Below are 288,358 nucleotides of genomic sequence, written 5' to 3'. Positions count from 1 at the left end.
TGTGTGTGTGTGTGTGTGTGTGTGAGAGAGAGAGAGAGAGAGAGAGAGAGAGAGAGAGAGAGAGAGGTCGATCTGCTCCAATTAGTCCGGGGTTCTGAATTTCTGTTGAGGCGAAACTTGCAGCCTGTCTTTAGAACATTCTAGAAAATTGACAGAGCCTATTTCTAGAAAAAATGGTACACAGCCAAAGTAGTTAGTAGCTGATCACCACCATGGTCCAGTGTAAATACACATTCAGTGTGCACATCAGATTGCCATATGTCCAGGCCCAGCCTGGATAGTACAGAAATTGGACCTCCTGTCTAGGATACAGGGGAAGTATCATCCTGGATACAAACTGTCCAGAAATTTGAGCCGGAAGATTGCTTTAATGAATTTTACCCATTTGCTGGTGCTTCTCTCCATGAATTGTAGCTACATGGAGTCAGTGTTTAAAAGGCTTTAGCTTTTAAAAGGCTTGTACCTTTCCGCTAGTACCAGTGGTGCCAGTCGGCTAGGTTGGCTTGCTCTATATGGCTCAGTAAACCCCTTCCCCTCCTTTCTGGATCATGGGCCTCTGGAATTAGCTTTAGTGGTATTGTTAGAGTCCCACTTCTCTCTACAGCACTCATTGCCTGATGCAATAAAGCTCTACTGTTGAGCACTCTTTCAAATTCTAGTTGTTGTTGTTGTTGTTGTTGTTGTTGTTTTTAAGTAGGGTTTTTAAATGTACACCTTCTCCTTTTGACAGTTGTGTCCAAGAATTCCCTCCAAGGAATGTGGGAGCCCCATGTGCACCCCAGAAACCTGAACACCCACTCATAGAAACATAGGAAGTTGCCTTATACCAAGTCAGACCATTGGTCCATCTAGCTCAGTATTGTCTACACTGATTGGCAGAGGCTCTCAAGGGTTTCAAGCAGGAGTCATTTGCAGCCCTACATGGAGATGCCAAGGATTTAACCTGGGACCTCTTGCATGCCAAGCAGATTTTCTGCCATGGACCTACCATCCCACTCCCCATCCTTAGAATATACACATGGAGATAAAGTTGGGGAGTGTGCTATACAGTCAATTGCATGTAGTTTGTTTGTACCAGAAGGAGGTCCCCATTCCCCATGGCCTCCCCATTTGCTATCAAAGCACACAAGATGTTTCTCTGTAGCAGTTGGCCTGTGGGAGAAGAAGGATCCAACTACAAGAAGATGCAAGGGGAAATCTCCAATAGCTCAGGAGTTACAGCCCTTTGTTTTCAGCAGCACAAAGAACAACATTCTCCACTTCAGAGCTCCCTTGTGTGACAATTAGTAAGCATGCCTGCTGTTGGCAGCTGGTGGATCCATTACAGGAGCACAGTCTGACTTAGCAAGAACAACCGTGTGCTGGTATCCAGCAGCCTTTCCATCCGCTTTCCTCCCATGAGAGGCACCAAGCCTGGCTAAACGATGCTGCAGGCAAGTAAATGTTGGAAGGGACAGGAGGCCTCCCCGCCACCTCCCAGGCTTGGCTTCCCTTTTTGCTATGCTCTTTTCTGGAAGATGCATCGGCAGGCACTCCATGTGACAACTGATTTCAGAATCCATACAAGAGCAGGCCAGGACAAAGGGCCCCTATGCCTTCCCTTCCTCTGTTGCTTTCATGGCTGCCTCCACTGTGAGATAACTCAAAGGCAGCAGAAGCAGGAAGCCAGCCAACTAGCTCCTTTCGTTGGAGGACATCTGGCCTTTTCAGGCTGTACATCAAAGGGAGAGAGCACCTGGTCACGTCCTCACCTCCGTGTGTCAGCCTGAGCTTCCCTGCATCTCTGGTTGCTGTAGCCATGGCACTGGAAGAGGCCAACTACTACCACAGCAGGAAATCCTTTTGCATGGAAAGGAGGCTACCGCCATCTCCTCAGCCACTGCCAAGCTGACTGACTCAGACCATCAAATGTGAGGACTGATCCCTGGAGAGCTTACATCACAGAATGACACCTCACCCCACTCTCAGAAGTATCATCCTAGGCCAAAGTGCAGCCAAGGAATGCTGAAGGAGCCACCACTGAAGAACATCTCTCTCTCTCTCTCTCTCTCTCTCTCTCTCTCTCTCTCTCACACACACACACACACACACACACACACACACACACACACACACCTACCTTAATGCACATACATTTGCCTCAGACACTGTGCTCCTGCCCAAAGGCAATCAGCATAAGTCCCATTAAAATCAATATGCAATCTTATGCATGTTTCATTGGCTGCACATCCACTTATTTCACTAGGAATTGCTCTCTTGTCAGTGTGCATGGGACTGCAGCCTTAAGCGTTTAAATGTGTGCTTAAATCCCATTCATTTCAATGGGGTTCAAGTCTACAGAAGAACATAAGAAAAGCCTAGATACTGTAGGTCCAAGGCCTATCTAGTTCAGCATCCTGTTTCCCACAGTGGCCCACCAGATGCCTCTGGGAAACCCACAGGCAAGAGGTGTGGGCATGCTCCTTCTCCTGCTGTTGCTTCCAATTCTCTGGATTCTACCAATATGTACCACCCACAAAGGTCTTCATTCATCAGGATTCTTGTTGCCAGATTGCAACCCAGAGAGCTGCCTGGTTCTTTAAAGGCCGTTGAAGGAAAAGGAGGCACTGCACCTCTGTCCCCCATGATCCCTACTCATCTGCTGTAGCAGTTCCATTTTTACCCCACAGCATGACCCCAGACACAGTGCTTCTGGTGTGTTTGTCTGTCCTTGCAGGGCCATCTTGCTGTGAACTTTGTGCGTCCCAGGCTCCTGACGGTCTTCTCAGTGCAACCTATGTTGTGTTCCTGACTCCTGGTTTGATCCTCTGGCTCCTGGCCCCCTTGGCTGCCAGCTTCTTGTCTCCTGCTGCTGAACTCTCCCCATCCTGGACCTGGACTTGTGCCCCCTAGTGTCTGCTGCCCATGGCTGAACCCTGACAAGAGCTAGAATTATCAGCTTTTCAGTTACCCCTCTGTAGCTATGCCTTCCTCTGAAATCTTGGCCTGCAGGAATGAAGCTTTTCATGACACAAAGATGCCTTATCAGCTGTGAATCCCTGCAGATCAAGCTGCTGTTAAAGGCACAGTTAGAGAGGCCAGTTGAAAAGATGTCCATCCTAAGCAAGACAGCAGAAACCATGGACATATCCACTTTCTCTGCTACAGAGACAGATGGGATCTCCAGATTGCAACCTGGCAAACCCACCCTAGGGTCGTGGCAAGGACACAGACACACAGACACAATAAAGAATGCAATACACGTTGCACATAAAATTTCTATATAAATGATTAACAATAATTCTGTAGCTAGTACTGCTGGCTCTCCCAGAGGAGGGAAAATGGCCATTGCGTGTTTAACACATCATTCTACGTAGATTTAGAGTTCTCTATTGCCTCATAGGGATACTTCTTTAATTTAAAAAATCCTGTTTGCAAAAAGAATTGCCAGATGGCAACCTTCAGCATAACCCCTTGCATTTTGGTTAAGGCTTTCACAAAATGAAATTTCTTCCAAGTTCAAGTTGGTGTGACAATCAAGTGATTTGCTAATCGGTAGTTAAACATGGGGTTTCTGCTCCGCCGTGCTGATTGCATTCCTGTAAACAACTATGAACACCTCTTCATTGCAGAGCTTTAAATTAAACTCCCAAACAATCAATGATTTGCCAGTTTGTTTGTTTTTTAATTCAGGAAAAGCGATTACCTTTACTAACACTCACAGCTACAATTCCTAGGAGGCCACGAGTCCTGGAATGCTGAGTCCAGATCCTGAGATGGCATTTGCAATTTTAAGAATGGAATGTAAGGGAGAAATCCTACCAGATATGGCTTCTCCTTTCACTGCAGCACGTTGATGGGAAAAGGCAGCACTTGACCAAATGTTCCCTTGTGTGCAATACTGAAAGATACATAAGCCCTTTCAGGGTGTGGACTGGCAACCCAGTAGGCCATGGCCAAGGCACTCAAAGTTTCCAGCAACCTTTCGCCACCCACCAAATAGGGCCGTGGACTGGAGACATAAGGGCCTCCTGCTCAATAGCAATAGACAGAAAACACAATGCTGGAGCAGTGTGTAAAAGCTACAAAAACACAAGAGTTCTGCTGGATCAGTCTAAAGGTCCATGTAGATCAGTCTAAAGGTCCAGCTTCCTGCTTCCCGCAGTGGTCAACCAGATGCCTCTGGGAAACCCACAAGCTGGTCATCAGTGGCATACTTACTACTGCCTCTGAACCTGGAGATTTCATGAAGCCAGGTCCCATTAGGACATGGTTAATGGCCATTGACAGACTTATCCTACCTGAGTTTGTCTAACTCCCTTTTAAAGTCATCTAAAAGAACATTAGAAGAGAGCTGAAGACCGGCTGTTGAATGTGCTTGTGCCACCTTGGAAATGGTAAGGGGAATCTCAATTGATAAGGTTTGCTTCTGTTCAAAATCTGACTTTTTGCCAGGTCGGACTGGCAATGGGCCCGGTGAAGCTGCCTTACCTGTAGCATGTCACTGGAACCAACCAGAGTAGCATTCATTTGATCTAGATCCCGGGGGACCACTTTCAAACTCATTCTGCAATACAGCAACCCTATGTTAGAGGTTTCCATATATGACCATCCTTCTCTCCTTTTCTTGGAAGAAAAACTTGAACAGAAAAAAATAAAATGTGGGTGGTGCCACTGGTGTGATCCAGCTTAGGTTGAGGTAGGCCCTAATTTGGGTCTTGACCTCGCTCCTATCCAGTCATGTAGTCACAAATTCAGAAGTGCAGGTGCTCTCCATGACAGAACCCATAGCCACAGCCATGCCCATCCCAAAGGCCACACACCCCACTTAGATAGATGCAATAAATGGGGGTGGGGGTTTCTGTTACAAGATACCCGGGATCATATAGACTCAAGGGCAAGCCTGCTCAACATTGACACCCCCCCCCAGCTGTTTTTTACAACTCCCATAATCACCAGCAACAGTGACCAATAGCCAGGGATTATGGGAGTTGTAGGCCAACATCTGCTGGAGGGCGAGAGTTGAGCAGGCCTGCTCTAGGGAATGTGCTAGAATGGATGACAGGGAATGCCCACTGAAATGCTCTAGTTCTTTCCGGATGGCCGTAGGAATGCATAGAAATTCAGTGTGTTCCATGGCCGTTTGGAAGGGACCAGTGTATTCCATCCCCTGTCATTCATTTTAGGATGTCCTGACACATCCATTGTAGGACTTGCATGCTGAGGGCCCCAAGTTCAATCCCTGGAAGCAAGGCTGGGAAAGAGACCCGCCTGAAACCAGAGAGAGCTGCTGTCAGTCAGTATGGACAACACTGACCTAGAGGGACCAATGGGCTGACTCAGTATAAGGCAGCTTCCTATGTTCCTAAGACAGGAAAGATTGTGATAAACAGTTGGACCAGCAAGAGCAGCACATTATTTCCATGTAGAAAGCCAAGGGCTTTGCATCCCTGCTGAGATCCTGGATGAGGGGAAAGTACCAGGACCACATCCCTGCCCATCCTTGCAGCACTACACCACTGCTCCTATCTGAAGACAAATGAACTACAGCTCTCTGCTTTGCAGGTTTCTCATTGCCTTATTTCTAACTAGTTAGCCCATACAGAGCATCTGCACACTAGTACTTGATTGCTCCCCTCACCCCCTGCCATAGCCCGCCTCACCTCAGAGACCTGCCCACCCTCACCTGAGCCGCACTCCTGCTCCTCCTCCTTCATCCTATTGCTTTAATCTCCCTCACCCCTCTTGGTTGTTCCTCCTTCCCTTTACTCCACCCCCCTCACCTCTCTTGGTCATGGCTGCAGTGTTGCTGGTGCCTATTGGCCAAGCTGCAGCCCCCTATCCCCAGAGACCTGCCCACCCTCACCTGAGCCCGCTCCTGCTCCTGCCCACAGGAGCAGCAGTGGTTGACCAGGCCCTTCCTTGCTGCTGCCACCGCCATGGCCGCTCGTTCCCCTCAGGCCGCTGAAAGGCTTGGACCCATCCCTCTCCCTCCCTTCTATTTCTCTCTTCCTCTCCCCTCCACTTGCTCTTCCCCTCTGTTCCCCCCTCCTCTCTCTCTCTCTCTCTCTCTCTCTCTCTCTCTCTCTCTCTCTCTTCCCCCCCTTCCTGAGTTAACAGATCTTGTTCATCTTGATTCCTCATCTAATTCACACAGTGGCATCCTCCTTCTCCTGAAGGGGCTCTTTCGTCCTTCATGACCCCTCTCTTTGCAGACCCCTGCCCACTGTCTGTCTATCTATCTATCTATCTATCTATCTATCTATCTATATTTCTCTACAATCAAGAACATCTTCTGACCAATAACAGTTGCATTCCAAATGACCTTAATCATCACAGGCTCCTCCTCCCTATCTGCATATGGAATCCCCACTGCTCAACCAAGTGCTTCTGCTCACGAACTCACGCAAGAGCTGTGACGTACGGGATTAGCCACGGGTACGCCTTAGAGAATTATATATATAGATTGTGTCCCATGATCTGTGTGTGGGTTGCCCTTAGGGGCTAGAAGGAGTGACCCTGCCTAAGGGTGGGCCTGATGGCCTTTTGGCACCTTCTACTGCACTGATGCAGTGACTGGAGAAGAATTACCTCAAAACCCATTGGGCAGTTCTTGAAACAGGAGGGCGTGTTGGTGACCTACAAAATAGGCCTCTGTTTGTGGTGCTAAGTAGCGTGGCTGGCTCCCAGCTGCTTGCCTGGCTCAGAGACATTTGGAGGTCACTTTAAATGTGTCATCCGGTCCCAAGGTGGCTGAGTGAAGCTCCATTTCCTCTTATTCAAGCATTTTTCCTTGCTCCTGAGCTCGCAGCAGAGCTCCCAAGGAATGAGGGTTTGACAAGGCCCTACCCACCGCCTGCTTTCCAAGGCGAGGACCATCCATCTCCACTCTAACCCGTGACTCCAGACAGGTGGGAGGCAGAGACCTGCCTCTTCCCTTTACCTGCCTTCCTCATACCTTGCCCTTCTCAGCAAGGCATTAATATTCTGCAAAAACATACACTCTGGCTGCAGTGACTGGCTGAAAGGGGTGGATAGGAATATGCAACATCTTCCATCAGCAGAAACAACAATTAATGGAAAAATCCATAATCCTAAGTAGGGTAATGCTTTTGATTGGTCCTAAATAAAGCAACCAAGTATTAAAGAGCAAGCTTTTAAGTCCCACAGAACTCTTCATCAGGCAGATGATAAACAAAAGGACAAGGGGAAGGGGTATAAGAACATAAGAAAAGTCCTGCCAAATCAGGCCCAAGGCCCATCTAGTCCAGCATCCTGCTTCACACAGTGGCCCACCAGATGCCTCTGGGTAGCCCACAGACAAGAGGGCATGCCCTCTCTCCTGCTGTTGCTCCCCTGCAACAGATATTTAGAGATGTCTTGCCTCTGAGGCTGGAGGTGGCCTACAGTCCACAGACTAGTAGCCATTGATTGACCTGACCTCCATGAATTTCTCTAAACCCCTCTTAAAGCCATCCAGGCTGTTAGCTGTTACCACATCTTATGACCGAGAATTCCATAGGTTGATCATACGTTGTGTGAAAAAGTACTTCCTTTTGTCAGTCCTAAATTTCTTGGCAAACTATAGGAACCCTCAACGCTCTGCAGTTTGTAAAAGCTAAAGATGAATTTTAGAGGCTCTTTTGATCCAATCTCTGAAGGAGAGAGAGAGAGAGGATATGGCAGTTTTAAGGCTCTGTGTGCCAGCACTCTTTCTCTCATCTCTTTTACTTTGCCCATCATTATTCCATTCCTTTCCAACCCTCAACTGTTTCAGACATTCTTGCCTGCTGCCTGGAATAGCAGGTTAGGTTGCTTACCCACTACTGGCATGGCAGTGACAGGCTAAAGCACTTATTCATGAGTAGATCCACATACAGGTGAATCTACTCATGAATAAGCCTATTATTCATAGACAAACAGTGTGCCAGTCTATTGCATGAAATGGTGGGCTTGAGTGTCTATTACCACACATGGGTATACTTGCTTGTGGATAGGAGCTATTCTGCCACAAGAAATAATAGTTTGAGGTGTGCTTCCTCCTGAGTGGATCTACTCATGTGTAGGCACTTTAGCTTGTCATTAAAAAAAAAAACCCACCAAAAAACCAAACCACCACACTGCCATAAAAATATGCTCAATGCAGCTTACATTCTCTGGATTAAAATGAAATTTCAATTTGCTTTTGTTGTTTTATATTTGTTGATAATGTGTAATTTGAATGTAATTTCAATCCAGATTTTTAAAGAAGAAAACAAATTACATTTTAATTTAAGCAGCAAGAAAAACAGTGTCATATAAAACAAGCAAATAGTGATGTGAGTAATAAAAACAAAGCAGTAGCATTTGTAAATCACAGCAAGATCCAGATAATGCAACTAACAACTAAAGTTAAATGCTAAAATCTGAAATCTGAAGGGAGGGAGGGAGAGAACTGAAAGTCCAGCAGAACATAAATATATTTGCCATACACACGCTCCAAAGTGTGCAGACACAGTGCCTAAACAAGTCTCCTGGGGATGTGAATTCCAATCCAGCAGCATCACTACAGAAAAGGCCCTGCTGTGGATATCCACAGATCAAACTGCACATGGAGGCAAAATCCAGAGCAGAGCCACATCACCGTAACTTAACTGGGATTACATGCAACAATATTGCTCGTTACATTTGCCCAGAAAGCACAGGAACAATGCAGGAAAGTTATTATATTGCAAGGATTCTCACACTTGGTTCCCCAGATGTTGTTGGAATATAACTTCCATCATCCCCGGCCACAATGGCCTTTAGGCATTGTGGCTAGGAAAGATGGGAGCTGTAGTCCAACAACTTCCAGGAACCCAATGTTGGTAACACTTGGTCTAGTCTGCAACAACTCGTTCTTAAGCCATAGATAGAGATCTGCACACATACAGCTCAGCTCATGGTTCCCTGCCATTAGCTGTATATGTCAAGAGGAAACCTGTGCATGGGAGTCAGGAGGCCATGGTGGCTGGGGGTGATGGGAACTGTAGTACAACAACATCTGGATTCAATCAGTTGAATCCACTCTCATTTGCTACCAGAGAATCTACATTCAGAATTCCTCAGAAACAAGAAAAACCAGTGCCCCATGGGCTTGGGGATTTGGAGGTGGTTGGCAACCTATGTATACTACACTACCACTCGCTCTGGGCCACCCTTGTGCCCCACAAGTGGAGTTATGGGGCTGCTGAAATCCCCATTATTCCCTATGGGGGGAAAGCTTAAAGATGTACAAACTTCAGAAATTCTTTAAAAAATCACCCCATTCACCAATTTCTTTGAAATCTGGATAGTAGCAGGCAACCATTAGGGCACTACCATCTGACCCACTCTTCTGCCCCTGAAACTCCTTTTCTGCCCTGAATCAGCCCCAAAGACATGCCAACTTCAAAAATTCTTTAAAAATCACCCCTTTGCCCAATTCCTTTGAAATTTAGGTGATAGCATCCTTGCACCCATGGGGCACTAGCATCCACGACAACCCACTCTGGGCCACCTTGGTGCCCCCCCCGGGAGCTATAACTAAGGCTGCTGAAATCCCCATTATACCCTATGGGGAAAAGCTAAAAGGCATGCAAATTTCAAAAATCATTTAAAAATCACCCCTTTGCCCAATTTCTTTGAAATTTGGGTGGTAGCTTCCACCCATTGAGCAATACCACCCAACCGACTTTGGCCATAAAATGGAGGTATGAATCTCTGAATTTTTCAGATCCGAGTTGGGGGTGATTTGTTTTGTACCCGCAAATGGGCAATTGAGGACAGGGGTGATTTGTTTTGTCTACAAATCACCCAAATTGGCTAGATTTGGGTACAAATCATTTTGTACCCGAATTGTTTTGTACATCCCTACCCTCCAGAGCTCCAACGCTGGCTGGGAATGAAATTCAGAGGGCTTGCATGGCCCTTCTGTGGCTCGCAGCCAGGTTCTTTGAACACGTATGCTCAACGGTGGCTCCACCCCTATTGGGATGACAGACAAATATGTAACTGAGCAGGTGACAGGAATAAACAGAGAGTTTTCACAATGGAGGGAAGTAAACAGTAAGGCTCCCTGAGATCAGTATTGGGACTGATGCTATTTGACTTATCTCATCTGAAGTCAGATTTTAATGGCAAGCACCACATTTGTGAATGATACCAATTTATTTGGGAGGATGAAAATTCAAGCAGACTGACAAAGACTCCAAAAGGAAATCAAAGTTTAATAAATTGGCAATAAATGAAGAAAATGAAGTTCAGCGTAAGAAAGTAAATGCAAAGTGAAGCGCACTGGGACAAAGAATTGGTAACTTTCAGTTTGCTCTCTATAGCAGGGATTCATGAGAAACCTGTACACAGGACAGGAAGCCACAGTCCAGATGGAACATGGTGAAACAGACTGATTCCAGATCAGCAAAGGAGTAAGACAAGGCTGTATACTTTCTCCTTCTTTATTCAATTTATATGCTGAACATATACTGAGAGAAGCTGGATTGGAAGAGGATGAGCATGGCTTTAAAGTTGGAGGAAGAAACATCAATAACCTTCGCTACACTGATGACACCACTCTGATAGCTGAGAATGTGGATGATCTGCAAGCTCTAGTAATGAAAGTCAAGGAGCACAGTGAAAAAATGGGACTATAACTAAATGTAAAGAAGACTAAACTAATGACAACGGGTACAGCAACCAGCCTCAAAATTGATAATGAAGACACTGAAGTGGTGGATAGTTTCTGTCTTTTAGGATTGACCATCAACAGTAAAGGATCCAGCAATCAAGAAATACGCCACAGACTAGCACTTGGTAGGGTTGCAATGAAGGCCTTAGAAAGGATATTTAGATGCCGTGACGTGTCTACGCCTACAAAGACTAGAATCGTTCAGACCATGGTTTTTCCTGTGACACTCTATGGATGCAAAAGCTGGACTTTGAAGAAGCAAGATAGAAAAAGCATTGATGCTTTTGAACTTTGGTGCTAGAGAATACTTTTGAGGATACCATGGAGGAGCCATGAAAACAAACAAATGGATCATAGAACAAATCATTCCAGAATTTTCACTCGAGGCACAAATGACCAGGCTCAAACTATCATACTTTGGACACATTTTGCGAAGATTCAGCTCCCTTGAAAAGTCCATAATGCTGGGAAAAGTTGAAGGAAAGAGAAGAAGAGGATGACCAGCAGCAAGGTGAACGGACTTGATTACAATAGCAGTTAATGCAGCACTGAGAGACGTTGAAGGCCAAGTTGAAGACAGATCATCCTGGAGAGGATCTATCTAAGTGGTTGCTGAGAGTCGACACTGACTTGAAAGCACTTAATCAATCAATCAATCGGCAGGGATTCCCAGATGTTGTTGACTACAACTTCCATAATCTCCAACCAAAGGTCACTGAAGCTAGTGATATGGGATCTGTAGTCAACAACATCTGAGAATCTCTGATATTACTGCAGGAGAGAGATCTTGGAACTGAGGTGGATACTGGATAACATGTTTCACATGGAATTCAGTGTTACATTATTTAGTGATGGCTGCAAGTTAGGTCCATCAATGATGGTGGACAGTCATGATGGCTGTGTGCAACCTCCATGTTCAGAAGCGGTATACCAGTTGTTGGGATGAGGCAATAGCAGAGAAGGGTTATTGCTTTTCCTAGCTGGCTTCCTATGATGGCCAACCATTTGGTTGGCCACCATGGGAAGCAGGATGCTAGATTTAATGGACTTTGGTCTGATCCCACAGGGCTGCTCTTTGAAAATCCAGTGAGGCTCATGTGGTTGTAAGTTTTGCAACTGACCAGAAAAAACAGCCTGCTCTTCTCTTGCACATCGATCAGCAGTTTATGCAGAAAGGAGGTGAAGCTTTTCACACATAAATGCCACCCAGTAATGACATCCACTAAGGCTGCTACATAATTAAAGACAATGGCTGGCATCAGATCAAGGAAGAACCAGTGCATCAAGAGAAACAGACTAATAGCACTTCCAAATTAACAGCACCATGCGCTGGGGAGGGGGCAGTTTTTGATGGCCTCCCCTTCCCTAGGAAACCCTCTGTGCCACCTGTAGATATGTCCATGAAGGCTGTACAACTCTTAGGGATAAATTTTGTGGTGGCATAGAGGCCTTCCTAGGGAAGGGGAGGTTACCAAAAATTGCCACTTCCCAGTGTACCGGTGCAGTTAGGTGGGAAGTACTGTTAGCTTGCTCCTCTTCCTGCACTGGTACTTCCTTGCTCTGGGTGTCAGCCACAGAACAGTACCTGGTTGAAAGGTAAGCATTTTGGTGTAGGCATTTCATCATAATCTATGCATTTGCAGCACACTGACTAGTGGACACCATTGAGCTTTGATCATGAGGACCTGAAGCCCATCAGTTTGGGCAGAACAATCTGTAATTGCTAGATTTTAGAACGAGACCAACTGCAACTTGCCTCAGCCTGCTGTTTCAGGTTTTTGGTTTTCACTGCTAAGAGAATATGTGATGCCAGTTTAGACATTTGTGAGTCTGGGGATGCCAAGATGCCTGTCTTTTACTAATGCATTTGGCTTCCTAAGGGAATGGGGATTCTCAAACATCTGTAAGTAAAGGGAAAAGAGTTTGACTGAAGACACACAACACCAGAATTGGGACAGCTGTCAAAGGAGGAAATATACCTACCTTAACAACTACCCATGCCTCCATTGGATGGTCCACCTCCAACCATGAATGCCCACCTTGCATGCCTGGTAATACTGCAGAGCCTGACCTACAGAGCTCTTGTGCCTCTCTGCATGTGCTGTGTTGTCCATCACAGAGTACTATAGCAACCCACACCTACCCAGCTCAGAAGCGCCTTTGAAAGCCAGATGTTGGTAGCTACAGTGCTTGGCACCACCATGGAAAGGAGCATCCTTCTGCCATACAGATGTTTCCATCTGGCACAGTGTTAAGGTGCCCCTGGAAGAACTTCTTTCCAATGACCTCAGCCTCTAAGTTTGGTTCTCCCTTCCTTTCTTGTTCCCTTCTCCTTGATGGTCCTGAAAAAGGGGAGAATTATCCTTATTGAGCCTACTCACAAAGCCCAGAAACTTATAATTAGCTCTAATTGCCAGAATCACAGGCCGTTTTATGTCACAGAGCACTCAACCGACGGTGTCCAAAAATGCCAATTATATCTGTTTGTGTGCTAAAGGGAAAGATGGGAGACCACTGGCAGGTGGACAAATGGACAGTGGAGGAAATAATGAGAAAAAGAGGCCAAGACAAATCAGTTCAGCAGATCCCTAGCTTCTCAGGGTGCCACCTTGTCCTCCTCTGGCTCTCCACCACTTCTTCTCTACCTTGTGCCACTTTTACATTTGCCCCCTTGTGGAAAAGAAGGGGGGAAAGGTCAAGTGACAGCATCAAGTCCCGCCCCCTCCCCTTTGGAAGACTTGAAAAAGAATATTTACCAATGCATTTGATAGAATGGATAGAATAATTGTCCGATATATTCTCTTTAGTTATAATTAATGCATTGATGAATATTCTTTCCTTGGTGGGAGAGACATATATAAGGTGCAGCACCTGAACCAAATGGACACATTAAGCTGATTAACTAAAGGCCAAGCAGTGCTGCTGGAGAGGAGAGCTGGTCTTGCAGTAAGCAAGCATGAATTGTTCCCTTTGCTAAGGAGGGTCCACCCTAGTTTGCATTTGGATGGGTGACTACATGTGAGATATCTGTAAGATATCTGTATCTTGATGTAAGATATCCCCCTTAGGAGATTGGGCCCTAACTCAGTGGCAGAACATTTGCTTTGCATGCAGAAGGTCCCAGGTTCACTCCCTGGCATATCCAGGTAGGGGTGGGAGAGACTCCTGCCTGAAACCTGGGAGAGCCACTGCCAATCAGTGCAGCCAATAGTGGGCTAGATGGACCAATGGGTCTGACTCGGTATAAGGCAGCTTCCTATGTTCACTGAATAGCATGGAGTTTATTTACTAAGGACCAACATATGAAGCCGACCTCATTTTGATAGATGGGTTTAACCAGAAGTAATATTTTTATTTAGGGGGGAAAAATCAGCTGCAGGGACCCCCAACATGGTCCAAGACATTTCTGCACAGCATAGGGGGAGTAACATCTTCAGCTCCTGTTTTTTTGCAGTAAAAATAGCTTTCTCCAAATGTCTATTTGCTGTATAACTGTGTTGGAGATAAACAGCCGCTTTGGGTTGGGGGAGAATTTTGGGTGCAGGAATAGTGCGGGGGTGAAGTGTTAGCCTCTCCCAATCAGGTATCACAATTCCAGGCAAAATGGTGGGGTTTTCTGATATAAAGAACTGCATCCTGTCCACTTCCTCATTAAACCCATCTGTCTGTCTTGATTTCATCTATCCACAACCAATTTAGCATCACATGTACTGTAGTTTAGCTCTAAGGTGCATAGGTCAGTCTGGTTAGCACTTCTGCCCATCAGTCTGTAGGAGCAGGCTGTGTTTTTTAAGCTATAAGGTAACAGTTAAAAATTGAAATACCATTGCATATATTCCAAACTTTCACCAATGAATAGAGGGCCTGGGGCCCACTTGTAATACCCCATTCTCATAACAAAGATCACAGCCTGGGAGTTCCCCACTTTTACATGTTGTTAAAGGGTTTACTCTGCCTGCTGTATCCCCCCTTGCCTCCTCAGACCCCTGTACCCACCAAAAGTATATCCCTGAAAGTTGGGGAACACTCAGGGACATATTTTTGACAAGAGAGCCACAGAGAGAAAGGAGGATAGAAGAAAACTCCGCTGTGCATGATCAGGAACTGAAAGGAAGGATCCATTGCCTCCAATTAAGAAAGTGGCGAGTGGGGGAGATGAACACACGTGGTAATGGCATGTTAAGCATCATTGCATCCCTCTCTTTCTAAACAATTGCCCCATTGCCTCTTATCTGAATAAGTATAACACGATGTTACTGCCTTTCTCATACTGAGAAATAATCCTTCAACATTTTTGGCTTTGTCAACCATATCTGGAATATTGACTTTGATCCACCTGATGTTAAGCGGTGAAATATTCTGTCTCTGTCCCTGAGCATCTTTCTCATCAGTAGATGTGAACAAGAGTTGGACCTTCTCTCCAAAGAGCCCACCCACTCCATTTTGCTGTGTTTCTTTTTGCATTTTTACTGGCTTTTGTTAAGCCTCTGTGAATTAGGGCCGCTTTGCTTCGGGCACCAGTACAGAACTTCTGAAGGGTTCCTAGTTTGCTTCAGTCCCCTTTGGCCCCACTCCAAAGGGAAGAACAGAGGGATGGTGCAACAATTTATTGCTGGAAGAAGTCCCTGAGGAAATGCAGTTACATGTTGGGTAGATGTCTTCCATCTTTACTTGAGTACATTTTCCCCTGAGGAAGAGGTTCTTACCTTGAAATGGGTTGGGACTTTTCCCAACAATGAATTATTCCACCCTCCCTCCTTTCTTCCTTTAACTTACTCTGGGTGTGGTGCCATCCCTGTTGTTTGTTCCCACTTCAAAGGGGCCCACTTTGCCTCAAGTCAAACCCTGTGGTGACCTGAAGCTTTGTTTTACATGCCCGCCCACCCCCTTCAAACTCCTGACTAGTACCAGCAGGGCCAACAGCAACAAAAGACACTCTCTTCCCCTTTGTTCCCTGCCATTACAGAGTAAGCAGCCACATTCTGCAGCTTGACTTCTAAAATGACTCTTTTTAAACTTTTCCAGTGGAGTCTTGGGAATAGTGCAGGTGCTCCTGGGATATGTAGTCTGTTGCAACCTCAGAAAAGACTACAAATCCCAGGACCACCCATGCATTTTCTGGGACTTCATGGGAAACATTTTATTAAAAAATCCTTTTTAAAGTCAAGCCATGGAAGGTGGCTGATTGCTGCCTGCCTGAGAGGAACAAAGAGGGAGACTAGAGGCCTTTCTCCTCACCCCTGCCAGTCATGGTAGGTAGTTGGAAGAGTGTGGGGAGTCCAGTGAAGCTTCAAGCCACTTAATGTTTCAGCTTGGTTTGATTTGCTTTGACCACACTTCAGTCTCCCCCAGCCCCATGGCCCCTCTCCCCACCGACAGCATTTAGCATTTCAAAGCGGGTCAACGTGGACTGAACCCAAATAGGCTGCCAAAGCTTTGCACAGCCCTAGTTTTTTCTGTCCTTTCCCGGAAGTAGTTTCCTGGTGAAGACTTCCTGACTGTCTTTGACTTGCCCCTTGGCTGTTCACCCCATGCATTTCTTGGGATTTGTACCCCAATACCTTTATTTGTGCTTGGAACATCTCCTATGCTCCTGCTATTCTTTTAGTGTGTTTCCTGGGGTTAGGTTTTCCTCCTGTAGTCAAGTAATCCCTTCTGCATCTCTTCTGAGTTGAATTCCATTAATAGCCTGTACTTTAACATATCATCACTGTCATGAAAAGCACAGTCTTTAGCTATTAGGCATAATTATGTTACCCACTCATCTCCTGCTTCTGTTGTCCCTTGCTGCCTTTCATAGAGCAGTTTACATGATAGAAACACTTTTTTTCCCCTGGGCATGCCTTATGCTCCAGACATTGCAAACAGTACAGTTGGTTTCTTCTTGCATTCTCCACATAGTTTGCCACTGGCTCCCCAGACCCAGTGAGAAGGGATGGGGCTGCAGCTCAGTGGCAGAGCACCTGCTTTGCATGCAGAAGGTCCCAAGTTCAATCCCCACCATCTCCAGGTAGGGCTGGGAAAGACTATTGTCTGAAACCTTGGAGAGCTGCTGCCAGTCGGTGTAGACCAGGGATTCTCAACGTTGGGTCCCCAGATGTTATTGGACTTCAACTCCTTTAATCCCCAACCAAAGACCACTGGGGCTGGGGATTATGGGAGTTGAAGTCCAATAACATCTGGGGACCCAACATTGAGAATCCCTGGTGTAGACAATGCTAAGGTAGGTGGATCAAGGCTGTGTTCTTCATTGTAAGGCGCGGGGGCTGGTGGCAGCTCCCATCAACCCAAAGTACAGCTCCTTGACTCATGGTTGGGCCTGTATGAAGCTTTAGTCAAAGCAGAATACACTACACAGTCTCCCTGGCAGCATGAGGAGACAGCCCTTCTCGCCATGCAGTCCTGCACTTCACCCAGGACCAGGGGGCTCCTTTAAGGGAAACAGAGCCCTCTCCAGGCCCTGCACTATCTTGGAGGGCATGCACAGAGTGCAGGGAAATGTAGTCCTTCCCAATGCTTTCCCCACAGAGTTTTAAGAGAGGGTTCTCTCTTCATGAGAGGGCTCCTCCTTTCTTAAAGGGCCCTCCCAGCACCAAGAAAAGCACAGTACTGTGGAGAGGGCACAACACTTCCCATGGTGGGAAATAACTAACATTGAAGGTTTGGGGAATGGCTCTCACAATGGGAAATGGCTCTCACACTGAAGGTTTTTTTTCAAACTTTCAAATGTCAATAACGTGACACAAAGTTGTTGTATCAATTTGCCAAAGCAGCCTCTGCTTGAAAAATAATGAAGATCCCTGGTATAAGACAGCATCCTGTATTCCTGTGTTACCCTGCAAATATCTCTGCCTTTCTGCCCAATGCTGATCTATAACTGGGTGGCCTTTTGGTCTTTACTTCCCTTATCTGCTTCTGGGCCTGCAAAGACTGGCTCCATGGGCTCCTCCAATGGGCCTTATTTCAGCAATAATCCCATGAGCCAAATCCCACAGAGAAGACTGGCATGGTGATGAAGGCCATCTCTGCTCTCTGTTGTGTTATTGTCCGCTTTTCGCTCCACTTCACTTCTAACACCATGTTGCATCTCTCACCCACACAACCAGGGCAGCGCCATCTTGTCCTTTGTTAATAACCCCTGCTAACTTCGCAAAGAGGCACCTTTTACTGTGATGATTCTCTTTATTTATCAGAGGGAGAGTAACTGGCCCTATCCACCCCCAGAACAGTACCTCCCGTGACTATTGCTGGTGTCTATCTTTTGTTTCTTTTTAGATTGTGAGCCCCTTGGGGACAGCGATCCATTTTATTTATCTTATTTCTTTGTTATTTCTTTGTGTAAACTGCCCTGAGCTATTTTTGGAAGGGCGGTATAGAAATTGAATTATTATTATTATTAATAATAATAATAATTTGCCATTTATTCATCGCTTCAGTGTTTTCTTTTTACAATGCAGAGTGATCTCTATTGCCCCCTTTGGTAGTTGGAGAGGATGAATCCCTAGCCAGTTGGATATATTACAAACAGCCCCCTCCCTCACTTGCTGTGCTAAGGAGGAATTTGGGCGTGCTGCACAGCAGGTGAAGGAAGGAGGCAGGTGGTGACCATGACAGGAGCTGTGAGGGGGAAGAGTAAGAGCAGCCATGGCTGCTTTTTCTCCCACTACATTAGGAGAGTTAAAGAAATAGGTCCAGTGTCCAGACTCTAGTTAAATAAAACCTGGAGCAGGGACATCTCTGTGGTGTCCTTAGAGAAAAGCAAACCCTAACTTCAGCCATGTCTGAGCCTGTGGTCATTCCACAGATGCCATGAGATACAGTTTATATGCCTCTTCCATTTGAAATCTAATGCTTGCCTAAAATTTTCACCGAGTTTCTCATTCTTCTTGTCCTCTGAGAGTTGGTAGGTTATTGTTTTGATCCATGTTGTGCCCTGGGGCCAACCAACTGCCATATCTGAGATCTGGAAGGAGAGACTTTTCTTCATGGCATATTGCCTCATAATCTTACGAGGCCTTCCTCTGCAGTGTGACTTGGCCTACTTGCTGGAGACAACTAGGGTAGACCGTTATAGAAAACTGGCCTCTGCCTGCAGCCTCCTCCATCATGATGCACTTCGTCTATTCTTGCTCTCTCAGTTTATGGCACACATACCCGGATGAGGATTGTGCAGCGGGTGGGCAGGGAGGGATGCTAGGCACACTGGCTGACATCATGCACAGCATTACAGAGTCGAAACGCTGCATCCCAGGGCTGCTGCAGACTCTTATTTATTTTTATTTATTTATTTTTGCATTTATATACCGCCTTTCGTTAAAAAGATAACCCCAAGGCGGTTTACAAAAGTTAAAAACATACAATAAAAAGACAATAAAAACATCATGTTAAAAATATAAAAACATATAAAAACAGGCATAAAAACAATACAACAAATACAATAGCAATAGTAATAGCACTTACATTTATATACCGCTCTATAGCCGAAGTTCTCTAAGCGGTTTACAATGATTTAGCATATTGCCCCCAACATTCTGGGTACTCATTTTACCGACCTCGGAAGGATGGAAGGCTGAGTCAACCTTGAGCCCCTGGTCAGGATCGAACTTGTAACCTTCTGGTTACAGGGCAGCAGTTTTACCACTGTGCCACCAGGGGCTCAATACAACAAATAAAAACACAAAGAAGCTGCAGTAGAAAACGATCATGTAAAAGCCTGGGTAAAAAGCCAAGTCTTTAAAAGCTTTCTAAAAGCCGTGATGGAGTCCGAGGAACGAATGGCCACTGGGAGAGCATTCCAGAGTCTGGGGGCAGCAACAGAGAAGGCCCTGTCCCGAGTGCATGACAGCCGGGCCTCCCTCATTGTCGGCACCCGGAGCAGGGCCCCCTCAGATGTCCTTGTCAAGCGGACAGCAACCCTTGGGAGCAGGCGGTCCCTCAGATACCCCGGGCCCAAACCGTTTAGGGCTTTAAAGGTCAAAACCAGCACCTTGAATTGGACCCGGAAACGAACCGGCAGCCAGTGCAGCTCTTTCAAAATGGGGGTGATATGTTCCCAACGGGCAGCTCCGGATAAAACCCTCGCTGCCGCGTTTTGCACTAGCTGCAGTTTCCGGATATTCTTCAAGGGCAGCCCTGATGCTCTTAAGAGCAGAAAGTGATGCAAGCAGCACTTCCCTGGTTTCCCCCATTCACCACAATGGGGGGGGGGGACCTGCTGCTTGCACTCCCGCCTTCTCTTAATACCATCAGGGCTGACTTAGGCATCTGCAATCACCCTGTGTGCCATGTTACCACTCTGTAACTCTGTGAATCATGTCAGCCACTATCCAACTGGAATCTCCCAGGTGCAATACTATAGGAAATAAGCCGTCTTAGGTTTTATTTTGGTAGCCATCCTTAGGAAGGCCTGTGCCAGTTGGCATGGGGGGTGATGTGCATATTGGAGCAAGCACCCCATTAAAAAGTGAGAGGAGGCAGCTCTTCCCTCTTGTTTGACTCTCTACTTTGCTCTTCTCCAGGCTCGGCTGCAAAAGGGAGTATAGACCTAAAGGTAAAGCTGTGCCATTGAGTCAGTGTCCTGGCGACCACAGAGCCCTGTGGTTGTCTTTGGTAGAATACAGGAGGGGTTTACCATTGCCATCTCCCGCACAGTATGAGATGATGCCTTTCAGCATCTTCCTATATCACTGCTGCCCGATATAGATGTTTCCCAAGGCCTGGAGAACATACCACCTAGAGAAGCTAAAATAAAAAGGCTTCAAAATTCAAACACTATTGGATGGTAGAATAGAGAATGTTATTAATTATATACCACTTTTTAATAGAAATGTTCTCAAAGTGGTGGTTCCCTACCTCCAAAAGGTTCACATTTTTAAAATAAACACAAGGAAAACACCAGTGACAGTTTATACAAACCTATGGTGTGGCCACATCTGGAGAGCTGTGTACATTTCTGGTCTCCTAGTCTCCACAATATCTCTAAAAGGATATTATAGAACTGGAAAAGTGCAGAAGAGGACCACCAAAATGATCAGGGGCTTAGAGCAACTTCCTTACAAGGCAGTCCTTTAGTTCAGAAAAAAGGCAGCTAAGGGGAATCATGAGAGAGGTTTATAAAATAATGCATGGTGTGGAAAGAGTGGACAGGGAGAAAATTTCCCCCTCTCTCACAGCACTAGAACCAGGGGCCATCCCATGAAATGGATGGCCAGGAAATTTAGGACTGACAAAAGGAAGTACTTTTTCACTCAGTGCATAAGTAATCTATGGAATTTTCTGCCACAAAATGTGGTGATGGCCACCAACTTGGATGGCTTTAAAGGGGGCTAAGAAAAATTAATGGAAGAGAGGTCTATCAGTGGTGGCTATAAGCTTCCTCCAAGCTCAGAGGTAAGATGCCTCTCAGTTGCAGGGCATTATGACAGGAAAGTGGCCACACCTGCTGGTGGGCCACCATAGAAAGTAGATAGGCCTTAGGCCTGATCCAGTAGGGTTGTTCTTACATTCTTATGGCTGAATAAGCACATTGGTTCTCCCCCTGTGAAATAGAAGAGAACCACACTTCTAAAAGCTGTTTCTTTGCCCAGTTAGCAAGGCAAATAATTATTTTGTAGCTAGTAGAGGAGGAGATAAGCCTTCAGGTCAAGAGGCAAGATGCATCTAAATACAATTTGCAGGGGAGCAACAGTAGGAGAGAGGGCATGCACATATCTCTTGCCTGTGGGCTTCCCAGAGGCAACTGTGTGAAACAGGATGCTGGACTAGATATGCCTTGGGCCTGATCCAGCAGGGCTGTTCTTATGTTCAGAGGAGGACAAGGAGATTGGCTATGGCAAGCAGAAGCCCAAAGCCAGACCTATTCCCCCTCCATTCAAATGCCAGCCCTCCCTTTGCATTCGGAGGCCCACATCTGTATGCCTGTGATTCTTCAGAGAATGACCCTCTGTGGCGTTCTGGGCAGCATCTCCATCTCCTCCCTCGTGCATCGTCAGCCAGAAGCCTGAGTGAGAGCGAGACGAGCAGGACAGAGCACTGGGCTGGAAAATTGGGTGCAGAAGCAGCAATGAATACTTAATGCCATCTTTTCTGGCTAGACATATTTTGTTGTTTGGTATGGTTTTCTTCATTTTCGTCATCATCAATCATCATCATCCTCATCATCTTTTTTGTTTAAATGCCAATGCTCTTGATTATTTCCTGAGGCAGTGTTGACCAGGCTGCGTCATGCCCTCAGCCATGGCCAGGTCTCTGTGGTGACAGCAGTTTACAGCCCCAGTGAAAAACAAAGGCCTTTGGGTGTATTTTCCTTCTCTAGGAACATAGGAAGCTGCCGTATACCGAGTCAGTCCATTGGTCCATCCAACCCAGTATTGTCTATACTGAAGGACAGTGACTCTCCAAGGTTTAGGGCAGGAGTCTTTCCTGGAGATGCCAGGGAGTGAACCTGGCAAAAGTGGCTTCTAGGCAGGGGGGGCAAGGAAGCAAGTGCCCCCCCAGACATTTTCCCTCTTGGCTGCCCCCTATTTCTGTTTCAGAAATCTAATATGTGGGGCACAGCTTGCCCACCCATAAATGTACTTTACCCCTTCTGTGCTCCCCCCTTGATTCTTTTTTCTGCCGCCGCCACTTGAATCTTGAACCTTCTGCATGCAAGGAGATGCTCTATCACTGCATGATGGATCCATCCCCTAAAAGGAATATCTTACAGCAGACAGTGCTCACATGTAATCACCCATGCAAACCAGGAAGGCTCGGACTGGCCCACAGGGCAACAGGGCATATTCCCGGTGCGCCCCACCCATGGGGCACCCCTGTGACCTGACTCCCATCGCTAATTACCCATTCTGCTCAAAACCTGGCGCCCTCCCCGCATACATTCCACCGCCCTCTCAGTGCCCCCAGTCCGGCCCTGAAACCAGGGCAGACCTTGCTAAACAAAGGGGACAATTCATGCTGAAAATTCAATGGGGACAATTCATTAAACTAGCTCTCCTTCCCAAAAAGGAAGCTACCTTATACCAAGTCAGTCCACACAAAGGGACCCTGGTTCATTCCCTGGCACTCCTGCCTGAACCACACTGAAGAGCCACACTGCTAGTCAGTGTAGAAAATACTAGGGATGTGCAGAACATTTTGATGTCAAAATGTTTCAACTCGAAACATGCCATTTCACGTGTTTCGAGCTTGAAACAGAACACCCTTTAAATAAAGGGCCTGTTTCAAGCTCGGAGCAGAACAATCCCATCTCCATCAAAGTGTTGCGAGCACCATGTTGCAGGCCTGTTTTTCACTTGCGGATTGGTTTTCGATTGGCTTGTGATCTCCTTGCTTCTTGGTTGACTTGTTATCATACAGATTTATCATTATCATGGACAACTGTGCCCCCATTGGCTGGGAAGGGGAACACAAAAGTAGGGAGTTTCAAAATGTATTCAAAAGGGACAGGGAGGCAGAAAGTGTGGCCTGTACTAGTTACCTCATGGTGGAAGGAAGAAGAAAGAACAAAGAGAACACTAGAAGAAGGGTGGGTCCTAAGAACATCAGTCTACCAATCAGAAGAGAGCAAAGTGGTCAATAGGTCCCTAGTGGTCTATAGGAGTTATTGGTATTGAGAGTCGATGCTTATGGAGTCACATCTCCGACACATTTGACACATACATCACTAATTCCTACTCTACACACCAGTAATTCCAGAAGCCAAGGACACAATTCAGGTTTTTCATTGTGTGTTAAGAGTGTAACCCGATTTATATCCGGGATTTAAAAATCCACTATTTGTGTTGGTTTTTTGGGGACAACTTCGAGTTCACAATGAAGCTTCCCAGCCTGCTGTGCATAAAAGTCCCTGGACTGTACCAATCCACTCTGCTGGTTGGGGTTAGCATGTTTGTTTTTGTTTGAGACACTTCAGCTCTCTGGGGAAAAAGAAAACTCGCATAACAGGAAGAAGGTTGGCTGAGCCCTTCTTGCCTGCAAGCTCTTTTTCTACAACTACTCCACCTTCGAGGAAGCAAGTTTTGCAACATCTGCAGTAATGCTTTGTAAGGTTGGGCCCGGAGGTTACACCCCTTCACTTCCACACCTGAGCAAGCATACCTACATCATTGCCTTTCCAGCAACCTCTGAATTTGTTGTTGTAGCAGTGTGTAATGTTTTGGTTTGTTAAAAAAAAATTATTATTGGTTTTTAAAATTTGCAGTAAAATGCTTTTTCACTTACATTAACATTGTTGTGATTGATCTGTCTGTGATTGATTAATTGATTGATTGGCTGATGACAGAATGGCTGGAAACCGTGGCCGCATGGGAAGTGCTGCTGGTCCTGGTGATACTGGAAGCAGAAGTTACCCTCTCTGCAGAGTGCCTGATCTCTAGCCGGTCAGATTTGAAGCTGAGTAAGGCCTGCACTAGATTCTGCTGTCTGAGGGCTAATGGAGGCATGGAGAAGCCTATTTGGGAAATGCAGGAGCCTTTTCCTTCCTCCAGCTATGTCTCAGTTGCTGCTACAGCCAGGAAAGCCCTGCCTGCCCCCACTCCAGCCTCTGTTTTCTGTCTCATGCAAGTGAGAGAAGCAACCCATCCACCCTCTTGCTGGCAAGAGCTGACGGAATGGTGACGAGGGTGCACATATCCCTGGCCATTACCTGTCAGCTCTAGCTGGCAAGAGGGTGGGCGGGTTGCTTCTTTTCTCACTTGTGTGCCATTAAAAACAACCGATCTGCCCACTTGCTGGCAGGACCAGTGGCAGGAGGCAAGCCGGGGAGGCAGGAGGTGGAGGAGAAAGCAAAGGCAGCAAGGAGGTGACAAGGCAGGGGGCAGCACAGAAGGAAAGCTCTTTCACACAGAATAATGCCGCTGGCTTGTATGAACAGTACCTTGATGCTACTGTCTGTACTGAAGCCACTGTAAATCCCTTCCATATATGAACTCCCCTCTACCCTAAGAGTAGCTAAAAAGGAGTAAATCACTGTTTGGAAAACCTCCAGGAGAACAAGGAGAGTAGCTAAAGTTCTCTGAGCAGAGAGCCAGTGTGGTATAGTGGTTAGAGTGCTGAACTAGGACCGGGGAGACCCGAGTTCAAATCCCCGTTCAGGCATAATACTTGCTGGGTGACTCTGGGCCAGTCACTTCTCTCTCAGCCTAACCGACTTCACAGGGTTGTTGTGAGGAGAAACTTAAGTATGTTGTACACCACTCTGGGCTCCTTGGAGGAAGAGCAGGATATAAATGTAAAAAATAAAATATAATAATATTATTATTATTATTATTATTATTATTATTATTAACAACAACAACAACTAGAGAGCCCAAAAGTATCATGGGTCCATCATGCTCAGATCCTGTGTAACGTTGTTGTTGTTGTTATACATTTTCTTTCTGTCCGGATTCAAGTTCTGAAGACTGTTATTCAAACCTTGAGAGATATTTTCTTTTGAAATGTACACATTTATACTTTCACTAATTACAAAGCTCTCTTGATCTCAAGATCTCTTACAAGCCTACATAACAGAAATAACATATAGCATTCCTCTTATAAATCCCCAGCATTTGAAGGCGGTATAACTCTTCTTCTTTAGATACTTTGCAATAATAATGTGATCAGAGTCCAAATGGGCATTACTCTCTGCCCATATCTTCTGCCCTGAAATGTGGAGATACTGGCTGACATGCTGACTAAGTCACTTGATAGTCACTTACCCAGAGGGCTACTAAATTTCAGCAAGGCTTCCTCTAGTAAATTTAGTCAGGATATCAGCCACTGTGCCGCCTTCTCTTTTTGTGCCATTGCCTTAAGCACTGGCACAGAAATAACAGACTGTGGAAGGACACAGCTTTCAATAATGAAAGGAAAATATACTTGCCAAAATGATGTGCTTACTCCAAGAATATTATCATATGTCCCACTTTCTCTCTCCAGTTATGCAGCTTATCTGAGACATGGGTAAATGTATATTTATTTTTATTTATTTACATATTTTATACCACCCAAAACTTATGTCTCTGGGTGGTTTACAACACATAAAAACAACCTTAAAACATTAGTTAAAAACAAAAACAAGAAATTTAAAACACAATTTAAATTTTTTAAAAACAATGCTCTAAAACATTAAAAACAATCAAAACAGCATCAGTTAAAAGCCTGGGTGAACAGATGCGTCTTTAAAAACCTTTTAAAGGTGGAGCTATCATTGTTGCAGGATGTCCCTGAAACATGGGCCATGCCGCCTCTCCATCCCCCGCTTGACATCCACCATCCACCACCACTGCCTGCCTGCCTCCATTTGCCCACCTCCTCACTACTTCCGCCTCCTTCTCCTCCGCCACCTGCTGCTGGCCAGCTCTTCCTGCTCCCAGGTAGAAGCAGGAAGTGTTTGGAGAGAGCAGGAAGTGTTCGAGTGGGCGACTGGGGATGAGCATGCAGTATGGGGTGTGTGAGCGGGGGCATGTCGTTGGGAGTAGGGGGATCGTGTGCATTGAGTTGCTGTGGGAGTGGGGGGCTAAACACCAGCCACTACTCTCTTCGCCACGTCACTGAGCTAGATAGCTATAGAGATTGGTTGATCAATTGATCTCCAAGACAGGCCTCGACTGCCACAGCCAACAAATAAAAAGTAAAAGAAAGTTGGTGGGGTTTTTTTTTTTAAGGGTGTGGGGAGAATCTCTTTAAGCAAGTACAGCTCTAGAGTGCTCCTTCCTTCTATAATTTAATGGGCCATCCCTCAAGGGCCACTCCTATACAAGGCTGGCATCAGGGGTCAGCATCATTGCACAGGTGCTGAGGGCAAGGTCCCTCAGAAAGGTCCACTACTGGTCACTGAAACCGCCTCTGGGCCCATAGTCATGGTGACCAGCTCCACATCACCAAAATAAGGACAAAAAGAGGACACTAATGGACATTAAAATTGGATATGTTTGTTTGTATGTATAGATGTACATATACATTAACATATAAGAGCCCAAACTTTTCCAATGGCAACATTAAAAAACAAATGCTAGATTACCCCTGCCTCTACAAATCATTTACCAGGCAGTACCCAGGCAGATCTAATTGAACTCTTAATATAAAATGAAATCAGACACAGGCCTATATTCCCCATACTTCTAAGTTGGTACCTCTGTATCTGATATGTTATAGACCGTTCATAACACAGTCATCAAAGTGTAAAATGTCTGTCTAATACTCCACACACAATCTCCAGAAGAACTGATTAAAAGGACAAATTGTGCTATATTAAATGTGTTCATTGACTTGTTTGTCACCGGTAGGATGACCAGGTCCACATTGCCAAAAGAGTGGACATGGATTTTTTTTTTTTTTTAAGAAAAGAGGACATGGTCCCAAAAAAGAGGATTATAATGGATGGCATATGACCACCCTACCAGATAATAGGGACCCATGGAGGGCAGTTTACTAAGGGGGCCCCCTCCTGAAACCAGCCTGTATCTACACATAATGCACCGTCTAAGTGTGCCTGGAGGCTCCTGTTGGGATCCTGTGAATCTCCGCATTCATTTCAAAAAGAGCACTGGTTTTAGAGAGATGCTTTGTATGAAAAGGCACATCAGCCTCACAGGTCACATAGCAAACCATTCCATTTATTGTGACGCCTTGATGTTTCTAGCTATTTGAAACAAAATGTTAATGTTAGATAATTTGTCTGGAAGCAGAACGTTGTAAACTATAGTCTTTTGAGTTCTTTCCACCGGATCAGTGTGCTGGGATTTTCTGATGGCCTTTCCTGATAGCCTTTTGATATTCTGTCTTGGTAACAGCTGGAGGAGGTGGATGAAACTTTGTGAAGATGCAAATAGGCCTCGGAGAGTGCGAGATAACCAAGGAGGGTGTCTGGTGGGTCATTTTCAGACAGCACTTGTTTTAAAAGACTTTGCATTATGCACACTTCAAAGATGGTGAGGGAAAGAAACAATTTAAGTATCTGAATTTCAAAGAAGCTTGAGCTAGATCAGATGGCCGGTTTGGACATGAAAGCACAAAGCAATTGGCCTTTTTTCAAAACATCCATCCTTCAAGGTTTCCGCATCTTCCTAAATCATATTTGCATTCACATAAGCTGCACCTCAAGCTCACACCTCAGCTATTGCTAATGAGACAGATTAATGCAGTGATTGTCACTATTTCTCAAGCGAAACTTTGGCAACTTCCCACTGTGCTGACCTCAGTGCAGTGCTGTGCTTTTCCAGCTCTGGTGGAGAGGGGAGGAGAGAGCATCCTTAAGCTTGGAAGGCACACACAAGCGTGTTGGGAAGTGTAGTTCTATGGGGAAAGCAGTTGAAAGGACTACACTTCCCAGTGTTCCATGAATACTTTCCAAGATGCCACTGGAGCCTGAGAGGACTCAATTTCCTTTTAAAAAGCCCACCAGTGCTGGACAAAGCATAGCACTGTGCAATGGGAAGAGTTGCCTCCATGCAGTTCCAGGAGGACTATGTTGGGTATTCTACTTTACAATTAGTTGGGGGGCTGCACTTAGGATGGGGGTGAGGGGTGACTGCCACTGGTCCTGAGGCCTTGCAGTGAAGAACACTGGGCTAATGAAACAGGTGATCAACAAACTGCTGGAAGATGCATACACACTAACCCAAGGTTCAAACTTGGGGTTCCCAGACATTGTTGGACGACAACAAGTAGTGGAGAGGAGAGCTGGTCTTGCAGTAGCAAGCATAACTTGTCCCCTTAGCTAAGCAGGATCCACCCTGGTTGCATTTGAAAGGGAGACTAGAAGTGTGAGCACTGTAAGATAGTCTCCTCAGGGGATGGAGCCGCTCTGGGAAGAGCAGAAGGTTCCAAGTTCCCTCCCTGGCATCTCCAAGATAGGGCTGAGAGAGATTCCTGCCTGCAACCTTGGAGAAGCCGCTGCCCCTGCCAGTCTGTGAAGACAATACTGAGCTAGATGTACCTATGGTCTGACTCAGTATATGGCAGCTTCCTATGTAACCCCCATCATGATCCAAACATCTAGGATGGTTGGCACTGTAGTCCAATAACATTTGGGGGACTGAAGATTGGAACCCCCATCATAACCTACTGCCCTAATTTAGTGCTTTTTAAAAAAAATACAAATTTCTGCTTCCAGGAGTGTTAGATAAGAAGCTATTCTATATTGCCAGGTCATCTTGCCTAGTACAGACTGCTCTAAGCAGAGTCAGCTCTGGTCCTTCAAGCCCTCTTAACTGGAGATACCAGGGACTGAACCGGGGACTCCCTGCATGCAAAACATGAGCCCTACCATTGAGCTGTGGTGGCCCATGCAGACATCCAATCTATTTCCCTTTATCTGTGCACTCGTCACATGGATCTAAAGAGTTTATGATTTGGGACAAGTGCCCGAAATCAGTTTTGTCTTCAAATGATGTTATATTACGATATGATTTATATCAGTATTTCTCAACTGGTCTATGGACCAGTGCCAGTCCGTGAGGAGTTGAGTGCCGTTCCATGCTGGTCCATGAAGAATTAATCCCCCCACCAAACAATTTTGAGCCAGTAGGGGCCACCGCTTCTGGGAGCTCTCCGGAGCTCATTTCTAGGCATGCAGCCCTCACTGCTGGGATAACATTCATTTCAAGGAAGCTAAATGAGTGTTATTCCTGCAGCGAGGGCTGCCTGCCTAGAAATGAGCTCTGGAGAGCTCCCAGCAGCGGTAGCCCCTACTGGCTCAAAATTGCTTTTGGGGGGGTGCCTGGGGGTGCGGGGGTGACCCCTTTACTAACTGCTGGTCCTGGAAACTGTGCACAATGTATTAATTATTATTATTATTATTATTATTAATTATTTTACATTTTATATCCCGCCCTTCCTACGAGGAGCCCAGAGCAGTGTACTACATACTTGAGTTTCTCCTCACAACAACCCTGTGAAGTAGGTTAGGCTGAGAGAGAAGTGACTGGCCCAGGGTCACCCAGCTAGTTTCATGGCTGAATGGGGATTTGAACTCGGGTCTCCCCAGTCCTAGTCCAGCACTCTAGCCACTATACCACGCTGGCTCTCAGCATGTCCATGACTCAAAAGACATCGAGAAACACTGATTTATACTGTTTATATTACACCATTTGCATAGCAGTATCTGGTTTTTCATTTTTGCTTTGTATTCAAATCATCTCAGCCTTGAGGTGGAGGGGCAGAGCGATGATATTTGAAGGCCTTTGCAGTCCTCCATGCAAATCCGGTTGCCAAATATCCTCCAACATTTCACAGATTAAAATTAGGGTGTGCCTGTGATGTGAACGTGCAGAGAGTGTGAATGTGCAGAGGGCACATAGCCAAGCAACCTGCGAGGTGTAACATCCAGTTCTGACTACAAGCATGTCACGTACAGAACACAGGTAATCAAGTGCATTCACAGCCTGAGTTCCCTGTAACAGGGATTCCCAGATGTTCTTGACTACAACTCCCATAATCCAAAGCTGCAATGGCCTTTGGCTGATGAGCCAAGTAGATATCCTCCAATATTCCACAGATGAAAATCAGGATAGACTTCTAACAATCAATTCGCATACCAAAGATGACTGCCCAATCCCCACCTATCCACTGCTGTAATGGTGAATTGCTGAAGACTGGATTCCACCAGCTGTGTGCTATGTACAGCATAGTGCCTCAGTATTAAGGCACCCATTTATGTGCAGGTGCACAAGAGACACAGTGAAGCCACCCACCCGCCTGGAGATTTAATTTCTAGGGACTTTGGGAAGGGAACTAAATCTTGAAAGATGACAACTCTGGCGACTCATGTGAAGAAGAGCAACAAAATGTGACTTCATGTGAAGAAGAACAACAAGGGACCATGACTGACCAGAGACAGATTCCAGCAAACAAGGACTGCCCCTGATACAAATACAAATATGATGAATATTTATATACCACCGCACCTTTCAACAAAAGTTCCCAAAGTGGTTTACATAGATATGAATAAATAAAAAGACCCCCTGTCCCCAAAGGGCTCACAGTCTAAAAAAGAATCATAAGACAGACACCAGCAACAGCCACTGGAGGGATGCTGTGCTGGGGATGGATATGGCCAGTTGCTCTCCCCCTGCTAAATAAAGAGAATCACCACTTTTAAAAGGTGCCTCTTTGCTCTGTTAGCAGGGGTAACTGATAAATAGGGACAGTTGGTGCCTATGAGTTGCTTGATTCTAATCGAAATGGGTGATCTGGCTTTGCTGTTGCTGTTCTGCAGGGAGGAGGCCCAAAGAGATTAAATCAGAGGCGGAGCTATAATTGGGCGGATGGTTCAACTAATCTGAGCCACCCAGCTCCTGGAGGCCGCCTGGCTCACCCCTCCCCCTCCCCCCAAGCTCTGGCAGCCTCAATTCCCGGCTGGTTTCATTGTCCGGTGGTATTTTCTTTGTTCTCTCCCTTGAAGGAGAGGACAAAAAAAACACTCAGCCAGCAATGAAGCTGGCTGGGAAATGAGCTCTGGAAGGCTACACTAGCCCTTCTGGGCACTGGCCATGCAACCCTGCGTGTGACATCATGCACAGAAGCATGCCTGGTGTGCATGAGGGGCTGCTAGGGAGAGGGGCGCCCGCTCTCCCCTAGCTAAGTGCCTGGATGGAATAACTTGCCCGACATTGCCTTAGAGACCCATGGCAGGAGAGATGGCACTGTGCCCACTTTCGCATTCTTTCATTTCCCAGAGCAACGCATCTCTGCAAGGAAGCCTGGCACCAGCACAGAGAGGGGATTGGAAGGCTGTGTCAGGAAGGAAGGTCCACCTATGTCACACACATCTTTTTGCATGAGATCCCTAGTGCAGGAGATCCCTGGTCCACCAGATCCCTGTTGCAGGAGCGGCCCTTCCATGAGGCAGGGTGAGGCAGCTGCCTCAAGCACAGGTGCAGAGATGAGCAGGGGGGTGGCAAGTGCTGGGCCCCACCACCCCGGATGCCACTACTAGTACTACTACTATGATTTATATATCAATTTTCAAAAATAAAAATAAAAATAATCCAAAACAGTTTACATGGAAAAATAATACATTTGATGGTTCTCCATCCTCCTTAAAGAGCTCACAATCTAAAAAGAAGCATAAGGTAGACACCAACAGCAGCTACTGCAGGGATGCTGTGCTGGGCTTAAATAGGGACTGTTGCTCTCCCCCCCCCCGCTAAATACAAGAGAGCCACCACTTCCCAAAGGTGCCACCCCACTCCCCACTGCCATTCTTCCTTACCTGCTGCTGGGGCCCACTGTTCCTTCACTCCTCTTCACCCTGCTGGAGCACACTTCTTCTTCCCCCTGCCCCATGCTTTGAATTAAGGAATACCCCAGGCACCACTTCCTGGCTTGATGGCAGAGACTGAGAGTGCTTGTGGGTCACTGTTGCCACCTAGTGGTGTGCACGGAACTGCGGAGGTGCAGTTCAGTGCTGGGGGTGGTGGTTCTTTAAGGGTGGGGGAGGGTGCACTTGCACACACACACACACACCCCGCACTTCCTCCACCGGTGTTTGTCTTTTGCAAAGTTTTGGGGGAAGCAGCGTACCTACCTGCCACCCCTGCCCCCATTCCTCAGCAGAAGTGGCTAGAAGTACTATATGCGCATGTGCCCGGTGTGCGTGCACACGCGCACGTGGCGTGTGACATTGTGCATGTCACACGTGATGTGTGCGGCGTGCATGTGCCGGGTGCGGCGTGCATGTGCGCACACTGGGCGCACACATAGACAGTACTTCCAACCACATCCAGCCAGGAACGGGGGCAGGGGCAGCAGGGAGGTACACTGCTGCCCCCCCAAACTGGCAAAAAACTGAGCACCGGCAGGGGAAGTGTGGCAGCGGGGGGGAGTACACCCTCCCCCACCCTTAAAGAACCACTCCCCCGGCGTCAAACCTTCCAGCCGGCGCCACATTCTAACCTGATTCGAACCCACAACCTGGCTGTGGATTGCAGCTACTGCAGGCTTAATGGAGCCGGGCAGGAAGTGGAGTACGGAACCCTGGGGAGAGTGGCAAGGGGGCCGGTGAGCAGGCTCACAGTCACGGTGGGCACAGTGAAGCCCCCGCAGAGATGACAGTCGAACGGGAGGTGGGGCTGGGCCTACAGGGTTGGAAAGGCAGCAACAGAGTTGAGCAGAGTTCAGCAGCCCCTCTTCTTGGGGTGGGGGACCAAGGCAGCTCGTGTTCTTGGAACACATCTGCCCAAATAGAGATATACCACTGGCATCTAGTATTCTGAACTCAAGGTTGTGCTCTTTCATAACTTCACACCTAATCCCACCTTTTTGCTATCTTCCTCATTTCCCCAGTGGGTTAAAAAAAAAAAAAAGCTGAAATGGAAGAATGCAATGCCATATTTCCTGGTCGTATAAGCCTCAAAGAAAATGCCTTTGCTACTTCTTCTATTTCCCCACAAATGAAAACATCTTCACAGTTCCTGTAAACATTTCAGCAATAGTACACTGCAAAGAAAACCAACAAAATATAGAGAGGTTTGGGGGGGGGGAAACATCCAAGGAATTATTTTCAAAAGTCAAAACATTTCAAGAGAAGAGGACATATTAATGTATCACTATTTTGTGTGTTTTTTAAAAGAGACTTTGTTGATGTAATTAGTTTTGCAATTTCTTTTTGTCCTTATGCCCTTTAACCCTGAGATCCCCCCCCCCTTTTCAGTCTTTGCTTTATTAATTTGCCTAGCAAAAGAGCTTAACCATATGGGTAGCTATAACAAGGAAGATCTCATTTCTTCCCTTTGCTTGAGATGGGTTCTTTCTCAATGATAAGGCAATTAAGCTAATTTAATATATGCTTCATTAGAATTGTCATTAATATCAGGGCATGCTGGGTGGGGGAACCAGCAAGCAATTACTTCTCTCATCATTGGTGGGGCTGTTGGCAATACCCAGTGGAGCAAAGCTAAATCTAGGTAGCAGAGAGAAACCTGACCATTTGGTAATAGGCCAAGGAGTCATCAGGGTTAATCCTCACTGTAAGGGGATCTAATCAGCCTCATTGAGCTCCCACATCACTCCATCCCACTCATTATTTTGCTTTTGGTACTTCCGAGGCATTGCTTTTATGCAACTAGCTAGAAGTGGAATTAAAATGGAGATTCCACACTTATAGCACTTGAACATAGTACCATATTATCCAGCAACACCAATCTCCATGGTCTGGATCCTGCAATAGTGTTTACTCACAAGGAAGTCCCATCAGCAAAGGTCTTTTCCAATGTTAAGATTTTTCTCTTTGCAGATTCAGCCTGTTTTATGCTTCCTGTTCATCACTAATCATCCAGCCCTGCTGAATTGACCCTTAATTAGCAAGATTCTGTTCCCCTTCTCTCCTTGTATCCCCCCCACCTTGTTTATTATTTTATAGGAAAATCATGCCATATTACTATACAGGTTTTTTTTAAAACCCACAAAGAAACCAGTAATTGAAGTCCCATCCTTTCAGGGAATAGAAGCTGACTACTTAAGGGGCAATTAAGGGGCAATTCATAGCTAATTCCCCAGCAGTACTGAATAGGAAACAATAAAACAGGTTATACCTAAACACAGGATGCCTTTGATTGAAGACACCATAGCCTTTAAAAGCTTCAGTAGGACTTTGCCAGTTGACACTGCAATTGTGTTTTATCACAAAAAAATTGCCACAGATCAGGTCTGAATAAAAAGTCCCGATTTCACCCATTATCAATGAGTGAAAAGAGGGATGACAAATCTAGAGCAAGGGGTGCCTCTATTGCTTTGGAAGCAACGTCTCTAACAAAGTCTCCAACTTTGGCCTCAATGGCTTTGGCTTGAGTAGTCTGGGTGCTTCCTGTCACCGCGGCCAGAAATGGCATACCTGCCTAACTTACCCTTTCCCTGCAGCTTTTAAAAGTTTCCCTGTTAAAAGTGTGGTAGCAGCGGGGAAATGACTTGCCTAGTGAGCAAGAGGTTGCTGGTTCAAATCCCCACTGGTATGCTCACACTGGGTGGGAGGAGGCAATGGTAAACCCCTCCTGTATTCTACCAAAGAAAACCACATGGCTCTGTGGTTGCCAGGAATCAGCACCGACTTGGGGGCACAACTTTACTTTAGATCTCCTCAGGTCAGGAGCCTGATCACCAAAGGGAGCAGAGTTCTGCTGGCTTCACTTTCAAACCCCTAAACAGATGCCTCCTTTCCCACAGCCAGCTTCACCTTTGATCACCTGTCAAGATGAGCACTTTGTGCTAATGGTGCAGTGAAGGCTCGCACATGAGAAAGTGGGATAAAATGTTAGCTTTCTGTAGGCCTTTCACAAGCTCTCTGAGGAGCAGCCGCAGAAGATGCTGAAGCAGAACCAATTAGCAGCTCTCAGATCGTCAATCTACTGACCCAGCAAAGGCAACCTAATGACAAATGGTGCTCATTGTCTTCATTCTGAGCTCAGCAGGGCAACAGCAGGCTATATAAACAGCTCTCCAGCTGTGAGTCAGGCTTCTTCTGATGCTTCTAAATGGGCATCCCACAGATGCCACTTTCTCACAACAGGGAGTGGTAAGATCCTCATTGAAAGAGGACCAGTTTGGTTCAGGGATCGTAGGTCCCTAACCCCTGTACTGAGGCAGATCACCGGTTTGCCTTGCTCAGTACTGTCTGCACAGGAGGGAAGAAGAGGTGTGTGTGAGAATCAGAGTCACAGCCAAGAGCGTGCTTCTACCCTGGCCTGGCCTTGGGAATGATCTGCAGCGGCACTCCAGGGCAGCGACAGAGCCCACCCACCCCTAGGGATCCATCAGCCTCTGCCTAGCCCCCATACCTGCTTCTACCCTCCGGACAGGCTGCCAGACACTCCTTTTCCTCCTCCAGCAGCCTTGTACGCTCATCTCCTGCCTCCATTGTGTTACCTCCCTCCACTTTCGACAATTTGCCTCTCTGCTTCTGCCTGCCTGCTTCCTATCCCTTCCTCCTTCTGCCCCTTCTCTTCCTGCATCCAGCAGGGACAGGAAACAGTTGTAGCAGGTGAGTACATTGTGTATGCACCGTGGGGTAGAAGGTCACGTGTGTGCCTCAGTGCGGAGGGCTGTGCGCCTGTGTAGGGGGGGGCGGGTGCTGAACACAGGCCTGCTGGCTGCTGGTTACACCAGAGTTCCAGAGGAGTATTTCTGAGCATGGTGTCATGGTTAGAGTGCTGGCCTAGGACCGAGGAGACCCGAGTTCAAATCCCATTCAGCCATGTGAGGTGAAACTTAAGTATGTCATACACTGCTCTGGGCTCCTTGGAGGAAGAGCGGGATATAAATAAATAAATAGATAAAATTCCGCAGCCCATCCTGGAGATGCCAGGGATTGACCCCCTGGGGCCTTCTGCATACAAAGCAGATGGCCTACCACTGAGCTATGAGCCTTCCCCAAAATCTACACTAACCGGCAGCAGCTCCCCAAGGTTTCAGACAGACACTTCTTAGCCCTACCTGAAAATGCCAGGGATTGAACATGGGGCCTTCTGCATGCAAAGCAGATGTTCTTGCATTGAGCTATGGGCCTGCCCCATAATCTACAGTAAACTGAGTGGCAGCAGTTCCTCAGTATCTTCGATGGGTATTTCTTCTCAGCCCTACCTGAAGATACCAGGGACTGAACTTCGTATTGCCTGCAAGAAAGGATATATCCACTGAACTGCAGTCTTTCCCATGTCAGTTTTGTTCAGGGTTCTTCAGCAAAATGATTGCCAGCTGCAGATGGAAGGCCAGTGTGGAGTAGATAACGGAATAGCTAACTAGCTATGGGAGACTAAGGCGGATTAACACTGCCAATCACCTAGCTAGCTACTAAAGTCTCCTCCACTTCCGACAGAGTTCACTACAGCAATTTGGAATGTTAAGGACCATAAATAAAATGAAACTATTATTTAGCACAGAGCAGAACTCGATTAATATTTTTATTAGTAGGGAGAGCTCTAGTAGGGGTGTGGACTGGAGGACAGAATGCTGGATCCAGGACCAGGGTCAAATCCCCATCCAGCCCTTCACTGGGTGACTCTAGACCAGGTCTGCAGAACATAAGGCCCAGGGGCCAAATCCAACCCAAATCCAGGGGACATTTTTGCTGGCCAACAGGTAGCCAGCAACAGCAGGATCCACCAAGAACTTGGCATTTGTGTGGGGCTGTCACAGTCCGGATGCCCCACTGACTGAGCAGGGACCTAGCTTATTTTCTCACCACTCTCCCTGGTTAAAATTATGAGTTCCTGGGGAGAGGGAAAAACCCACAAGTCACTAGTAATTGCTTTACTTAATATTTATATTTATAATTAATTTAACTGCAATAATCGATGCACTGAAAATTGACCTTGCTCTCTGCCCCCACATCAGATCCTGGTTGTTCCTGGCCCACTGGAGCATTTGAGATGTGCATCCCTGCCCTAGACCAATCACTGTCTGTCAGCCTAACCTACCTACAGGGTTATAATGGGCAGGGGGCTATGTCCAGTGTCCTGAGCTTCTTGGAGGAATGGTGTGGAAAAATCTAATACATACGGGAAATGGTAGGGAACCACCAGTGGGATTTTGTCTCTCTTCAGGGCTTTCTGACTTTAGGGTTTCAGATGCTCCCCTTTATTCCCTATAATTGTTTATTTTTTACAGCTGCTGCTGGTGCCTCTCCCTCTTCTCCCTCCTCCTGCTCAGGCCCCCTTCCTCTGGGAGGCGTGCTGCTGATGTCATCCTCATGCGCCTCCCCTTGGGCCCTTTTAGGGCTCCGCCCATCTTCCGTTGGCTCTGTGGCCAAATTCGGGGCCTGCCGTGGGTCACAGAGGACCGCTGGAGCTGAGTCCCCACCCATTGGTGGTCTTTCCTCCACTTCTCCTCAACTGCCACTCATCCCTACCTCCTGGCATTGCCTCGCCACTCCGTCCTCGGAGGTAAAGACAGACAGCCCTGCCAGACACCCTTATAGACACCCAGGAATTCTCAAACCTGTTTCCCTAGATATTGCTGGACTACAACTCCCATCATTCCAGGTCACAATGGCCCCTGGACCTTGTGGCCAGGGATGATGGGAGTTGTAGTCCAGAAACATTTGGGGAATGAAGTCTGAGAACCCACACCTTACAGGGATTCTGTCTGCCAGTAAGAATGTTGGGCTGGACTCAAAACAATAGATTTTGTTAAGGTTGAAGACAGTTTGAAAGTGGGACTCTTACCCACAGTGTGTACATGCTTCCTGCTTTTGCTCCAATTAACAAGTTTTCCAGGCTTTGTATTCTCTTGCTGTGTGTTTCATCCTTCTCATAATAAAAATAGAAATACTTCCCTTTTAGCCATGTGCACATCCAGATGATGCCCTTAACTGTTTCCTGACATGTAAGAGGCAAATCAAACAATTCATTGCCTGGGCATATTTTGGGATCTATTTAGAAACAGGTCTGTTTGTTTCATATCAGAAACAGCCCTTATTTCAAATTGTTTCCAAAAGCAGAGTCTAGGGTCTGGCTGGAAATTTGCAAGTGGTCCATGAAAAGTGAATTCAGCACTGAAAACAGAAGGATAAGCCTTAGTGAGCTGGATTTCACATTACATCCTGCGACTACTTTTCAGACTGGGGCTGGTTGGAATTTCACTTGGTAGCAACTGGATTTGTGTGATTGGAGCCTTCTGCTCCGCAAAGGATTTTGGTGAGGAATTGGTCTATATATGTGTCTGTCAGTGTTTCCATGGAGTTCTCAGGATTTTCAGCCTTGTGAACATAAATCGAAGTCCAGGCCTGGTGAGAAGTTGCTTTCCAGCATCCAGCTATAACCCATAAATGGCAAACCAGTACATTTAGGCATGGCTAAGGGCCAAACTACATGTTATATTAAGCTCATCATTAAGAGATGGGCTAAAAAGCAGAAGTAGGGTTGCCATATTCATTGGAGAGAATTTCTGGACACAAACATCAAAAGGAGTGAGGCATGCAAAATTTAAAACCCTACTTTTAAAACCAATATTGGAAAGAGTGCTCTACAGTGGAGCTTGGCAGCTCTTATATGCATTTTCCCTATTGTGTTCTTTGCACTGGAGAAAGTGCAAAACCTCATATGGTTTTGAACAGAGGTGTGAATGATTTTTTTTTTTTTTTTTTGCAATTCGATTCGAGCTGCGGTTCTGCTCTTGGTTGCATTATGTATGCCAGGGGGCACTATGTTTTTAATTAGTGCTTTTTGGACCTCTGTAGCTCATGTAGTTTTGGGGAGCTGTAGCAATTGGGTGAATCTTAATCTCACCCCACCCCCAAAGCTGTTCTTTGTAGGGGGGAAAGGCAGTTCTGCTATTTAGCCCACCTCTTAATGATGGTTTTGACATACCACCTAGTTTGGCCCTAAGCCCATTGATTCCAGAAGGTGTTAATATATCTTACTGTGTGTTGTAGAAGAGCCCAAGCAGCCTTTTTCCCCATGCATTGCAGAGCAAAGAAGCAATGTGGAGGATTGTCTTATCTTCAGCTGAGCATCTGGATGTTGAGCACCCCATACATTGCTGTTCCACAGAGGCGGTCCTTCCATGAAGCATGGTGAGGCAGTCACCTCAGGCAGCAGATCATTGGGGCACCAGCAAGGCAACAAGATGCCCCCCTTGCTGCTGCCATCAGAGGAGCTCTTCAAGATAGATCTGACCCTTGCGAGCTTTAACAGGAATGCCTTGCAAAATGCACAAGAAGAGAAGAGAAGGTTGTTGGCAACCTTCCTGTTCCCTCCTCCTTACAACTTCCAAAGCTTGCAAACATCAAGTCTGAAAAATGGACAGACAGCATTTGGTGCCTTACTTCAGGTGCCACAATACCAGAAGTCCCCCTGCTTTTGAACCTTCTCATTAAGAGTGGCTCTAGAACAATTAGCTTGGGGGAGAAAAGGGATGGCAAAGAACATTATTAGGGTAGCGAGGATGTTGCTATTCGTTAAATACTTATAGAGGTAAGGTAATTTTTGTTAGTTTATTAACAATTTCAAACATACTCAGAACATGGGCCAGATTCCTTTTAGAAAATATTGTCTTTTTGGATTAGGCCGAACCTTCCAGTTTGCTTTCCAGGCTACTTGTCTCTTCCTATCCACTACCATGTGACAGGAAAGACTGGGGTGAGGACTGTACCAAGCCAGTTGAAATCTGAATTGGGGAAATGACCATGCACTCCTCTGCATACCTGGTCTCACCCAGCTCAGTTTCTGGCCAGAAAGAAAGCAAAGGGGTTGTCCTGGCTCCTGGGAGGCTGGAGGAATCTCCTACCTACCTGGCTACACTGTCTTCTGCTGCTTGTTCTGGGGTACAGGAGTGAGTGGATGAGGCTTCTTTAAAGCTAGTACCAGACAATATGACTATGGGAGGGAGCAAAAGGTGGAGTGGAAAATATTGGGTGTGGGGAGAACAACCACTACCCCTTAGTGTCATCCCTGCTTCTCATTATAAACATCTTGCCTCTAGCAGGAAGGACTCACCAGGACAGTATTTTTATGCTCCCCTCCAGAAGACACTGCCAAGAATCTTCCCCACCCATAGACTCTCTACTCAAGAAAGAGAGCAGCACAAGGCAAAGAGGCTCAGTCACACTCCTCATCCTTTATCCTTTTTTTAATAAGAAATTTATTGCAAATATAGAAATTGATTTTCTCCATACAGGAATCTCCGATTCAAGGAAAACAATTTCGTGCCATTCAGTTTAAAACGTGGGGGGGAAGAAGGGAATAAAGATCAAATAAAAACCAAACCTAAAAGAAAACCAAACATCAAAAATAAATCTCCATACACAACCAAGGTTCACAGGATTGTTACAGGAGGAGGGAACCCGAGCGGCTGGTGAGGACCCAAACCGGCAGCTGCCTCCAATGGTGTTTTACATTCAAGAGGAGCAGAAGTGGGACTTGAGAGGGAGACTGGGGGAAGGGGGTACTACTCTCACTCTCATACCCCGATTCTGTGCTTCTGGGTGGCAGGGCTAGGCTGGGACTCCACCCCTCTTACAACTGACTCCCTCTCCTCGTATCGTAGGATGAGATCGGGAGTGCAGGAGTCACCTGAAAGCAAGGCCTCATATTGGAATCAAAGGCCAAGAATGGAAGAGGTGTGGCAGGGGGGTGGGTGGGGGAGTGGGGGCAGACAAGGATCTAAGAAAATTCATCCCTCTAGATAATGGAAAGGAGATCCCACCTCATAAGGTGGAGACAAGCAGGGTGTGTATGTTGGTGTGTGTTTCGGAAGGAAGGACTTTCCATTTGCAGTTCTCTTCCAGGATTGGTTTGCTGTTCTGCTATATATGGAGTTAATCATCTTCCTGAACGTGATACAACAAATGGAAAGGGGTGGATGCTGTCCTTTCTCCCAGCAGGCAGCAGAAAAAATGGCCCCACGGAGAGGCTTCCAAGGTGGCTAAGATAAGCTTCATGAGTGGGGAAACTCCACCAAGTACATTGGTGCAGGAACGCTAAGAGCAAGGAGCATGGTGGGGGATGAAATTTTTCTCAAAGCCCACAAAAATACCGCCCCGCCCCCCCGAAGAAAAGAAAAAAAGCTGAGTATAAAACATTTCACAGTGAGATTCATTAAAGAACAACTTCCCAGTGTTGTAGTTGATACACTGTGACTCTAGGGAGGCTGTTGTCCCTGATCCTGGAAGGGTTGCACGGTCTTCTGTGTGCAGAGTCATGGCTGTGTCAAGCAGTGGGTGGAGGCCACCACAAAAAATGGGACTCCCAACCTGGAAAATGGATTTGCGTCCTGCTGTCTTTGCTGCTCCTCTACGTCTCAGGCCAAGGAAGGAGGAGCGGATGTCTCTGTTCTTGGCTTCCTTCTGCATCTGAATGCTTCCCAAAGAGTTTTGAGTGAGAAGGTCTTTCTGGCGCTTAGCGCAGGGAACATTCTACTTGGCAGTCAGCATTGCAAACTGTGATGCCAGTATGTTGACAGGTGAGACTATACTCACGGAGAGGGTCCAGAATTAGCTACTGGCCTCCAAGAATCACTTCTCCAACACCTTCCTGTGTCCTCCCACATATCCTCTCATCTCTCACCTAATCCGGTCTATTTTTCTGTCCACAATTCCTCTGTTGGCTCATCTCTCTAACCCTTGACAGCTTTCCAGGTGGAGGACTTATCCACATGGAAACTTCCCATGCTGATGGTTTTGGCTCTTTAGCAGCAGAAACCAGCAAGATAATGTCTCATGTCATGTTGTACAGGCCTTGATGCAACCTTCCACTTGACCCACATGTTCATTTCCTAATGTGTTGTGTGGACTAGTGAGATTTAGCACAGGCTTGTGGGGCTCAAATGCTTTAAGCCAGTATCTCTGAGCCCCAATGAAACCCTGTCTGGACATGTCACCAATCTGTTCTTCTTTCTCATCATTTTCAATCATTCAGTCTATATTTTCTGTCCTGATTCCTCACCATGATGTCACTCTTTCTTTTGAATCTCCTCCTTTTCTATTGGATATTATAATTTTTTCTTCTACCACTGCTTGGCGGGGTCTGATAGAATAATATCAAAGGAAGATTTATATCCTGTGTTAATAAATTAGGCTAGATATACAGTAACTGCAGTTATCTTTTATGACTGGGATTCTCAGCCTTGGGTCCCCAGATGTTGTTGGACTACAGCTTCTATCATTCCCAGGCACAATCGCTAAAGTAATTGTGGCTGGGGATAATGGGAGTTGTAGTCCAACAACATCTGAGGACCCAAGGTTGAGAACTCCTGCCTTAGAGGAGAGCTGGTCTTGTGGTAGGAAGCATGACTTGTCCTCTTAGCTAAGCAGAGTCCATCCTGGTTGCATATGAATGCGAGACTAGAAGTGTGAGCACTATAAGATATTCCCCTCAGGGGATGGAGCTGCTCTGGGAAGAGCATCTGAGGTTCCAAGTTCCCACCCTGGCTTCTCCAAGACAGGGCTGAGAGAGATTCCTCCCTGCAACCTTGGAGAAGCCACTGCAGTCTGTGATACTGAGCTAGATAGAACAATGGTCTGACTCAGTATATGGCAGCTTCCTAAGGAGCGTAGCTAGGGGAGAGGGGGCCCGTGTTCATCCCTCTCTCTGGCAGCCCCCCAGAGAGAGGGAGATCATGAAGAAAATAGGGAGGGATGGAGCTGGAGGGCCCTCAGGAACTGGCGGCCTGTGTTCTTTGAACCCTTTCGTTCAATTATAGCTACGCCCCTGCCTATATTCCTATGTTCCTATTGTCTCATAAGAGCCAGTCATTCCTTTCTGTTTCCCTGTTGCCCCTCAGCAAGAGGGCAGATATTTATTCTTGTTTCTCATGGGTTGGGTTACAGCAGCTTTCCCCCACATCTGATCTTCCCCACTAACCCAGCTGGGTGATAACTCTACAGACGAAAGGCAGGGCAAAACTGCTTGAGTTTCATGTTCTGTTCGTATTTGGCTTGCCAGGAGAGGAGGCAGGTTTGGTGAGAGACTGACAAAAATCAAAGAGTTTGGGCTAGCTCAGGGTCATTCACTTTGAACGGATTCTTAAGTAAGCACCTGAATCATGACAGAGAGACTCCAGTCGTTCAACAGGTTGGAACATGGATGGTAACCATTCCAGCTTTAGGAGACAGTGGCCAACATACTGCACAGCAGCCCATGGGTATTGTGAGCATTGCATGAACAGCTCTGTACTTGTAAAACTGTGTTGATAAAATTGTGCAAGAGCATTCTTGCGCAAATGCACAAAATTGTGCAAATGGAGTTGCACAATTCTATTTGTGCAGTTTAGTGTATTTGAGCAAGAGTATTTTTTTGCAACTGCATCAATGCAGTTTCATTAGCATGCAGCAGTTCCCACAGTGCTCAAGTGCCTGTGGGATGCTATGCAGTATTTCAGCCTACATTTCCATTTTCTTTTGCTATGCAACCATTCTGCTATCCTAGCAGCAGTCTCTTTAATAAACTCCTGCGGTCAGCCCAGAGTGATAGAAGCCAGAGTGCTGATGCCTAGAAGAGGGCAAGTGGGCATTTCTTCATGGTGGTTATGAGGAGCAGTGGGTCTGACCCTGGGCTTGGGTACCAAGGGGTGTGTGCCAGGCACACAGCCACATTTCCTCCTCTTGTTGGCTCACATACACAGTGCCACCTCTCTCTTTCCTCCTCTCCCACAATCCCTTTCTTTGCTTTCTCACACCATCCAGTGTTTTTGTTTTTGCCATCCTCTTCTTCTGTCCCTGCTTTCTTCCTCTCCCCCACCACGTGTCACCCTTGTCTCTCCTCTTTCTTCTTCCTCTGGGTTCCTTCCTGGTTGTCCCTCCCCCTCCCCACCACTGCTTCTGAGAGTCTTCAATAAGGACTTGGGCTGATTAGCAGTGCAAACACATCGGCACTGCCTCAGCCAAGATGCCTTGACATAAATTTTCATTTGTCTTTCATGAATATTTCACACCCACCTCAGGAGGAATTAGCTGACATTGGAGGCAAGAGAGCAGGGAACAAAGCAGGGATGGCATTGCAGCACTTGCAGGGCCCACAGCGTCTTCCAGTGGGATCAGCGGTCCACGGCAGGGACTGTTCACAGGCTGTAGATCCAGTATGAAAGCATCCTCCTTGAAGATTGCCCCAGAGTCAATTCCAGGGGACATGTGACGTACTTCAGGTTCTAATTCCTCCCCAAGTTGGTCACAGGAGGATCGTCTGAAGTCTCAGTAATCCATTCCATAGTGTGTAAGAGTCCATCCTTCCAAAGTATTGAATTCAGGGTCTATGACACCATCCATGTTAGGCTCCTCTCTTCTAGTAAGGCCTTCTTAGCAGTAACTGAGCGCTGGCCTTCCCTCTCCCTTTCACCCTGCTGAGCAAGATCTCTTTAGTCCGGCAACTGCCGGGTTGAAGCCCCACAGATTGCTCCAGAATAAGTATCAAGTTCCCTCTTGGGTGTACATCAGGGAAATCCCCTCCCCAAAGAGATTTCAGTGACAAAAACTATAGGAGTAAGAAACGGAACAGGCAACTCACTTAGTGCATTTTCCATCCCAGGGAGCTCACCCATCCCATGGCGTCACCAATACAGTGGGCTCGATGGCTATGTTACCCAGTCACCTGCAAACAGATGGGGAGACATCATCGCCAAAGCTGAGTGGAGTCAAGGAGAGTCTTTTCTGAAACCAAAGAGCTTTGGATGAGCCTTCGGTTCCCCAACGTTCCCCTTAAAGCTAACATTTGTATTATATTCCTGAACAGCAGTTCTGGCTCTACACTGGAATGTCCCACTAGTGGGCTAGCAAGAACTGTGTGGCCAAGAACTGGGAGTCCCCGTGGCCCAACTCCCTCACACTCACAAGTGTTTCTATGAAGCAAAGATTCGTGAGGGAGAAGAACCACCACGGGATGAGCAGAGGTGAAAGGGCCATCGCTTCTACCTCAGAAAGTCACCCAGGCCGAAAAACCAGCACATGGGTAGTCACAAAGGGACAGGGACGCCTGCCTACAGGGGTGGCCTGGATTGCTAGCGGGGAGGGGGGTGCTATTTTGCTGGTGGCACTGGGTTTGGGTTCTCTTTGGAGTCCGCTCCCTCCCAAAGTTTTCAAATCACAATGGTGGTCAAGAGGGGTGTGAGGAACTGAGGGGCAAGGTGGGAGGAAAGAACAAGGGAGCATGGTTAGGTTTAGTCTCAACAAACCAGCACATACACAAAAGATGTTTTTGCTCAGAAAAATACAGTAAAATCATCATGCAAATATAACGCTTAAATCCTCTCTTTTTTGGACTCTGTGTGTGTGTGTGTGCACTTGGTAGTTGTTCTTCTGAGTCTCAAGCTAGCTGCAGGGAAGGGGCTGAGAAGGGAGGTGGGGATGCTGTGGGACCACCCCCCTCACTGCCTCCCCTTTCCACTCCTACCCTATTGGAACAGTCCCATCTTGTGCAAATATCACCCAGAGACTGTTATAGGGCATAGGAAGGGCATGGGTCACTTGTGCCCTCTGAACGCCCCCTCTGCCTCCATCAGCTCTGGAACATTCTGGGCAGAATACGGGGCCTGGGGAACTTCCTGTGTTCCTACACCATGTGTTCTGAGTCCTAATTCTGGTTTCCTTTTCAGAGAAGTGGGGGAGACCCATGGCCACACACAACCCCCCTGCCCCAGTTTCTTATACATACTCTCATCCCACCCTGCTCTACAGCGGAGATTATGGGATGGCAGGGGTCCGGGGGTGAAACAGTGTTTGCTTGCCCCTTTCTTCCACCCTCACTGCCCTTTACCCTGATTCCGAGTCCAAAGGCAAGTTATCTCATGTCCCTAGAAATGCCAACATCTATCAGGGACAGTGTTTGCGTGTCTTTTAATAATGACTTGACAACGAGAATTTTGGTTGGAGCAGCTTCTCCCATTGCTGCAGCACTGTTGTGGGAGGAGCTACCAAAACTGTCCTTTCTACACATGTATTAAAGGCACAGGAACCCTGCCCTAGATGGATTCGGGCAATCCTAGAGCATTGGGATGAGTCAGCAATCCTACCCTTCCACAATGGTTGGGGGGATCTACATGAGCCAATGTTCAGTTCATCAGCTCCTCAGAAATCCCAGGGCACATGAACCTCCCCACACTTGAAGCATGACCTCCTACCAGCAAATTCCCAGCTCCATCATTGTTTTGAGCCCCCAAAGTGCAGAATATCCAGAATCTTCCCTCAGACCCTTCCCTCAGACTGGAGCATTTCAGAGCCATAATAAACTGTGCTTGGTCCAGCTGTTACATTCATTTAGGGTCCCTGCATGGCCCACTATACAGGAAACATACCAACATGCAAAAGTGTCTGTGTAAAATATCTGGCTTTTCATTGATGAATCCACAAGGACTATAGTCTTGGGTCTGTCCCACTGAATCCCCATAGTAAATGTACAGTTCCCTCCTCCCTGCATCTTCAAAGAATCCTCAGGTTTTTCTTAGGTGTCCTCACATTTCCACTGGATAAAATTCTCACAGTGGACATGCCCCTAACATGCTGTCTCTGGCTGACATACAGAGCAAGGATACAGTGAGAGAGCAGCCTAACAGAGCTTCCCCACTAACTGCACCAGTGCAGCAGAGAAGTGGCAATTTTCGATGTCCTCTCCTTCTCCAGGAAGCTGTCTGTGCCACGTGAAAATATGACCCTGAGGGTTGTGCAGCCCTTAGGGACATATTTTCGGGTGTCACAGAGGGCTTGCTGGGGAAGGGGAGGGTGACAAACGTTGTATCTTGCCTGCTGCACCAGTGCAGTTAGTTGGGAAGGTCCATTAAGCTTCTCTCTTGCTGCTCCTGTACATCCTTGTTCTGTATGTAAGTCAGTGAATCCCAATAAAGTATACAACCCTAGAGGTTCCTGACCAGGCCTCATAAAGCACATACTCCAAACAACTTGCTTGAGGTTCTACCAGGGATCTACTCCTAGGACCTCTCTCCGCCACAGAGAAGACTTCCAGATCCCCTTGATGTTTATTCCTGGAATTTGTCTTTGGAATCCCACCCATCCCTTTACCTCTGCAGGCCCACAGAGACCACACCCTGCTCAGCTCCCATCAAGCATACCCCTCCAGGATCTCAGCTGCCACTTGTTTCTATAGTAAACAAATCCCTGAGATTTAACACACCAGCCACTGGGAAGCGCTACCATTTGCTGAGAGTCCAGACGACCTTCTGGCTGCCTATACTGTTGCTGGTTGGTCCAGTAAGAGATGGGAACTTCTCTTCTGTGGTTGCTGTAGGAAGCACAGCATGTAGCAGAGGTTGGGTCTGTCCATGTGGTGGGAGGCTTGTGTACTGCATCACACAGCAATGCAATAAGCACTACTCGTTCAACTCAGTTTCCTCCCACCACCTGGAAAGATATCTCCAATTAAACCAGGCCTGCTCAACCTAGGGGCCCCCCATCTGTTTTTGGACTACAAATCTCTTAACCCCCAACCACAGTAGCCAGTAGTCAGGGATTATGGGAGTTGTAGACCAACATCTGCAGGAGGGCCAAAGTTGAGCAGGCCTGATAAATCTACGGAAACCGCCAAGACTACAGGGTGCTGTCCACCCCTTGGTCTGGTAGCCAGACACTGCAGATCAGACTGTTCTTTCCCATTGCCAGGTTCACGTAGTTCTTCCTGCCACCAGTCCTACAGGGAGCTGATTGGAAGGAAGAAATGCGGCCGGGGCTGTCACTCGGTGGCAGAGTATCTGCTTTGCATGCAGAATGACCTACGGTTCGATTCCCTAGCATCTTTAGGCAGAGCTGGGAAAGGCTCCTGCCTGAAACCCTGGAGAGCTGCTGCCAGTCAGTGCAGACAATACTGAGCTGGACGAACCAATGGTCTGACTCAATTTAAGGCAGCTTCCTAGGTTCCCAAATGCTATCAGCTAGAGAGGTGAAGGCCTGGGGGGGGGGGGAACTGGGGGAAAACAGTCCCCTCCCTGGGGGGGGTGTTTCCTGGTCCCGCCCCCCTCCCCCACAGGCCTTCCCATCTCTATTAACAGCCCGAGCTGCTCTGCTTTCTCTCTGCAAGGTGCATAGAGATTAGCCCTGGCTGGAAGGCAACCCACTTGTCCTCTTCTGTGAGTGTGCACATCTGTGGCCCCAAGGCAAAAGAGACCTTTCCTTTCTTGCAGTGGGGTGGGGATTCACTTTTGAGGCTTGCAAGCAGGGTCCAGAATACCCTCGGTTCAGCCCTACTCCTGGGGCAGTACTGCCAAGGTAAGTTTTATAGCAAGAGGAGCCTTCTGCCAAGGTAGCCAGTTGCTTCTTAAGCAGCCCCCTTGCTCGATAGGGGCCAGTCCTCGAAAAGGAATCACTAGAGCGCTCTGGGGCTGCAACAGCTTGTGCTTTGTTGGTGTGTTCTTCGGGGACAGGCAAGTGTAAGGGAGTTCCCCAGGCTATGGTTTCTGGAGGAAGCAGCATGACAAAGAGCTGAGAGAGAGCATGCCTTCTTACACCACGTGGCAGGGGGCAGGAGGAAGTGGAAGCACTCTGCAGGGTGGAGCCTCTTTTCTCTTGGCAGGGGAATACCTCTACTTAGCAAAATTCATAGGGAATACCTCTACTTAGCAAAAAAACCTCTACTTAGCACACATTCCTCTCCCTTGCATCATCTCTGTATCCCAGATATAAAGTTGGCACCAGGGCCTCCTTGAAGAAGTGGCTCACCTGTGGCTCTGTGCTTCAGGGATCCTCAATGTTGGGCCCCCAGATGTTCTTGGACTTCAACTCCCATAATCCCCAGGCCCAGTGGCCTTTGGCTGGGGATTATGGGAGTTGAAGTCCAAGAACATCTGGGGGCCCAACGTTGAGGATCCCTGCATAGATGACACATTGTCTATAATGCAGTATTTTGCCTGGGTGCCCCATTCTCAGCATCCCCCTCCATACTTTCTTACCTACCACTGGCTCCTTGGTTACATTATTCCAATCCTGCTGGCCCTGTGAGATGGCAGAGTAGCTGACCTTCAAATAGCGCAGGGGTTCCCAACCTGTGGTACTCCAGATCAGTGTTTGCTCTAACAGGGAATCCCAGATGACGTTGTCTACAACTCCCAGGATCCCCAAGTAAAGGCTATTGCAGCTGGGGATGCTGGGAATTGTAGTCAACAACACCTGGGAATCCCTCTTAGAGGGAATACTGCTCCAGATGTCCCTGAACTGCAACTCCCAGCCACAATAAATCATAGCTGGGGATAATGGGAGTTGTAGCTCAAAGGCATTGTCTCGTATTGCGCGGGAGGCGGCAATGGTAAACCCCTCCTGTATCCTACCAAAGAGAACCACAGGGCTCTGTGGGCGCCAGGAGTCAAAATCGACTCGACGGCACACTTTACCTTTAGTTCAGGAGCATCTGAAGTACCACAAGTTGGGAACCCCTGAAATAGTTCACCCAGCCTCTGGCTCATTCACCTTCACCTTTGCATCATTCTCTGCTCCTCCCAGGGGCCACTGGCATCTTTCCCCAGTTGTATATGGAAGTCTGGTGGTCAGGACTGGGGTGTCACCAGCCAAAGGAAGCCATGAGGGCAGGTGATGGGCACAAACTGCCAGGTGCCGGTGAGTGAGGCTGGCCTGCCCACCAATGTAACCAAGTAATGTCTATTTCCCCCGCCCCCGGCCAGGGTCACTTGGACTGCTTTGCTTGCTTGTTCCTAAGCCAGTCAACTTCCTCGTCTTGCCCTCTTTGACTCAAGGCCTCTGAGAAGTGGTACATCTCTGCTCTCTTGTTTTCCTCTAGGGCCATCCAATAGAATCTACCATAAGACAGTCCTAAACAGTTTACTTCTAGCCACATAGTGCTATGTATTTCCCTTATTTGCATCGTAGATCACATAGTGGCAGTTGGGTGTAAAGCAGGGGTTCTCAACTTTGGTCCCCAAATGTTGCTGGACTACAATTCCCATCACCCCAAGCTACAACGACTGACTATTGTGGCTGGGGATGATGGGAGTTGTAGTCCAACAAAATCTGGGGACCAAAATTTGAGGACACTTCGTGTAAAGGAAGTTGAGAATCACCCACTGGTGAATCTCATAATGGATTCTGTCCATTCTTTCAGAGTAAGGAACCATGTCAGTCATGGAGTCTGCCTGTCAGTCAGTCATTCACAAGGCTCTGCTTCACACAGTGCACAGCATATCCTAGGAGGGAATTGTGTGCTGCTCGCACCATCTTGATGCTGAGGTGTGGGGTGGGGTGGGGTGGGGTGGGGTGAGGAGTGGGGTCAGAACTCATGGATATTTTAGAGAGACTACAGATAATGTCCTCCTCTCCTTCCCCTCAGATAGGTGATCTCTCTTTTCCTGTGCTGGACAACATATTCACCCTCCCTTCTTGGAAGACAACTGGAACACTCTACTGAGATATGGGGAGCCTCCACGAGAGCTCACACTTTCTCTTCCTCAGAAATGGAGGGGGGGAGGCAGAGGGAGAAGACGGTAGACCCCATCATAAAAAGGCTTCCTCACCAAGGCTCTTCCACAGTGAAGGAAGCCACTAGGTCCTGCAGCAGCCTACACCAGTCATGGGCAGGTGAGGATATCCTAAAAAGACTCTTTTTTGCTCTAGTTTCTGCTTGCACAAATCTCAGCAAGGAGGATATGGGGAGATGGGAGCATGTGAGTAGGCCAATACGACTCCAAGCACACCAAAGATAATCATTTGACTCTACATCTCTTCTGGAAGCCTTACTCTAGCTACAAGGGAGTTGTTTCTCCATGAAAAGTTCTGGCACAGCTGAAATGGCATTTGATTGACCCAACTGTACGGGCTGGGGTTGACCATGTGGGCTTTTGCCACAGAAGTGGCATCCCCAATCCCAGCAGTGTGCAAATGTCCTGTTCGGCATCCATGGAATCTACTCTTGCTCATGTGGTTGGGTTATTTAAACATTACCCCAGCTGCTCGAGGACAGGCAGCTCCTGTGGGGTCAGGGCAATGTTCAAAAGACCCCTGGAAATCAATGTACAGTGAGGAATAAGGAGGCGGCCATCCCTCTCTTTTGTCAGAGGAACAAGCAAAATCCCGCCCTTTCTGCAGCAAAACAACAAGAAAAACAGAAAAGTGATGGTTAGCGTCTTAGCCTATGCCTGGTTAGCATCCTTCCCCTCCCACTGCTGCTACCTACAAGCTCATTCTCCCCCCTAACCGTCGTCCCCCTCTCTTGACCACAGTATAAAAGCAAGTGTCTCCTCCCCACCATCTGAAGGAGTAACAATGGTCCCCGTAACACAGTAGAGACAATTCATTTCACTTGGGTTTTTTTGTAAACTTTTAAGAAATAGTTTTCAGTTTCTTTTGTTCGGTTGGTTGGTTGGTTGGTTGGTTGGTTTTCACAGTTAGGTGGGTTAAATTTTTTTGTGTGGTTGGTTTTTCTTCCTTTTAATGAGAGAGTCACAACTTCTGCTGAGCAGAGACTCCTTTCCAGTAATCCAAGATATCGTGCAGATCTTCATCCTTGGCAAACTGGACTTTCTTCCGTAGTGCGTGGCCGGCCGCCATGTAAACCTCCTCCCGGTGGTGCTTCTTATAAGGCCGGAAACGCTCCCAGATCTTATGGGTGCTCTCTGAAGAATACTCTGGGCTGGAGGAGTAGCCCGAGAAGTAATGTCTGGGTGAGAGCTGAGAATATGTGGAGTCCCGCTTGGAGCGAGAGAGCGGCTTAAGGAAGGACACCCGTTGGCTTAAGGTGTCGCCACTCTCCTCATAGTAGAGAGCTGGAAAGGAATGCCGGTGTTCGCTGCAATGGTAGGAAGGTTTCACCTCCAGGTGGTGGATGGCACCTGGAGACACGAGGGGAAGACGATCCAAAGGGCTGTTGAGTGGGCTGCCTTTTTCAATGTACTTGGAGTCTGCCTTACTCAATGCTGGGTGGTCAGGTACATCGAGGCTGAAGACCTTGGCACTCTTGATGGAGCCACTGGAGGAGACACTGCAGGTTTTCCTGGTCACAGCAGCATCTGCACTGAGCTGACGCTGCAAGGGATGATGGGAGCTCTCCTTGTAGGGCGGCGAGAGGAAACTTGGCCGCTCCAGTCCGCTAGAGGAACCGGCCGGTATGGACTGGCATTCAAAAGCCATGTCCGAGTCAACACCACCCCCTCCCCCCAAGAAGGAGGCTGTGTCCAGCTTGAGGGCATCAATGCAGTTGTTGATTATCTGGTTCACCTTGTCCACTTCCTTGGCAATTGTGGAGATTTCAGCTGCTGAACCTTGCCCATTGTCCAGTTCATGCAGGTCATCGTCTCGCTGTGACCTGTCCAGCCCATCCCCTCCACCTGTCCGAACCTCAATGTAATTGCCCTTGGTGGTGACCTTGGGAGTCTCCATGCCAGAATCCATTGATTTAGAGGCAGGCATCTTCTCCCCAATCATGGATGGAAGAGAGGACATCCGTGAGACTGGGATGACAGGAGGCTCTCCCAGCTTCTGCGAAGGGTGTACGATGGAACTGGTGTCAATATCGGAGCCATAACGCATCTCAAGGATGGTTTTCTTGACATTGAGAGACTTTTGCTTCTCCTCTTGCATCCTCCGCTTCCTCAGACAATAATAGACGATGCCAAGGATAATCACCATCCCAAAAAGGCAGCCTAAGATGGTCATGATGTAGTGGGTCGTAGTGGAGGTGTTGGGGATTGGTTCCTCTCTGCCTTTGCTTCTAGTGGCAAAGGAGAGGCAGGTGTGGTTTAAGCGTTTGGAGTTGCGTATAGATGCTACACAGAAGGTATAATCTGTGTGAGCCTTCAGGTGGTTGACAATGACAACCTCCTTCTTCTTTTTCAGTGTCCTTATGTCAGCGACGTAGCTGTTGTTGTACAGAACCAGCACGTACATCTTGCTGAAAGGAGATGGGATAGTCACCTCCAAGGCAGCCGAGGTGATAGTCACCTGCTGGACCTTGATGCTGGGGTTGAAGGAGGAATCTGTGGTGGAAGATGCCGGAGGTTCAACCGAGAGGAAGTCCCCAGGGCTAATGCCCGAGTTCTCAACATTGTCATCTGGGTCTCTCTGAGAGTCTGGCATGAATGGTGTAGGGTTGATCCTGGAGATGGAGGGGAAGGTACCATCCCCACACATCGACTTGAAGATGGTGATGGCATTTCGGCTATGGTGTGGCCGCGGCATGAGAAGCGGATAGCCAGCAAACTCCCGGGGACTCTCACACTGTAGGCGGTCATAGTTTTTTGTGACATTGTTGAAGGCGACCAACCACATGAGGAAGCCATAGAGGTTGCAGTCGCAATTGAAGGGGTTCCCAGCGAGTTCGCACACCATAAGGTTGCTGAGGCTGGTGAAAGTGCCCCCCTCAAGCCGGCTGAGGCGGTTGGAGGACAAGTCGATGCTGATGAGGCTGGGGCATTCGGTGAAGGCATTGGGGGTGACCACCTCAATCAGGTTGTGCTGCACGAAGAGGAACTGGAGGCGGCCCATGCCACGCAGCATGCCTTCCGTCAGGTTGGTGAGCTTGTTGTACCCCAGCTGGAGGACCTGCAGATTGGACTGCCCCATGAAGGCTCCGTCCTCAATGTACGAGATCTCGTTCTTGGTTAGGTTGAGGTCCGTCAAGTTGCCAAAGCGGTTCAGCGAGGAATAGAGCACCACTTTGAGCTTGTTCTCGTTCAGCCGCAGGTCATGCACAGTGCTGTTGATGTGTTGGGGGATCGTCTCGTAAGGAGGCTGGTTCTGGCTGCAGATTGCAAGCCACACATAACCTTTGTCTCCCTCTATCAGCCAGCAGTCACTGCGGACAACTCCGGGGGCAAAAATGCAGCAGAGGGTAGCCACCCAAAATCCCAGGTGAAGCATGTTGGTCTGCAGCACCCCTCTTAGGCTAAACGAGGCAAAACAGCAAAACAAAGGTGAAGGGAAAGCTCTGAGGGCAAGCGGCACCTTTTGAGCTTAGCAAAAGAAGGGCATGGGGACCCCAGTTCTATCCGATGCCACCATTGTCTCATGAGCCTTGTTTTGCACACAGTGAGTGATGAAGCCGAACCAGGGTGAAAATTGTACCAGGGCAGCAGGAGCAGGGCGGTTTGTGCTTCTTCTTAAAGCAAAACAAAAATGAAGCACTCAGCAGCAAATCTTTGTGCAACTCCCCCACAGCCTCCCCGCAACAAGACCATGATGCAGTTTGGGTCACAAGGCTGAGCAGCCTTGGTGTCGTCTGTGCTGCTTGGGTGCTGCTTCTGCCTCCTCCTCCTCCTCCTCTCGCCAGTCACCTCCAAGATGCTTCAGAACTTCAGATCAAACGTGCCGAACGCACATACACGCACAATAATATAGGGAGAGGAGGAGAGAGGGAGGGTAGTGAGGGAGAGAGAGGGAGAGAGAGAGGGAGAGAGAGAGGGAGGGAGAGATCCATCTGTCGCTGAAATCTGGAAAGGAAACACACAAGAGACAAGAAGAGGCATCAATTAGGGGGGTGCTTTGAAATATGGGAAAAGACAGTGAGGTTTGTTAGTTTCACAGGGATGGGGAGATGATGAGCAGAGAGCCCTGGAGATGGAGAGGGGGCTGCACTGGATTAGTATTGCCTGCTATGTTGATAAGCTTTGGCGAAGGGAACCCTTGTAAAATAATCTTGTATATCAATGATAGCCAGAAGGGTACTTGGGTTCTGTTATGTAACCAAGCTTCAGTCTTGTGAGGAGGGGGGAGTGAAGACCAGCGTTCCCTCTAAGGCGTGTGCATGTGTGCGTGCACACACGGTTTTTAAAATGCCTGCTCAATTAATTTCAGATCCCGCTCAGGTTGAATCAGGAAGGCCCCATTCTGAATGCACGTGTGCACACACTGCCTTGATACTGCTGCCCAGAACAAAACTTATTCTGCACATAGATTGGGGGGGGGGGATAGAGGGAAGACTCTATGTGAAGATGGAGGGAGATGGGGAGGAAGGAAGAGGTACAGCTGTGTTTCCATCAGCTTAGCATGCCTCCTCCCTTCAGTGGAGATTTTCAGCTGTCCCTAGAAAGAAAATCTCTCTCTCTCTCTCTTTCTTTCTCTTACGCACATGCATACAAGATAAATAAATAAGGCTCCTAACTAAATGCTTTTCTCTTCCTTGATGCTAAAAGATAAATAATTCATTTGTTGTATAACTGCTCTCGTTCTGAAAATAATTCTCTCGCCTTAGCAGAGCTGGCGGGTGGGGGGGGGGCAATATGGTCTTGGTGAGTACAGGCTAGAGGGGGGGGCACCTAATTGGTGGAGAGAACAGTACAGCTGTGTTGGTCACAGCTGGGCTGGATGCATGCTGAGGAACAGGGAGATGTATCAACACAGAGAACTAGATATCTGTCCTTAGGGCTCAACTCGCCCCTTTGGAATACATAACATCACCATCATTAGCAAACATGTGCTTTGCCCATATGAATCGCAGACACACTTTCACACCCATGAGATCCAGGATTGGGTATATTTCTGTGATTTGGTGCTTGTGCCATGGCAGTATAGAAGTTGCATATTCCATATTCTGGGTGCAGAATTTGTCTTACTGAAAGTCATATATATATATATGGAGGTTGCAGACCCTTGAGGTTGCAGACATGACCTTGCCATTGTGTGGGCCATGCCTGGTGACATACCAGGAGCTGGAGGGAGGAGGAGCAGAGCAGGTTTTCCAGGGGCTAGCAGGTGGAGCTTCAGTGACCTCTATCACCATTTGCACCTCCCATGGTTGCACAATTCAGACTTTCTTGGCACAGATTTTAGATTACTTTGGCCAATATGTTGATGTTCTTTCACTGTGCAGACTGTACATAACCCTGTTTCTCAACTGCCAAGCCATATCCTGGCACCAGGCCTTTTTCATGCCAGATTCTGAGACAAGAAAATGACAGGGTAAGTCCATAAGATGGGCCCAGTCAAGTCAAATCAAAGTTCCATCTCATCTAGCATGACAGCCATGCCAAAAGCTGAAAATTCTAGACACAAGTGTCTGAGGCACAATTTTTTAGATCTGGATGCTGGTAAGCAAACACCATTATCCATAAGGCAGCAAGGTGTGCATGTCTCAAACCAGGGAACCCAGCAGTCATGATCTGGCCCCTTACTTCTGCACCACCAGTGCTTCGACTTTCCTTGCAAAGCAAACCGGTCATATAAAGAGAAGGCACCACCTAGACTGCACTGAGTGTCAGCTGACCCCACAGGCCAATCCTAGCTCAGTTAGGCCTATAAAGCAGGGGAGGCCAACCTGAGAATCTCCAGCTGCAGTTGGACTACAACTCCTACCAACCCCTGCTGCAATAAAGTACAGCTGGGGTTGATGGGAGTTGTAGTCCAACACCAGCTAGAGAGCTGGTGGTGTGTGTGTGTGTGTGGTTTTGTAATGTCAGGACTTTGCAGGCGTCTGTTCTCAGCTGGGCAATTCCAAGGGTAATGGAATCAGGCATGATAGATAGATAGATAGATAGATAGATAGATAGATAGATAGATAGATAGATAGATAGAATGCATTTTGATACCACCTATAACCAGGTTTCAAGATGGTTTACCACTGATTAAAATGTCTGCAAACTTTAAAATCAACATTTAAAACAGATAAACAAATTAAAATGTTAAACCAGGTTATAAAAATCAACGAAAAGCTTGACTGAACAGGTGTGTCTTCAGTGCTTTTCTGAGGGCCATCAGATCATGCAGCCCTTCTTTTTCCCTGACTGACATACTGTGCCATCTTCTTTCTGCCTTCCAGCAGGACATGTGTACTGCTGCACCGCGAGATTTGCACAAATGCAGTTGTGCCTAGGACAGCCAATATTTCCACTGGCTGTCTATCGCACAACTCTGTTTGTGCAGCTATTGTGTTCTGCGCAAGAGTGCTGTTGCGCAACTGCGCACATGTTCCATTATAGGGAATGCTGTGCAGAATGCCAGCCAATAAAGCTCTGCCATGCATGGAGTCTGTGCACGGAGTCTCCCCTTCCCTCAGCCAATTCCACAGGTTCCTGCACAGTATGGAAATTACACCTTTGTAATAGAGAAATGAAAGCTCTGATGGAGAGACAGGAAAAGGTGTTCCAGGAGCATGTTAGCAAGCCTTTTGCTTTGACTTAACAGGCATCTTCAATCTATTGTTTTATGTTTAATACTTCAGAATTTTGAATGACAATGAAAGTGACAAGCCAAAGTAGGCTATGCAGTGATACGGGTTTTGTTTTGAATTCCTGAATGTTCTGGTATGTATGTGTGTCAAGTAATGTTACCAGGCTGTGTCGGGTACTGCTTTAAATCATCTTGACTCCCTGATAGGAGATGAACCATTGCATTATGCATTGCTGAAGGGGTCCCGAGGCCTGGAAAGATGTACTTGGTACTCACACTGCAGCTCTGAGACACAAGGCAGTTACCATCTGGCTCCCCATAAAGCATGAACTCACAAGGCTATTTAGTATGTGTCAAAGTCATCATGAGAATTATTATATATGTTGGAACAGTCTTGCTGAATGCTTTGAAACACATTCACTTGGGGACTTGTCAGTACATTCTGAAAACTTTTCTAGGATGTGGATTGAGCCAGGATGTGGTAAATCATGGAGATCTGGGCATGAGTTGAAGAATTCAACCCAGAGGTGCACCTAGGTAATTTTGGAGCCTGGACCTAAACGCCTTTAGAGCCCTCCCTACCCCATGCTGCAAGTTAAGCATCATTTTTTTTAACATGTAGGTTCTTGAGGGCACAAACCATACCATCTAGGACAGACTAAAGACAATTTGGGGGGCCCCAAGGGGTGTGGAGGCCCTGGACTTTGGCCCTGAAGTGCAGGGGTAAGAGTGCCTCTGATTCAACCTGACTAGCAGATCTCAAAAATATTTCTGAGCTAGTTCATGAACCTATGGGACTCATAGCCCACAGGGTGATGTGATGGCCAAGAATATAAACATTTTTATTATTTCTTATTTACACAGTCAGACAGGTGTTATTGACTGGTTTGTTTTATCCAGACATCGAGTCCTTCCCAAGTACCTGGGATGCCAGAATTTTATTGTCAATGTTGTTGCTGTTGTTATAGATATCGTCGCAGAATATACAGGTAGGCTGTTCCCAGTAAAGCTGCTTTTTGTAATTGGCTGATGGTGATTTCTGTGGCCCCTATGGTGTTGAGGTGCTCTTCAAGGTCTTTTGGAACTGCACCCAGGGTGCCAATTACCACTGGGATTATTTTGGTCTTTTTCTGCCACAGCCTTTCAATTTCAATTTGTAGATCTTTGTATTTGGTGATTTTTTTTTCTATTTCTTTTTCTTCTATTCTGCTATCCCCTGGTATTGCTATGTCGATTATTTTAACTTGTTTTTCTTTCTTCTCAACTACAGTTATATCTGGTGTATTGAGTGGCAGATGTTTGTCTGTTTGTAGTCGCAAGTCCCATAATATTTTTGCATCTTCATTTTCTTCAACTTTTTCAATGTTTGGCTACAGGTAGCTTGTATTTTTTGCAGATGTTCCAGTGTATCATCCCTGCTACCTTGTCATGCCTTTGTTTGTAGTCAGTCTGTGCGATCTTTTTACAACAGCTGATTAGGTGGTCCACTGTTTCATCTGCTTCTTTACAAAGGCGGCACTTGCTGTTTGTTGTGGATGATGATGATGATGATGATGATCTGACATTCTCCAATGTATGAATTTAGTCCTTTAATAATGTGAGGAGGAGGAGACGGCGGCGGAGGAGGGTTGCTGACATTCTCCGCAGGATAATGTGGATGGTTCAGCGATGCCTGCACCCCTGCACATGTCTAGAACAGTGATCACAGTGTTGTGGAACACCCCTGTTCTTCAGTGGCTGGAAATTGTACAATCACAGTTGTGTGCTGTGATGCCCATTGAAAATAATGGGCACTGCGTTGTGCAACATTTCAAACACTGCAGAACAGGGGTGTTCCACAGCAGCATGGCCAGTGCTTTAGACACATGCATGCAGTGCTGAACCATCCATGTTACCTTGTGGAGAATGTCAGCAAACATTCTTATTCTAATCAGTATCATTATCATGCTTATTGTATTACTAAAGGTCTAAATTCATACATAAAGGATAATTAATTCAATCTTAACTGCCATGATAAAAAGCAGAATTCCCCACTCACTCCAAAAATATTGCACCTGTGCCTCATAAGGGACCCCTAACCAGAGCTGCATTGGATATTTTCAGTTTTTCACCTCAAAACTTAAGATCTTGATGGGGGAGAAATGTTTGGCGAATGGCAGTAAAATCACTTGAAAAACTGGCATTTATTTAGCAGCTTCCTGTCATTCTTGAATCCCTATTCTGAGGTTACTCTCAGCAGAGAATGCCTCAGAATGGGTCACGTGGATCTGTGCAGCCAATCAGACGAAGAAGCATCCAAGATCAGGTGCCCAGGGGGATGTGTTGAGTCCTAGTGGTGTTCCATAGGCACCTCCACTGCTGCTGATGTGAACAGGCAGAAAGGTTGCGTGCATGATCAGCAGCATCCATAGAGTAAGGATGCTTTCTTACACATATCTCCACTGCACTTCATTGGTTGGCGTTGGCCTCCTGTTTGAGCCTGCCAAGAATGTCATCTAAACATCTGAGAAGCATCTCCTCTAGTTATTAATTGTATGGATTTTTAATATAATCAAGTGGAATAAACCCTGGAGCACCGCTGCCAGCCAGTGCAGACAATACTGAGCCCGATGGACCAAGGCTGTGACTCAGTATAAGGCATCTTCCTAGGTAACTTCAGCATCTCCACTATTCATCTCTGTTGTAATTCTCTAGTGCAGCCTTCCCTTGCTGGAAAAGCAAGCCCCCTACTGGTCATAAGGAAGCACTGCCAACCTAAAGTATATGGAGGAGTATTTTAAAAATTGAAATGTTTCTTAGTTGCTTAGGTAAGATCTCATTATATTCTCAAGCTGCTCCTGTTGTTTTCAGAGGGGCCTGTACTAAGACTATCACTAAATCCTTTACTGCTGTAGCAAAAAACAATTTCCAGCATAAACATTTGAAGGGCAGGAAACAGACAGAAAATAGAACCAAAGGAGGAAAGGATGGGGAAGAATGCAGACCCTTGAGGAACTGAACTTAATCTGTGCAGCGAGAGATCTGAGCTGATCATCTGGGTACGCAGAATTGCTAGGGCAGCTGGATTAAAGGATCACAGATCAAGTGGGAGAAAGATGCTGTTGAATACTCAGTTGTTACCCAGGATAGGAAGACAAGATGAGGAAGAAGAGGGAGGATGCAGAGAAGGTGGTTGAAGATGGGGTGGAACTGGAAGGGTGAACCAGAGAGAGATTCTTAAAGATGCCAATGATCTTTCACTAGTGATGTAAAATGGTGGGGCCAGGCTTGCTTCCAAAGAAGAGTCCGTTTCAGTCAAGTTTGCAGTTTAATTTCTGAAACGGAAGAGGGTGTGTGTGTGTGTGTGTGTGTGTGTGTGTGTGTGTGTGTGTGTGCATGCATGCTAAACTGAGCAGTATCAAGGTGGAGACTCCTTGAGAAAGCTGTTCTGAGTTCCCTGGAGGAAGAATGGAGTATAATTCTAACAATTAAGGCATCAAATGGGGCTGCAGTCCACAAAGCAAAGCAAAACTCGCCCAGTTAGCCAAGGGGGTGGTGGTGTCTCTGTCCATTCTGGCTTCACAATACCGACGTGTAGGGTTGAACATCAGAAGACCCAAACAGTATGACTAGGGAGTAAGCCCCATTGGACACAGTGGTGGGCATCATGCACAGTCTAACACAGGCAGTTCTGGACCACCGATGCTGCTGCAGCATCTCAAACAATGCCTCAATGTTGTGTGAGAGTGCTCTTGCACTAATCCTAAACACTGTGCAGCTCTACTCCTGTGACACGAGGTCCATCCTTTCTGGTGGATGCAGCGTCGTGGAAGTGCAGTTGTGCCACAGTCTGTAACTCTTCGTGCAAGACCACTCTGCCGCAACACCATGGCCGTTGCTTTACATGCCTGCCTCAGTAGCAGAGTAAGCATGCATAGGGCCTACACTGAAAGTAACACTGAAATGAAAGTCAGAGATTTTCAAGAACTGCCACCTCCTTTCATAAATTCTACAGAATGCCACTGCGGACATGTTGATTTGCTTGTGTCCCCCACGAATACAGGGGTTGCCAACCTTAGGCTCTCCAGCTGTTGCTGGACTACAACTCCCATCATCCCCAGTTGCAATTGCTATGGAGGATGGGAGTTATAGTCCAACAACTGGTGACCTTCAGGTTGGCCACCTCTGTTCGTCCTCTCTCCCCCCCCCCCGCCCCACCCACCATCTCCGTTCATTTGCTCCTTTCTGGATTGCAATACCTTCTTGCTATTCCATGCCCTTTCCAAGCTCTCAGCTCTATGGAAAAGCAGTCCACTGGCAATCTGGACTTTTAATTTTTATTTTATTCTGCACTCCATTCCAGCTGTATATGGTGCATTAATTACTTGCTTTAAGCAGCGGCCTCATTAACAGCCCTTTTTTCTTCGAGGACATACTTCCTGGTGCTTAAAAAAAAAGTGGCCTTTCTCTGCTCCCTTGCATTACTTTCATTAAGCTCTCTGAACTTGTTTCTTAAGATGCCGAACTGTTTGCTTCAGCACTTTCTCCGTCTAGTTAGTATTTGGCTGAATTGATGGGGCAGAAGAAGGAAGTGCAGAGGAAGTCCAGGAATGGGGAGGGTAGTGGCTCAGAACTGTGGAAGTCTTTTCTCTAGCCATTTCAGTGTACAAAACAGATCCTTGATCACAACCTTGTCAAGCTGATGGTTAATATTCCAATGTTTACAGAATGAATAACTGTAAATAGAGAGACATTACAATCATGGCAGCTGTTGCCACTATCCCTGTTTTGTGTTCTGCATCCAACTCAAGGTTCTAGTCCTCATGTTTACATCCTCCATCCTGGTGCCCCAACGCTAAATTCAGGGAGGACAGGTCTATCAAAAGCTACTAGTCGGAGAGCTAGAGGCCACCTCCAGCCAGAGGCAAGCTGCCTCTGAATACCAGTTGCAGGGGAGCAACAGCAGCAGAGAGGGCATGCCCTCACCTCTTGCTTGTGGGCTTCCCAGGGGCATCTGGTGACCCACTGTGCAAAACAAGATGCTGGACTAGATGGGCCTTGGGCCTGATCCAGCAGGTCTTTTCTTATGTTCATTCCCCTTTGTATCCCTTTACCCCCTTCTCATACTCTTCAGATCTTTTGCAAAGCTCTCCCTGAAATAACCAGACTCATTTTACCTGTTTTTCTGCTCCCTCCTGACTCTCTCCTATCCTATTCCCACTACCCATCATCCATTCCTAACCCCTTTGCCCACCTTTCTCTTGTCTATTTAATGTAGATTTTGGAAGGCTTATGGGGTTAAGCGGAGTCACATCTGCTCTGCATGCTGAATGTGCCAGGTTCAAGAACGGTGGGGAAATACCTAGCTGAAACCCTAGAGAGCTGCTGCCAGCCAGTGTAGACAATACTGAGCTAGATGGACCAGTGGTCTGACTCAGCAAGGCAGCTTCCTGTGTAACCTACGGGAGGGGTTCAGCCACTTCTGCAGTCTGTATATCCACTACAACTCACTGGTGCTACTGTCGGGCCTTTCCGCTGGCCCCGGGAGGGCCCAAGTACTCACCCAGCCGGGTGGCCAAGAAGACTGAGGTAATACAGCCCCTGGGTATAGGCAAAGTTGGCTGGGACCCTACACAGTTGCCGCCGCCAGGGAGAGCCAGGACACACAGGAACCCACAGACCATGGATGGGCCAGCACGGTGGCTCCTCCTGGTGGCAAAGAGGAGAAGGCAGGGCCTCAACAGCTGGCAAGACAGGCAACAGCTGGAGGAGGGAGGATGCAGGCAACTACATTGGAGAGGGTGGAGTCAGGAGAAGGTGGTTGGGATTGCCCTGATTGCTTTGGATGGCCAGGGATGAGGAGGTCTGGAGAGATGGGAGTGAATTGGACGTAGAGTCTCCCAGTGAGGAGCAGTCTCACCCCCTCCCTGACAGCTGGTAGAGGAACAGGCTGACAATCACTCCCCTCGCCAGCACTGCTGAGGCCACTGCCACAGCCTATGGACAGGATCAGAGGAAGGGGGGCGGTCGGAGACTGTGATCCCAAGCCAGTGCGTGACAGCGACATTGAACAATCGTAGCAGCGTGTGAGACACCAAGCTGCTCAGTGCGATCTGACATCTCTCCGGCTCAGTCTTCCGCCCCTGTAGTAAACAAGGCATGGCTGGAAGTGGTGGTGTTGACACGTCGGAAGCTGCCTTCTCCAGAATGAGGCCATTGGCCCACGTAGCAAAGGACTGTTGCCTTGGACTGGTAGCAGCTTCTCCAAGGTTTCAGGCAGGAGTCTTTCCCAGCCCAACCTGGAGATGCCGGGGATGGAACCTGGGTCCTTCTGCATGCACAGCAGATGCTCAACCATTGAGCTACACGGAGCTAAAGACACAGGGGCAGGGCAGTCTCAGGACACCCCCCAAACCAGTACTCAGGATGCCTCTGAGTACCAGTTGCAGGGGAGTAACAGCAGGAGAGATGCCATGCCCTCAACTCCTGCCTGTGGCTTCCAGTGGCATCTGGTTGGCCACTGTGCGAAACAGGATGCTGGACTAGATGGGCCTTGGGCCTGATCCAGCGGGGCTGTTCTTATGTTCTTATATTCTTAACCCAGGATTAAAGCTGGGAAGAAAGCAGAGAAGACAAGAAGGGTCCGGCATGTCTATTGTCTTATGGAGAGTCCATGCCCGGTCTCCTTGAGGGCATGCCTGCCAGAGAGACTCTTGTCCTCCCCAGACCATCCTTGCCTTTTGCACAGTCACCAGAATTAGCAGATGGACTACTACTGACATAGGAGGAGGATGGAGGCATCGGTATCTAAGCAGCAAGACTGGGCGGAACATAGGAAGCTGCCTTAGATGGAGTCAGGCCATTGGTCCATCTAGCTCAGTATTGTTTGCACTGACTGGCAGCAGCTTCTCCAACATTTCAGGCAGGAGTCTTTCCTAGCCCTACTTGGAGATGCCAGGGAGTGAACCTAGGGTCTTCTGCATGCAAGCAGTTGCTCTACCACTGAGCTGCATCCCCATCCCTTAAGGGGAATATCTTACAGAGCTCACAGGTACTCTCCCATGCAAATGCAAACCAAGGCAAACCCTGCTTAGCAAAGGGGAAAATCCATGCTGGCTTAGCTGGGAAATGACTTAATTAGCAAGCCAGAGGTTGCCCGGTCAAATCTGCACTGGTATGTTTCCCAGACTATGGGAAACACCTATATCAGGCTGCAGCGATATAGGAAGATGCTGAAAGGCATCATCTCATACTGTGCAGGAGATGGCAATGGTAAACCCCTCCTGCATTCTACCAAAGACAACCACAGGGCTCTATGGGTGCCAGGAGTTGACACCGACCCGATGGCACACTTTACTTTACCTACCACAAGCCCAGCTGTCCTCTCCATGGATGCCTTGGGCCATGGGGTTCATTATTAATATACTGTGCTCTCTGGGGCATTGTTTACTGTACCCCCAGCCATACTGGACATAGCAGTAAGAGCAGTACACCCTGATTTGCATCCGGAGCTGATAAGTAACTGCATGCTTGAGGCTGAATTTGAACCCAGGTCCAAATGGCAACATCCCATGCCTCCTTTTGTCCTTGAGCCTAGGTGCCTGATAATCAAAGCTCTTCTCCAGTTCCTGCCTCATTTCACTTGCAGAGATTTTTTATCCAGGCCAGCTTACGTGACTCAGCAAATGCAGGGAGCAAAACTCATTAACCCTCTCAGTGCTCCTCAGTGACCCGGATCCTCCTCATCCTCAGCTGCCCGGTGGTTGCTACACTCAGGCCTTCAAGAACAACCTGCCGCCGCCTCCAAGCGACAGAGACCATCCATCACTGGGGAGAGAGGGAGGGGAGGAGCTCAATGGGGGACAGCACCACAGCGCTCCGGCCAAGGCAGGCAGCTGAGACCCTGCGAAAAGCCAGCCAGCCGGAAGAGTCTGCGAATAAGAGGCAGCAGCCCGATGCCCTCCTCACTGGCCGGGAAAGATGCTGACTCTGTCATTTGGCTCCCGTCCTTTCTCTCGCTTCTCAGACGCCACAGGCTGGCAGGGAGTGATAGGCAGGGTGGGAGGTGAGAAGGCAAGGATCTCTATTCCAGGGGATATGAAACACGAGCAGGCTCATTGAGGAGCAACAGAAGCCCAGGCCAGCACAGCTGGGAGACCAGCCATAAAGCGATCGCTCCAGGTGGACAAGCCGGGAGGAATCTGAGCTTAGCAACAGCTCCCTCACTGAGCGACTTCTCTGTGGTGTAATGGGAGGAGAGCTGGTCTTGTGGTCGTGAATTGTCCCCTTTCCTAAGCGGGGTCTGCCCTGGTTTGCATTGGAATGGGAGACTACACGTGTGAGCGCTGTAAGATACTCCCCTTAGGGAATAGCTCAGTGGAAGAACATGTGCATGCTTGCATGCAGAAGGTTCCAAGTTCCCTCCCGGGCATCTCCAAGATAGGGCTGAGAGAGACTCCTGCCTGCAACCTTGGAGAAGCAGCTGCCAGTCCATGTAGACAATACTGAGCTAGATGGACCCATGGTCTGACTCGGTAGAAAGCAGCTTCCTATGTTCCTAGACTTGTCCCCTTCGCTAAGCAGGGTCCACTCTGGTTTGCACTTGAATGGGAGACTATATGTGTGAGCACTATAAGATATTCCCCACAGGGGATGGAGCCACTCTGGGAAGAGCAGAAAGTTTCAAGTTCCCTCCCTGGCTTCTCCAAGATAGGGCTGAGAGAGACTCCTGCCTGCAACCTTGGAGAAGCCACTGCCAGTGTGTACATAACACTGAGCTGGATGGACTCATGGTCTGACTCAGTAGAAAGCAGCTTCCTGTGTTCCTATGGTCAGAGTGCTGGACTCAAACCAGGGAGGCTCAGGTTCAAATCCCTGGTCAGCAACAAAGCTTACTGCAGCGGTTCTCAAACTACAATTCCCATCATCCTCAGCCACAACGGATCACAGCCATTAGTGGCTGACATAACACACAAGAGTACGTCAGTCCAGAAACACTGAATGCATTCAATTCCCCCCCCCCCGCAAAAAAAACCCCTCACACAAGAGTGCGCCCATTATTTCCAATAGGCTTTCTCTTGTATAACACTGCAGTTTCCATCGCTTGCGCAACCTGTGTGCATGCCACGTTCCCGGGCTGATGGGCCCTTGCGCGGTATGGCAGCTGGTGCTAGCTGAGCAGCAAACTGGATGAGATGAATGACCTCTGAGCAGGCCTCATCATTCTTCTGACGGGCCTTATTTATAAGAATCGTGTGACTGCATTTAGAGTAACAAAGCTCATGCGTCTTCCTAGGAAGGAAAACTGCCTGGGTTCAACGGACTTGAGGATGTGAACAATGGCGGCAAAAGAGATTTGCTGTAAAGTCAGTTACAGGAGGGGCAATAGGTCAGAGGTAGAGCAGGGGTTCTCAACCTTGGGTCCCCAGATGTTGCTTGACTTCAATTCCCATAATCCCCAACCAAAGGCCACTGGGGCTGGGGATTATGGGAGATGAAGTCCAACAACATCTGGGGACCCAAGCTTGAGAATCCCTGAGGTAGAGCATCTGCTTTGCATGCAGAAGGTCTCAGGTTCAATCCCTGGCAGCATCTCCAGGTAGGGCTAGGAGTGACCCCTGCCTGAAACCTTGGAGAAGCCACTGCCAGTCAGTGTAGAGCAGGGATTCTCAATGTTGGGTCCCCAGATGTCATTGGACTTCAACTCCCATAATCCCCAGTCCCAGTGGCCTTTGCTTGGGGATTATGGGAGTTGAAGTCCAAAAACACCTGGGGACCCAACGTTGAGAATCCCTGGTGTAGACAATACTGAGCTATATGGACCTAATGGTCTGAGTCAGTATAAGGCAACTCCCTGTGTCCCCCCCCCACCCGCCCCACTCCATGCAATAGCCCTCAGTAGTACACTCATCTGCTACCGGTCAGTACAGCTCAGGGGTTGCCAAGCTTGGGTCACCAAAGGCTGTTGAACTAGAACGCCCATCATCATGGCTGGGAATGATGGGAGTCATAGTCCAACAACATCTGGGGACCAAAGTTTGAGAAGCCCTGGCTTACTGGGTGACTTTGGGCCAGTCACTGTCTTTCAGGCTAGCCTACCTCACAGGGCTGCTGTGATGAGGATGGAAGTGGGGGCATTTATGCCACTTTGTGCTCTCTGGAGCAATGAAAATATACTAATACGAATACGAATAATAAAGGTCCAAGTCCTGTCCCAATCAAACTGTTCTTAAACCAAGGGGACAGAAGACCAGGCATTTAAACTGATCGATTCTTCCCCTCCTTCCAATGAATGCTTATAAGCAAAGGGAAGATTCTAATCTCCTTAAGTGGTGTGGAATACAAAACAAGGGGTTCTGGAGTAATTGACACAGAGCACAGGGCATGATCTGGGCATATGATCTTGGAGCTTGAAATAGGCTTGAGATAGGATTCAGTAATGACAGGTGGGCAGGTCTGTGTAATCAGACCAGAGTTTCACCATCGAGACCAGTGTTCACATACACAGCCAACTCCCGTTTTTAAACCAGGGGTGGGCAACTTTAGCTCTCCAGCTGTTCTTGAACGACAACTTCCACCATCTCCAGCCAATATGTCAATGCAGGTTGGCCCTGGGGTTTTTGTTAAACACATGTAGCAGGTGCAAGACACCCCCCCTTTGAATCCATGGGGTTCAAGAAGGAGATATTGACCCCTATCTCCCTGCACTGCGACACTCCCCACCCCAATCACACACCCCAAACTGTTATTGGCTCCAGGAGGAAAGCTTGGGTGGGTACTATGAAGCTTCACTCCCAGGGTTATGGAAGCTTCCCTGCTGGGAATAATAGCAACTTCGAGACAGGGGTGGAGAATTTTAACTGGGGCCATCATGTAAGGGGAAAGGGTTAAGCACCCCCTCCCCATGCTGTATGGTCCTGATTGGACCCCTCCTACACCTACTGTTTAAGTAATCAAGGGAAACTGCACATTTAATTTAACTTGCAAATTAGCCCTAAGCCCGGGCTGCACAACTTGGCCCCTCCAACTGTCCTTGGGCTACAACTCCCATCATTCCCAGCCACAGTGGCCAACAGTCAAGCATTATGGGAGTTGTAGTCCAGCATCTGCAGGAGGGCTGTGCAACCCTGCCCTAAACAAATCCAAAAAGCTACACTGCACATGCCACGGAGTGGATACAGCTGAAAGATGCGCTGAACTTCTTGCAACATGGTCCTTTTTTCTTCTCTTGCTGCAGCTTCCTCCGGCACTGATACTACCGTTCCTGCAATAACGCGAAGCTTCCACAGATAGGTGCCTGCCCTTCATCCATTGCCCAGCAAAGAAGGTGACTCGGGTCAGGGGCAGAGGGCTGTCACAAGGAGGTGAACCAAGAGGGAGCTGGTGATAAAAGAGTCATGCATTTGGGAATGTGCAATTTGCATGCAGCTTTCAGTGACTCCCCCCAAGGGAATGAGGGCGTGAAGAAGCAAGCACTTATTCTGCCACTGCATGAACAGTGCTAAGAGCCTCCCCGTTAGACATTTTTGCTTGACAAAACTTGCTCAGTGCTCAATGGCTGCCATAGAGATTGACTCAGGTTGACTCAGCCTTCCATCCTTCCGAGGTCGGTAAAATGAGTACCCAGAATGTTGGGGGCAATATGCTAAATCAGTGTAAACCGCTTAGAGAGCTTCCAGCTATAGAGCGGTATATAAATGTAAGTGCTATAGAGATGTCAAAACAAGCCCATAGTAGGCTATCCAGCTCAGTCCCTCCCCTCTTCTCCTCCGGTCCCATTCTTGGATTGTACACCTGTCTCTAGCCCTAGAGAGGTCTCTAGATCTTCCTATTCCCTGCTTAGGAATCAAGGAAGCTGCCTTATCAGGCCATTGGTCCATCTAGCTCAATATTGTCTCTGCCGGCTCTACTTTGCCCCCACCCCCCAGGATGTTTTTGGACTACAACTCCCATAATCCCCAGCTACAGTGGCCAATAGCCAGGGGTTATGGGCCAGCATCTGCAGGAGGGACTAAGTTGAGCAGACCTGGTCTACACAGATTGGCAGTGGTTTCTCCAAGGTTACAGGCAGGAGTCTCTCTCAGCCCTATCTTGGAGATGCCAGGGAGGGAACATGGAACCTTCTGCGGACTGCATGTAAGCATACAAGTGTTCCCCCAGAGCAGCCCCACCTCCTAAGAAGAATTTCTTACAATGCTCACACATATAGTCTCCCATTCAAATGTAAACCAAGGTGGACCCTACTTAGCAAAGGGGGCAATTCACACTCGCTGCCCCAAGGCCAGTTCTCCTCCCCAATGCAGGATGCCCAAAGAAATCAACTGGCTCCTTGTGGTGGGCCTCTCATTCCTCTCCTCTCCTCTGTGCCTTAGACTCTCTGCCTTGTCCTTTAGCTTGCAGGATGGCCTGGAGACTCAATGATGCTCTTTCTGGGAGAACTCTTGTGACCTCCCCAAATGGGCCAAAAATTCTGAAAACCCTAAACAAAGGTTTCACCTTCTTCTTTGTCCATTCTGAAATTTTCAGCACATCAATGCACAAAGTGCCTTTTGTTCCTTAGTTGCTGCTTCCTGTTGGTCAGTGCATTGTTCTCTGTTCATGGCTACGGAATTTGCAACTCATTGGGCGGCTATTTTCACTGGTTTCACTAGAGCACAGCCAAAGGCAGGGCTACACAACTGCCGCTCTACAGCTGTATTTGGACTACAGCTCTCATCATCCCTAGCCACAGAGCCAACAGTGAGGGATTGTGGGGATGATATTTATTCATTTATTTATTTAGTATATTTCTATACCGCCCAAAACACAAGTTCTCTGGGCAGTTTACAAAACAATAAAAACAACCAATAAGAAGATTAAAACATTTCTACAATTAAAATTTAAAAAGTTAAAACTATTAAAACACAATTAAAACAATATCTAATTAAAAGCCTGGGTGAACAAATGTGTCTGGACTGCCTTTTTAAAAGTCATAAGAGATGGGGAGGCTCTTATTTCAGCAAGAAGTGTGTTCCAAAGCCTCGGGGCAGCAATGGAGAAGGCCCGTTCCCGAGTAGTCACCAGACAAGCCGGTGGCAACTGCAGACAAACCTCTGCAGATGATCTCAATGGGCGGTGTGGTTCATAGCAAAAAAGACGTTCTCTTAAATACCCAGGGCCCAAGCTGTTGAGGGCTTTATAGGTTATAAACAAAACCTTGTACTTTGCCTGGAAACTTACCGGCAGCCAGTGTAGATGTTTTAAGATAGGAGTGATATGGTCTCTCCGAGATGACCCAGAGACAAACCTGGCTGCCGCATTCTGGACTAACTGCAGTTTCCGGACTACGTATAAAGGTAGCCGCACATAGAGCACATTACAGTAGTCAAGTCTGGAGGTGACCAGCAGATGTACTACTGTTCTGAGGTCATTTATCTCAAGAAATGGACACAGCTGGTGTATCATCCAAAGCTGATAAAAGGCACTTCTGGGCACTGCCTCAACCTGGGACACCAGGGAGAGTTTTGTGTCCGGAAGCACCCCCAGACTGATAGCCCAACATCTGCAGTAGGACCAAAGTTGTGCAGGCCTGGTCTAAGGGCACACGAACCAGCCACCTTGCTGAAGCTAAGCTGGTCTTGGTATGGTCAGTGCCTGGAAGAGAGACCCATGTATGACAGCTTTGGGGGTGGCGCCCTAGCTCAGTGGCAGGGCATCTGTTTTGCATGCAGAAGGTCCCGGGTTAAATCCCCATCATCTCTAGGTGGGGCTGGAAAAGACTCTTGCTTGAAGACTTGGAGAAGTCCCCCTTGCCAGTCAGTGTAGACCAGGGATTCTCAACGTTGGATCTCCAGATATTATTGGACTTCAACTCCCATAATTCCCAACCAAAGGCCACTGGGGCAGGGGATTATGGGAGTTGGGCCAATAATATCTGGAGACCCAATGCTGAGAACCCCTGTAGACTCTACTGAGCTAGATGGACCCATGATCTGACTCAGTATAAAGCAGCTTCCTGTGTGCTGTGCTCTGGTATTAATCATCCTTTGTATTCTCCCTGCTTTAGCCCTAAATTCACATATGGCTCTGTCTTTAGATCCAGTGAAGGAAGGGAGGTGTAGAATCCAGAGGAAAGAGTTGTGCTACACCACAAGGACAAAACAGTGGAGTTGAATCAGGAATATTAATGGTTTATTGAAACAGATATTACTAGCCAACCCGCACAGGGCATCTGTGCGCTCTTGGGGGCCGGCTGTTCCCCCCTCCTGCCCCACTCTCCCTCCTCTCTTCCTCCCTTCTGCCCTACATTCTTGCTGCTCTTCCCCTCCCTCCCCACTCTCTTGCCCCCTCCACTTCCTCCCACCCCACTCTCTCTTGCTCTCCCTCCCCCTCCCACCACTCTCTCTCACCCTCCTGCCCCAGTCTCTCCTGCCCTCCCCCTCTCCCCTCTGTCCCACTCTCTCTTGCTCTCCCTCCCCCTGCTCCTCTCTCCTGCCCTTCCCTCTCCCCCCTGCCCCACTCTCTCTTGCCCTCCCCTCATTCGCTTACCTTCCCCCCTCCCCCACTCTCTCTTGCCCTCCCCGCTCCACTTGCCCTCCCCCCTGCCCCATGCTCTCTTGCCCTCCCCTCCACCCATTCTCTCTTGCCCCCTGCCCCCACTCTCTTGCCCTCCCCCCGCTCTATTGCCCTCCCCTCCCCCCGCACTCTTGCCCTCCCCCCTCCCCCACTATCCCCCTCCCCTCCTCCCCATTTTACTCTCCTTACCAGGCAGCGGGCGGCCAAAAAGGGCCCCGCTGCTGCTCCTCCTCCCGGGTGGCGAACAGGGAAGTCCCGCTGCATGGTTCCCTCCCACCCCAGCCTCCTATGGGAGCCTGGCCTCAGCGGCCAGTCCTGCCACCGCTTGGCCGAGAGCTGCCTCTGCAGCCGGGCCCAGTCCCTCTGTAGCCTGGCCCGCCGCCAGGCCGAATTCCACCTTTGTGGATGGGCCCGTCGCACCAAGAACCACCTCCACGGCCCACTGCCGCCACTTGCCAGCCTCTGCGGCCAACCTCTTCGGGGCTGGCTACCTCTCCCCCCACCCCACCTTCTGCCCCAGTCTCCAGGCGGGGATGGGCCCAGGCTGCCGGGCCGAGTGCCGCCTCTGCGACCGGGCTAGACTCGCAGCCACCGTCACCACGGCCTGGCCTGCCGCCAGCCAATTCTCCTGGGTGCGCCAGCCAATCAGGCGCCTCCGCCGCCCAGCCAATCAGGCCGGGCACCGGGACGCACATTCAAAGGCACACCCAGGAGAAATAATAATATAGATTTCCAGAGAGGCAAGTGCATAGGAACATAGAAAGCTGCCTTCTACTGTGTCAGACCAGTGGTCCATCTAGCTCAGTATTGTCTACACCAGGCCTGCTCAACTTATTTCCCCCAGTTGTTTTTGGACTACAACTCCCATAATTCCCAGCCACAGTGGCCAATAGCCAGGGATTATGGGAGTCATAGGCCAACATCTGCAGGAGGGCCAAAGTTGAGCAGCCCTGGCTACACAGACTGGTAGCAGCTCCTCCAAGGTTTCAGGCAGATGTCTCTCTCAGCCCTATCTTGGAGATGCCAGTGGGGGGACTTGGAACCTCAGATGCTCTTTCAGAGCGGTCCCATCCCCTAAGGGGAATGTCTTACAGTGCTCACACATGTAGTCTCCCATTCATATGCAATCAGGGCAGACCCTGCTTAGCAAGGGGGGACAAGCCATGCTTGCTACCACAAGACCGGCAGTGCAGTCTGCCTTCAGTGCTCTTGCTCCTGGCTGTTTGTTAGCCCCACCTCTATCCCGTGACTGGAATACAAGGAACTAAAGCCCCATTCAAAAACTGGCCTGGATCAATGGATGGATTAACCAAAAACAACATAAGAGGGCGGGAGGGAAGAATTTCTCATCTGGTCCCATCTCTGATGTTTTGGGGCAAAAGTAAAAATGTGTGTGTGTGTGTCTGTGTGTGTGTGTGTGTACACAGATGTAAATCTACAAAATCCCATGCAAACAGGAACCCCAAGCACATGGATGGGTCCATGTGCATACAGCTGTGCAAGCATAGAAACCCCATGCTCACCTTTGCCCCAACAAGCAGCGATCATAGGAACAGGGACAAGTAGAATGGGAAGGTGATGGGGGAAGTGGCACAATCCTGTTCCAGATGCTGGGATTACGCATGGAGTTAAAATGTGAGCAGGTGTCTCTAATATTTATTGTGTTTCAGTTCCAAGTTTGACAGTGGTTACCTATCCATTCAATAATCTATCATTTGTAATTGTTACTCATCATAAGAACATAACCAAGTATCTGCCATTGGGTAGACTGTGGTCATTTGGGGTCAGTTTTTCTGGGGAACCAGTATGGTGTCGTGATTAGAACGTGAGACCCAAGTTCAAATCCCTCTTCAGCCATGAAACTCTCTTGGGAACTCTGGCCAGCCGAACCTGCCTCACAGGGTGGTTGTGAGGATAAACATAACCATGTACATTGATCCGGGGCTCTTTAAAGGAAAAGCAGGATGGAAATGTGAAAATAATATTTCCTTAATATTATTAAATTAAAATGCATTATTTTATTCTGCGTACGTCTGGTTTTAATGGCTATTTTAGATATAAAGTTTTCAAAGGCATTACAGTTACCTAACCCAGCCTTTGAGACAAGGAAAATCAGGGAGTATATATCGATATTGAAAGAGGCATAGATAATGTATCTATTTGCAAGCTGCAGCTACTCCAGATTTGTAAGGCTGCTTGTGAATTCCTCATTATGCAACTTACTTATGTAACTAGGGAACAGGATAGCAGCTTACAGTTAGGCAGCATTGAGACAGACTAGTTGTGCGGATTTGAATTCAACTAATTAAACCAATTCACTGAGGTTGGAGAGAAAGAAGATGATCTGAATGAGGGCCACATGCCCAGTCACCTTCACAGGAAGTATGAATGTAGAATTTGAACATTTGGGAGAGGAGATTAATAAACAGCTCTGCCCATTATTTTCAGCCCCAGCCACATTCTCCCATGGGTCTGCTTCAAGTAGACTTGTTGGCACCTTCCTGAATCCAGCATCTAGTTCCAATCAAGAACAAGGTGACCTGCCTGAGAACTGCCAGCAACAACTCATTTAATAGGCATTTCCACTTCCCATGGAACTCTGAGAACTAAAGTTAAGAACACAGGAATGTAAGAAGAGCCTTGCTGGATCAGGCCAAGGCCTATCTAGTCCAGTATTTTGTTTCCTGCAGTGGTCCACCAGATGCCTCTGATTGTGTTAAGCTGATTAACGCCTGTAGTAGGGATGTGCAAAAACAATTCGAATCAATTCAACTCAAATCTGAATTCAAAATGAATCACCACTTAAAAGGGCAATTTGATTTGAATTCGATTGGAGAGCTGTTTGCCACCTTTAAAAACCCATTTGGCCCCTTAAAAAAACCCCTGTTTGGAAAGGAAAAGACACCCAAACAGGGTCGTATTGATTCAAATTTGAATCAAATTTTCAGACCTGATTTGAATTTGATTCAAATTCAAAATGAATTTTCAGAATTTGATTCAAATTTGAAACAAATAAAAAAAATTCATTTCCTGCACATCTCTAACCTGTAGTGAGGTAGAAATCATTGTCCCTCCAAGGGAAAGCAGTGCAGCCATTGTTTTTGCTTAAAGCTAAGAGCCCTGCTAGACCAGGCCAAGGCCCATCTAGTTCAGCATTCTGTTTCCCACAGTGGTCCACCAGATGCCTCTGGGAAGCCCACAAGCAGGGGATGAAAGCATGTCCCCTCTCCTGCCATTGCTCCCCTGGAACTGAGAGGTATCCTACCTCTGAACCTGGAAGTAGCCTATAGCCTTCAAGCCTAGTAGCCATTGATAGGCTTTTCTTAAGCTGGTAGCCATCACCCATCTTGTGGCAATGAATCCCATATGTCAACTATGTGCTGTGCCCTGCCAATGAATTTCATTTGTTGACCTCGAATTCTAGTATTCTGAGAGAAGGAACATATATCTGTCTCCACTTTCTCCATAACATACATAATTTGAAAAGCATCAATTATGCCCATTCCCTTTGTCACTCTCCCACCTCCCACAAGTCAAACACTTCAGATGCTTTAGCCTTTCCTCATAGGGAAGATGATTCCCCCTCCTCCCCATCTTTTGGTTGCCTTCTTCTGCACCATCTTCTGCGGGGTGACCAGCACTGTACACAGTGGGCAATATGATGGCCCTACACTGGCATTACGGACCCTTTAAGGTGCTGCTCAACTTGAAAGGTAGCCCCAGTGGCCTCATGCAGGGTTCCACAATGTCAGACCTTGCAGATATTGGACTACAAATCCCACAGTTTCTGACAATTGCCACAGTGGCTGGGGATGCTGGGAGTTGTAATCCAAAAACAGTTGGAGGGCCAAAGTTGTGCAGCCCTGGTCTAGGCTAGGGATTTTCAACATTGAGTCCCCAGGTGTTAATGGACTTCAGTTCCCATAATCCCCAACCAAAGGCCACTGGGGCTAGGGATTATGGGAGTTGAAGTCCAATAACATCTGGATACCCAACGTTGAGAATCCCTGGTCTAGGCTATGCCTTGCACACAGTCACGCTTTTCTTTGGGGCGTGTGGGCTATGTGCTTTGGGAGGGTCATGAGCATATTTTTTACATTAAGAAGATCCCAAGTTAGGAATATAGGAGCATAGCAAGCTGTGTTATACTGACTCATACCATGATCCATCCAGCTCAGTATTGTCTACATTGACTGGCAGCACCTCTCCAAGGTTTCAGGCAGGAGTCTTTCCCAGAATGCTAAAATAGTCTAATTGTGGAGACTGCCCTGCTTATGCAAGGTTTCAAATGCTTCTTCAGTCAGAAGAAGTGTGCTTCTCGGTCTTCAAGTACTTTCAAATAGACTTCTGTATCTATTCAAGGAGCGGAGCTCAGTAATGCCTTGTGCCTCCAATGGCTCTCATTAGTTCCACCACAAGAACTAAGTCAGTCTCCAAGTTTCTTATTTTCAAAAGCAATGCTGCTCCCTATATGTTTCACTCAACTTACAGGGAGCAGCATTGCTTTCGAAAATAGGAAACTTGGAGACTGACTTAGTGTTAGGAATCTTTCCCAGCTCTGCCTTGGAATACCAGAGACTGAACCGGGGTCTTTCTGTATGCAAAGTTAGCAGACGGGAACATTGGGAACATAGGAAGCTGCCACATATCAAGTCAGACCATGGGTCCATCTAGCACAGTATTGCCTACACAGACTGGCAGCGGCTTCTCCAAGGTTGCAGGCAGGAGTCTCTCTCCGCCCTATCTTGGAGATGCCAGGGAGGGGGCTTGGAACACGCAGATGCTCTTCCCAGAGTGGCTCCATCCCCTAAGGGGAATATCTTAGAGTTCCCATGTAGTCTCCCATTCAAATGCAACCAGGGCAGACCCTGCTTAGCAAAGGGGACAATTCATGCCTGCGACCATAAGACCAGCTCTCCTCCTATCGAGCTGTAGCACAATCACTGCACTATAGCCCCAACCCCAAGTTCAATGCCTAGTGTCTCCAGCTAGGATCAAGTAGCAGGTGATGAGAAATGCCTCTGCCTGTGACCCTGGAGAGCCAAAGTTGTGCAGGCCTGATGCAGCGGGATGGGGCTGCTCCAGAACAACTTTGAACCACTCTATTTTCAGTCGTTCCACAGCAGCTCCGTTGTGCTGCCCCACTGGGGCTTCCCCATCAAGTTCCACAGCAGCCCCAATGGGTCCCTAGCGTTGCTGTAGGGTTGCCCATCATGCTGGCCAGTATAGCGTGGTTGCTGCTGCACCATAGATTCATGTAAAGGCATCATAACCATGTTGGTCTTTTTATTTTCGATCCTGAAGTCCTGCAAGGAGGGCTCTCAGGGCTAACAAATGCTGAGCACCAGTGTTCCCTCTAAGAGGGACTCCCTGATGTTGTTGACGACAACTCCCATAATCCCCAAGCAAAAGCCATTGCAGCTGGGGATTCTGGGAGTTGTAGTCAACAACATCTGGGGATCTCTGTTAGAGGGAACACTGCTCAGCATTTGCCCCAACCTACCATTCTTTGTGGGAAGCCATGACAGTTAAACAGAGACACAGCCGAAACAAGCTGCCATGTGTTTGGGCCCCCACTGCATGAGCTTCAGAGAGTACCAGTTGCATTCTGTTACAGAGATGCTTACAAGGCTGGAAACTCAGACACAACAGGCTACGTTTTGCTGACAGAGACCGCTTTGCGCAGCTTGGGCACTGCTGGGGGAAAGTGTGCAGCACCACAGCACACACCACAAGCAGTGTGGATCAGACTGTGCGGGGATTCACAGAGGCAGCATGGTGGGCGTTCGGTGGTTGTGGGGAAACGTGCAGCATTAGAATGCACATTGCATTCGCAGGGCCTTGCTGCAAAGATCCTTGCGGCACTGTCACCTTGCTGCAAGGATAATCTTCAGAGAAGAAATGAGTTTGGAGAAAAATAAATAAAACTGCATTCGAATCAGGACATTTGCATGCTATAATGTAAACACACAGACACAGACACACACAAACACTGCACTGGCACAAATATCAGCATGTAGACTACAACCTCCGAACTGCATTACATCCCTGGACACAAAATTCTAGCCACTTGGGTACATGCAGCAAAAGTGTCTACATTTTTAACTAGGGTGAATTTTCATTACAGAATGAGTAATACTTTCCTCTTTATTAGCAGTAATCAGCAACTGGAGGCCACAGACCAGAATCTGGCCCCCTGAGCAATATCAGCCACCTCCCATGATGCCGACCCAGAGCAAAGAGAAGGACGTGGAGGGAAGTTGAGAAGATAAAAATGGTATGTGTTGCCTTGTGGGATCAGACCCGAGGTCCATCTGATCCAGGGGTGTAGCTATAACTGAATGGAGGGGGATGTCCCCAGGCCCCTGAGGGGGGCTCACCAGCTGAGAGAGGGGGCTCTTTGCTCTCCCCTTTCTGCCTCTCCAAAGAAGACAGCGCATAGGTGGAGGGAGGGGCCCAGCTTCCCTTTTTGTCCCAGGGCCCACTCCAACCTTGCTACACCCCGATCTAATCCCACAACTGTTTCCAACAGTAGCTAGAGAGATTCCCCCAAGAAGCCCACATGTAGCCCACAAAGGCAATAACCCTCATTTGCTCCACAGTGACTTTCAGAGGTACAGTGCTTTTGAACATGGAGGTTCCATGGAGCGATCACAGATACAATTGATGTAGATAGTACTCTCTTCCATAAATATGGCTAATCTCCTTTTAAAACCAACTAGGCTGGTACCGTCACCACATCTCACGGCTATCACAGTTGCCACGTTGTGCAGTTGAGGCAACATAATTTGCTGGCTGACCACTTTGCAAGAGGGAGGGACCCTGGCCCAAAGCATAAAATATATTTTATATATTTGAAATATTTATATGCTGTCCCTCCAGTACATTACTGCTCAGGATGGCTCACAGACCATCTCCATCTCCTCTTCAAAAGGCCTCTCCTATAAAACAAGTCGCTAACAAAGCCTGAACAAATGAAAAGGTCTTTAGTTGTTGTTTTTCTAAAAAGCAGCCACAGATGTCAAAGAGCAGATATTCATTTGGAGAGCATTCCAGAGCCTGGGGGCAACAACAGAGGAGGCCCTGTCCTATGTGCACAACAATTTATTCTCTCTCAACGTCAGCACATGAAGCAAAAGCACCTCTGATAACCTTGTTGGGTGGGCAGAAACTCTTGGAAGAAGGCGGTCTTGCACTGCCTCACAGCCATTGGTCCCAATGGCAATATTGGAGATGGAACTTCAGGAACACAAACTCTTGGCATCGTTAGGAGTAATGACAGTGAGGAAGCATCTTGCTCTTTATTACACACTTCTGGTCTCTCTCTCTGATCTGGCTTTCTTTGAATGGTAGACTGATATTCTCAGGGTCTATTACGCAGCCCTTCTTGATCCCAGACTATTCTTGCTCTCTGCTCTGTTGCAGATTCCATTAGTCAAGGAACACACCCCCACCCCACTCCGCCCCTACAGGTGAAACTCGGAAAATCAGAATATCGTGCAAAAGTCCATTAATTTCAGTAATGCAAATTAAAAGGTGAAACTGATATATGAGACAGACGCATTACATGCAAAGCGAGATAAGTCAAGCCTTAATTTGTTATAATTGTGATGATCATGGCGTACAGCTCATGAAAACCCCAAATCCACAATCCCAGAAAATTAGAATATTACATGGAACCAAGAAGACAAGGATTGTAGAATAGAACAATATTGGACCTCCAAAAAGTATACAGTGTACTGTGCTTGATTGGCCAGCAAAATCACCTGACCTGACCCCATAGAGAATCTATGGGGCATTGCCAAGAGAAGGATGAGAGACATGAGACCAAACAATGCAGAATTGCTGAAGGCCACTAATGAAGCATCCCGGTCTTCCATAATACCTCATCAGTGCCACAGGCTGATAGCATCCATGCCACGCCGCATTGAGGCAGTAATTGCTGCAAAAGGGGCCCAAACCAAGTACTGAATACATATGCATGCTTATACTTTTCGGAGGTCCGATATTGTTCTATTCTTCAATCCTTGTCTTCTTGGTTCCATGTAATATTCTAATTTTCTGGGATTGTGGATTTGGGGTTTTCATGAGCTGTACGCCATGATCATCACAATTATAACAAATTAAGGCTTGACTTATCTCGCTTTGCATGTAATGCGTCTGTCTCATATATCAGTTTCACCTTTTAATTTGCATTACTGAAATTAATGGACTTTTGCACGATATTCTAATTTTCCGAGTTTCACCTGTATACTATGAAGATAGAAAGTTCAGGCATTCAGGCTTTCTATCCAAGAATGTCATTTCCCCAAAAAAGCTTACTTGCTTTTGGATCTTAAACAACTGTCCCAAGCTACTCTTTTATGGGCTCAGCTTTGACTGCTCACGCTGGCTCTGTTATAACTGGGGTTGGTCAAACCCCTTCCCTCCAATTCATCTGGAACGGACACATCTGGAACAAACCAGAGGTTCACGAAAAGCGATGAACCTCAGTGGGAGCAGCACTTGGTTTGGCAAGCCAGTTTCAAATCTTGATTACACATCTCGGTTTGTGGCCATGAGTGAACTGCAGGTCCCTGCCTTGTGTGGGTTCAGACAGTCACAGACAAGTCAGTTACCAACTTTGCAAGTTGGTTCCACACTATGTGTGAACCTGTCCCATATATACTGCAGGGAGTTATGCAAAACCATCTGCTCCCCTTGTTGCACACGCAGACCATCCAAGAGCACAAGTGAGCAACCTTGAGGATTCATTCCACTGTGTGACCTTCTTGTGCATCTTTGCTTTTTGCAAGGTACAGCGGTAGTAGTCTGGATATCATCCACTCTCTTTAGCTGGCTATCCAGAGCTGCTTCTCTTTTCCTTCTCCCCCCCACCCCTTACACTTACACACACACATAGCTATTATTGAGCGGTTGGTTCAATTAACCCAGGCCCCCAAGCTCCTGAGGGCCCCTCAACTCCACTCCGTCCAGTTTTCTTCATTATCTCCCTCACTCGGGGGGGGGGCACTGGGGAGAAGGGTGAGCAGGCCCCACCCAGCTATGCCCCTGCTCTCTCTCTCTCTCTCTCTCGCTCTCGCTCTCCCCTTGCCTGAGGCATAGCAAAGAATATCTCCTCCACCTCTGAGTCCAGGAGAAAAACTTTGCTAAGCCAAGCCCTTCAAAGCCAAAGGTAACTACACATAAAAACACACAATCATGTAAATAAACCCCCTGCAATGCTTAGATCCCTAATTCGCTAGGCAGCCAGGAAAAAAGAAAAGAAGCACAAGCCCAAAGAGATAATTGTGATCGACCAGGAGCTGTGAAACAGAGGCGAGAGTTTTAGAAGAGGAAATCTCATTTGTGGCTGTTCTAAACACAGTCAGGAAAGGTCTTTCATGTGCCACTTCCCAGGGAGGGCAGAGGGAGGCTGCTTTTGTTACACAAAGACAAACAATATTTGCCGTACATATTAATGTCATTATTAAAGATTAAGGAGGATTTGCATCTGCCCTGGTCCACCCGGAGTGCCTGCAGCTAGTGCCAGCAGGGGAGGGGCACGGCTAGGCAGGAGAAGGGGCGGCGTGGATCAGCGGGGGATTACAGAATCCATCCCAACAGTTATCAGTAATAAATCAGTGTGCGTCACTCTCGCCCTGAAGGGAATAGGGTACTTGGAAGTTGCTCTGGCCTCAGCAGCAGCCCCCACCAGGAGGCAGGGCTTAGAAGGCTAAGAGCGGAGGAGAGAGAGAGAGAGAGAGAGAGATAGAGAGAGAGGTCATTTAGGGAAGTTAAAGGAACTAGGCTAAACTGCTGGGTGAGGCATTGTGGGATATGGAGAAGGCATGAAGGCTAAGGCTAAAATCTGCACGGAACAGGAGTTGTAATCCAACCAGAGCTGAAGGGTCAAAGTTGTGCAGCCCTGGTGTGGAAGAACATAAGAAGAGCCCAGCTGGATCATACCCTGGGGCAGTCCTTTCATGAGGCAAGGTGAGGCAGTTGCCTCAGGTGGCGGATTACGGAGGTGCCAGCAGGGAGGCAGGATGCCCCTCACTGCTGCCATTGGAGCAACTATTTGGGACCGATCTGACCCTTGCAAAGTTTGCAAGAAGCACAAGGAGAGAAGAAGAGGCTGCTGGCAACCTGCCCTCCTCCCTGCTTTCAAGGGTTGGTTTGCAAAGGGGCTGGCCCCCACTAGGGTTGTGCAGTAAGGCAGTATTTGTCTAATTGCCTCAAGCTTCGCAATACCTTGAACTGCTCCAGTCATATAAAGAATCCATTTAGTTTAGCATCCTGTTTCCCACAGTGACAAGCCAGATGTTTCTGTGAAACCGGTCCAGGTTGGTCCAAAATAAATCTGAGATCTTTCATGACTTTATCGTGGATGAAGGAGCCGACCTGGTAAGCATTACGGAGACCTGGACAGGAGAAGCTAGTGGTCCAGTCTGGTCTCAGCTTCTCCCGGTGGGATACTTTGTGGTGGAGCAGGTGAGAGGATGTGGGCTGGCTGGGGTGGCTGTGGTCTACAAGAATACTATCTCGCTTACCAGGATCCCTGTCAGGGAATTGGCCTATATTGAATGTGTGCACCTAAACCTAGGGACCAAGGATAGACTGGGACTTCTGTTGGTGTACCAATCACCCTGCTGCCCAGCAGAGTCCCTAACTGAGCTGACGGGCCTAGGTGCGGAGTTGGCGCTGGAGCCAACCAGACTGTTGGTAGTGGGGCACTTCAATGTTCACTTTGGGACTGGGTTGTCCAGAGCAGCTCAGGAGTTCATAGAGGTTGTGACTATTATGGGCCTTTCCCAAGTGGGACTGATGCATGATGCTGGTCACATACCTACTTGCCGCCCCGTTGCCCGCCTTGTCCAGGTATGACTGGAAGTCTCTGGCACGCACAGGCACATTGGTACCCTGCCCCCACAATGGGCTTGAAAACGGACGATGGCAGGGGGAAAGTGGCGGGAGGGTTAAGTGCACCCTCCCCTGCTCTTAAAGTTAGACACCCCCCACCATCGCACCGGCGGAACCGCTGGTTCTTCGAAGCGGTTCAGGGACCCATGAAAGGCCTCCAAACCGGTTCTGTGCACATCTCTACAACCCACCTCTGCAGGGGTGAATGACCTATTAGGCTGGTCCATCTGAGAAGGTTATTAGATCCAATTGGATTCCAAGAAGCCTTGGAAGGGCTTCTAGCTGGCCCTGCTGATGATTCTATTGATGCTCTGGTGCAACATGGAATAACCAACTCACTAGAGCAGTTGACACAATTGTTCCTAATCATCCTCTCCAACTTGCTTCAAAACTAGCACCATGGTATTTGGAAGAATTACGGGAGCTGAAGCAGCAAAGTAGATGACTAGAGTGCAAGTGGAGGAAGACTCGTCATGAATCTGATAGATTACAACACAGAGCACATTTGAAGATCTATGCTCTGCCAATACAGGTGGCAAAGAAGCAGTTCTTTTCTGTCCTCATTGCTTCCACAAGTTAATATCCAGTTGAGTTGTGTAGGGTTGTGACAGGGCTAGTATGTGTCCCTCCTCCTTGAACTCAAATTACGAACCTTAGATCACTCGCTCTGGTGTTTTTAATGACTTTTTTGTGGATAAAATCTATTATATTAATTCTCATGGGTGTGCCTTGGAATGATCCCATAAGAGGACCCACCTGATTGCCTGGGTGGCGGACGTGACTGATTGGCTGAGGCACAACCAGGAAGATTGGTTGCCGCAGTGGTGGCCCGGCTGTGGAGGCCAGAGGTGGCAGGCCCGGCCCAGCCGTGGAGGCAAGGCCTAGGAGGGGGGAAAGAAAGTGGGGGGGCAGAAGTGGCAGTTGGGAGGAGAGGTGGCTGGGCCCAGAAGCAGAGACTGGGGCAAAAGTGGGGGAGAGGTAACCGCCAGCCCCAAAGAATGCATAGATGCTCTGTGCGGGGTCGGCTAGTATCTTGTATTTGGGCCTAACTGGATTACACATTTATTGCAGTCTAATAGGGTGGTGTCCAGCAACTCCTCTTATGGGATCAGATTGGTTCACTTTCAGTCTGTGACTCCTGAGGATGTGGACAAGCTGCTTCGGACTCTACATCCTACCAACTGTTCTCTTTACCCTCGTTCAACTTGGCTCATTTCATCTGTCAACAGTAGGATCAGAGAGGGTCTTCTACGTACTCCAGTTTCTCTTCAGATTGTATACATCTGTTGCCTTTTACATATTATAAATGCTTCTCTGAGGGAGGACAGGATACCTCCTTGCCTTAAGGATACTACTTGAAGAAACCTGCACTGGTTCACTCAGAGTTAGTCAGTTGTAGACCTTTCTCCAATCTTCCATGGTTGGGCAAGGTGACTGAGACAGTGGTGGCCTCTCAGCCTCAGGCAATCTTGGAGGAAACAGATTATCTAGACCCATTTCAAAATGGCTTCTGGGTGGCCTTTGGTGTTGAGACTGCCTTGGTTGGCCTGATGGATGATCTCCAATTGGGTATTGATAGAGGGAATGCGACTCTGTTGATCCTTTTGGATCTCTCAGGAACTTTCAATACCATTAACCATGTATCCTTCTGGGTTGTCTGAAGGAGTTCGGATTGGGTGGCACTGTTTTACAATTGTTCCATTCCTACCTCTCTGGCAGATTCCAGATGATGTCACTTGGAGACTATTGCTCTGCAAAGCGGGAGTTAATGTAGGGAGTTCCACAAGATTACATACCGTCTCCAATGCTTTTTAACATCTACATGAAACTGCTGGGAGAGGTCATCAGGAGATTTGGTGCAGGAGATTTGGTGCAGTTACCAATATAAATATGCTGGTGAGTAACAGCAGAAGAGAGGGCATGCCCTCAGCTCCTGCCTGTGGGCTTTCCAAAGGCATCTGGTGAGTCACTGTGTGAAACAGGATGCTGGACTAGATGGGCCCTGGGCCTGATCCAGCAGGGCTGTTCTTATGACACCCAAATCTATTTCTCTATGTCAGATTCATCAGGTTATGGCTTAACTTCCCTAAATGCCTGCCTGGAGGCAGTGATGTGCTGGATGAGGGATAACAAACTGAAAATGAATCCAAATAAGACAAAGGTACAGACTGGGGGTGTGGGGTCAGTACTTGATTGATGGTTTAGATCTGCTTGTTCTGGATGGGGTTACACTCCCCGAGAAAGAACAAATATGAGCCATTTTGGAAGGGCGGTATATAAATCAAAATAAATAAATAAATAAATAAATAAATAAATAAATAAATAAATATGTCGCTTTGGATCCAAAACTCTCTCTGGCCTCTCAAGTTGGGGCAATGACCAGGGGCACTTTTTATCAGCTTCGGCTGATACGTCAGCTACTCCAATTTCTGGAGAAAAATTGCCTTAGAACAGTGGTACATATGCTGGTAACCTCCAGGCTTGACTACTGTAATGCACTCTACATGGGGCTGCCTTTGTATGTAGTCTGGAAACTACAGTTGGTACAGAATGCAGCAGCCAGACTGGTCTCCGGTATAACCCAGAGAGACCATATAACACCAAACTTAAAAGAACTGCAATGGCTATGTTTCCAAACTAAATAAAAGTACTGGCTATTACCTATAAAGCCCTTAGCAACTCGGGTCCAGGGTATTTAAGAAAGTGCCTCCTTTGTCATGAACCCTCCCGCCTATCAGGATCATCTGAGGAGGTCCAGTTGCAGCTACCACTGGCTTATATGATGGCTGCTCGGGACTGGGCCTCCTCTGTGGCTGTCCCAGGGCTCGAGAATGCTTAAGATGCATCTGTTTTCTTGGGCTTTTAATTAATTTTAACTGGGTTTATATCATAATTGTTTTAATGATTTTATCCTGTTTTTATATTTGTTGTATTTTAACTTATGTACACCATCTAGGGATGCACATGTCAGGAGGTCTAGAAATATGACAAACAAACAAACCTAGAAGCAGACCATGACACTATCTTCCCCTGCTGTTGCTCCCAGTAACTGGTATACTGTCTCTGAAGATGGAGGTTCCATAAAGCCATCAGGGCCAAGCTGCTGGAAGACCTCTCAATGGCTTTAAAAGGGGGTTCATTAATAAAACCATGGGATCCAGTGGCCATTTCTTTCTATCTATCTATCTATCTATCTATCTATCTATCTATCTATCTATCTATCTATTGTATTTCTATACTGTCTGATATAGAAATCTCCAGACAAGATACAGTTAAAACATAATATAAAAGCAATATAAAACAGTTACAATTCATAAAACAGATAAATATCTCAATGAGTTTCTGGGTCATCTCGGAAAGACCATATCACTCCTATCTTAAAATATCTACACTGGCTGCCGGTAAGTTTCCAGGCAGAGTACAAAGTTTTGGTTATAACCTATAAAGCCCTAAACAGATTGGGCCCTGGGTATTTAAGAGAATGTCTTCTTCACTATGAACCACACCGTCCATTGAGATCATTTAGAGAGGTTCATATGCAGTTCCCACCAGCTGATCTGGTGGCTACTTGGGGACGGGCCTTCTCCATTGCTGCCCCGAGGCTTTGGAACACACTTCCTGCTGAAATAAGAGCCTCCCCATCTCTTACAACTTTTAAAAGGGCAGTCAAGATGCATTTGTTCACCCAGGCTTTTAATTAGATACTGTTTTAATTGTGTTTTAATAGTTCTAACTTTTTATTTTTAATTGTTGAAATGTTCTAATCTTTTATTGGTTGTTTTTATTGTTTTGTAAACTGCCCAGAGAACTTGTGTTTTGGGCTGTATAGACATGTATTAATTAATTAATTAATTAATTAATTAATTAATTAATTAATGTTAGTAAAAACAATTTATTTGCAACTATTATTATGGTTGCAAATTCCATACATTACAAGAACACAGGAAGCTGCCTTATACCAAGTCAGACCATTGGTCCATCTAGCTCAGTACTGTCTATGCCAGGAGTTCCTAACCTGTGGTACTCCAGATGTTACTAAACCACAACTCCCATCATCCTCAGCCACAACCAATTGATGATGAGAGGATATAGTTCAGCAACATCTGGCGTACCACAGGTTGGGAGCCCCTGTCACTGACTGGCTGGGGCTCTCAAAGGTTTCAGGCAGGAGTCTTTCCCAGCCCTAACCAGAGTTGCTGCAAGGAATTGAACCCGAGACCTTCCACATGCAAGCAGATGCTCTACCACTGAGCTCCAGGTCCCATCCCATAAATTATAAGTGTTGTCAATGAGTACTTTATTTTGTCTGTCCTAAATCTAATGTCAATCAACTCCTCTGGATGTCTTCAAGTACTAATATTATGAGAGAGGAAGGGAAAAAAATACTGGGGCAACACCCAGATTTGGTCAGACATAATTAAGCACCAGTGAATCAACAAGACAAGTTAGTCATGGCTAACTTCAGTCCCATTCATTGCAATGGGACTCAATCATATCTAACTGGATGTTGCCCTCTATCTGCTTTCTTTACACCAAGCATAATTTTATACATCTACTGTATGTTATGTCTCCCCCTGTTCACAGACTCATAGTAGACTTTTTTCCTAAACAAAAATGCCCTAAATGTATTAGTCATAGGAACATAGGAAGCTGCCATATACTGAGTCAGACCATTGGTCTATCTAGCTCTATATTGTCTTCACAGACTGGCAGCGGCTTCTCCAAGGTTGCAGGCAGGAATGTCTTTCAGCGCTATCTTGGAGATGCTGCCATGGAGGGAACTTGGAACCTCCTGATGCTCTTCTCAGAGTGGCTCCATCCCGAGGGGAATATCTTACAGTGCTCACACTTCTAGTCTCCCATTCATTTGTAACCAGGGTGGACCCTGCTTAGCTAAGGGGACAAGTCATGCTTGCTACCACAAGACCAGCTCTCCTCCTTTCTTGCAAGGAAGGTGTCCAACCCCCTTGAGGTTCTCACGCTCCCAGTGCCCCACTTTAGCCCAATACAGACATGGGGAGCAGCATCTGCAAGAGGAGATATCAGCCATGATCAAACTGTCTCCTGCAGTGCAGGGGCTCCCGTGCCGCGTGGAGCTCCTCTGCCTGCAAGAACTTCCCTACTAACTTCAATGAAGCTGCCTACCCACTCTAAGGATGCACACAGAGTTGCCACCTTTAGGGAAGAGAATGAAGGAGTCCACTCACTCAGGAGCTCCTGAGGGCAGGGTGGGTTGAAATGGCAAGGAAGCCAATTTTGGCTACCAGGGATCCCCAGATATTGTTGGACTACCACTCCCATCATCCCCAGCCACAATGGCCTTTTGCTAGACATTAGGAAGAATTTCTGAGGAGCTGTTAGACGGTGGAACAGTCTGCCTCATGCAGGAATAGGCTCAGGGGTGGATTAAGCTTTTTGACACCCACAGGCAAAAACCATCCTTTTACCTGGACCTCTGGACATCTGAGAGGGCCTGGGAAGATCAACAGGCCCTATTCAACCCCAGGATAGCAGCTCTACTGTTGTTGGTGTCTGTCTTGTTTCTTTTTAGATTGTGAACCTTGTGTGCACAGGAAGCCACCTCATTTATTTATTGCATCCTTTTCTATGTAAGCTGCTTTGAGAACATTTGACGGAAAGCAGTATGTGAATCGTTTGGTACTCCAAATGCTGCTGAACTGCAGCAATCATCACCCTCCATTACAATTCATGATGGGAGTTGTAGTTCAGGAAGAGATGGAGGACCACAGGTTGGGAACCCCAAAATAGTCCGCAGGCGACACGTTGCTGGGCCACATACTTGATTCCGCCAAGCTTCCATCTGTGCTCTGAACACTACAAACATCCCCAGCCATTAGATATCCCCCCTTCCCTCCTGCCAGCATCTCCAGCACCTGGAAGGCAAGAGTCAGCAGGACTTCCAAGGCCTCCTTGCCATGCACAGACCCACCCACCCACCAGAAAGCAAGCACCTGCCATACGTTTTGACACATGGCTGCCTCCCCACACACACCTCAAGTTTTTTCCCCCCTCTCTCTCTTTCCATTGCCAAAACACAATGACTGTTATAATTAACAGATTATCTCAGCGCGACAGCTGCAGTCCTTTGAAAATTAGGTTGAATAACAGGATCCTGGCGTATGGTAATTTCTTTTCATCCCCAGAAAATTTCACTCACTAGCATTCTTCCTTCCTTCCTCCTTTCTTGCTGTTTTTTCCATCTTTTCTTTTCTTTTTTGCACCTTCCCCGTCAGTTATTTCTTTGCAGCTAGATGGGCATTGTGGCTGCTTTCTCTTTTTGCCAACATCTTTTGCCCCCACCTTCTAAAAACCTCTCTTCTGTCATTATGTATGAGAATGGCGGTTGCTAACAGGAATGTCTGCACGGCAGTTAACATAAGTGCCAGTGGAGCCAGGGTGATAAGGTAATGGGTGCCTGAGTAAGCCCTGCAAGGGAGAGACGGCTTCTTGTGACACTTTGTGCAAAAGAACAAGGTGACTGAGGTCCCGGGCTGAACTCCACTTGCCTCTTGGAGAATTGATACTGTTTACCCGGCCGTGAGACAACAATACCTGACCTCAATCCCACACAAGCAGAGGCATCACTTAGTCAACAGCTGCCTTGTTTGCTCGCTGTAGTACCCCACAGATACCCACAGATCCTATGCCCTCTGCTTGTTCAGATAATACACCTGTCACCACTTAATACCTTTCTCAGCGATTATCCACTTCTCACTCCATCTCTGGTTCCATCGAATCTCCCTGCCCTTTTTTTTTGCTTTGTGTTCCCCACTTCCCTGAGGCGTAGGAAGCTCCAGGGCAACCTTTTACAGAGTTAGTGTTGTGGTGAGAGCATCAGAGGCACAACTGTGGCTGACATACAGAGAAATGAGGCATCAGTGCGTGCAGCGAGAAAGCAGCCTAGCAGAACTTCCAAACTAACTGCACTGGAGTAGTAGGAAAGTGGCAATTCTTGATGCCCTCCCCTTCCTCAGGAAGCCCTCTGTGCCACCCACAAATATGTCCCCAATGGGCTGCACAACCATCAGGGACATATTTTCAGGGGGCACAGAGGGCTTCGTGCCGATGTGATGACTCTCCATTTGTAAATATAAAACCAACAGAAAGGAGGAGGCAGGCACACTAACAGGGCTAGTCTACCAAGCAATGCCAGTTCCTACAAACCAACAAAATGCACCTGTGACTTTCGAAGGCTACATCTTGCCACCAGCTGCAAAACTCAGTCCTCCTTTTCTTTTGCTGGCTACACTCTAGTGACTAAACTGCCTCCTCAGTAACCACCACATGAAGGGTATCAATTATAGCTAGTTGTTACCAGCCATCAAAGCTCATTAAGCAGGTATTTTCAGCTAGCAATTAGACAAAAGCTTTGAAAGAACATTGTTATGCATGTTCAAAGAGCATGCTTGCACAACAGTATTCTTGACACCCACATATCCTGTGCCCTCTGCTTGTTAAAATAATAGCTCTGCCACCTCATGCTCTTCTCCATCCATATCCAAATCTTTTTCCATCTCTTGTTCCATAAAACATCGCCTTCCTCCTCTCCTCATCTCTCCGTACACCTGAAATGCTATTCATGAACTTCCATCACTTTCTCCATCCTTCAAAAGAATACCTCAAATCTCTTCTTTCTTCATATTTGCTTTCCTCCAACTCTTTTTATGTTTGTGAAGGTATGAAAGGCATCATCTCATACTGCGCGGGAGGAGGCAATGGTAAACCCCTCCTGTATTCTACCAAAGAATGTAGTCTGTGGTCTCCAGGAGTCGACACCGACTCGACGGCAAACTTTACTTTACCTTTACAGGTTTTGGAATTAAGATTTTCTTCATATGGAATTTCAGTCACCTTAAAGCAGAATGTTGTTTATTTCTTTCAAATGCACACAGCACGGGCTGTAGACCATTATTTTAAAATGCTATATAATAACATCAACATCATCATCATCAACAACAACAACATCAGGAGCAATAATCTTATATCTATTTCTGAAAGAGCTGGAGATGTTATGATGCTTATTGATGCATAACAGGAGCACTTGCAGGTGAGAGAGAGGTACCAGAAGACTTGGGGTAACGTACAGACACATCACTTTCATAAAAATCTGGAGAACAAAACTTGTAAGCAGGCTAACCCACCCACCCCCCACTCTGAAAACTGCCCCCATGTAACTAAATGGAACGGAATGTTCATGGACTCAGAGGGCATTTAACATTCAACAGGCGGGTGGAGATAAAGGAACTCAATGGCAGGGGAAAGGATGAACAATAAGAGCAGGAAGTTTCTCAGCTTAAAGAATACTACCTCAAGGCAGTCACAACAGGATGAAAAGGAGCTGGGACTGAGCACCTTCCCCACCCCACAACCTGCCGCTCAAAGAACCCCAAAGGCAGAAAAAGAAGAATTGCACATGAAGTGAGACCCAGGATACAGCAGGGCCTGCTGTTTCAGTTGCTAACTCTTGTTTCTTCACCATGCTCAGCCACAGGCTCAGGTAACACATGCACACCAGAGATATACTGCAACATTTTATTGCAGGTCCATACTTGCAATAAAAATAAAATAAGATAAAATAAGATTGATTAAATAAATAAACAAACCATCAAAATCTGCTCCTCTACCCACCATAATCGACTGAATCTCTCCCTGCCTCCTCCACCACTTAAGCTGTGCCTGCCCTCGATGCACAAAGCCTCCGCTCCTCAAGGGAAAAGGCATCTCCTCCATCCTGTGCAAATATCCTCCTCACCTTCGCTCAAAGCAAACAGCAACTCTCAAGCATGCTCCATCATTGGTTCCTATCCTTTCTGCCCTGATCTTCAGAGATAAGTGAGCTTTGCAGAGAAGTCCTTGAATGTGATCCTCCAGTTAGAACAATCCACACTCAGGAGGCATATAACCAAGTGAAAGGTCTTCAGGCGAGTTCTATAATTCTCTGCTTGACAACTGACTTTTGATGCCCACCCCCTCAGCAAGCCCAGATGCTTAGACTAGTCTCTTCTTTCCTGAATGTGGCCCGAGGCTGTTCTGGTAGGCCACACAACCTCATCTAGGAAGCAAAAGTAGGAAGTCCAAATCTGCCTTTAATCTGCCAAATCTTTGCATATCTGGTTTGATATTTGAACATAGGAAGCTGCCCCATACTGAGTCAGACCATTGGTCTGCTTAGTCCAATATTGTCTACTCTGACTGGCAGCAGCTCTCCAAGGTCTCAAATGGAGATCTTTGCTGTGACTTAAATTATTTTAACTTAAGATCCCAGGGATTTAATGGGGGGGGGGTGTACTTTGTGACACTGGCAAAAAATGTTTCCGTAATTTAGCAAGTATTTTCGGCTTAGCCTAGTCCTCACTTACAGTGACAGTTCAGTAAAATAGTGTCTTTATCCCTTCTGTTTCTAGGATTCCAGGTTTTCCAACACTGCTAATGTCATTACCATTACAGCCCAGCTTTCCTCAATCCCAGCAACATTTAGGGAATTTATGAAACAATGTTTCTTGGAACAAGGATTCTCAGAAGTTGTTGACTACAACTCCCATAATCCCCAGATGCAGTGGCCTTTGGCTGGGGATTATGGGAGCTATAGTCAACAACATCTGGGAATTCCTGTTCCAGAGAACACTGTATGAGGCCCACACCTGTAACGGTGATGCCAACATCACAGCTGCAGCAGTGGCAATCAGGCCCTGTGTTTTGATACTAAGCCAGCCTTGGGGTGGGCAGAGACACTCTTACCCCTGAATTTCCAGGCCGAAGTCCAGGACCTGCACAACCCCTGGGATCCCCCAAATCCTGATTAGTCTGTCCCGGGTGGTGTGGTCGCCCGACCGAGCATGGTGATGCTTAATTTGCAGGGGAGGGGGGCCTCCAAAAGCCTTTAGGTATAGGCTCCAAAATTACCTAGGTGCACCTCTGGGGGGTGGGCATGCTCCATTCAAACCCTGGCAAGGGACCCCCTCACAGAACCATCTGCACACTGGTAGCTGCAGGGAACACCTTGCCTTGCTGACTCAGCCACATCCGCTCACAGACAAGACAGCCCAATGGATCTGCTGCCATGGGCAATGCTGTGCAAGAAGCCAGATCCCGAACTGGGATGACAGGTGGAGATGATAGCTTCCCATCAGCTGACTCAGTCAAGACTCAGCATGGGCAAGGTACTAGGTGAGGTGTGGCCCAAGTTATGGTGGTGCCCAAGGTGAGGCACAAAATGCTGCCTTGTTCCATGTCCCCAGTGGGGGCCAGCCCCATTCTGAAACCAACCCTTGTGAGTTTGGAAAGTGCATGAGGAGCAGGGAAGGTTGCCAGCAGCCACGTCTTCCCTCTTCATGCTCCTTGCAAGCTCTGCAAAAGGCTTGCCAGAGTCCAAATGGTCCCAAAGAGCTGCTCCAGTGGTGACGGTGGTGGGCATCTTGCTCTCTTGCTGGCTCCCCAGTGATCTGCTGCCCGAGGCAACTGCCTTGCCTTGCCTCATTAAAGGGTCACCCCTGTGAGGCACTTCTGGTGGCTGCTCTGCACTCCGATAGGCTTGGCCTGGCTTTGCTGCTGGTCACTTCCAATCCTTCCATTTCTTTTTAAAAAGAGAGAAAGCAATTGACTTTTCTTTTGTCCTTCTAATATCCCTGCTGACTCTCTCCTGCCATGCCATATCTCAGGAATGCTGCTTTTCGTTTTCACTTTGGGACCATTCTTTCTCCAGGGCTCCTTGGTCCATTCCGTTGGGCGACCTTCTTCTTTCGGAAGCTCCTTTTGTTTGTTCTGCACACCCTTTTAATTCAGTCACATAGCCCCTACTCAGGGCTTGGTGCTTTCCTGTTTGCTCATCCGGTAACACTGGCTTCCGAATCAGTGATTCATACATCTCTTCCCTGGCATTTGGAAGCCTCTTGTATTCATTGAAACACATGCTTATTCATTTCCCCTTCCTTACTGTAAGGTTTGTCTAGTCATTGCGCCACATTCGTTCTGCAAGTATCTGAGGAACTCATTCCCCAGTACTACCTGACATCTAGAGTCACATGTGCAAGGGGGGCTTTAATGGTGACAGAGACAGGAGGTATGCATCTGGATGTATGAAAATGGCTTACGCAGCATCAGATCATTGGTCTATCTAGCTCAGTATTATCTACACCGGGCAGGGTGGTCTTTTCATGAGGCAAGGGGAGGCAATTGTCCTAGGCTGCTAATTATTGGGGCACCTGCCAAGCAGCAAGATAGCCCTGGCTGCAGCCATTGGAGCAGCTCTTCAGGGCTGATCTGACCTTTGCAACTTTGCATGGAGTGTAGGAAAAAAGCAACCTGTTCCCTTCACATTCCTTGCAAAGCCTGCAAGAAGCCTGAGAAGTGGCTATTGGCAACCTAGCCTCTGCTCCTCCTCACCTCCTTCCCACTTTCAAAGCTTGCAAAAGTTGATTTTGAAAGGGGGCTGGCCCCCACCAGGGGTGTGGGGCCAGGCAGCATTTGGCACCTTGCCTCGGGGGCTGGAATACCTTGGACTGCCCCAACACCAGGAATTCCCAACCCTGGGTCCCCAGATATTGCTGAACTCCAGCTCCCATCATTCTCAGATGCAGAGTCCAAGGCTCTAAAGTCCACTTTAGTCAGATGTTGCTCCCGCTACGATAGCTGCTTCCTTGGCAGCTTCTCTCATGCTGATCAAGGTGCATAGAAAGATTTCCATCCATGTGGTCCAGCTTTCTGCTGTGCTTGCAGACCACACAGTCAGGGGCGCAACAAGGCTGGAGTGGAACCAGAGACAAAATTTTAAAATGGGCCCCTCGCTGACACACACACACACACTTCACAATATATAGTCATATGACTTGCCTCTGGGGGGGCCCTCGAGGCGTGGGGGCCCCCAGGCAGCCGCCTCCCCTTGCCTAATAGTAGTTACACCCCTGCACACAGTGATGGGACTCCCAAGAATTCTGGCATGGTGTGGGTGCTCTATAAGCCCCAGGAAGGAAGCCAATCCATGTGGACAGAACTCATGGGAACAGAGAAGCAGCCTTATGCCAAGTCAGACCATTGGCCCATCTAGCTCAGTATTGGCTATACTGACTGGCAATGGTGCTCCAGGTTTTCAGGTTTACAGCCCTACCTGGAAACACTGGGGACTGAACCTGGGGCCTTCTGAACGCAAAGCAGATGGTCTACCACTGAGCTATGGACCCATCCCAGGCCGTTACAGATACCCAGCTCAGCATGGAGGCAACTGAGGCACTCTTACCCCTGGTCTTCAGGGCCGAAGTCCAGCCTCTGCTCCTCCTCACCTCCTTCCCACTTCTAAAACTTGCAAAAGTTGATTTTGAAAGGGGGCTGGCCCCCACCAGGGGTGTGGGGCCGGGCAGCATTTGGCACCTTGCCTCGGGGGCTGGAATATCTTGGGCTGCCCCGACACCAGGGATTCCCAGCCTTCCAAGTCCTGGTCCTTCACAGCCCCTGGGGCCCCACAAATCCTCTTTAGTTTCTCCCAGGTGGTGTGGTCGCCTGGGTGGGTGGAGCGGCTCCAAAGACCTTTAGGTCCAGGCTCCAAAATTACCTAGGTGCACCTCTGGGAGGCAATTACAGAAGCAACTGTGGAAGCTTACAGCTGCTAGTGGCTTTTAACAGGCTATAAGAATGGTGGGAGTGGTGACTAGCACAGCACTATTCCTGGACCCTTGGCCAACAGCTATTCCAGTGCCCCTGCTCCGGCACTGGCGGTGACTCCAGCTGGGTTCTTGAGGATATTTGTCCCTAGTTATTAATTTATCGCAGGCTGCCATTTCTTAGAGAACACAAACAAGGACACAAAATGGAAATGGCAGTTTAAACCCATTTATGACTTAGCAATAAATGGAAGGGGATGGAGATGGAAGTTAAGTGTATCTGAGGTTACAGAGAAGCATAAAGCTCTGCATGTATTCCTGTCTGGGGTCAGACACTTGAAACGCCGAGAACTTGAAGACAAGGCTGGTTGCTGAATTTCTTTGGTTTTTGTTTTGATCCAGACAATACGGATAGAACACTTCTCCACTAACATGTGCCATTTATGTATTTAGGTTGAACAGCCTGCCTGAGCTGAAGGCTCAGGACACCTCTCAAGCCGTCCACTACAATGGACTTGCATGGATGCAGATGGGCTTAGACTTTGAGTTAACATCGTTTTGGATTGCCTGCAGCAGGGCTGCACATCTTTGGCTTTCTAGCTATTGTTGCACCACAATTCCCATCCTTCCCAACCACTGTAGCTAATAGTCAGGGATGATGGGAGTTGTAATCCAACAGCAGCTGCTGACCTGATGCTCTGGCCTCTAGCATGAATCCAGCGTTTTTTGCTGCAAGGCTGTCATTTGTTCTCTATTCTTCAGACTCAGGGATTCACTACTGAGATGCCACAAAGCACTGGCACATAAGTAATGTCTAATTTAAATGTGGCAAAGGGCATGCACAAAAAAACCATACTCAAGCAGCATTCCACGTGCCCAGTGTTTTATTTAAAGTGGGTCTTCTCATCTTGGATGCATTATTAGTACACCAGGGATCCACACGCCTGTGCTACTGCATAGAGACTGAGAGCCCAGTTTAATCAGGAAGCAAGCCATATGGAATGTGCTATGTGGGTACTTTTTGTGTGTGCATATACAAACACTTAAATCAGGCTTCTGTATGAGAGGCTTCACATAATGATCCACGTGATTAGCTATAAGCTGCTGCACTACGAAATCTTTTAAATGCTATTTCCCAGAAGGCCTAGAATGCCATAGTATTCCCCCCCAAAGTAACCTGGAAAACAAACATTTTTGTGTGCAGCTACATGCATTATACACATCTGTACTGATCTGCTTGATTTGCAGCATTTTAATTCTCCTTGCAAAAGACTGGGTTCCTGAAAATGCAGGATTTTTGCCAAGGGCAGTACAGTGAAGGGAGATGACTCATGGGGAATGAAGGGACCTCATGATGCAGTGGCAATCTGGAAACGTTACAGTTCATCAGGGAGGGAAAGAGAGATGCACAAGTTTAAGACATCTGGGCCCTCCACTACTGGAAGTTCCAGATAAACAACTTTTGAGTCATTGGTAGACATTTATCCAATTCAGCATCCCGTTTGTGCACTGGAGCTCACTCTAAGCTTCTGCATGTAGACCACTGCATTCACTTAATTTAAGTAATTTATTTAAGGACAGACAATTGTGCATGTGCCTTTCAGGGCACATCCAGTGCACCCCAACAGAACTGAATGGAGCCTCACTTACCCGACAGAAAGCTCTGGGTGTACCGATCCTTCTTTGTGACTACTGCAGATTGCAGGGTCTAGGCCAGGGCTGCACAATGATGAACTGCAACTCCCATCATCCCTGACTACTGGACACTGTGGCTGGGGATGATGGGAGTTGTAGTCCAAAACCAGCCAAAGGGCCGAAGTTGTGCAACCCTGCTCTAAGCTATGCCTTGCACAGTCAAACCTTTCTTTGGGCCACGTGGGCTATGTGCTTTGGGGAGGGCTCACAGCTCAGTGGCAGAACATATGTTTTACATCAGGGGTTCCCAACCTGCGGCCCTCCAGATGTTGCCAAACTACAATTCCCATCACCACCAGCTACAATTTATTGTGGCTGGGATTATGGGAATTGTATTTCAGCAACATCTGGAGGGCCACAGGTTGGGAACCTCTGTTTTACATTAAGAAGGTCCCAAGGTAGGAATATGGGAACAAAGCGTTAGACTGATTCAGTCCATGGTCCATCCAGTTCTGTACTGACTTCACTGACTGGCAGCAGCTCTCCAAGATTTAAGGAAGGGGTCTTTCCCAGCCCTGCCTTGAAATACCAGGGGTTGAAGCTGGTCTTTCTGCATGCAAAGCAGATGCTCTATCACTGTGCTACAGCCCTAACCCCAAGTACAATGCCTGCCATCTCCAGCTAGGAGCAAACAGAAGTGATGAGAAAGACCTCTGCCTGCAATTACAATGCTGCATATCAAGCAGATCAATACAGATGTGTATAATGTATGTAGCTGGACAGCCACTGCCAGTCAGAGTAGACAATGGTAGGCTAGACAGACTATAGCATGGCTCAGTATACAGCAGCTTCTTATGTTCATTCTGTAAAGTGACATTTGAAGCTTTTCTGAAAATCCACAGTACAGTCCCCAAACACACGGCTCTCTTTTAGCCTTGTGGATATTTCTCTCACCATCGCCTTAAGTTTTCATCATTACTTTCCCTTCTCTCATTTCAAAATGTCACCAACTTATTTTTTATTTGTTTTCACTGCTGAATGGACACTCTGGTCTATAATTTCACCTTCCTGCTCTGAGGGTCCTGTGATCAATAAAGCATTTGGCGTTTCATTCCCCTGGATAGACTGAAAATACGGAATGTTCCCTGGGAAAGGGAAGTGGTGTCAGGGCAGCGCTGCCCATGGTGCTGAAATGGAGCAGCAATGATGTGAGATCTACCGGTGTCCAGGTTTCCAGGGGTGTAATGTGCACTCGATAATGGCCAGAAACATGAATCACCATTAAAAATGACAACTCCCTCTTCGATGTTTATTCCCCTAGCAGTCACTTTGGCAATCGACTCTGTTTTACAAGTTGAAATGAGATTCTCCTTTCCCTCCCAGCTGCCAGCGTTGCAGCCTGAAAACTGAAATTTACACATCGGCAGCAACAATACAGATTGGGGTGGCCCTGCTGCTTTTCAAAAAGGCAAAACAGAGGGGTGTGTGTGCTCTTTCACAGCGAGGCTGTTGAGGCCGGGCTGCGAGGAGCATGGGGTTTCTTTTAAAGCATTTTTCTCTTAAATGTAAACCAGGCAGGTGGCAGTCCATAGACCAGGAAGGGTGGGGGGAGCAACAGATGGGGCAAACATTCATGACCTGGTTGGACAGCTTGGCCTCAGCACGAAGAGAGAATTTCCTCATTATCACCAGCTCAGAATAGGCAAGGAATCAAAGAGTGTGTGAGAGAGAGAATGTCCAGTGTGGGAACAGGGGAAATTGTTTTAAAAACCCATCACTGGGCAAACACATTATCCTCATCTCTCAAGATAGCTATCTTGATGTTGCTCTTATTCTGTCTGTCTGTCTTCTCCTTCACCCTCATCTCTCCCCCCTCCCCATTTTCTGTACTATCCAAAAGCAATCAAAGTGGTGGGTAAACAAGTCTAGCTGTTCAGTTGATGACCACTTAATTTGTTCCTCGCCTCACTGGGCTACCTGTAGTAGGGAAAATGCATGTTTGAAAATTGGCAGTGTTGTGCACACCATTACCAAGCTGGAGGTCTGAAGAGGTCTATAGAGAGCCAGGAAAGAGGGATAGAGTGAAAAGGTGGGAGAGGAAACAGAAATGAAATCATTAAGGGAAGTTTAAGCATCCGTGCCCAGACATTAGGACAGTGACAGGTCACACATCAGACAGGGTGCAGAAGGCGGGGGGGGGGGGGATTAAGTATGATGTGTTAGAGAAAGTGGGACAGGAACCATTGTTCATAATATTGAGATCAATCCTTAATATCATACATTTCAGCCCATGAAGTTGTTCTTTAAAACTGGGGTCCTCCAACTTGGGTCCCCAGGTGTTGTTGGACTGAACTCCCATCACCCCCAGCTAGGTGGAGATGACGGGAGATGTAATCCAACAACATGTGAGGACCCAAGTTTGAGAACCCCAGTTTTAAAGCATTTGTTTGATTTCAGAAGAAGCCTATAAGGATGGTGAGGCACAGAGAGGAAAAGTGACTAGCTAAGGCCATCCAGCGAGCTCCATAGCTGAAAAGGGGCTTGAAGACAGGAACATGGGAAGCTGCCTTATACTGAGTCAGACCATTGGCCATCTAGCTCAGTATTGTCTACACAGACTGGCAGCGGCTTGTCCAAGGATTCAGACATGGGTCTTTCCCAGGCCTGCTTGGAGATGCCAGGGATTGAACCTGGGACCTTCTGCATGCAAAGTAGATGCTCTAGCACTGAGCTGGGCATCTCATCCCCATCACCTTGCGTTTTGGGCAGTATAGAAATGTATTAAATAAATAAATAAATAAATAAATAAATAAATAAATAAATAAATAAATAAATATCACCTAACCCACAATCCTATCCATAGAATCTGCTGCCCTGTCCCCTGCCCTTATGCCACACAGTGTATAATAAAGTACCACAAGGGTGCATTCTTGGGCTTTTAAAAAACCAAATCAAGATTCATTTTAAACCATTTGCAACTGAGACAGGGTAGCCAATGCCTAGCCTTGAAAAGTGTCCCTAACCCTTCAGCAGCTGCAGAACAAGGTTAGTTTAGTAAGTGGTTTCTACAATTACTGCTGAACTCTGATGGGAAGGCTGTGCAAATTTTAAAGGCATAACAGTCCTAGTCAGGTTCGTAGCCAAAAGCCAGAATGAGCAAGGCAAACCTGCTCCAAGACCTATAGGAATGATATCACCAGAATGTTTTACAACCATCTTTGATCAGGGTCTGCCTAACAACAAAACCAAAGGACCGGGTCTCACGATCAGTGAGATCTGGTTCCTAGCGGTGAGCAGGAAGAGCGGGCTAAACCTGCTCTCCCCGCTCACAAGCGGGCAGGGAGCCCTGGGCGGCCGAATCAGCCCAGGCCAGCTCCAAGATGGGCGGCCCCGAGACGGAGCCAGCGGGGCTGGGGAGCTCAGGGGCCGTGCGGCCCCCAGAAGCCCCAATATGCCCTGCGCGAGTGCGCAGGGCATACCGGGGAGACCCCCGAGCCGGGAGGCAGCTTTTAAGCCTCCTGGCTGGGGGTCTACTCACGAGTAGCCACGGCACAGAGCCATGGCACAGAGCCGCGCCACGGCTACTCACAAGCAGATAGCCTGGGTTTGCGGAGCACTCACTCCGCAAACCCAGGCTAAGGGGTGGGCTACAGGAGCAGGTTAGCCGCTGCAAGCCCGGTGGTTCTGATGATCACAAATATCGGGCTAGGATTTTCCTAGCCTGATTTTTGTGATCATAAAAATAGCCCCAAAGTGTTGCTTACCTAGATCACCTTCTGGAGCATTTCTGTTTTATATAAAGACATCTGGGAAATCATTTTCCCCCCAGTGCTTTTTGTGGGATTGTAAAAATTCTATTTCATTGGCAATAAACAGATTCAATGTGTGCCTGTTTATAAAGGATATCCTGCCTTTGCTTACTCAGACCAACAATTCATTTAACCCAATGTCATGTGTGCTGTGTGGCAGCAGGATCCTCTTGAGCTTTAGGCAGACATCCCTTTTCTGCCACTGGAGAAAGTGGCATTGGACAACGGAGAGTACCTCTTGTGCAAAAGAGAGTGCAATTTTTGCTGATCTTTCCTCCCCCCTGGAAGAGCCCTGCACCAGCTGAAATGATGTCTGCTCAAAGCGATTATCTACACACACCTGGGCTGAGGAGGTGGCGCTGTCAGTCACTTAGCTCTCTTAGGATGACTCACTTTTGAACTTTCCTTCTCATGTCCATCTAGTGACCACTTGGGACTGCTGGAGCCTTGAAGGTAGGGATGTGCCTGAATCCTGTTTCAAAGCGCAATTTGATCACTTTGAGGGAAATTAGAAAGGGAACTTTAAGAAAACAGAGAGCAGGTGTGTGTGTGCCATGTGTGTGCTGACACCACGCGCAGGTTGTTGGGAGCAGCACAGCAGCTGCTCATGGTCTTTTGAAGAGCGAACACCATGTCCGGAAAAGCAGCAGGGCAGCAGAGGAGCCGGTAAGGTCCTGCTTACCTGCTTTTTAGAGGAACTGACCTCTGCCCTGCCTGCAGCTGCACGAGCTGTTCATGCACATCCCTACTGGGAAGCTCACATGTAGGAGATACAAACATGCTCCCTCTCCCACCATTATTCCCCTGCAACTAGTATTCAAAGGAATACTGCCTATGAACCTGGAGATAGCCTACAGCCATCATGACCAGAAGAGGGCAACCAAGATGATCAGGGGCCTAGAGCACCTTTCTTATGAGGCAAGGCTACAATACCTGCGCCTATTTAGTTTAGAAAAAAAGGCAGGGAGACATGATAGAGGTCTATAAAATCATGCATGGAGTGGAGAGAGCGGACAGAGAGAAATTCTTCTCCCTCTCACATAATACTACAACCAGGGGTCATCCCATGAAATTGATTGCCGGGAAATCTAGGACCAACAAACGGGAGTATTTTTTCACACAATGCATAATCAACTTGTGGAATTCTCTGCCACGAGATGTGGTGACAGCTAACAACCTGGATGGCTTTAAGAGGGGTTTGGATAACTTCATGGAGGAGAGGTCTATCAATAGCTAATAGTTGGAGGGCCACCTCCAGCCTTAAAGGCAGGATGCCTCTGAGTACCAGTTGCAGGGGAGTAACAGCAGGAGAGAAGGCATATCCTCAACTCCTGCTGTAGGCTTCCAGTGGCATCTGGTGGGTCACTGTGTGAAACAGGATGCTGGACTAGATGGGCCTTGGGCCCGATCCAGCAGGGCTGTTCTTATGTTCACTGATAGATTTGTCCTTCATGCATTTGTCTACGCCTCATTTAAGCTGAGTGACCATCACCATATCTTGTGAGTTCCACAGACTGATTCCATGGATGAATCCATATCCTTTGGGTATAGAGCAGCAGCGGTAGACAATGTTGGCACGCCAGCTGTTGTTGAACTGCAACTTTCATCACCCCCAGTCACAATAAATTGTAGTTCAACAAAAGTTGGAGTGCCAAGGTTGCCTAACACTGGTATGGAGCTTCAAGTATGATTGACTCACCACATTTTTACTCCTCCAAGCCCAACAGCAGATCCCCAGCTGGGGCAGCCACCTAGCAAAAGTGACACACACAACTTTTCAAAATTGCCATGTATATTAATTGCTGGGTCACCAGTCTTGTGTGAGCAGAAATATAACATGCAGTGGAACGTAAAATCCAAGTATCAACCTTACACCAAAAGATATTATTCAGTTATCCAAAAACGTTTGGTTTAAGATGAGAGTTCAGATGTTTTACATTTTCACTCATGCTTTAAAAAGAATGGAAATTGCAAGTTAAGGTTGCCCATCTTCACTTCCGTGCCATATAAGCTGTAAAGACTTTGTGCAGTCTTGATGATGATGGCTTTAGAAATGAGGATCCATGGACCCACACTTTGCCTTGATCAGAGATGCAGCAGGCAGAAATTCATCAAGGGCATCTTTAGGAGGTCATTAGGGAAAATATACCTGTTACATTGTACAATTGTCTGTCTACACAGTAGACAAATGTACAATGTTACATTACTGCCTGGGTGCATCCCTCCACAGCCCAATGATCAACTGAAAGACCAAGGCAAAGTGTGAGTGCATCCCTGCCTCTTATTTGCACGCAGCAAAGATTAGTCAAAAACACAGTTCTAAATTATATTTCTGAGATTTCAGAAAAGTTAAGATAATTCTGGAAAGAAACTTATCTACAAAATAGTACTATGACTTTAATTGCTCTGGGAGTTAAAACAAGGAGAGAGAAAATGTGCCAAAGAAGAAACAAAAATTAATTTAGGAATGAAAACACAATTATTTTGAAAAAAGAAAGAATCGTACAGCAATAACAGAAAGAATCACTTTTTTACTGAGCTTGTTAACATTTGTGAAGTAACCCTAAATTTATGCCATTAATTTGCATATATTAGTTGTTTCACTGCCACTGGTTTACAGTCTCTGTGAAATCTTTGAAAACGTGTGTTTCCCCCCCTTCACTTGTGTTAATTAACACTTGGGAACTATGTATATATAGTTTTACTGGATTGCGGCACTCTGGTATCAAATCATCCAGTGGTTCCTACCTATGCCGGGCTCCACATAACTGCCCATAAGCCAGAGAATCTGGCCATTGCGTGCAATCCTGCTATCATGAATTATGCAGAGGTAAGTGCTGGTGCATGAGGAACTAGGTGCAAGATTGTACCCACCACTTTGCTCAGGCGGTGACGCCTGCCAAGAAAAGCCTCTCACTTATAGTTCTCTCTGGCAGTGAAGAGTTAACAGCTGCAAGCCACTAAAGCTGTCACATTGCCATGCTGAGACACACTGTATTTACACATAAGCAGTAACTAGGGAGCTTAGAATTGGATTCCTGGGGGAAAGCCAAGCACAGGAATTCTGAATACAGGTACTGAGAGAGGGAACTGGGTAGAGAAACGCCAACACTGGGAGGGCAGTAGCTGACATCCAGACTAACAAAGCACTTGTGCGAATGTGTTGCACGAATGCAAGGCTGCGCTGAGCCAGGACCCGGGGAGACCCGAATTCAAATCCCTGTTCATCCATGAACCTCATTGGGTGACCCTAGGCCAGTCATTTATCTCTCAGCCTAACCTACCTCACAGGGTTGTTGGGAAGTATAAACATAACTGTTGTATTCTACCTAGTTCTCTTTTGTGCTTTGTTGTTTGGATGTTTGCCCAAGTAGGGATCCTGTAAAGGGGGGGGTGAAGTCAGAAAGGAAAAGGAGGAGGAGAGCTGGTCTTGTGGTAGCAAACATGAATTGTACCCTTTGCTCAGCAGGGTGTGCCCTGGTTTGCATTTGAATGGGAGACAACATGTGAGCCCTGTAAGATATTCCCCTTAGGCTGAAGAGCATTCCAAGTTCCCTCCCTGGTAGCTCCAGGTAGGGCTGAGAGAGACTCCTGCCTGCAACCTTGGAGAAGCTGCTGCCAGTCTGTGTAGACAATACTGAGCTAGATGGACCAAGGGTCTGTCTCAGTATATGGCAGCTTCCTATGTTCCTATGAGAAGGAGGAAATGGGGATCTTGCTGAATAAACCTTTAGTTAAAATGACAAAAGCTTTATTTGTGCATATGAGGGAAGCAGCTATAAAGCAATAACCATGTACAATACTCTGGGCTCTTGAAGGAAGAGTGGGATAGAAATGCAAAAATAAACACAAACAAACAAACAAACTCCCCTCCACTCTACCCCACACACCACTTTCAGTGTTTGCAAGTGTCAGTTTCGAAAAGGGAATGTTCCCCCCAGCAAGGGCCTGCAGTAAGGCGGCATTCAGCACATGGCCTCCAGTGCCATAACACTTGGGGCCATGCCGGCACAAGGGCCCATTCAAAGGCTTTCTCCCCACAGCTTGTGCCCAGACTTTCAACTAGAGGAGACTCTTTGTTTTCTGAACAAAGCATTGCAAACTGAACAACAATCACACAATGCAGAACGCCAGGGTCCTAACCTTCCCCCACCTCGCAAGCAGCCGCTACTGCTGTGTTTTAGGAGGGGCAACAGCGCTGCTGGCCACTTGGAGCAGACGTTGTGGCACATTCTGCACATCCCCTTCCCTGCTGCTGCTGTTCACAGAGTCCCTAGCAGGGCCCCTTCTCGTCATGTGCCCTGTTCTCCATTGGTTTCAAAAAGTGTGAGAGAGATTTGTAATATCCCAGGAGTTTCCAAACCAGGCCACCCCCCTGTAAATGAGGACATTCCGCATCTGTAACCTAGCATGAGCAAAGATCTGCCTGGCCCAGCTTTGGCAAGAGCTGGTCTTGTGGTAGCAAGCATGAATTGCCCCCTTTGTTAAGCAGGGTCCACCCTGGTTTGCATTTGAATGGGAGACTACCTGTGTGAGCATTGTAAGATATTGCCCACAGGGGATGGGGACATAGCTCAGTGGAGGAGCACCTGAATGCTTGCATGCAGAAGGTTCCCTGACATCTCCAAGATAGGGCTGAGAGAGACTCCTGCCTGCAGCGTTGGAGGAGCCACTGCCAGTCTGTGTAGACAATACTGAGCTAGATGAACCCATGGTCTGACTCAGTATATGGCAGCTTCTTATGTCCTTAAGGTCAAAATGATGTAGGGATACCAGAAGTCCCAGCAAGGGATCCCTAGGCATTAATTTCTTCCTTTCTTTCAAAGTGAGGTCAGAGGTTGGCGTTTGTCTGGACAACCCCCCCCCCCATGACTTTGAAGCTTTGCCACTTAATTCCAGACATGTGGGAATTCTTGCCTCCATCATCCACACATTCACCCCCTCTGGGCCAAATGGCGGGCAGGCAAGCAGATAGCCATGGCCACCAGGTTTGGGGGTGGTGGGGGTTTTTTTGGTGGGGGCTGCCTAGGAGTGCCCAACCATGCCAATTCCTGATACCAGCCTCACAAACAGCCCCACCATGAGTAGTCCAGCTTGGCAAGAATGCATTTTGGAGCACAACTGAAAAGGATTCCCCTTGTGAGCCTGTCTCCCTCTCCCATCACTAGAACTTTTAAAAACAGGCCTTAGCCCCATGTTAGGAAAGGTGAAGCCTTTCCCAGCATGAAGAAATGTGGTGGGGAAAGTATTGTGTGCTCGGGTTGAACATGCAGGCTAATGATTAGAGTGCAGGGGTCCCCAACCTGTGGTGCTCCAGATGGTGCTGAAGTACTGAAGTAGGCTGGCCACCCGTTCTTTATTTCAAAGAACAGTTCTTTATTTAGCATTAACATGTACCTCTGCTTTATCAACTTAATAAAGAATGCACTTTGTTCTCTATTTTCAGCACTCTGAGGTAGGCCAGTCACTAACTGCAGGGCGCACGCAAGGAAGAGGCTGGCTTCATGTTGCAGGCCTCTAGAACAAGGATTCTCAACGTTGGGTCCCCAGATGTTATCGGACTTCAACTCCCATAATCTCCAGCCCCAATGGCCTTTGGTAGGGGGATTATGGGAGTTGAAGTCCAATAACACCTGGGCACCCAATGTTGAGAATCCCTGCTCTAGAAAGCAGCCTTCTTCAGCCCTGCAGGCTGGAGAGCAGATTGCATTCTGGTACTACAACTCCCATGATGAGGCTTGTTTTGGGAGCCAAACGTTCACCTTTGCCCCTGCAGTGGAGGCTGAGCCTTGTGGAGCAGAGAGCACCCAGGCCCATTCTGCAAAAGTCTCTCCCTCAAGTTGAACAGCCTGTCTGTCATCATGGGGCGTAGCAAGGTTGGAGTGGGCCCAGAGACAAGATTTTAAAATGCCCCCCCCCTCACTGAAGCTCAGCCCATGAAATAAAGAAATCTTTAATGAGGCTGAATAGTGATAACAAAAAGCATAGTAAATTTTATTTATATATATATATATATATATATATATATATATATATATATATATATATATATATGAATGAATATGAAACCTATGTGCCACAATAGAACATCATCCTAAATTATTTTTTTAAAAGGTTTTGTAAATTGTAGACGAAACAACTCATTTAATGGTACTAGAGAAAGACATGCTGTTCTGGTAGCTCCAGGTCTTTACACTCATATAAATTTTGGAGGATGAATACAACTGAAGGAAACCCGGGCGGGTGCGCGGCTGGGGGAGTCAGTCATGTGACTAGCCTCTGCCCCCCCCCGGGCCCCCAGACAACTGTCTCCCCTTGCCCTATTATAGTTATGCCTCTGATCATGGCACCTTCTTCTTCCACCCAACCTCCAGCAAAAAAAAAAAAAAAAGGCAGGCAAGTGCAAAGCCGGTCACATTTGCGACACTTGAATGTGGGACCAAAATCAAGCCATATCCAAGTTTCTAATTAATGAAAGTTCATCAGAAGCCAACAAGATATCTCTTTTTATCATCCCTTGTAGTTGTACCAGTTAAATGAAAGAGTGAAAGAGATTTGAGGGGTTCTCTCTGGTGACATACTGTAGCTATTATCACTTTATATGAAAAATGTTAAGAACACTAGTATTTCATCTATGCTGCTAATATGTTCATGTTGCTGAGCCTGGGTTGCTGAGCTTCCTTGTTTTATTTATTCGTTAAAACCTTTGTACCCAGCCTTTCTAGAAAGCTATTCAAGGCAGTTTACAATACCTAAATTGTACAAATATGGAGTATAAAAAAAAATTATTGGAAAGGAAGAGATGCACTCTGAGGGCAAAAAGTAACTTTAATTTAACCTGCTATCTGTTTTAAATGGGTTGAAATTGTATTGCTATCAGCTATGTTATACATACACATACACACACACACACACACACACACACACACACACACACACAATGCTGCTTTTCAAAATTGCTATTGTTTATTATGGGGTAGCATTCAGACAGTTACTCATGAGAAGCACCACTGAAATAACTTAGAGTTCTCTTTACTACCTTAAGGTAAAGTGTGCCATCAAGTTGATTTTGACTCCTGGCGCCCACAGAGCCCTGTGGTTTTCTTTTGGTAGAATACAGGAGGGGTTTACCATTGCCTCCTCCCACGCAGTATGAGATGATGCCTTTCAGCATCTTCCTATAGTGCTGCTGCCCAATATAGTACCAGCGGGGATTCGAACCAGCAACCTTTTGCTTGTTGGTCAAGCATTTTCTCACTGCGCCTTAAGGCCTATAAATTTAATTGGAACTTAGTTATGGCTAACTTAGTCTGAACGCTACCCATGAATTCTAGAACAACTTGCTTAGAAAAGCAGTATATAAATATATTAGATAAACATAATACTTTACACTACTGAGAAATTATTGTTCATGTTCTGACATACACACATAATGTTATTATATTAAAGTCTTACAGTGAGGCTGTTCTCACGCGCAGCCTAACCCAGGCTAAAGATGCCCAGCTTGGGTTAGGCTGCATGTGAGAACTGCCAGGATGTGGCCCGATCCCGGTGGGGCAGCACCACTGAGAATAGCTTTTAAGCCCAGCTGTTAGCCAAGGTTACGGGAGCGAGCGCTCCCTTAACCCTGGCTACCTACTCGTGTGCGAGCACAGGCTGCCCAGCCTGGCTGCACACAGAGAAGGGTGCCTAGAGTGCCCATCTCGGGGAATACCCCGATATGTCATGGTGCACTGTGGGATTTCCAGAGGCTGGGACACGTTGTCCCGGCCTCCAGAGCTGCATGCTACACCACACAGCGCTGCTTGTCTGGGAGTGCGGTCCGCTCATCTGGGGGGAGCCTTCCTCGCCGCCCACCTGCCAACTCGCGTGAACAACTTCACTGCATTCTTTCTTTTGGAGCTCTTCAGGTGGCAAGCCTAGTCAGAAGCACAAGCTTGCTGCCGTGCACCTGTGACTGACCTGTTCTCTACGGCTTGAAAACACACTCTGGAGAGGTGGAGCTGATTGCCCTTTGTTGTGTCAGTCAAGACACAAGAAGAGTGGCCCCTTTAATCAAGTCAAAACCCGCAACCATATTCCCCCCCCCAACCTAATTCTCTGCTTTCCGTCAGTTCGAGACTGCCAGGCACTTTATTGCTTTCGAGTGGGGAGGGGTCTCCAGTGAATTGGAAGGGGGTGGAGTGAGCTAGATTTCTACTCTGTCATTATTGTACTGCTGCTCGGGGGTGTTGAGTGCTGGGGGAGGATAGTTTCATTTACTTGCTGGTTCTTCCATTGCCTTGGCAACCCGAACAATGAATTCAAATCAGGAATCCATCTCTGGTGTGGTGCAAAGAGAACATTTGGGTTCTTGCTTGGTTGGTTGGAGGGGAACAGCGGAGGAGGCCAGCACAAGCCACTAAGACGACTCAGAGCTAGGTCTGCATAAACATCGTTGAGACGGATGGACGGACAGACATCCATGCTAAGAAATGCCCCCATGGATGCTCAAAGATGCATGCATATGTCCGTGTCAGTGTGCATAAATGTCAGCCATCATGCATATTCATGCCACAGGAGACAGAACGTGCACATATGAACAATATGCACAGAGAACAGAATACTTTATATACATTGTTGTCTGATCAAGATGCACAATCTCTACATGATATTGGAGTAACCAGGCAATGTAGGAAACACCTTGTTTGTATAGTCAAACTGTACACATTCCTGAACATTGTTTGGAGGTATGGAGAGAGTGGATAGGGAGAAGTTCTTCTCCCTCTCTCACAACACTAAAACAGGGGTCATCCCATGAAACTGTCAGGAGACTTAGGACTGACAAAGGAACTACTTTTTCACACAATGCAAAAGTAATCTATGGAATTCTTTGCCATGGGATGTGGTGATGGCCACCAGCTTGGATGGCCTTAAGTGGGGCTTAGACAAGTTCATGGAGGATAAGTCTATCATTGCGTACAGTAGTCCTGTTGGCTATAGAGTACTTTGATCAAGTCTGCCTCGCAAGAGCAAAACGATCTCTGCAATGATCTTTGGTAAACAGGCCTGCCAGAAAGAGCAAAACGAGCATAGGATCCTATGGAGGTTCAGCGAACTGTTTACAAATTTCTTGAAAATCACTCACTTGCCCAATACTTTTGTGGGTTGGGTGGTAGGGAGTACCCATCATGGCTTACCACCAGTGTTCCATCTAACAGGGATTCCCAGATGTTGTTGACTACAATTCCCATCACCCCCAAGCAAAAGTCATTGCATCATCCCCAAGCAAAAGCCATTGGGGATTCTGGGAGTTATAGTCAACAACATCTGTGAATCCCTGTTAGAGAGAAAACTGCCTACCACCCAACCCACTCTGGTGTCCCTAGGCACTACCCATGGAGAACAATGGGTTGTTTCTGGTTTCCCCATTGTTCCCTGTGTCCGGAACAAGCTGCGCTCACAGAGCGCACACAAAGGTTTTGCATTGCAATTCGCAATGCATTTTGCAAACACCAGAACAGACGATTTGCAACCATAGGAACAGATCATTGGTCCATCTAGCTCAGTATTGTCTATGAAGACTGGCAGCAGCTTCTCCAAGGCTGCAGGCAGGAGTCTCTCTCAGCCCTATCTTGGAGATGCCAGGGAGGAAACTTGGAACCTTCTGCATGCAAGCAGGCAGATGCTCTTCCCAGAGTGGCCCCACCCGCTAAGGTGAATATCTTACAGTGCTCACATGTAGTCTCCCATTGCAACCAGAGTGGACCCTGCTTAGCCAAAGGGACAATTCATACTTGCTACCACAAGACCAGCTCTCCTCCCATAGACCAGCTCTCCTCCCACTGAAAAACACCGCAGAAGCACACAGTAAAAGGAAATCTGTCCCTCCCAACACAGAACATAAATTTCAAACACAGTCCAAAAAAGAATCACTGACCCAGAATCCACTGCCAGCCACAGTCCCTGTGCTGCAGTAACATCACTGGCACAAGTTTCTCTTTCTCTCACAATTATAACTCCTTACATTTACTTCCTAGCATTACAACTGCCACAGCAACAAGCATAGCCAAAAGCTCATAGAGCAACCTGAGCCACATTTTGACCGTGTATACCTTGCAATGCAGATTGCAGAGCAGTGGGTGAAAACAGAAGTTAGTCTCGAGGCCAGACATGGAGCTCATCAAAGCAATCACCAAGAAATATGAGGGAGGGAGGAAGAGGGCTGCACTGTCAATTTCTCACCACAACACTATCTGACCAAAAACAAACAACCACAGCTCAAGGAAGGCAGGCACCCAAGTTCTGCCTTCCAGCAAAACCAGACAGTCATAACAGTGGTAGCACAGCATATTATATGTGGTGCTGAGAAAACACAAAATCAAACCTCTCTCCCTCTTCTTCTGCCTCCTCTCCCTTCAAGAAAGGCACAGTATAAGCATTCTCTTTGCCTCCCGGCCCCCTTGAATACATTTTGAAACTCCCTCCTTTTGGGCTCCCCCTCTCCCTCCCCCCAGCCAATGTGGGCATAGCTGCCCATGACAACATTTGATTTGTATGATAACAAGCCAATCAAGAAGCAAGGAAATTGCAAGCCAGTGTGAGAAAACCAATCAGCAAGGGACAAACAGGCCTCGAAAATGGTGCTTGAAATGTCGAAATGTTTCGAATTGAGATGAGGTTGATTTGTTCCGAGCTCAAAACAAGCCCTTTGTTCAAAGAGTGTTTTGTTTCGAGCTCGAAACACCCCATTTTGAATCAAAACATTTAAACATCGAAACATTGTGCACATCCCTAGAATAAACCAAGGCTGGTCAGTTTGGACACCATGACTGATAGTAGTTTATTTTCACCTAAAACTGAAGCAGATGCTTATGCCAGCACAGGAAAGAGGAGCAGGTGCCCCTAAGGTTTGAGGACATCACAGAGTGGCAGGCTGTAACTGAGGTTCTGCAAACAGCTGGAAGTAGCCCATTGTCTCAGATTCAATTCCTTATCTAGAAACATAGGAAGCTACCTTATACCAAGTGAGACCAGTGGTGCATCTAGCTCAATACAGTCTGCACTAGCAAGACTCCAAGGCTTCAGGCAAGAGTCCCTCTTAGCCCTACCTGGGACCTTCTGTATGCAAAGCAGATGCTACATCACTGAGCTACAGCCTCATCTCCTAAGGGGAAAATCTCACAGCAGACAGAGTTCTTTTGTAGTCACCCATTCAAATGCAAACCAGGGCAAACCTGTTTAGCAAAGGAGACAATTCATGCATCATATCACAAGACCTGCTTAATCCAGCCAGGTTCACCTATAGGGTGGGTTCACATGACTACCAGCTGGAATGCAAGTGGGGGAAATATCCGAGCTATGTCAGAATGTGAGAGTGTGTGACATTTGAACCCACACATTTGAACCCTGGATATGAAGTCCAGTTCCTGCACTCTCCATCTGACATTCTGACATTCTTCCAAGATTGTCTGCCTGACTTCCAGATATTGGTTATGAAGGTTGGGAGGGTGTCAGGTGGAGAATCTCAGGAACTGAATTTGGGTGGGTTCAGACATCATGCATGCTCATGCTCTTGTGTTGCAAAATATCCCTGACATTTTCCCCACTTCCAGACCAGCCATTGGCTACATGAACCCACTCATATAATAAATAATTATTAATTATGATTATCATTATTATACTGCCATATCTCACCAGGGTGTTGTGAGGGTGCACATAAAGACCTGTAAAATACTTGGCATAATATGGAACTGGCAACGATACATATACTCTTGTGCTCTCATCTTCCCACAACTTGTGCTTTTGCCATCTGTGTTATCATTTCTTTCCATGCACATGTAGCATGCCTACTACAAATTCCTGCTGTGCAGCTTGTCCGGAGGGGTATCCCCAATTGCTATGCCAGAGAGATCTGTCATGCCCAGTGTATGCCAGAACAGGAGTGGCTCACTACACTTCACACACAAACCCTTGCTATTGACTCTTCCCGGGAATCAGGGAGGATGCCAGCTCAGCGTTTTCCTCCTCTGCTAGGCAGATGGTACCACAGCAGGTCTTTCAGGACCTGCAAATATTAAGTTGACTTGTTTGAGTGGCAGGTCTTTTCCCAAGATGCCCAGCATGTATGAGTAAAGAGATACTCTGAGCCAGCCTAGAAGTGACTTCAAAGAAGCATCACAAGAACACTAAATGTAGCTGAGTGACATTTTACTTCTCTGGTTTGTTGCATAATTACTGGGGTGAACGAGCAGTAAAGGGGGGGAGGATTTTCTGGGCTCTTCCCAAGAGTAGTCAATGCATTAGGTGGTGGGTTTGATTTGTCATAAAATGCTGATACTATTGTATACACATTTTACTGCGATATCTCTGTATAGTTTCATTTTGACAGCTTGTGGCTTTCGTGACACAATAGGGCAGTTCACACGATCAGTACTTGGGTAGGAGATGCATCCTACCCAAGTCTGGGAGCTGTCTGTGCTCCCATTTTGTGATCATGTGTGAGTGTAAAACAAGGTAGGAGGCAGGGAGCTTGAGCATTTGCTAAGCCCCAGCTGGGGAGGACAAGCACGCCCTACCCAGATTCCACTCCTAGCTTCAGAATAAGGCAGGAGGGGAAACTCCAGCTGAGGTTTAGCAAACAATCAAGCTCCCCATCACTGACTTGCTTTACACTTGCACTCAGTCATAAAACAGGAGTACGGACCGCTCCTGAACTTAGGTAGGAAACATCCCCTACCCAAGTACCAATCATGCAAACTGCTGTAATAAATAGTGAATCCGTGGCCAGCTTCAGACCAAACGGCAGCACGTGAGGTTGTTGCCACCACCCTAAGAGCACATGCTCTTCCCCATCACCGAGCAAGCCTCTACTTCTGGTCTTGGTGATGAGAAGTTGAGACTGGTGGGTTCGTATGACATGACCAATTTCGGCAAATCCTACCTGACTTGCAGCAGGGAACCTGATGCCCGTAACTTAGATCTGAAGTGAGTGACAAGTAGGGTTGGATGTGCCGAGACTGCTGGGTTCAAATGGCACGGCCAATCTCAACATGCCAATACCAGGGACCTGAGGTAGGGCTCAAGCATACTTATGGGGCTGTGGCAACTCAAGCAATTAAGGGTGCCACGTTATGTCTAAACCTGACTTACATCTGCTTTATCTGCAGAAGTTCTTTTGTAGCTTGTGTGTGTGTGGGGGGTGAAATTAAACATTTTTGTTACAATAAAGCTGTGTACTTCTACATTTATTGAAAGGTCGCATGCTGCAGCCACCTAACTGAAACTAAGTGGGTTTAGGTCTGGACAGGAGACTGCTTAGGGAGTGGGGTTTGGGTGGACAAGCACCCTCCAGACAAGTAGCTTGTCCCCATGTTCCATTTCTGTTTCAGAGATCACAAATTTTTCAGAAATAATTTCAGAAATCCAACCTACCTCACAGGGTTGTTGTGAGGATAAACATAACCATCTGTATTGCTCTGGGCTCCTCAGAAGAAAAGTGGGGTATAAATATCTAAATAAATAAGTAAAATGTGGGACACGGCTTGCCCACTTATAAATGCACTTAGCCCCTTTTGTGCCCCCTCCCCCATTTTTTCTTGTGCTGCTACTGATGCCACCTTGGAATACCACGATGGAATAAAGGAGGGATCTCAATTAAAGGGTCAATTAAGAAGATTTTCTTTTTACAATCATCACAGAGTTGGCAAAATGGTGATAAAATGTGTGGAGAGTAAGAACAGTGAGGCCCTGGTCCTCATATTCTGGAGAATGAAGTGACTGAGATGTAAGATGGACAGCACTACATCAGATTGCAGGTGGCAGATTCTGGTTCTGAATGTTCCTCCACCCATGTAAAAAACAAAGAAACAACAACAAAATCCTTCCAAACGGAAAATTAACACAGCAGGAAGAAAAATCCGACCCCAGATCTTTGGCTGATTTTCTATTGATTTTCTAAAGCGCCCAGTAATGTCTTCTCATGGCTGCCGTTTTAAGTGATAGTCTATCCTAGTGTTGTTCACTGTAAGGCCTGGGGGGCAGTGGTGGCTGAATGACTGATCGTTTGTTGGGCCTGGGTGAAGCTTCGGCCAAAGCTGAATACTCAGCACAGTCCCCTTGGCATTATGTGGAAGCGGCCATTCTCACCATGCAGTGCTGTGCTTTTCCAGCACCGGTGGGATTCCTTTAAGGGAAAAGAAGCCCTCTTGAGCCCCTGCATCATTTTGAAAAGCTTACATGGGGTCCTGGGAAGCACGACCCTTCCCAGCAGCACTTTCTCCATAGGGCTCTTAAGAGGGGGTTCCATCCAGGGGTGTAGCTATAACTGAGTGGGTTCAAAGAACCCGCGGATGGGTTTGAACCCTGCGGATGGGTTCAAAAAAACCCGGAGGGCCCAGCTCCTGAGGGCCCCAGAGCCACCCCTCCCTATTTTCCTCATTTCTCTCACTCCAAGGGGCCATGAGGGAGAGGGGTGAACATGAGGCCCCTCTCCCCTAGATATGCCCCTGGCTCCATCTCACTTAAAGGGCCCTCCTAGTACTGAGAAAAGCACAATACTTGGTGGAGGTCAGCACAGTGGGGAAATGGCTCTCGTATTGACGGTGTTTTGACAAAGTGAGCTCTGCTTTAAAAACGGCGAAGATCACCGGTTAGTCTTGCCACCTCTGCATTCTACAGTCCCGTTCCACTGCATGTGTAGACCGGACCTAACGCAAGGACCCCCTCCTATGCACACAAGGCACTGCTGTGACAGGAACCATGCATGTTTCCGGGAGCGTGTGCAGAAGCAGGCAAGCTCAAGCCAGCAGCTTTCTGCCTGCCCCCTGACTTGCGCCGAAGCAGAGGGTGGAACGGGTTTTCCATTCCCAATTAGGCTTCTTGGCCGCCTGTCATCCCGTGACTCCGAAGACTCCATCTGCTCAATTATGAATACCAGAAGAAGAGAAAACAAACATTTAATTTCTAATCTAATCAGCCCTCTTCTCGCTAATTAACACCCTCTGAGTGCACACACAGGCTTCCGGAGGTATTGGTGGGGACGGTAATGACCCCCAACCTGGGCACACATATGCTGTGGGATGACAAAGGGGAAACGGTCCCAGAATACTCCACACTGCTGTGCAGGCCGAAAGAGTCAGGCACTGGAATGCTTTTCTCTTTATTTTATTTTTTCAATTGAAGTTATTGGAATCTCACCGGACTCTAGTGGGTTTTTTCCCCCCATGAGAAAAGAACAGGACTAGAGGAGAAAATCTCTCCTTGGCAGTCCCCCCCCATAAAGGGGAGGGGAGTCCTGGCACTGGTCCCACACTGAAACACATGCTAATGTGTGCCTCCTGAGCACTCCTGAGTCGTAATGAAGGGCTCTGTTCAAGACAGGCGGGACACTAATTAGGGGTCTTCAAAGGCGGCATTCTGCTGTGTGCTTTCTTAAAGGGAGGTCTGGTGGGGGGAGGAAGACAAGAAGGGAGGTGTTCTCTGCTCAGTGGAGGATTTTTGGCTCCGATCACCCTGGCGGCTATAAAGATTCTTTCTTCCTCCCCACTACCCTGGGTCTCCCATGGCAACTCCAGCATGGTATCAAGCAAGTTGCAGGCATCTGGCGGCGCTTCAGGTCCCCTCCCTCCCGCACCCCAGAGACTGAGGCGAGGATGGCCTCTGATACCAGGGAGTGAGTCGACAGGGCCTGTGTGTGACTTTAGGGGAGGGAAGGAGGACCGTGAGCCACAGGAAGAGGAGGCAAAACATACAGCTACAGGGCAAAATGGAGGCCTGTTGAGGAACTGAGGGAGGGACATTGAATCAAAAATGACACATAATGTGCATCCCCTTTGTTTCTTCTGTTCTCTAATTGGGTTGAGCTGCAGCAGTGGTGTGTGAGCAAGATGGCAGCTTGTGCTCTTGGTAGACTATTCAGATGGCCATGGTTTAACCTGGGCAGGAGAGGAGAAATGCAGCTGGGCATGCCCCAAGTGCCTGTACCAAATGGGTCCTTTGTGTTCACCCAATGTGGTTGTCTCAACTGTCAGAAGACCCAGATCCTCAGTACCAGCTGGGGTCAAGCTACTTACCAAAGCATGTGTGAATGCACAGTGAGGAGGACCAGGCAGAGGGGCACACTTGGACATGGATGCAGTGGTTGTGTGTGCAGCATTGCCAGGAAGTACTTTCACTCCCAGCACTTTCACTTTCTTCTATAGGAAGATAGGAAGCTGCATTATACCGAGTTACACTATTGGTCCATCTAGCTCAGTATTGTCTACACTGACTGGCAGCTGCTGTCCAAGGTTTCTGGCAGGAGTCTTTCCCAGCCCTACTTGGAAATGCCAGGGAGTGAACCAGAGACCTTCTGCATGCAAAGTCGATGCCCTAATACCAAGCTATGGCCCCATCGCCCCAAGCACGGGCAGCCCTTCCACAAAACAGACCCTGCCACCCCCATGGGGCACTGCCACCTCCTTTCCTCATCCCACTGGGACATGCTGTTAATTTTCCCCTCCTTGCCCTGCTCTGGGGCATGCCTGTTCTTTCCCCTCATCTCCCGCCGCCCAACCAAATGCTTGCTTGGAATATCCCTTCTGCCACTGCCTGCCTTGGTGGCATATCTGGAGAGAGCTCACATTCCCACTCACCACTGCCTCAGCAGCATGGCCTGAGAATGCTGAGCAGCAGCCAGCATGGTGGTGGTAGGCCATCATATTGTCCTTCACCTCAGGCAGCAAAATGTCTTGGACTGCCCCTGCCAGCAGCCTTGGAGTGCGCATGGACCACTTGGCGCAGTTTGGTTCAAATTCAAACTGAATTTGGTCCGAACTGCGGGTATGTGAACCAGTTCAGTTGAACTGATCAGCTGCGCTGGTCAGTTCGATGAACCAGCTTGAATCAGTTCACGATTGAACCGCTCGAAGCAGCCCAGTTTGCAGCAGTCCAGTACACTATTGAATCAGTTCTGCATATCCCTACCTTGTAGTAAGGGATCTGCCTTGGTTCTACAATATAGCAGATATAGCAGTTGCTTAAATCCAGCCTAAACCTTGAATCTGTTGGAGATACAGCTCCAGTAGCATCAACTCTTTATACCATCCTATTGACCACTAGGGGCATTGGTAACAGAGAAAGTAAGCAAGAGTCTTCTTCTTTGTTTTCCTCTCTCTCTCTCTTCCCTGGCTTCTGATTGGTAGTTGATGCTCTCAGGTCTCCCCCTCTTGCACTATGAAGACATAGAAAGCTCAGGGACACAGGCTTCCTATCCAAGTATGTAGCTTCCTTAATAAATCTTCACAAGTATTTGGACCTTACATGTCTGTCTCAAGATACTCTTAATGGACTTGGTTCTTCTCACATATGCCTGCTCTGTTATCACTGGGATCACTGAAATCCTTTCCCTACAATAGAATGACGAGGCCATTACACATAAGGATTGTCCACTGATGGGTAAAGAATAAGCCAATGTGGCCTCCTGCTATGACCATAGCAGCACAGCACGGAGAACATAGCAGCATTGACAGAAGGTTCTTGCCAACATCTCCCTCAAGACCTTTTATTTCTCCAGGGTGCAAATCCTTGCACTGGAGCATTCATCTGGAAGAAGTACATTATGTACAAGGTGTTCTATAGTCTGATTAAACCTCCCCCATCCACAGGCCTGAAGCCCAGTGATCCTGGTCGAGCTGTCAGTGTTAGGGAATCAAAAGATTCCTATGTTCTTTATTGATGGCCTGGTCTGTGAGTGTTTCTAGTTGCTTCTTACTTTTCCTGAGAGTTGCATTAAGAATTTAGCTGGCAGCCATAAGGAGCCTTTGAAAACCATTTGGCGTTAAATGTAAAAGTTCTTATGATAATGTGTTTTATTAGTTTCTTACATGTATGACTATAGCCTTTCACAGCCCAAATTTATGGTAAGAGCAGTTTCTGGTTTATAAATATTTATCATATAAAAACTGTATTTTTATGATTATGCATGTAGCATTATAAAGGTGTTCTGCACTGAAGCATTTGCATAAAGTGTTATGTGAAAGAACTATATTAGCAGATAAGTTTGTCTGTCTGTCTGTCTGTGTATAAGAGAGAATATTTTATCTTCCATGCCTTGTTTGGTAGCTTCTATATGCAGAAAGATTTCTCAATACATCTTCTATGTTTCCACTTGATAAAGAATCATATTTGAAATGGGTCACCCTCGTGAACATCTTGTGGATCTCATTTATATGGACTTGGTATATATGTGAATCTACTGTCACCAGCTATTAAAAGGAGTTATTACAATTATACTAATTGCTTATACTAATTCAGTTGTGCCTGATCCAATGGTGCATTAAATGTGGTATGTGTGTGTAGTCGGGATCTGTCCATTTTGTTTTGTATACACATGTGCAGCAAACGCACAAGCACCACTTCACCAACTCAGAGAAAACAAGGGTCAAGTAGACCTGATGGAGCAGCCACACACATTTCATGCATATGTCTGCCCTGTTCAAATATAAATACAGGTAGGTGTGGAATGGGGGAAACTAATGTTTACATGTAAAAGAGCATGTGTTGGAAGGGAAGTGAAACCTATCCCCCCTCCCTTCATCTTACCTCACCATGCTCAGCTGTTATAAACTATTTCTCCCAGCCTACCTCATTTCTGGTATCTGTTTGGACTCAGCTACATCGTCTGTTTGCACCTTCTGGCCTAACAACCACTAGGGGCACTAGGAGCAGAGCGAGGCAGGGTCTTCCTCTTTATTCCCTTCTTGTCTCTCCCTCTGCTCTGGTTTTCCCTGATTGGTAGACTGGCACTCTTGGGCGGGGCGTATGTGTCTCTCATCTCCTCCTCCTTGCTGTCTGCTCTGCTGCATTTTCCATCAGCCATGTGGCTTCTTTCTCTCCCAGCTGCTGTGCTGGCAATTCCCATCCCATTTCCCCAGCCAAATGTTTTTTGCAGCAGCCGGCCTCCTCGTTTTCTCAGTGACTCACTGTGACTGGCCCAGTGGCCCCAAGGAGGGACTTCTTCTTCTGACCACGTTGTGTGTCTTTGCTACTCTACAGCTGCATGTGCAACCAGCAAGCTCCCTCCAGGTCAGGAAACTTAGGCTTCCCCTATAGCAGGCCTGTTCAGCTTTGGCCCCCCAGCTGTTTTTGGACTACAACTCCCATAATCCCTAGCCACAGTGGCCAATAGCCAGGGATTGTGGGAGTTGTAGGCCAACATCTGCTGGAGGGCCAAAGTTGAGCAGCCCTGCCCTATAGGTATTTTCACCACCGGGCCCTGACAACCCTACTCAAGATACTCATTGATAGGCTTGCTCTTCACAACACATGCTTGCTCTGCTATAATTGGGGTGAACTAAACCTCTCCCCTCCAACAGTAGCGTAGCTAGCTGGGGGAAATTGCTTAAAGCAAAGGAGCACAGTGAGGAAAGTGTCACTCTCCCCTTCCCCATATGGTCCTTTTCATGTAATCAGCAGACTCCCACACATAACATTAAATGTGAATGCAGCAGACATATGCAGGAGGAAAGTCCTGTCACACATCTAGTTTCACTCTTAGCTTGGCCCCGACTGAATTTAAATACCTGTGAAAATTTTACCTCTTCAACCTGACATTACGCTCCACTGTTTCCCTGCATCCCATTCCTCCCATGCAGATTGTAAGCTTCAGAGAAAGACCAATGTCTTTAATTTGTTTTATGTACAGAGTGCCTAGTTACTGTGGGCACTTTAGAAACCATAAATAAAAACCATAACAACTACAACTATGACAGGTTGAGTGGTGAGGTGCTCCTGGAGTAAGTCCATGACCAAGAATAAAAGGTAATGACTTTATAATAACCTAGTCAGGAGACTATCAAAAGATATAAAAATGGCAATGCATAGGCAATGATAAAAAGGAAAATTAAGAACAAATATAGCTTCTCTCCCTAGGAAAGGAGAAGCTCCCTAACCAGTGAAAATAGAAACTAAAAGGGAACCCAGAGCATAAAACCATACCATCTCATGCTTAAGCATTTGTAATGCTTAGGAGGCAGGAGAGGGTTGATTCCCTTAGCCTAGTTCAGGCGCTCCCAACCTTGGGTGCCCTGATGTTGTTGTTGGACTACAACTCCTATCATCTCCAGCCACAATGGCCAAAAACCATTGTGGATGAGGATGATGGGAGCTGTAGTCCAACAACAGCATCTGAGCACCCAAAGTTGGGAACCCCTAACCTAGTTGATGTTGTTGGACTACAACTCCTATCATCTCCAGCCACAATGGCCAAAAACCATTGTGGATGAGGATGATGGGAGCTGTAGTCCAACAACAGCATCTGTGCACCCAAAGTTGGGAACCCCTAACCTAGTTGATGCTGTTTCCAAGAGCTATTCACCATGCCTGGAGGACAATAATAATAAACAAACTTCATTTGTTAGCTGCCCCATAACAAATTGTTCTCTGGGTGACAACAGCCACTAGAAGGAGAAGGTGTGATTCCTAGCATTCTGCAAAAGCTATTAATTTTTCATATTAAATGCCATAATCTACACTTGGGGGATGCAGACTTATAGATCCTCTGGTTTGGGGCTGCTGGATTTCACAAATCAGCAGTCCCAAATCAGATGTCCCTTCTGTTACCCTGACATATCTGGAGGGAGATAAAGAATGAGGCAAAGAAGAAAGTCCTTAGCAGTTGTGAACTTCCCCAAGTAACCATTGGTCTGCCCTTCTCACATGCACAGGCTCACCTGAAGTTATGGAGTCACATCATGGCCCTTTGTACAAATGTGCCCCAAGCAGTTTTGCAGAGAGAAAGGGCATCATAGATGGGAGATCACAAGCTACTCTTTAAGCTTCCTGATAGGAGGGCACAGGCATCTTTTTGCCAGAGGTGAAAGATAGCAAACATCAAAACACCCTCTCAGGGAAGCCGCTTCACCAGTGTAAAAAGTCTGTGAACCTTCTGGGATTTATAGACATTTTCACAGATACCCAGTGGCCTGTGTGCATACTGCAAAATAATGAGAAGCAGGCAGCACTCAATCAAAGTGGAGAATGGCTACAGCCCTGGTGCAGCTGGGCTGTCCAAGGGACCACAGCAATTACACTTCAAATAGGATGCCACTTAAATAATGCATTGATTTTTGTCAGGGGAAAGCCAGGGAAATAAAGTTGTAAAGTGACGCAGGCAGCTTTCAAGAATATTTTTTCCCCTTTCATTACGTGCTTGTGTCCTTGTGGAAAAGGGTAAGGTCCTTGCTATATCCTGAGGCCTGTAAAATATTGGCTAGAGCCTGTTGCTAGATCATTCACAGTTAGGAAGGAATTCAAGTCACAAACAATATCTATGACTTCTGGAAGTTACGGGGCTGAATAAGCTCAGCATATCTTAGACAGAGAGTGAAGGGCAGCAAAAGCAACAGAGGTGGCCAATGAATCAGAGGAAGGAAACCCAAAAGGGCAAAGAGGTTCTATTTCGCACAGAAAGAATAAAGAGAAGCTCAAAAGTGGAGAGGCTGAGGATGAGAAAAAGATGAAAGTAATACCAACTGGCAAAACAAAGAAATGAGTTTGCTTTCACAAAACAGAGCTATGTATTGCAGCAAACTTACAAACAGTGCACACCACTGAATTCAATGAAACTCATATTCTTTATCTTCCAAGGCATCAAGCTATTCCTTGCTCCATTGTTAATGCTTACACTGCATAGTGGAAACCTAGTCCAGGCTGCAGGTTTGTTTGGGGTTTGTTTTGTTTTGTTTGTTTTTTAAATACCACCCCAAAGGTGCGTCTCTGGGAGGTTTACAATTTTATTTTATTTTATTTTATTGGAACTATGCATTGTAAAAAGTCCACATAAATTTGCTTGGTATCTTTATTGCCACTTTGAGAGCTCACGTGAAGATAATACTTGTGTTAACTAGTCCCAGCAGGGAATGAGTTCACCCAGAAATGGTAGTTCTCCTGTTCGTAAAGGACTTTCCTTCAGGAAAGATTCAGGAATAGGAACATTGAGTTTTGTTGGGACCTAAATATCCAAGTGGCACAGCTGCACAGTTTGTTAAGAGCTTCCGGGGCTAGAATTGGGGGCCTATGGCTCTGTGTGCAGCACAGCTGTTCCATGTGGCAAGTCACCAGACTACAGGTTGACGCATCTCCTTGGACAGTAAAAGGTCTTCAGTAGTGGAGTGATTTCAACCATCCAGCTTGCACTTTGCATTCCCCAACCTTCCTATCCTCAGACTCCTCTTCGGATAATAGGACAGTGACTTCTGGGCCACAACACATTCTCGTTGTTCCTACTTTTCTTCTCCATCTTGAGATCTCTACAAGGCTGTTGCAAGTGAACATCACACCACATTTCTCAAGAGATGCAAATCTCCATCATAACACATATAAGAAGCATCTCGCTGGATCAGACCCCAAACCTATCTTGTCTAGCATCCTTTTCCCCACTGTGGCCTAGCAGATGCTTCTGGGAAGCCCATAAGCAGGAGATGAAGGCATTCCCCCTCCCCTGCTGTTGCTCCCCTGCAACTGGTATTCAGAGGCATTCCACCTCTGAACCTTGAGTAGCTAGGGCCATCAAGACTAGTAGCTACTGAAATACCCATCCGCCTGTGCCACCAGAATTCAGTTCCACCAGAATCACACAGAGACTGGTTCGTATGATACATTCTACCCAGTCCCACCCACATATGACTAGGAACATAAATGAACAAATTATGTTCCCCCTTCTGGTGTACCTTTCTCCTTCTCGTAATCACATGGAAGGTGGTTCTGACCCAGTATAACTGTAGCAGTGGCCTGCAGCTATGATCCCTGGGGACTGTCCTAGTTTCCACCACTGACTAGCTGAATAACCTTAAGCAAGGCATTTCACTTTTCTGCCTCTTTTCCTTCTTTTTCATACATACTTCATCTCTATTCACTGAACTTTGAAAAATCTGTGTGGTCCTGATACAAAGTCAACTGACATTTAAAAAACAACCTCACCAGGTATTCCTCAATGCCAAGCAAACTTGTCACTGAGCTAAGGCTGAAACTCTAAACATATTTACTAGAGAGTGACTCTCACTGATCTCGGAGGGTATTACTTCTGAGTAAATGTGCTTAGGATTGTGCAGTTAGTGTTGCAAACATTCAAAATTCAGCAATCTTTTCAAAGTTAATTCACATTTTGAATGCAACATTTCACACTTGAAATTCCAAGCTGATTTTTTAATGAGAAACTTTGTTTCAGATTTTCACATCCCAATGCTTAAGATTTGTTGGCATCTCTTGGCTGTTTTGATTTTGGCTTGGTCTCAAATAAGAATTTGGCTTGGTCCATTTCTGTCAGATACTAAGTACCACTGCATTTAGCTATTAATATGCAGCCAAATACTAAATGCTATTGCATGCCAACTCTCAAATGCTGTCAACTATGAGATGTCAGAATAACATGATTGGATATACTATACCAATGCCAAATACTTGTGAAATATTCAAATATTCTGTAGGCTGGATCTCACCATGGGAAACTGGGTAGGATGAGCATCCTACCGAGCTTCGGGAGCTGCGTGTGCTCCAGATCATTGGTCGTCTGTCAGTAAAAACTAGGAAGGAGGGGAAAGGGATTGGGTGGGAGGTGGGCATGGGCTCCAACAATGTTTCCTCCATCCTCAATAATATGCTAGGTAAAAGTGCTGGGTAGGACAGGTACTACCTGGATTTAACCTCTGTTTTTTTAAGCAGGTCATTGTAAGTTCAGGGTGATCTTATAATCAGGTAAATTCGGTAGTGCACAAGTGAAGGTGGCATAGATTCTAAAACATACACCCGTTAGTAGACTAACGTCATGAAAAGACTTCACTTTAGGAAGAGGATAGAACACCCTTTCCCTGCTCCTCTGGGTGGAACCGCCCCCCTCCCACTTTGTTTTAGCAGAGACAGAATAGGAAAGAGCGCTCGAGCAGGAATCTGCTGAGCAAAAGGAGCTCTCTCGCTACTGTGGACAATCCTCCCTTCTTTTCAGGCCGGAGTTTCCTAGCCTGAAGAGGGGATAAAAAGTGTTGAAGAGGGATTTGAGCTACTCCTCCACTTGAGGTCATCCCACTTAAAGCAAAGCTTGAGTTTATTATGCCGCAGCATCACTGCACAATACAAAGAAATGGCAACAGGATCCAAGGACACGCCGAGAAATGAGAGCGGAAGGCAGGGGAATGGTAATAATCCCCATGCTCTCCCAACAGGCAACAGCCCCATCTAAGCTGAAGCATATGGCACCGGAAACCTTCATTCTCTCCCTCAAAGACTCCCCTTCCCTATTTCAAAAGCTATTGATAGTACTGATGTCTTTACTACATAGTGCTGCTATTACCTCCCAGCTCAGAAAGCATACCTGTGCTATACTTCCAAAGCTTCTACCCGAAGCCCATCTTATGAATGTGTGAGCACTTTTATTCTGTGTTGGAAAGCCAAGGAGCATTGTCGAAAGGATGCTAAGTACGCGCACGCACACACACACAACGCATTCAAGATGCAAAACTGCTTATTCATGATTCCTTGAACAAAGCACATTTTACATTCCAACAGTATGCACGTTAGGGGTGTGAGAGCCGATTCGAATCGAGCCAGTTCAAGCCGACTCAGCTCAAAGGCTCACACTTGAACCAAACCAGCCCCATGAAGACAGAAACCAGTCCGAGTTTGGGTCCAGCCAAACCCGGCTCAAATCCCCAACTAGCCAGCTGGCTCAAGAAGTATACTTGTCAAGGGGAATCTGGTAGCATTCCCATAAAGTCTTCTTTACCTTAAAAAAAAAACCCAAGCTGCCAGTGGTGGCAGTGGCAGGGATGGCAGCCGCCATGGTGCAGGAGGCGGTGGTTGGGGCTCCTCCAACCCCCCCCCCGCCAACTGGCCTTTTACATGAAAGACCGGTCAGGCTGCAACCTGTTTCAGGCCTCTGTGTGGCTGTCATTTGAGTGATCTCTGTGTGAGCACAGAGGCCATTTGCGTCACCATGTGATGATGCAAATGGCCTCTGTGTGCATGTGGAGGTCACTATAATGGCAGCCAGGCATGTGCAGGCCCAAAACAGGCTGTAGCCTGACCGGCCTGTCATTTGGGAGGCTGGAGGGGGAGGTAGAAGAGCCCCCACCACCAGGTTGTTTTTTAAGGTAAGGAGTACTTTTTCCCTCCCTCCTCTGGCACTTACTATGAAAAAGCTCTTTACTTGTAAAGCCAAATCTTTGCCCGATTCCCCTTTACAAGTATACCTCTCAAGCTGGCTTGTGAGCGGGCTTGGGCAGCTCAATGACCGGATTGGGCCAGCCCGAGCTGCCCAGTTCGGCTTGAATCTGGTCTGGATTTGAGCCGAACCAGGGAAACTGGTTTTGTGCACATCCCTAATGCACGTCATCTCTGCACTTTCAACGGAGATCACTTGGTGCAGCACATTCAAGTGTGTGTGCGCGCAGTATTGCATGGGAGTTACTATGAATGCAGAAATCAGTAATCATGTCTTTGAGTGTAGGAATAAAGGCGAACATCTACTGGAGATGTATCTATAACACCTGGGGCTTTTTAGTTGAGAAACAAGACGACTACGGGGAGACATGATAGAGGTCTATAAGGTCATGCATGGTGTGGAGAAAGTGGAGAGAGAGAGAGAGATTCTTTTCTCTCTCACACAACACTAGAACCAGGGGTCACTCCATGAAATTGATTGCCAGGAGGTCTAGGACCAACAAACGGAAGTACTTTTTCACACAACGTGTGATCCACTTGTGGAACTCTCTGCCACAGGATGCGGTGATGGCCAACAACCTGGATGGCTTTAAGAGGGGTTTGGATGACTTCATGGAGGAGAGGTCTATCAATGGCTACTAGTCAGAGGGCTGTGGGCCACCTCCAGCCTCAAGGGTGTGCCTCTAAGTACCAGTTGCAGGGGAGCAATGGCAGGAGAGAGGGCACGCCCTCAACTCCTGCCTGTGGCTTCCAGCGGCATCTGGTAGGCCACTGTGCGAAACAGGATGCTGGACTAGATGGGCCTTGAGCCTGATCCAGCAGGGCTGTTCTTATGTTCTTATGGAGGACAGTTTATTAGATAAATGTGAAAAATAAATCAATATATATTAGCACATGCGCAGAAACACTGCACATAATTTGGCTGTGTCAACATATGAGATCCTGAACATGGTTTTGAAATGTTTTGAAATTGTTTTTATTATATCTTTTTAGACTTGTTGTGCACCGCCCAGAGCCTTTGGATGGGGCGGTCTATAAATGTAATAACAAAGCAAAACAAAACATGAGGCTATCATGAGCAAGCATTTTTAAAAAAGAGCAAGTGTGTGTGTGTGTAAATATGCAATACACTCCATCATCTGCACAGACTCAATTTTAGCATGGATGCAACTTCTTGCCACAGTAGCACTAGGAATATAGGTAGTTGACTTATACTGAGTCAGACCATGGGTCCATCTAGCTCAGTATTGTCTCTACCGACTGTCAGAGGCTCTCCAAAGTTTCAGGCAGGAGTTTCTTCCAAACCTGCCTGGAGATGCCAGAAATTAAACCTGGGACCTTCTGCATGCAAGCAGATGCTCTACCACTGAGCTACGCCCCCTTCCCCTAAGGGGAATATTTTACAGGGCTCACATGTAGTCATCCATCTGAAGGCAAAACAAGGCAGGCCCTGCTTAGCAAAGGGGACAATTCATGCCCACTACTGCAAGACCAGCTTTTCTCCCCACAAAAGGGCAAGTTGCCCACTGTAGACTACATTTTGCCACTAGCAGAGAACAGCAGAAAGGTGCTGACAGGGAAGATATATCATGAGGATTCAAGCAGCAAAGCCATATCCTGCAGGGGTAGGCAAAAAAAATCTCTAAGGTCACTGCCAGTCTAACTACTAACTTCTGAGATGTGGATCTATTTGTTAAGAGTTGTCCTGAATTGGGTTACTCTAGGATTTCTCAAACCATATCAGTAAACTAAGCTACTAAGCTAAATGACTACAACTTCTCCAAGTGCAATTAAGCAAAGACAATTTGATTGGGTGTCATTACCTCAGATCTGAGACCTGTGGAATAAGGTGAACAGTTCTGTAGATGAGACAGGATGGGGAGACCCTATGACCTGGGCAACATCAAGTTGCTTGGAGCCCCCACAGTAGAACCAGAGGAACCAGAACCAGCACCAACACTGCAATCACAGCACCCAGACCACAAACTCAGGGGCTGCCTTCAAGCCAGTGTGGTGCAGTGGTTAGAATGCTGAACTAGGACTGGGGAGAGCTGAGTTCAAATCCCCATTCAGCCATGAAACTTACTGAATGACAGGGCTAATCACTTATCTCTGTCTAACCTACCTCACAGGGTTGTTGCGAGGATAAACAGAACCTTGTACACTGCTCTGGGCTCCTTGGAGGAAGAGCGGAATAGAAATATACATATAAACAAACAAACTTGGAGGTGTCCCACCAGGACCTGCAAGTCCAAGGAGAGGTCTCCAGTGCTACTGGAGCTAGCATTTAGAAAACTGGATAAGGAACATTTTAAACAAGAGTCTTCCCCATAGAAAAGGTAGGGTCAATCCACCCTACCAGGGAAGCACCTACAAAAACCTACAGCCAACTCCACATTGGAGGAACATCCATCTGTGCCTTTGTACCCCACTCTCTTGCTTTCCTGCTTGTAACTATCCATGGTCCTGATCTCTCTTCCCAGGGAGCTGTCCATGGAGACCAGCTCAATCTAGAACAAAATACTGGCAAAGTTTACCTGGCCTAATTCCTAGGACGAGGCAGATCACTGAAAGAAAGGAGGAAATGCAGCATGCCTTTAAATCCACAAGAGGGAGACCTTGGAAAAGTGTGTGTGCGCAGACACATCATATAATACAAATGTATATCTTATGACATTCCTTCATCAGCCAAGAGCTATACCATGATGTAACATAATCCATACGAGCAGCATGAGCTGGATGTCTTCAGTTCAAATCTTAACTCTAGCTATGAACTCACCAAGCACGGCCTTAACGCACTCTCTCTTCGGGCTCAGCCCCAGGGGTGGCTTGAGCTATTGCAGTGCCTGAGGCAAGGCACAAAATGACACCTTATCCCATGTCCCTGGTGAAGGCCAGCCCCCTTTTGAAACTGACCCTTGCAAGCTTTGAGAGGAGGGGAGCTGAGAGGAGGGAAGTTCGCCAGCAACCTCCCCTTCTCTCCTTGTGTTTCTTGCAAACACTGCAAGGAATGTGACGAGAGGCCCTCCTTGCAAAGTTTGCAAGTGTTAGAATCATCCCAAAGAGCTGCTCTGATGGCAATGGCGGGGGACAGCTTGCTGCCCCCCTGGTACTCCAATAGGTTGCTGCCTGAGGTCACTCTCTCACCTTGCCTCATGCTCAGCCCTCTATTTGGTGATATTAATAGTGACCTACGCTACAGGGATTTGGAAGGATTACCAAGATCGTATCCTTTGAACACTTAGGAAAAGCAATGCTTCTTGAGAGTATTATGACCATCATCACTCAATGTTAACATATAAGGAGGCACAATTATAACATCAGCTGAGGAGGAACAGAAGACCTTAGGAAGCTGCCATCTGCTGAATCAGTCTATTGGACCATCTAGCTCAGTATTGTCTACTCTGACTGGCAGCAGCTCTCCTGGGCTTCAGGCAGGAATTTTTCTCAGCCGTGCCTGGGGATGCCAGGGAATAAACCTGGGAACTTCTGCATGCTAAGCAGATGCTCTACCACTGAGCTACAGACCCATCTGCCAGTAACGGAGAGTAAGTCAGATCTGTCCCACTCAAGATGCACAAAATACTTGGGCTGTGGAGGGCATGGGGTGGTAGGCAGATGGGGAGAGAATTCTGAACTCCTGTTAGCAATTGCTTATCCCTCTCTAGGGATGCCCGGCCGTGCTTCCAAAACCTTGTATTTTATGAGTCTCCTAGATCAGGGCTTCTCAACGTTGGGTCTCCAGATATTATTGGACTTCAACTCCCATAATCCCCAACCAAAGGCCACTAGGGCGGGGGATTATGGGGGCTGAAGTCCAATAGCATCTGGGGACCCAACGCTGAGAATCCCTGTCCTAGATCATATGATTCCCTGATTGAGAAATCATACTAAGTTTCCTACCATTCTGAATTGCATTGATTTAGCATCGCAGCACTAAACTGAAAGTGGGGAGTTGGTACCTCTTGAAAAGGTACATACTAGTACAGGGAGGTTGCATTAGAATTGATGTTTTGGATTGTGCCTGTGCCACCCACATGGATTCCCTAGCTTTCCATTTGACTTGCAGGGAACAGTACAGAAATCAGCACCATCAATGATGTTCGTGGCATGTGAGGACTCTGCCACTGCACAATGAACCTTCCTTCCCCAAATTCACAAAACCTTCCATCTGGATGTTTAGCTAGGAAATCAATTTCACAGAGCACACTGTAGCATGAAAACCTGTGCAAGCGTTGCCTGTGGTCTTGTGAGAATAAACATGCTATTGCATACAAATGCAGAGGAGAGTGAAACAGAACCCGTACGGGGACAGAAAACTCAGAAAAACCAGGAGCTGAGGGCCTTGACCTCCACATATATTAAGCACATTTTCAGCTGGCTGGATGGAGAAAGGGTCTGGATATAGATGCAAGACTCTCTGAAGATGTGGCTGAAGATGCCACGGGTGCAGTACTGAACAATGATATTGTACAGCCTTCCATATAAACCCGCTGACAGCTGCTCCCCTGAGTCTCCTGGACACCAATTTCCCCCCTTTTTCTAATCTCTGTGATGTAAATCCATTTGCAGTGAGTGCCTAGGGACTTTTAATTCCATCGGCATTAAACGCACTAAACCTCTATTACCAAAAGCTTTTAGGATTTTCCCCTGAATCTACAAAGTCAGGTTTGTAACATGACAAACTCCAGTTCTTGGGTGCTTGCGGAAATTAATTCGTACATCCTAAATGCTGGGATCACAATGGGACGGCTACGGCATCCCCGTTTCTGACGGTAAGCTCCAGCCGCTGAGCTGCCAGGGGTCTGGGCAGGCATTGTCCCCCAGGTGCTACACCGTGGCCGAGCTGCCAAGCCTCAGTGCTAAAGGCTTGCTGAGGCTGCAGTACCGGAGAGCCGGCAGGATGCCACTGCTTTTTAGGGGCTGGAGATTCCCATTTGCCATAATGTAGAGGAAACGAGGCACTTGAACTTTCTGTGCCAGAGCTTTCTCATCAGTTTGTTCCTTGTGATTGCATCACAATGCTCGGCCTTCTCAGATATAATTTTACAGGGAAAGTGATGCATCCTTGCCTCATTGCTGCAGGTGTCCAGGTTCTGGAGCAGAGGAGAGAGTGTCTGGCTAGACCTCCTTGGTTCAGGGATATTCCTGGATAGCATGGGATACAGCCAAGGAAATGAGTGACAATAGGAGGATTATGGACTGGTATATTGCATACAGACATGATCGAGACATATCTTGGCCCCGGTGGAGAGCTGGTCTTGTGGTGGCGAGCATGAATTCTCCCCTTTGCTAAGCAGGGTTTACCTTGGCTTGCATTTGGATGGGCAATTGCATGTGACGGATACTGTCTGCTGTAAGATATTCCCCTTAGGGGGATGGGGAATAGCTCTGTGGTAGAGCATCTGCTCTGCATGCAGAAGATCCCAGCTAGGGTTGGGAAAGACCCCTGCCTGAAACCTTGGTGAGCCACTGCCAGTCAGTGTAGACAATACTGAGCTTGATTAGGGATGGATTATGACATACTTAGGCCCTAATCTATGTCGAGTTGAAAAGGCCCCGTTGCATTTCTTTTTTGTTTTTACTCTAACGGAAAGGACAATGAAAACGGAAATAACAAAAGCTTTGTTTTGGTTTGGCAAGGATGCACTGAAAAACTAATCCTCTAACAAAAGAGTTATCTTGCAATAAACCTGTTTAAGATACCGTTAAAGGACAATGCATTAAAATAAAACAAACTGAAAGATACCTTTAAATGGAAATGCATTCTGTAAAACTTGAAACTCGGTCAATGTTTGGCATTAAGGGGCCTCTCATAAAGTGAGCCCCTAAGCGGTAGCTTACTTAGCTTGTGCCTAAATCCAGCCCTGAGCGTGACGGACCAATGGTCTGCGTCGGTATAAGGGCAGCTTCCTATGGCACATAGGCAGCTTCCTCTGTTCCTAAGGCAAGTGCTGTAGCTTACAAGCAAATCCCCAGCTGAAACCCTGGACAACTGCTGCCAGTCTGTGTAGAGCTAGATGGGCCAATGCTTTGACTGGGTAAAAGGCAGCCTCTTCTGTGCCTCTGTGCCTAAGCCAAGTGCTGTAACCTACAGGAAGCAATGCGGTTGCATCGCTGCTCCAGCTGCTTCCGAGTGCTGCAATGTAAATTACCAAAGGCTGCAATCTACAAATTATGGAGGCAGTCCTGTAGCTTTCAATGAAGCTCTTTAGCAATAAGTGATTTGTGGATCACAGTTAAGGATGTAATTATCAAAGAGCCACTTACTCCAGAACAGTCCCACTGAAATCAACAGAATGTTCAAGGATGCGGCAGAAAGGTAAATTGTTCAAGGACTCATTCAGAGGTTAAGGGGGGGGAAGGTAAGCCAGAGATAGAAGTGCCAGATTCAATCCAGCAGGGCCATTGTGATTCCAATCATGGCATAAAACAGAGACTTGTGGCATATGGAACAACTCCTGTGGCACTGCGGGAGTGGTGGGAGAAGCTGCACCTGACAAAAATTCACTGCCCCCTTTCAGCCATTAAAGCTGCATGGGAGATTACTGCACAGCATCAAGCAAATTGAGATATGCCTATTTTTAACCTGGAAACATGAAAGTGTTTTTGCATCCTACCAACGTGAGCCAGGTACATACGCCTCAACGTCTTTAACCCTTGTTCATGTCACTACTGGTTGCTCAAACACAAAACTGCCTGGAGGTCCACCACCACCACCACCACCAAGATTGTATCCTAGAGCCACTTGCTAATGGTCTGAGCAAAAGGTTACAAAATTGTGAGATTTGTATGAGATAACAGGAATTGCAAGGGGTGATGTGACCCCAGCTTCCACAATACTAAGCAAAGAGTAAAACCCTCCACCAACTGCTAATTTTAGCTTCTTCTGACATGGTGTGTGGCCAGCACAGTAATAATGCTCCTAGGAAAGGGAAGAGGCAGAGATTTGCTGAGCTGGATGTGGTCCACAGGTCCTGTGGAGTCAGGGGTGCACCAAGGTAATTCTGGTGCCTGGAACTGAAGGGTTTCAGGGCCTCTCCCCCTGCCATGAATTTTTTAAAAAAGGGTTACCGTAGCACTGAAAACTTCAATAATTCTAGCTACCTTGTGCGTGGCGGGGGTGTGGAGGTGAGCCAAGTAGGCTCACCTCCACACACTCCACACCCCAGCTATGCACATGACACAGCCAGAATTATTGAAATCTTCAGTGCTGCAGGGTTTGGCGCCGCAGGGCAACTGTGGGGTGGGCATAGGGAGTGGTTGCAGCAGGAGCCCCCCTGGGCCTTTGGAGGCCCCCCTGGACTGGGGCCCCAAGGTCTGGAGGTAAGAACGCCTGTGTGTGGAGTAATAGAGAACTATATTATTGAGCATCCATTGTCTAGTCTGAAAAGCCTAGATGGGTGTTCCCCATCTTGGGTCCCCAGATGATGTTGGACTACAACTCCCGTCATCCCCCAGCCACAATGGCTTGCCAGTAGAGCTGCCAAGTTGTACCCTGGAGATCCACGCTATTCCTTTAAGTTCCCTGGGAGATAAGGCACCCTGTTCTTCCCTCATCCTTTCCTTCTCTGGTCCTGACGTTTCCTCCCTCTTCGGTTAGCTGAGTGGCACCTCAGACGTTCTGTAGCAGGGAGGAGATAGGGAGCAACTATGGTCACTTCATTTCCCATTGCCTCCGGTCCCTTGGATCACATTCACTGCAATGGACATAGGAACATAGGTAGCTGCCTTAGACTGGGTGAAATCATTGGCCCATCTAGCTCAATATTGTCTGCACTGACAGCAGCAGCTCTCTAAGATTTCTGACAAGAGAGTGAGGCGGGTCTCACGATCAGTGAGACCCACCTCCAGAGGGTTTGCAGGGAGAGCGGGCTAAGCCTGCTCTCCCCATAGACAACCACTGAGCCCTCCTCGGGTGGCCGGATTGGCTGCCCACACGACTGCCGGCTCTGTCACGGAGCCAGCAGGGGCTGTGGGGATTGGGGGCCGCGCGACCCCTGGAAGTTCCAGCATGCTCTGCGTGAGTGCAAAGAGCATGCTGGAGAGACCCCCAAGCCAGGAGGCTGCTTTTTAGCCTCCCGGTCGGGAGTCTCCTTGTGAGCTGCTGTGGCATGAGCCATGCCGCAGCAACACATGATTGGAGAGCCCAGGTTAGCAGAGCACTCACTCCACTCACCTGGGCTTAGGGGAGGGCTCCGTAAGCAGGTAAACCGCTTGAGAGCAACCAGGCTCGCCTGCAAGCCCAGTGGTTCTCACGGTCACCAGAAAGCGGGCTAGGCTCCCTTAGCCCGCTTTTTGGTGATCATGAGAATTGCCTGTCTCCCAGCCCAACCTGGAGATGCCAGGGTGTGAACCTGGGACATTCTGTATGCAAGCAGATGCTCTACCACTGAGCTAAAGCCCCCTCTCCTAAGGGGAAGATCTTACAGCACTCAGATGTTGTTATCCCCCCCACCATGGGAACTAACTTGAACCCTGTTTAACAAAGAGGACAATTCATGCTTGCTCACACAAGACCAGATCCCCATCCCAGTTTAGATCTCCCTATAGATCATGTAGGCTCACAAATGCATGGGATAATGCTGTAGAGAAGGCTTGCTAGTGTTCACCAAAGTGGTGAGGGCTATCCCCCATAATTTAAAAAGGCAACCTGGGGACTTCTCCTAAAGTACCACAGTAGAGACTGCTCAGTTTCTAAAAATAGACCAGCAACATAAATTTAAAATGTTTGCAATCTGATGGGTTCTATCCAAGCCAAATCAAATTTTATTGCTTAACCAAATAGGTCATCATAAAATTCCATTAAAATATTAGGGCAGGAAGCGGACAGTATTACGGCCAATTACCATTTGTAGCAGTAACATGCTACAAATCTAACAGTGAAAACAAAAGACTAAAGATGGTTAAAATTAACCACATTTGTTGACACAAAGTGCACCTTCTGTTTCTAAGCTGCCACTGCAAACTCTAAAAGTAATAAATTTGTCAGGGATGGACAACAAATAGACCATCTTATAATGACTGCATTAATCAAATTGGATTTTAAAAATTTAATATATCTTTCCCCTGAATCATCATATTGGGCAAATAGTTTTAGGACCGAGGCCCACAGACATTGATCTCTTTCCAGGTAATGGAAGGACATAGTTCAGAGTTTCAATGTGGGGGGTGGAGCCTTCGTGAGATAAACAGCAGGGGCGTATCTAGGGGTAGGGCAGGCAGGGCACGTGCCACAGGCGCCACTTGAAGGGGGCGCCATTTTGTAAAATTAACTTTTTTAAAAAATGGCTGCCAAAAACAAAATGGCCACCGTGCATGCTCAAATGGCCTCTGTGAGGCTCTAGGTCATGCCAGGCTTTGCAGAGGCCATTTGAGCATGTGCGGTGGCCATTTTGTTTTCAGTGGCCTTTTTTTTTAAAAAAAAAGATTATTTTTAAAAACGGCCACTGCACATGCTCAAATGGTCCCTGAAAGGCCTTAGAAGCCAGCAGGGTGAGGGGGAATCTTTGCAAAAAAAAAACCCCAGCCTTTAGGAAGCCCCCCAAAGGGGCTATGGGTAAAAATAATAAAAAATAATAATATAAGACACTGTACACATATTCAGATTGGCACTATGTACAGAGAATCAGGGCTTGTGAATACTGAGCTTAAGAGCTAGGATTGTATTCATTTGCTCTTACTTTGCTTCTTGTGATAAGTGAGTTAAATGTGATGTCTTGCTAATATGGATATTAATGGTGAGTTTGTCTTTGAATCAGTGTGAAACCCTTAATATTAAGGCCCACTGGGAGTTTCTTGCTCTCTTTCTCTCATTTTAACTGTCTTTCTGAAAGACTAGAATATATTCCAAGCAGTGACACAGTTTACTCTGCATATCCTTTAATTATTTACAGAGTATCTGGGAAAAGTCAAATTCTCCATTGATTTTTAAAACTTATGTAATGGTGATGCTACAATGCATAGTAGAGAATTAGATAGGCACTTCTGTTTAGTTTTCCAAGTACATCTCCACATAGTATTTGGGTATTTCATGAGCCCCCACATACTAAAATTTGTAGTTTTCCAGCATTTTTTGGTCTGGCTAAGTCCATTGCTAAATAGTTTTTGAAATATTAAAAGATTAACGAGCTTGACTTGTATTTTTCAGCTGATATTATGGTAAAGTTATCTGAAAGATGGGTGTCAGATGCTTGGACAGGGGGCGCAATTTCAGTGTTTGCCCTAGGCGCTATTTTCCCTAGATACGCCTCTGATAAACAAATATTAATTCATTAAAGTAACACTCAAAAAGATGGGCAGGTTTAATAATGATAACCCAAAACAACCCACCCACCCCATTTTTAGCAGGCTGAAAGGAATGGGGGCATTAGGGGAAAAGCATGAAGTTTTGGAAAACCATACCAACACTCTTCTCAGTGTCCACTGGCCAGTGGCTACCATTTTTCCCTCTCAAAATCCCACCCCCCGAACAATACTACTTCAACATTTTGTGTTATTCTGAAGGGTGTTCTGGCAAAAATAGTGACCACCAATGGAAGCCACCATTCGTTTTCCCAGAACCTCTTCAGAACAAACTGATGTGATGATGTAACACTGCTTCAATAGACTCCCCAAAGTGGTGTGTGTGTGTGTGTGTGTGTGTGTGTGTGCTTTAAAAAAATCTGTATCTGATCAAGAGCTTCAACTATTTAAGGTATGGGTATTAATTCCAAATTTCTGCATATGATTTTCTCCTAAGAATGCCCAGAGGTTGCTGGATATATTTTTTATCTGCTCCAGGAAATATTTCTTTGGGAGTCTCCTCTCATCCATCCTAAAGAGTTTCGTATAATACATGAAGGATGACATGATATGCAGTTTAACAAGCATACAGCCAGCAACAGCTCTTGCAAAGGTTTCCAGTGGGGCTCCGAGCAGGGATCTGAAAAAAATTTATGCTGTTCTGTCTGCAGTAATCAGACAGAACAACATCTTGAGCAGTAATCAGCTGCCGATATGTTTCCAAACGAAATACAAAGTGCTGATTATTACCTATAAAGTCCTCAACAGCTCGGGTCCAGGATACTTAAGAAAGTGCCTTTTCTGTCATGAACCCTGTCACCTATTAAGATCAACTGGAGAGGTCTGGTTACAGTTGCCACCACCTCATTTAGTGGCAACTCAGGACCAGTGCTTTAGAATTCGCTGCCTGTTGAAATAAGAGCATCTCCTTATCTGCTTGCTTTTAGGAAGACATATCTGTTTTCCCAGGCTTTTAACTGAAATTCTAAATGTTTAATATCTGCTGATTGTTTTTTATTGCTTTATGAATTTTAACTTTTTATACTGTTTTATATTTGTTATCTTTTAACTTGTACACTGCCTAGAGACGTCTATATCAAGCAGTATAGAAATATGTTAATTAAATAAATAAAATAATCATTAGATGCCCACAACATTCACACAGTCATGCTTCAGAAGGCCATCTTAAAGCAACAAAGAGGCATTTACTGATGGTAGAAAAATCAGATTTCTACAGCAACAAAATACTGCAGTTTGAACACAAGGAAAATGCAATTTTCCTGCAACAGGCACCTCAGTTCAAAGGAAGCTTCCACAATAACAGAGTAACAACAGCACGTTTCTTTTCTCAACAAAAGATTCTTCTTGAAAGGCCCACAGAGACTTCATCAGAAAGGAGCTGCTGAAGAAGACCTGTGGAAACAGCTGACCTTTTAAGCCTCGGGCAAAATCCAGCAAAAGTTAATTGCGACTAAGTTCCACTGAAAATAATAGAATGGGACTCAGTCACGACAAATTAAGTTCAATCGACTTGACCAGGGCTAACTTTTGCTGGATTGCATCTATCATGTTTTAACAAGCTATTCTGGTACGACATCGACGACAGCTTTCATGTCCTTTTAAATAGTCCATTATTCCTATTGTGCTAATGTTGTGATTGTGTGTGCAAATATAACATTTTTCATTTATTATATTTATAGAAATAAATCGATCTAGGTGTGATGCAGGAAATCCAAGAACAGGATCAGTCTGTCTGTCTGCCTGCCTATCTAAAGATCACAACAGGCCTGGGGGGCCTATTTCAAATCAGGGCTGCAAGGTTGGGGAAAGGGATTTATTTAACCCTTCTCCCAGTGCCATTTTCCTGAGTGAAATCCCGTTTCCCCCCACCCCCAGCTGCCAAAAGCCCTGTGGAGGAAACATGGCCATATAGTGCCTGTATGTTTTTCCACATGGGGCAAACAGCAACTTTTTAGACGGGATTCTAATTGGAAAAAGTGAAGTGCGGGGGATTTTTGCTTATGTTACTTTGTAAAATGCCACATACATTGAGTGGGGACAGATCTATACAAAGATGCAAAGTACAGGCCACTCTGTAGGCTTCTATCTAAGAATTAAATAATGTTTTGAAGTGTACAGAATGAGCAGGTATTCAGGATGACGTAATTGGTAGTCATCCTGAAATGTCCTTCTCGAGTGGCTAATGTACCCAGATAACTTGAACTCCTTGTTTGCCACTGAGTGGCAAACATTCCCTGCCCACAGCCTGGCTACCAAAGCCCTTGGAGTGTCTATTACCCATGTAGGGCTATCCCTAAGGGATATGTGGGGCTGGGGCAAATCAGTCTGTGTGGGGCCTCCTAGGGATAGCAATAGCAATAGCAATAGCACTTACATTTATATACCGCTCTATAGCTGGAAGCTCTCTAAGCAGTTTACAATGATTTAGCATATTGCCCCCAACATTCTGGGTACTCATTTTACCGACCTTGGAAGAATGGAAGGCTGAGTCAACCTTGAGCCCCTGGTCAGGATCGAACTTGTAACCTTCTGGTTACAGGGCGGCAGTTTTACCACTGCGCCACCAGGGGCTCTTTAGGGATGACCCTGGGCCCTACTTTTAGAATACTTATGGCCTTTGAATTCATATTCTTTTTGACCTGGAGTGATACAAAGGCAGGAGAATTTGCAACCCTCTTTGTTTAAATACATAAAATGACAGCCTTCCCACTTTAGAACAGTTGCTGCATATCTCCGGCCCCTTAGACTGCTTGCTTTGGGAGGGCACCCCCTTGAATTCTTTTGAAACTTTTTCCTTTTGCCGCAGGTGTTATTTTAGGGGGCACTTTTAAAATATGAGAGTGTAGGTGCTTGCAAGGAGAGCCATGGGTGGGAGGAGCAGGGGGTTCCATCTTGGGAGTTGCATTTTTTTTTCTTGGGGAAGTGAGGAGATGGAGGAGGAAAGAGATCTCTCATCATGGCTGTGAGCACTGGCTCGGGTGAACAGAGTCAGGATCAAAGGCAGCTGAGCGCAAGAGAGGAATACGACAAATGTGACAAATGTTTATATAGCGCTTTTCAACAAAAGTTCCCACAGAGGTTTACATAGACAGACAGACAGACAGACAGACAGACAGACATAAATAAATAAATAAATAAATAAATAAATAAATAAATAAATAAATAAATAAAATGGCTGACTGTCCCTAAATGGCTCACAATATAAAAGAGAAACATAAGATAGATACCAGCAACAACCACTGGAGGGATGCTGTGTAGGGGACGGATAGGGTCAGTTGCTCTCCCCTTGATAAATAAAGAGAATCACTTTAAAAAGGTGCCTCTTTACTCAGTAGAAAAACCTGGAGGCTGCCACAGGAGAGGGGCGAATTGCAGCTGGATGTAACAGCTGCTGTTCCTTGGCTGGGCCAGAGGAAATGGAGGGGAGGAATAGCTGCAACAGCAGGAGCATCTGCCTCTTGGTAAGAGCTTCGAGTGGCTGCTGGGGCAAAAGCGCTTTCTGGAAGGGCAGCAAACATTTCTGGGTGCAGGGACACTGGTGCTGCTCTTGGTGCTGGTGATTCACCTGGAGCGGAGCGCTGGGGATGAAGAGGTGGACCAAGGCAAAGGCACACACACACCCCAGGTGGGAGCTGCGGGGGCCCCATCCCCAACTTCCCGCTCTGCTGCTGCCTGCTGAGTGCCTACTTCTGGCTGGGCTGGGTCTTGCTGTGCATGGGGTCCATCTGTGTACGAAGACCCCTGCTCCTCCCCGAGACAAGAAGGGGGGGGCGGCTGTGGGAGTGCAGGGCTGGGGGCGATTGCCCTGGTTGCCCTGCCCTAAGGATGGCCCTGGCTCTGTGCATACTGTCACAGCCCCGTGACTTGGGTGAAACGGGTAAGATCAAATGAGCACGCTGAGCCATCACGGAACAGGACCGACCTTTGCATGAAGGCCTGAGTATATCAATGGCTTTGTTTTCTCCAGCTTGATTCCCACTCCCATTTCCCCACTGCAGATTTCCTCTGCCACCAAAAAGTAGTAATGCTGAGATACTACTTCACAACAGCTCTTCAGTGGTGCAAAGTGCAAGGCTGCCTCGCTGGGAGAGACTTTAGAAGCCATTAAAAAAGTTTACAAATAACCTCTTGACTCTGATTTGCAGCTCAGGTGCTCGTCCCTGCAGGGTAGAAAATTCACATGCAAAATCCAATTTATTTTCAATAATCATTTTAATTGAATTTGCAGGCCTTATACCTCAGCAGGTATAAAATTAGCACTGACTTCCCCCAGCTGAGAATGTGCTCCTTGACATTTTTGTTATCTTCTTAATGTGAACCATTCAATGACTAACGCTGAAGGAGGAGAGTAGATTTCTGCACAAAAAACCCTCCAGTTTCTCCAACCAAGTAAAGTCCTTCATTGTACTAAATGAAATGGAAGGATTCATAGCTTTAGCGCGTGTGAGTTTCCCCCTGATTCTTTCCGCATACTCAGTATTTGTACAGAATTTGGAATCTCTTGGCTTCACTGAGGAATCATTAGGATGATGGAAGGATAAAGATAAGGGGGGCATTTAAGAGGGGGGCAATATGCATTTAGTGCCAAATAAATCAGAGGGGAGAAATCTATCAAGAATGCTCACATAGGTGAACACCCTCACTGGTTTTCTGCAAGGAGAATCAAAGAGGCCAGAACATGAACCTCATCCTGGTCACCAGTCAGAAAAGGCTTACTATGGGGGCCAGGATGGGGTAGAAAGTAGCAGCTCCAGTGCACTGTGTTCAGTGCTAGCCAGACAGAATGGGAGGTCCTCACCTGCCCACTCACCATTAAAGAAAGGGCGCTACATACTACCATGACCTGGCCCCCAAGGTAAGCTTTATCTGTTTGGAGACCAGTATAGGTAGGATCATGGCAAACTGGGCGCCTTGAGTAGGGTTGCCAACTAGGGACTTTGAGAGAGACACGTGACTATTATGGGGACCAAATGACTTTTTTGCATTCAGAGGAAGAGAGACTATTTGGGGGACCAAACAATCTGGGGTTTTTTGGTTTTTTGTTTTTCTTTTTTTGTCATGTGTTGTGTCCACAGTTCTGGGGAGCAGCTGGAACATTTTGTTCACTGAAACACATTTTGCCTGGGCTCTTATCCACCTCAAAATGGTTGTCTGCACAAGCATAAATAAATAAATAACATGGCTCCCTGTCCCCAAAGGGCTCACAACCCTCTGGCAACAGACACCGGAAGGATGCTGTGCGGGGGCTGGATAGGGACAGTTGCTCTCCCTCTGCTAAATAGAAGAGAATCACCACAGTACAAGCAAGCACTGGCATGGGGCAGTGCGGTGTGCATCTGGGTGGCTGGATTCAGCAGGATCCAAGCATGTAGCCCCTTCCGTGCTGGCTGCCCTAGAGTCCCCACCAGAAGGCGCTAACTCCTTCCAGCCCCGGGAGATAATACAAGGACCTGCAATGGGATCCTCCTTGGAAGCGGAAGTCCCATCCTGTCCTCTTCAGGCTGAGCTTTGAAAGAGTTTCCTGAAGGGAGGATACTCAGCGCCTGCCCTTTAGGTCAGCGCCAGTGGGAGTTGGGGGTGGGAGTCTTCCCCTGAGGCCACCAAAGGCCAGAGAGAGCAGTCAGGGCAGCCTTTCCTCCACCTCCCCAGGGGCTACTGAAGACCTGTGTTCCCTGAGGGGAAGGCAGCAGAGGGGAAACCCAAGCCGAGGAGCCACGGTTGCCAACTAGGGACTTTGATAGAGGACATGTGACTATTTGGGGGACCAAACAACTTTTTTGGCATGTGTTGTGGTGTCCGAGATTCTGGGGAGCAGCTGGGACATTTTGTTGGCTCAGAACACTTTGCTCTCATGAGCAACTTCTCTTCCTCCGTCTCCTTCTCCTTCCTACTGACCATCCATCCAATGGAGGAGCCAGAGGGGAGGTTCTGCTTCAGTGGCAGGTTGCAGAGCCACGTGATGCAGGAGCACAGACAGGTGGGCCCGACAGGTGCAGTTTGCTTCCTTCATGTGGTGGCTGTGGTGTCAGCAGTGAGAAGTGAGCAGTTAGCTAACTAACTTCACTCAATTAGCAGCTACCTCTGCTAACTGAGTAAAAAGGCACCTTTTAAAGTGGTGAGTCTCTTCTGTTTATCATGGGGAAAGCAACTGGCCCTATCCAACCCCAGCACAGCATTCCTCCAGTGACTGATGCTGGTGTTACCTGGTGTTTCTTTTTATACTGTGAACCCTTTGGGGACAGGGGAGCATCTTATTTATTTTTCTTTGAAAACCACTGTGAAACCTGCTGTTGAAAAGCCACATAGAAATGTTTGTAGTTGTAGAGAACAGCAAGCGCATGGGAGACTTTGCATGCACCACTGCGGCAGCATGCAAAGAAGCTGGCTCAGCAGCTGGTTGGTAGCCCTGCCTCGAGACAAGAGGTTAAGCTGCTGGTCTAGCTGGGGGGAGCAGGCTGGGTAGGGAAGGAGGACAGACGACTCTGTATGTGGTAAACCCAACCAGATGACGAGTTTACAGTTGCGAAGCCGGGGCCTTGAGAACTCAGCACCGTGACAGCAGACTGAGCAGACATGCAGCTCACCTGGTCATCAGCTTCACAGTGGTGAGCTGTATTTATCCTCAAATTACCAAATTTTTATCAAAATGTGCATACAGAATACCAATATATGCAAATTTTATGCAAAGTGGAGGTGTTTTTTGAGACTTACTTGATGAAAAGTGTCCTCTATGTCCACTTTTTTGGTGATGGATATCAACTTATTTCACCATCTGTACCTGACAACCCTACCTTTAAGAGTTCTTTCAAACCATGGACCTCCATCACCTCCAACATTTCACCACTGAAAAGAGGGACACTGTTTAGAGAGTGTGGCCAAGCGAACTGGGAGCCATGGCATCCAGGGCATAGCTAGGGGAGAAGGGGCCACGTTCACCTTCTCCCCAGCGGCCCCTCAGAGAGAGAGAGAATGAACAGGGAGGTGTGGAGCTGGAGGCCCCTCAGGAGCTGCGGCGGCCCGGTTCTTTGAACCTACCCACTGAATTATAGCAACACCCCTGCATGGCATATAATTCTGATTATAAGTATGTCACAGGCAGATATCAAAGTGCATGCAGAGCACCTTCCAGATTACCAAAGCTGATGAACCAAGCCCGTACCCTCCAACATTCTGCAGAGGGAAATAGGGATACACTTGTAACAATCAGTCCACATACCAAGGATTACTGCCCAAACCTCCCACCCACAATTACACATTGCTGCAAACTAGATTCCACCCACCTGATGCTGGGTTTCCATGAAAAAAACCCTCCTCCTTGAGCATATGAGTGGGCTCCACTAGAACCTTTCTCCCTGGTGAACTGGATTTTTACTTGCAGAGATTTTTATTTTTAAATAGAAATGCGATGAGAATTGATATCCCCTGCTAGAGATGATACCATCCATCCTACCATCTCAGAATTCTACCAGCTAATTATCCTGCATGCAAGGGGGTGTACAGGCATCCATAATTTTAGCAGTGACTCTACTGTGGAAAAGCAATCATTGCATCCGTAGCATGTACACAACCTCCTCTAGTCTGAGCTCACAGGAACAAAGGGTTCTGATTTTCAGGAGATGCTAGATTTGCACAGCACCAATCAGCTGGCCCTGTGTCTATCTCCTTGCACATTTGAATGAGCCTCTGGCTTCTCTGAGGGAAGGTCCATAACCCAGTGGTTGAGCATCTGCTTTACATGCAAAAGATCCTTGGTTAAATCCCTGGCATCTCCAAGTAGGGTTGGGATAAACTTCCACCTGGAACCTTGGAGAGCTGCTGCCAGTCAGTGTAGAAAACACTGAGCTAGATGGACCAAATCAATGGTCTGACTCAGTATATGGCAGCTTCCTGTAACAGAACAGAGAAGTCAGACCTGTAGCCAGAGCCTGCTACTCTGCTCTCACTAGGAATAATATCAGAGACCTCTCTAAGCAACCTGCTGATCAGTGTGGGGTGCTTGTTTGCTAATTTCCACATATCGATCTCTTTCTTCTTTTTTTACTAAATTCAAAATTTGGGGGATGGGGGCATGCACCCTTCTTGCCTCTCCCCCTGCAGATGATACCCATGAGACCTAGGGAGAATGAAAAGGAGCAAATCAGAGCTTCGAAGTGAACAATGCAGAGCAATTAACTCTATTGATTGCCTTGCAGCTTTCAATTGGTGGCAGGCATAACGCAGGAGGGAAGCTCTGGGGAGCTGGCATAAGAAGCCCCATTAGCCAAACATTCCTCCTTGTGTCACCAGTCACGGAGGGGGCTCCCACATCTCCCGGTGACATCACAGGGCACGGGAGTTCGGATCAGGCCAGCAAAGGCAGGCAAAAGGCAAAAAACTTCATTTATTAGGCATACAGTCAGCCCACATATAATCAGAGCTGAAACGAACATAAAATCATTCATGTGCCTGGGGCTACAGATCCGGAACTAAATAACCCATATTTTATTACTGCTCAAAAGTGATGTGCATTTTAAAACATGCTCACTTTCCACTTGCTTGTTATGTAACCTTCTTCTACCTGAATTTGCTTTTCCTCTTCCCCTCCTCCTTCTCCTGTCATAGCTACTAGATTGTAAGACATTCTGGCAGGGACCTGTCAATTTTATTTTAGATTATTGTACAGTGCCTCACTAAATCTTGAGTGCTCAATAAATAATACAAAATAATCAGAAAGGAGCTCCACCACTCCTAAGTTGGGCATCTGTTTTCCACTTCTTCGCCATCCCTTTACCTCTGTGCCTTCAACTACAATGCTCATGCCTTCAACAGCTTGCCTCTCACCCAGCCCCTCCCACGCGGCTTTCAAATGCCTTCAAACCGGCTTCTGCAAAATCTTCTCTGAAGTTCTGAACCTGTGCTGTTATCTGCATCTCCTGTTAAGGTGACAACGATGCTGTTAAAATAACAACAAAGTCACTTCATTAAATGAGAGCTAAAGCATTACTTCACCATCAAGCCAGAGTCCCAGATCTTACTTGTCATATGCAAGGAGCTGTCAAACAGCACAACAAGCCTCGCTTCCTCTAAAAGCTACAGTAACTCATTTCAGCTCACAGCTCCTTTCCTCTAAGAGCTACAGTAACTCATTTCAGCACAATTTCATTTCACTGCAGTTTGTTGTTTTATTTGGTTCTTTTTTTGTTTTCCTTTTGGGTCCCCCCACCCCCTGAATAAAAAGTGAGGCTGTTCTCACACACACCATAACCCAGGCTAGGGAAGCCCAGCCTGGGTTAGGCTGTACGTGAGAACCACTGGGGCTGGGTCCAATCCTGGCGGGGTAGCGCCGCCTAGCTCAGCTTTTTAACCTGGGCACTTTCCAGACAAGGTGCTGGAACAGCTGGAAAATGCCTCTGTTTGGGCAAGTCGCATTTGGAACGTAAACAGCAGGGAGAGCAGTCTTGCAGCAACTAACAACCCGAAAAAACAGCAACTTTTCCACGCCAGATATACAACATCCTTGCTCTATATCGCAGCGATTAAAATCACAGGCATTGGAAATGTGAACGGGACCCTGCTGTCCGCGTAGGGACTGTGGTGTCCTGATGCAGGAAGTGTGGAAGCACACTTAAGAACATAAGAACAGCCCTGCTGGATCAGGCCCAAGAAGGCCCATCTAGTCCAGCATCCCATTTTGCACAGTGGCCCACCAGATGCTGCTGGAAGCCACAGGCAGGAGTTGAGGGCATGCCCTCTCTCCTGCTGTTACTCCCCTGCAACTGGTCCTCAGAGGTATGTCCGAGATACATCTGAGATACGTCCTGACTCCATTGTAGGGTCTAGTCTGGAAAGTGCCCTGGCCTTTTTTCAGCTCCAGTGGACACAGAGACAGGAGCCTAGAGTACCCATCTCCTGGGGGGAATCCCCCAATGCACCGCACATGTCATGCATGTCACCCAGTGGGATAGCCCCACCTCCAGAGCTCCATGCTGCACCATGCAGCATGGATAGTCTGGGAGCAAAGTCCAAGCTCCCAGCAACATTTCAGTGATTGGCGGGGGGGGGGATGAGTTGGACCAACCTTCCCTCCCCCCGCCACCCACTCACCCGCTCATGCCAATGGCCCCAGTGATTCCCTTACTTGCAACAAGCAGCTCCTATCTGGAGTGCCACCATACAGCTGCTTTCTTGTGGCGTTTTATTTTTTTACCCCCACCACATGCCCTGTAAGGCAGCGTCATCACCTCAAAATTTATTTTTTACATAGATCTCCCACAGAGATCAGAATAGCATTTTTTTTTTGGTCTAATTAAAACTCTGGGAGGTAATTCAGGACAAGAAAGTGACTTGCTCAAAGCCACCCCATGAGCTCCCTTGCTGAGGGGGAAATTAGAACACGGAAAGTCGGAAACCCATTTTAGAGAGATCCTTTTAGAGTTTTTCACAGCCTGCTTGGAACTTGACCATCATGAATATAACAATTTATCACTAGCATAGCAACGTGGGCAGCGGCCAATGCCTGGATGTTTTGCACCCACTCCCACTGACCTCCTCCCATCTGCTTCCACTCAACAATTGTTGCCACTGGCAAAGAGCTGGTGAATGGGCTAATGCTGTCGTCAGCCAGCACTTGTTGCCAGGCGGTATCATAAGCCTATGTGCCGGCTCTTTGTCGGCAGCAACAAGGGCAGAGGGAAGGAGTCAAGCGGGCAGCTGTGGAGGCAGGTGGTGTCCTCCCCACCCCCCTACAGCCCTGGCCCCTGACACCTCCTCCCATAGCAAGCAACCCAGTAGTAGATCTGCCCCTGTCATTTATGTCCGTTGCAAATGTGGCTCCCTGGCCATTTACGTTTGAGGCTAGATCATGTATTGATACGTTAAATAGCTCCAGTCCCAAACATCCCAATATATATCTTTGAAGAAACTCACAATTTAATTCACTCCAGTGTGGAAATTATCCATTTGTTTCTAGCTATGCAGGACTAGCAGGTTCAGCACAGGAGACAAGACAGGGCTGAGAGAGACTCCTGCCTGCAACCTTGGAGAAGCCGCTGCCAGCCTGTGCAGATAATACCGAGCTAGATGGACCAATGGCCTGACTCAGTATAAGGCAGCTTGCTATATTCCTATGAGTCTGTGCACACAATACTGACCTAGATGGACCAATGGTCAGACTTGGGATAAGGCAGCTTTCTACGTTCCGAGATTGCTTCACTGCATAGGTGTGCTGTCGAAAGACAGTTACCCCTAACCCCATTTCTCCCTGGTTTCTCAGGCCGAGACAGTGGCCAGAAGCATTTTTTATCAGCTTCGGCTGATATGTCAGCTATGTCAATTTCTAGAGGTAAATGACCTTAAAATAGTGGTACACATGCTGGTAACCTCCACATTTGACTACTGTAATGCACTCTGTGTGGGCTGCCTTTGTATGTAGTCTAGAAGCTACAATTGGTACAGAATGTGGCAGCCAGATTGGTTTCTAGGACAACACAAAGGGACCATATAACCCTGGTTTTGAAAGAACTGCACTGGCTGCCGATATGTTTCTGGGTGAAATACAAAGTGCTGGTTATTATCTATAAAGCCCTTAATGGTTTGGGTCCAGGGCATTTAAGAGAGTGCCTCCTTTGTCATGAACCCTGTTGCCTGTTATGATCTTCTGGAGAGATCCGGTTAGGGTTGCCGCCAGCTCGTCTGGTGGCAACTCAGGACTGGGCTTTCTCTGTGGCTGCCCCAGGGCTTTGGAATATGCTCCCTGCTGAAATAAGAGCATCTCCTTCTCTGTTTGTTTTCAGGAAGACCCTCAACATTCTCCTGTCCACTCAAGCGTTTAATTAGAATTAATTCTAATACTTCTAATAATTTGTTTTAATAACTGTTTTATACTGTTGCTTTTATTGTGTTTTGTATATTTTAATCTGTTGATTTTTAAATATTTAAAATTTTGTACTGTGATGTACATCAGGTGGCATAAAAATATGATTGATAGATAAGGTAAGGTAAGGTGAGAAAGCAACCAAATGGACATTCATAGGAACATAGGAAGCTGCCTTATTCCAAGTCAGACCACTGGTCTATCTAGCTCTGCATCGTCTACCCCAATTGGCAGTTGCTCTCCAAAGTTTCAGGCAGGAGTCTCTCCCAGCCCTACCTGGAGATGCCAGAAAATGAACCTGGGACCTCCGACATGCAAGCAGATGCTCTACCATTCAGAGGTACACCTAGGTAGTTTTGGAGCCTGGACCTACCTTTGGACCACCACTACCACTACCACCCCCGCCAGCTGCAAGTTAAGCATCATCCCCCTACACACACATACACAAACACACACACACACACACACACACACACCGTGACACATGCAGTATTTTTAACACGTGGGTTCTTGAGGGCACAAACAGCAACTGAACTCACAAGAATGTAAGAATATAAAACAGGCATAGTTATGCAAATATGCATTAGCAGAAACATTTCAATACGCAACTTAGCATATTCCCATTCCACATATTTCTTTCCCCAATCCCCCCTCTGTCTCTAAAGAGGATTTGGATGCCCCCAGGGGGTGTGGAGGCCCTGGACTTCCACCCAGATGTCCAGGGTTAAGAAGAGCACCTCTGCTACCACTGAGCTCTGGCCACATCCTCTCAGGGGAATATCTTACACCCACACAACAGTCACCCATTCAAATGCAAACCAAGGTGGACCTTGGCTTAGCAAAGGGGACAATTCATTCTTGCTACCACAAGACCAGCTCTTCTCCCCTAGAATAAACCGATTCGCTGGTAGGTTTATTTGTGAACACATTTATACTAGAACACATTTCACACACATATATACTAGAAAGAGCTTAACGCTGCCCCGGCTTTTACATGCTTGCACATATACAACATATCAGCGAGCAGTCTGCCTCCAACCTTGTACAGCTGGTTCATAATTGCCCTTCTGTAAAGATGTAATGAAGCTAGGATTTCGGAGGCTCTGCTCTGGGTGTATCATCAATTATTATTATTATCACTCATCCACTTTAGGCTAATACAGTGTATATTAATACAGCCCAGTGTATTAGCGGAGCTATCTGCAGGCTGGAAACATCTGTGTAGGAATATATTGTGAAAAATCCGTGCCCACCTAGGATTTGACAGCTGTCACCAAGCAGCAGACAGGAGCAAGCCAGAATTTCCCAGCAAGCACTGGGCCAGAACGAAGGTTCTTTTGCACAAGTTTATGATGCCTCCGGATTGGGGAGAAGACTTTGCTTTCAAAGAAAAGGTGGATATGGGGAAAGGGGGGCATTCTTTGAGACTGGAGGCAAATGATTGTGGCTGATGACGTCCTAACAAAGTGTTTGCAGAAGGATGTTTTGCTATCACAAAGGAACATAGGAAGCTGCCTTATACTGACGCAGACTATTGGTCCATCTAGCTCAATAATGTCTACACACTGACTGGCAGCAGCTCCCCAAGGTTGCAGGCAGGCATCTCTCCCAGCCCTATCTGGAGATGCTGCCAAGGAGTCAACCTGGGACCTTTTGCCTGTTATGCCACCTACTTGTGCTAAGTCTGGCGCTTGCATTCCTAATTAGTGTTGCATTACTGCAAGAATGTTTGTGTCTGCACAGTTCTGGCGCATCTCCTATGCTTTAAAGGGACGTTTCGCACAACTGTGCAACTCCCTGTTTTTCATACAACCATGTTATCTTCTTGCACTAGCACAACTTTGCTCACGATGCAAGCGCTTTGTTAGGATGTCAGCCTATGTTTTCAGAGAACTGAAGTCTGAAGGTGATAGGATAGTCGCATTGCTGCCCAGGATGTATATACCAGGAACATGGAGCCAGCGTGGTGTAGTGGCTAGAGTGCTGGAATAGGACTGGGGAGAGACCCGAATTCAAATCTCCATTCAGCCATGATACTAGCTGGGTGACTCTGGGCCAGTCACGTCTCTCTCAGCCTAACCTACTTCACAGGGTTGTTGTGAAGAGAAACATCATCATCATCATCATCATCTTCGATTTCTATACCGCCCTTCCAAAAATGGCTCAGGGCGGTTTACAAAGAGAAATAACAAATAAGATGGCTCCCTGTCCCCAAAGGGCTCACATTCTAAAAAGAAACATAAGACACACACCAGCAACAGTCACTGGAAGTACTGTGCTGGGGGTGGATAGGGCCAGTTACTCTCCCCCTGCTAAATAAAGAGAATCACCACGATAAAAGGTGCCTCTTTTCCCAGTTAGCAGGGGTATGTAGTACACCACTCTGGGCTCCTTGGAGGAAGAGCGGGATATAAAACAAAATAATAATAATAACAACAACAACAACAACAACAATAATAATAATAATAATAAAAACAACATCATAGGAAGCTGCCTTCTGGGCGCGTTCCAGATTAGCCGCTCAAAAGCAGCTAAACGCCTTGTTCCGGCAAAGTACATTCAAAACGTAAAACCTGCAGGGGGAGCAGTCTAGCGAAAATATACAACCCAAAAAAACCAACACCATTTTTACGCCGGATATATGACATCCTAGCGATTAAATCGAAAACAAGGCATTGGAAATATGAACGGGACCCTGCTGTCTGCGTAGGGACTGTGGTGTCACAACACAGGAAGTGTGGAAGCACACTTTCGAAATCCCCTATGACCCCGCTGCAGGGTCTAATCCAGAAAGTGCCCTGCCAACTCAGACCATTGTTCCGTCTAGCTCAGTATTGTATACACTGACTGGCAGAGGGGTACTCGAAGGTTTCAGGCAGGAGTCTCTCTCAGCCCTACCTGGAGATGCCAGGGATTGAATTGAGAAGCCAGAGATTGAAATCTTCTGCATCCAAAGCAGATGCTCTACCCCTGAGTTAGGCCCTCATTTTTTCGTTCAACTGTAATCTCTGGTTAAACAGACATTTCAGGTTTGGCTTGGTTTATTAAGAGTGGTATTCATTTTTCTTTCACCAGATTAGAACAAGCATAGCGGAATTAACTAGGGAAGTGTGAACTGGCTCAAAGTCGGGCCTGTTTCCCATCAAATTGAGCCAGCTCAAGGGCTCAGCCTCAAGCCTGACCAGGCTGGCTCGGCACCAGTTCAGGGGTTCTAGGGTAATTTGGGTTTTTAGAACTCACAGCCGGGTCTGTGGGTGCTGCTGCAGCTGTGGGGAAGGGTCTCTGCCATCTCCCCCTCCCCCCACCAGCCTTCCTCCACTCTTCAAAGGGCTGTTTTGGCCCATTTTTGGCCCTTGCTCCGCTGTTGGTGACCATTTTGGAGGTTGCCACGGTTGCGTCCTAGCCCCCAGGCCATGCCAATGGCCAGGGCGCATGCGTGGCGGCATCCAAAATGGCCACAGCTAGCAGAAAAAGGGCCAGAATGGCCCCAAAATGGGCCAAGACTGAAGAGTGGGAGATAAATGGATGGATGGATGGATAAAATAAATTCCGCCACCATACCACCTTTAACTCTTTTGGGGAAAGATCTGTTTCCAGCCTTAGAGGCCATTCTCACGATCAAAGTGGGGTGGGGTGGAGGGCCTGGAGGGAAGATAGGAACCTACCTGCTCCCTCCCACATGAACAGAGCCTCCATTGGGCTGTGGCACAGTGGAAATTCAGTGGTGATTGAGGTGGCAATCAAGCCTGGGCCACCAGTTATCCCACAATGCACCACATGAGGTCACTGCATAAGGTCACTGAGGTCACTGCATGGTCAGTGCAGTGCATTGGGAAAGCTCCATGCTGCCTGGCTGCTCCTTCTCCCAGATGGCTGCCAGCACATTGGGAGAAGCTGCCAGCAGCACAGAGCTCTACACGACTATCAAGTGAGGTCGGAGGCATCCACTTGTCCTCCTACCTCACTTTAAGCCTGGGCTGCTGATCAGGGCTACCCAGAGCAGCAGGATTGGGAGCAATCTTGGGGCTGCAGCCCTTCCTGGGCTTGCCTTCTCCTACCCAGGTATGGCTGGTCATGAGAACGGCCTCTTAGTTTCACAACTCTGTAACTGTCTGAAGATTTAGAATCAGTTCACAAAGTCAGAATTGTCCTGGGCCACTTGCATGGTACATGTGATGACCTAAGCCCTCTAAGGATACAGCTAAAGCTTCTCAGTGGCCATTTCTGAAATCACAGGATCATCTTTTTTTAGTTGTTTACATTTCAAATTAGCTATGGATGGACAGGTCACACGCTGAAAGAGTCCACACAGGAAGGCTGTGGGTGCAGAAGTGGTTTCAGGGATCAGCAGCAGGCATTCCCAGATGGTCTTGTGGCAGCAAGCATGACTTGTCCCCTTAGCTAAGCAGGGTCTGCCCTGGTTGCTTATGGGGAGACTACATGTGTGAGCACTGTAAGATATCCCCCTTAAGGGGTGGAGCCGCTCTGGGAAGAGCAACTAGGTTCCAAGTTCCCTCCCCGGCATCTCCAAGATAGGGCTGAGAGAGATTCCTGCCTGAAACCTTGGAGAAGCTGCTGCCAGTCTGGGTAGACAATCAGGGGCGGATCAAGCTTTTTGCTGCCCATAAGCAAAAAGGCTTTTGCCACCCTTTTACCTTAAACAAAAAAGGTTTGCCTTTTTTTTTTTTTTTTTTTTTGTAATAAGGTAAAGGGAGGGACCTTTTCCTCACCTACTCCACCCTTGCTGCAGCCGCCGCTGCCCACAGAAGGGGCAGCAGAATTTGAGGAGGAGTAAAATTTTCTTCTCAGATTTTGCAGCCATAGGCAAATGCCTACCCTGCCTCTTCTTTAATCCACCACTGTAGACAATACTGAGCTAGATGGACCATGGTCTGACGCAGTATATGGCAGCTTCCTATGTTCCTATGTTGTTGACTAAAACTCCCATCATTCCCAGTAGTAATGTCCTTTGGCTGGGGGCTGAGGATGATGGGAGTTGTTATCAACAATATATGGGGATTCCTGTTACAAAGAATACTGACCAATGGTGGGCCCTTCTGAAGGGCCAGGCCCCTCGCCAGTTGCCCAGCTGTGCTGACCCCTCATTAGGAATGTCAGTCCTCCAGGACTGACCTGAATCCATCGCCAGGTGACTATTGAAAGCAATTGTGGAGATAAAAGTGGGGAAAGTTTTTTGGGGGGGAAACATCTCCAGGAATAGCTTCAGTCAGTCACTCCTACCCCATGCTGGCCTGCTCTATATGGCAAGGATGATATCATGGAAAAATGCAACTGAGGTTAAAGATCATTACAGCCACAAGTTTAAAACTAGATAGATAGACAGACAGACAGACAGACATCTAGGGTGATGATCTGAAGGTACATGTTGTAACAACCTTACTGAAGCTAAGCTGGTTTGAGTCTAGTCAATATCTAGCTAGATGGGAGACTGTTTGGGAACCATATGTAGGCTGATTCACACATTATGTTCAACACTTGTATAACGAGTGCACAGAGTACACAGATACAAATCTAAAATGAACACAGGTACAGTCATTCACACAAACATGTGTAGGAGTGTACCGATATCTGTACACTTGAACAACATTATGTCTGAATCAGGCTATGTAAGTTATGTTGTCTTCTATAATGAAAGAAAGGTGAGAGATAAAAAATAATTTTTGAATCCTACCCGAGAAAAAAACTGCAGAGGTGCTAGTGGTGGTTCTAGCTGACAGAGCGACAGCTCAGGTGCTGCTACATGGGAATGGCATTAAACCACTGTGTCCCTCGGCAGGAATCAGCAATGAGGCCCATCTTCAACTGCTGAAGTTGCTGATGAGGAAGAAAAGGGCAGTGCCTAGGCATAAGAAGCAGGAGTGGGGCCAGCAAGGAGGGCAGAGATGTCAGAGGCATGGAGTGGGAAGAAGCTGGCAGGCTTTGGAGGGAGTTGGGGTGAAAGTACATTCTGCAGTTCTCAAAAAGGTCTCCAAAGGCACCCCTGAGGCCATTGCTTCATTTTGCCTCATGGGGGGAACCACCCCAAGGCAGCACAAGAGAAAAATAATTTATGTCAAATATCTATCTGTACCTTTCAGGTACTTGTAAGCCCTCCCCTCAGCCTGAGAATCTCAGAGCATATTTTTTGGTCTCTATTTCAAAAGGTGGAAACAAGCTGGTATATCCATCCATGTTATGAGGGGAAAGAAGTCAATGAGAACTATCACTGAATAAAAATCCAAGAATGCACTTTGCCTATTTGTTATTGGTATTATTGTATAGGTACATAGGCCTGTACACAGAAAGGAAGTTCCTTGCCTCAAAGAGTTTACCACCTTTTCTACTTTACTGAAGATGATTCTTCTTCTCCCTCTTCTCCCACCCCATTTAGCATAGGATGCTGCCATATACTGAGTCAGACCATTGGTCTATCTAGCTCAGTATTGTCTTCACAGACTGGCAGCGGCTTCTCCAAAGTTGCAGGCAGGAATCTCTCTCAGCCCTATTTTGGAGAAGCCAGGGAGGGAACTTGAAACCTTTTGCTCTTCCCAGAGTGGCTCCATCCCCTGAGGGGACTATCTTACAGTGCTCACACATCAAGTCTCCCTTTCATATGCAACCAGGGCAGACCCTGCTTAGCTAAGGGGACAAGTCATACTTGCTACCACAAGACCAGCTCTAAGAACAGCCCTGCTGGATCAGTTCCAAGGCCTAACTAGTCCAGCATTCTGTTTCACACAATGGCCCACCAGAGATCTCTGAGAAGCCCACAGGCAAAAGCTGAGGGCATGCCCTCTCTCCTGTTGTTGCTCCCCTGCAACTGGTATTGAGAGGGATCTTGCCTCTGAGGCTGGAGATGGCCTACAGCCCTCAGACTAGTAGCCATTGATAGACCTGTCCTCCGTGAATTTATGGAAGACCTCCTTAAAGCCATCCAGGCTGGTGGCTGTCACCACATCTTGTGGCAGAAAATTTCATGAGTTAATCATGCATTGTGTGAAAAGGTACTTCCTTTTGTCTGTCCTAAATTTCTTGGCATGAAATTTCATGAGATGACCCCTGGTTCTAGTGTTATGAGAGAGGGAGAAAAATTCTCTCTATCCACTTTCTCCACACCATGCATAATTGTATAGACCTCTATCATGTCTCCCCGCAATTGTCTTTCTTCTAAACTAAAAAAAGCCTCAGGTATTGTAGCCTTGCCTCATAAGGAAGGAAGGTGCCCGAGGCCTTCTCTCTCTCATTTTATTTAACATTTCCACATTCCTTTACCTCCTCCCTTTTCCACTTCCAATGCAATTTGAGAGGAGAGCTGTTCCTTCAGTAGCAAGCATGCATTGTCCCCTTTGCTAAGCAAGGTCCACCTTGATTTGCAGTTTGATGGGAAGCTGCATGTGAGCACTGAAAGATATGGGGCCATAGCTTTGTGGAAGAGCATCTGCATAACTGCATGCAGAAGGTCTCAGGTTCACTAGCTGGTATCTCCAGGAAGGGCTGGGAGAGACTCTTGCCCGTAACCTTGGAGAGCTGCTGCCAGTCAGTGTAGACAAATACTAAGCTTGGTGGACCAATGGTCTGACTCAGTATAAGGCCGCTTCCTATCCACATTTCCTGACTCCTCCCTCTTGCCCATTCCATTCTTCTTTGGCTTCCTTCCATTTTACTCTTCATGGCCTCTCCTTCTCATTCTTCTCAAAAGTGCCTTCCATTCCTTTCATCTGCCACCTCCCTCACACTGGGTGTTTCACTCCCCTCAGCTTCCCCCCCATGTATCTCTTCCTTCCAGTTCCCCACCTCTGTCTTGTCCATCATGTCATTCTCTCTGGGAGGGTACATTCTTATCTCCCCTGTGTTCTCTGTTTCGTCCTGAAACGGGCTCTGGGGAGAGGAGCGCCATCCCTCCTGCTCATTTTGCTTGGCTGCAAAGGCAGCAAGTTGCCATCAACAGGCATGGGGGTGGGGCCAGTACCAGGCTTCTCTTTGAGCTCCTGGCATGCATACGACATGGTCGCTCTGTTTAGAAACAGCTGAGAATCCTGCCCATTTCTTCCCACTGAATCCTCACTCTGTTTCCAGAATGGAAAGCCACAAACTCCCTTTCTATCTGCAAAACAAACAGTGTCTTCAGAAAGAACAGTTGCCTCAGCCCTGGCATGCAGAAGTCTTATTAGCCTCCTGCCACTCACATTATTTACAAGCCCGGCTACATCCCATCTACCAGCACGAGGCCAACCCATTCTGAACAACTCCATCTCCTGCCAAAAGACAGATTTGTAACGCTGTGCACTGTATATAGATTGTGCAAGTGTTGAACACAACGTGTGAATAGGGCTCATATGTTTGCTAAGCTTTGCACAATGTATACAGGTCACAGAATTCAATTTTTATTGTCACCGAATTTCAAAGATGTTGTTTGTTTTCACATGCAGACTTAGAGTACACACAGACCTCAGTACACACAAACCTGGGCACAGGGGCGTAGCAAGGTTGGAGTGGGCCCAGAGACAAGATTTTAAAATGCACCCCCCCCCACTGAAACTCAGCTCATGAAGTAAAGAAATATTAAATGAGGCTGAATAGTGGTAACAAAAAGCAAAATAAAATAAAAATAAATTTTACTATATTTTATTTTATTTTTTATATATATAACCTATGTGCCAAAATAGAACATCATCCTAAGTTGTTTTTTTTTTAAGGTTTTGTAATTTGTAGATGATGCCAGTCATTTAATGGTACTAGAGAAAGACATGCTGCTTCTGGTAGCTCCAGGTCTTAACACTCACCTCAATTTCAGAGGATGAATACAACTGAAGGAAGCCCGGGCGGGTGCGTGGCTGGGGGAGTCAGTCATGTGACTTGCTTTGGCCCCCCGCCCCAAGGCAGTGGGCCCCCAGACAAGTGTCTCCCCTTGCCCTACTATAGTTACGCCCCTGCCTGGGCACATGCAGACTTAAGACCCATTCACACGTTTATGTTCAACACTTGTACAACGAGCTTACAGTGTACACAGGTACAGATCTGTACACAGGGATAGTTATTCACATTATGCTGTACACAGGTAAAGAAGTACACTTCCTATCTGTACCATGCATTTGAAGGGCCTGTATCCAGGTTCACATTTAAAATGAACACAGGGGCAGTCATTCACACAAACATGTGTACGAGTGTACAGATATCTGAATCACGCTTTAGACTACACACAAAGTTACACACGTGTACAATACAGGATTGCCCACAAAATCGTAGAAGCTATTACTTCACCCTCTACAGGCAGCAAACACCTTACAATGGCAAGATTTCTTTCTACAATCCCGCATTCTTTTTCACATAGGAGGCTATGTTGAGCAGGTGCATAGCAGCAACCTGAGCATCATAAGATCATTTCATGTTAAAATAAAACATCAGCTGTGTGGGTGACAAATGGACAGTGCCACTGTCTCCAGTGCCGAGGGTGTGGTGGACAGCAGGGGCTGCATGGGAGAAGGAACTCCACAGCGGCTCCACTAGCACTAGGGATGTGAACAAATCAATTTTTTCTATTTGATTTGTACCATAATCCAGGGATCCTCAATGTTGGGCCCCCAGATGTTCTTGGGCTTCAACTCCCATAATCCCCAGCCAAAGGCCACTGGGCCTGGAGATTATGTGAGTTGAAGTCCAAGAACATCTGGGGGCCCAGCGTTGAGGATCCCTGCTTAATTGAATCACTCCTGATTTGTTTTGGGTTCAAATCGCACAGGGGCGATTTGTTTTGTCCACAAATCTTCCAAAACAGGTAGATTTGGATACAAATCATTTTGTACCCAAATCGATTCGCACAGACAGCAGGCACGGGCAGTGATTCTCTCAGCAGCAGGAAGGGGGTGAAAATAATTATCTTCTCTTTTCCACAGTCAGGAAAGCAGGAACAGAAAGCAGAGAATCCACTCCAGGCAGCAGGCAGGCAAGACAAGGCAAAGCTCCCCACCCCCCACCCCTCTCTCCTCCCACAAAGCAGAAAGGCAGAATGGTGGGTGGCTGCCTCCTTAAGTACATTTGAAAATCCCTCCTTTGAACTCCCCTCCACCCTTGTCCCTTCTTTGACCTTTCCCCTAGCCAATGCGAGGTCAGTCACACCGGCAATACAAGATTTGAATGGAAACGAGCCAATCTGGAACCAGTGGGAATCGCCAGCCAATCGTTGCACTCTGTAAGTCACCAATCTGAAGCTTGGGAGGACGGGATTTTTTTAAAAAAAAAAATAATAATCCTGACACAAAATGGAGACAGGAAGAGAAATCACCACAAAATGGAGGTCTGGATCTACAAATTTTTCAGGTCCAAAATCTGGGCAATTTATTTTGGACCCAAATCTGGCCAGCTAGCACAGGGGAACATAAGAACAGCCGTGCTGGATCAGGCCCAAGGCCCACCTAGTCCAGCATCCTGTTTCGCACAGTGGCCCACCAGATGCTGCTGGAAGCCTAGAGGCAGGAGTTGGGGGCATGCCCTCTCCCCTGCCATTGCTCCCCTGCAACTGGTACTCAGAAGCATCCTGCCTCTGAGGCGCATGGCCTATAACCCTCCGACTAGTGCCCTTGATAGACCTCTCCTCCATGAAGTTATTCAAACCCCTCTTAAAGCCATCCAGGTTGTTGGCTGTCACCACATCTTGTGACAGGGGTGATTTGTTTTGTCCACAAATTGCCCAAAACAGGTAGATTTGGGTACAAAATCAATGGTACAATTGAATCAATTTGCACATCCCTAACCAGCACAGCCTAGTGGGCCAAGATGGGCAATATTATCTGTTCTGCGAGAGGATGAAGGGCATGATGTGTGGGTGGTGGCAGTGTAGGAGGAATGGCAAAACAGAGAGAACCGGTTGGGGGTGGGACTACAGGGAAGGGAAGCAGAGACAAAGAGACGCAAAAGACAGAGCAAATGAGGCTGTGAGTGGGAGGGGTGTGTGGGGGTGGGAGGGAGAACCAAACAAGCTGCAAGAAAACGGCAATGAAGTGAGAAAATAATTGCTACCCATTGTTATCTGTTAAGATATTAGGCTGTTTTAATTCATCACAGGCAGGTTGGGGGCCAGAATTTTCCATGCCACTGGCAGAGAGTCAAAAACAAACTCTCTAATTGGCCTTTGTGCTTGCTGGCCAGCCTGAGGAATAAATGCTAAACAGGGCCCTCCTTAGTCATGAGGAGAAGATGGTCACTGTCCTTCAGGAAAGTCTAGAGCTTGCACAAAGCAGCACCACTTCCTGTTAGACTTCTTTAGATCTGCAAGGACAGTGGGGGGGGGTGGATCTTTTCTTCTCCCTTTACAGTCCATGAGCTTATCTCCACCAATGCTTCCTATGATTTTTTAAAAAACAAAACCAAAAACAGCTTAGCTATTATCCAGGCAGCAAGGTTATTTATTGATCATGCTTGTGGCTCACTCTCCCTTGGAAAGCTCAGAACAGCATGCATAGAGCTTCCAGTGTACTCCCATAAGGCACTGGTGAGCTTCATTCATACTTGCTTTGCTTCCTCAGTGCTACCTAAGAAGAGAATTCCTTGCTGGATCAGACCCAAGGACTATCTAGTCCAGTATCCTGTTTCCCCCAGTGGCCCACCAGATGCCTCTGAGAAGCCCTCAGGCAAGAGATGAAGGCATATTCCCTCCCCTGCTGCTGCTCCCCTTCAAATGGTCTTAAGAGGCATCCTGCCTCTGAGCCTGGAGGTAGTCTATAGCCGTCAAAACTCGTAGCTCTTGATAGACCTTGCTCTCCATGAATCTGTCTAAGCCACTTTTGAAGGTATCCAAGACAGTGGCCATCACTACATTCAGTGGCAGAGAAGTCCACAGATTAATAATATGCTGTGTGAAAAAGGTACTTCCTTTTGTCAGCCCTAGATTTCCTGGCAATCAGTTTCAGACACCTCATTCTAGTGTTATGAGAGAGGGAGAAAATCTCCACTCTCTCCTCATCATGCATAATTTGGTTATCACAGCATTAGGTTTATCTACACCATTCACAGGGTTATCTCTGCTCCTTCTGTTATGTGGGGAAGAGGATGGTGCTTGGTATGATAAGCATTAGTGGAACATTATCAGAAAGCATAGGAAGGAACATAGGAAGTTGCCTTATATCAAATCCACCTAACTCAGTATTGTCTGCAGGAGCTAGCAGCGGCTCTCCAAAGATTCTGGCAAGAGTCTTTTCCCCGCTTGACCTGGAGATAACAGAGACTGAACCTGGGACCTTCTGCATGCAAAGCAGATGCTCTACTACATTGCAGTCTCTCCTTTATGGGAAAGGACCTTCACTTAGAGCCCAACTACACATTACATTACAAATCTGAAATGGGGTAACTTCAACCCCTGTCATGGTCCCTCAAATCTATTCATTCCCTTGGAATGCCACCATGCAAACATTCCTTGTTTTTAAGATCAAAAGAGGTTAGCACTTGGCCATTCTAAGGTCCAAGTGACACATTATGTTAAATGGCTTGTTAAGAGGCATCCTTAAGACTGGGAACTTCTCTTTTTAAAGAAATGGCAGCTACAGGGACCCTGATCCAAACTGGGACTGCAGCGTGCAGAGAGAAGGGATTTATGCCAGAAAACCCACCCCTGCACCAAGGGCATCTTTAGGGGGTGGCCCATGGGGCACAGGCCCCCAGTGAGTTGCTCAGAACCCTGAGTCTCCTCAGCCACCTCCCTCCTTCATGACCCTACACAGGACATGGCAGAGAGCTCCTAGCCTCACCTAGCTCTCTTGCTGTTTTCACCTTCATGGGTGCTGTATTATTTCATTCATTCATTCATTCATTCATTCAATTTGTAAACCACTCCAAACATCTGTCTCTGGGTAGTTTACAGCAACATAAAACAAATTAAAACAGAAACTAAAACTTTAAAACAATTTAAAACCACAAGTCTAGTTAAAAAGCGTGGGTGAATAAATGTGTCCTTAGAGACTTTCTAAAAAAGTTGTTAGAGGTGGGGAGGCTCTTATTTAATCAGGGTACACATTCCAGAGTCTCGGGGTTGCAACAGAGAAGGCCTGTCCCTGTGAAACTACCAGACAAGCAGCAAGTGGCAACAGCAGTCAGACCTCTCCAGATTATCTCAATGGGTGATGGGGCTCACAGTGAAGATGATGTTCTCTTAAATACCCTGAGGTTTATGGCTTTATAGGTTATAACCAGCACCTTGTATTTTGCCCATACACTCTCTAAATGGCTTAAGCCCTGGGTATTTAAGAGACCATCTTCTTCATTATGACCCCCACCACTCACTGAGGTAATCTGGAGAGGTCCGTCTCCAATTGCTGCCAGCTCGGCTGGTGGCTACATGGGGACAGGCCTTCTCGGTTGCTGCCCCGAGACTGTGGAATGCGCTCCCTACTGAAATATGATTCTCCCCATCTCTGACAATTCTTTAAAAAAACATTTGAAAACCCACCTCTTCAACCAACCTTTTCCAGCTTTTTGAATTCTTAAGTTTTGACCTGCTTTTAATTTTTAGATTGCCTTAATTGTTTTAAGATTTTTGTGTCTGTTTTAATTTGTTTTATGTTGTTGTTAACTGCCCAGAGATGAAAGTTTGGGGCGGTGTACAAATTTGACAAATAAATAAATAAACTTATTGGTATCCAGTGTAGTTCTTTTAATATAGGAGTAATATGGTCTCTCCGAGATGACCCAGAGATCAACCTGGCTGATTCCATGCCAACTGCAGTTTCCATCCTATGTACAAAGGCAGTCGCACCACATACAAAGACAGTCGCAGTTGCAAAGTCAAGTCTGGAGGTTACCAGCATATGTACCACTGTTCTGAGGTTGTTTATCTCAAGAAATGGAGGCAGCTGGTGTATCAGCCAAAGCTGATAGAAAGCATCTCTGGCCACTGCCTCAACCTGAGACTAGGGGTGTGTGAACTGGCTCGAGGTTGTGCTGGTTCGCCATTGAACCCAGTCCAGGCCAGTTCAATGGCTTGTCCTCGAGCCAAGCCAGGCCTGGTTCGATTTGGCTCGACCTCGAGCCAAATGACCAGTGCGTATGCGCAGTGGTCTTCAAAATGGCCACCGCGAGCAGGAAGAGGGCTGAAAAGTACCCAAAATGGGCCAAAATGGCCCTAATAATACTGGGTGGGGCAGTTGGGGGAGCGGGAACTGTTAGAGATCCCCCCCACGACCATGGCAACACACACACACACACACACACCAGACTTGGCAATAAATTTTCTTTTTAAAAAGTTTTTGTCCAGCTCAACATGCATGGAAAAAACTGGGCCCGATTCAGTTAGCGTCCATTTTGTATCCAGAAACACTCCCAGACCGTGCACCTGTTCCTTCTGGGGAAGTGTGACCCCACCCAGAACCAGCAAATCAAACCTATCTCCTGAGTTCCGACCCTGCACAATAAGCACTTCCATCTTATTTGGATTCAGTCTCTATTTTTTTATCCCTCATCCAGCACATCACAGCCTCCAGGCAGGCATTTAGAGAGGTTATGCCTTCTCCTGATGATGCTGAGATGGAGAAATAGATTTGGGTGTCATCAACATACTGATAACAACCTGTATCAAATCTCCTGATGATTTCTCCTAGTGGTTTAATGTCGAAGTTAAAAACATTGGAGACAGTATGGAGCCCTGGTGGACACCATATAAAAGTTCACATTTTGAAGAACAATCTCCAAGTGACACTATCTGGAACTTGCCCAAGAGGTAGGAGCGGAGCCACTACAAAACACTGCCTCCCACCCCCCAACTCCCTCAGATGCTCCAGAAGGATACAATGGTTGATAATATCAAAAGCTGCCAAGAGATCCAAAAGGACCAACAGAGTCACACTCCCTCCAATTCCCCTTTGGAGATCATCCATCAGGCCGACCAAGGCAGTCTCCACCCCATAGCCCACCTGAAAGACAGTTTGAAATGGGTCTAGATAATCAGTTTCCTCCAAGACTGCCTGGAGCTAGGGGGCCACCACTTTCTCAATTACGTTGCCAAGCCACGGATGGTTGGAGACAGGCGTATTAAGGAAAGGAGGCATCCTGCCCTCCCTCAGAGAAGCATTTTATAATCTTGACCAGGCCTTCTACAACAACTCCCCTGCCAGATAGTCTAAGCATGCCAGACAAGGGTCAAGAGAACAGGTGGTAGGTTGCACCATTCAAAGTAGCTTATCCACATCATCAGGAGTAACAAACTGTAAGTGATCCAGCCTAACCACATAAGAGGAGTTGCTGGACACCTCCGCATTAGACTCTGCAATAATTGTGGGGTTTGAGTAAGCCAGCCCAAATACGAGAGACTTTATCCACAAAGAACTCATTAAAAACATCACAATGGGTAATTGATGGTTCCAAATTCTGATTCAAGGGAGGAGGGGCACGCACTAGCCCTCTCACAACCCTAAACAATTCCTCTGGAAGAGAGCTTGTGGGTGCAATACGAGCAGAAAAGAATAGCTTCTTTGCCACATGTATTGCCTAAGCATAGGTCTTCAAATGTGCTCTATGTTGAAATCTGTTCGATTCAAATCGAGTCTTACTTCACCTGCACTCCAGTTGTCTGCCTTGCTGCTTCAGCTCCCATAGTTCTTCCGTATACCAAGAAGCCAATTTTGAAGTGGGTCAGAGAGGATGCTTAGGAGAGATCATGTCTATCACCCTGGTGAGTTTGTTGCTCCAGTTTTCCATCAAGACATCAACAGGATCATTGGCAGAGCCAACACTAAATCATTCCAAGGCTTCTTGGAATCCTATTGAATCCAACAACCTTCTCAGGTGGACCATCCAAACAGGCCCCCCACCCCAAGGAGATGAAGCGTGATTGTGAGTCCAACCTTAATGAGATGGTGGTCCGTTTATGACAATGGAGAAATCACAGGAGTCCCCACCCATGGAGCACCACACTCGGCAGAGTAAAAGACCAGATCAAGTGTGTGTCCAGCAACATGCATCAGTCTTGAGACCTCTTGGGATAGGTCCACAGTTGTCATGGCCACTATGAACTCATGAGCTGCTCTGCACAAATCTCGAACTGAACACTCAAGTCTCTCACCACCATAAGCCTGGGAGGCTCCAGGGCCAAGCCTGAGACCAAGTCCATCAGCTCAGTTAGTATTATAATATCAGAGACTTTAAAACATATGCAATTATTCATGGGGGTGATTATGATTGAGCTTAATTATCAAGGAGGGGCTGTGGACCTGGATCTTTTCAGCACCTATCAATGCCCCTGCCCTGCACCATTTTCCTGTTGAAAGTAATTCACTCTCCAAATCTGTAATTTGCCCCCGAAGCTCATTTTTCATTATCATTTTTGTTTTAATTTGCTTTATGTTGTTGTAAACCGCCCAAAAAAGAAAGTTTTGGGCAGTCTACAAATTAGATAGATAGATAGATAGATAGATAGATAGATAGATAGATAGATAGATAGATAGATAGATATGGAGGAGAGCAGGTCCATACCTGCTCCACTGCTCACCCCACTTCCATAATTGCAGCACTCCCCACAGCTATGCTCACACACCGGTGGGGCATCTCCCAGCTGCCCCTGTGTTATGCCAGCATGGTCATGTCCTCCGCACATGCATGATGGCCATTTGCATGGTCAGGATAGTTGCCCCGCTGGCACAAGAGCATAGCTGGAGGAGTGCAACAATTACAGAAGTGGCAGCAAGCGGAGGAGCAGGTATGGGTCTGCTCTCCTCTATGTTAAAGGGGATGTGTAATCCCTCCTTTTAAAAGAGATGTGCTATGATCCAGTTTCCGAATCAAGAGAATCAAACTCTCTTTTGCATTGTGTATATCACTCAGTTCTCTTGCCTTGGTGACAACAGTTGCTTCTTCCGACACATTTATATGTGGCTGTCTACCCGTTACAGTGCTCTCATATAAGAAATGCATCCTGTGTCTGTGTGCATTGGACATTTCCTGCGTGTGCTTCAGCTTTTGGTTTCTGCCATCCTCTTATGTCCTCCCTCCACTCTTTTTTCATAAATCTCTGGCAAAGCTTGTGCTTTCTCAGCCGCAAGTGCACCTGCTCCTTTTGTATTCTATTTTATTTCTCATCATAAAGACAATTGGGGTTGTAATTTGAGCAACTGAACAACCTATAATCAAGAACAACTACAACTACAACAGCTCAAACCATCACCAATGTCATCTTTAGAACTAGGAGGAATGGACACTGATGAGTGTCCTGATGTCAGATATAGTCTGAAATCCTATGCACACTTATTCTGGAAGTAAAATCCATTGAACTTACTTCAGAAGAAACACACATAGGATTGGGCAGCTGGGGATTCCTGTTCACACAACCTTTGCTGGTTGTCGAGCAACCTTTGCAGGTTGCCGAGTCTGGTTCCTGAGCCTTCTGCCCAACATGTATTTATTTTTACATTTATATCTCTCTCTTCTCCTCTAAGGAGCCCAGAGCAGAGTACACGGCTATGTTTATCCCCACAACAATTCTGTGACGCAGGTTAGGCTGAGAATTAATTGACTGGCTCAGAATCACCCAGTGAGTTTCAAGGCTGAATGGGGATTTGAATCCAGGTCTCCCTAACCCAGGGCTGCACAACCTTGGCCCTCCAGGGGCTTTCAGACTACAATTCCCATAATCCCCAGCCAAAGTGGCTAATAGCCAGGGGTTATGGGAGTTGGACCAGCATCTGCAGGAGGAACAAAGTTGTGTAGTCCTGCTCTAACCGCTACACCTCACTGGCTCCACATTCCCCACCCAGCTTAAAATCTATGTTACAAATGGGCAGAGAAGGTTGGGTGGAAGGCTTGGACTCCAGACTTTGATGGGTTTAGGCTCAATCCCCAGCATCTCCAAGCAGCGCTGAGAAAAATTCCTGCCTGAAACCTTGAAGAAGCCACTGCCAGTCAGTGTAAACAATACTGAGCTAGATGGACCAAATGGTCTGACTCGGTATAAGGCAGTTTCCCATACTGGTGCTAGTGGTCTCCCACTGAAAAATAGCATCTCTCCCTATCCTTTGGAAATACCTATATCTTGAAATGGGCATTGCTGATTTGAAGGAAACATACAGATAAATCAAAATTCTCCATCACCCAACCTTTGGAATGCAAAGTTTCAAGCTGGCTTGTTTTACCATTAAAAAACGGCAAAGGGTTTGAAGCTCCACTTTATCTGAAACACTCATTCTCAATAGTAACAGGCTTGCTACCATAATTGAAATCTTGATTTAAATTACCAGCCAGAAACCCTCAATTTAAGTCATCAATTTTCATCTGCTCTTCCATTGTTACTGTGGTTATCTCTTTTTTTAAGCAAAGATTCACCCACATTGGTTGATAATACAATTTACATATAGTGATTTACAACTAATCAGAGGCTTTTACTGGATCCGATAAATCATTTCCCTACCTATGGGGTACACTAGAACTCTATGCATATACTTAAGCAATTGTATAGGCTTAATATATTTAGATTCCTATCATCTCCGCATTTTTAGTATATCTGTAAGTAGATAAAGAAGGGTTACATGAAGAATCCAGGACTATTCAGAGCTCGGTCAGAAACTGGATTGAAAAATTGGTAGTTTGTTACTTGAAAAGTTCTGTTTCCATAATTATTAACAAGCTTAGATCCAAAACGGACGTGTATCTTTGACTTCACCATTTTTTCCACTAGTGAAATAGTTCTTTTCTCCCAGACAAGATTAAAGCATAAAATATTAATTATGCCAGATGTTTCTTTCCTCTCCCTCAGACGTTTATAAAAACAGCATTTAACTCATGTTTTGATAGGGTCTCCCAAATTGGCAGGTGTGTTGTATCAATGCATTAACAGATGGGGACCTTGATTCTTAAAATACAAGTAGAGATTTGCTAAACAGAATTTGTTTATGGCAGTAAGCTATATCGGAGGCCTTCTGAAAAGGTCTAGGTGCTGTATGTTTTTTATATAGATAAGTACTGTAGAATGGAAATAAATTGTTTTAAGGGTTTTCATTACTGTCATTGATTTGTATGTTTATGTTTTAAAATTTATTGTAAAAATATTCTTACTGATTGGTTTGTAGTGTTAGGTAACTTTGGATAACTATTGGGTAACTAACTTTTGTGTGTCTGTGTTTGTGTGCACTGACTCGACAGAATAACCCAAAATAACCCCAACTGACCCAGTTACCCAGTAAATTGGGTTAGAAGAAGAAGAACAACAACAACAACAACAACAACTTGGGCTTGTGCCACACCTGTGTGTGCACTGACTGGACAGAGGCAGAAGTCTTATTAAGACTCTGTGTAGTGGCTTAGTCTGACAACATCTGGGGACCCAAGGTTAAGAACCCCGGCACAGGACAGCAACTACTATGACAATCACGAACATTTGTTGAAAAGCAGTATACAAAAGTTCTCAAAGTGTATTATATAGATCCTAGAACAATAAATAATAGTCTGGTTCATACAATCATTAAAATCAGGATAGGAGGTGGGCCACGCAGATTTGTATGATCATCAGAACTCGCACATTTCCCTCCAGCCCAGGTTTCTCCCAGCAGGGCTACCAAGCATTTGTACCCAGCTTTTAACCATGGGTGGAGGAGAGGAGAGTCCTCCTACCCTGATCATTTAATCACGAGAACCCTCGTGCCTCTTCTACCCAGCCACTGGCACCCAGCATGCTTTTTCCCACATAGAAACTAGAGGGAGCTGTGCATATAGCAGCTGCTGTCAATGGATGCACTAGCATACAAAGCACACTCCATTATCCCAACCTGAAGCTGGAGCAGCTTTGACAGCGCTGCTTCTGTCTCCTGGTCCTCCAGGGCCAATGAGAGGGAAGCTGCTGATGTCATGAAGCTTCCCCAGTCTGCTGCAGTGCAGAGCATGCTTAGAATGCAACCCAGCCCTTCAAGTACCTTCCATAAGGAGGCGGTGCAGGTAGTTGCCCATTTCAGCAACAGAGCCCTCACCAGCCATGCTTGTGTGTTTGCAGAGCCAAGCTGAGGTAAGGCCTGTATCTTGCATATAGGGCAACATCTTGCCTGGGCTCTTATCCACCTCAAAATGGTTGTCTGCACAAGCATAAATAAATAAATAACATGGCTCCCTGTCTCCAAAGGGCTCACAACCCTCTGGCAACAGACACTGGAAGGATGCTGTGCGGGGGCTGGATAGGGACAGTTGCTCTCCCTCTGCTAAATAGAAGAGAATCACCACTGTACAAGCAAGCACTGGCATGGGGCACTGGGTGTGCATCTGGGTGGCTGGATTCAGCAGGATCCAAGCATGTGGCCCCTTCCGTGCTGGCTGCCCTAGAGTCCCCACCAGAAGGCGCTAACTCCTTCCAGCCCCGGGAGATAATACAAGGGCCTGCAATGGGATCCTCCTTGGAAGGGGAAGTCCCATCCTGTCCTCTTCAGGCTGAGCTTTGAAAGAGTTTCCTGAAGGGAGGATACTCAGCGCCTGCCCTTTAGGTCAGCGCCAGTGGGAGTTGGGGGTGGGGGTCTTCCCCTGAGGCCACCAAAGGCCGGAGAGAGCAGTCAGGGCAGCCTTTCCTCCACCTCCCCAGGGGCTACTGAAGACCTGTGTTCCCTGAGGGGAAGGCAGCAGAGGGGAAACCCAAGCCGAGGAGCCACGGTTGCCAACTAGGGACTTTGATAGAGGACATGCGACTATTTGGGGGACCAAACAACTTTTTTGGCATGTGTTGTGGTGTCCAGTGTTCTGGGGAGCGGCTAGGACATTTTGTTGGCTCAGAACACTTTGCTCTCATGAGCAGCTTCTCTTCCTCCATCTCCTTCCCCTTCCTACTGACCATCTATCCAATGGGGAAGCCCGAGGGGAGGTTCTGCTTCAGTGGCAGGTTGCAGAGCCATGTGATGCAGGAGCACGGATAGATGGGCCAGACAGGTGCAGCCAGCTTCTGTCAGGCTGTGGCTGTGGTGTCAGCAGTGAGAAGTGAGCAGTTAGCTAACTAACTTCACTCAATTAGCAGCTACCTCTGCTAACTGAGTAAAAAGGCACCTTTTAAAGTGGTGAGTCTCTTCTGTTTATCATGGGGAAAGCTACTGGCCCTATCCAACCCCAGCACAGCATTCCTCCAGTGGCTGATGCTGGTTTTGCCTTGTGTTTCTTTTTAGAGTGTGAGCTGTATTTATACTCATATCATCCAATTTTTATCAAAATATGCATATATAATACCAATAAATATATGCAAGTTTTATGCAAAGTGGAGATATTTTTTGGAGACCTTTTTGGTGAAAAGTGTCCCACTTTTTTTGGTGATGGATATTGACTTTTTTCACCATCTGGACCTAGCAACAGTGTTCCCTCTAACAGGGATTCTCAGAAGTTGTTCACTACAACTCCCAGCATTTCCAGGTGCAGTGGCCTTTGGCTGAGGATTATGGGAGTTGTAGTCCACAACATCTGGGAATTCTTGTTAGAGAAAACACTGCCTAGCAACCCTACTAGAAGCTTATGCCATCAGATACTGAAGAAGTCATCACTGGCTTGAGAGGATTGTTAGTGCCTCCCTCAATTCCTCAGGGCCTTCTTAAGGGGAGGCAGAAGCAAGCTAAGGAATTCATGCCATCAGTGCCTGAAGAGACCACCAAGGGCCTGAGATAGTTGGTCTGCTTTTTCACTATCTAACTTCTGTGTGTTTTAGTATTAAATTAGGAAAGCACCCTGAATGTATTGGCAGAAAGGTGGTATATAAATGCAGCAAATAAATACATTGAAATCCCTTTGTCTCAATCTCTCTGCACTCACTTGCTAATTGGTACTAGTTTTGAGAGGGGTGTTTTAGAAAGAGTAAGTTAAAAAGGATGGTGAGGGCAGGTTCCAAGAACTCTCAGAAATACTGACCAACACAATCCAGACCTTAGTGTGCCACAAGCAGAGAGTGTACCAGAGAAACAAGCCTGCAGAGCTTGATTAGACTCAAGAGAAAGAAGCAAGACATGCATTTCCTTGGCATTAGATAAACATTAAAAACTGAGAATAGCTCTGTGTGTGTGTGTGTGTGTGTGTGTGTGTGTGTGTGAGAGAGAGAGAGAGAGAGAGAGAGAGAGAGAGAGAGAGAGAGAGAGAGAGAGAGAGAGAATGTCTCTGGGTGACTAATAAGGGAGCGACAGAACTGGATAAGAACACAGTCATAAACAGAGGAAGCAAAGTGAATTGTGTGACTCAAGGCTCATTCACTAGCAACGGGGAGGCAAAATGTGTTTTTGAAGTATGAAAGAGCAGCGATTCAGGCCAAACCACAACTTCTACATCTAGGAAGAAGTACCTCCAGCAAGAAACAGTTGCCGAACATTATATGCAAGGCAACACCCTGCAGCAACACATTGACTCTGGTGAAAGGTGAACACCTAGTTCCACAGGCAGGATTAAAGCTTTGTGTTCCCACAGTAAAGATAGTAACTCCTGCTTGTTTGCCTAAAAGGCAAGGGGAGAAATCTTGAAATGAAAGCTCAGCGAGGTGTGAACTTACAGTCCAACAGAGAATAGAGATAGAAGTGGCAAAATTCTGCTGCTAAAACTAAGAAGGCCTGCCCCGCTAAGTTGCCTGGATGAGAGACTGCCTCCACCAGTTCCAGAAGACTAAGGAGACACCTTGAGCCCTCACATTGTTTGGAAGAGTTTGATTGAGGGTTGCCAAACTGCAGCCTGGATACTGAAGCTCAATCCTCAGATGAAGCAAAGGACTCAGGAGCCATGATTTCTCAGCCCCCCAATCCTAGGTCTTTCACCCATCTTCTCCCTCACCTGCTGCAGCAAACAGGGCTCCAGGTGTGCAGAGGTAGACAACCTTGGCTCTCCAGCTGTTGTTGAACTACAACTCCCATCATCCTAGCCACAGAGGCCAACAGTCAGGGATCATGGGAGTTGTAGTTCAGCATCTGGGGGCGGGGAGGTGTGCAATATTGTGCAGCCCTGCTTTAGTTACTTAAACAGATACAGGATGTAAGAGGAGACTGCCGCTGAGAGGCAAATCCAGTGTGAACAAAGGCCCATAAGGACCACCTTAAGTTCCATTGACGTTTGTCAAGTAAATATTATTGGTTAACCACAGGCCAAGTGTTTTGTTGTACAGCACTGCTGAGTTCCTGTCTACCACCTTGCTGTTGTGTGAATGGGGGAAGGGGCAATTTTCACTCATCCAAAAGGCAATCTGAGCTTTCCTTCCCTCTGAAGATCACAATATGTCACGAAAATATGCCCCTGAGGGTCACACAACCCTCAGGGACATATTTTAATGACACACAATGAGCTTCAGAGGGAAGAGGAGATCAGCAAAAATTGTCCCTTCCCCTGCTTGAGCAACAGCACAGTCGTAGTCTGGAACAAAGCACTGCTGCACACATAGTACTAGTCTGGATGTCAGCCATTCTTTCTATAGAACCATCAATGTGCTTGGTGGTTCACAGAGTAATGATGAGAAGGCTGCGCCATGCCCTAAGGAACTTAACAATCTAAAACCTTGACAGGGGAGGCAACCAAAGGAGGGGAGGAAGATGGGGAAAGAGGGAAAGAATATGCATTTCAGTTCAGTTATGTGCTTGAGCTTCATAATTCACCTCCAGTCATGAATCCCTTTCACACCTTGAAAGGGGAAGGCCTGGAGTATGCAACAGGCAATCCTGGCAACACAGGGCTCCATAACACCCTAATAAAAACAGCCACACTCCACCTGTACTGACTGCATTTATAATCCTGTCCAGAGATTAGCATTCCCAGGTACTTGCCACCTGCTCACATGAGCACCTCAGGAAGCAGGCTAAGTGTTCTCTTATCAGAAGTGTTTCGCGGAAGGATTGAGTGGAATGTGCAGAGGCCTGCTGCTAGAACCCAGATGCAGCCTCTCGGTACTTTTATTTGTCAATTAGACTGTCCTGCAGTCCTCCTCTAAGCATTAGTCACAGTCGTTTATATAGGTAAAGTAATGATGGCAGGCAGACAAAAATATCCAATGGGTGACCCTTCTGGACATGAATAAATTTTCATTTCAGCCCAACTGTTAGCGAGCGTAAGCTGAGACATTTGGAGAATGAGAGAGAATGAGGTATAATGGAACTAGCTTGGCAGCTTTAGAAAAACACAGAGAGAGTGAGAGAGAGAGAGAGCGATCTGGTGCATTCTTCTCCGTGCAGGATGTGTCCCTTAGCAACCCCCAACTCCACATTAGTTTAGGAAAAACACATCCTGATACCTACCGTGTTTCCCCGAAAATAAGACAGTGTCTTATATTAATTTTAGCCCCAAAAAATGCACTAGGGCAATTAGCGGTACATCAGAAATTACTGCTAGGTCTTACTTTCGGGGTAGGTCTTACTTTCAGGGAAACAGGGTGGGTGGACCCCAGTAACCTGCACTCTCCAGCCTAGTGACTGTAAGGTGGTCCAGATTTCTCTTAGCCCGTGACCTCTTCCCATGCTAAGCTGCACACTGGAAACAGTCAACATGACACCCATACCCCCAAAGCGCAACCCAGCTCAGGATCCTGTTGAAGTGCAAAGGAGTGGTGATGGTCACAAGCCAGAGCAGCATCTGCTGCTCTCAAGCACATATTTGGGTGACGACCAACAGAAGCGACAGATGGGATGGTGCCTAAAACCTCGAGGCCTGCAAAGCAAGTACTGCATGAAGGGTGTCCCCCGTGGCCTGCTGCACCCCTAAGGCTGGGCTACAGGAGAAGCAGGTACGGCACAACTTGGAGTGTGCAGCAGGTGCCTGCTGCTTATTTGCTTCTCAAAGAAAAAACAATGTCGCTCCTTCAACAGAGGAAGTGGGAGAGAGGTGTGTGTTGCGGGGGTGAGGTGTGGAGAAACTGAGAGAAAGCAAAAGGAAGAGAAGGAGAGAGATGAGGAAGTGCTGGCTTGCATGCAGCAGAGCTGCACAGGCTTCCTTCTTCCGACAGAACGATTTCCAAGCAGTATCTCTGCGTGCTGAACTGCCAAAGGAAGCTGGGAAGCAGCCTCTCCGCTCGGCAATTGGTAGCAAGTAAAGCACAGGTTCAGCGGGCAGGGTTAGATGAGCCAGACCCAACTCCCTCTGATGCACCTCTGCGCAGAGAGGAAATGGGGAAAGGGATGGGGATAGGGGACGGAGAGGAGAAGGTTCTCTTACCTCAGGATGCTGTGCTTTGAATGCCAAATGGTGAAGAAGCCAGGTCAGGTAAATCTGTGTTCCCTCTGAGCTTTGGAAGAAAAGGATATTTAATCACATTTAGGAACGGTCTGTGACTCGTCGATCCGGCTCTTTGATGGATCGGAGCTTCAACGGATTCATTGCTAAGCTCTTCATCTTCTGCAAGGAGAGGGAAAGGGGGGAAGAAAACGCCAGAGAGTTGGAGGATATATTCATTTCTTTCTTAGGTTTCCAATGGCAACAGAATATACCACAAATGAATAGTGAGTGTGTCTGAGTGCATGTATGTGAGAGAATGGGAGAGGCGCACAGCTGCGGAGTCCACAGGCAGTGTGCGGGGTGTAACCTAGCAGGGAATGTCAGCAATCATGGGAAGAGAGAAGTCGATTGGAAAGGAGGCAGACAGAGCGACAGAAGCAGCCACCAAGTCCAGAGTGAAGCCAAGTTCTACTTGACAGCTCAACACCTGGTGGGAGGCACAGAACAAGCGGAGCGCAAGTTGGAATAGGCTCCTCAGGGATTAACATTTGCGCTGGGGTGGGAAACAGAGGGGAGAGCTCCTCTCTATTCCCCACATTGAGCCAGAAGGAGGTAGTAGGTACAATCCAAGTCTACAGCATATTCCGACTCAGCTCTGGCGAATTGCCCCTGGCCATTTCTCGGGCTGTGGCAGCAGCACTTAAACACCGGAGGTTGCTTTTGCTTTGGGTGTTCGGCCCATGTGCAACCAAGTCCTGCAGTCTATGCTGCAGAGGAGTGTGGCCACAATTGCTCTCTTGGCTCCCTCGACATTGTTACTGATTTTTACATTTCTATCCCACTCTTCCTCCAAGGAGTCCAGAGAGTGGTGTGTGCAGTTATGTTTATTCTCACAACAACCCTGTGAGGTAGGTAGGGCTGAGCAATAAGTGCATACACTTATTAATAACAGTAAGTGCAGACCCAGTGAGTCACCCAGTGAGTCACCCAGTGAGTAGGGTGTGCACAAAACCAGAAATCCCAGATTCGGTTTGCTTAGAAGCAGACTCAAAACGAACTAGGTCCGGTTTTGTGAGCATTAGAGCCGGCCCCGGGCTTGGTTGAGTATGAACTGGTTCAGGCCTGGCTCATGAGGGTGGCGGGATGGTGGCGGGTGGTGGTGAGGAGACAGAAAATTTTAAATGGTAGACTTACCACCATTGCAGGGCTTCGGGGGGGGGGGTGCTGCTGCAGCCGCAGGAAAGTCTCCTGAGGTCTCCTGTTCCCTCCACCCCACTGGCCTCACCCTGGGCTCAAACTACCCATTTTGAGATGTTTTCAGCCCATTTGGGGCCTCGGTGCACTGGCAGTGGGAAGGGAACCCATGCATTGAGGTCACTAATGCATGTGCATTGGCCATTTGCATGGCCGGGTCATGACTCGGCCATGGAGATGGCCAGTGCGCATGCACAGCAACCTCCAAAATGACCACCTTCAGTGCACAGAGCCCCGGAACAGGCTGGAAACGGCCCAAAATTGGCAGTTTGAGATGGGGGAGGCCTCAGGAGATTCCCCCTGTGGCCACGGCAGCACCCCTAAAGCCCAACAATGGCAGTAAGTCTGCCTTGGGGGCGGGGGGGGAACAACCAAAACTGGCCATGAACCAGACCAGTGAAGTCAGCTTGACCTTGAGCTGAACCAGGCCCAGTCCAGCTCAAGGGAAGCAGCGTGGTGTAGTGGTTAGAGTGCTAGACCTGGGAGACCCGAGTTCAAATCCCCATTCAGCCATGAGACTTGCTGGGTGACTCTGGGCTAGTCACTTCTCTCTTAGCCTAACCTACTTCACAGGGCTGTTGTGAGGAGAAACTCAACTATGTAGTACACCACTCTGGGCTCCTTGGAGGAAGAGCAGGATATAAATGTAATAACAACAATAATAATAATCATCCCACTAGTGGCTGTTGCCTACCTTGCGTTTCGTTTTTGGGATGGGGAACCCTCTATTGTTTATTTTTCTACATAAACCACTTTGAGGATTTCTGTTGATAAATGGTATAGAAATACCCATAGTAGCAGTAGTTCATTATCTGAGCTTAGACCTGCTTCATAGGCAGATGCCACCCCCCTACACACACACACACACACACACACACACACACACTAACAAAAATGGCTGCCATCTGACAGTGTTCCATGCAGCACTCCTCTCCACAGAGGAGAGCTGGTCTTGTGGTAGCAAGCATGACTTGTCCCCATAGCTAGCAGGGTCTGTCCTGCTTGCATATGAATGGGAGACTTGATGTGTGAGCACTGCAAGATATTCCCCTCAGGGGCTAAAGCCGCTCTGGGAAGAGCAGAAGGTTTCAAGTTCCCTTCCTGGCTTTTCCAAGATAGGACAAAATTTATTTTTTTTTTTTAAGATAGGACAAGATTTTTTTTATTGAACCAACAAACTGCCAAAGCATACAGTACGTTGCCAAGACAGGGCTGGGAGAGATTCCTGCCTGCAACCTTGGAGAAGCCGCTGCCACTCTGTGAAGACAATACTGAGCTAGATAGACCAACGGTCTGACTCAGTAAATGGCAGTTTCCTATGTTCCTCTGTTCCTACTGGCGACAGCATTTGAGAATTATTCCGTTGAGTCATATCTCCTAGGGATGTGCATGAATTGTTTCATGCACATCCGGGGTGGGGGTGGGGGGTGGGTGGAGAGCAATCACTTTAAAACGAGGAAGGCGGGTCTTAACTGCCCCTCCATTGCTCCGCCGCCACCCCACCATGGTGTTGTAAGCACCGAAAGCCAAGCCGTGCCCCTGCGGTGCTGCTTCCAGCAGCCCACGTGCCGACGCCGAGTGCGGGCTGCTGGGAGCAGCACCACAGCAGTGCGGTGCGCCTTTTCATACCGACAGCGCCATAGTGGGGTGGCAGAGAGCGGCAGAGGAGCTACAGAAGGGCAGGGCAGACCCGCCTTCCTCCTTTTAAAGCTACCGCTCACCACCACCCCCATAACAATTTGGCTGGGGCAGTTCAGATTGTTTCGACGCCTCTCTAATAAGGCACCGGAATGCTTCATGCACCTCCCTAGTATCTCCAAGCAGTTCAGCCAAGCCCCGTGGAAAGCGGTTTGCAGATCTTACTGCCAAGAGCACGGAGTGCTGCCACACAGAACTGATTGCCAGCAGCCTCCTTGCGGATGGCTATATGATCTGAATTGGCCCTCAGTCAAATAAAATGTGCAACCTAAAGCGATTATGGAGAATTCAGTGCATTTGTCACAAAGCACTCATCTCAGTTTGGGTTCGGGTGAAGATTATGGTAGGACTGTTCCCAAAAGTTACCAAACCATGCAGTAACTTTTGGAAGGAGTGTTTCCTAAGTCACAGCAATGGAATGTCACCAACAGAATGTTTTCAAGATCATTCTGGCTGCAGTCTTTTACATTTAACTCACCTCTTTCACTGTTTCTGAATTCCTCTGCAGGGCGCTTTCCAGACTAGATGCTCATTAGCAGCAAAATGCCTCCATTCAGGCAAGTCGCATTCGGGCTGTAAACAGCAGCGGGAGCAGACTAGCAGCAACTAACAACCCGAAAAACCAGCAACTTTTTCACGCCGGATATGCGACGTCCTTGCTCTATATCGCAGCGATTAAATTCGCAACAATGCCTTGGAAATGTGAACGGCACCCTGCTGTCCGCATAGGGACTGTGGTGTCACGACACAGGAAGTGTGGAAGCACACTTCCGAGATTCGTCCTGACCCCATTGTAGGGTCTAGTCTGGAAAGCGCCCAGAATACTTTTCCTGCCTACCTATTCTTCCCATGACATTTCCAATTTGCTGTAGAATGCCAGGTGGCTCACACATGTACGTTCACCACTTGATGTCTGCAGTGGTAAGTGATGGCAGGGGGGATCCGGTCAGCTCATGGGCAGACTGTCTGCTTTGCATACGGACGGCTCCAGGTTCAATCGGTGGCTGGGGATAGATATCTCCAGGTAGGCCTGCCTGATAGCTTGGAGAGCCACTGCCAATTAGCATAGGCAGTACTGAACTAGATGGAAAAATGCTCTGCTTCTCTATAAGGCAGCTTCCTATATTTCTATGTATGTGTGGGCTGTCCAGCCCAGATCCAGCATCACAAATGGGATTCTTGCATCACTCAAGGTCAGTTCAAACACAATACTTTTCAATGGGGCCAGTTCACATTTTCAGCTGTGAATAATCAAGTGAGTAGTCAAGCAATAAGAAGCCAAGTGCGGGGCATGCATGTGTGAACAATCCCTATCTGATTTTTGGTGTGTATGTACAGAATGTGCAGTAAAATACACCCCCATAATATGATGAAATAACATGTACTATCGCATTTTGCACATGTTCTGTTAAGTCTCCCACTTAACGCACACAAACTAACTTCATCTTGCATACACATACAATGCAGTAATTGTTTCTGTAAACCTTCTGGAGATGTTTTATGTCAGACAGTTTATCAATCCAATCAATCAATCAATCAATCAATCAATCAAACTCTCCCCTCGCAAACATATACACAAGAAAGAACTTCCCACTTCCTCTCCACAAAGTACCTCTCCACATCACCACAAACTATGTATGAACATGTATGTCATAAGAATCACACATCATACAAGCTTCCTGCTAAGCATAATATACCACTTTCTAATGCATATTTTCACGCAATGATGAATACACATTGGTTACATTTCATACAAAAATATCATTCTGTGAATGTACTATAATCTCTGTGGGGGACGGGGTGAACATCACACTTTGACAAGCAGATCCATGCAAACTTGAATTGGAACAGTAAACCACATGGGAATAGGGTGTGAGGCAGGGGTGTAGCGAGCTTCCCAGGGGCGGGGGGCGGGGGACAAAGTGTAGCCAGGGGGCCTCCATTGTGTGAGCAAAGCGCACATGCGCCCCAGCACCCCAAGTGCTTTTCTCACAGAAAAAAAGAGTTCAAACAGACAAGAGCTAAAATGGCGGGGAGAGGCGGAGGTGTGGACTCTTGCTGGGGGGTTGGGTGGGCAAGAGAGTCAGAGAAGGGGATCCCAGAAGGGCCTTGAGCATGGCGGGGCGGGGGGAGGAAGGGATTCCCCCATCGCAGCAGCAGGTCCGGTGCACCCTCCTGCTTCACATCCAGCCCACCCCCTAGCCAAAGCCACCCAAATGGCAGGGAGAGGCAGAGGTGTGGACTCTTGCCAGGGCAAGATCGATCTTGCTCTGGCAGAGCCCACATGGAGGTGGGGGCAGCGAACGGGACTGGGAAGGAGCCAACTCAGCCAAGCAGATTCCAATCCCCGCACAAGAGCCCAAGCAACAGGGAGTGGAGGAGGCGGAAGGGGTGGGTGGGAACTTGGGAAGCACCCGAGAGACAGCCAAGCCAACCAAGGAGCAATACCGGGCAAGAGGGGAAGTCGGGTTGGGGAGCAGCAGTCAAAGAGGAAGCAGCACTTTCTGGAAGGAGGGGAGCAGCAGCCAGCGGTGGCAAGAGGGCGAGTGAGTCATGAGGACAAGGAGAGACTGGCATTGGTGGCCACTCAGATTCTGTGGGCCAGGGGACCCACTTTGTCCCACTTTGTCCAATGGATGCTACGTCTATGGTGTGAGTGTCAGTGTAAAATAATGGCTGGAATTCCACCCTATTTATAACCATGTGAACAAGACTACTATCTCTCAGGCAGCTTACTAGCTCACAGGGCCACTGTGAAGTTAGAACCACTAAAGCACAACTCCTGAGAGCAAGGGTTCTCAAACTTGGGTCCCCAGATGTTGTTGGACTACAGCTCCATCTTTGGGGCATTGTGCCTGAGGATCATGGGAGTTATTGTCCAACATCTGGGGACCCAAGTTTGACAATCCCTGCCTTAAAGGAAGGGAGGCATGCAGATGCACTAAACACGTGCAATATAGGAAAGGCAAGTGCAACAAAACGCAGAAACTACACATACAAATGTATATCACCATGACAAGTCACTGCATTACAAAGGAACAGTAGATCTAACCCTAACATACAGTTATGTATTAGCAACTGACTGCAAACAGTCACATACAAAAGAACAACCACACATACACATGCGTGTGCACACACACACACTACTCCATCCCTATTGGTGGCCTTCAAATTACTTGGGCGTTGCTGCACTTCTATATTTTATACACCTTCATGCTTGTATAGAAAGAACTGTAGTCAGCCATTCTTTACATTTTCCAACAGGCCCACTGCTCCTGTCTAAAGCTCATCCACTAGGTCAGCTCTTCACAGTAGCCTTCTCTCCCTGCCCATTATTTCCTGCTCCCAGCATCCACCATCCTTCAGGAGAAGGATCATCCTGCATGTCCGGAGAAGCAACATCCTCTACAGACACAAATCCTGCTTATTCTTCTCTTGTCCTCCTTCCCTTTGGCAATGGATATGCATAATTTGCATGCAAAGAAGACTCTGAGGTCCCACCAGCCCAGAGTGCTGTGAAATTGGCTGATAGCAGCATCAGGGGACGTGACTGCAAATCCTAAACACAGGGAAGTAAGGCGTACACTCTAATGGTTGACAGGTAGCTGGAAGGGGAAACAAGCAGATGTTTCCCAGGTCATAGGAGGGCTGGGCGGCACAGGGATGGATGGCTGAGGCCAACCGAGGGACACAGACAAAATGAGATGGCTGCCAGAATTAAGGTTATATAAGGCTTCCTTAACAGTAAGCTGTTAAGTTGAGGAAAGAAGTTTGTGAACCCTTTCCCCCTACTAACTGGGGGAAAAGGCACCTTTTAAAGTGGTGGCTCTCTTATATTTAGTATGGGGGTTAGGGAGCAACTCACTATTCATCTCGGCATAGTTTCCCTCCCAGTGGCTGCTGCCAGCGTCTCCCTTACGTTCCCTTTTAGACTGTGAGCCCCTCTGGGACAGGGAGCCTTCTATATTATTTTGCTATGCAAACTGCTTTGTGATTTTGTTGTTGAAAAGCAGTATATAAATATTTTAATGAGAATAACAATGACTTCCTTGAAGTAAACCAAGATCTAAAACCCACTTCAAATGTTGGGTTCATATTGTTTGTTTCAAGGAAGTTGGTTAGAATAAACCAAGATCAGTCAATTCAGACATCAGAGTGATCCTGGTTTGTTTTTAACCACAGTTGGAAGTAAGATTCTCCTGAGGCTCACAGGGACAGAGGAGGGGGAGCACATGCTCCTGACACTTAGAGACACTGCATAGAAGCAAGATTGAACCATGGTTCTACATGATGTCTGAACTCAATGTTGCTCACCACCATCTTTACACACAAGTTGTAGCATCAATTTCACTGACTCAGAAGAGAAAGCAGGAAGATAAGTGGTAAAGAAAACCTTTCACTTTTCACACTGCAGCAACTTTCAAATAGACTCCCCTTCCTTTAATTAAGCTCTATGAACCATCCACAGTGCCAGCACATGAACTCAAAGAGGCATGTCGTGAGATACTATTTGAGATGAGAATTAGGTCTGCAAATGAGTAGCTCTCATCTGCACAGGGCACAGCTTCACCTGCATATCTCCCCTTCCTCACATTCCTCAAAAACATCTCTTTTGCATTATGCTTGTTAAATAATGCAGGCTGGAAGTGGAACAGAAAGGAAATGCATCAGAAGCTCAGAACCATACACAGCCACAGTACCAACCTGAATGCTGCTGACACACACTGCCAACTTGGGTGGCTGTCATTGAACCCTGACATCACTGACAGCTACTCCAGTTAAAGTGCTGTCAGGAGGGCACTTTATAAAAGCTCTGTACTTAGCATTTCCTCCAGTATGAAATCGAAGTCCTTTCTCAGTTGAACTTTGAGTGCAGCCTAGTGCTGGAAACAGACTATACTGCTCTAGGCCAAGCTGGGGTCTCTGCCAAGACAAGAATCCAGGAGGCACACAAACCTTGGACAGTTCCAAGGGGAACGGAATCAGGACCTCGGCTAGCTCCAAACAGGAACCCATAAAGCTGGATCCAGCATCAGAGAAGGAATGTTGTTCCAGCAGCTGCCTTTGTTCATGGCCACTGCACAGGCAGAATAATTTGGTCCCCAACTCTTCCCTAGGGGAAGCTCTGTTGCTTAAAGGGACCTTGCCTGATTTTCTAAGTACTGGCTCTAGCAGCCAGGACAACTTATTACTAGGGCTGGCAGGTCTTCCAGGGACTCCTCCAAGTCAGTGGATGAAGGCAGGGTTGTGGCCTTAGGTCGTGGTGGGGGTGCTGGCTCAGATTCCTCTAGTTCTCATGACGGGAGGGGTGCCAGAAGCATTTCTGGGTTATAGGGTCTTCTCATCCACTGAACTGTCCATCTCCCAATAAGAAGGTCCCAGATCCAGGTTCATGACACAGATATGGGAGTTTCCATATCTCCCATATCTATGTCATGATGATTGGAGAGTTTCCCCACTCCCACCAGTCTCTCAGACCTTCACTCTCCATTTGCTACTGCACTATGCAGACACAGGCAAAAGCACCTGGGCCTGTTCTGAGCAAAGAATGGGAGAGGAGGAGGATGCGCCTTATGGATGACTGCTTCAGTCAGGGATGGGCACAGTGTAGGTCTGGATCTATGGTAGAGCTCTATAAATTTGCAGAAGATGGGTATGAGCTGCCATCTCCCAACAGTCCACAGCAGCAGCAACAAAAAGGCTCCCCCCCCCGCCACCTAAATCAGGTTGCAGAAATGAAGAAAACCCAGTGGCGGGGGGACCAGGAGTGGGCTTTTATGTGAAATGACTGTGAACTCAGTTCTGCTACTGAAAACAAATTTCCCAGGATGAGCATGTGCTCGTTGGCATCCTGTTGTTTAATTCAAAATGCCTGTCTGCTCTCTTGAATCATGATTTTGCACCTGACTCTAGTTGGTTGACCTCAAGGTTCTAGCAAACAACAAAGTAGGTCCCACAAGTCTGAAGTCTGCCCACCTCTGGCCTAAATGCTGTTTTGATACACATTGTGTACAGGATATGTGCCCACACAAAGATAATATACTATCATAGAGGCTTTATCTGTATGCATGTTTGTGCTGCATCCATAAGCATACAACACCACAAGATGGAGCAGCTCTGATATGGCTGCTTGCATCAGAAGACAACCATTGCCCAACCTGCATGCATATTGTTCAACGTTTTAGTAAGAGCAGGCAGTCTTTGGCAAAGCTCATGCCCTGGTATACAATGCTAGGAATATTGGTCTGATGCAGGGTTCCCAACCTGTGGTCCTCCAGATGCTGCTGAACTACAACTCCAGGGGTGTAGCCACCACTGGGCAACCGGGTTCAAAGAACCTGGGCTGCTGCTCCTCAGGAGCCACGCCCCATGGCCCCGACACCCACCTTTAAGGCAGGGAAGAGCTGTTCCTGGCCACACTTCGAACGCAGCGCTGGCCTGGATCTAACTCTCAAACAGGGCCATGGGGCCCCATTCGGGAGCCAGACCACACACCCCATGTCTGATGTCAGACACGGGGGCATGGCTAACCCACATGTCTGATGTCAGGTGTAGAGGGTGGGGCAAGCGGGGACACTGCAGTGGCCGGACACGGGCCACCCATGGTCTGGCTCTGCTAGTGTACAACTAGTGTACAACTACCATCATCCCCAGATTGTGGCCAGGGATGATGGAAGTTGCAGTTCAACAGCATCTGTGAAGATGAAGAGCCCCTGGTGGCGCAGTGGTAAAACTGCCACCCTGTAACCAGAAGGTTGCAAGATCGATCCTGACCAGGGGCTCAAGGTTGACTCAGCCTTCCATCCTTCCGAAGTCGGTAAAATGAGTACCCAGAAATGTTGGGGGCAATATGCTAAATCATTGTAAACCGCTTAGAGAGCTTCCAGCTATAGAGCGGTATATAAATGTAAGTGCTAATGTAAAATGTAAGTAAGTGCTATCTGGAGGACCACAGGTTGGGAACTCCTGATCTAATGCAAGATACTAACGAGGTAGAATGGCATGGCTTCACATGTTATCTGGCAAAGCTCCACAATCAGATCTGAACCTAGAAAATAGCCTTCCCTTAGACACATCATGAATGGCTTCTTTCATTTTTAAGACGTCTCAGTCAGACCATTTATCCACTCAGAGACATTACTTTGTGCAGTTTGTTTAATTAGTTGAAATATTTTATTTCTCTCATCACAGTCTGTGCCTAAATCTATAGGGCCACAAACCTATTCTGCCCAATTCCAAAATAAATGTCCTAACCTCCCTCACCCACAAAGTGTTTGAACATTCTAGGTTTTAATCCTTAAGTGTGAAGCTCCGTTAACATCTCCTGAGCTTCTACCCAAATCCCCCAGACCTGTGGCTCATATCCAGAGCCCAATGTCCCAAGTCTCCATTGGCTCATCTTGAATCCACTCGGGGAACTTTGACCATAGCATTCAGCCTGTGAAAGTATCTGGGCCTTCACACAAACTGAGGTTCAAGTGACATGTCTTCTTCCACCTCTTGAACTAGAACTCAGTGTGTTCCTAAACCACGTTTGGTCCTTGGATCTGATTACATAAGCCTCCAATGCCCTTTTCAATGCAATGGCTTTTAGTAGGGATATGCAAATTTATTCAAGTACAAATCGATTTGTACCCGAATCGAGCTGATTTGGGTGATTTGGAGACAAAACAAATCACCCCTGTGGTCCTTTGGCTACATTCAGGTATGAATCGAATCGCGCCTGATTCGATTCGAATCAATTCAAGATTTGGTTCCCTCCTATTTATTCCCCCAGATTTCCAGCTTTCATTTTAAAAGAAAGCTAAGCTCTAGCCCTTGTAGAAGTGGAGTTATGGAGCAAAATGTGTGGTCACTATTTTTCCAAGTGTTTGGATTCTTTGGTGTATAATAACTTTCCCTCAATGAATCCCTATGAGGCTTCATTTCACACCTTCATTTCTTCTATTCATTTTGACTGTCTTTACGACAGTGCCAACTGTCAACTGCCATGTGCCAACTACACCTCACTCCCACCCACAATACAGTGGGGTACTAAGTTTATGTTCTAGGATTTTTTTTTTAAGTGTTTAGGCTCTTTGGTGTCTAATAACCTTTCCTCATAACGAATCCCTATGAGGATTCATTACACACCAGAGTCTCACCTCAAAAATTTCTAAAATATAAACTGAGTACCCAGTGGCTTGTGGGGTACTTGGAACATGAGACACCACTAATACCAGACCCCCACCTGCAAAGCAGTGGGGTCAAAATGAACAGAAGAAATGAAGGTGTGTACCAAAGAATCTAAACACTTCAAAAAGTAGCTAAAAAAATAAACTGAGTACCCCAGTGTGTGGGGTGTGTGTGTGTGTGCACGCGTGTGTACTTGACACATGGCAGTTGACAGTTGGCACTGTCCAATGATCATCAAAATGAACAGAAGAAATGAAGGTGTACAATGATTCCTCATAGGGATTCATTATGAGGGAAAGTTATTATACACCAAAGAATCCAAACACTTGAAAAATAATGACTGCACATTTTGTTCCATAACTCCACTTCTACAAGGGTCAGAGTTTAGCTTTAAAAAAGAAAGAAAGAAAAAGAAAAGAAAGCTGGGGATCCATTTTAGGGTTAGGGTATGGCAACTTTGAATCCCCATTGCTCCCTATGGATGGTAGATGGCACCCATGGAGACCTACCCACCACCCAAATTTGGTGCCCCCGGGACCTTGTTAAATGGTCTGAATTGGTCCAAATCCATATCAAATCCAAGCAAATACAAATTGAATCTGGGGTGATTTGGAGGGGGTAGTTTGGATACAATTTTGGGCACAAATCAAATCAAAAAAATTGATTTGTGCACATCCCTAGTTTTTAGACACTCAGGTGTTGTCAGGTAAGCCTGAAACCTCTTTAAAATGTGAACCATATGTTCCAACTCCATTTTCAGAAGGTGAATACAGATACTTGAAACAAAGCAAATATCTGAAGGGCTGTCACATAGGTGGAGGAGCTGACTTGCTCCTAAGGGCAGAACTAGAACCAATGAGCTGAAATTACCCCCCCCAAAAAACCCCACCAAGTAGATTTACACAAGACATTAGGATGAATTCCCTGACTGTAAAAGCTGTTCATCAGTGGAGCAGTCTGCCTCTCAGAGTGGTGGACTCGCCTTTGCTAGAGATTTTCAAAGAGAGAGGCTGGGTGGCCATCTGCCAGGGATGTGGTAGCAGGTTCCTGCACTGCACTGGGCAGGGGGTGGGACTAGATGACCTCCAAAGTCACCTCCAGTTTGAACATCCTATGACTTTAACCATATTTAAATGAAAAAGGGAAAGAAACGTATATTTAAAAGCTAAAGCAACAATTTCATCAACACTGGGCACACTTTTTCAAATGCAACATGCACTGTATTCAGTAGGTAGGGATGTGTGAGCCAGCTTGAAGTCGAGCCAGCTCGCACTCAAACTGGCCCAGCTCAAGGGCTGGCCCTCAAGCCGGACTGGGCCCAGTCTGAGATGGAGCAGTACCTCCCAGGCCAGGCCGGGTTTTTTTTAAAAAATCCAACAAATAAATGCAATAAATAAATAAATAAATAAATATAATTAATGGTGGACTTACCACCGTCGAGAGGCTTTGTGGGGTGCTGCCAAGGCCACAGGAGGGACTCCTGAGCTTCCCCCTCTCCCCTCTGGCCTCCCCCAGGCTCAAACGGCTCATTTCAGGCCATTTTCAGCCATTTTCGGGCCATTTCCGGCCTGTTCTGGGCCTCTCTGCATAGGCGTAATTATAGGGGGGCAGGGGGGCACGTGCCCCCGGCGCCATCTTTGTGGGTCACGTGGGGGGCGCCGCCATGACCCCCGCCAATCCCAATTTTTTTTTAAAAAAAATTTAATACAAAAATTTTCTTCGGCGCCCCCTCCCCCACACACGCCCGCCCCCCCTTGCTTTGCTGGCCTCAGCCTGACCCTGGCTTGCCTTGTTGGCGGGCGGGCGCCTAATTTCATGCTTGCATCAACTTCTAGAGGGCAGCAGTACTAGTCACGCAGCGCATGCGTGCGTCCTCCTCGGCTTGCCCTCTGCACATGGTGCCGAGAGGAGAAGAGCGTTGCTGGGGCTGGCGCAGGCAGGCGGGCAGACCGGGCAGCACGACGACGGAACAACAAGGATTTGGCCGGCGGGTGGAACAGACCTCGAGTCGGGGCCGTCATTACTTAAAGCGACGTGCACTCAGACTCTCAAGGTGTGTGTGTGTTTATGTTCTCTTCTCTGTCTGACCCCGCGGGGTCTACAAAATGGCGTTTTTTGGACTGCAGTAACACCATGAAGAAGAAAGTTTGGTTTGTTTCCACTGTATTTAATAATGGACTGGAAAATAGCTTCCCTAGTGGTGTTTTACTGCTGCAGTGTTCTGTATCTATTAAAATACTGTTTTTCTAGTTGGTCAGCACAAAAGAAGAATTAAGATTTCTACCAGGCGCAGGGTTGGTGTGGATCCTGTAATCGAGGTCTCGGTGTCAGCGGCTCAGCGCCACCGGCGGGAAGAAGGGAGAACTAACTTGATCGGAGTGCCCAAGGACAGAGCAGAAGCTGTGGGCGGCGCCTGCTGCAGCGGCTTCCGCCTGGCCTCCGTCTGGTTTCTTTTGCAGACTGCTCCCACTGCTCCCCCTTTTCTTGCCGGTGCCGGCGGCCAAGCACACCCCCCTTTCCCGCGGTCCAGAGCAGAGTGTGAAAAAGGGAAAGGGGCGCGCGTTCGCCATGCCAAGGGACGCAGCGCAATCCTGGGGCGCGCGCAGCGCAGCCGGGCATGTAGACGCCGCACGCCTCGTCCTGTGCCCTGCTGGCCCTGCCGCCGCTGGTTGTCTCTGACCTCTTGGACTCTGAGCTGTGCTGCCTTAAAATTTTTTTTACTTTGACTGTGTTGGACCATGCCCCCAGGAAATAAAAAGCACTAAACTGCAGAAGGCACGCACCATCCCAGAAGTGTTCCCCCGCCCCTTCACTCTCTCACAGCAGCATGCCTCCACTGGGCTGACTTCCACCATGCCCAGTTGCTCCTGGACCGGGCGGGCTCCAGTCTTGGGCACCACCCAAAGTTCCCGGTTCAAGCTCCACATATTTGCCAGTTTGATACTCGTGATCCACCCATACACACCAATGGTTCTCCTCTTGCCTCTATGCCAAAAAGAAGCTTCACCAGTTTAATTTCCACCTATTGGGCTGCTGTTTACAGACAGGAGTCTGCAGATTTCGCGGTCTAGCAATGATTAACCCACAGGTAGGAAAGGATGTGACAAAAATATTCCCCATTTCATCCCAGCTTCTTTATGCAGTCTGATGCCACGCACGATTACTCGGATGTAAAGCCCAGAGATTTCGGGAGTGCAAAATAGCCAGCAGCAGGAGAGAAGCCCCCAGCTTGTAATAATATGTGAATGATTGCTGGCAGAGCTGAGAGCCTTCACATTTTGATCTGTGCTTGTACCTTAAGAAAGCAGAGGCGGATGGTGTTAATAAAGAGAGATTTAACAGAGTTTGTGCTCAGAATACAGTGGACAGCAAAAAGGTCAAATTTGAGCGGTGACAGTAAACAAGGGTTCTCTCTCTTATTTTTTAAGGAGGGAGTAGGAAAGGTGGTGTTGGAGAGAAATGAAAGCAGAACTTTGCCAAGCTGTATAAAACAAGGCTGATCTTGGGGGTGGTGAGAAAAACCTGCCCAAGTTCTTAGCTTGAAAAGTAGGAAGAGCTCTCGCTGCTTGTGTTTTTTCTCCTTCGTGGACTGCTTGTTTTCATTCCCACAGAGTAAGTAGAGAGGGCTGGCTGCTTCTTAGTGGCTTAGTTTGTAAATGTCTTTTAGAATCACTTTCATAGGACCCAATCCTGCTTGAACTGCAATTTTTGAGCTTTAAAAACAAGTGTGAAGTTCTGGGTTTAAACAAGAAGAGGAGTTTCTGATAACTAGATCCCCTTCCAGATCTGGAAGGGGGGTTGGTGGGAATTAAGCAGATGTTTTAGCAAGAGCTCAAGGGAGAGCTTAAAATATATTCCTTAATGCAGCTAGGAGAAGTTGTTTGCCTTATTATTTTAAAGTGGAATTTATCTAGAATTTGTTGAAGCTTTGATAAGTTTAGCAGAAGTTGTTTCTTGAGAGTTATAAACTTGTGGTTTTCTTGACTTGCTTCGCTGGAGAGAGTATTTTTTAGGCAACTTCTGCATTACAGCCTTCTTATCTTGGGATGGATGAGTAGTTAAAATGATAGAGGAAAAGGGATTTACTTCTCTTATTTTGAGTTGCATGGAATACTTTGGGGTTTTGCTTATGTGTGGCATGCCCTTGATCTTAAAGAACTGTAGGCTCCTTAAGTAATAGTAACTTTAAATTGCAAATTAACAGAAAAAAGCAACAGCTGAAAACTGTACTAAGATTAGTATCTGTTGCTGCAGCAGCAGCTCTAAAATGCCAATTACATTGCCTTGTGGTGCTAGTAAGCCTCTTTTTCTAAAAGTACAGTTTCCCCAAAGTTTTTGAGATGATATTAGGGTGACTTCTCAAATCTCTTGAATAGCTTAAAAGAAAAACACTGGAGAAATTGATTTTTTTCTAATTATCAGACAAAACTAACTAACAGAGGAAACAGACAAAACTAACTTTGATGGCATCATAGACCAATTTGCATCCATGAAAGCAAGGAGGGTCCAGTTATGATTTTAGGTTATATATTTTTGGTTATTTGTTGGATTTTTGGTTATTTGTTGGATTTTTGGTTATTTATCACATTTCTGGTTATTTATCGCATTTTGAAATTTTTGGTAATTTTTGTAATGTTTTAAATTTCTAAAATAAAAGTTTTCTGAAACATGTGTGTCAGTCAGATGTATGCTGGGGGGGCGGCGGCGGGGGGGCGCAATTTCAGTGCTTGCCCCGGGCGCCGTTTTCCCTAGTTACGCCTCTGCCTCTCTGAACTGACGGTGGCCATTTTGAAGGCTGCTGTGCATGCGCACTAGCCATTTGCATGGCCAGCAAGTAAATGGCCAGTGCACACGTGCAGCAGCCTCCAAATGGCCGTCACCAGCACAGAGACGTCCAGAAGGGGGCAAAAATGGCCAGAAACTGGCCATTTGAGACTGGGGGAGGGGGAACCCACCCTCTCCCACCCCTGCAGCCCCGGCAACACCCCCGAAGCCCCACAGTGGCAGTAAGTCCACCTTTTTAAAAAATGCATCCCCACCCCCACCCCTGAGCTGGGCCTGAACCAGTTCGGACTCGAGCCGGACTGTTCAGACTCTACTGTGCACAGAACCGGACCAGAAACGGTTCAGTTCGAGTCTGGTTCTACTTGAACTGGACTGGGTTTTCTGGTTTTGTGCACACGCCTATCAGTGGGGTTATATTTGGGGGACAGAGTATAGCTCAATGACAGAGCACATACTTTGCATGCAGAAAACCCCAATTAAAATCCCTGGCTTCTCCAGGTAGGGCTAAGAAAGACCCCTCTGAAACCCTTGGGAGGCCTTGCCAGTCACATAGACAGTGCTGAGCTAGATGAACCAATGGTCTGATGCAGTACAAGACAGATGTATATGATCAGCAATTACTCCCAGGTAAGTATGCACAGGATTGCTGCCTTTGTATAGAAATAAAGCACATAAAGCAATTTTCTGTACCATTATATCACTAGCTATGCTAGATGTTAGCTTTCACTAGAGTGCCAATATTGTTAACTCACAGAACCTGGATGAGCATGTTCTTATAGTAGGAGTCAAGATATCTCAGAGAAAAACAAGCAAGCACTGAGCCCAGCTAGTCCCCATTAGTTTCTCTCACCAAACTCTTGCTGACTTTCCTCCAAGTCAAAATCCAGAGAAGTAGTAGAGGGATCTTTTGAAATGGTAATGAGCTTGCTCTGTCTGTCACTGTCAACTCTCTCGGCCCTTCTGAAAGTTACAGCACAGGTGACAGGTGCATCCTACCTCATCCCCATCCAGAGACTTCATAGGGAAGGAAAAGAGGATTGGGCAAGTGTCAAATACTGAGCAATCGGGTGACACATCTGAGCAAGCATTGTGCTGTAAGTGGGGCTGCCTTTGAAGATGGTCCAGAAAATGCGGCTCGTCCAGACTGCAGCCAGCAGACTATTAAATGGACATCCTTGCAGCATTCTTCCTATGGGAGAGAAGGGAACACTGCTCTCAAGTAATGGAGTTGGCTATTGGTTCGTATATGGGAACTGTTCAAAGTGTCAAGACATTTATTTTAGTTTTAAAGTCCTAAGACATCTACAAATGTTGTGTTTAGATTTATTTGAAAGAACACCTCATATATTCTCCCATGGATTCGAAGATCAGTGCAGAAAGTCTTCTCTGAATGCCCCTCCTAATTGCCTGGGTGGTTAAGGACAGAGCCCTCTCAGGACTAATATCTTCCTTGTGGACCTCCTTACAGAAGGAGCTGGCCCAGCCCACAAATTCAGGGATACAGGAAACTGCCTTTCATTGAGTCAGGCCATTGGTCCATCTAACTCAGTCTTGTCTTCTCCAGGGCTGCACAACTTCAGACCTCTAGCTGCTAGTGGACTACAACTCCCATCACCCCTGGCTACTGGTCACTGTGTGGCTGAAGATGATGGGAGCTGTAGTACAACAGCAGAAGGGCCAAAGTTATGCAGCTCCGGTCTACTCTGGCTGGCAGAAGGTCTCCAGGTTTTCAGACAGAGAAGGGCCATGCCCAGCCCTACTTGAGGATGCCAGAGATTGCCCCTAGAATCTTCTGTATGCAAAGCAGATTGTCTACCACTGAGCTATAGGCACATTTAGTTTTAAATAAACGATAAAATGAAAGACAGGAAACTGAAATTATCAGGGATCCAGAGGAGTCAGCAAACATGCCTTAGATCAGGGGTTCTCAGCCCTGGGCCCCAGGTGCTGTTGGACTACAATGCCCATCATCCCCTTTGGCTGATGTGTCTGGGAGTGATGAGAGTTGTTGTGCAACACTGCCATTAAGAGAGGCTAAATTGCTGTGCGCACGGGACAGGGCCTTCTCTGTTGTTGCCCCCAGGCTCTGGAAAGCTCTCCCAGTGAATGTCTGCTCCTTGACATCTATGGCTGTTTTGAAAAAACAACTAAAGACCCTTTTATTTGGCCAGGCTTTTACCCCTCAGGGGCTGCCAGAACACTCAGCTCTCCTGCCTCTGTCTATCTGTTTTATGGTTGTTTGGAGTTTTATGGCTATTCTCACAACCTCAGGAAAGCGGGCTAAGGGGGCCTAACCTGCTTTCCTGCGGTTATTTGGAGCGCTCCGCTAACCCCATTTTGGCGATCATGAGTCACCACGGCACAGCTCTGCACCACAGCAACTCATGAGGAGACCCCTGCCGGAAGGCTAAAACAAGCCTCCCATTCTTGAGGGTCTCCCCAGGATGTCCCGCACACTCACGACACGTGGGGCATCCTGGCACTTATGGGGGCCAGGTGGCCCCTGATCCCCACAGACCCTACTCACTCCATGATGGAGCCGGTAATTGTGTGGGCAGCCGATCCAGCCACCCAGGGCTCCATAGGTGCTTGTGTGTGGGGAGGACGGGCTGGGCTTGGCCCGCTCTCCCCACCTAACCCCATCCAGCTCTCCAAACTGCTTGTGTGGAGAGCCTCGCTGTTCCACTGATTTTAAGGTTTTTAATGTAACTTTTATGGAATTTTATTGTATTTTAACTTTTGTAAACCACCTTGAGATGCATTAGGAAAGGCGGTATAAAAAATGAGCAATGAAAAAAAAATATATATATATATACACACACACACAAATACACACACACACACACACACACACATATAGATAGATAAAAACAAACATCCAGAAACCCAAGTTTGAGAAGCTCTGCTTCAGATGTTTCCAAACTGTTTTCAAGGGCAGCTGTGAGAGGAAGAGCCAGCCTGTTTCCACTGGCCAGCTTGCTCCATGTGCCATTTGGGCCCTTCCCTCATGGAGGTGTCAGATCACCATAGGGCACTTGGGCAAACTTTCCTTTGCAGAGGTGCCACTCTCAAGTGGGCCACTTCCTCCTCCCCGCCACCACGACGCCTGCCGCTTCTTGCAGCTATTGCCTGCTCACTTGCCAGGGAGAGAACTGGGTGGCAGGCAAGTGAACAAGCAGGTCCCAAGAGCTCCTCCTCACCTCCATCACCACACATTCACCCCTTCTGAGGCAAATGGCAGGCCTGCAAGCAGACAGCAATGGTGGACAGGGTTCTTTGGGTGGGTGGGGAAGGGGCTCTCTGCAGAAGTAGGAGCCACAGAAGCACCCAACCATGCCAGTTCTTGATGCCAGCCCTGCAAGCAGCACACACCCCACTAAGATGTCCAGCTCCACAAGCAGGCATTTTGGAGCCCAACTGAAAAGGATTCCCAAAGAGAGGCTGCCTCAGCATCCCATGAAGGACCTTGATAGGTGCTCAGCCATACCGATCGCTGACATTGGCCTTGTGTCAGCTGCCCTGCAGGGTGAAAGAGGCCCTTTCACGGACCCATTTGGCAGCTATTTACCCTGGCTTTTCCAAACTGCCTCTTTTATCCCCTTTCCTTTCCTTTCAAATGTATAGTCCCTTTGTAAACGTGAGGGCTAGGCCCTCATAATTTCTGATTTTTTAACAGCACCTAGCAATATTAGATGCTTTATAGAGAATAATCACTGCCACTCTGCATTTTCTCAGAAGCTTAGTAATGGCAGAGAAGATTCCCTGGAAAACGGTTTGCCCACCACTGTTGATCTGTGCAACAGTACTGGGGGTGTCCCAGGTCATACTGGCCAGTGTTGTTCACAAAATCCCAATAGACATGACTGAATGTGTGGACTTAAAGCCCCCGGTGTGCCCCAGAATTTTCTGCAATGTGCACAGCTTCCTGATAGGCACATGGGGCTTCTCAGAAGGCAGATGTCATGCAAATGACTTGAAAATCATTTGTTTAGCAAGAGCCAGCGTGGTGTAGTGCAGGGGCATAACTACCATTAGGCAAGGGGAGGCGGCTGCCTGGGGGCCCCCACACCTCGAGGGTCCTCCCAGAGGCAAGTCACATGACTATATATTGTGAAGTGTGTGTGTGTGTGTGTGTGTGTGTGTGTATTAGTGAGGGGCCCATTTTAAAATTTTGTCTCTGGGCCCACTCCAGCCTTGTTACACCCCTGGTATAGTGGTTAGAGTGCTGGACTAGGACCGGGGAGACCTGAGTTCAAATCCCCATTCAGCCATTACTTGCTGGGTGACTCTGGGCCAGTCACTTCTCTCTCAGCCTAACCTACTTCACAAGGTTGTTGTGAGGAGAAACCTAAGTATGTAGTACACTGCTCTGGGCTCCTTGGAGGAAGAGCGGGATATAAAATGTAAAATAAAAAATAAATAAAATAAATAAATAGTGTTTCACAAGCCTGAAAGACACACTTACATGAATGGGCAATGCCCCCCAGAAACACAACACCTTTGGGGGTGGGGCAGCAAAGCTGCTGCAGATGTTTTCACTTCCTTTCTCCTCTTTATTCTTACATAGCCTTTATTCTTATTTTTAGCCATCCCTCACAATCATCCTGGAGATGAATAGGCCCATAGCAACCTAAAGGGTTGAGTACCCAACCCTTGGGGGGGGGGTCACCAAAAAAGTAGGGAGGCAGTTTATCTTATCCCCATCAGCCCTAACATGCAGTTACTTAAAAAATTATTTGTTTAAGAATGTAGGTGGTGTCAGAGGAAAATTTAGTGGGAGGGGAAGACCAGTGTTCCCTGTAACAGGGATTTCCAGATGTTGTTGACTATAGCTCCCATAATCCCCAGGAGCTTTCCCAGACAGCAGGCTTTACTGTGAGTTTGAAGTTGCCCAAAAGACATCTCAAAAAGCAGATTTTTTTTTTACCCTGGATATAAATTGTGCTATACTCTAATGCGCAATGAAAAACCCAAATTGTGTGTGAAGTGCTCCCTGATAGCTCATGGGGACTTTGGGGTAAATTTGGCCAATATGTGAATGCACACCTCCATTCTGGAAGAGATGCAAACTAAAAGCCGGGTGTGAAAAACTTCCAGCCAAAGGCCATTGCAGCTGGGGATGCTGGGAGTTGTACTCAGCAACATCTGGAAATCCCTGTTCCTGGAAACACTGGGCCAAACCCACCAGGCCCCGCCCTCCAGTTACAGCTCTGGAGATCATATTCCCCAAAATACACAGAGAAGGATGTGTCCTTCCTGATGAATAAGGGAGCTAGTCAGCTCCAAAAGTGAAGCATTTAAACTCCCCACTTTTGGAACTGGCTGGTTCCTTCCTGGTGCATTGTGGGTGAATCAGTTCTTAAAGCAAGGAATTTAAACTCCCCACTTTGGGAGCTGACTCAGAGCCCGTTAGCATGACATACCAGCCAGTGTGCCGCAGCACACCAGTTGGGAAATGTTGGTGGCTTGATGGCTGGTGCTCAATAGCTGTAAGTGTGTCGAGAAGTCACTGCAGAAAGTTTTCCAGGAAAAACAAAGTTAGCATGACAAAGGACTCTTATAATAGCTGACATTTTCACAAGCGAATCTTAAGAAGCATTTACGTATCCATGAATTTCATAACTTGGTAGCAGGGGGAAATTGTAAGTGTTTACAGATCTGTCACAATTACAAAAAAACAAACAGTTGAAAGGTACAAAAAAATCAGCTTGATGACACAGCGGGGCTGTTCTCACGCACAGCCTAACCCAGGCTAGGGAATCCCAGCTTGGGTTAGGCTGCACATGAGAACTGACAGGACTGGGCTCAATCCTGGTGGGGCAGCACCATTTGGCCTGGGTTAACGGCACCAGTGCACCATTAGCCAGGCTCCGGGATCGTATGTCTCCTCGGGCTGCGTTCAGCTCAAATTCTAGCCCAAGGCCTAGAGTACCCATCTCCTGGGGGAATCTCTCAATAGCCACGCTCGGCACGTAGTGGATTGTGGGATACCCGGAGGCATCATCCCAACCTCCAGAGCTCTGCGCTGCCTGAATCAGCAGAGGATCATCTGGGAGTGTGGTCTGCACTCTCAGCAACATTCAGTGGTTCATCTGGGGTGCAGGAGGTAAGATTTATGCAGCCTTCCCCCCACTCACTCATTCTCCCACCAGCCCGGTCGTTTGAATGGCCCCAACATGTTTTAATTATCTGGCCACTGCAACAAGCTTAGTGTAGCATCAAAAATACACAGAGCATCTTGCTTGCACTAAGATCCCCCCCCCAATGGAATATAGGAGGGAATAAAAACAACTACACACATTCATTTAATTTCTCACAGTAGGAGATATTCAGAGGTGCAAGTCCCCCCTGAGAACCTGAAGAGTCCCCCCCCACACACACACACACTTTACTGAACTCTCCCATTATCAAACCTAATAACCCATACCCATATCTTCAATGCCCAAAAACATATTTTTCTTCCCCACCCTTGCCAAAATTAAGTGAGGAATTGCTCCTCAAGTTTTCCCTCTGTCTGCACTCTTGGGAAGATTTGAAGTATGTGGTGGGCAAATTCAGCAATCAGGCAAGGAAGTTACAGCAATTACATTTCTATCCTGCCCTTCTTCCATGGAGTTCAGGGCAGCCTACAAGGTTCTCTGCCACCCCAACATTTTATTCTCACAACCACCATGTAAGGGAGGTTCAGCAAAGAGAGAATGACTGGCCCTCCCAGCATCACCCAGTAAACTTCATAGCTGAGCAGGGATTTGAATCCATATCTCCCCACTGCTAGTGCAGTACTCTTAACCATAACACCACCCTGGCTCTCTCCAACATTAACCTTCTCATTAAAGAGGTTAAGCAAACCTAGATTGGTGCCACAGACAATCACCAAATCTTGGTTTGTTTTGCCACATTGTGGTTGTTTGCATCCTGCTCCGTCTTATTTCCCATGATTGTGAGCCGTGTGAGGGCAGAGCTACTGAAACAAACCAAGATTAAACTGAGTTCAGGCATCATGAGACCATCACGTTATGGTTTGGACAAAGAAACCAGCTTCAAACCTTGGGTTCAGATCATGGTTTGACTGCACAAGATAAACAATGGCTTGTTGATTGGCACAGGTTCAGACATTAACCACAGTTGGATGAAACAGACCATGGTTCTGTGTGAATGATATCTGAACCCACCCACTCAGAAATTAAGCAAGTGAGTCTTTCCCCATCATTTCTTCCCAGGCAAAAAAGACTCACTTGCTAATTTTCTGCATATGAGGCTACTGCTAGGGAAAGTCCAGTAAAAAAAGATGGCCGCCCTGCTTGACTCCTCTCTTTTGTCCTGTGCACCAGGCAGGCCCTTTTTGTCCATTTCCCCATGCCTTCCTTAGTACCTGCTGCCACAGCATTCCCTGCAATTGGTACAGCTTCTCCTGCTTCAGCCATATGTGCTCAACTAACTTCTTTGCCTCTTTTGAATCCCCACTCAAAACCATTTCTTCACAGAGCCTTTTCCTGGACCTTTTACAGCAGCTGTTTACAATAGCACTGTCAACACCTTTCAGTCCAGAATGCATCACTTGTGGATGTTATAATGTTATTAAAGAAGAAGAGAGCCTTTTAAGAATCATGTGTACATTCTTGCCAGTGCAGATTTTCCATTTGATTCACAGTCATGGGCATCGCAAAAAATAAAATGTGTCACTTGTTATTTCGGTCTAGCGAATCCTTCTTTATGCCCCATCCTTGTTCCTCCTCTAATCAAACTGTCCTTGGCTTTTGTGAATTTGACTTTTAAGTCTATTGGGCAGGTTCCATTAGATTTCCATCTCCAGCACCTAGCACATTCATAGTGATCGATGAAGTTAAAGGAGAAGTAGCATCATCAACGGTAATGTCACTGCAAGCTGACCATTGGTTGCAGGTACTTTAATCACAGCACTGGGGTGGGGGCAGTCGAATGAAAGTGTTAATCATGCTTACTTCCCACACACACATGCTTGAGCAACAACCTCACTGGCAATAAATGGCTAACCACTAAGTTCATCCCTCTTCCTCATCTTCAGAGCTACCAACTTTGATTTTCCAAAATGCTGGCACTTCAGGCTAGATGCCTCTGAGCACAGGTAGTGCTCCTCTTCCAAATGAAGTATATACAAACAAGGACATAATGGCAACATGCCTCTGAGCATGTGCAGAGGATTTTTGCTTTGCCAAGAGAACAATTGCCCCCCACTGCAGGAAGAATTTCTGCTGTGTGTGTATTCTCCACCATCCATCCTATGCCTTTAGCAATCACATAAGCAAAGACTGCCTGTTTCCCAGGGACAGTGTGCCTACCTACTGATCCCTGCCCTTAGTAAATTACTATCCCAATTTTTCCTTCTGTAGGGGTGAGATTTCAGGGAAGCATTTTATTTATTTGTCTGTTTGTTTAAAAAAGCTTTCCTTTCATCACTCAGCCAGAAAATACCTACAGTAAACGCTTCTTTCTTTGATCACAACTATCTTTATTTACAATAGATCTGTTGTGAAATGAACCATTACATTAAACAATCTTGGGTTTGTTTGTTTGTTTTTAAAAAATGTAAACCCTCAGAGTGCCAAAAAGCAGGCTATATATTTAAAAACAAATAATAAAGTGGTGGGCAGGGGTGGGGGGACATAGGTGACATACATTTGTTCCAGAAGCCAGTGCAAAATGGGCTATCCTGGAGTAAACTCTTCAGCAATCTTATAATAGGAGAAGGGATGTTCAGGCAGTGATCCTTCATAGGGCATAAGGGGCAAGTGCATGATAGTGTATGGATCCATTTTTTCTACATGTGAAATATTTGAAGGAATGACAGTGGGCTTTTTGCCTCATGTTTTTTTATTGGACCTCTGCTCTTCTCTTTCCTCATCAGCAGTGCAGGTGCTAAATGAGAAACTAATAGAGGAGATGATATTATATAGGGAGGAGAGCTAATCTTGTGGTAGCAAGCATGAATTGCCCCCCTTTGCTAAGGCGGGATCACCCTAGTTTACATTTGAATGGGAGACACGTGAGCACTGTAAGATCTTCCTCTTAGGGGATGGGGCCGCTCTGGGAAGAGCACCTGCCTACTTGCATGCAGAAGGTTCCAGGTTCCCTCCCTGGCATCTCCAGATAGGGCTGGGAGAGACTCCTGCCTGCAACCCTGGAGAAGCTGCTGCCAGTCTGTGTATGAGGCTATTCACATGAGCAACCCAACCCAGGCGACGGCTAGTCCGGGATGGGCTGCTTGTGTGGAGCACTGGGATCAGTCCCAATCCTGCCGCTTCTGTCCCCATTAGCCCACCATTTAAACCTGGCATTTAGCGGAGGTTAAACAAACCTGCAGTTCATTTAACCTTGGCAGGCACAGTTACCGGTGGGTTAAAAGGCTATTCACATCACACTTTTAATATCCCCCTCTCCCCCGGCTTACCGCCATTTCCAGCAGCAAGCCGGGGCGGGTGGGGGGGGGGAGCGGCTGGGCCAAGTGCAGTGGATGCTCTAATGAAAACAGCCGGCGCGCTAGTGGTGTGGGGCACCCTGAGAGGCAGGTGGGGGAAGTCATCCTGCTCCCAGCTCTTGCCTTTGCTGCAGCGCTGCTCATGTGGGCGCATGGCCCAGCCAAGGCAAGAACCACCACTGCTCATCTGTTGAGAAGGCAGGCAAGCTCCTGACTTCCCCTGCACAGCCCTGCAGAGCGGCGGCCAGGAGGTCATATGCATGACTTCAGTACTGAGCTAGATGGACCAATGGTTTGACTCAGTATAAGGCAGCTTCCCATGTTCCTATATCTAACAGGGACTCGGGAGGCAGGGTGGAGGGCAGGCAGCCAATGGCCCAGTGAGGCAACATTAATTCTGCACACACACCCCAGCATATTTGTAGGGAGTTGCATTGATTGGAGAGCGACCTCACCCCAGACACAGCCTGAGTCTCGTGCCAAGGTCATTCACACACACACACACACACACACACGTGTCCCCCCACACAATGACATCTTGGGAAGCCTTGTAAGTCCTTCCTTAACTACTTCACTTTCACACATCATAAAGATTGCTTAGGAAGGACCGCAGCAGAACAGAGAAGTTGCTTCCTCAGCTTGTCTGGAGGGCCCTGAAGCTCTGCAATGCTTCAGCTGAGAAAAACCAGGCTAAGAGGTCATTAGTAAACTGGTTAGCTGGGAACACTTAACCTTTAAAAAAAAAATTAGTGGCTGACATTCTGATTTACTCTAGGAAGTCTCATTGAAATCAAAAGGATATATTACCCATGCATAACTTGTCCTTTTAATTTCAATGGGACTTTGTTGAGTAAATTTTGTAGTAATTAATTTAGTCAGGATGTCAGCCATTCCGTTTAGCTTGATGACTTGAAGCTCTGGCTGTCACCAACTTGCCCATCTGTCTGGCAACTCAGAAAGCCCAGGATGCTTCTGATACGGGATGATAGCTACATGACTGCAGAATGCACATGTGTTTAACATACATGAATACATTCACCCTACACTAAAAAAGTGGTGTTTTCAAACAATCCCCTCTTATAGCCCCTAAGTAACACGCATGCACACATACTAACAGCAAACACACCAAACTCACACTTTCTCCCCTGCTCCGCCTCACCTCCAGGTTTACAGCCTGCTTTTTTGCAACTTGCCAAGAGGATAACATTCTGGCAAGTCAAATCCTAGCAAAGATGACTGTTTATCTGGAGCAAAGGCCAAACTGTAACACAGGCTCTGACCTATCTTCCCTTCACATAACACATCCGCCAGGAAGCCAATTGATTATACAATACAGAATGTGCTTTTTAAATAATTTTTTTAAAAACTACCTACTGCATACTGTAAAATGACTCATTATTCACCAGTGGGACAAGTTAACACTTCCCCGTTGCAAAAGGTGAAACATCCACATTAGAACTTCTCTGTCATGGAGCCTATACTAACCCACTTCACATCTTATCCCAGGCCTTTCCCAGACAACAGGCTTTACCACAGGATTAAGAGGAGGTAAAATACTGTGAGTTACAGGGCACATCGGATATTTTGTATTTGCCCAAAAACCCAACGCAAGAAGTGGATATTTTTTTACCCCAGGCATAAATCAGGCTAAACTCCAATGCACAATGAAAAACCCGGACCATGTATGGAGTGCTCTCCAATAGCTCACAGGGATTTTGACATAAATCTGGGCAATATGTGAATGCATACCTACCCTTCCAAAGTAAAATCACCATCTGGCACAGCTCCTGGTGATGTGGTTGCTACTGGAAATATGAATAGAGCAGGATCTCTTCTGCTCAGAAGTGGCTCAATATATCACAACACCTGCTGGAAGACCCAAAATGCTGCCTGGCCCCATGCCCCTTGTGGAGGCCATCCCCCTTTCAAAACCAAGGCTTGCAAATTTTGAAGGTGCTGTGGGACAGGTCAGAGAGGAAGGGAGGTTGCCAGCAGCCTCCACTTCTCTCCTCATGCTTCTTGCAAGCTTTGCAAGGAGTGTGAGGGGCAAATGGTCCTTGCAAAGTTTGCTGCCCGGCTGATGCCCCAATAATCCGCTGCCTGAGGCACCTGCGTCACCTTCCCTCATGAAAAGGCCGCCGCTCCTGCCTCTATTTTGTAAAGAGATGCCCCTGCAATTCCAGCCACTCTCATCTACCTGTATACCAGTCACCTACATCATTTTCCTGGGCTTTTCCTGGAGTGGGTGAAATCAAACCATGCAGTCCCCATAAGTAGTTACTGTATGGAGAGGCAGGCATGATTTTCTGGCTCCCTGTGAAAAACCATGCCAAGTGGCCGTTTGTAAACTGGTTCATTGGGGATGCCTGTTTTTTGTCGGTTTTTTAATTATTATTTTTAGCTCAGCCACAGTGCTATTCAATGGTCAGTGTTAAAACTGGATACACTTAATTAACCTATCCAAAAATGGACAGTGGCCTTAACCAGCACTGGTATTGGGGAAAGGGCAAAAGCAACTGTGGAACAGCAGAACAACAAATCCTCTGGACATATTGGCGCCCCCTTCTCCCTGCAATGAAAGGGGTGGCTCTAGGAGGGGTGGGGTGAGTTGAACAGCCTGCACAGCCTGCAATCTCACCAATTTCAGCACTGACGCAATACCAGGTTTTTCTCCGAGTTTAAAGCCACTGCTTAAAGTGGCAGAACAGATTGCACAAGAGGCTCAACTAAGACTCCTTCTGCAGACATACAGATGCCGGCAGGTTTAGGAATCATCCTCTGACCTCAAACTCTTAATGGGATTCTACAGACTCCGTTTTATGATTTATTCAGCTATTTTGGGAAAATTTGTTCCCTACGTACATTACAAGACACACAAGAATGCAGTTCTGTCCCCCGCCTCTTCTTCCACAATCTGCACTCAGACTCCTTTCCAAAGGACCTCGACAACTCTCCTTGTTCTTCTTCAGTGACCAGATCAACATTTTAAAAATAGAACCATGGTGCCAGAAATCATAGATACCAATTATTTTCTATGATACAATGAGATTCTGGAGTAAGGGCCAATCCTCATGGTGTAAAATTTCCAGAAACGTTGAAGCCAAGGGGAAAGAGTTGTGGGGGGGGGGGGTTTGGAGGGGGGAATTTGGGGGGAAACTGGAATATATACAATACTTGTTTTTATATCTTATTTAAACTTGTTTTACTGTTTTAAAGACACAAAATAAACTATGTACAGCTTACTTAACACATAAGATTTCCCTTTTCTAAAATAAAACTAAGGCATTTATACTTTTGGATGTCATGTTAAATAATAATTACAAGATGCAACGCTGGATATCGAGCTGCAAGCTGCTGAAACTTGAGTTATATGAACACGTCTGATATTTTGCTAGAGAAAAACAAGGGAGGGCGAGTTGAAAATAAATAAGTCAAATAGGAACCATCAGGACTGTAATATATAAATGGTAGCTCTTATTATCTCAAATTAGAAAGTCTATCTGCAGTCAGCATCATCTAGACTAGAAATAAAACAAACACATTATTTTCTGAACTCACTCTTCATTATTAATAATAACATTGTTCCATTTAAACAATAATATTCCTATAATGTAAACAACAAAAATTAGAGATAGTCGTTTTTTTAGAAGACTAACGTCGTTTGATGCATTAGGAACATAGGAAGCTGCATTATACCGAGTCAGACCATTAAACTAGCTAGCTCAGTATTATTTGTTGCAGAGAAATTACTTATCTACATGGTGTAGTGGTTAGAGTGCTGGACTAGGACCAGGGAGACCCTAGTTCAAATCCCCATTCAGCCATGATACTTGCTGGGTGACTCTGGGCCAGTCACTTCTCTCTCAGCCTAACCTACTTCAAAAGGTTGTTATGAGGAGACACTTAAGTAAGTAGTACACTGCTCTGGGCTCCTTGGAGGAAGAGTGGGATATAAAATGTAAATAATAATAATTACTACTACTACTACTACAAACAAAGGTATAACAAGGTAGCAGGGATGATACACTGGAATATCTGCAAAAAATTCAAGCTACCTGTAGCCAAAAATTGGTGGGACCATAAAATGGAAAAAGTTGTAGAAATGAAGATGCAAAAATATGATGGGACTTTCAACTACAACAGACAAACATCTGCCACACAATACACCAGATATAACTGTAGTCGAGAAGAAAGAAAAACAAGTTAAAATAATCGACATAGCAATACCAGGGGATAGCAGAATAGAAAAAACAACAAAATACAAAGATCTACAAATTGAAATTGAAAGGCTGTGGCAGAAGAAATAATCCCAGTAGTAACTGGCGCCCTAGATGCAATTCCAAAACAACTTGAAGAGCACCTCAACACCATAGGGGTCACAGAAATCACCATCAGCCAATTACAAAAAGCAACTCTGCTGCGAACAGCCTATATTTTGTGACAATATCTATAATAATAACAACATTGATAATAAAATTCTGGCATCCCAGGTCCTTGGGAAGGACTCGATGTCTGGATAAAACAAACTAGTCAATAACACCTGTCTGTGTAAACAACCAGAAGCCAGCTTTAACTGAGAAACAAAACTAAGAAAACAATAAAGAGACTAACAGTCTCTTATGCAGACAGAAAACTTTTTAGTTTCAATTCAGAATCAGACAAACAGTGACTCCACCTCACAAGCCAGTACATAGAGACAAAAAAACAAAACAAAACAGACAAGCATATCTAGTAGAAGAACAGAGACAATGTTATGGCAAAGTCCCAACATTCTCTACACTGACAGGCAGCAGCTATCCAAAGTTTCAGGCAGAAGTCTCTCCAGCTCTAGGAGTGAACCTGGGATCTTCTGAATGCAAAGCAGATGCTCTGCCACTGAGCTACTGCCTTGCGCTATGGCCCCATTCCCTAAGGCAATCTTACAGCAGAGAGTGCTCACATGTTGTCTTCTCTCCAAATGCAAACCAGGGCAGACCATGCTTAGCAAAGGCGACTATTCATGCTCACTACCATAGGAGCAGCTCTCCTCCCCAGACTGCATTGATTTTAATGGTACATACATTTTGTCTCACTTGCTTCTGGTCAAATAAGTTTGGAAAGTCTTAAAAACAAACAATTCAAACATGCCTGGAACATATCAGAGGCGAAATTGAGGCAAGATATGCAGGAATCAGGAGAGAGCAGATTCCAAGCTACCCAGTTTAAACATTCAGGATTCATACGAGGCCTTTTGCAGCATCTGCCCACTTTGGCCTTCTTTTAAGTCCCTCCACACGAGCAGGCTAGGCAACGGGTTGCTTGTTTCCCTATTGGAGGGTGAAACATGATGTCACAGATATTGGTGTCACAATATCTCCAAAATGAACGGGGCCTAAATCAGAAAGATGGTACATCCACCACTCTCCAGATCAAAGAGGAAAGCAGGCCAGAAGAAAGCTGGCAACTCTTCACAAGCAAAGAAGGGCTCCAGCAAGGGCCTCGGACTATGTGTTCCTTGAGCAAAAATGGCAGTATGTCCTGTGAGTGTGGGGAGGTCAAAATGCACCTGGGATTTGAGAGTTAAGAATATAAGAAAAGGCCTATCTAGCCCAGCATCCTGTTTCACACGGTGGCCCACCAGTTGCCTCTGGGAAGACCACAGGCAAAAACTGAGGGCATGCTCTCTCTCCTACTGTTACTCCCCTGCAACTGGTTATATATATTTCCATATTATACAGGATTAGAAATATGTTTCATTCTCTATATAAATGATCTTCATATTACATAGTTGCTAGACAGCAATTTGAATTAGCAATGGGCAGAAAGTGATAACATTATAAAACCATGCCTGGGAAACCATGCCATGCATCATTCTGAGAAAGAAAATATTTCAAAATAGTTTGTTTTTTAATTTTTCCAAATGTTCCTATTTTTCCATCTCTTTTCCCTTGGTGGGCGGGGGGGGGATTTTATTTCCTGAATGTTTGAATTTCCCCTTGGCCTACACATTTCTAGCCTTTAAAATGAGAGGCACTGGGCTTCTTCACATCACAGCCAAGAGCAAATTATAGTTTAGCATTACAGAAACAAGTCATATACTTGTGCACTCCCTCCTCTCCTCACATGCTCAGTTAGCTACTTTCTCTTTCATGCAAATCATGGAGCCAGGTCTCACGATCAGTAAGACCCCGTTTGGTGAGCTGAGCGGGGAGAGCGGGCTAAGCCTGCTCTCCATGCAGATGATCCGGGCAGGAGCCCTGGGCAGCCGGATCGGCCACCCACACGATTGCCGGCTCTGTGACAGAGCCGGCAGGGGCTGGGGAGCTTGAGGGTTGCGTGGCCCCTGGAAGCTCCAGTACATCCTGCGCGAGCGCACAGGCATACTGGGGAGACCCCCGGAGTCAGGAGACAGCTTTTCACCTCCCCTCCAGGGGTCTACACGAGTAACCGTGCTGCGGCGCTGTGCCGCGGCTACTCACGATCTTCAAAACCAGGTTTGCGGAGCGCTCGCTCCGCAAACCTGGTTTTAGGGCAGGGGTATTTAGGTGGGTTGCCCGCCTAGGAACCACCGGGCTTGCAGCCGAGCCCGGTGGTTCACACGATGGGGCGAAAACAGGCTAGTCTCCGCTAGCCCGATTTCGCCCCATCGTGTGAACAGCGTCATGGTTTCCTATGATATCCAAACTGGCAAACTATGGTTTATACTTTCCCTTCAAACCAGCTTCAAACCATGGTTTGTGATCCTTATTTGGAGGGGAAATAAAAGTTTGATCCAGGTACAACGGCAAAATATGATTGATGCTAAAGTGGAAGTTAACTAACTGAAATGGAGCATGTGATGGAAGAAAGGGAGGGAGGGGAAATCATGCAAGCAGAAAGCTTGTTCCCATAGCACTAAAGCCAGAGTTTGTCATTAATCGGAGCCATTAAAGGACCTTGGAGATTCCCCCAGCCACCCTTCTGTAGAGGGCCTGTCTTCAGAATTCATTGTCAGGAGTCCTGCTTGAATTTGTTTAGATCCTTTTTGGAAGGTCTCTCTGTTTGACAAAAATAGAGATCCTATGAACATTTCATCTGTATGGCAGGCTGACCAGGGGGAAAAGGAGACTTTTTAGGTTAATATTTAAGCATTCAACTCAATCAGGGTTTTTCCAAGACTTACCTCCAACACCACCAGTTATTTGGCTTTAGGGCTGTACATGCAACAGCCTTTTCAAGTGAGATTATGATGAAAGGTGGCCATACAAAGATATCATAAAAATAAACAACAGGATATCATGGCTGCCACTTTCCTCTGATTTTTGAGCCTCACTAGCACCTACATCTGACAATATGAACACACAAAGTTATTTTGTTTTCTTAGAACATTGGTCTACCTAGCCCACTACTGTCAACTCTGATTTAACAGCAGCTCTCCAGGGTCTTGGTCAAGGGTTTTTCCTGGCTTTGCTATCCAAACAAACTTTCCTGTTTTGTTTTGTTTTTTTAAAAAAAACTTTCTGTAATGAAAGATGTTTTTAAGTTATTGTTTGGTGGTCTTGCATTCCTCACCCAGCAAATATTCCTCCAAAAAAAATTTAGGGGGGCGGGGGCGGTCACCTTGCCCAGTTTATTCTCCACCCTTTCTAAGGTATCAAAATAGCTGTCAGGCTTTTGTCTCTGTAAAATGGGCACAGAATCTAATTATTTTGGTTCTACTAGTAGGAAACTGTGATGGCTACCCATCCCTCTGTCTTTTGCATCTAACATCTACATTTGACACCCTGGGACAGTATGAACACATGGTATAGGCTCTACCACTGAGTACTAGTCCCTAGTACTAGTTAAAAATGGTTTTTCAAAAGCTAGAGAACTATTGTCATGCAGTAATTAGAATGCTGGTTTGGATATACTGTAGGTTCATCTTATTTATTCATTCATTCATTCATTTAACCGCTTTGGAAACTTTTTTGTTGAAAAGCGGTATATAAATATTTGTTGTTCAAATAGTCTCTAACTCACACTTAGCAGTCTTGGGCTGGCCACTATCTCCCAGCTTAGAACCTATCACAAGACTGCTGGGCACCTAAGAAGAATATCCTACAAACTGTAACAAATGCAATCAATGTTAAAATCCCAGAAGCTAAACACAGAAAGAAACCAGTATTCAGGTTACCATGAGGAGGTGTTATAATTAAAACCGTTGATTAGGGATATGCACGGAAAAGGACCTGTGCTCCATTCGAAGCTCAGAACAGAATGCAAATGCCCAGAACCGGTCATGCCAGTTGTTCCAATGGAACGAGAATGGAACTTTTGAGTGTTCCCAGCCGTTCCTAGTGCCATTGTGGTGGTGTGTTTTTCTGTTGCTGACTGATTTTGGCACTGGCTTCTGATTGGCTTGTGATCTCCTTGCTTCTTGGTTGGCTGGTTATCATAAAAATCAACTTGATTTGGATGATAAGCCAACCAAGAAGCAAGGAGATTACAGGCCAATTGGAAGGCAGTGCCAAAACCAGTCAGCAAGGGGAAAACATGCCTCCTAAATGGTGCTTGGAGCATTCAAAACGTTCCAACTTGGAACAGGGTCATTCTGAGCTAGAAAAAGGCCCTTCCTTTGAAGGATGTTCTGTTTCGAGCTCGAATTGCCCTGTTTCAAGTTGGAACATTTCGAGCTCGAAAAGTTCTACACATCCCTACTGTTGATTCTGGTTTTGTATGAATTCATTTTATATGGTTGTTATTGTGGGGGGTGGAAGCATCTTGTTTTTATTGGTTTTTTGTAGAGAAAAACAGTTTCTCTGGTAGCAGAGAAAGTAAATATAAATATTATATATATTGTCCTGCCAAGTCCTGAAAAATGTGCCTGTCCCAGGATGAAGCCTACAGGAAGAAGAAACCTGTTTGGGAGCTGTTGCTAAGGGGCAGGACATTGGCAACCAAGCCACTTTGGAATGCATTTCACTTCTTCCCAGAATCCCCCTCTTCTTTAATTAATTCTAAACCTGGCCTCCTCAAACCCCATCCTTCCATTCAGCCTTGACCCCTCACAGCCCACCTAGCCAGTTTCCAGCTGCAACTCTGCCCATGTGTTTCAAATTGCCTGCCCGGCTATTTCAGACCTTCTTTTAAACAGGAGTGAATCCCTGATTGCCATTCAAGATGGATTCTCATTACTCCAAAGTATCCCTCTAGGAGACGCATTAAATAGTCCACGAGGTTAACTTAATCCAGCTGATTCTGTGTGGTCTCGGCCCGAATTCCCGATTAAATTAACAGCCTTGAATCTTAATTAGCATGTGAGGCAGAGGTTACCTTAATAACAGAGATAATAATGCACAATGTTAAAAATAAACAAACTCCCTTTCCCACACCACACAGGCAAATCCCCTTCTGTGCGAGATAAGCTGGAATGGGCAGCACCAACTGAGAAAAGGGGGTGCTCTGGGCTAAGGGAGCTCGAATGGCCATGTGGCTAATTTGCTAAATTACAGGGAGAAGTTTCATTGTCTCCACACCTACCATCACCCACAGAGCTGTGGCCTTGCAAGTGGAAAAACAGCTGCTCCTGTCAATCTGCTGTATCTATTGCCATAAAGCCTTTAAGGAACCGTGTAAATAACAAGAGTCTGACACCTCAATCCCTTCTCCCTGGCCTTCAGCACATATTCACATAGTCAAAGTCACAGTTCGGGTTCTTAACATGCCCAATGAGCCTCCCACAGGAGGGGCAGGCCGTTGCTAGGGAGGTGAAAGCAGTTGCTAGGAGAGGTAACTTCCCCCTGACCCCATTCTACAACCCAGTTTTTCTTATGTGTGTCGAATAGGTCATAAGATGAAGACTGCTCGACTCCCTCGCCTCCTTTCTTGTAGCTTGCTGGCCCCTAGAATAATGAAAGTGAATTTGACCAGGGCTGAGCTATCAATATTTGCTTTGATTTAGTTAACCATTGGGATATTTCAACAGCTTCCCAACCCTCCCTCCCTTAACTTACGATGACTCAAAATTATGAGGATTTCTGTATTATAAGTATACAAATGCCTGCAGCCAAAGAAGTGGCTGTAATCTATATATTTAATTCTCTTAGCCGGTATGTGTGGCCAGGACGTGGCAGCGGAACTCTCATGAGAGTTCCTGGCATTGGGCGAGAGTTCAGGGCCAAAAAAATGGCGGAGGATGGTGGTGATGGGCCACAAAATGGCGGAGGATGGTGGTGATGGGCCGCAAAATGGCCTGAGGAGGTGGCCTTGGCTGGCCGCTGGGAAACAGCGGCGGGACGACCTGGCCTGGCCTGGCCATCCTGGGTAAGGGGGAGGAGGTAGCAGCGGCAAAGCCCAGCCTGGTCACCGGGGGCAGGAGGCGGCAGCGGGATGGCAGGCCAGGCCATCCCGGGTAAGGGGGAGGCAGCGGCAAAGCCCACCCCGGCCACCAGGGGTGGGAGGCAGCGGCGGGATGGCCAGCGAGACGAGAAAGTGGTGGTGAAGCAGCTGAGAGACTGGAAAGGGGGTGAGTGGGAAAAAGAAAGTGGGGCGAGAGGGAGAGGGAGGGGCGAGAGGGAGAGGGAGGGGTGCAAGAGAGTGGGACAGGAGGGAGGGGGGGATAACCGTCCCCAAATAGCACACAGATGCTCTGTGCGGGTCGGCTAGTTCAAATTAATGTGTGACATTTAACCTCCGCCCACCTGCCCCCTCTGCACTATTCTGGCTTCTTGGCCCTCATTGTCCCCTTAACATTGGCAGCTCACAATGCAGTAGGGACAGCAGAAGTCACAACTGGCAAAATTCCCACAATAGGATCTAAACCAGGGCTGCACAACTTTGGCCCTCCAGCTGTTTTTGGACTACAGCTCCCATCATTCCCAGGCACAGTGCTCAACAGTCATGTATGATGGGAGCTGTAGTCCAGCTTCTGCACAAGAAGTCATGCAGCCCCAATCTAGATTCTACACCCATCAAGATTATGAATACAGGTTATGAATACAGGAGCCCCGTTCCCACCTACAACCGCAGATAATGAAACCGTGGATAACAAGCATTTGAGTGAATGGGAACTGGGGGGTAAGGTTCCTGGAGAGGAGGAGGAGGAGGAGGAGGAGGAGAAAGAGGAGAGCAAAAAAGGCAAACATTAGAGAAATAAAGCAATGTACCATGTTCTCCAGGTCTCCAGCTGTCCTGCAATGCCCCCACACAAACCCCCAATTCTGCCAATTTTCTGCAAAAAATCACAAGAAATTCTTTTTAAGAGAAAGCCACAAAATGGCTCTGTTCAGCAAAATGGTGTCCAAAAATGACCTCAGAGGACATTTCCGGCCACCTAGGAACCATGATTAGGCTAATTTAAGCTATTTTTAGATCCATAGATAATGGTTCCGGGTGTACATGGCCCGACTGTGGATATGTGAAACCACAGGTGCAGAGACCGCAGATAATGAGGGCCACCATATGTTTTAATTACATCACCAAACTAGCCAGGTGCTCATGGCCCCTTGGCTGCTTCTTTACCTGCCTACTTCCTTCCTGTGAGTTCTGCACAGCCTGTGTCTAGGCCCCATTTGTAGTTTTGCCCCAGTTCTGTCTCAACTTTGACTCCTACTTTTTCTAACTCCCGTGTCTATACAATCCATTTGTTCCCTGAAATACCTGCTTTTCAAGACACTCTCTACTTTGTCTCACTTCCCCTAACCATGTGGACTCCTTAGGCCCTTTCTCACAATCAGGGACCCAGGCAGGAGGGGACATGGGGAGGAAGGCTACCGAAGCTTACCTCCCTCACAGACAACTGGCCCCAGTTGCTGGACACATGGATCATGCGCCCAGATGATCTGCTGCTGCCCCAGGCAGCGCAGAGTTGCGGGGGCCAGGATGCATCGTCCCGGCCCCTAGAAATCCCACAATCAGGGGCGTAACTATTATGGGGCAAGGGGAGACAGTTGTCTGGGGGCCCACTGCCTTGGGGGATCCCCCCAGAGGCAAGTCACATGACTGACTCCCCCACCCGCACACCTGCCCAGGCTTTCTTCAGTTGTATTCATCCTCCAAAATTGATTTGAGTGTCAAGACCTGGAGCTACAATTTACAAAACCTTTTTAAAAATAATTTAGGATGATGTTCTATTTTGGCACATAGGAGATTTATATATATATATATATACACACACACACACACACACACATTTTACTATGCTTTTTGTTACCACTATTCATCCTCCTTTAAGATTTCTTTACTTCATGAGCTGAGCTTCAGTGAGGGGGTGCATTTTAAAATCTTGTCTTCGGACCCACTCCAACCTTGCTACGCCCTTGCCCACAATGTAACACACGAGTGTGTGGTGCACTGTAGGTAAACCGCCCCTCCCCCCCCCGGCGATGGGCAGGTGCCACTCAGTGTCTCAGCACTGGCTGAAATCAGCTGGCACTGACACACGGTCAGTTAAACAGGGTTAAGGGAGTGCTTGCTCCCTTAACTTCGTTTAACAGACAGGCTCCATAGCCGGGTCTGCCTCCGAGACACTGTTGGGAGCTGCACAGGTCTTGGCGGTTCTCACAGTCAGCCAAACCCACGCACATGGAATCCACGCACGCATGGGCGCCATTTGCATGGTCAGCCACACCATGCTGACCATGCAAGTGGTGCCAATGCATGCATGGATGCCATGTGCATGTTGATGGTGTGCTGGGCTTTTTAGGACACACACCGCCCCAGCGGGAAGCTGGAAGGAGCAGTGGAGGGCAGGTAATCACCTGCTCTCCTTTGTCTTAAAGTTCCCATTCTAATTTCCTTAAAAGTGCTTGAACCACACTCCGAACCACACTTCCCTAGCTACTGAGCATATGCTGACGGCCCGGAACCCTAGCAGGGACCTTCACAATTGCCCCCAACCCACAGCCACAGTCACCTGTCCTTTTTCTCTTGGTGGTGATAGGATTGGGCCCCCTCCTTCCCATGTACCTCTCAGCACAAATGATGAAGGGTGCCACCATTTTAATTTCTGCAGAATACAATGTGTCTGACATAGAGTCACCAAACATTACATCAGAGGTATTGCATTGTGGGAGAATCAAAATGGTGGCACTCTTCAGTGCTAGTGCTGAGGGGGCCTACTTCTGCTGCCTCTGCCCAATACTGCTTGCTACCTCATCAACCCTTCAGCTCACTCATTGTCTGGTAAGTCTGTCAAAGCCCAACAAGATGGGAGAGGAAAAGGTCTCAAGAGCAGACAGGATAGCCTACTGGCATGGGAGAGTCCACTGGAGGGCACTTTGCCCAAGGCCCCCTCAAGCTTGGAACAGACCCTGCTTGCTATAGACCTCAGCCTACTTTAAATAAATACATACATACATATATATACATATATATACATACATACACACACACACACACACACACACATATATATCCAGCAGCATTTTCTGCTGTTATGCCAGTGAGGCAGTTATAGGGAGAAAGTGGGAGGGATGCATATGCATCTAGATACACGTGTATTAAAGCCAAGGTGGATCTGCCATTCACTCAGAGATTTAACATCTAGAGAACTGATGGAACAAACATCTAAAATTTTCAGGTTTTTCAGCTAAAACCTGAAAAAATGTATTTGAATGGGTAAGAGCACTAACCAGAAAATGAAAAGCCACCCCCCACAAAAGGCAAAATGGGGGCAAAATAGAGATAGTATTTTACTGATAGGTAGTCAAAAATAGAGATTGACCTTGATAAACAGGGACAGGAGAGTATGTAAGCATTGTGAAATGTCTTCAGAATTTCTAATCTGATCAGTCCCTTATTGCCTCAGTTCCCCTCACTTAAATCTTCATTCTTTGCTTATCTTTCTTTTTGTTCTCTCTTCCTTGGTCTATTGCCTACTCTGTACCATTCTTTCAGCTTCCATGTTTCTGAGCTCCTGTTCCTTAGCTTCTCTTTAGACTTAGACCTCTTCCCAGTCAGCAGCCTGAGATTTTAATCCTAAATATGTGGACAACTTTGCTATCCCTCACAGAAGCTGCACTGCAAACTGCTTTGTTCCCTGAGCAACTGAACATTCTGTGCCACAATACAAACTTGGCTAATCAGCATCAGAGCCTTCACCACTACAAACATAATACTCAAATACCTTTGGATATTTCAAACCTATGACTAACAAATGAAGGTCATCTCCCACAGGGATGTGAAATCTGGAGCAAATATTCAGAGATATTTTCTGTGATGCTCTATTTCTTCACCTTCGTTCCTGTCTTATGTGCAGCTGTTTCTTACAAACTTAACTCTAGTAACAAGGGAGGAATTGTATGTAAACTACTTCTCATCAAGTTGCCTCTCTCATTAATATGATGATTTGCCTTGGGAGGCAATAGGCACTAATGTAGGGCAAGGGAGGACAGACATTTTTATTTTCTGCATCTTAACACAATTATTTATATAGAAGTTTTAATGGCACAAATTTTATTGTGTTCATTTCCATAACATCCCCACCAGATCGGCATAATTCTGACCTATTTTACAGGTGAAACTGCCTTATACCAAGTCAGATCTAGCTCAGATTTGTCTACACCAGGATTGCACAACATGTGCCCTGTGAAGCCTTTTTTCTTGGCCCACAGGGCCATTCCACACATACACACCCCGCTCCCTCCTGACCTGAACCTCTATGTATTTTTTTAAAAAAATTCTTTATTTCTGCCACTGCACGGCCCAGGGATGGCTTCCCCCTTCTCTTCCCCCGGTGGCGTTGTCTCCCAGAGCAACGCAGGGCCTGCCATTTGGCCCCACATCTCTTCCCAACTGTGAGGTGCATCTGCACAATGAAGAGATCCTCGCAAGCCCAGCTTGCAGCAATCTTTCCACTGTGCAGGCGTGCCTTGCAGTTGGGAAGAGATGTGGGGCCAAGCAGTAGGTCCTGCATCACTCTGGGAGACGCCGCTGGGGTGGGGGGAGGACTACTCCTGGCTCACCCCCAGGCAGCCCTCCCTCGGCTGCGTGGCAGCAGAAATTTAAAAGAAAAACATAGAGGTTTGCGGGGTGGGTTGGCTCCTCTCATGAAGCCTGCATCCTCTTTCTCTCTCTCTCTCAAGCCAAGCCTCCTGCCCCACCGTTTCCCTCTTTCTCTACCCCTCTCCCTTCTGATCACTGTGTGAACTTCTTATCCAAAACTATGAGAAAAACTTCTGTAATTTTCCCCCTTACAAGTGCTCCATGTTAAATGTGATGATTTGGCAGAGGTGGAAAGGAAGAACAATGCATTTTATTATGTATTTTGTACAGATTGTATTGTATTTACTTTATTAGAATGAATTTTAATTCAATTTATTTTATATTAATTTAAATTAATCTTGGCCTGCCAGAACTTCAAAAGTTACATTTTGATTAAATTCATTTTAATTAATTTCACTTTAATTTGATTTAATTGATTGATTGATATTAAGTGTTCAGAACCCTAAAATAATCAGAACCCTAAAAATTGGCCCCCATGAGCCAAGTCACGGTCAGTTTCTGCCTTCCAGGTCATTTGAGTTGTTCATGCTTGGTCTACACTGATTGATAAGCGCTTTCCAGGTTTTCAGAGAGGGGGTCTATCCCAGGCCTACCTGGAGATGCCAGGGAATGAATGAACCTGGGACATTCTGCATGCAACGCAGATGCTCTACCACTGAGCTACAGTCACTCCCATTTACAGATTGGGGACTTAAGCCAAGAGAAAGTGGTTCCTCAAGACTATTGGGGGAGAGGGGTTTATCCAGTTTCTCAGTGCTAACAAGTTTTGCAGGGTGGAACAGCACAAAGGGAAAGCATTAAACCTCTCCCCCAATGGCCAATTTAAAGTTTAAAAAAACACACACCACACAGTTGGGAGATCTGGTCACCGATCTCCATCTCCTGTCTATTTCAGTCCTCAAAGTCACAAGGAAAATGAGTTTAACAGGCCTGTTACCTGGCCCACCAGGCTGCACATAAATGTATGTCAGTTCTTATGTCCGACTGAAGCAACAGAAAGGCTGGTAGTTCAGAGTGCAAAAATGCCTGGCAGGGCCTCACGTGGGAAGCATGTGCAACACCTGAGCACTCTGTACCTGTCTCCAGAATGGTGATCTCAGTGTTTTCCTTTCATGTACATCAGATCTTTGCTCCTCTTAAGAATAAAAGACAGCCCCCCTCCAAAAAAAGACACTGCCAACAAGTCCTGGAAGATCAGTGCAGCATATGGAAATGAAAGTGTGTCTCTGGCACCTCTGGAGCATCGCCTCACACCTTGGCAAGTGCCAGCAGAGCTTTGCTGCTCTCAGGAACACACGAGGAAGCTTGTCAAAAGGTGCCAAGGCACACGGGGCCAGGGCAGGAGTGGGGGAGAGGCTGCTTGGCTCACCTATGACAACTGAGGCACTATGTCGGTTCCAAACAATTCCACTCCAGAGATACAGTACAACCATTCTGTCCCCAAAAGCTATCATTTCCCCACTCATCCTCCGTTCCTAGCTTCTGACTACCCAAATCTGCTCAAATAGCAGCAGGAAAATGGGGACCTCATTTGAAAACTATCAATGTAAGCAAAACAAAAAGAAACCCTTTGCTTCAAGGAATGTCCACAAAGTCACCTGTTTTCCCAAATGTCTTGCAATGATAGCTAATGAGACAGGACTTAAAATCCTGCACCCAGAATCTCCCAGATTCTTGACTCGCAGGGTGACAAAACTGTTGCTTCCTCTATGACCTCACTACTGTTCACTGTTTTCCAGCACAAGCTGCCTTTCTCCTGGTAAAGAAGCAGGTCTCTGTTCCTTATGCTGGAGGACTAGGAACCCTGGGGGCATGCAACCAGGACAAGGGGTTACTGCCAATGAAGGAACAAGATCTCTTCTTTCTGGGAAACACAAAATTGAAAGCTGGAAGTAACTAGAAACAGCAGCCAAGAGGGAACTCCAGTCTGTTGTTGTTGTTATTCTTCTTCTTACTTCATGAACTTATATACTGCTAGCCTTGACAGCTCAAGGCAATATACAAAAAGCAACCTGCTATAAACATCATCAAAACGGATCCATAAAAAGAATACTTTTTTTAAAGAGCATACTTCCAACTTTAAATACAGTAGTAGAAGCAGGAAGAATGCTCCCCTTATCAGAGGCCACAGGGAACCAAATCAAAGTCCCAAGTCTTCCAATGCCTTCAAAATATAGCCAGACTGAGATGTTCACTAAATGCTGGATGGTTGTATGAAAAAATTGCCATTAAAATTGCTCAGCAGGCAAGCATCTTAGTCTCCTTTCCATGTCCCTGGTGGGCTTTGCCACATTTTCCTCCCTCTTACCCACTATTCCACCATCCCTCCTGTCCCGAGTCCTCTTGTCTCTGTCTGCCTGCCCATGTGCCCTCTTCCCTCATGTCAGTAACAGGGATTCCCATATATGGATGACTACAACTCCCATAATCCCCAGACAAAGGCCATTGCAGCTGGGGGTGCTGGGAGTTGTAGTCAACAACATCTGGGAATCCCTGTTACAGGGAACAGTGGTCATGTTCTGCGGAACTTTTTCTGGGGGTGGGGGAAAGCCAGCAATCCAATACTTCCCTCCCTGGGAGTATTCCCCAATGAATTCAATTGGAAGTGGCTCAATGAGGGGCGCGCTGACCTCTCTCCCCGCCCCCACCATCCTGACACCCATGGCCCCAATCCTGAGCAGCAGCATTGAGTCTGACCCTGAAGGGGGAGGCAAATGGGCTGAAGCTCTGCAAGCTGGAGACCCATGGAGCCAAAGCCCCTCAATGAATCAGCTTTTTCCCCGCATCCCATACCTCACACTCTTCAAGCCTGCACACCAGCAACAGACCAGAAAGACAATGGAGTGGAGAGAAAGTGCTAGACTCCAGGCAAGAGGGCTGTCCCTTTAAATTTCTCTGTTTTCCAGGCAGGGAGGCAGAGTCTAGAATGGGTGGTCTTAGCCCTGAGGTGTAGTGTAGTGGTTAGAGTGCTGGACTAGGACTGGGGGAAACTGAGTTCAAATCCCCATTCAGCCATGGAACTCACTGGGTGACTCTGGGCCAGTCACTTAACTCTCAGCCTAACCGACCTCTTACGGTTGTAGTGAGGATAAACATAACCATGTACACTGCTCTTGGCTCCTTAGAGGAGGAGCAGGATATAAATTTTAAAATAAATAAAACAAAAATAAATAAATAAATAAATTCCACCTCTGACCTTATTGGAGCAAGTTACTGACTGGGACCTCTCCCGGGTACTGCAACCCTGACTGCCTTGCAAGTTCCTGGTTTTGAGGGAAGACTCCTCAGATTTCTGTCACCTTTACTTAGCTCCTTTGCTCTCTGCTTCCTCCTCAGTCCATAGGCCACCAATTTCTTTTTGTCACACACCTCCCCTTGGCCTTTTCTTCCTCTAGAGCAGACCTGCTCAACTTTGCCCCCCCCAGCTGTTTTTGGACTACAATTCCCATAATCCCCAGCCACAGTGGCCAATAGCCAGGGGTTATGGGGGTTGTAGGCCAACATCTGCAGGAGGGCCGAAGTTGAGCAGGCTTGCTCTAGAGTCTAGAATATTGTTTCTAAGCTGCCTACTTCCTCCATTCCTTTACTTAGATCTCTTTTTTGCCTTTACTCCCATTTGCTGCCATCCCCTTTACCTCAGGCAGGAATATCGCTAGAACTAGTCTGGAGGAGCAAAAGGGTAGCAAAGAACATTATTAGAGGAGCAAGGATTGTGTTACATTAAATACTAATAGAGGTAAGATACTTTATGCAATTAAGGTAATTAATTTGTCTCCTATTTACGTGGCTGTACTGACTTCTGCTGCTTGCTCTGGGGCAGAGGTGTGAGTAAATGAAGCTTCTTTAAACAATGGAAGCCTTTTAAAATAATTAATGCAAGCTTTAGGACCATAATATGCTATTATTGTATCATCTGACATTTTACTGTAACATTCCAGTTGGGTGGATAAGGGAGCAAAAGGGGCTCCCTCGTCTACCCAATTTCATCCAAGGCTCTCTTGCTCACTATCGTGACCATGGGAAATATTTTGGGGGATGTGCCTGCTACCTCTTGCTACCTCTTGGAGTCATCCCTGATCTCAGGAGTCATTTCCCTCCAGCTGTATTCAGTGAGATGTAGACAGAGCTAATGCCAAGAATAACCCATCAATTGAGTAAAGGGGAATGATGTTCCGGTGACTCCCAAGATGGCAAAGCAGTTCAGAATACAGATGACAGACCCACCTACTTGCTCATAGATATGAGCGGCATTATTATCACAGATTCCAGCTCAGATGGTTGAATGGGGGTGTGATTGCTGCTACCTCCTTAGCCTCTGAAACAGCATGGAGGTTTCTCCACCCCAGCAGATCTCAAAAACCATTTTATAGGTAACAACAAGTAGCATTCTTTTACCAGTCTGGAAGACTGCGGATAAGCCCTCTAGCAATTACTATTGTTTCATTCATCCCACACTTACTCCAATGAGCTCAAGGGGCATACATTGTTCCCCCTTGTATCCCGATAACAAGCCCCTGAAGGAGATTAGCCTGGGAGACAGTGACTGGCCCAGGGTCACCCAATGAGCTCAACGGCTCAGTGGGAACTTGAACCTTCAACTCTTCGGTCCTAGTTCAACACTCTAATCCACAGCTGCACAACTTCAGCCCTCCTGCAGATGTTGCGCTACACCTCCCATCATCCAGGGCTGGCTTAAGGCAGTGACCAAAGTGGCCCTGGCCAAGGGCGCCAAGAGTTAATGGGCACCAAAACGAGCCGCAGCATGCCAGCTGGGAGTGCTCGCCTCTCTTCTCACCAACCAGCGTTTCAATTAAATGCTGAATGGGGCGGAATGGAAGAGGGTACAAATCCTCCTGGGGCAGTGGCCCCACCTCCTGCATCTGACATCAGATGCAGTGGGTGGGGGGCCAATACCAGGGATGGGGCCTGCCAGCCCACAAGCCAGCCAGCAAGCACCTCCCAGTCAGTGGTTCATGGAATTGCTGACCGGGAGCTGCTTTGCTTCCCTGCCTCCTCAGGAGGCAAGGAAAGTAGCTCACAGTCAGTGATTCCATGAACCACTGACTGGGAAGCGCTAAGGGGCTGGCAGGCCCTGTCCCAGGTATCGGCCCCACCCCATGAATCTGATGTCAAATACAGGGGGCAGGGCTTGCACGTTTAAAAATACTAGGGCCCGTGGGACTATTTTGGCCAAGAACACCACCACCCCTTGAGCCGGCATTGCCGCCGTCCCGGACTACCAGCCACTGTGGCTGGGGATGCTAGGGGTTGTAGTCCAGAAAACAGCTGGAGGACCAAAGTTGTGCATTCCTGCTCTATAACCACTGTACCAAACTGACACTCAATCACTTTGATACATTCAGAGTATAAATTAGGACATGATGAGGGATGTATCACTTTCCCAGTTTCATCCAGGATTCTCTTACTCACTACAAGACTGTTAGAGTTGCCAGATCTGATTGAAACTATTCCTGGAGGATCTTGTTTTTTATTCCCCTCCTCCAATATTTCCCACAATATCCAGTCTTTAAGATCTCCAGAACTGCATTCAATAGTCACCTGGAGGTTGATGCCCATCCCTGGAGACTCCAGGCCAATCCTGGAAGGTTGGCAACCCTACAGACCATTCCATTTTAGGTTTCTAGTCTCTTACCCAAAGTATTTCCAGCTGCTAAAGGTTCTTAGGAGAGGGATTGGATGCAACCAAGCTGAGCTTGGCTCTCCCAGAGCCCCAACAAATCCATTTTTCCAATCTGCCTTTCCCCCCCCCCAATCCCGTTGAGCCATTTTTAACTTGCTTTGAGGCAGAGAAGGAAAAGCTGCTGGTGCCTTAAGGTTCTTTTCTGACCTTGTATAGCTCCAGCTAAAGGCTTTGATTTCAAAAATTACCGAGGGGGTCCATCACTAGTCCATAATATGGATAAAAGAAAACAAACCGCCTCAAAAGCCTGCTGTCAATGAGGTGAATGGTGGTGGTGGTGGTGGTGGTGGTGGTGGTGTGTGTGTGTGTGTGTGTGTGTGTGTGTGTGTGTGTGTGTGTGTTGTGTGTTGCGGGGGCAGGGGTGAGAAAAATGGAGACAGAAAGCTGGAGTGACAAGGTGGGGGGCATAGAAGGAGGAAGCAGAGGTGTACCTAGGTACTTTTGGAGCCTGGACCTAAAGGCCTTTGGAGCGCCCCCCCCCCACTGCAAATTAAGCAGCATCATGCTCCGCCATGCAATCACTCCACCTGGGACAGACCAAAGAGGATTTGGGGGGGCCCAGGGGCTGTGGAGGCCCTGGACTTTGGTCTGGAAGTCCAGGGGTAAGAGTGCCTCTGGGAGGAAGTATGAAAGAGCAAAGACAGGACAAAAAGAAACAGATTGGGGGAGCCTTACTTAGCATAACGGGACAATCCCATTGCTATTTAGTGGGGGAATATTCTTCTGAAATAATATAAACACTGTGGACTTTAGAAACAAGAGGATCACCCCCCAAGGATACCAAAACAGCTCATAAGAGGAAGGAAGTAATCAAAGTTGGTTATTAAGGCTTGAGCTGAAAGTTCTCCATGGGGAGCTCTTGGCTTGAACTTGGATGTCAGGGGACAAAGGAGGAGGACAAATCCTCCCCACCTCCAGCTCACCTTATTTTGCCAACACCTGTTCCACAGCAGTAGTGCTTTCCTTAATGGCAGCAATGTCAGAGCTCCTCCTGCTGGCTGCCTTTTTTTTTTGAACCCAACATTTTCTTGGAATCATGCAACATCCTTCAATGATGGTGGCCACCAGTCCCCAGGAGGAGTGCTACTGCCACAGTAAGGTTTCCCTCTCCACCCCCACAAATTGACAAAACGCATCCCAATTTTGGCACATGTAAAAGATTGCAAGCCACATTAGAAAAAAGCTCTGATCAACAGAACTTATTGCAGCTCTGAGCTTATTGCAGGCCCAAGGTATTGCAGCGTCTGAGGCAAGGCATCAAATGCTGTGTTGCCCCATGACCCCTTTCAAAACCAACATCCGCCAGTTTTGAAGGGGTCCGTGGGTGGGAAGGATGCCAGCAGCCTCTTCTTCCCTCCTCATACTTCTTGCATGTGAGACGCTCTCCTTGCAAAGCTTGCAAGGGTCAGTTTGACCCAGAACAGCTGCTCCTATGGCAGCAGCCAAGGGCCTCTTGCCAATCTGATAATCTGTTGCCTGAGGTGACCGTCTCACCTTGCCTCATGAAAGGGCCACCCCTGCAAATCAGCCTTAACTAATAAAGGTCAATTTATTGTGATATTAACTGCACCACCTCCAAATCCTCCCAAAGGTGTCAAGGAAACAAATGATACATTCAGAAGCCCAGAGTAGCTTTGGGAGATGGGCATCTCCTTCTTGCAAGAGTTTCAAATGGTGGTTGTTGGGGTTGCATTAGTTATAGATCTCTTTCTCAGAGCAGAAAGATAGGACCAAGCTAGACATGAAGTTAATCACTTTGGCCCTGCATGTTTACATTTTAAAAAAATGTATCAATCCCAATCTGGATTTAGGATTCCTGGGTCAGCTGTTGAACATGGGAGAAATCTCTCATTTGCACCAACAGGAGCTTGTCTGCTGGGATAAAAAGCAGCCATAGAAGGGCCCCAGATATGGAAACGGATCATGATCATAATGGGGGTGCAGTGTTAAAGCCAACCGCTCCCCATATTGTGGTCCCAGTCCAGAACAGGTTCTGCCCGGCAACTGTAATTTACATTTAAACACACATACACACCTCAAAAGATGTGATTAACATTGTGTCCAGTTTGGTCCACAGAACCAATGATTCACTGAATCCTCTCTAGCTCATGGAGGATATTAATATTATTCAGAATGCTATGCCCTTTAATAGGACAAACTGACTCTACAGAGGCAATATATTCTAAATATTTCTAAAGGGGTTCAGGAAATGTTATCTGATAGCCCTGGGGAAACTGGGGCGAGTCGACAAATCCATTGGCAGCTGACCAGAATCCAGCCATCTTGGTGAGAGCACATGGAGGGTTCTACTGTGTACATTTGAGGACCTAGAGGAGCTACTGTGGGTGCTGGAGGAAATGTCATGTGCACATCTTTATCTTGATTTGACTTTGGTGTAAGACAGGGCTGCTCAGCTTGGCCCTCCTACAGATGTTGGCCTACATCTCCCATCATCCCTGACGACTGGCCACTCAGAGGCAAGATGCCTCTAAATACCAGTTGCAGGGGAGTCGCAGTAGGAGAGAGGGCATGCTCTCATCTCTTGCCGGTAGGCTTCCCAAAGGCATCTGGTGGGCCACTGTGTGAAACCTGATGCTGAACTAGATGGCCCTTGGGTATGATTCAGCAGGGCTGTTCTTCTGGATACTGGAACGTTGGAAGCTGCCTTCTATTGAGGCAGACCATTGGTCCATCTAGCTCAATGGTTCTTAACATGGCATCTGCCAGATGTAGCTGAACTACAACTCCCTGTTGAACTACAACAATCCTGTTGATGCTCTAGTCTCCCTGGTATGAGGAGATAGGTCGGGTGATTGACATGGTCATGCCTAGGCGCCCTCTCCCAAACCCGCCAAGTCCAGGCGACTCCCTAGTACACAGGTGAGAGTTGAGGACAATGAAGCAGACTGGTAGATGGCTTGAGCATCATTAGCAGAAAAAATGAACGTGACTGAACACAGGCTAGAACCCATATAAGGGCCCATTCTATGGTGGTGGTGGATAGAGGTGAAAAAATACTACTTTTCTGCCACCGTTGCGTCTGCTCAGTGTCATCCAGTGCAGCTTTTTCCTATGTGAGGACCCCAAAAACCATCAATCAGAACCCTCAACATCACAGAACTGCTGTGATCAATTTGTGTTATATTTTGCAGATAAAATCATTCATTTACGTTCTGTCTTAGATAAGGTGTATGTTTGTTTTTACAAGAAATAATAACACTATTTATTATTTATTAAATTTATATCCCGCCCAAATATACGTCTCTGGGTAGCTAGAACTGGATGTTACCAATGCACCATCTGGACTTGCTATATGGTTTTCAGACTGTGTTACCTGAGGAGGTAGACAGGCTGCTTGAAAGGCTGAGGCCTACCACATGTGTCAGGGATGTGCAAACAGGTTCAACAGTTCGAGATCAAACCAAACCATCCCCTGTTCGGTCCAACCCTGGACCAAACACCCCCTGACTGTTCGGGGGTTCATGGACCTTTAAATAATTTTTTATATACATATATACTCTCTCTCTCTCTCTCTCTCTCTCTCTCTTACCCCCTTCAGGGCAGTTGTAGGAGGTGGGGGGGGTCCACGGAGGTTCCCCCTCCCCCTGCCGGACTCCCTTGCAGCCCAACCAGCTCGTTCGGCCAGCTCTTCAGCCCGTTCAGGCCTTCCCCCTCCGGTGCAGTAGCCGTTTTGGAGGCCGCTGCGCCTGTGCAATTGGCCTCTGTGGCCTGGGTCCCGCAGCTAACATAGATCTGATTAGTTGGGACTAGAGACAGGGCCTTTTAGGTTGTTGCTCCTCAGCTTTGGAACACCCTCCCACAAGACTTTTACCATGCTCCATCCCTTCACATTTTTATAAAACAATTTAACACTCATCTTTTTAAAGAGGCTTTTTAATGTTTTATCGCTGCTTATATCTGGTAGGTTCTTTAGTTTTTATTAAAAACGTTTAATTTGAAACTTTAAAAAACTGTAATTTTAAATGTGGTTTTAGACTGGTCTTTTAACTTGTTTAACTTTATTAATCTTTTATTTTACATTGTATCTATTTTATAAATGTTGTGAGTCACCCCGAGCAGTAGTGTACTGGAGGGGCGGGGTATAAATATAGATAGATAGATAGATAGATAGATAGATAGATAGATAGATAGATAGATAGATCCAGCTCTCCTCTTAAAGTATATATATTTCAAATAAATAAATAATAAATGGAACCAGCTCTCCTCCCCAACCAAGAGGGCAGCAGGCTATGAAGAAAAGGCAACAGAGAAATTGTCTTAGCAAGAACCAGCATAGCAAGAGGTAAGACTCAGTAGAGAAAGAAAGGAGAAGCCATGAAAAGAATGAAGTTTGTGCAATGGATGCAAAGCAAGCCAGTGAAGGAAACTGAAAAAAGATGCACGCAGACACAGACACATGAAGACCTGCTCAGTCCTCTAATCTTCTCTAAGCTCTAGCTTGTGATTTTCAAAGCTGTCTAACCACTCGTTCATTTCAATAAGAAATGCGTGTCTAACACCCTCTGCAAGCCTTGAGAATCCCAGCCCACAGCTACTGCTTTCATACTCTTGAAAGGTCGAAGAGCGGTATATAAATATTTGTAGCAGTAGTAGTACTCATTGATACACATAGCGATATGTTTCTTCAGTCACCTGTAGCAAGTCCTTCTTCACCATCTTCTGCATTGATCTAATATGCATGCAATTCTATATTAGCTTTCTTCATTTCAAGTGTTTCAAAGGCAGACGTGCTTCTTCCAAGCCTGAGAGACTTCCTCAAGCAAAACTCTTCCCTCCCTTTTTACTAGAATCTCTGCAATACTCATGCTGTCCTTGCTCCTGATTCCTGACAGTTCCACCAGCAGCCCCGAAGTTGTGCCGTCGAGTCGGTGTCGACTCCTGGCGACCACAGAGCCATGTGGTTTTCTTTGGTAGCATACAGGAGGGGTTTGCCATTGCCATCTCCCACGCAGTATGAGATGATGCCTTTCAGCATCTTCCTATATTGCTGCTGCCCAATATATGTTTACCGTAGTCTGGGAAACATACCAGCAGGGATTCGAACCAGCAACCACTTGCTCTCCGGGCAAGTTACTTCCCCGCTGTGCCATTAATAATAATAATAATTATTATTATTATTCAATTTCTATATCGCCCTTCCAAAAATGGCTCAGGGCAGTTTACAAAGAGAAATAAACCAATAAGATGGATCCCTGTCCCCAATGGGCTCACATTCTAAAAAGAAACATAAGACACATACCAGCAGCAGTCACTGGAAGTACTGTGCTGGGGGTGGATACGGCCAGTTACTCTCCCCCTGCTAAACAAAGAGAATCACCACAGTGGCTGAAGTTTATCACCATTAGGTGGCTGAAGTTTATGTAACATTGTTCTTTTCTGCCATGGCTTAGACTAGATCTCCATTCATGCTGAGCATTATTATCCCCCAGAGAAATTATAGTTACCTGGAATCAGGTACCATAGTTTTCAACAGAACTTTCATCTATAGAATATAGAAATATAGAAAAATGGCAACAAAGTCCAAATACATTGGAAGCCTAGCATGGAATTTCCAGGAATTTGCATATTTAAATGTACAGTCTGCATTCTATTTGCATGAACCTGACTGATGTCAAGCCAGAATTGGTGAAATTCTTGCAATTGTTCTATGATCCTACAAGTACTCCTTGAAGTGTCATTCTCAACGGTGGTTTAAAAAAAACCAACCTTCAGTGAGATCCTTCTCCCCTCCCCAAAAATCAGAAAACAGGCTTAGAAAGCATAGCAATCTGGAGCTCTTTCCCCCTTGCCCTCTGGCTTATAGGCCTCTGGCAGATATTACCACACATTTCCACAGACATGGGGCTAGAAACTTGCTTTGTAAGAAAAGCAGAAGCTAGGATACCATGAAGAGCACACAGACCACATGGATGGAAATCCCTCATGGGCTATACCTAGCCTTTCAGCCTAGATCAGATACAGAACAGGAGCGACTGGGTGGTGTTTAATGTCTTTTGCTGGAGAGAAGACCAGGTCAGCGTGTAGCAGTGCCTTCAGACCTTTAATCCTGTAAATCTATGGAATAAAAACTTTAAATGAAGTGAGAAAGGCCAAGCTGAAATGGCAGGAATACATTGATTTTTTTCAGGGGCATGTGGACACAAGAAGTGGGATCACAGCAGAAGAGAAACAAAACACAAAACATCTCATCAGAGATTCAATTGTGCACCTGCCAGAGAAGCAGGAAAGAAAAGGGAACCCAGCCGGAACTGCAAGAGTAAGCAAAGGTGTCAATCTCCTTGACGTCTGGCTCTGCGTCCTCATGCATGTGTGTGTAAATGACTTGAGTGACTTTTTTTTCTAGCTGCTTTGGTGTAGGGTTGTTCATTTGCTTTCACTCAGGGCTTAGTTCACTGTGGTTCAAACTGATTGCAACATAACACCAAAAGCATGATGAGAGCTGTCAGCATATATTTTGCTGGCTCTGCATGGTGGCACCAGTCACTTCAGTGGGCAGTGAGGATCCCCTGTGGACTCATGCATTGACATGATTGGAATTAACTCTAGGACACAGAAACGCTCTCATGGGTGCCCTACGTGGTGCAGGAGGGTGGAGGCAGCATGCACGTACCCAGACAGGGTGGGGTCAGCTATTTTATTTACTTATTTTATTTATTTAAAATATTTTATTTATTTAAAATATTTCTATACCGCCCAAAGCTTGCATCTCTGGGCGGTTCACAATGAAAATCATTTCAAATATCCAATCAATGAACAATTAACATCATTTAATACATTAAATGCTATGGCCGCGTTTCCCAAGTAGTGTGCCAGAACACGGTGGGCTGATTCTCACAACTGACCACTAAGCAGAAGGAGAAGCCAACCAGGCTCCAAGCCCCATGCATGCTACCAAGAAATGGCCGAGTGTCAGCAAAAATCAAGGGAGATGGGCGGAGTGGTCATGTGCTAGCCGCAATCTGGATAGGATGGTACAGGATATGCTTTTCTAGCAGGTCTTGTGATAGCAAGCATGACTTGTCCCCTTAAGCTAAGCAGAGTCTGCCCTGGTTGCATACAAAAGGGAAACTAGAAGTGTGAGCGCTGTAAGATATTCTCCTCAGGGGATGGAGCCACTCTGGGAAGAGCAGAAGGTTTCAATTTCCCTCCCTGGCTTCTCCAAGATAGGGCTGAGAGAGATTCCTGCCTGCAACCTTGGAGAAGCCGCTGCCAGTCTGTGAAGACAATACTGAGCTAGATGGACCTATGGTCTGACTCAATATATGGCAGCTTCCTATGTTCCTAAGTTCAATCCTTGATATAGTGCTGGGCACATGATGTGGGTTGCCCGCTACTGTGCTACCCAGATCACAGCTGACACATCATCACTTCCCCCTCCTCCTACCTTAACATTTTTGCCAACACATGGCCATTTCCCAGGAGCATACACAGGGCTTGGAGTCTGGCTGGACATTCCTCTTACCCAGCTGTCAGTTGTGAGAACAAGCCTACTAGTATGCCACAGGACATGGGCTATTTCATGTGCACTTTCTCTGCTTTTAAACTCCCTGATTTCAGAACTGACTCACCCCATAATGCACTGGGAGGGACATGTTCCTCCTGGTGCATAAAGGAGGGAGTCAGCTCCAAAACTCCTGACTCGCTCCCTCGGGGCTATTTGTGCCCAACATCAATGCATGCTTCCTGGATGGAGGAGGAAGGAAGGGGGGGGGAGGTTTAAATACGGTAGACTTGCTGCCACAAAAGAAGGATTGTATATGTGTGCCTCAAGATGAAAATAGCTTGGAAACACTGAGTGATGGCAAGGCTTATTCTAAGCTGTGTTTCCTACTGTACTATCAGGGTATGCAGCCCATCTCCATCTACAAGCATTCCTTACTCCAGAATTTTCTAACAGAAAAGAAGGAAAGAAGATGGAAGGGGAAATGAGAGTGAGTAGAGGGAGGGAGGGAGGAATATAAGAATGACAAAAACAGAGAGGAAGCAAGAAAAACGGAGATGCCTTGAAAATAATGGGAGTAAGAGAAGGTTCCAATATATTTTTCGTAGAAAGTTAGGAGGCCACCTAATGGTGCAGCAGGGAAATGACTTCACTAAGCCAGGGGTTGCCGGTTCGAATCCCCGCTGGTATGTTTCCAAGACTATGGGAAACACCTTTATTGGGCAGCAGCAATATAGGAAGGTGCTGAAAGGCATCATCTCATATTGCACAGGAGAAGGCAATGGTAAACCCCTCCTGTATTCTACCAAAGACAACCACACAGCTCTGTGCTCGCCAGGAGTCAACATCGACTCAATGGCACACTTTACTTTAGAAGGTTAGGAAGATTGATTCATCTGTATTTTCTGTTTCTTTTTCTCTTCCTTTTAAAGAAACAACCTACTTCCTTATTAAACTCAGGGTCGTAACTATAATAAGGCAAGGGGAGACACTTGTCTGGGGGCCCACTGCCTTGGGGGGCACCCCAGAGGCAAGTCACATGACGGACTCCCCCAGCCACGCACCCGCCCGGGCTTCCTTCAGTTGTATTCACCTCCAAAATTGATGTGAGTGTTAAGACCTGGAACTACCAGAACAGCATGTCTTTCTCTAGTACCATTAAATGACTTGCATCATCCACAATTTACAAAACCTTTAGAAAAGATAATTTAGGATGATGTTCTATTGTAGCACCTAACCTATATAACCTAACTTCAGTGAGGCAGGGCTCATTTTGAAACCTTGTCTCTGGGCCCACTCCAACCTTACTATGCCCCTGATTAAACTCCATAGGCCCAACAGTACAAAATCCGTTTCCACTGCACAAAGTGTTGGAATAAACCTTGAGCTATGGTACAAAGCAGGGCTGCACAACTTCAGCCCTCCAACTATTTTTGAACTACAACTCCCATCTTCTTCAGTCAAAGTAGCCAATAGTAGCCCATGATAGGAGTTGTAGTCCTGCAGAGAGCCCAAGTTGTTCAGCCCTGAAGTATATTCTTGACTGCCACCCAAGTGTTATGCCCTTTGGAGTTAATGGAGCTATTCACATGTCCTACCTGGTGGGCAGGCAGGGGGAAGGCTGCACAAATCCAACCTCCCACCCACCCACCCACCAGTAAAAGTGCACTGGGAGCATGGACTGCGCTCCCAAATGATTGAGCTCCAGAGGGCTGGGACAACACATCCCGGTCTCCGGGAATCTCACAATGCACAGCACGCTGACTGTGGTGCACTGGGAGATTTCCCCAGGAGATGGGTGCTCTAGGCACCCATTTCTGTGTCTGCTCAGGCTGTGTGCAGCCTAAGGAAACACAAGATCCCGGAGCCCGAGTTAAGGGTGCTCTCACTCTCTTAACCCCAGCTGGGCTAGGCAATGCTGCCCTGCCAGGATCGGGCCCAATCCCAGCGGTTCTCATGCACAGCCATTAGGCTGCGCTTACCTAGCCTGATTTAGGCTGCATGTGAGTACAGCCTCAATATGTAGCATTGAATGGATGCTTCCAAATCTCTCCTCACCCACACTGCTTCTCAGATTTTGGAGTTCTGAATTACCCAGTCTCAGTCATTTCCATAGCGAAACCAATGCACTGGGAACTCTCCATTGTTCCCGTTTTTATTTCCAGATTTTGAACGGAGCTCTGTGTCTGAATACTTTGTCACAGCTTCAGATCCTTCACATCTTTCTCCCCTCCTCTCTGCATTGTCAATGCACACAGGAGTGGGATGCACAGCACAGCTAAGGAGCTCAGAGTTCATCTTTACATCCAGTGCTGAGCAGTTTGCAAATACAACTACTACGAGTAAGAAGGTTGTCACCATACAGCAGAAGCAAGATGGAGCTGTAGCTCAGTGGAAGAGCATCTGCTTTGCATGCAGGTTCCCAATTCAATCCCTGGCATCTCCAGCTCCAGCTGGGGGAAACTCCTGCCTGAAACCTTGGAGAAATCACTGCCAGTCAGTGTGGACAATGCTGAGCTAGATGGACCAATGGTCTGACTTAGTATATGGCAGCTTCCTATGTTCCTAAGAGAATTTCAGCCCTTCAAATATTCACCCGCCCTCCAGCTTTCCACAAACTGATAGCAACTCTGCACTGGGATCAAAATAATGTGTTTGTCATGGCTTCCTTTACAAGTACTGCATACAAATAGACTTGATGCAGTTTTTCATATGGCCAAGGGCAACTCTAGAACAGCTAGTTTGGGGGAACAAAGGAGTGGCAAGGAACATTATTAGGAGAGTAAGAATTTGGCTATACATTACTTAGTGTTATGGTAATTAATGTTGTCAGTTTACCTTATTAGTGAAGCTGAATATGCCTGCTGTGACAAGCAGCAAATCTGTCTACAGCTTTCTTCAGATCAAGAGACTTTCGACAACACTTTGCTATAAAGTTCCAGTTTGGTGGATGAAGGAACAAAAGAGGGAGTGGAAAATATTTTTTTTAATTGATTGATTGATTGATTGCATTTTGGGGCAAGTGCCCATTACCCCTTGAAACCATCCCTGCATAAGGCTTTTAAAGGTTTATTTTGTGTAGTATTTTACCAACACAAAAGAGTGCACATACACATCAGTAACACACTACAGAAAAGGAATGTTGCTGCAGTTATCCATCATGGTTGTTTTTTGCACTGTTTGATCAATGCATACATTTGCATTGGTAACATAGAGCATAGGTGGCCAACCTGAGGCTTTCCAACTGTTGTTGGACTACAGCTCCCATCTTTCTCAGCCACAATAAATTCTGACTTGGGATGATGGGAGTTGTAGTCCAACATCAGCTGGTGAGCCTGACGTAAAAGGAAAAGATGCAAATAAACAGAAAACTGGCTAAATGTGCATGCGGCAATTGCAGAACTAACTGTAGAAATTCTCCTAGTTAAGCTTTAATTCAGGAGGAGTGAAACTCAAGGCAGAAAAAGATACAGGAAGAAGAGTGGAATGGAACAAGCAAAATCCTTCGCTCCTAAAATCCTTCACTCCTAGAAGAAGTCTTGCTGAAAAGCTTGGCCAACACGGCTGTGTATGAACTCCTCCAGATCTAAATTCCTAATGGAAGCTGGGCCCAGCAATTGGTTCTTGTCTGTTTATCTTGCAGGTTAACTGTTTGACCCACTCTTAAGCAGACACAGGTTATCTCTCACATTTGCAATGTGGGCATGGATTTATCTGGGTCTAAACTACTAGATATTTTAACTCTGCACTGGGGTTATGGCTGTTGCTCAGACAATTCAGGAACTTCGTTGCTCGTGGTTCTGTGACCCATATCAGGATAAGCAAGCAGAGCTATAGAAACAGAAACAGAATGCCTTCTGGTCAGAGAGCCTAATTTTATGCTCGTAATTGGTGTAGGTCGCTTTAAGAGCTTTCTGGCAGAAAGAGTGGCTGACAAATAAAGCAAAATAAATAAACGGCTCCTCAGGCACTTTAGTGCCAGTTTTAAGGTAGTGGTCAAGTTGATTCATACTGCAAATCTGAAAGACGGAAATATCATAAAGTTGAGTTCTCGCCCATTCCTCCCCACTCCTCCCCAACCCAACCATCCTTTCCAGGCCCTACTCCTGCATTCAAAAGCATCCACTGCCACACTGTGAAGCAAATTCTCCCCCAAACCATCCTTTCAGCTCTCCTAATATACAGTACCAGAGACTAAGAGCTAATCCCCCTGAAATCCCCATTCCTAACCATTGAACCTGCTGTCCCAGCACTAGATTGCCTCTGGCATGGCTAATCCTTCTCTAAACCTCCCTGGTCTCCCTGAATTTACAATCTCATTGCCAGACTATTAGCATCTCGGAGCTAATCCCTTTTTATTATGAGAACGCACTGGGCTGTCTGTACCTGAAAGATCCAGTCCCCCTGCAACTGCAGTTCCAGGTCTGAGGAAGTCGGTTTCTTACATGGTCCACTCACTCCTATACATTTTGAACAGTAATCAGGTTTTCTTTACAACTGGGAGGGTGGAGTGTTGCTTTTCAGGGGCACAGATACAATTGAACCAGGGCTGGAGGAACAAATATCCCTGGAAGGAGCAGGCCCCCACCACCTTCATGAAAGCTTGCTCCTTACTCTCTCTCCTACACACCTCTCTGAAGAAGAGTTGGGGGCTGAGGGCACATCTTGACTTTTTGTCCTTTGCTATGCCTCTGTTGCTTTTTTAAAAAAATTATTTATTTATTTATTTTTTATTTTATTTTATTTTATTTTATTTTATTTTATTTTATTTTATTTTATTTTATTTTCAACTGAAAACCAAAATTTGCAGAATGCCAAATTTGGGCCCAGATGCCAGCTTTAATTTCATGGATGCGTGGGATGCGCAGCACAGGTAAAGAGCTTTCCATCCCATGCCATATCTTCTGTGAACGAAGCAAGAGAGTTGCAGTCAGTGTTCCCTCTAAGGCGTGCACATGTGTGCACGCACACACATTTTTTGATGTCCACTCGGTTAATTTTAGATCCCACTCAGGTTGGATCAGAAAGGCCCCACCCTGAATGCACATGCATGCACACTGCCTTGATACTGCCGCCCAGAACAAATCTAATTCTGCTCACAGATTAAAAAAACACTGGTTGCAGTCCTTTAAATATCCACTGCCTAAATTCCAGCGTTCCACACTGACAGCAATTCCCCCTGGATCTCAAATGGTTTAATTCTCATGGCTTCCTTTAAAGGACACTGCAAGTTCTAGATTTGTAAATGTACTGAGATAGTTATCGGATAGTTATCTAGCCCAAGGGTTCCCAACCATGGGTCCCTTAATGTTGTTTCATTACCATCATGCCAGCCACAATGGCTTTGGGCTCAAGGCCATTGTGGCTGAGGATGATGGTAGTTGTAGTTCAACTGTACCTAAGAACACAAGGTTGGAAACCTCCAAGCTAGCTCTTTCACTGAACTACAGTTCCCAGAGTTACCTGGAATAGCCACAACAATTGAACAAGTTTGAACCTGATTTAAATTTGTTTTGCAGACTGCCCTAAGATTCCACCAAGGCTTGCTCAAATTTATCGTTGTATCCAATAATCCTTCTTCTCATATGAAACCAGGGTATTCTCCATGGAATCTCAAAAAGGGTCTTCCAACATATATCTGACCTCTGCAGGCCAAGTATGTGGGGGATTCAGCCAAGGCTGACCTGCCCCAGTCCATACAGCGGATGTGGGTCACTGTAGGATTAAGCAAACAGTGCTGTTCATGTGACTGGGTTCTAGTTACCAGCTCAGAAAACAATATACCTACCTTTCAACACCCAGATCTAAGAAACAGAGAACAACCACCCCCAAGGGTGCAAAGAAACCCCAACTTTAGTAAACCCCTCATTAAAAGCCCACACGTAACCATTATAGAATGCATTATTCTTTCACAATGAGCCTCTTCTCATGACCAGTGAGAAGGGCTCCAGAGCGGACTGCGGGGAAGGTGGGTTATACTCCCCTTCTCCACAGATGATCCAGCTTGTGCTGCTGGGCACACATCCCGTGCACCCAGATGATTACCTGCTCAGCCAGGCAGCAGGGAGGGTCGGGGCCAGGATGTGTCCTGGGGATCCCCCCTCCCCTTCCCAGGCTCCCCACAATGTGGCAGCCACAGGAGCTAAAAAAATGAGGTTAAGCGTCCGCTCACTCCCTTAACCTCATTTTAGAGGGTGGCTAAACAGGCGGGGTTGCCACCATGTTACCACTGGGATCAGCCCAAAACCAGTGGTTCACACCCGTGTGCAAAACCGGGCTGGGCTCGCTCAGCCCGGTTTTGCACAAGCATGTGAATAGCCTCTATATTTACATGCACAAGGCCATCTCATACTTGTGCTGCCGGCAACAAAAAGGTTACCAGCCTACTGTCATCTCAAGCAGACATCCCAAGATTTTGACACATTCTTCCGCCAATCAGTCTGGACCATAGGCAGGTTACTGCAGAGGCAATAGAGGCAATTGCCTACAGAGGCAAATCCAGGAGGGGCAGCACAAATCTTGGGGCGGGGGAATGTTTTTATCTTTTTTTAAAAAAAACAACAACAACTTTGTTTTTAACTTTTAAAACTGCCGCCGCTGCATGGCGGCGGCGAGAGATTAAGTCTTCTTTTGCCGCCCCCAAAGGGTAATAGGGGTGGCGAAGAGGAAGGAAGTCCCCCCCCCATTTTTCTTTAAATGCCGACTCAGTGGTGGGATAGATGGGATGGGGAGGCAGTGCCAGCGGGGGGGGGGGGGGGATCAAGGGAAAGTCCCCCGGTTCTTTTACATTAAAACACACCGCACAGCGGCGGAATCGGGTGGCAGGCAGTGGTGAGGGTTGTATGTTGAGGGCAGGAAGTCCTCCGTTTACCTTAAAGCAGCGGACGGATCCTGCATGCAGAGAAACAATGAGGGAGAGCTCCTTCCAGCTCCCCTCCTTCCAAATGAGTGCAGCCTGCGTCGGGGGCGTGCACTCATTCGGGAGGAAGGAGAGGAGCTCTCCCTCGTCGTTTCTCAGCATGCAACATCCGTCCACCGCTTTAAGGTAAACGGGGGACTTCCTTCCCCAACATACAACCCTCGCCATTGCCTGCTGCCCAATTCCGCCACTGCGCAGCATGTTTTAATGTAAAAGGAACCGGAGGAATTTCCCTTCGTCCCCCATCCTGCTGGCACTGCCCCCCCGCATACCGGGCCCCATCCATCCCACCGCTGCGGCAGCATTTAAAGAAAAATGGGGAGACTTCCTTCCTCCTTGCCACCCCTACTTCCTCCTTGTTGTGGGGCGACAAAAGACATGGCCGCCTACGGGCGGCAAAAGGCTTAATCCACCCCAGTCTGGACATCATTTTAATGCTAAACTAAAAACACCAAAAGGTGGGGCCAAGAGCACAGGAACCTGCTGGGTAGCAGTCACGCCCCTAAAGCGGTGTCCATGGCAAGGCCCGGGAACCAGTGGGTGCTCCCATAAGCCTTACACGCGACTCCCTGACAAATTACTAGGCCTGTGCAAAGCTTCAGCCAAAGCCGAATGGAAGCACCATGCAGAGGCAACTGTTTCCGCCACACAGTGCTGTGCTTTTCCTAGTGCCGAGAGGGAGTTGCTGTCAGTGAAACGGAACCTTCTGAGCCCCAGTGACATCCGGACGTGTACTCCTGCCCAGCTCTTTTCCTAGAACTTTATGCCTGGGGGCTCGACTGGGCTCCGTTTCTCTTAAAGCCCCACCTCATGCTGGGAAAAGCACTGCACTGCACAGAAGTCAGTGCAGTGAGAAATGGCTCTCACATTGAAGGTTTGCTGTTTGGTTTTGGTTGTTGTTTTGTGGCAGAGGGGTGGGGCACAGTGGGCCAAAGTGGCTCTCACCTAAAAAAAATTAGTGAAGATCACTGCCCTGGAGAAGGTCTACAGTTGTCAACAATTCCCAGGTCTCACACATTCCTGAGTCTTGGCCAACAGCCCACTTGGTTCTGCTTTCATGCTAGGCCTGCATTTATTCTACCATCCCACCCCCACTGCTTTCTGCCACATTTCTAGAGAGACTGTTCCTTCAGCCTTAGGGTTCCTTGTAATTGAGAAATGCTTCCTCTAAACTCCAGCTGATATTCTTCTTTTCCTCCATTTCATCCTGTTGTTCTTCTGAATTATATGCCATTGAACACCACCTGAAATAATTCTTCCCCCCTCTCCCTCCTTGGTGTTTATACCTTTCAAATACTTGTAGGCCATTATCATGTCATCGTTTAGCCAAGCTATACATATTTAGCTCTTTTAAATCTTCCTTCATAAATCAATCTCGCCAGCCCGTTAATCATTTCTGTTGCTCTTCTCCGAATTCCTTCCAATTTGTCAACATCTCTGCACTAGCAGGGCGCCCAGAGTCGAATGCAATTTCTAAGCCTAGTCTCACCAGAGCAGTATAGAGAGGAACTATTACCTCCAGGCACCAGGCAGAAAGTCTCTCGATATTGTCATACAGAGACACCTCATTACATACATTTGACACTGGGGAATAGAACTAAAGAGCTTTCTTTTATGTCTTCAAGCAGAGGCCCTTATTCTAGGAGCTGGGGCAGCGCCCCTACTATAACTGACAGGAACGGCAGGTGACAGACACGGAGGCAAGGCTAACCTAGTCCAACAAGGGGCAAACTAATGCATATGTACACATTTAAGATAGATAGATGCACAGTCTCCTAAAACAGAAGAGCAGCCTTAGGCCAGACACAGCAGGCCTTTTCCTTCCAGAGATTTGAAGCTGGTATTGTCATCCACGGTGTGCTTAGGCGTCAAGTGTCCCTATTTAAAAGGGAAAGGCCCTGTTTTATGGAATACGTCCCTAATAAATCATTGTCCCTATTTTGTCTCTCGGGGATGCTTTGTTCCATTTTTTCATGGAAATAGCTAGAAAAGTCATTCCTTACGATTCGGCTCCCTTCCCAGCGTCTCCAGAAATTAAATCTCCTCCAGGTGGGCTGCATTGTGTCTCTTGTGCACCTGCATGTAAATGGGTGTGCAGCGGTACTAAGGCAATGCTACAGTATATACAGAGCACAGCATCTAGTGGGTGGGATCTAATCTTCAGCAATGCGTAATAATGGGTGGGGGGCTTGGGCAGTAATCCTTAGTATAAGGATTGGCTATTAGAAGTCTATCCCCGTTTTAACCTGCAAAATGTTGGAGGATATGGGCTGATCCCCTCTGCTAATTTGGAATAAGGTGCTCTCTCAGTGTACTTGAATACCTGCTCTCCATTTGAGGTACCCTTGTAATCGGAATTGTACATCCCCTGCTAACTGAGCAAAGAGACACTTTTTTTGAAGTGGTGATTCTCTTTGTTTAGCAGTGGGACAGCAACTGACCCTATCCATCCCCAGCACAGCATCCCTCCAGTGGCTGTTGCTGGTATCTGCCTCATGCTTCTTTTTAGATTATGAGCCCTTTGGGGACAGGGAGCTATTTGTTTTGTTTTATTTATTTATATCTATTTAAACTGCTTTGGGAACTTTTGTTGAAAAGCGATATATAAATATTTGTCGTATTCGTATTTGTATGCCACACCTCCCAGGTTGCTTGATCACATACCCTACACATTCACAAGCATGTCCCTATTTTCACTGGTGAAATGTTGGCAGTACAGGTGTGCACACATGAGGAATAATTAATAAATACATACATACATACATACATACATACACACACACACAGAGCATTTATTTATTGGGGAAGAGCTGGTCTTGCAGTGACAAGCATGAATTGTTCCCTTTGCTAAGCAGAGTTCACCTTGGTTTTCATTTGGATGATCACACGTGAGTGCTGTCTACTGTAGGATATTCCCCTCAGTAGTATGCTGTCTGCATGCTATATGTGACTGACTATATGTAAGCACTGACTGGCTGGTTTGGCCGTGGGAAACAGTGCTGATTTTACATCATGTGAATTCAAAAGGCAAATTACCTGAGAGAGTCGTGATCAGCAGGCAGTAAAAGACCAGGTGAAGTTCAAGCTTCAGTCTTCCATGATACTTATCACGCACCTGCCTTCTTAATTAACACATTTGATACGAAATCAGCCCCTGACTGGGCCATTTTGGTCTGTGCGCCGGCACATATTCTGTGGCACCTTTCCTCCAAGTATCTCACAGCCCATCCCAGATTTTACTCTGTTAAAGCACCATGAATAGGGATGGTGCTACATACTTACTAATAACAAACCATTTCATTAATAGCAACCATTATTAATGAGACTGATGGGTCGTTTGTCTCACTGAAACACCACAAAGATGGAGTTAATTTGTCAAAGGTGAGGCCAGTTGGAACCACGTGTACTGACTCCTGGATCCACAGCAATACACATATACACAAAGGCCCTCTTAGAATCATAGAACATTAGATGCAGAAGAGAACTTGAGGACCTTTCTAGACCAACCCCTGCTCTGTGCAGGGAACGGCCAAGGCTTCTCTGAACATTCAGGCTCTGTTTGAAAACGTCCAGTGAACAAAAGCCAGGCCTATCACTGCATGACTGTTCCACGGTTGAACGGCAGTGACTGTTAAGAAGATCTTCCTAAATCTGCTTCCTTGTCATTTCAGCCCACTGGTTCTAGTCCTGCCCTCAGGAACGACAGAGAGCAAAGCCACTCCTCCTTCTACGTGACAGCCCTGAGCCCTTTAGGCATTTGAAGATGACTGTCCTATCTCCCCTTAGCCTTCTCTTCTCCAGACTCACCACATCCAGCTCCTTCAAGCTAAGAATGGACTTCAGATAAGTCCGATCCTCACAGGACTTGTTTTCAGGGCATCTTGTTCTGCTTTGGCCGCCCACATGTGTTCAAAGAGGGAAGGGACTTTGATTATACCCCTGCTAAGGCATGTCATCATTCTTCCTCCACAGAGGTCCCTACCAACGCAGGTATAACCAGAGCAGCAGCAATAATAACAGTTTGCATTATTTAAAATGCTTCACAGAATTCAGCTTTCTTTGTTGATAATTACAGCCCAAGCTGGACATCAAAGCCCTCGTTCCTAAACCAACGATGCTCCCGCCAACACACTTGGTCTTTTGCTGGCCTCAGTCAGTCATTCTCACCATCTCCTTCATCCATATATCCTATGGCAATGTGCATTGCTTACAACACACCCACAGCATAACAGTGTGTCCTATACCATGTGGGGCAGGTCATTCTTGGTAGTTGCTTTCAGGCTCTGGAACTTGCTCTCAGATGGTTCCCTCACTCCTAGTTTTTTGGAGGAGAGCAGATACTATACATTACTCAAGCTTTGGCTTAAGGCAAAGGTTCCCAACCTTGGGTCCCCAGATGTCCATTGACTACAACTCCCATCATCCCCAGCCCTTGGCCATTGTGGCTTAGGATGATGGGAGTTGTAGTCCACAATGTCTGGGGGCCCAAGGCTAGGAACCTCTGAGTTGGGAACCTCTGAGCAGCTCCCCTTTATTTTTCTTGATTGTGTGGCTGTCTTTGTTTTTATTTCTTTAGTGTATTATTTTTCATATATTTAAATGAAATGTTTATGATTGATTTATCTGCTATTTTTAAATTTGTTCACCACCCTGGGTCCTAGGTCAAAGGGCGGAATAGAAATGTAAATAAATAAATATAAATGTTGGAGACTGGGGGAAGGCAGTGTTCCCTCTAACAGGGATTCCCAGATGTTGTAGACTACAACTCCCATAATCCCCAAGCAAAGGCCATTGCAGCTGGGGATTCTGGGAGTTGTAGGCAACAACATCTGGGGATCCCTGTTAGAGGGAACACTGAGGGGGTACAACTAGCCACTAGTAGCCTGCCCCAGATGACAATTTCATTTGTTTATAAACATTTATATCTCGCCCTTCCAGTTCAGAATGGAAACTCAGGGCAGCTGAACACTGCATCTCCATCATTTCCTTATTTGGAAATATAACCATCCTAATGGCAAGTGATAGGGAACAAAAGCAATCACAAAACTTGGCAGCAAAATAAAATCAGATTCATCACAATGAAATATCATTTAAACCAGGGGTTTTAAACTGTAACCCTCGTGCTGATGTTGACCCACAACTCCCAACATCCCTAGCTACTGGCCACTGAGACTGAGGATGATGGGAGTTGTAGGTCAATAGTAGCTGGAGGGCTGCACTTCAGGACCCCTGATTTAAAATCTCAACCTGTGCCAACATAACCATCACACAAGCAGAGCTATGGCTCCATTGCCACTCCAGGTGATGCCTACATCTTCTGCCCACTGAGTTAGGTCAAATCACAAAGTTATGTACTATTCTGACAACACACAGTGAGAGGAGCCATGGTGATGGCAGAAAACATGCCAGCCAGATTATGTGAAAACAGGACAAGATGCTTTAAGGTTTCATCTCCTTGATTTGTGCCCTAACGGGGTGGACCTACCTCTGGGCAACCCTGTTCAGTGAATATGGGCCACCCAATGGGGCCAGAGCCAGGGGAGGCTCCATCACCTGGCTCCGCAGCTGCCTATCCAGTTGCTTCTCTCCCATCCAACCTCTCTCCCTATCGCTGTGGAGGGCAAAGCCAGCACACAGGCTAATGACATCATCACCTGGTGAAACACGCTAGGCGATGATGTCATTAGCTCACATACCAGCCCTTTGCCACTGCCAGTGACAGGGAGAGAGGCAGGCTGCAGAGGGAGGGAGGCAGAGGGGCAGGCAGGCAGGTGCGGGGAGGATAGTGGCAGCTGCCAAAAAGCCTAGCCGCAGGCCGCCACCCACACTGACACAACAGTGTGCCCAAAAGAAAATATGGAGCCAGTGCAAGCTTTGGAGCTCTGATGGAAGAGGCTTCCGGAAATATACTCCCGGTAAGAGGTAAGTTTTGCCTGTGGAAGACAACACCACATACCACAGCCTTCATCTCAGATGTTCAGGCTGGCACATTCCTTATTTATACTATACTGTTGACAGTCAAACCATGGCCTCACACAACCATCTTTGCCTATGGCAGGGTAGCAACCGAGAAAAAGCCAGCCCACATGGACTTCCAGCTGCATCAGTTTGTGGTGAGGCAGTCATGAGGATCTGCCAGAGCAGGCAGGATTCAGCTGTGATTTATTTGTTTTTGGCACATGAACAAGTGTGGCTTCTAAAGCATTTGATGTGATGGACCAAAAGCCAAGTCAGGACTGAATCCTGCCTGTACTGGTGCAGGGCAGCCCTTCCATGAGGCAAGGTGAGGCGGTTGCCTAAGGCAGCAAATTACTGGGATGCCAGCAAAGCAGAAAGATGCCCTACTACCCCCTGCTTTTAAAGTGGGGGGTGAAGGAGGGGTACTCACAAGTGGTGGTGGGGGGTTGGCATTTAGTGCCCTGCCTCAAGCAGAGAGGGGTCCTGAGCCACCACTGTACTGGAGGATCCCCATGAAGACCTCAACACAGGCTAAAGCCGGGGTGACCAACTTGAGGCTCTCCAGCTGTTGTTGGACTACAACTCCCATCATCCTAATAGTGGCTGTGGATTATGGGAGTTGTAATCCTACAGCTGGAGGACCTCAAGTTGGGCTAACCCCTTGTTGATGCAACAGGAAGTTAGTAAGGCTTTCTTTTGCAGCTGCCATGAGCTAAGATGATAATAAGAACAGACCCTCAAACTAGCGTCAACCACCACCCTATATGCCAATGTCTCAATCTCTGTCTTTTAGAAACAGGCCAAAAGATCTCAGGGAAAACCTTCTTGCCAGCTTAGCCCTCCAATAGGAAAAGAAGGGCAGAGATGTTGTTTGAATGTTACCCTCCAACCTATTGTGACTGGCATTCGCTTCTGTAGGATTTTTAATATGCAAAATGCTATACAATCTTTGTTTCTCGCAGGGGTGTCGCTATAATTGAGCGGATGGGTTCAAAGAACCCAGGCCCCCAACCTTCTGAGGGCCCCACAGCTCCACCCCTCCCTAATTTCTTCATTATCTCTCTCACTCTGATGGGCCACCAGGAGAGGGGTGAACACGGGGCCCTCTCTGCCCTAGCTACGCCCCTGGCTTATCGTCATCATAACCATACCCAGTAGATTACAGACATTTCTGTTGCACAGATGGAGATGGCCTGGCTGAAAATTAAGGGCTTGTCCAGGTCCGTGCTGGAGGGAGCAGGATTTGAACCCTGGTTTCCCAGGCTGAGATCCAGCGTCGGCACTCAGTGCACTGACTCCTGCATAATGCCCTGCTTTCTCTGCAAATGACCCAGCTGCAATATTTTATGTTTCGCTGGGTTAATATTCTTTCTAGCACTGAAGATCTCAGGTAGAGGAAGGACCATCGCTCAGTGGAAGAATACCTGCATTGCATACAAAAGGTCTCCATCTCCATGCAGGGCTGAGAAATATCCATCAGAAACCTCGGAGGGCTGCTGCTAGTCAGCATAGCCAAAACCAGACCAGACAAACTAATGGTTTGACTCAGCAGAAGCAAGCCTCAATACTTGATTCAAGAAGATCGCACGTTACCGATCACACTTCAGTCTGTAGCTCCATATCAAAAGGTAGTGTCTAATGCATGATTTCTGTCCACTCTCTGGCATTATTTACACATTACAACACTCAATAGTCTCTCCTCACTGAATGCTTAGACCATAAGCCAGTGATTTTCAAACTGTCTCTCAGATGTTTATCAGAGGTCTTCAATGAAAAGATTAGTCATGGTGGACATGCTCGGCTGAAAGACATTATTGATCTTCCCCTGTAGTGTCCAGCCACAAGAGAATATTGGCTGTATTCTAGGCTGTGCTCTCAGTTCACATGGGGCACTGATGAGGCCTAGCAACAGGCCTGCCCCACATGAACTGAGTGTCTGCCTTAGAACAGAGGTCGCCAAGCTTGGGTCCCAACAAGTTGTTGAACTACAACTCCCATCCTCCTCAGCCTTTGGCCACTGTGGCTGGGGGTGATGGGAGTTGTAGTCCAGCAACATCTGGGGACCCAAGATTGGGAACCCCAGCCCTATAAGATGCTCCAGAACCTTCTGCAAAAGGCTGGGGTTCTGCAGCAGGTGAGCTGATGCAACCAAGCTTCCTTGAGGTAGGAAGTTCAAAAGCCACAACCATAAACAATCCTCCAGGGCTTTCAGGTCTGAGCAACACATAAAAGCCAGTGTGACATAACTTCTAGTGGGGTTAGGCTTGGATGTCAAGAGGGGTGGCCCTTCCATAAGGTGAGGCGAGACAGTCACCTCAGGCAGCAGGTTATTGGGGCAGTAGCAAGACAACAAAATGCACTCTGGCCCCCACTTTAATTAAAAAGGAGAAGGGTACATGCAAGAGGGAGCCATGTTTGGGGTCCTGCCTCAGGTGCACAGAGGTCTTATAAACTTTATTACAGTCTTTGACCAGTACAGAAGCATGAAAAAGAGAGAGAGAAAGAAGGGACACAATATCAGGCCCATAAAACACTATAGCAACAACACAGCTTTACGAATATACAGTGACATAGTAAATTACTCCACTACAGAGGTCTTAAGTCACCAGTGGATGTGAAAAATGCCAGTTCAAATCCCTGCTCTGCTGTAAAACATACAGGGTAGCCTTGGGGAAATCACGATCTCCTAGCCTACCTCATAGGGATGTTGTGTGAATAAAATGCTACAGATGTTGCGAGGCTAAAATGATGCTCTTTAGCTCCCAAAGGAAAAGCAGGTCACAAATGTGATCAACTACCAATGTTACACCAGGTTCCCTTGAGTTAACATACAGGCCCTTACAGAGGCGTCTATGTTTTACCAGCACAATGTAACTATTGCTGTGATGAAAAGCTCTGTAGAAACATAACTCGGGGTTTGCTGACCTGTCACTTGTCAGCTCCTCATCCATGCCTCTACTGACTCACACAAGTCCCAAACCAAATGCAAAGAGGACTTTCTAACAGAACAGATGGCACCGCCTGGGCATAGGCAGTGGCTGCCTGTAAGACCTGAGCTATGTACAAACTACCAGGTTATTTTCCAAAGAGAGGCTGCCACCACCTCTCCTGTGCCCAGAAATGGTCATCAGTGGAACTATGATGTGGCCACTTATGTCGTCCATGGTTAATCAGCCTCTGATGCAGCTCCCGCAAACTACTGAGGCTGTTGACAGGTTCCTCTACAGGCCACCTTCAGATTTTCCATGTTGGCTGTGCAGCCTTTAAATGCGTTCATTACTGTTGCTACCATCAGGCTTTGTCTGTTGCTATTATTATTTATCCACCCACATTTCTAGTGTTCCTTCTCTCATGCAGCCAATACTGTGGGAAAGTCTGGTTCATTATTGCTCTGATTTCACAGACGGGGATCAGAAGCTAAGAGATGGCGAGGTATATAGAGTCTCTTAGCAAGCCCATGGCAAAACTGGTGCTTGAATTTAGGTCTTCTAAATCCACATCGAGATCAACACTGGCTCCTGTAAACCAAGACTCTGGTTACTAAGGGCACCCTGATGCAGCTGGTTCTGAGGTCCTATTCCCCCCCCCCCCCAGCAATCTATGCCTATGTGAAATCAAGTCCTGAAAAATCAACAAGGTTTGTTTCCAAAGAAACGTGTTTAGGATTGAGATGAGCGTAGGACAACTAAGAATAGAAGCAGAGCAGAATAGAAAGTAGCACAATTAATAACAGCAGAACAGAAGTGAAGCCATTCGCATGAATGTCCAAGATTTTGTGAATGTCAGCGCTGACTAGAGCCATGTATTTCCCCACTTTTCAGTCATAGACAAGTGAATGCCGACAGCCACATTTAGGTGACTGTCAACATTCATCAAGGAATCTCTGAGTTTGGGGACTTTTCAAAAGGAAAAGTCTAAGAATGTCAGTATTTACATGTTGGCATTTACCAAATCTCAGACACTCATTGTAACAAAGCCCCTCGGATTCCTAGTGCAGTAGCTCAAAACTATGTTATTTGTATATAGAGCCCACATTTCTTGTAAGTATTTTCCTGAAGATTCCAAAAACTGAAGAGTGGCTAGAAAAACACAGTTTCGGGAGCTTTTCTCCCAAACTCCTATACATCAACTGGGCACTATTATAGGACCCTGAATGAAACAAGAGCTTCTCACGATGCTGTCCTTAGAGCAAGCCAAGCCAAGGGGGGTAGCTGCAACCAGCTCTTTCTTCCCTCTCTCAATTCCTATTGTATCTCTGTCGCAACCTCTATCTCCTGCAGTTTCATCACCTGGCCTTCCTGCTATGTGAACTGCAAAGAAGAGCAAAGAGAGATGGGGCGGTGGGGTGGGGGGGAAGGAAGGATCTATTTAAATAATGCATGCTCCATGCAAATGAGGCTTTGCTTGAATATTGCATTAGCAATGCTGTCGAGCTGCACTTTGCCTGGTCCCACCAGGTTGGGCCAGTCATTGGAGACCTCTCCAGTGGACGTACCAGAATTTGTGATAGGAGCATCACGCCCAGGGGAAAGGAGCACCCCAACACACACACACGACTACCACCTTCTGGTGCACATCAGACTCTTTGGCTAACATAACCCATTGCAGAAAGGCTCACCATCTCTCAAGCACAAGATCGCCAGTCCTCCAAGAGTATATACCCACATTATAACCTGCACCACCTCACTGCTTCCGTCCCCTCAGGTCCAATCCAACCTGCCTAATTAAAAACCTCTTGGGTAGAACGGCTGCATTCTCTAGGATGCTACAAAGCAGGAATGGTCTCCATTGATTCCCTGGACCAGACACCTGTGCACATGTACATTGTACCACTCACGGAGCCTGGAATATTGGGCATGCACTCACTTACATTGGGGCGCCACCACTATGAGCACATATATGCCTGCATCTGGACTTTCACATCCATGTATGCAAGCACATGTGCAGGAGCACACAGGAAGGCATATGCTCAGCAGCTCCTGAGCATGTCAGCTGCTACAGCATTCAGATTTATGCTGCTCTCTGGCTTGGGCAAGGCGCTGTGAGAGTAGCCAGCACTGCTCTGTACACTCTGGGGTGTGTATGTGATGCAATAGTCCCCCTTCTTCTCCCAACCCAGTTGTGTTGGGCTGTCCTCCCATGCGCCCCAAAGCAGGAAGCCGCCTATGTACGAGATCGACAAACCCACCTGTTCCCCCCAGAACATACATCACACATGCACAGACAACCCGCCCACAAGTCACACAGGCGTGCAGGACTCCCATGGTCTCCTCTTGCACAAATGGCCAAATCTTACACAGACCCTATCAGCTGGAATCTCGCAGTCCTCCACACGCGCACAGAGCGAGAGAGACAGACAGGCACATTCTTCTGCACCCAACCAGCCAACGACCACCACCACCACCCCGCCCGCCCGCCAGCCCCTTCCAAAGCAGGGAGGGAGAAACAGGCGTCTTCCTAGCACCCCAAACACAGGCGCCTACGCACAGCCCCGCCAGTCTCCGCAAAGAGCCCCTGCCAAAGTTTACTATGACAGCAAAGCGGAGGTGGGGGCAGGAATGGGATTCTCCCGGTGCTGATGCTGCCACCACCATGGTTGCAAATGCGGGGGGGGGGGAGGAAACCTACCCCTCTCTCCTGCCGCTAATGCTCTTTCTTGCAGGCACGGGGCGGGAGAATGAAATCCAGCCGAACACAGCTGCACACAGCAGGCTTAAGATCTTTTCAGAATCCAAAGCCTGGAGGAGAAGGTGGGGGGGGGGACAAGCTTACACACATGCCAAGGTAAACCTCCCCTCCTCTCCTTGACATGTGTGTGTTCTCTCTCCCTCCCTCCCTCATCCCCTGTTTTACCTGTATCTCACCCCAGAGATCCATTCACTCTCTCCCACACCCCTTCCTTCACATCCTCCAGCTTCAGCCCTCAACATCAAAGCATAGGGAGCGGAGGAAGAAGAAGGGCAGGGGGAGGGCAGACGGGAGAAAAGAGAGAGAGAGAGAGAGAGAGAGAGAGAGAGAGGTGCTCAGCTCAGCTCTTCTTCTCCCCCCCCCCAAACCTGGCTGCTTTACAAAAGGCAACACAGAAGCGAGAGAGAGAGAGAGGAGCCAGACAGCCCCCAAGCTATAGCAGGGCTGGGGGTGCTGCTAGGGCAGAGGCGAGCAGGGAGGACACGTACCTGCTTCTTCGGAAGCGAGCCTTCTCCAAGTTCAGGTCTTGCATCCCAACAAGAGATGGAGGAGGAGGAGGAGGACCACCACTCTTCATTCAAATGCCTAGCGATTGCCGAAGGGAGGGCTGGAACGGAGAGAGAGAGAGAAGGAGGGAGAGGGCTGGGCTCTGTGTGTGTGCCTGCCTGCGTGCGTGCGCCTTTCCCCTTCCCTCCCACTCGGAAATGGTTCCCGTCTCCAGCCCCGCAAGCCCTCGGCAGGAGGATGCCGCCGCGGCACCCAGCTGCAGGAAGGAAATCGCTCGCTCCGAGCCGGCTGGGGATGGAGCCGGGGAGGGCGGCAGCAGCGGGCGGATCGAGCAGGCTGCGATGATGATGCCGTCGCCGCTACTGCAGCCGCATCACTGGGGAGGAAAAGGGCAGGCACAGGCAGGCAGGCAGGCAGGAGGAGTAGGAGGGAGGAGGAGGACGCAGGAGAGCCAGCCGGGTAGGCATCCACGACGCCCAGAAGGGCTTCCTTTCGGCCACCCTCACTGCTGGTTTAGGGCCGATCGAGACTCTGGGGCCAGCCGGAGCAGCTGGGAGGGCGAGCTGGGCCAAGCGAGGGGCTGGCTGGCTGGCTTGCAGGGGCTAGTCCGTCGCCTCCGCCCGTAGCAGTTCCCTCTGATCCACGCACACGACCGCCCCCACCCCCCGCCCAGCACCTGCTGATTTACGCGGCCCCCCCCCCCTTCCTCACCCCGATCATGCTTGCACACACGACGGGCATCTTCCACCCACAGGCGCACAGACTCAGGGCTGCTGGGGACCCGCAGAGACACACACATGCAACAGCTGGCTCTGGCAGAACATCGGAAAGGCCAGGGAGGCTGGCTGGATACCCAGAAGCAACAGCTGGCGGCGGGCAGATCTCCTGCGCCCCCTCCGAGAGCCGCTCCCCCTTTCCCCTCGTGCATACCCCCAAACAGAGGCACGCACCCAACGGCGGCGTAGAGAGACGTCCCCTCACGTAGGCGTCGGCGACACAGCTACTGGGCAAGGACCCCCGCCCGTAAAACAGCAGCAGTAAGGGAGTGAGCGAGGGAGGCTGGGGGGGGGCTCCTCCAGTTCTACTGGCAGCAGCTGGAAAGCGACCCCCCCATGGAGATCCACGTGACACACAAACACACACCCCTACCCACAGGCAGCAACAGCTGCTGGCCAAGCAGCTCCCCAGCACACACATGCATTCAACAGCTGGTTGTGGTGCCAGGACAGATGCAAGCAATGGGGGGGGGGCCCTCCAAGCTGCACCCACGGCAGCCTCCCGTGCATTTGCCTCCCCCCCCCCCGCCGCCCCACGAACTGCTGCTAAGCAGAGTCCTGCCCAACAGCTGCTGCCGGGCACGGCATCCTTGCCCACATGCAGGCTGCGATCCCATGTCTTCGTGCACACCCGAGGCACAGGCAGGTCAGTTGCGGGAGGTGGGGGCGGGGGACACAAGCAAGCGCCATCCCAGAAAAGTGGCTTGCCCCCCTCACCTCCCCGCCCGCGCCCGCGCCACTTCTGTTCCAGAAATCCAACAGATGTGGGACACCGCTCGCCCCCCCAGAAATGCACTTTGCCCCTTGTGCGCCCGGCCGCCCCCGCCGATTGTCTTTCCTGGTGCCGCCACTGCAGGGCAACAGCTGCGGGGAAACATGCCTTTCTGCTGGCTGGCGAGGACGGAGGCAGCTTTGCCCCTCCCGTCTCATCGGAGAGCCACGGAAGCGACATCCACACCATGCCTGCATACCAGAGAAGATGCAGGCACAAGACAAGGCCACTGCTTGGAAGGTCCAGCACAGGTTGGAGAGGGAGCCCTCCTTGCTTAGCTCCTGGGGATCTACCAGCCGCTGGTGGCCTGCGGGTGCGAAGACACACAAGCAACAAGTGCTGGCATCACCCTTCTCCCACCTATAGGCACATGCAGCAGCTTGCAGGAGGAGGCCTTCCCTTCATCCTCCCACATGCAGCAGCATCTGGAGAACTAGCCACAACCCTCACACCCACTTAGATGGAGAGCGGTCTTGCAGTAGCATGAATCCTCCCTTTTGCTCAGCAGGGCTCACCTTGGTTTGCATTTGGAGGGGTGACTACATGTGAGTGCTGTAAAATATTCCCTTTTGGAGATGGAGCGTAGCTCAGTGGTAAAGCATCTGCTTTACATGGAGAAGGTCCCAAGTTCAATCCTTGAATACAATTCCCAGGTAGGGCTGGGAAAGACTCCTGCCTGAAACCATGGAGAAGTCACTGCCAGTCAGTGTAGACAATACTGAGCTAGATGGACCAATAGTCTGACTCAGTATATGGCAGCTTCCTATCCTAGGTAGATCCACAGGTCTGTTGCTAGCTAGGAAGCATCCTTCCTATGTATAGAGAGAGGTAACTACTATCAGGCAAGTTCCCTCCAGCCTTAGGCTCATATAAGAAGCAGCTGGAGAACTACCTGTATCAGGGATGGCCCAGAGGAGGCTCTCCAGTTGTTGTTGGACTACAACTCCCATCATCCAGTAAATTGCAGCTGGGGTGATGGGAGCTGTAGTCCAGCAACAACTAGGAAGCTTCTGGTTGGCCATCCCTGTCTTATATGAATGTCCACACATAAATCATGCGTTCAGGCAGCTTCTAGGGAATATCCCACCTCTGTACATAAAGCAATCACTGACTGCAGTATCTGTGCAATGAGATGTAAGCTCAGACAATGCATATTTATTATTAGGTTTACTGGTTGTAAACTGTTTCGTAATTTATGTGTTTTTAGTTTTTGGAAGCTGCCTTGGGGTCTCTGACCCAAGGCAGCCTAAAAATGCAAAAACAAATAAAACCAAGCATAACAGGAGCAGAAATTATACACAGAAACTGACAAATATTTACCAAACACCTGCTAGGAAACCTCATCACTTACTTATAGTCTCACCTGAAATATACCAGGGCGTTTTTCACACAGGGCTTTTAGCTCACATCTCCTCCAGAATGGAGGGTGTGCATTCACATATCAGACAGATTTAGCCCCAAAGTCCCTGCAAGCTATCCAGGAGCACTTCACACACAATTCGAGTTTTTGATTGCCCGTTAGAGTGTAGCCCAATTTATATCCAGGATAAAAAATCCACTCTTTGTGTCAGTTTTTTGGGTAACTTTGAACTCGCAGTAAAGCCTAGCAGTAAAGCCTCACAGTAAACTCATGTGTGAAGAACACCCAGCTGTTGGAGAATTCTCCTGAATTGTCCCACACTTCATGTCTATGATCTATTCACAAATATATGAAATTGCTGCTGAAAAACACCTCTCATATTTCACTTTGTTTTCTGGCACAGGTTCTGTACAGGCACCGATTCAACAGGTGAAGCTGCTTTGTTGTCACAATGGTGCAACCATTGGGAGGCTTCACCTGTTGAATTTCTGCTTGACATGCAGCTGTTAAGGGCACATAGCCTCTGACAGAGAAAAAATGGTAGTGTTCCTAATTTACATCCCTCTCTTTTCATACACAGAGAACAGCTGTTAAGAAATTATTTCCCTGTACTGGCTTTCCCCAAAGAATCCTGGGAATTGTAGTCTCAGGGTATTAATTATTCTCTGCTAGACAGCCATAGCTTCACTCATTCAGAACTACATTTCCAAAGGTCCATTGATAAAAAGACATGACTATTAAACCTATGATGCATAGATATGCCTGCCCCCACTCACATGCAACTGCTGTGCAAAGGCTACCCACTACCTTCTCAAATAATACCATGGTTGCAGGGCCGCTATCCATACTGGATGCAACAGCTTCCAGTAAAATAACATACATGTGGAAGAGCTGAGTATGCAACATCATGAGGAATGGCTGACCTCTCTTTAACACACATGCAGGCTTAGAAACTAGGAGGTCATTCTACACAATCAAAAACTGTGTTCTACCCGGGTTTGGGAGCTGTGTGTGCTCCCAGTTTGGTTGTGTGCAAGCAAGGTAGGAGGAAAACCTGGGTAGAAGTAACTGTGACAAAGCAAGGTAGGAGGAAAAGCTACCTAGGTTTTCCTCTTACCTTTCTTCCTCAACAGCTGTACAAACTCCTCTAGTTGCCTGCTCTAGGCGTACGTGCATGCAGACAACAGCTGTGACGATCCACAAATGCATGAACAGCTGCTGAGGAATTACTGTTCTCCACCATCCCGCCTTAGATAGATACATGCATACATGCACAAGTGTGCAGCAAATTAAGTGTATGAAGGTGCCCAGCCCCCAACATGGCCGCCGGGCCTCCAGGTGAAGGCCAAAAACCGGTCGAAGAGTGCCCCAACTAGGCGAGGGGGTGATTTAGAAGTCCAGCAGGGGGAGGGGGGACCTCTGCAGACCCCCCACAAACACCACCCCCACCTCCAGGAACTCCCCCGAGGGGAGTAGAAGGTTTAAAAAAAATATTGTAAGGCTCGCTAACCCCCCCAAACCAAACTGAACCAGGGGTGTTTGAGGGGGTGCCAGACCAAACCGGGGGGGGGGTTCAAGGGGGTGCCGGAACAAACCCCAAACCGAATTGGGCCAGCCAGTTCCATGCACATCCCTAATAAGAACATAAGAACAACCCTGCTGGATCAGGCCCAAGGTCCATCTAGTCCAGCATCCTGTTTCACACAGTGGCCCACCAGATGCCTCTGGGAAGCCCACAGGCAGGAATTGAGGGCATGTCCTCTCTCCTGCTGTTGCTCCCCTGCAACTGGTACTCAGAGGCATCCTGCCTTTGATGCTGGTGGTGGCCTATAGCCCTCCGACTAGTAGCTGATGATAGACCTCTCCTCCATGAAGTTAACCAAACCCCTCTTAAAGCCACCCAGGTTGTTGGCTGTCACCGCATCTTGCAGCAGAGAATTTCACAAGTGGATTATGCATTGTGTGAAAAAGTACTTCCGTTTGTTGGTCCTAGATTTCCTGGCAATCAACTTCATGGAGTGACCCCTGGTTCTAGTGTTGTGTGAGAGGGAAAAGAATCTCTCTCTCTCCACTTTTTCCACACCATGCATGACCTTATAGACCTCCCCGCAGATGATGTCTCCCCGCAGTTGTCTTTTTTCTAAACTAAAAAGCCCCAGGTGTTGTAGCCTTGCCTCATAAGAAAGGTGCTCTAGGCCCCTGATCATCTTGGTTGCCCTCTTCTGCACCTTTTCCAGTTCTACAATGTCCTTTTTTACATGTGGTGACCAGAATTGTACGCAGTACTCCAAGTGTGGCTGCACCGTAATTTTGTATAAGGGCATTATAATATTAGCAGTTTTATTTTCAATCCCCTTCCTAATGATCCCTAGCATGGAATTGGCCTTTTTCACAGCTGCTGGACATTGGGTTGACACTTTAAACATGCCATCCACCACAACCCCAAAATCCCTATGCTGGTCAGTCACTGACAGCTCAGATCCCATCAATGTATATGTGAAGTTGGGTTTTTTTGTCCCAATGTGCATCACTTTACACTTGCCAACATTGTACTGCATTTGCTATTTTGTCACCCCCTTACCCAATTTGGTGAGATCCTTTTGGAGCTCCTCACAATCTGTTTTGGATTTCACTACCTGAAAGAGTTTGGCATCATCTGCAAAACTGGCCACCTTGCTGCTTACCCCAATTTCTAGATCATTTATGAATTAATTAAAAAGCATTGGTCCCAGTACAGATCCCTGGGGGACCCCACTTCTTAATTCCCTCCATTGTGAAAACTCTCCATTTATACCTACCCTCTGTTTCCTGTCTTTCAACCAGTTAGCAATCCACACATGTATTTGTCCCCTTATCCCATGACTGCCAAGTTTTCTCAGGAGTCTTTGATGAGGAACTTTGTCGAAAGCTTTTTGGAAGTCCAGGTATACTATGTCAACTGGATCACCTTCATCCACACTCCTGTTGACACTCTCAAAGAAGTCCAAAAGGTTGGTGAGGCAAGATTTACCTTTGCAGAAGACATGCTGGTTCTCTCCCAACAGGGCCTGGTCTTCTATGTGCTTTACAATTTTATCCTTGAGGATGCTTTCCATCAATTTGCCTGGAACGGACATTAAGTTAACTGGCCTGTAATTTCCCGGATCACCCCTGAATCCCTTTTTGAAAATTGGTGTTACATTTTCTACTTTCCAGTCCTCTGGTACAGAGCCTGATTGCAGGGATAAGTTATATATTTTAGCAAGGTCAACCGCAATTTGACATTTGAGTTCTTTGAGGACTCTTGGATGGATGCCATCCAGCCCTGGTGATTTGTTAGTTTTAAATTTTTCCAGACAATTTAGAACATAATCTCTTGTCACTTCTATCTGACTCAGTTCTTTGGCCTCCATCCCCAAAAAGCCTGGTTCAGGAACAGGTATATGCTCAGTATCCTCTGCCCTGAAGACGGATGCAAAGAACTCATTTAGCTTCTCTGCAACCTCCATATCCTCCTTAATAATCCCTTTCACTCCCTCATTAACTAATAGTCCAACCGCCTCCCTGGCCAGTTTCCTGCTTCTGATGTATTTAAAGAAGGTTTTTTGGGGGGGGGGTTCAGCTTTTTAAAGCTTTTTTTACCCTTAGGTAAGCAGGGTCTGCGCTGGTTGCATATGAATGAGAGACTTGATGTTTGAGCACTGTAAGATATTCCTCTTAGGGGATGGAGCTGCTCTGGGAAGAGTAGAAGGTTTCAAGTTCCCTCTCTGGCTTCTCTGAGATAGGGCTGAGAGAGATTCCTACCTGCAACCTTGGAGAAGCTGCTGCCAGTCTGTGAAGACAATACTGAGCTAGATAGACCAATGGTCTGACTCAGTATATGGCAGGCCCCTATGCTCCCTATGTTGCTGGTGGGCTGTACTGAGCTCAGTGGATCCTAGGTGTTTATATATGTTAGTTTAGATAGATGATAGGCTGGATGAGACCATTAGGCAGTTCCCACAATCAGTGGGAGCCGCCTGGGGAGGGTTAGTGGGGATAGCGGGCTTAACCCGCTTTCCCTGCACATGAGCAGGCAGTCTGCTCCGGGCAGCTGAAGTGGCCACCCACATGACTACTGGCTCCGTTACGGAGCCGGCAAGGGCTGGGAGAATTGGGGGCCATGTGGCCCCCGGAAGCTCCAGCATGCCCTGTGCGAGTGCTCAGGGCATGCTGGTGAGACCCCCGAGCCGGGAGGCTGCTTTTCAGCCTCCCGGTCAAGGGTCTACTCATGAGTTGCCATGGCATGGAGCTGCCCCACGGCAACTCACGATCGGAAAGCCCAGGTTAGCGGACCGCTCGCTCCACTAACCTAGGCTTAAGGCAGGGGCAATTAAGCGGGTTACACATTTAAGAACCACCGGGCTCTAGAGGAGGCTAGCCCGATTTTCTCCCACCGTGTGAATAGCCTCAACGCGTGTATCGGAGTGTGATGTCGTCTTCCCTGCAGGTTTCAGCTAGCCTGCTACTGAACTGACCCCTTTCCCCACCCAAGTCTTTCCTGCCATGTAGTCTGAGACAGAAAGAGGACACTAACCTGGAAAGCAGACTGGAAGGTCTGGCCTCATCTCAAAAGACAGTGAGGCAATTCGCGCATGCAGCCTACCCCAGGCGAACAAAGCCCAGCCTGGGTTAGGCTGCGCGTGAGAACTGCCGAGATCGGGTCTGGTGGGCCAGAAGCACCCAGCCCAGCTTTTAAACCTGGCTTTTAGCTGAGGTTAAGGGAGTGAGCATGCCCTTGACCCGGGCTCTGCATGGTGTTCTGGGCACACAGCCCAAGGAGACACAGAGACAAGCACCTAAAGCGCCCATCTCCTGGGGGGGAACCCAATGCACCGCACTCAGCACACAGTGCATTGTGGGATTCCCGGAGGCCAGGACGCATCATCCTAGCCCTCTGGAGCTCAGTTGTCGGGGATTATGGTCTGTGCTCCCAGCGCATGTTTTCTGATCATCTGGGGCGGGGGGGGGAGAGATCAAGTTTTCACAGCCTTCCCCCAGCCCGCCTGCCCACGCTCAGCCGGTCAGTTGTATGAATAGCTCCAGTAGTTTTAAAGAGAAGCTGGCCCATTCTCTGAATAAGCTTGAAAATGTCGAGCAAGCTTCATTAACAAGGTTTAAAAAATCAACATTAATCACCTTGCCTCTATAAATATTTAAGGAGGTTCTCCACACGAGCAGCGTGGTGAGCCGAGGAGGGTTTGATGCTCTCCCCGCACACCAGCACTCCACCCTCCCTGGGCGGCTGGATTAGTCACCCACGTGATTACCAGCTCCATCACGCAGCCAGTAGGGGTGGCAGGGATCAGGGGCTAGCTGGCCCCTGGAAGTCCCAGCATGCCCCACGTGAGTGTGTGGGGCATGCTGGGGAGTCCCCCCCCCGGAACACCAGGAGGCTTGTTGGAGCCTCCTGGTTGGGGGTCTCGTCGTGAGTCGTCACAATGCGGAGCCCCCCAACGGAGGCACGTGATCCGGTAAATGGTAAACACTCACTCTACTAACCTCTTTTGAAGGGAGGGGCATTTAGGGAGGTTTGCTGCGAGGAGCCGCATGGCTCTCATTGCAGCACACAACCAGGAGAAATGGGGCTCGGCTCCCTTAGCCCGATTTCTCCTGGTCGTGAGAATAGCCTCAATGTATAGCAAAACCCTCACTAAAAATCATAATAATTCTAATAACATTCTTCGCCACCCCTTTACTCCACCACCACTTGTTTTTCTAGAGTAGCCCCTACTCCAATGGCAGAGAGTTCAGGAGCACCACAAATGGTCCATGGTTTGGAACACTTCTAAGCTGAACTTTCAGGTGGTTTCTCTGTGCTAGGTGAAAGAAACACATCAGAAGGCTACTTGAAACCAGTTTGTGTTATTCTAAGGCTGCATGCTTGCTTGGAAAGAAAGGCCCATTAAACTCAGTGGGACTTACTTCTGAGGAAATGTGTATAGGATCAGGATGCAACCCTACTTAGGTCTGAATTCAGTGGGACTGACTTCCAAGAAAACATGCCCAGGACTGGGCTCCAAATCATTTCTTCAATATTATTCCCTGGTTGCACACAGAGTATTTTATTATTCTTATCTAATTCATCCTCATAACAACCTTGTTCATCCAATAATTGTATATAAATGGGGAGCTGAAATATCCAGAACTACCTGCCATGTATGGTTGTGTTAGAAATTTGAATTCCTCTCTTCCACATGCAAATCAAGGATGTTTTACACAAGGGATGCTAAGAATGTCTTCTAGTTGCAAACGCAGAACTTGTGAATATTGTTATTGCAGCATAAAAAATGTGTAGAGCCATCAGTAACACACTACGAATCTATGTTGTGTGTGTTTTTCATTCAGTTTACAGGCAACAGATATGCACACACTGGTTTAATTCCCACTTGTGAAAGCATCCAGATTCCCCGGGCAGAAAAAAATGTGCATTGTCTTTCTTGATGAACTGACCACGTTCAGAAATGGCCATTTCAACCTCTTGTATGATCAGAAAACAGCAGTGATTTGAGCCATTAAAAAAAACCACCTAATTGCGTAACCAGAAAAACCTCCAACTAAATCTGCAATCAGAATACAGGATTTCAATTAAACATGCATGAATTAGCTACATCTGATGCATTGCCAAATGAAATTTTGGGCTGTGATAAGGCTATTAAGGTCATGTCAATGCAAATTAATCCAGGACCTTCAGCAAGTCCCAAAGCGAACATGTTCCCATTTACTCCAGAGCTCTTACTTGAGATCATTTAACTTGAAATGCTAAAACGCATACTTATGAGAATGGGCACCTGCAAGACAGAGTTAGTTGCCCACCACCCCAACCCAACCCCCAGAACAATGACCGGATAAGAGGTGTGTGTGTGTGTGTGTGTGTGTGTGTGTGTGTGTGTGCGCGCGTTTAAATGTCTAAACATATTTAAATGTACCTAGACAGAGGAGACCTGTATACAATGCCTACAGGGTGACCTTGAACCTCTTTCAACCTAACCTGTCATAAAAGTGAAGTTGTGCTGTCGTTGGGTCGGTGTTGACTCCTGGCAACCACAGACCCATGTGGTTTTCTTTGGTAGAATACAGGAGCCGTTTACCATTGCCATCTCCCTCACAGTCTGAGATGATGCCTTTCAGCATCTTCCTATATCACTGCTGCCCAATACAGGTGTTTCCCATAGTCTGGGGAACATAGTTTCCCATGAGAGCCAGCGTGGTGTAGTGGTTAGAGTGCTGGACTAGGACCGGGGAGACCCGAGTTCAAATCCCCATTCAGCCATGAAACTAGCTGGGTGACTCTGGGCCAGTCACTTCTCTCTTAGCCTAACCTACTTCACAGGGTTGTTATGAAAGAGAAACTCAAGTATGTAGTACACCCCTCTGGGCTCCATGGAGGAAGAGCGGGATATAAATGTAAAAATAATAATAATAATAATAGTCTGAGAAACATACCAGTGGGGATTTGAACCAGCAACCTCTTACTCCCTAGGCAAGTTACTTCCCTGCTGCACCATTAGGTATGACAGATACTGTCACGCATAGGTATAATGCCCCCAATTTTACCTATTACTAACATTATTATACCACTTTTCAACTGAAGTTCTCAAAGAGGTTTACATAGAAAAAGAATAATGATGATAAGATGGTTCCTTGTCCCCCAAGGGTCTCACAAAGAAGAAACACAAGGTAGCTGCTGTGGAGTTGCTGTGCTGGGGTTGGATAGGCACAGTTGCTCTCCTTGTGCCAAATATAAGAGAATCACCACTTTAGGAACATTGGAACATAAGAAGCTGTCTTATACCAAGTCAGATCATTGGTCCATCTCGCTCAGTCTTGTCTACACAGACTGGCAGCAGTTTCTCCAAGGTTACAGGCAGGAGTCTCTCTCAGCCTTTTCTTGGCAATGCCAGGGAGGGAACTTGGAACCTTCTGCATACAAGCAGGTAGTTGCTCTTCCCAGAGCAATCTCATTCCCTAAGGGGAATATCTCACAGTGCTCACATGTAGTCTCCCATTCAAATGCAAACCAGGGTGGACCCTACTTAGCAAAGGGGACAATTCAGGCTTGCTACCACAAGACCAAATCTCCTCCCAGCTCTCCTTTGAAAGGGGCCTCTTTGTTAGCAGGGATTACTAGATACCAGGATTGCACAAGGCATCGTGGGAAAAATAAAACCATATTAACCATTAGGACGAACTCCTTTCTTATAATTCACAAACATTTTCTTTGTTATACATTTAGAAAAACAGCATTTTTAGATGTATCTACCAAAATGCACACTATCCATCATATTAGAAAGCCGATACATATCAATGCTATCGATACAGCAATATCAGATACAAAAGAAAAAGAAAAAGGGAACAGGAAAGAAAATAAGTTGTGTAGTTATATAACCAGGCAAGTGTGACCTTTGTATTGTTAAACATAGGAAAACAACTATGAAGGCTGGATAAGTATGACGAAGGATGTGTTCCATCTGAAATATTGTTTTCTTTACTAAGGGATGTGAATAAAAGGCAAGGGAGCAATAGCCCTTAAGGACAGGTATGGATTGCTGTCAGAGCATGTGGAAGGGGGAAGATGATAGGCAATGTGCCTAGAATACATAACTCCTTCACACAAATATGCTGAACCTATTAGCATAATCCATGCATATATGAAAATAGTATATACTACAAGATTATGCACAGAGTGTATAAATGTATATATGCATGAGAAAAGGAATTACCCAACAGCTGCTGCTCAAGAATGTAAACAAGAGGTTAAGGCTGTCAAGTCAGAACAGTCCTGCTGGATCAGGCCCAAGGCATATCTAGTTTCACACATCCAATTTCCCAGTGCCCTGTTTCCCACAGTGGCCCACCAGATGCCTCTGGGAAGCCCACAAGCAGGAGATGAACCTGCTGTTGCTCCCTGCAACTGGTATTTAGGGGCATCCTACCCCTGAGCCTGGAGATAGCCGATGACCATGAAGACTAGCAGCCCTTGATAGACCTTGAGGCACTCACATGACACGGGTGAAGCGCCTGAGGGGGTTCTGCGGGGAGAGCAGGCTTAGCCCGCTCTCCCCACAGATGAGCAGCCGCTCGTAGCTGGGTGGCCGGATCAGCTGCCCACACAAGTGCCGGCTCTGTCACGGAGCCGGCGGGGGCTGCGGGGATATGGGGCCGCGCAGCCCCTGGATGTTCTAGGATGCCCCGTGCAAGTGCGGAGGGCATCCTGGAGAGACCTGCCCTGCCCCCTGAGTCCAGGAGGCTGCTTGCAGCCTCTTGATCAGAGGTCTACTCATGTGTTGCCATGCACCAGGGCAACACATGAGCAACGAAATGAGGTTAACAGAGCACTCGTTCCATTAACCTCATTAAAGGGGAGGGTGGTTTAGGCGGGCTAGCTGCCTTGGGAGCACCAGGCTTGCCTGCGAGCCCGGTGGTTCCCACGACCACTGGAAAGCGGGCTAAGCTCCCTTAGCCTGCTTTCCAGTGATCGTGGGAAGAGCTTCCTTGTCCTCTATGAATTTGGCTAAGCCTATTTAAAGCTATCCCAGCTGGTGGCCATCACCACATCCCATTGCGGAGAATGCCATAGACTCATTATGCACTGAAGCTCTTCTCATGATCAGTGAGAGAAGAGCTTCGGGTGGGTCTGCAAGGAGAGCGGGCTTAGCCTGCTCTGCCCACAGACCATCATGCCCGCAACCTGGACTATCAGGCCTGCAGCCCCGTTACGGAGCTGGTGGGGGCTGTGGGGTGTGGCCCCCGGAAGTCCCAGGATGCCCTGTGCACGCACGTAGAGCATTCTGGGGGTCTACTCATGTGTAGCCGTGCATCACAGATGCACACGAGCAAAAAAAGAGAGAGAGAGATTAACAGAGCGCTTGCTCCGTTAACCTCATTTAAGGGGAGGGGGAATTAGGCAGGCTAGCCACATTGGAACCACCGGGCTCGCCCACAAGCCTGGTGCTTCCCACAATCAGTAGAACGCGGGTTAGACTCCCTTAGCTTGCTTTCTACTGATCATAGGAATAGCTCAATTGTTTGAAAAAGTACTTCCTTTTGTTGATCCTAAATTTCCTGGCAATCAGTTTCATGGGATGAGGACCCCTGGTTCTAGTGTTGTGAGAGAGGGAGAAAAATTTCTCTCTATGAACTCTCTCTACTTCTTGCATAATTTTATAAAGCTCTATCATGTTTCCCCATAATCTCCTCTTTTCCACACTAAAAAGCCCCAGATGCTGCAGCCTTGCCACATAAGGAAGGCGCTTTAGGCCTCTGATCATCTTGGTTGCCTTCTTCTGCACCTTTTCCAGTTCTATAATGTCCTTTTTGAGATATGGCGGCCAGAACTGTACACAGTACTCCAAATGCAGCCGCACCTTAGATTTTTATAAGGGTGCAGGAGGGCCTCAATATTTTAATTAATTTATTTAATTATCAAATTTGTACACCACCCCAAACTTTCGTTTCTGGGCAGTTTACACAGTATCTGCAGCTGGGTAAAAGTCACACAACCACGGCATACACCGGGTGGGGTGGGGGGAGTGTATCCACAAGTTGGGGGTGGCCAGACATGACCGCAGAGGCATTTTCCAATCATCATTTTTTGTTTCAGAGTCTCAAAATGGCTGTTTTTTAAAGGAAAGGAAAGGAATAAATGGCGATTTTCAGCCAATTTCAGGACATTCCAGAACACAGCATGACTTGGGGGGGGGGGCAGCAAAGCATGATAGGGAGCTTCCCCCTGCATTTCCTCCCAAAATTTGGCTGATTTTCAAGCATTTTCGGTGATTTCCCAATGACCGGCAACGGAACCCGCACAATCCCATAAGCTCCAATGACTCATGGTTTCCATACGCACGGTTGCAGCCGGGAACATAATCCCTGCAAATGTTGCGGTCCTCCTGTATTATAGTATTTGCATTTTTGTTTTCAGTCCTCTTCCTAATGACCCCTAACATGCAATTGGCCTTTTTTACAGCTGGTACACACTGAGTCAGCACTTTCAATGAGCTGTCCACCAGAACCCCAAGATATCTCTCCTGATTGGTCATCAACAGCTCAGCCTCGGACCCCATCAGTGTATATGGGGGGGGGGTTACCCCATATGCATCACTTTACATTTCCTAACATTGAACTACATTTACCATTTTGTTTCCCACTCACCAAGTTTGGAGAGATCCTTTTGGAAATCTTCACAATCTGTTTTGGATTTCACTGCCCTAAATGTGTCATTTGCAAATTTGGCCACTTTGCTGCTTTTCCCAATTTCTAGATCATTTATTAATAAATTTAAAAGTCACATTTGACCAACAGTAAGACAAAGAGAGATGTTGAAAACTCCCAAAAGGTTCACTGTGACCTATTAAGGACAAAGACATCAAGCCAAATAATAGATTGAGCAGATAAATACTGGCAAAGTCTTTCCCACATATGATGAATAACATGAAATGATCACATGCAGAGTGTGGACAATGAAAATAACAATTTTTTCAAGAAAGGGGAAGTGGAGGATTTACCAGGTTCCTGGAGTAGCAGGTTTGGGTAATGATCAACTTGGAATGAAGGAATGAATGGATGAATGAATTTATGAATGAGGATCCTATAAGAAATATATTTATGTGTTACATACTGTATCAGAATTTTCTGCTGGATAAAATCTATACCTTGCTTCCTACAAAATATCTGGACAACGAGTTTGTGACAAACCTATTTCACAGGGATGTTGTGAAGATAAATGAGGAGGCATCAGGCATGAGCTTTTTGGAGAAAGAGTGGGATAAAAGTGTGGTATGTTATAGTTGTATTCTGTGATGCTATTGGCTGAAATCCTCATTAAGGGCAAAGAGGTGCTGTGTGCAAGTAGCTCCGCAGTGTTTAGTAATCCAGAGTCCCGCTGAGTGGGCAGGTGGGGGGCAATTTTTGCCTCTCTCTCCTTCCCCCAGAAGTGCTCTTTAACACATGAAAATATATCCCTGAGGGCCGTGCAGTAAATTCCTGGCGTACTAACCTGTAGAAAGCTGCTCTCGCATTGCAGACCTGCATCATCACAACACGTGCTTCATATTAGTGCCCAAACAACTCATTTTCTGCTAACCTTTTGGTTTCATCCTTTTGCATAGGGAACTATGTGTTCTAGAAAAAATAATTTCTTACTCACTTTTCACTGCAGTCAAACAAATATACTTATTTATTCCTGGACAGAAACTGAAGGTGGGGGGGGGCAGAATATTCTAAGGATGGCATCTAACCCCATAAGAAAAGGTTCTTTTATTAAACTCTTTAATAATCATGTTACTACATATCCAAGTCCAAGACTTCTTAGTTCCCGCCGCCCCCATCCTTATAGATGATGGCTAGGCTCTTTTTTAGATGAGATAAGAGGACAATTGCCCTCTATAACACAAAGGATATCCTATCCTGAGTTAAAAGTCTGCTTTTCTATATGAAAGAATGAATCCAGTGTAGAATTCAGAGAATGAAGAGGTGTAACACAGACAGATCAGACAGTGGGATACAATAACAATAATTTAATGAAGAAAGACTTTAGTACAGCAAGGTAATGCAGACTGCAGTCATATTCTCCTGCTAATTCTCCATCTGTCTTGCCACCAGTCTAGGACCAGACTAAACTGTAACAAAAGCATTATCTAAGAGCTTTCCTGGATTAGGGAATGGATTAATCAGAAACACCGTATCTGGGACAAAGAATGTGTGACTTCTGAGGCCAAGCATTATAAATATGTCACTATTGTATTTATTATGGTTGAAATTGCAAATATTTAGACTTTGTCAAGCAACCAGCATGGTCATTTACTGTCTATGTCATGAAAAAATCTGTTCTGTCCAGTTACTACCAGGACACCTAGTCTTCTAAGTAAGTGATCTTGCTTGGTGTTCTTACATATTTCCAGAGAGAGCCAAACAGTAATATTTAATCTCACAATTGCAGAGAAAGAAAATTCTGTAATGCAAAAGGCATGTAGGCTGAATGATCAGAGGTTCTCAACTAAGCTCCTGGGCTGTATGAAAGCTCTGTTTAATTGCAGCCTAATATGCTTTCTTTGTTATAACAGCCTATTGGCAGCCATGCTTATTTAGGATACAAATTAATTAGAAAGTTAGAAAACTGGATTTAAATCAATTGCTTGCCCATTTCCTAGGTGATATGAATCATGATTTCACTCAATCGGGGTGGAGTGGGGATCACCACCAAGTCGTGTATCTTTGAACTCTGGATCTGGTTAGAAAGGGGAGACTCCAACAGTGACCAAACCAAGCTTTTCTCACTGCAGTCAGAATCTCTCTGCTGATCTATAATGCGGTGAGCAGTGACAGATTGATTTTACAGCTCCGTCTGGAGCCGGCCGCTGGCCCTGGGTTGGGGATGAATCAGCTTTCTTTGGGCTTTGGCTTTTATTTCATTATATTCCTTAAATCTGCCTCACAGGCACGTGAATAGAAAAGCAGAGCAAGGAAGTTGGCATAAAGATGGTTATCAGCAGCCTGGATCTCCAATTCCTTTTCAAGGGAAGAGAGGTGGGCAAAAGTTCTATTTGATGCTATACATGTGTTGTATTCAACCCTCACTGCCCAGCACAGATAGCTAAAGTCTGTCTTTCAGGATTAAATAGGAATCCAGGAACGCAATTGGAAGATGAAAGGCATAATATAGACTGCTAAATTATTACTTGCTGTACTAATAAATTTAGACTTTAATGCACAGGACAATCAAGCCCTCTTCAATTTCATTTATTTCACATATTACAAAAATCTTGTGAGGAAGGCACTTCTGTACAGGGGGAAATGTGCGAACTGGATGTAGATCCTCATGTGTGATAACTGCAAACGTGGCTTGCATGTTATTAGAAATTCTGCAAGGTGATATGTGACCCTGATGCACATTTAATGCCATATTGTATTGCAGCTATAATACTCTGCTTATAGCCTTCTGAGGGACCCTTCCAACCAACAGCATCCAAACATGCAAATGTCTTGGGGGAAACAGGCAGTGATTGGTTCAGCTGCTTGCTGCTTATAGTAATTTGAGCTATGTTCATACCAACTGCAGAGTGTAAATTGCTCCAGAGCTTCAATGCTCCATTTTAAACAGCAATACACAGCCCTACTCTCCTCTTTGGGACTGTAGCCTTTCCATTACATGTAAACATTACAGGATGGAAGCACTTAAGGAATCCTAATGGCCCACTGGCAAGATCACATTTTTATTTCAGATTAATTTGCAATAAACACGATGTACGGATTTTGTCCTTGCAATCAATAAAAAGCATTAGAATTCATGGCTACAAGCCCCCTGTTTTAAGCCAGGAATAAAGACACAACCTGAAGGGGGATAATTGCTCTAGTTTAAAAAAATCTATCTCCTTTTGTTCCTAGTGCCAGAGACCATGTGGTTTCTCTTAGACCACTCCTTAAGCATTGTAAAGATCCTTTGTAACATAAGTCCAGTGCATACTCAGAACCCCGCAGTCATGACCCCAGATACAGGACACACACTGCCATCATGAGAAATTGGCCACCAATCTATATGGTCATAAAAAGGGATTAGACAATTTCATAGAGGACAAGGCTGTCAATTGGCACTAGCCTTGTATATTTCCATCAAGATCAAAGGTGGCATCATGATACTGTAACCAGGTAGGGAGGGGGCAGCTGCCCTCTTTCCCCCCATTCATGGGCTTCCCTGATAGACCTGTTTGGCCACCATGTGAGGCAGGATGCTGGACTGGATGGGCTTTTGGCCTGAACCAGCAGGGCTTGTCTTATGTTCTTGCCCAATCAAACCGAGATCAGCCACCTCAAGTATTTTTTGCAGGTACGCAAACATCAACAGGCACGAGTGGTCCACCAATGAACCCTCTACCTACCTCTGTTTGCAGAAATAATTGTCCCATTAAGGCTGTTTTGATCCAGTCCCAGCTTTTTGTCACCATGCCAGGATTCCCTCTCTGCGGTGCTCGCACAGTCAACCCAATGTTTCCCTTCTCATTAATGAGGAAAGAAGAAACTAACTCCTTTTGTGTAGGGCTTCTCCTCCTCCTTATCCTGCGTCCCATCACAACCCACCGATATAGGAAACAAATTAATATGAGCAGTCTCATCTGAATATAGGCAGGCTCCTCCTTGCAGGGCCAGCGTCAGGCAGCAGCATTGTTGGGAACCACCAATGGCACAGCCCTCAGAAGCAGAGGCGCTCTTACCCCTGGACTTTGGGGCCGAAGTCCAGGGCCTCCACACCCCCTGGGGCCCTCCAAATCCTCTTTAGTCTGTCCTGGGTGGTGTGGTTTGTGCCCTCAAGAACCTACATGTTAAAATGATGCTTAACTTGCAGCGGTGGGGGGGGGGGGAGGGCTCCAAAGGCCTTTAGGTTCAGGCTCCAAAATTACCTAGGTGCACCTCTGCTCAGAAGGGCCCTACTGCCAGTCTCTGCGCCCATAAGCCTTGTAGAATGGTGTGTGTGGGGGGGGGGGTGTTAACGCATACTGCGGAATTGCTCTGTCGTCAGCCCCTCCCTCTTAGAATTCTTCCTTTTCAGGCACCCAGTTAGGAGTTTATTAAGGGCCACCTGACACCTGGAGCTGGCCCTGTTACCTTGCCAGGGAGCTCACACAGATGATGGGAGTAGTAGTTCAGCAACATCTGGAGTACCGCACAGGTTGGGAACCCCTGCAAATTCAGTGGTGAAGATAGAGATTTTTCCACAACCCACCCACCCCAAATATTACTCCAACACTTCTGGCCATCTTATCAGCACCTTTAGAGTTATTTATCAAAACATATATGCTGAAAGATCCTTTTTTATTATATTGATTGACTGATTGACTAAGTGCCGTCAAGTCAGTGTCGACTCTTAGTGACCACATAGATAGATTCTCTCCAGGATGATTTGTCTTCAGCTTGGCCTTTAAGGTCTCTCAGTGGTGCATTCATCGCTGTCGTAATCGGGTCCATCCACCTTGCTGCTGGTCGTCCTCTTCTTCTCTTTCCTTCAACTTTTCCCAGCATTATGGACTTCTCAAGGGAGCTGGATCTTCGCATAATGTGTCCAAAGTATGATAGTTTAGGAAAGCTTATTCTCAATCTTGCGTGACTTCTTAGTTTTGGACTACAACTCTCCTTATCCCTGGCCTTCAGCCATGGTGGCAGGGGTTGCTCGGAGCTGTAATCCAAAATAACATGTTACCCAAGACTGTTTATTCAATATTATTCCAGTGCCTGTCTGCAAAAATATTCCATCTAAAATCCTTCTATGACAAACCCTCTCCAACTGCATTCTCATGATATCTTTGGTATACATTCCATTGTGCCATCTAGCCTAGTCTAATCTAATCCCATGAAAACATCCACCTTCCCCTCCAAGATCTATGTCAAACTGGACAGTTCTATGGCTACCGATCATTCCTAAACACTCAAATTCTGATGATGCAGTGTGATTTACAGAAAATGTGCATGAGCAATACAGAACACACATGCAAGCATTACAGAGAAACTGACACAGTTTTATCATCAGCTCAGGTCTTCCATCAGAGATCTATTTTCTGATTCCAGTAAGAACTCAACAAATTATCCTGAAACATTTTAAACAGCTCTAAAGCAGGAAGGAGGCAAAGTCATGAAATGCATCCAGGCAAAAGAACTATTATATAAGTGCAGCCTATCAGGTCCCAGGTGACAGCCTCCTACTTTGACCCTTTAGATTCAAAGGTTCTTTTAATCTTGGGTGATCAAGGGGAGCTGAATACTGGGGGCAGGGGAATATTGGGGTAGGGGCATATTAGATGAATTTGGGGATGAATATTAGATTAATATTGCAAATGAATCTTGGGGCAGGGGAACAGCTTGGGGCAGGGGAACAGCTTGGGGCGGAGTGGGGGCAGAAATAAAGGATATTGTAGATTTCTGATGCAGTGAGAGAAAGCAAATTCTATCCCATCTACCTCACAAAATTGTTTGCACTCTTCTTTCAATATTTCACATCAGAAATGAATCCAAACAAAATATTTAAAGTGGGGGATGAAACAGACAGTATGAAAAAGAGAATTTCTAAGTTGTTGCTCTTGTGTATCCTTCCTTCCTTGCCCCAGACAAGGGATCTGCATATTTAGGAAGATCTTCATTAACTGGTTTTGTTTTGTTTTAAGTCTGCTTTATAGTTATATTTTATATTTATCTTATTTTCAAGCACTTGCCAGTTGTATTTCATGTAAGAAAGATTTGTACTAGTTGTGTTGTGCAGTGTGATTGCAATGTTTTAATTGACTCAGTCACCTTAAATTTTTATATGATGGGTATATTATACCCATCATCATACCCATACACATCATCATCATCATCATTCATTGCTATAGAATGTAGAATGTGAGGGGCTTTTAAAAAAAGTATACTTTTTAAAGTATACATATTTTTATTCCTCATTATGTCTGTCTGCACTAAACTCTTCATCAGTCTCTGTAAAGGGCTCAAAAGCTATAGGTGCATGTGAGATATTTCATTTACTCCCCTGCATCTATTACAATACTAATGTGTTTGTTCTATAGTTAATACAACCATATCCACTGAGAGATTAAACAATTAAATATTTCTCTATTATTTCTATTATTCAAAGGAACCTGCTATGATCAGTTTATACAAACATCTGCTTTTGTGGGACAAGCACACAAGAGAAAATGTATATAATGCACGCTCATTGAGGAACCTCATGTGTAATGGAGGCAAGGACACTAGGGCAGTAATCCTTAGTGTAGGAATAAAGCAGGTTGTGCGTGCATGCAGGTGTCTGTATAGATGCATACATGTTTGAGAATGAATGCAGGGGCGGAGCCACCATTGGGCAAATGGGTTCAATGAACCCGGGCTGCCACCAATCAGGGGCCCCAAGTGCGGCCCCAGACGTGGGGCGTTATTTCGGTCCCAAATGGGGCCACACAGCCCTATTTGAAACCAAAATCGACCCGCACTACATTGGCAGTGCAGCTGGAGGGACTCTCCCTGCCTTAAAGGCAGGGGGAGCCACTCCTTGTCTCGCTGCCAATGCAGTGGGGCCAATCAATGTCCCTCCTTAACAGGGCCGCACAGCCCTGTTTAGGAGAGAGATCAGCCACCACTGCATTAGCAGCGCAGCCAGAATGGCTCTCACTGCCTTTAAGGCAGAGAGAGTTGCTCCGGTCCGCGCTGCCCAACGCAATGCGGGATGATCTCCCTTCCAAACGGGGCTTCGCAGCCCTGTTTCGGAGGGAGACCATGCCCCTGCATCTGATGTCAGGTGTGGGGGCGTGGCTAGCCGGGCCTCTGCGTCTGACGTCAGATGCGGGGGCGGGGCCAGGGGGCGCAGTGGCTGCCACTGCCACCTCCCTATGTTATTGCATGAATGACTGTATATGCCAATGATGGCTCAGTGGTAGAGCATCTGCTTTGCATTCAGAAGGTCCCTGGTTAAATTCTGGGCATTTCCAGGCAGGGCTGGGAAAGACTCCTGCCTGAAACCCTGGAGAGCCATTGCCAGTGTAGACCAGGGCTTCAGAACTTTGGCCCTCCTGCAGATGTTGGCCGACAGCCCCCATAATCCTTGGCTACTTGCCAGTGTGGCTAGGGTTTATGGGAGTTGTAGTCCAAAAACAGCTGGTCGAATCTGTGCAGCCCTGGTGTAGAGAATATGGAGCTAGATGGTCTCTCGGCATAAGGCAGCTTCCTACGTTCCTATTTTCTTTGTGGCAAGGCTGCAATGGCTCCTATCAGCCCTAAGTGTGGCTCCTTAACTGTTAAGATGAATATGCCACACAGGCCCTCTGGCACTACACAGAAGCAGTGAGCTGTTCCCATCACCCAGAACTGCACTTTGCCCAGTGCCAATGGGGCTCATTTAAGGGAAAGAGAGCCCTCTCAAGCACCAGCACCATCTTGGAAAGTGTGCTCAGCCTGCTGGAGGGAAATGTTGTTCTTTCCAGCACCTTTCCCATCAAGCCACTCGATAGCATTGAGGCCTGACAGGGCTCTGTTGCCTCCTCCCTCCATCACCGCCACCAGTGCTAGGGAAAACACAGCGCTATGTGAAGGCCAGCGCAGTGGGAAATGGCTGGGGGCTTTTTGCTAGGATGGCCCCTGCTTGAAAAACTATGAAGGTCCCTGGCATAGGCATTCATTTTAAAAGTGAACCGGGCAGGCTCTCTCAAATGCAGGGTTCAGATAAAAAGTGTACTACTGTGTTTGTGATGTACACAATGTGTGAAGAACTACATGCGCACAGATCTGTACATGCATATACAGGAGAACTTCATTATCTGCGGGAATTCTGTTCTGCAGGGAGCAGGGAGCGGATAGCAAAACCACGGACAACGAGGCATTAAAGTCTATGTAAAGGGGGGGGTCCTTGAAAAAAATTGCCCAAAATAATCTGAAAATTGCCCCCAAAATAAGAAAATGGGCCAAATAAAGTGCCCTACCTCACTCCACTGGTCCAAAGGAGTCCACGAGTTAAAAACTCTCCAAAATTCAGCAGAAAATCATGTGGGTTTTGCCTTTTTAAAAAAATGAGCCATAAAATGGCTCCCACACTCAAAATAGCAGCCAGAAATTGCCTCAGGACATTTCCAGCCGCCGCCACCCCCAACCCATGGATATGTGAGTTTAACCCCCTTTTGCTGGTTTTTCCCCACAAATACTAAGGTCAGGTGTCCATTACCTGACCACAGAAACATGATGCCGCAGATGCTGGATACATGAATAGCGAAGTTCTCCGGCACTGTACATAGATTGTGCATAAATTGAACATAATATGTGAATAGAGCATTATACAAGATGTTGCAGCATATTCCTGGTATGCAAGTGTTATCGGAACCTGTGGCTGAGCATGGTGAAAAAACAAAAATTAGCAACAAAGACAGGAGTGTTTGCTCTAACTTGGGTCTTACTTTATTTGGGTCCCCAGATGTTGGATTATACCTCCCATCATCCACAGACATGGCCTTTGTGTTGGGGGATGATGGGAGTTGTAGTCCAACAATATCTGGAGAGCCCAAGGTTAAGAAATCCTGCTTTATTTTATTTTATTTTTTTAAATTCCCATCCTGTTTTCTGGGTGTTTTTGTGGGACTTCAGTCCAAGCTCCTTTTCAAAGCCCTTCCTCCTCAGAAACACAAAGCTGTGAGATGACAGGTGAGAGAACAAAGGAGTTTTAGACACCTTTCCCCCTGATAAGCAGAGGGGCACGTGACTGTGCTGAGGGAGTGTTCTTCAAACCGAAACATTTCCCACTTTTTCCCCTCCCAACACTGCTTGTCTGTTAACAGTCTGAGCTCTCAAATATTCTGTCCCGTTGACTAACATGGAGGCAATTTAACTCCCCCTCCTCTCCATAAGAACATAAGAACAGCCCTGCTGGATCAGGCCCAAGGCCCATCTAGTCCAGCATCCTGTTTCACACAGTGGCCCACCAGATGCCACTGGAAGCCACAGACAGGAGTTGAGGTCATGCCCAGCAGCCAATCTTGGCTGCCTAAAGGCAGCAAAGAGCTTAACCCACCCCTGAAGTTAACGCTCAGTGGCAAGCCTAGGATGTTTCTGGGTGCAGCATTGAGGCAGGGGTGTAGGGAGGTGGCCCCTCCCACCACCTGTGTTCGCAGCCCACCCCCCACCCCAACCCCCAACTGCCCCCCTTCCTTTTCCAGGCAGCACCTGCTTGCTGGGACTGGGACTGAGCATCACCCTTGGCCCCAGCTCTTTGCCAGCCATGCCATCGGATGCCAGTGTGAGAACAGGCCTGCCTTAAAGGAGCTGCCTGTTCTTGCTGGGATGGGGCAATGAGCCACCACTGGGCCTGAGCGAGTGGCCAGTGGGAAGCTGCAAATGCACTGTGTAGGGGAGGAGATGGGAGGCAGCCCCCCAAGACCCACAGCCCCAGATGTCTCCCCCCTTGCTTTGTCTAATGGTGGCTATCCTGTTGCTTAGACTTGCAGGGGCTCCCAACCTGTGGTACTCCAGATGTTGCTGCACTACAAATCCCATCATTCCCAGCCACAATTAATTGTAGCTGGGGGTGCTGGGAGTTTGAGTTCAGCGACATCTGGAGTACCACAGGCTGGGAGCCCCTGGCATAGAGGAAGGCTGTGGATATTAACTGGTGAGGGAAAGACCTCCACAAATACTCAGAGGGGACCTCCTCCCCAATATTACTTCTCTGTCACTTGCATCAAATGCAAGTTGTGGAGTGAGCCCTGGGTGCCAACGAACTCAGGAGTAGGTCTAATACACCAGGGGCCAAGGCATACCATATCCTACCAGCAGAAGCTGACACAACCAATTTTTTGTTCTTCGCCAAACTGGCTTATTCTGGCTTATTCAAAAACGGGCTCCTTTCGGAGCCCTAAGCAGGATCCTGCGTATCTTCCTCACCTCCCCATCTGTCAAATTATCTGAATAATAATCCTTACCCCAGAGGGTAGTCACAAGGTTTAATTAGCTAATGTTTGTAATGATTTATATAAAGCACTGAAGTATTATTATTATTCATGGAAATGTTTCCTACAGAGCTTCCCTTTACCTTTGCCAGTCACCATTTATAGTGGCACCTCAGAAGAAGATGAACCTCCCTCAGGAAAGCATCCCCCCCGAGATGGAGTTACAGAAAGAATAATAAATGAGGCCACAGTCTGAGCCACAGGGAAATGATCCTGCAGAAGTTGGCCGCTGGTCCTGAGGGCAAGGCTGGGAGTCCGGGGGGGTGGGTGGGCGGGGGCTGAGGTGGACACACACACTTCTCTTAGCCAGGCAGGGGTTAAAAAATTCAATCCACAGAAGTCAAAAGCAAAATTCTTATTGATTTCAAAAAGCAGCGAGAGCTCACTTTAATTTATTTCCCTGACACTCTTTGAGAGCCTATTGAGTAGTCTGTGCTCAGTGAAAGAAAGAGAAAGTATTAAATAAGATATGTTTGATTAAAGAAAATATAGAACCAAAAGAAAAAATGATGTGGCCCTTACAAATCTTGGCTATATACATTTTTTGTGAGGAAAGAGGAGAAAAACAGAGACAGAAGGAGATATTTTTCGGTCGGTGTGGAAGACGCTCGCGTCGCTATCCTGGGTGTGCTCCCCATATATAATAAACATAATAATAATAATTTACCAAACCAGATGCCCTCCCGATAGGTGTCATGGCAGAGAGATAGTTATATCCCTGCAGTAAATAATAACCATCATCATCCATGTATTTAGATTTATAGGATAATAAAAGGGCTCCTAACAAAAGCTGTGGGAAGCTTTTGTTGCTATATCAAAAAATGCAATTATCATCAGATGGTCTGTGTACCTTTCTCTCTCCATACATGCACAGGGCTACCTTATACAAATTTCATTTCATGTTAAGTGATAACCTATATTTGAAGACAGTGACACAAACTCCGTTGTAAATGTTCAACTCCTGAATCCTGACCTCTGGAAGGCCAGCTCTGTTGACTCTCATTTCTGCGCAGGCATTTAAGGCTGATTCAGATGTGCCTTTCTGAGGTAACCTAATCCTCACAAAAGTACTGCACCACCTCAATTTCCTGCAGGCATTCATTTTGACTAAAACCACCCCACCATGAAATTCAAAGAATTCTGCACAATAGAAGGGTATTGAATGATTGATTGATTGATTGATTGATTGAAGACTCCTCTCTGGCATGGTAAGTGCCACCGTTTTTCCGGGCAGATGGTATTAAAGAGATCTTTCTCCATGTGGGTGAGGTGGCCCTTTATAAGAACCTCCCTCTGCCAGAGAAGGGGTCTGATGATAGAGAGGATGGTGAGGACTCTGTTCAGGAACCACGTCAGGAGAGAGATTCCAAAACAAGCAACTCACCTCACCAGAAACTCCCATAGAGGAAGCAAACAGGAATGCCATCAACCTCTGTGCCTCAGGAGGCAGTCCTGTCCTCACCCTCTGATTTGTCCCCAGAGGGCATCCCTCCACTACCACGCAACACCCATGGTTGGCAGCAAGAGGCTACCCAACCCCCATCAGAGTGCATGCTTCAAAACTGCTCTTAGGGCATGGCGTAGTGGTTAGAGTGTTGGACTAGGACTGGGAAGATCTGAGTTCAGATCCTCCCTTTGGCCATGAAGCTCACTGGGTGACTCTAGGCCAGTCATGTATCTCTCAGCCTAACCTACCTCACAGGGTTGTTGTGAGGAGAAACATAACCATGCACACCACTCCGGGCCCCTTGGTGGAGGAGTGGGATATAGATGTGAAAATAAATAAATAAATAAATAAATAAATAATGCTTGCATGCAGAAGGTTCCATGTTCCCTCCCTGGCATCTCCAAGATAGGGCTGAGAGAGACTCCTGCCTGCAACCTTGGAGAAGCCACTGCCATTTGGTGTAAGACAATACTGAGCTCAAAGGATCAATGTTCTGATTTGGCATAAGGCAGCTTCCTATGTTTCTATGTTTCTTGCATCCAGCTGTACCATCCCTCTAGCTAGCCAAAAGGTGAGCAGTCTGTCATCCTAGCTACCTGCAGCCTACCCTTGCTGTGATTTTCTGGGATGCACCTGCAGGCTTCAGCCTGAAAGAAGACAGACACACAACATGAAACAGTCCTTAGAACACAATCATGTCTCCCAAGAAGCCCAGGAGAAGATGCAGTTTATATGGGGTTATCTCAATATCTTCACAACTATGAAAATATCTATGAGTTAGACTAAGTATGGAAAGAAAAAATTGCCCCAAGGCCACCTAGTATTCTGCTCAGGCATACTGAGGAAGGAGCCTGGCAAAAGCTTTGGCAGGAATCCAGGCAGGGGAGCAGGATCACTGACAGTTCACTGGTAGACTTGGGAAATAATATTAATCAAAGCATTAATTATAATTGAAGAGAGTATTTTGGAGAATTATTCTTTCCATTCTATTATTAAACGCATTTGGCGAATATTCTTTTCCAAGTCTACTCAGTGGGCAGGGCCATGATGGAGACAGTTGCCCCAGCACTGATCTGGAGCCACTGTGCTGGTCTTTGACCGCAAGATGATTGATTGATTGATTGATTGATTGATCTGGAGCCAACTTAGGGTTTGAATAGTCATAGGAACATAGGAAGCTGCCATATACCTAGTCAGTCCCTTGGTCCATCTAGCTCAGTATTGTCTGCACAGACTGGCAGCAGCTTATCCGAGGTTACTGGCAGGAGTCTCTCTCAGCCCTATCTTGGAGAAGCCAGGGAGGGAACTTGGAACCTTCTGCATGCAAGCATGCTCTTCCCAGAGAGGCTGCATCCCTATCGGGAATATCTTTCAGGTCTCACATGTAGTCTCCCATTCAAATGCAAACCCAGGGGGACCCTGCTTAACCAAGGGGACAATTCATGCTTGCTACAAAATAACTTGCCTAAGGAGCAGGAGGTTGCTGGTTCGAATCCCCACTGGTATGTTCCCCAGACTATGAGAAATACCTATATCAGGCAACAGCGATAGACGCTGAAAGGCATCATATCATACTGGGTGGGAGATGGCAATGGTAAACCCCTCCTGTATTCTACCAAGAAAACCACATGGCTCTGTGGTCACAAGGAATCGACACCGACTCGATGGCACAACTTTACCTCTTACAACAAGACCAGCTCTCTTCCCATCAGTCGTGCCATCAGATTGATGTTCTCTACTCAACCGGCTCGACAGCACACTTTACCTTTACCTCTGCCCCCTTTGTAGGAACTGTTGGGGCTTGAAGGGGTTGTGCCCTATTTCTCAGTTGCTGATTCCAGCACAGCTGGGAGCTACCTGCATTCCCAGGAGTTCTAAGGAGGAATTATTGGTTCTGAAAAGGAGGGCAGGGTCACCTCTTAAGTTTGTGCTGGTAGACTCCCAGGTCTCCATAGACTCCCAGGTCTCCATCCTCCATTGGGGATGGTATCTTCCAAGGCTGAGGATGGTTGCTCCACCCAGTCTTCCCCTCTCCTCTGTCTCCTCAGTCTCCTCCTCTGATAGCTGGGGGTCCGTCTCCTGGATCATGGCATCCAGTGAGCCATGGTGTTTTTGGTTAATCCATTTCTTGATCCAGGCCTGCTTTTTAATGGAGCTTTAGTTATTCTGTCTCTCTCCCCCTTCTCAGTGCATGCTTTTGAATAAGGAGGGGATTCTAATCTGCATTACTGATGGCAAGTACAGATTCAACAGGTGGTAGTTTTTCCAGTTTAATAATGTACGGTATATTTCAGCAGAGTTTGCACAAGCGAATGTTCTGCTAGATCATGGGTTCTCAACCTTGGGCCCTCAGATATTTTTTTTTCAATTTTGTATACTTGCATCTCTGGGCTGTCATTCGACTACAACTCCCATCATCCCCTGCAGCTAGATGCTGGGAGTTGTAGTCCCTGCAGACAGCAGAGAATCTTATTATGTATTTGTCTTTGAAAACCACTGTGAAAACCTTCTGTTCTAGTCATAAAGAACAGCAAGCAAGTAGGAGACCAGGCATGCACCATTAGGCCCAAATGCAAAGTGGCTAGCTCGGTGGCTAGGTGGCTGCCCTGCCTCAGGCCAAGAAGTGAAGTTGCTGGCCTGGCTGGGGAGAGCAGGTCAGGTGCCCCTTGGAAGGGGGTGGGGGCAGACAGAGGAATGTGTGTGTGTGTTGTAAACCTAAGCAGGAGAAGAATTTACAGTTACGAAACAGGAGCCTTGAGAACTCAGCATCAGCACCTAGACAGCAGACTGAGCAGACATACAGCTCGCCTGGTCATCAGCTTCACAATGGTGAGCTGTATTTATCCTCAAATTATCCAGTTTTTATCAAAAAATGCAAATTTTCTGCAAAGTGGAGACTTTTTGAGAGGGTTTTTTTTTTTTTGTAAAAAGCATTCTCTATTTCCACTTTTTTGGTGATGACATAAACTTTTTTCACCATCTGGACCTGGCAACCCTAGTACTCAACAACTGCAGACGAGGCAATAAATCCATTTCTCTTCAGATTGTCCCACTTCAGGTTACAGATGGGTGCTCATATGAAGAAACGTTCCTTCATACAAAACAATTCTCTGCACATAGAAAGCTAAATGTGTGAAAGAGTGATTATAACTTAGCCTTCTCCTGGGCATGCCTGCGTTCTGTGTGCAAGGACACGTGTTAGTATTGAGGAGCATTCAATCTGAAATGGAACAGCTGAGAAGCACATTTACCACCCTCTTTGTTGTTCATGAAAACTAGGCTTGAGTCTAAAAGAGAGAAAGAGAACATTGTCCTAGATAAGCCCGGACTCCTGAATTCACACTGCTGGAGTTGGTTGAGGTTCTCCATAACATGTGACAAGCAAGAACTAATACTCAGATTTGCCCCTTCTCTCTCTATCCTCTCTCCCCATCTGTGCTAAACTACTTAGCAAGGGGAGGAGTTGAAGCCTTGAGGTATGTAGCTGATCCCCTGGAAAGCTGGAGATGGGGCCTGTAGTTCAGTGGTAGAACAGGTCCCGTCCCTGGAATCTCCAGGTAGGAAATACTCCTGCCTGAAACTCTGGCGAGCCATTGCCAATCAGAGTGCAGAATGCTGAACTAAATGCGTCAATGGTCTGACTCAGTCAAGGGCAGCTTCCTATACAAGGAGTCTCCCGAAATCCTTACCTACCCTTTCAAAAGTCCTGATAGCCACATTCCAAAGAGGAGGCCTAATATCCTTTTCATCTCCTAGAAATGAAACTGGATTTAACAAGTGGCTGTCTGCTTTCAATGTGTCCCTAGTATTAAGAAATACATTGTGGTGAGACCTCTTAAATGTATTTTTCATTATTTTTATTTCTCCCTCATTATAATATTTGTGATTTAGATGCAGTTTTCTCTCTCCGCCGTGCTTAATGAGTCGTCAGCTTTATTCACTCACACTCCCATCCTCCCGGGAGCATGCTTTGATTTTCTAGTGGGTGCGTGAAAACACAGATTAAAGCAATTAGACAGAAATAATCTTGGGGAAAGGGGAGAGAGATCCAGAGCGCCTAATTATACCGTTTTAATCAAGACACAATTATGCGGAGACTTTTATAGATTATAAATTAGCTGAACTGCAAAAGGAATAAAATATATAAAACTTAAACACCATCCATCCTGCCTGTTGTTACCTTTCAGTCTTTCCTGAGTCAGATTTCAAGAGCCCATCTGGCTGAGTTCTGTTTCTAAAGAATATCTGAGAAGAGGAAGGAAAAACTAGTTGGATTTGTATTCTTAATTATTCTGCTTATTTATATTTATAAGCCATTTTTCAACTTTACAGTTCCCAGAGTGGTACACAAAAAGTCAATGTGCAAATTCAGTAAAGCAAATTCAACCAGACATGGAGCAAAAACTATACAAATTTTAAAACCAAAAGGAAATAGTATATGCATAGTCAGGGATCAACAATGTTAAAAGCCTGACAAAAGATGAAAAGGACATAGGAACATAGGAAGCTGCCTTTTACTGAGTCAGACCATTAGTCCATCTAGCTCAGTATTGGCTACACTGACTGGCAGTGGCTCTCCAAGGTTTCAGGCAAAAGTCACTCCTCCTAGCCCTACCTGGAGATGCCTGGAATTGAACCTGGGACTTTATGCAATCTAAACAGATGCACTTCCGCTGAGCTATGGCCCCATCCCCTAAGGGCAATATCTTACAGCTCTCACATGTAGTCACCCATCCAAATGCAAAGCAAGGTGGACTCTGCTTAGCAAAGGGGACCACTTATGCTGGGGACAATTTAGGCTCAATCAGTTCTCTTCCTCTAAAACTGGTAAACAAAACTGGTAGTATGTATTCCTGGTCACAGTTACCACTTGTGGAGAAGAAAGAAGAAAGCAGAGTACTAATGCTGCCACTGGGCCATCCTTCCTTTTGGCTGGCAGGCGGGCCGGAGAGAGAGTGCACCACCCACCCACCCACCGCCAGTTTCGCCCACCCACCAGCTGGCCGGCCACCACCACCTTCTTCCGCCCAGCAGCTGGGCCATCCTTCCTTTCGGCCAGTAGGCAAGCCAGAGAGGGAGCATGCCACCCTCTCCACCACCCACCCACCACCACCAGTTTTGCCCTTCTTCCACTCACTGGACCATCCTTCCTTTGTGCACGTGGGCCAAAGAGAGAGGCTCCGCCACTTGTCCACCATCACAGGTTTTTTCTTCTCCCCCCCCCCCCGCACCCGCCTATCAACACTGTTTTCTCTGCTGGCCGGCCAGCCACCGCCACTCACCGCCCGCCACCCCGCCGCCTGCCGGCTACCGCCACCATTTTCTTTTTCCTCTGCCTGTACCCATCGCTATCTGGCAGCTGCTTGCGAATTCTCATGAGAACTGCCACACATGGGATTAGCCATGGGTAGGTCTTTGGCCTTAGAGTAATATCTATAAAGATGTATCTCACAGTTGCCACCTGAGCAACCAGAAGCAAGGTCAAATCAAAGAGGATTTACAAGCAGAAAACCTTATCTATCAGAAGGCATATGACCCCCATCCATGGCAGGTCGACAGGTGCACACACTACTTCCGCAGTCCCTAGACAAAAGCAGCTCCAACTTATTGGGAGTTTTAGTTGATTCACCCTTTCTAGTCCATTACTGACTCCAGACAAGTACTTGAGAATCTAACTGCTGCATCTGGTTCTGCTGGAAAGGGTAGGGGAGAGATGTGTACCATCTACATACTGGTGACCCTTCTCCCCCAAACCCTGGACAACCTCTTCAAATGGTTTTCTGTACATGTTGAATAGTATGGGGGATAAAATGAAATCCTCTGGGCAGCACAACAGCCAAGGAGTCAAACATTAATCACCTAGCACCACCTTCTGGAACTTGCCTGTGATACAAAAGTGGAATCACTGCAAAGCACAGTGCCTCTAATTCCCAACACCTGTAGATGATCCAGAAGGACACCATGGTTGATAGTATCAAAAGCTGCCAAAAGGCCCAAGAGATTCAGCCGGGTCACACTCCCAGCCCCCTTTCTCCTGGTAAAGATAATCCCCCAGGGTTACCAAAGCAATTATGGTCCTGAAGCCTAGGTGGAAGCTAGATTGAAATGGATCCAGAAAATCAAGCTGCATCCAGGAGAGCCTGGAGTTGCCAAACTGCTGCCCACTCCGCCACCTTTGCCAGAAGGGAGAGTTTGGAAACCAGTCTAAATAAGAGAGGTCCAGAGAAGGCCTTTACGCACCCCTCCTGCCCACCCAAGTACGTATAAGAACATAAGAACAGCTCTGCTAGATCAGGCTCAAGGCCTATCTAGTTCAGCATCCTGTTTCACACAGAGGCGTATCTAGGGAAAATATCACCTAGGGCAAGCATTGAAATTGTGCCCCCTGTCCAAACATCTGACACCCATCTTTCAGATAACTTTACCATAATATCAGCTGAAAAATACAAGTCTGAAGGTCACATACAAGTCACATATCTGAATATGTTTACAGTGACTTATATTAATTTTTTAAAAAAATTACCTGTAGCCCCTTTGGGGGGCTTCCTAAAAGCCGTGGGGGGGGGGTCTGCAAAGGTTCCCCCTCCCCCCGCTTGCCTCTGGGGCCTCACAGGGACCATTTGAGCATGTGCGGTGGCCGTTTTTAAAAATAATCTTTTTTTAAAAAATGGCAGCTGAAAACAAAATGGCTGCCATGCATGCTCAAATGGTCTCTGTGAGGTCTGCTATGGCCTAGGGCCTCACAGAGGTCATTTGAGCATGCACAGTGGCCATTTTGTTTTTGGCAGCCATTTAAAAAAAATTAATTTTAAGAAATGGCGCCCCCCTTCAAGTGGCGCCCAGGGCACGTGCCCTGCCTGCCCTACCCTAAATACGCCCCGGTTTCACACAGTGGCCCACCAGATGCTCAGGACAGCAGCATCTGGTGAGCCATGTACATATGTATGTACTTAAAATGTACAGGAGAACCTCAATATTTACGGAAATGCTATTCACGGTTCTGCATATCTGCAAGGTGTCTCACAGGCACACTTTTTCAGTATCTGCAGATACGAAGGTGTTAAGACCCATGTGACCACAGTTCCTAGAGGGCCAGAAGTGACCGCAGAGGTCACTTCCAGCCACCATTTTGTCTCTTAGAGCCCAAGAAGAGATAGGAGGAACCATTTTGTGGCTCTTTAAAAAAAAAATTGACCCCCCCCCCATTTTTCACAGTTGGGGGGGCATTTTGCCCTTTGGAGGGCATTCCTGGGCACACTGAGGACCCGCAGGGCATGCAACAGTAAGTTCTGGGCCATTGGGGGGTCATATGGTGGTCATTTTTGGCCCTTAAAAAAATTTCCCTCCAGCCTGGAACATAACCCCCCTTTCCCCATAGCCCTAATGCTTCATTACTTGTGGCTTCATTACTTGCAGCAGTAGGTGAAGAACAGAACCCCCACAAGTAACGAGGTTCTCCTGTATACCCTACCATTGTCTCTCCTAAAAATGTGACCTCAGTTCTTGTACCTGAGTGAGCTCCTGTATCTTTAAGAGTTAAACAGGAGAGTGTGGTAGAGAAAGCTATGCTAGGGAAGATTTTACTTTCCATGAATCTTTTAAAGGCACAGGAGCTCTCTCAGGCAACCCTATTAGTATTACAGAAATTCCTTGGGGCACATTACCTCAGTCTCATGCAAAATTGCCTATTTGCTTCCTGTCAGGATTAGGCAGTAGGCCAGAGTTGACAGAGTAAGCAGACTTTTGAAAGGGTACAGTTTAAAGTATCAAAAAACACATGTATCGAACCCCATGTGCGGGGAGGGGGGAGGGGAGAGATGGAAAATAGCTATATGGGAGGGGGTCCTTCCTTCCTCCACCATGTTTTCTTTCCAAATTGCCTTCATCCAAAGCTGCCTTTCCTTAGTAGAATGGGTGGTTGTTCTTTGCACGTTACCTCTGTGTGTGTGTGTGTGTGTGTGTGTGTGTGTGAGAGAGAGAGAGAGAGAGAGAGAGAGATATTTTTTCAGTTTATAGACCGCCTTTCCTAGTAGCTCAGGACAATTTACATTAAAATCAAAAACACTTTCCTAGTAGCTCAGGACAATTTACATTAAAAATCAAAATTTTTAATAAAACATTAAAAATTAAAAAAAATTAAACTAGATTAAAATTAAAACTAGTTATCATTAAAAGCCAGGCTAAAAAGATGGGTCTTTAAGGCTCTCCTGAAGGCCTCCAAGGAAGATAATCCTCTTATATCCATGGGGAGCATGTTCCACAACCCAGGGGCAAAAAATGAGAAGGCCCAATCCCAGGTCACCACCAGATGAACTGGTGGCACCCAAAGATGGACCCCTCCTGATGATCTGAATGAGTGGTGGGGATCTTGTAGAGAAAGGTGTTCAGTCAGGGATCCTGGACCTAGGTCATTCAACAACAAAAATAACAACAACAAATATTTATATACTGCTTTTCAACAAATGTTTCCAAAGAGGTTTACAAAGAGAAATAATACATAAATGATAAGATGGCTCCCTGTCCCCAAAGGGCTCACAATCTAAAAAGAAACATAAGATGGACATCAGCAACAGTCACTGGAAGTACTGTGCTAGGGGTGGATATGGACAGTTACTCTCCCCCTGCCATATAAAAAGAATCACCATGTTAAAAAGGTTCCTCTTTGCCCAGTTAGCCAGGGAACGTTAAAGGTAATAACCAACACTTTGCCCAGAAACATATCAGCAGCCAGTGCGACAACAGGCATAATTGCTGCATAACAATTATGCAACAGTTGTCTCCAGGATACCCAAGAAACCAATCCGGCGACTGTATTTTGAACTAACTGAAGTTTCTGAACTATGTACAAAGACAGTCCTACATAGAGCACATTGCAGTAGTCCAACCTGGAGGTTACCAGCTGGTGTACCACTGTTTTCAGGTCATTCTCTTCAAGGAACGTTGTTGTCAAATCAAGCACAGCTAGTAAAAGACATTCCTGTCCACAGTTTCAGTTTGAGGCACCAGGGTGAGACCTGGGTATAGGAGCACTCCCAAGCTATGAATCTTTCTGGGGAACTGTAACCTCATCCAGAACACGAAGTTCTATCCCATCTTTTAGATTATGACCCTCAACAATGAGCACCTCCATCCTGCTTGGATTCACCCTCATCCAGCCCATTATTGTCTGTAGGCAGGCATTTAAGGGGCTAATGCCATTTCCTGATAGTGATGACAAGGAGAAATAGATTTGGGTGTCATTAGCATATTGATAACACCCAGTACCAAATCCCCTGATGACTTCAACCACTGGTTTCATGTAGATGTTAAAAAGCATTGGTGACAGACTGGAGCCCTGAGGGATTCCATATAGTAGCTACTATAGGGGGAAGAGCAATTGTCACCAAGCGCTGACATCTGAAATGAGTGGAACCATTGTAAGACAGTGCCTCCTATCCCCAAATCCCTCAGGCGATCCAGAAAGATACCATGGTCAAAAGCTGCTGAGAGATCCAAAAGAACCAACAGAGTCACACTCCCTCTGCCAATTCCCTGGGAAAGGTCATCTATCAGGCCAACCAAGGCCATTTCAATCCCATAGCCTGCCCTAAAGCCAGTTTGAAATTGGTCTAGATAATTAGTTTCCTCCAAGATTGCTTGAAGCTCATCAGCCACCACCCTCTCAGTCATCTTACCCAACCATAGGAGGTTGGAGTCTGGTCTATAATTATCCATCACAAGGGGAATCCGGAGTGGGCTTCTTAGAAGGGTCTAACCACTGCTTCCTTCAAACAAGGTGGCATCCTGCCCTCCCTCAGTGAGGCATTAATGATATCAACTAGGTCAGCTCCTACAACCTCCCTAAAGGATGAAATCAGCCATGTTGGGCAAGGATCCAAAGAACAGGTGGTAGGCCATACCACTCCTAACAACTTGTCCACATCCTCAGGAGTCACAAACTGAAAGCGATCCCATCTAATATTGCAAGAGGGATTGCTGGACACATCCCTAACTGGCCCTGCAGAAATACTGGAGTCCAGATCAGCCCAGATGCAAGAGATTTTATTTCCAAAGAACTCACTGAATGCATCACAGTGAAACATTGTTTCCAGAAGCAGATTTGAAACAAAAGGGGCTTGAGTTAAACCCCTAACCATCTGGAACAACTCTGCTAGACAAGAACTTGCAGACGCAATGTGCACAGAATAAAATTGCTTCCTTGCTGCATGTATTACCACAGCATAGCCCTTCAAATGGGCTCTATGCTGTGTCTTATCGAATTCCAGATGAGTCCTCCTTCATTTGCGCTCCAGTTGTCTACCTTGCCACTTCAGCTCCCATAGCTCTTCTGTATACCATGGAGCTGATTTTGAAGTGGCTCAGAGAAGATGCTGTGGAGCAATCATGTCTACTGCCCTGGTAAGATCCCTGTTCCAGGTATCCACAGGACATCAGCAGAATCACAGGCAGAACCAACTCCAAAACCCTCCAAGGCCCTTTGGAATCCAGTTGGCTCCAACAGCTTTCTCAGGTGGACCATTATAATAGATCCACCATCACTGAAGGGGTCAGACATAACTGTAAGATCAGCCTTAACCAGGGAGTGGTCCATCCATGACAATGAGGAAACTACAGGAAACACACACACCCTAATCCAAGCAAAAGACAAAATCCAGCATGTGGCCAGCAACATGCGTAGGTCCTAGGACTAATTGGGATAGACCCATAGATGTCATGGCCACTATGAACTCTTGAGCAGCACCTTACAAGCTAGTCCCAAAGTGGACATTGAAATCATCCAGCACCAAAAGCCTGCAGTGACTCCAACACCAACTCAGTGACTCAGTGTCAGCTCAATTAGGAATTCTGTTAGGCAGTGGCGTGGCACACTAGCACAATCTCCAATCTATCCCAATGTAAGGTACACACACACTCACAATTCTCTCACAGGGATCGCTCCACCACCACTACCACCCACTTCCCCTAACTTGCTCAGTATCAGAGTACCCTTAGAGAAGAAGTTAGGCCTACACAGGGCCACTAGCCTCCCCCAACCAGGTCCCAGTTCTACTACAATGAAGATGACAGATATTTATATACCACTCTTCAACCAAAGTTCTCAAAGGGGTTTACATAGAAAAATAAATTATACATAAATAAGATGGTCTCCTGTCCCCAAAGGGCTCACATTCTAAAAAGAAACATAAGGCAGATACCAGCAACAGCCACTGGAGGGATGCTGTGCTGGGGATGAATAAGGCCAGTTGGTCTCCCCCTGCTAAATATAAGAGAATCACCGCCACTTTAAAAGCTGTCTCTTTGCTCAGTTAGCTGTCTCTTTAAAAGCTGTCTCTTTGCTCAATTGATGGAAAGCATACTTAAGCACAAAATTGTTAAGCATATTGAAGAAAAGGCCTTGCTGAAGGAGAATCAGCATGGCTTCTGCAAGGGAAAGTCTTGCCTCACTAACGTTTTGGAGTTCTTTAGAAGTGTCATGTGGATAAAAGTGATCTGGTTGATATAGTATAATTGGACTTCCAAAAAGCTTTTGATAAAGTTCCCCACCAAATGCTCTTGAGTAAACTTAACAGTCATGGAATAAAGGGACAGGTTCAGGTGTGGACCAGTAACTGGTTGAAGGACAGGAAACAGAGAGCAGGAATAAATTGACAGTTTTCACAATGGAGGGAGGCTGGAAGTGGGGTCCCCCAGGGATCAGTACTGGGACCAGTGCTCTTTAACTGGTTCATAAATGATCTAGAAGTTGGAGTGACCAGGTAAATTGCCATATTTGCAGATGACACTAAACTATTTAGGGTAGTGAAATCCACAACAGATTGTGAGGAACTCCAAAAAGATCTTTCCAAACTGGGGGAAGTGGGTGACAAAATGGCAAATGCGATTCAATGTAAGCAAGCATAAACGGATGCACATTGGGCCAAAAAACACCAACTTCACATATATGCTGATGGGATCTGAGCTGTTGGTGACTGACCAGGAGAGAGATCTTGGGGTCATGGTGGATAGCTCGTTGAAGGTGTCGACTCAGTGTCCGGCAGCTGTGAAAAATGCTAATTCCAAGCTAGGAATCATTAGGAAGGGGATTCATAATAAAAATGCTACTATTATAATGCCCTTATAAAAATCTATGGTGCAGCCACATCTGGAGTACTGCATACAACTTTGGTCACCATATCTTAAGAAGGATATTGTAGAACTTGATAAGGTACAGAAGAGGGCAACCAAAATGATCAGGTGGCTGGAGCACCTTCCTTAAGAGGCTGGGCTACAGCATCTGGGGCTCTTTACCTTGGAAAAGAAGCAACTAAGGGGAGACATGATTGAGGCGTATACAATTATGCATGGAGTGGAGAGGATGGACAGAGAGAAAATTTTCTCCCCCTCTCACAACAGTAGAACCAGGGGTCACTCCATGAAACTGAAGGTTGGGAAATTTAGGACCAACAAAAGGAAGTACTTTATCACACAGTGCATAATTAATCTGAGGAATTTTCTGCCATGGGATGTGGTGATGTCCACCAGCTTGGATGGCTTTAAAAGGGGCTTAGACAGATTCATGGTGGATGGGTCTATCAATGGCTACTAGTCTGGTCTCTGTGGGCCATCTGAGCAGCTACCCTTCTGGCTTGTTCCAGTCCTTTTAAGCCAAACTCCCCAGACTCCACTTCTCATGTTGACTCTGGAGCCTGGATGAAACTGGCCCTTGCAATCAGGACAGCAGCTCAAACTGGCAGAAGGAATTCGAGCAGCAGGTCTTCTCTGCTGGTCAAGGCCAAAGGGAGGAGGCAGGACCAGCTCAGCAAATCTCCCAGCTCAAGCCAGGGAGATTTAGGTGGGAAAAGAGTCCCCGGCCTCTCAGCTAGCCCCCCAGTCTATGTATTTTATCTATTTATATCCTGCTTTTCCATCCAGAATTAGGGATTCAATGTAGCTTACAATAGAAAATACTACCATATACAATATTGTACAACAGGACTGCACAACTCTGGCCCTCCACTTGTTTTTGGACTACAACTCACACCATCCCCAGCCACAGAGGCCAATGAAAAGTCAGGGACAATGTTATCGTCAGGGACAATGAAAGTTATACTCCAACATCTGCAGGAGGACCGAAGTTGTTAAGCCCTGCCACCCAAAACTATCATGAGCAATTTTCTATCTATCTATCTGTCTGTCTATCTACCTACCTACCTATCTACCTACCTTATTTATATACTGCCTGATATGTGTGTCCTTAAGCAGTGTACACAATTTAAAATACAACAAATATAAAAGAAGATTAAACAATGAAAACAAAGCTATGATATTTAAAAAGCAAATTAAAATTAATTAACTAAAGGCCTGAGAAAATAGATGAGGCTTAAGGGTCTTTATAAAAACAGCCAGAGATGGAGAAGCTCTTATTGTGATGGGGAGTGCATTTCAGAGCCCCGGGGCAGCCGTGATCTTAATAGGTGGGAGGGTTCATGAAAAAGGAGGCATTCTCTTAAATACCCTGGACCCAAGCCATATGCAGAAGAGTCAAAGAGCACAAAACATGCTCTAACCTGCACAACATGTAGTTCAACTTTTACTTGTATAAAATAAAGCAAATGCATCCATTTTGTTGCCATAGTATAGTGGTATATATTAGCATAGTATCAGGACTCAAGGTGTGAGCTAAGGTGGTTCAAATTTCATGCTGCCATAAGCTGACTAAATTGCCTTGGGTCAGCCACTGTTTTTGCCCAGGCCTAGGGAGGCTGAGCCCATGGAGAGATTTAGAAAAACTAGGGTATGGAGCAGGAATCCTTCAGGAAGTGACCAAGAAGGCAACTGAGGCTGCAGCACCCTGGATAGCTCCCAGTGATTAACTTGCTCCAACAAGAGCCAGAGGCAAAATGAAGTCTTACCTCCAAATGAAGTCTTACCACTGAGAGTGTGATATCTCCAGTTTTCACATCCTTACCTGGAGTGTAGAGACTTTTAAAGGCAGTGAGTCCTCTACCCCAGAATCTGGCACTTCTTCTCTGCTCCATTAAGTCCCATTTGACCCATTGCTGGTACTTCTGTGCAGGTTTGAAGGAGTATAAGGTATGGGGGTGAGGAAGAGGCTGGTTCAATGAGGGGCTTGGGCTCTGGCTCTATGTGTGCCAATTCCAGGCTCTCCAGTTATAGGGCCTCGGGTTCCAGGGGCTCCCAGAGAGTAGACTCAGGTTTCAACCTGGTGTCCGGGCTTGAGACTGCGACTGGAACTGGTGCTGGCTCCGCTAACCTGATTGTTCCCCACTCTTTACCTCTTTAGGGTCAGACCTCACACTACTGCTCATGACTGGGGTCATGACAGAAATTGTGTCTCCATTCAACAGTCAAGAACTCAGAAGAACTGGGAAGCAAAGAGGTGAACAGAGACAGGTCCTTCAGGACCATGGATAGATCCCAAGTTGTAGACAATAGGCAACCTGAGCTTGGTATTAATTGAGTCCTTATATGCTCCCTTTTGGGCTCTGCCCTATTGCTGAGTCAGGGAGATCATCCCTCTGATGGGCACTTGGCATTCTTTTCTGTTGATGAAAATGTTTCCTACAATGACAATGAGCTCTGTGGAGTGTGAGGCCCCTGGATGAGAGGATGCTGGCCCCTCAGCAGTATCTGACTTGGGGATTGCAGTCCCTTGGGGTCTCTGGCTTGGGGATTGATGGATACAGGCAAACACTGTATAAAAGATGATGATGATGATGATGATGATGATGATGATGATGATGATGATGATGAAAGTACCTAATGTCATCTAGTAGCAATCTATAAAGAAGATTATTTGCAGATTATTTGGAGGCCTGCATAATGTTTGGCTTAAAGTTTCTTTCCTTTCTCTGAAAACATACTCTACATTTTTTACTATGAATTCTGAGAATTCTTGTCCCAGACACACTTTCCAGAACTAAAAATTCCAATTAAGGGTTACCAGCAGAGGACATCCAAAACTCTCCGCTTCTCTTGGTTGCATGCAGTGCTGCCACCAGTATATAATTTTTTATGGATTATTTGTATTTCATGTGCTCTGCCCACTCTGAGTAGAACATTTATGGACAGTGTTTGTCCATATTTTTTGGTGAAAGCAAAATTGCAAGCCTGAAGAACCATCTTCAATCAGTCTTGCCCTCAGTTGCAGAGATATGTGAGGCTGCTGGAGGCAGCAGAGACCAAAAGCAAGTATATTTGAGAAAAACAACAATAGCAGTAAATTGCTTTGTGGAAATACATTGCATAATGTTGTTTTGCTTGCCATACCTACTCTGAACACTGAAATTGTGTGCAGGGCAATAAGGATTATTAGTGTATGATCCTATCCCCAGGTTATGCCTTCTGGGCTGGGCTGGGATTGTTCTTTAATCTTCCTGTGCTGGCAGACCCTGAAGGGAGGCCAGTATAGTGAATTTATGCTGGTGTAGCATCTCCTTTGTGCTGGAGACTTCTATTGCTGGCAGATCACTTACGCCAGTGGGGCACAGTCAGCATAAAGAGAAAAGAGAGGAAATATGTTGGGGGAAGAAGCAATGCTTAGGAGGAATCCTATCCCCTACAGACTGGAAGGCCCATTCATCTCTCAGCAGTTGTAGTTCCCACAAGAGGAGGAGGCAATGAGAAGCTCCCAGTTAACAATTAGAGAAGAGAGAATTTCTATCTTTCCTCAGGAGGGTCAGTAAAAAGAAGCCACTGGTGAAGACCATGTGTTGGAACACATTCAGCTCATCCTGCATTTTGTGGCTACATTATGAAACTTCTAAGAGACTTTATTTAAGCCAGCCATTACAGACTGTGCATTTACTAATTAGAATTAATGTTTGGTTTGGAATGATTATTTAGTGAATTTTTGCCTAAAGATTTCTGTATTACAATATTATGAATATCAATTAATAAACACATTACATGCTTGTATATTGCATTCCTAATCTTCCTTATTCTATACACAATCTTATCCCCTGCCAGTCTTCTTGCCAAGATTATACAAAGAGGCTGTGTACCTTAAAACAAAAAACAAAAAACCTGCCATTAAAGTATTTGGGACATAACACCCCTTACAAAATTAACTTATTTTAGAATATCAGAACTGAATGTAAAAGCAGACAAATTTGTACAACGATGGAGTCTGTTTATTACATTTTGGAATTTAAAAAAAATCTGTATTTATTTTATATAGTAAAATAAATTACTTTTTGGAATTTTAAAAAAAATGTAATTATTTATTTTATTTAGTACATTTCTATACAGCCCCATACAAAAAAGTCCCTGGGTGGTTCACAATCTAAAAACAGCCATTAAAACATTAATACGATTAAACCCATTTAAAATACAAATAAAAACTCTATGATTTAATGATGATGCACTCCCTTACTCTTTGTTTTCTTTGTTATGACTGTATTGTATTTTTCTGTTAAAATGTTTTTCAAAAGAAAAAATGCCTCCCATTGACTACAATGGTGAGCCCTGCACCTCCATCTCTACAGCTACAGAGGAAGGTAGGATTCCAACAAACCCTGCAGCCAATTGTGGTATAGCACCCAGGGCACATAAAACCAGCAACGTAGGGCTTGTATCTCAATAGGTGTGGCATGGGGCTACTTTGCCTGTATAACTTTGGAGCTAGGAGAACACAAGTGGGCACATGGTTTGTGCCAATGGAGCCTCTGGCACAAACAAGAAACAATAGCGAGAAGGAACAAACAAAAGGACAGAAAATAATACTTGTCTTCTCTAAACCTTCTCTGCCTCAAACCTTCAGACACTAAAACTCATAAGGAATCTCAGCTCTGTTGCTGCCAAGGGCAATCCTTTTGAGAGGCAAGGTGTAGCAATCACCTCAGGTGGCAGATTATTAGGGTGTTACATGTCAGCAGGACAGCAAGATGCCCTCCGCCACCACCACAACCGCCGCCACCACCACCACCACCACCACCACCAACAACAA

At 46.9% G+C, this 288,358-nt stretch overlaps 1 protein-coding gene and 1 long non-coding RNA gene across 11 annotated transcripts; one reads left to right on the top strand and one right to left on the bottom strand.

Moving 5' to 3' along the window:
* Positions 1 to 48,821: 48,821 nt before the first annotated feature.
* Positions 48,822 to 246,595, bottom strand: ELFN2 (extracellular leucine rich repeat and fibronectin type III domain containing 2). 10 transcript variants are annotated; one of them, XM_053258198.1, is made up of 4 exons: positions 246,527 to 246,595; positions 245,558 to 245,676; positions 173,033 to 173,212; positions 48,822 to 54,439 (listed from the first exon to the last, which is right to left on the bottom strand). In XM_053258198.1, exon 4 carries the CDS (start codon positions 53,868 to 53,870, stop codon positions 51,456 to 51,458), a length of 2,415 nt encoding a protein of 804 aa, XP_053114173.1. In that variant the 5' UTR covers positions 53,871 to 54,439; positions 173,033 to 173,212; positions 245,558 to 245,676; positions 246,527 to 246,595; the 3' UTR covers positions 48,822 to 51,455. The 10 variants fall into 10 exon arrangements, with proteins under 10 accessions (XP_053114173.1, XP_053114171.1, XP_053114170.1 ...); XM_053258196.1 differs by lacking the exon at positions 246,527 to 246,595 and adding an exon at positions 246,288 to 246,502; XM_053258195.1 differs by lacking the exon at positions 246,527 to 246,595 and having other exon boundaries at positions 245,558 to 246,227.
* On the top strand, positions 84,276 to 85,676 carry LOC128328327 (uncharacterized). The gene is made up of 3 exons (XR_008309141.1): positions 84,276 to 84,443; positions 84,608 to 84,708; positions 85,504 to 85,676. It is a non-coding gene; the product is annotated as an uncharacterized LOC128328327 (long non-coding RNA).
* Positions 246,596 to 288,358: the final 41,763 nt, after the last annotated feature.

Source organism: Hemicordylus capensis, chromosome 5 (assembly GCF_027244095.1).
Source record: "Hemicordylus capensis ecotype Gifberg chromosome 5, rHemCap1.1.pri, whole genome shotgun sequence".
Classification (NCBI taxonomy): Eukaryota; Metazoa; Chordata; class Lepidosauria; order Squamata; family Cordylidae; genus Hemicordylus; species Hemicordylus capensis.
The sequence above is the reverse complement of the archived record's forward strand: the minus strand, read 5'-3'. Positions and strand labels throughout refer to the sequence as shown.

What these genes read in the sequence shown, in the direction of transcription:
- ELFN2 (XM_053258198.1), bottom strand. Translation starts at nt 53,870, where the DNA reads ATGCTTCACCTGGGATTTTGGGTGGCTACCCTCTGCTGCATTTTTGCC.